General features: G+C 42.3%; 3 protein-coding genes and 1 pseudogene across 6 annotated transcripts; 2 read left to right on the top strand and 2 right to left on the bottom strand.

The window, feature by feature from the left end:
- Positions 1-47,561: 47,561 nt before the first annotated feature.
- On the bottom strand, positions 47,562-55,831 carry LOC134379563 (ubiquitin-conjugating enzyme E2 E3-like; annotated as a pseudogene).
- A 24,014-nt stretch (positions 55,832-79,845) lies between these two features.
- ARHGEF4 (Rho guanine nucleotide exchange factor 4) lies at positions 79,846-174,519 on the top strand. The gene is made up of 12 exons (XM_063091546.1): positions 79,846-80,181; positions 103,566-103,692; positions 155,974-156,113; positions 166,464-166,643; positions 167,693-167,869; positions 167,937-168,116; positions 169,021-169,253; positions 169,573-169,702; positions 171,236-171,367; positions 172,049-172,292; positions 173,150-173,224; positions 173,819-174,519. Exons 1-12 carry the CDS (start codon positions 79,885-79,887, stop codon positions 173,968-173,970), a joined length of 2,067 nt encoding a protein of 688 aa, XP_062947616.1. The 5' UTR covers positions 79,846-79,884; the 3' UTR covers positions 173,971-174,519.
- A 1,211-nt stretch (positions 174,520-175,730) lies between these two features.
- On the bottom strand, positions 175,731-210,578 carry FAM168B (family with sequence similarity 168 member B). 2 transcript variants are annotated; one of them, XM_063106574.1, is made up of 7 exons: positions 210,317-210,578; positions 203,714-203,794; positions 195,421-195,504; positions 182,951-183,093; positions 182,670-182,847; positions 180,771-180,896; positions 175,731-180,334 (listed from the first exon to the last, which is right to left on the bottom strand). In XM_063106574.1, the coding sequence occupies exons 2-6, from the start codon at positions 203,781-203,783 to the stop codon at positions 180,784-180,786; spliced, it is 588 nt and encodes a 195-aa protein (XP_062962644.1). In that variant the 5' UTR covers positions 203,784-203,794; positions 210,317-210,578; the 3' UTR covers positions 175,731-180,334; positions 180,771-180,783. The 2 variants fall into 2 exon arrangements, with proteins under 2 accessions (XP_062962644.1, XP_062962653.1); XM_063106583.1 differs by having other exon boundaries at positions 182,670-182,844.
- Positions 210,579-222,847: 12,269 nt separating this feature from the next.
- PLEKHB2 (pleckstrin homology domain containing B2) lies at positions 222,848-265,259 on the top strand. 3 transcript variants are annotated; one of them, XM_063099525.1, is made up of 8 exons: positions 222,848-222,952; positions 242,672-242,716; positions 245,841-245,993; positions 248,021-248,123; positions 253,018-253,057; positions 254,266-254,355; positions 257,593-257,698; positions 262,316-265,259. In XM_063099525.1, the coding sequence occupies exons 2-8, from the start codon at positions 242,680-242,682 to the stop codon at positions 262,450-262,452; spliced, it is 666 nt and encodes a 221-aa protein (XP_062955595.1). In that variant the 5' UTR covers positions 222,848-222,952; positions 242,672-242,679; the 3' UTR covers positions 262,453-265,259. The 3 variants fall into 3 exon arrangements, with proteins under 3 accessions (XP_062955595.1, XP_062955586.1, XP_062955604.1); XM_063099516.1 differs by having other exon boundaries at positions 257,590-257,698; XM_063099534.1 differs by lacking the exons at positions 222,848-222,952; positions 242,672-242,716; positions 248,021-248,123; positions 253,018-253,057 and having other exon boundaries at positions 245,907-245,993; positions 257,590-257,698.
- The last annotated feature ends 23,099 nt before the right edge of the window (positions 265,260-288,358 follow it).

The following is a 288,358-nucleotide window of genomic DNA, read 5'->3' as shown; positions in this document are numbered from 1 at the left end:
CACAGATTTTGATTGGAGGGGGTAATGTGATAAAATTGTCAAATCTGAGGATTAGAAAGATCTGTCTGGCAACAGAGAGAGTCCAGGGAGTAAGGCTGGGGCCTGCAGAATCATTAGGAAGCTGTAGAAATAATCCACACCAGTGACAGGAAGGTACGGGGGGTCAGTGCAATGAGGCTGGAGGAGAGGACTTACTAGAGCACGCAGGAGATGTAATCTGCTGGACTTGGAGACAGACAGCAGTGAGTTGAATGAGAAGGGATTAGGGTTTCTGCCCTCCTCACTTGGGTGAGGGGTGCTATCCTTGCCTGAATAGTGAAGTATCTATGAGATGGGTGGAGAATCCTGGTTGGCAGTAGGTCCCTGAGTCTGATGAGGTGACTGGTAGTAGCCATTTGGTTGTGGCCAGCCCATAGGCAGTACTTGAAGCCACGGTAGAATGAGATGACTCAGGGACTGTATCTAGAATTAGAAAGAGCAGAGAAGCTGCTGGGGGGACAATGACCTTTACAGTTAGAGAGTGAGGGTGTGGCAGGAAGCCAGAGAGGCAGGGGAGCACCAGGGAGCTTGTCATGTGTCAGCCCCACCACAGGGAGCTGATGCCTTTGCATCCAGATAGAGTCCTTCGCGTCTGTGGAATGCACATGTCTAATTGTCTGATTGAATCAAACCCTGGAGGAAAAAGGTAGAGACTGTTTTTGTGTTTTAGCTTGTTAACCTTGGGGACCAGAGGCTCCAGCTGGGCATGGATCTGTTTCTTGGATGTTAGCTGCATGCACACATAGAGGGGCTGAGTGAGGCCCCTCCCTGGAACCCAGGGCAGCAGACAGGGACCCACTTTGCTCTCAGGCTTGCACTGGCAGCTGCTGAAAGCTCAATTATCTGCCTTTCTGGGCACATTCACTGAAGAGGCTCAGGGTCATGGTGCAGGGTGAAAGTCTCCCTGCCCCTGAGAATAATATGCGTCCTCTGCCATCATTCCTAGCGAGGGCCTTGTGGAAAGGCACTTCTGCTGGAGAGGTCGGAAGCCTGCGGACTGCTCCTTCCAAAGGCATTATTGCTTTTCCCTCTCATGGCACTTCCTCCCCAGGCCAGGTGCAAGGCCAAGGCCCCACAGAAAGGAATTGACTCAGCCCCTGGGAGTAGGGTAGGCATTTTGGTGGGATTGGGTAGTCAGGGATGGGTGCATTTCAGATGGAGGGATGGGCATGTTGAGACAGAAAAGCAGAAATGGGCACGCAGTGTGCAGGGGCAGGGGTGGAGAATGCTCAGCCAGAGGGGATCACATCCCAGGGCTGCCAGCTGCCAGGACACTGTCCAGGAGAGGGGACGAGGAGGGGTCTCTCTGGCCCTGCTCCTTCCCTTAAAGCTTCATGTTTCAATGGTCCTTATTTTCCCATGCCCACTCCCATGTAACCCTCTCAGAACTGTTTAGGTGAATGAGGGTCAGAGAATTAAACAACCTTTCTAAAGTCATCAACAATCAGGGCTCGAGCCAAGCTGGGGACTGAGGTCTTCCATCCAATCCCCGACAGGGGGAAAGAACTAATTTTTTGGGTTCTTCTTACATGCCAAATACCTGAATACACATTGCCATTCAATCCTCAGCTCTCCTATATGTCAGTGCTGTCAGCGTTATTTCTTACATGAGGTACTGAGGCTCTGAGGAGAAGTACCCATCCTAGGTAATGTCGCAAGTGTTTGAGTGAGCACAGGGTCTTGCCAGTGCATGTTTGCAGTCATGGGATGTCAGCGGCAGAAGAGTTCCGACAGTCACTCACCTTACCCACGAAAGACTGGTTCATAAAGGGCCTGGCTGGCAGGTGGCAGAGCTGGAGCACAGGCACCTCTCCCAACTCCACACAGGCCTGGACAAGTGACTTTTCTGAACCTCAGTTTCCTATACCTGGAGCTTTAAAATGCCCAGTAATATACAAAGGCTTTGAGAAGTCTGTAGAAAAAAATCTATTTAACTTTATGGCATTTTCCAAAATTACCTGACCACCTGTCTCTTCATTTGTTCCATCTCCTAAATCCCGTGGACTCTGCTTCAGGAGATGCTTCATGCCAACAACCTGGGAAACTCAGTTTCCCCTCTCCCCCCTGAGCCATCACCTGTCAGCTGTGCAACCTCAGGTAAGTACTTAGCCTAGCAGGACACCAGCTGCGTGTCTGTGAAATGGAGCAACAGTGCCTTGCAGCGCTATGGTGCAGTTTAGATAAGGGTAGGAAATGGGCCTCGCTGGAAAGCGGACTATTCCTTCCTCTGCAGGAAATAGGCTTAGCTTTCTAAAATGAGATAAAGCCTATTTCAAGCAGTTTGTTGGTAAAGGAGATTAGCTTTTCTTCTGCTGGTTATCAAAACACAGAGCTCAAGCTTCAGGAAGAAGCCGGAGAGGGTGTGTGAGAGAGGTTGGCCCTGCATTAGGCACGTCCCCAAATGCAGGCCCTGCTTTCAAAGACAGCAGATGAAATTTTGAAATTGAGATTGTCTTGGAAAATTTGGCACCCCTAGGACCTTCCATCCCAAAGCAGGGCCCCTGAGGCCCCCCACCCCCCAGGCCTCTTTCCAGGGCTTAGCTTCTGGCATTTCCCAGCTTTTCTCTGAACCTCCTCCCTGGAGCTGAATTACACCAATTGTGTGTCCCTTCCCCGTGACCACTGGGCACAGTCACAAATCTTACTGCAGGCAAGTTCTTTTGTCCGACTTCTGCAAAGCATTTAATGGGGTTTCTAATGGAGGCACTAGAAAAGAGACTGTTTTCCTGCCAGCTCCTCGGAGAGGGAAGAATTTCCCTGTTGTTTGGGGATTATGGGTTGCAAGGGGAGGGGATACAAGGAGTAGAGGAGAAAGAATGGGCCAGGACATCAAGCCCATTTGTGTAAATCGGGAACAGTGTGCCTCCCAGGCCTTTGTGCAGGTTAGGGGATGAGGTCAGGCTTGCCTGTGCAGAGTGGGGAAGTGCCTGCCAGGCTGCCGAAGGGGTGCCTCCCCGCCCTGCCCGTGCCCCGGCCTGCAGAGCGCTCAGCACATGTGCACCTGCGCCAGTCCACACACTCACCTGGGGACCGATGCAGGGCTGACTGTGGCACTAACATTCATTTGTCACCTTCCATAATCTTCAGGGGATGGGCACACACAGGCTCTGGAGACAGGCTACCTGGGTTCAAATCCTGACCTGTCCCCTTCCTAGCTAATGTGACTGGGAACAAGTCACTTGATATCTCTGCACCCCCTCTTTCTTATCTGTAAAATGGAGATATGGTGCTTACTTCATATGGTTGCTATGCTCCCAGAGACTCGGAGACTAGCACTGGTCACTTCTTATTAGCTACTCATGGCAGAACTAACGAGGATGTACATCTAATTCCAGTTACGGTCCTCTTTTAAGTATACCAGATTGCCTTTCATGACCAAAGAAGTGAACCCCAAGTGGCAGGATATCAGAAGCCAGATAGGGTGATGTTGGGGGCAGGAGTGGGTGACAAGGGCACTCCGTAGGCATGGGCTTTGGCTCCAGTTACACTGCCTTGGAATTGCAGACACCCCCATGTTCCCCGGATAACCTGATGCCACAGCCTGCTTTGTGGTGAAATGACAGCTATTTTGGATTCCTTGGTGCCCCCTGCTGGTAACAGATTCCACTGAGCGCTTTCCTTGAGAGGTGGAAGCTGGGATGAAGCAGCTTTGGAACTGGCGGTCCGGATTCAGGAAGGGTCCTGACGTCAGTGTCTGCCTTCGTCCCAGCAGCACAATCCAGGTCTGGGTCTTTTCCATTTGCGAATTAGCAGGTAGCTTCTTAACTGTTCAGTTCCAGCAAGTTTCCTGCCTCCAGAGGATCTCTCCACCTATAACACCAGAGGGTCAGACCCACGCAGACATACTGCAGTTCTGCAACATGCTGTTCTTTCTTATTTTGGATAGACAAACCCTGAGGTGACAGAATGAGCAGTTTGTCTTGTTTTATCTGCAAGTATGGGGAAGACAGGTATGAGGAATCCTAGTGGGTGCAGATTGTCTCCTAAAGAGAGCTGAGGAGCCTTCTATCCCCAGGTCGTGTTTCTGACGTGGCCAGGCTCCACCTCAGCCTAATTGTGGTCCTCAGCACAGTTGGCTTTGCTCTTTGGCCTCGTACAGGTCACAATTTCTCTGTGCTTTTTCTTTCTTACGTGTCAAATAAAAATGAAATCTGCTCCAACTTCCTCAAAGGGTACACTGAAGACTCAAATTAGCTAGTGGGTTGGAATATGATTGTTTTTACAATTAAATGTTTTGGGAGATAATTATAGATTCATATGCAGTTATAAGAAATTATACAGAGAGCCACCTTGTTCCCTTTACCCAGTTTTGCCCAATGGTAGGATCTTGCAAAACTGTAGAACAGTGTCACCAGGATATTGAGTTGCATACAGTCAAAATCCACATTTCCTTCAGCACAACGATCTCTCACGTTGCCCTTTTATAGCCACACCCATTCCCCTCCACCCCGCCTCTGGCACCACTGATCTCTTCTCCGTTTCTATAATTTTTTTTATTTCAAGAATAGTATATAAGTGGATCCATACAGTATGTAACATTTTGGATTTGGATTTTTCCAATCAGCATAATTATTTGGACACTCATCCAAGTCGTTCATCTATCAACAGTGTTTCTTTTTATTAATGGTATTCCATGGTGTGGATATACCACAGTTTAACGATTCACCTGTTGAAGGACATCTGGGCTATTTCTAGTTTTCAACTATTATGAATAAAGTTGCTATGAGCATTCATGCTCAAGTTTTTGTGTAAACATAAATTTTCTTTTCTCTGGGATAAATTCCCAGAAGTGCAATTGCTGGGTTGTATGGTAGTTTGGTTTTTTTGATGAATTGATCCATTTCATCTAACTTGTCAAACTTATGTGTGTAATTTGTAATACAGTACCCTCTTATTATCCTTTTGATGCCTGCAGTGTCTGTGGTGATATCTGGTTTCATTTCTGATATTGGTAATTTGTGTCTTCTTGCTTTTTTCTTTGTCTTGCTAGAGCTTTGTCAATAAAATTGGTTGCTGTGGTTTGAACGTTTGTACCATCCCAAACTCATATTGAAACTTAATTCCCAATGTGACAGTACTGAAAAGTGGGGTTTAAGAGGCGATTGGGTCATGAGGGCTTTGTCATCATGAATGGAGTAATCCATTCATGGATTAATGGATTAATGATTTAATGAGTTATCAGGGAGTGGGACTGGTGGCTTTATAAGAAGAGAAAGGGAGAACTGATCTGGCACGCTCAGCTGCCTTACCATGTGATGCCTTGGAGTCCCCACCAAGAAGGCCCTCACCAGATATGCCCCCTTGTGTTTGAACTTCCCACCTCCAGAACTGTAAGAAATACATTCTATTTCTTTATAAATTACCCAGTTTCAGGGACAGGTGTACTCAGAGATATTGCAGGTTCAGTTTCAGTCCACTGCAATAAAGTGAATATTGCAATAAAGCAAGTCATATGAACTTTTTGGTTTCCCAGTGCACATAAAAGTTTTGTTTACACTACACTGTAGTCTATTAAGTGCGCAATAGCATATCTTCAGAAACAATCTACATACCTTAATTTAAAAGTACTATATTGCTAAACATCACATGAGCCTTCAGTGAGTTATAATCTTTATCCTGCTGGAGGGTCTTGCCTCGATGTTGGTGGCTGCTGACTGATCAGGGTGGTGATTGCTGAAGGCTGGGGCCACTGTGGCAATTTCTTAAAACAAACAACAATGAAGTTTGCTGCATCCATTGACTCTTCCTTTCACAAAAGAGCTTTCTGTAGCACGTGATGCTATTTGATAGCATTTTACCCACAGCAGACTTTCCAAAATTGGAGTCAATTCTCTCAAGCTCTGCCGCGCTTTATCAACTAAATTTATGTGATATTCTAAATCCTTCATTGTCATTTCAACCATGTTCACAGCATCTTCACCAGGAGTAGATTCCATCTCAAGAAACCACTTTCTTTACTCATTTATAAGAAGCAACTCTTCATCTGTTAAAGTTTTATCATGAGATTGCAGAAATTCAGCCACATCCTTAGGCTCCACTTATAATTCCAGTTCTCTGGCTATTTCCACCACGTCTGCATTTACTTCCTCCATTGAAGTCTTGAACCCCTCAAAGTCAAGCATGAGGGTTGGAATCAGCTTCTTCCACACTCCTGTTAATGTCAATATTTTGACCTCCTATGAATGATGAATGTTCTTAATGGCATCTAGACTGGTGAATCCTTTCTGGAAGTTTTCAATTGACTTTGCTCAGATCCTTCAGAGAAATCACTATCTGTGGGAGCTAAAGCCTTACAAAATGTTATTTCTTAAATAATAAGACTTGAAAGTCAAAATTACTCCTTGATCCGTGGGTTGCAGAATGGATGTTGTGCTAGCAGACGTGAAGACAACATTAACTCCTTGCACGTCTCCATCTGAACTCATGTGACCAGGTGCATTGTCAATGAACAGTAATATTTTGAATATTTTGAAATAATTTTTTCCCTCTGAGTGATAGATCTCAACAGTGGGCTTAAAATATTCAGTAAACCATGCTGTAAACAGATGTGCTGTCATCCAGGCTTTGTTGTCTCATTTATACAGCACAGGCAGAGTAGATTTAGTGTAATTCTTAAGGGCCCTAAGATTTTCAGAATGATAAACGAGCACTGGCTTTCACTTAGTTACCAACTGCACTAGCCTCTGACAATACAGTCAGCCTGTCCTTTGAAGCTTTGAAGCCAGGATGTCCTTTGAAGCTGACTTCTCCTCTCTAGCTAAGAAAGTCCTAGATGGCATCTTCTTCCAATAGAAAGCTGGTTCATCTACATTGAAAATTTGCTGTTTACTGTAGCCACCTTCTTCAGTGATCTTAGCTAGATCTCCTGGATACCTTGCTGCAGCTTCTACATATGCACTTGCTGCTTCGTCTCGCACTTTTATGTTATGGAGACGGTTTCTTAAACCTAATGAACCAACCTCTTCCAGCTTCAAACTTTTCTTCTGCAGCTTCCTCACCTCTCTCAGTCTTCATGGAATTAAAGAGAGTCAGGGCCTGGCTCTGGATTAGGCTTTGGCGTAAGCGAGTGTTGTGGCTGGTTTTGTCATCTATCCAAACCCCTAAAACTTTCTCCATTGCAGCAATAAGGCTATTTCACGTTCTTATCATTTGTGTGTTTGCTGAAGTAGAACTTTGAATTTTTTTAAAACTTTTCCTTTGCATTTGCAACTTGGCCAACTGGTGCAATATGCCCTAGCTTTCGGCCTATCTCAGCTTTCAATATGTCTTCCTCAATAAGCTTAATCATTCCTAGTTTTTGATTTAAAGTGAGAGATGTGTGACACTTCCTTTCACTTGAACACTTAGAGGCCATTGTAGGATTATTAGTTGGCCTAATTTCAATATTGTTGTGCCTTAGGGAATAGAGAAGCCCAAGGAGAGGGATAGAGATCGGGAAATGGCCAGTCGTTGGAGCAGTCAGAACGCACACATTTATCAATTAAGTTTGCCATCTTATATGGGTACAATTCATCATGCCCCCCTAAAATGACAATAGTAACATCAAAATTACTGATAACAGATCACCGTAACAGACATAATAATGAAAAAGTTTGAAATATTGTAAGATTTACCAAAATGTACTTTTGTACAGAGATACAAAGTGAGCACATGCTGTTGGAAAATGGTGCCAATAGACTTGCTTGATGCAGAGTTGCCATAGACCTTCAATTTGTAAAAAACGCAATATCTGCAAAGCACAATAAAGCAAAGTGCAATAAAACAAGGTATGCCTGAATATACTCTTAATGTTGGGTAGGACCAGGCTTTTGGCCGTTGTCATCTTCAATACCGTGCTGGCTATTCTGGGTGTTTTGCCTTTTCATATGAACTTTAGACCCAGTTTCTATGTCTTTTCAAATAAACCTGAGAATCAGAAACAGCTTAGAATCAGTCCACAAAGTAACTTACTGTGATTTTTATTGGGATTATATTGAATTTATAGATCAAATTGGAACTGATTCTTTTTTTTCACTTTTTTAAAAAAAATTGAAACATAATTGATTGTACATACCTGTGGAGTACAGTGTTAAATGTCAATACCTGTGTGTGTATATGATGCTCAAATCAAGATAATTAGTATATTCAGGCTTACACATTGTTATCATTTTTTGTGGCCATTTACCATTTTTTCCTAACCCTCCCTACCCCTTCCCCTTTCCCACCTCTGTTGGCCTCAGTTCTGTTCTCTCCTTTTGAAAGTTCAACGAATTATTGTGATCGTTCTTTTTTTTTATAAATTGTTTATGTTTTAGCTCCCACTTCTGAGTGAAGATGTGGTATTTCTCTTTCTGTGTCAAGCTTATTTCACTTAACATAATTTTCTCTAAGTTCATCCATGTTGCTGCAAATGGCAGAATTTCATTCATTTTTATGGCAGAGAAGTATTCCATTGTGTGTGTGTGTGTGTGTGTGTGTGTATATATATATACACACCACGTTTTCCTTATCCAGTTGTCAGTCAATGGACATTTAGGTTGTTTCCAACTCTTGGCTGTTGAAATAGAGCTGCAATAAACATGGGAGTACAGGTATCCCTTTGACATGATGATTTCCATTCTTGTGGGTATATAACCAGAACTGGGATTGACAGATTGTATGGTAGATCTGTCTCTAGTTGGTTGAAGAACCTCCATACTGTTTTCCATAATGGTTACACTAATTTACAGTCCCACCAACAGCGTAGGAGGGTTCCTCTTTCTCTGCATCCTCTCCAGCATTTGTTATTCTCTCTCTTTTTGATAATGGCCAGTCTAATTGGTTTTGATTTGCATTTCCCTCATGCTTAGTGATGTTGAGCATTTTTCATGTGTCTGTTCACTGTATATGGTCCTTTGAGAAATGCTTATTCAGCTCCTTTGCCCATTTTTTAAATGAGTTACTTGTTTTTTATCCTGTTAAGTTGTTTGAGTTCCTTGCATATTGTGGATATTAATCCCTTGTTGGGATGTATAGTTTGCAAATATTTTCTCTTACTCTGTTGGTTGTTTTCTTTGCTGTGCAAAGGCTTTTCAGTTTCACATAATCCCATTTGTTTATTTTTCCTTTTGTTGCCTGTGCTTTTGAGGTCCTCTTCATAAAATCTTTGGCCGAATCCTACATCCTGAAGTGTTTCCCCTATGTTTTCTTCTAGGACTTTTATAGTATCAGGTCTTATATTTAAGTCTTTAATCCATTTTGAGTTGATTTTGGTATGTGGCAAGAGGTATGGGTCTAATTTCATTCTACATATGAATACCCAGTATTTCCAGCACCATTTACTGAAGAGGCTGTCCTTTCCCCCAATGCACGTTCTTGGTGGCTTTGTTGAAGAGCAGTTGGCAGTAAGTATGTGGGTTGATTTCTGAGTTTTCTATTCTGTTCCATTGGTCTGTGTGTCTGTTTTTATGCCAGTATCGTGCCATTTTGGTTACTATAGCTTTATAGTATAATTTGAAATCAGGTAGTGTTATTAAACTGGCTTCATTGTTTTTGCTCAAGGTTTCTTTGGCTATTCATGGTATTTTGTTGTTCTGTGTGAATGTTAGGATTATTTTTTCTATTTCTGTGAAGAATATCACCAGTATTTTAATGGGAATTGCTTTAAATCTATTCGATTAGATTGCTTTGGGAAGTATGGACATTTTCATAATGTTAATTCTTCCAATCCAAGAGCATGGAATGTCTTTCTATCTTTCTGTATCCTCTTAGTTTCTTTAAGCGGTAATTTGTAGTTCTCATTGTCAAGATCTTTCACCTCTTTGGTTGTTTATTCCTAGATATTTTATATTTTTTGGTGACTATTGTAAATGAGCTTGCTTTCTTGATTTCTTTTCCTGCTACTGTAGTATAAAAATGCTACTGATTTTTGTGTGTTAATTTTGTATTTTGAAAGTTTGCTGAAATCATTTATCAGCTCTAAGAGTTTTTTTTTTTTTTGTAGTCTAGGTTTTTCTATATATAAGATCACATCATCTGCAAACAGGGACAGTGTGACTTCATCCTTTCCAATCTGGATGTCCTTTATTTCTTTCTCTTGACTGATTGCTGTGGCTAGTACTTCCAATACTATGTGTAATAGGAGTGGAGCGAGTGGGCATCCTCGTCTTTTTCCTGTTCTTAAGGGAAAAACTGAAAACTTTTCCCCGTTCAGGATGATATTGGTGATTGGATTGTCATATATGGCTTTTATTGTGTTAAGATACTTTCCTTCTGTACCAAATTTGCTAAGTCTTTATCATGAAGGGATGCTGAATTTTGTCAAATGCTTTTTCTGCTTCTATTGAGATAATCATATGTGGTTTTTATCTTTGATCTTGTTGATGTGGTGCATCACATTTATTGACTTGTGCTGTTGAACCATCAATGCATCCCTGGGATGAATCCCACTTGATCATGGTGTATAATTTTTTTGATGTGTTGCTGTGTTCTGATTGCTAATATTTTGTTGAGGATTTTTTCATCTATGTTCATCAGAGATATTGGCCTGTAGTTTCTTTTCTTGTACTATCTTTGTCTGGATTTGGCATCAGGGTGATGCTGACTTCATAGAATGAGTTGGGTTTGGGAGAAGGGCCTGTGTTTCAATTTTTTGGAATAGTCTGAAGAGAATTGGCATACATTGCTCTTTAAAGGTTTAGTAGAATTCAGAAGTAAAGCCATCTGGTACTGGACTTTTCTTTGCTGGGAGACTGCTGATTACTGTTTCAATCTCATTGCTTGTTATCGTTTTGTTCAGGTTATCTATTCCTTCTTGGTTCAGTCTTGGAAGTTTGTATATGTCCAGAAATTTATCCATTTCCTACAGATTTTCTAATTTTTTGGCATATAATTGTTCATAATATTCTCTATTGATTCTTTGTATTTCTGTGGTATTGGTTGCAATGTCTCCTTTTTCATTTCTGATTTATGTTATTTGAGTCTTCTTTTTTAGTCTGGCTAATGGTTTGTCTATTTTGTTTATCTTCTCAAAAAACAAACTCTTTGTTTCATTGATCTTTTGTATCTTTTTGGGGTCTCTATTTCATTTAATTCTGCTCTGATCTTAAGTCTTTCTTTCTGTCTACTAATTTTGGGATTGGATTGTTATCATTTTTCTAGTTCTTTGAGATACAGCATTAGGGTTTTTTTTAGGGATCTTTCTATTTTTTTGCTATAAACATTTATTGCAATAAAATTCCCTCTTAGTACTGCTTTGGTAGAATCCCACAGGTTTTGGTATGATGTATCTTTATTTTCATTAGTTTCAAGAAAGTTTCTGATTTCCTGTTTAATTTCTTCTTGGTACCATAATTTGTTCCAGAGCATGTTGTTTAATTTCCATGTATTTGTATAGTTTCCAGAGTTTTGCTTGTTATCAATTTCTACTTTTAATCTGTTGTAATCTGAAAAGATACTTGAAGTGATTCCAATTTTTAAACATTTGTTGAGACTTGATTTGTGACCTAACATGTAGTCTATCTTGGAGAATGTTCCATGGGCTGACAACAAGAATGTATATTCTGTAGTTGTAGAATGAAATGTTCTATAGATATCTGCAAGTCCAATTTGTCTAAAGTATAGCTTAAATTCTGTGTTTCTTGGATGATTTGTTGTCTAGATGATCTGTCCAATGCTGAGAGGGGTGTGCTCAGGTCCCCAACTATTATTGTATTGGGACCTATCTCTTTCTTTAGGTCTAATAGTGTTTACTTTATATATCTGGGTACATATATATTTTTGATTGTTATTTCTTCTTGCTAGGTAGATACCTTTATCCTTATATAATGGCCTTCTTTATCTCTTTGTATGGTTTTTGACTTAAAGTCTGTTTTATCTGATATAAGATTAGCTATTCCAGCTTGTTTTTGGCTTCCATTTGCATGGCGTATCTTTTTCCATCCTGTAGTGGATTGAATTATGTCCCCCCAAAACTCATTGAATTGTCCCCCAAGTTTTATGTATTGGAAACTTAGCCCCCACTGTGACTGTTAAGAGGGTGGGAAATCTTATTTTGGTAATAGAAAGGTGGGGCCTTGAAGAGGTGATTGGATTGTAGGACTATGTAGTAGTGAATGGATTAAAAATGGTGTTCAGGGCATGGTTCTGAGGGTTTTAAAAGAAGAGGGAAGTCTCTCTCTCTCTCTCTCTCTCTCTCTCTTTGTTCTGCTTCCACTATCTTGCAATGTGAGATCCCTGGGTCACTGTCGCCACCATCAGATAGACTTTGGACTTCCCAGCCTCAGAAACTGTTAGTAAATTTCATTTTCTTATAAATTACCCAGTTCCGGGTATTTCGTTATAAGCAACAGGAATGGACTAATACACTTCCCTTCACTGTTAGTCTCTGTGTGCCTTTACAGGTGAGATGAGTCTCTCGAAGACAGCCTGTAGTTGGGTCTAACTTTTTAATCCAATCAGCCAATCCATGTCTTTTGAGTCAGAAATGTAATCCATTTACATTTAGGGCTGTTACTGAAAAGTATTGTCTTACTTTTGGCATTTTATTGATTTTCATTTGGATCTTTTAAATATCTTTTGTCCCTTTCTTCCCCTTTTATTGTCTGTCTTTCTTGGTTTTTTGAGGTGGTATGATATAGTTTTCTTTCTCTTTCTCATTTGCATTTTCATTCTACCAGTGGGTTTTGTTCTTTCTTGTGTATTCATGGTAGTGATTATCATTATTCAGATTTCAGATGCAGGACTCCCTTGAGGATTTCTTGTAAGCCTGGTCATGTGGTTGTGAACTCCTACAGTTTTTGTTTATCTGAGAAATACACTATTTCTCCCTCATTTCTGAAGGATAGACTTGCTGGATATAGTATTCTTGGCTAGCAGTTTTTTTCTTTTAGTATTTCAAACATATCGTCCCGTTCTCTTCTGGCCTGTAGAGTTTCTGGTGAGAAGTCTACTGTTAGTCTGATGAAGACTCCCTTATAGGTGACTTGACACTTTTCTCTTGCTGTTTTTAAGATTCTTGCTTTGTCTTTGAGTTTTGCCAATTTGACTGTAATGTACCTCATAGAGTACCTTTTTGGATTGAATTTGTTTGGGAATCTTTGAGCCTCCTGGATCTGAAGGTTCATGTTTCTCCCTATTTGTTGGAAATTTTCTGGTATTATTTCACTGAATATGTTTCAATGCCTTTTCCTTTCTCTTCCCTTTCCAGAACACTCATGATTCAGGTGTTTGTTTGCTTAAGATTGTCTGCTAGCTCTCTTAGATTTTATTCATTTTTTAAAAAATTCTTTTTTCTTTCCTTTTTTTTTTTTTTTTTTTTTGTCCACCTGAGTTATTTTGAAAAGACTGTTTTTAAGATCAAAAATTCTTCTGCTTGCTCTAACCTGCTGCTTAAGCTCTCAGTTTTGTTTTTTATCTTGTTGAATGAATCCTTCGGGAGTTCCAGGAGTTCTGACACATTGTTTTTTAAGGTATTAATCTCTTTTTTTTTTTTGTGACCGGTAAGGGGATCATAACCCTTGGCTTGGTGTTGCCCACCCTGCGCTCAGCCAGTGAGCGCACGAGCCATCTCTATATAGGATCCAAACCCGCAGCCTCGGCACTCCCAGCGCTGCTGCGCTCCCAGCACTGCACTCTCCCGAGTGAGCCACAGGGTCGGCCCAGGTATTAATCTCTTTATAAATTTCCTCCTTCATATCCTGGATACTCTTTCTCATTTTATTGTGTTGTGTAACTTAGTCTTCTTTTATCTCATAACTTTCCTTAAGATTGTTACTTGGAATTCCTTTTCAGTCATTTCAAGGGTTTCCTACTTTATGGGATCTGGTACCTGAGAATTATTGTATTCCTTTGGTGGTTCCATATTTCCTTTCTTTCTTTCTTTTTCTTTTTCTTTTTTAAAATATGTTTTGTGTTTCTAGTATCTCTACATTGACGTATGGCCATCTGGTAGAGGATTTGTTTCTTCTATTTTCTGAAATGGGCTTTGAGGAAAGAGACTTCCTCCTGTAGATGTGCTTGTATTGACTATTGAGTAGAACCAATGTGTTTTTTTTTGTTTTTTTTTTTTATAAAGATGACCGGTAAGGGGATCTTCACCCTTGTCTTGGTGTTGTCAGCACCACGCTCAGCCAGTGAGCAAACCGGCCATCCCTATATGGGATCCGAACCCGGGGCCTTGGTGTTATCAGCACCACACTCTCCCGAGTGAGCCACGGGCCGGCCCAGAGCCAATGTTTTAATATTGGTTCTGGGTAGACACAGTAGCATGGTCTCTATGTGGGTACTTTGGCCATATTCAGTGTTGCAGTTGCATGTGAGTGCCTCCATGGCCTAGGCACTGGGGCACTTGGCGATTCCTTGTTGAGGTTAGTGACACTGTGCTGGTTTGTTGGGGGTATGGGTGAGCTCTCAAATTCTTGGGAGAAACGCCTGGGTGCCCTGTTTGGCTGGGATGGGTCGTGCTGAATGGGCTTGTTGGCACCCTGGCTAGTTTCCCATGGCCCTAATGGATGCAGTGGTTTTATTGGAGCTCCTCAGCTTGAACGAGTGACCCCAGATGGGGTTTCTCTTTACTCTTTCCTATAGGCAGAGGCTCCTTCTTGCTTCCCCCAGTTGGGGGATGGGTTGGTGATGATTAGGAATTTTCTTCCTTACTCTATTTGGGTATACTGGGTTTCTGCACTCTCAGGGGATTCCACATGTGTCTCTCCCCAGATCAAGGCAGTTGCATGGGCTGCACATGTTCCTCCCACAGCCAGATGTGCTAGGGCATGTGGCAGTGTAATTCTCCCTGTGGGTTGGGCCACTGGGTTGCAGGTCTGCACTCACTCCCCTCTTTCCCCAGGCTTTGCTGGGGACTCACCTTTGTCAATGCAGTCAAGTGGTCTGTAGGTCGCTTGAATGGTGGTGGTGGCTGCTACTGTAGTGTTGTGCTGCTCCTGTGGTAGAAGTGGCTGTGGCAGTGGCTGTGGTGGACTACCCATGTGACAGCAGTGTCTATAGCAGCTGAGGGGGCTGCCCACAAACTGCTGATGTCCCCAGGCACACTTCTTGCCATTTGCCAGTCTTGCAGAGGGCTGCCTGCCAGAACTGAATCTTAACAGTATGAAGTCTTCCTATCCACAAATGTGGAATCTCTCTATTGATTTCATTTTAAGTTCTTTCATCAAAATTTGATAGTTTCTCAGATATAGATCTTGTACATATTTTATTAGATTTATACCTAAATATTTCATATAGGTCATTATATTAGGTGCTAATGTAATGGGTTTTTAATACAAATTCTAATTGCTCATTGCTAGTATATAGGAAAGCAATTGACTTTTGTATGTTAATCTTGTATTGTGCAACCTTGCTATAAGCAACTGCTTATTAATTCCAGGAGTTTTTTCTTTTTTCTTTTCTTTATCAATTGATTCTTTGGGATTTTCTACATAGACAATCATGTTATTTCTGAAGAAAGACAGTTTTAGTTCTTCCTTTCCAATCTGTATACCTCTTATTTCCTTTTCTTGTCTTATTGCATTAGCTAGGACCTCCAGTATGATGTTGAATACGAGTGGTGAGAGGAAACATCCTGGCTTTTTTCCAAAGGAAGCATCTAGTTTCTCAGTATTAAGTATGATGTTAGCTACAGGTTTTTTGTAGACGTTCTTTATCAAGTTGAGAAAGTTCCCCTCTATCCCTAATTTGCTGAGAGTTTTTATCATGAAGTGTTGTTGAATTTTCTCAATTGCTCCTTTTGTCTTTATTTATTAATATATATCTATATTATCTTTATTCTTTAGTCTCTTGATGTAATAGATTACATTGATTAATTGATTTTTGAATATTAATCCAGTATTGAATAACTTGGTCTCATCTAGTCATAGTGTATAACTCTTTTTTACACATTGTTGTATTTGAGTTGCTAATATTTTGTTGAGGACTTCTGCACCTATGTTCAGGAGAGATATTGGTCTATAGTTTTCTTTTCTTGTAATATATTTTTGTCTTATTTTCGTATTAGGCTACTGCTGGCCTAATAGGATGAATTAGGATGTGCTTTTTCTGCTTTTATTTTTTGGAAGAATTTGTACAGAATTGGTATAATTTCTTCCTTGAATATTTGGTAGAACTCATTAGTGAACCCATCCAGGCCTGGCACTTTCTGTTTTGGAAGGTTATAAATTCTTGATTCAATTTCTTTAGTTGATATAAGTCTATTCAGAGTATATATTTCTCCTTGTGTGCTTCTTAGTACAAGTTTGTTATTCTTATGTCTTTCAAAGAATTGGTCCATTTTTGTCTAAGTTATAAATTTATGGGTATAGAGGTGTTCATACTATTATTATATTATTCTCTTAATGTCCATGGGATCAGGAGTGATGGCTATTCTTTTATTTCTGTTATTAGTAATTAGTATCTTCTCTCTCTTTTTTTTTAATTTGGCCTGGATAGAGGTTTGTCAATTTTATTTATCTTTTCACAGAACCAGCTTTTGGTTTCCTTGGTTTTCTTCCTATTCTTGTACTCTTTTACATTGATTTCTGCTCTGATTTTTATTGTTTCTTTTCTTATACATACTTTGTATACATACATCACTCTTTTTTGTTCTGTTTTGTGTTTCCTAAGGTGGAAGCTTAGATTATTGATTTTAGATCTTTCTTCTTTTTTAATATATTCATTTAATGTTATATATTTCCCTCTAAGCACTGCTTTTGTTGCATCCCACATATTTTGATAACTTGTATTTTCACTTTCATTTAATTCAAGATATTTTAAATTTCTCTTGAGACTTCTTTGGCCCGTATGTTATTTAGAAGTGTGCTATTTAATTTCCATATATTTTGAGGCTTTCCAGCTATCTTCCTGCTACTGATTTTAGCTTAATTTCATTATGGCTTCAAAGCATAATTTGTATGATTCCCATTTTTAAAAAATTGTTAAAACATGTTTTATTGACCAGATCTATGGTTTGTCTTGGTGAATGTTCCATGTGGATTTGAAGAAAATCTGCATTGTACTGTTATAGGGTTAAGTAATTCATAAATATAAACTAGATCCAGTTGATTAATGATGTTGTTCAGTTCAACTCTATCTGTATTAGTCCATTTCTGTTGCTTATAACACAAATACCTGAAACAGGGTAATTTATAAGAAAATAAAATTTATTCTTTACAGTTTTGGAGGCTGGGAAGTCCAAAGTTCAGGGCTCACATCTGGTGAAAGCCTTGTTGGCATGGACACTGACACAGGGGTCTCACATTTCTGAATGGCAGAGCAAAGAGAGAGAGCTCCTCATGTGCTCTCCTTTTGAAGTCCTCAGAACTATGCCCAGGACCATCATTAAACCATCAACTTATTAATCCATTTACTAGGGCATGCTCCTCACAATCTAATCACCTCTTCAAAGCCCCACCCCTCAGTTACCATAATAGGATTTCCCACCCTCTCAACAGTCACGGTGGGGACCAAGTCTCCAACATATTAAACTTTGGGGGGACACTATTCATTCCATAATAATATCCTTAATGATTTCCTGCCTGCTGCAACTGTCAATTACTAATACAGGAGTATTGAGTTATACAGCTATAGTAGTTGATGACTATGTGTCTTAGGGCTCTTCCCCCAATCTCTTCTCTTGTTACTCTGCATATGAACCCTAAATGGTCTTATTCACATGGCTTGATGTACATATTGATGGCCCCTGAATCAGCCTCTAGGCCTGATCTCATTTTTTTATATCTGCCTGTCTCCAGGCAGGTCAAACAATCTCATTTATCTCCCTCCCAACTCCCAAACCTGCTTCTGGATAGCCTCAGAACCCATCTTAGTCTCCAGTCCTGCCCCATTCTAATTACATCTCCATGTGGAAGCCAGAGCTTCTGTGCTTGTTGTCTTTAGGATCAGTCCCAATTCCTTAGCATGACAAACTAGCCTCTTTAGATTTGGCTCCGTTCTTCCTCAGCACACATCTGCTTCCATGTAACTCCCATTATTCAGCTTTACCACATTACCTCTGTCTGGAATGTCTGCTTTTCCTCTGGCTAAGGACCTTATCTCAGTTCATCTGTTTCTATGGGTAAGCCTTTCCTGATGTACTGTTATCTCACTGGTGATTCCCTCTGTTATGTGTCACACTGTATCATCGTTGCGTATTTACTTTGCTTTTTTCCCTACTACTCTGCAGTCTCCTCGAGGGCACAGACAGTCTTATCGGTTGGAGGAGTCCCTTCACTTGACACTGTTGACAAGCAGTAGGAGCAGTAAGTGAATACCTATTGAGTGGATGAAGGATTCATGTGCTATTTCACAGCTAGGATACCAACACTTATAGAACATTACTATGTGACTGACTGTGTGCTTGGTGCCTTGCATCTATTATCTTTTTTTTTTTTTTAAGAGATAGGCATTATTAGCTCCCCTTTACGAATGAGAAAACTAAATCTAAGAGAGTTAAAGTAACATGCCCAAGGTCTCTTGCAGCTAACAAGAGGGAGGGATTCGGATCCAACTCTGAATAATCCCAAAGCCTGTATTCTCTCAGGGTCATCATTCTTTCTCCCAAAGGAAAGGTTCGATGGTTCTTTCGTTACATGGATCTTATTTGTCATTCTTAGATATGTATAAACATATGCACTTTGTGTGTGTTGGGGCAGAAAATTAGTATGTATTTGATAGAATAAAATAAGATTTCTAACTTGGGGACTTTTACTACCAAAGTGGGATTCTGAGGAAGCACTCAACAGTGGAGATGGAGTGGAAAAAACCCCGCAAGCTCCAACTTGCACTAAATTTGTGCCCTCAGGCTCCCAGGTAACTGTGTAGAAGTGATGCGCTCAGGGGACGGGGGAGTGGGGAGTGGTTTCTTGGGTGGGTCCAGCTCAAATGAGTATTAGCTCAGAAAACCATGGTTCATGGGCTGGAAAGTAGAGTTGGGATGTGCTTTTTATATATAAAAAATTTTTATTTTCATCAACAAATAAAAATTGTATATGTTTATCATGTACAACATTCTGTTTTGAAATATATATGCATTGTGGAAAGCCTAAATCAAGCTAATTATTATATGGATTACTTCATATACTTATCATGGGGTGTGCTTTTAATTCACTTCCCTAGTGTCAGGCTTCTAAGGCTTAGAGGTCCCAGACAGGCAGAGGCCTTCTTGATCATGCCACTTCCTCTGACTACCTGGCATAAAATATTAGCACCCCTCCCCACCCCAACCAGCTAAACCTTGGAACTCCTTACCTCCCTCACTCTTCTTTATTTCCTCCATACCTCTCATTACTATCTGACATGTTTGTTTGTTTATTGTCTACCTCTCCCATTAGAATGTCACCTCCATGGGGTTAGGGATTTCAATTGTCTTCTTTACCTCTAAATTCCCTACTCCTGAAACAGCACCTGGCTCTAAGTCTTTGTTGAATGAATGAGAGGGGTGCTGTGGTCTTGGTTGAGCCTTGTCTTAGTATCCAGTCCTGTTCTTGGTGTAGCGGTGGATCTCAGGAGGAGAAAATGGCATTTTTCCTCTCTGGAAGTTCACTGAAGAGTTAGAACTTGTCAGAGACTCAGAGTAATTTTTCAAGGCAATATAGAGGTTGGCAAACGTTTCATTTCAATAGTGAAATCATAAATATTTTAGGCTTTGTGGGCAACATAAGATCTCTGTCATATATTCTTCTTTATCTTTTTCTTTTTATCCTTTAAAAATATAAAAACCATTCTTAGCTCTCAGGCTGTACAAAAACAGATGTCAGGGGATGGATTTGGTCCACATAAGTCATAAGTTGCTGGCCTCTGAGGTAATAAATTATCCCATTATTGTTCCAAGGCCGCTGTCAGAAGACATGAGATTCCTGGGTCAGGGACAAAAGACTATATTACTCACAGTATGGCAAGTGGCGTGAGCATCCCATTTGTGCCAGTTCTTCTTGTGTCTTGAGTCCTACAGAATCAACACTGAGAGCCCAAGTGGATGCTGTGCAAGCAGTGGGTTTGTGTCACAGCTGAGGAACACTGAGTTGAGCCAGTCCCATTCTTTATAGCAAGCCTGGTCTTTGTCCTGGAAGGAGACATTGCTTTATCCCTCAGGGTTGCTCACTAAAAACACAGCCCTGAGAGATGACTAGAGATGGAACTGGGCTGTGCATTTTTGGCTTATTTAGCAAGTACCTGCAGGGGTGCTCAGGACCCATGGTGGATTGCTTTTCTCAATAGTGTTTCCATTCCTTTGCATGTTAACTGAATGGAATGGAGTTTAGCACCTGCCAGGAAATATACATGGGACTAAAGATACAAAGTGAAATGAAACATAGTTCCCATCTTCAGGATACTCGCAGGCTGTTAACAGCTGTAGTGTATTATGTTCACAGCAGAGGCATAAACATTGCTCTGAAGTTACAAAGAGGTACATGGTAACCTTTTGGGCATCATGGGAACACATAAGAGAGGAAGTGGTTTTTGAATTGAGCGTTAAAGGATGCCCAGGCAAGACAGCATAGCAGTGGAAGGGGTTTCCGGGTAGAGGGTCCAGCAGGGCAAAGGCAGAGGCATGTGGGAACAAAGCTGAAGAGTTGGGCGTGGCTGAGATATAGTACGGATGGGAGAGGCAGTGGGCAGTGATGCAGGGAAAGAAGGAATGAGGGAGGAAAGTATGTTTTCCAAGAATCAGTTGCTTAGACTGGGATGGGGGGAGGGAAGAAGACACAGCAATTACAATTCCTTGAAGTTGATAGACAAGTGAACAGAAAGGACATTGTTGGGAGGGAGGGGGGAGAGGGAGGAGGGAGGGAGGTTTTGGTAATTGGCCACAATAATCAACCACATTGTATATTGACAAAATAAAATAAAATTTAAAAATAAATAAATAAATAAGAAGAATCAGTTGCTTAGATACATTAACTCAGCTAATCCTCATAGCCTGTCAGGTGAGTTATTGAGTATGTATACTGTATGTACAGCTGTTTTTTTTAAAATTTTGAATTCTTCTGTGTGGGAGATTTATTTATTTATTTATTATACTTTTTAAAAAATTGACAAATAAAATTGTATGTATTTATCATGTGCAACATATTTTGATGTTTGCATACATTTTGGAATGGATAAATCAAGCTAATTAACATATGCATTACTTCATGTTGGGAAAATAGAATAATTTAATCAGGCACCATCGCCTTAGGTCCATTTGGGGGTGGTGTGGCACATTCTTTGTAAATAAGTTGTGTGTCAGTGGAGTTAGTGCGCATGGGCGGCACTGCCCCTTGGCTGGCATCTACTGCCTCGGGCGGCCAGCCTGCACAGCCATGCTCTCAAACCTACGCTTCAAGGACCTGGCCGGTTACCTAGCTCATAGACCTGTGTGTGAGGGGTCTGGTGACCCAGACTGGCATGTGAAAGGTTTGTGACCCAGTCTGGACAATGGGCTTAAGGGGTCTGTGGGCTCCAGACCCAGCCCTAGGTCTACACCTGGAGTGGACTGAATTATGTCCCCCCAAAACTCCCTGAAGCTTAAGTTGTGTCCCCCAAGTTTTATGTATTAGGAACTTAGCCCCCACTGTGATTGTTAAGAGGGTGGGAAATCCTATTATGGTAATTGTAAGGTGGGACCTTGAAGAAGTGATTGGTTTGTAGGACCATGCGGTAGTGAATGGATTAAAATTGGTGGTCAGGGGCATGGTTCTGAGGGCTTTAAAAGAAGAGGAGAGTCTGTCTGCCCTCTCTGCTTCCACCATCTTGCAATGTGAGACCCCTGGGTCACTGTCGCCACCACCAGATGGACTTTTGACTTCCCAGCCTCAGAAACTGTAAGCAATAAATTTCATTTTCTTTGTAAACCACCCAGTTCTGTGTATTCTGTTATAAGCAACACAAATGGACTAATACAACACCTCACATACTATTTTTTGTGCTGAGAACTCGAAATCTACCCTTTTAGTAATTTTCAAGTATAATATATTATTGAAACTATTGTCATCATGATATATGACAGATCTCTAGAATTTATTCCTCCCGTGTAATTGAAATTTTGTGTCCTTTGATCAACATCTCCCCAGTCCCCTGCCCCCGCCTGTGGTAAACACCATTCTACTCTGTTTCTATGAGTTCAACCTTTTTAGATTCCACATATAAGCGAGATCATACGGCATTTGCTTTCTGTGTCTGGTTTATTTCATTTAGCATAATGTTCTCTGGATTTATCCATGATGTTGCAAATGGCAAGATTTCCTTCTTTTTTAAGGCTAATAGTATTCTATTGTGTGTATATGGCACATTTTCTTTATCCATTCATCCATGGGCACTTAAGTTGATTTCATGTCTTGGCTATTGTGAATACTTATACAGAGGTTCTTAGGCTGTAAAGACACGATCTCATTTACTGTTCACAATTGCCTATGAAAACTCTTGGAAGATGATAAACCTGAGATTTATCTAACTTGCTCAGGGTCACAGCTGGTGGAAGATCTGGGATTAGGATGCAGGTCAGCCTAATGCCACAGCCTGTGCTATTCAGCACGACCCTCTATTGCCTCAGAAACGGAGGCTTGGGGAAGGGGGGATAATATCCTTTGCCATTAATTGTAGAACTAGGATTTGCACCTATGTCCATTTGCTTGCAAATCCAGCTCTGTCTTCCCAGATTATAGGGATCATCCTTGTATGCCCACAAGTTTCAATATAATCAAAGGTGTTAACTAATAATAGAAGGCAATAACTTGAATTGGAGATATGAAAGAAGACTGGAGCCAGTGAAAGAAGTGTGAAGAAATCCTCAAGCCCCCTCTTCCTTGTCCTTAGAAAAGGTAGATATTTTTCTGCCTCTTTTTTTTTTTTTTTTTTTTTTTTGCTGTGGGAGGCAGCACAGCATAGCAGTCAAAAACACAAGCTCACGTCCTAGCTTCACCACTAACTAACAGCGTGGTTTTGGCCAAATTGCTTGCTTTCTGTTCCTTTTTGAGAAATGGGTTGTTGTGAAGATTAAATGAGATATTATTTGTAGAGTTCTCAACACAGAGTTTGACACAAAGAACTATGTAGGAGGATATTGAAATTGTTAAGAATTAAGACAAGATTAGTGTTGGGGAGAGATGACAGAGAGTTGGAAACTAAAATTCCCACAGGATGAGGGGTGTAATCCAGGGGTCAGTGTATGGTTGCAGTAAAAATGGTCATGGACAGCACAATCCACATATGTGATGTTCAAGGTCAAGTGGCTTAAGACATGGGGCTTCTGACTTGAGACTACGCAGGTGTGTGAACTGTGTCTTTGGAAGGCATCCCCTTGTGCAAGGTTTTGCTAAAGTGAATGTTACAGGGGGTGTGAGGAGGGAGAGCTCACTGTGGGTCAGAAGCTCAAGAGAACCATATTGGAGAGTGACAAGGTGACGAAAAGGAGCAGACAGCAATGCAGAGTGCAGCCGGCGAGGATTCAGCAGGCCCGGTGTATGTGGTGGGGAGTGCTGGTCTGGTCCAGCACGTGTGCTGTAGAAGAGTGGCCTGGGCCAGAAGGGGTCGGTCAGAAGCCAAGGCTGAGCTGGTTGGCAGAAAAAGTACCACTTCTCTGGTCTGTCAGGGTGGTTGGCACATACAGCCACAGGTGGGATTCATGGGAGTCAGGAGCAGCTGGGGTGCAGCACTCAAAAATGCCAACGTGAGCTGGATGTAGAGAATGGCCAGATAAGAAGGAGAGTGCATGGTCCGGGACAGAGAGGAGATCACTCATGAAGAAGTGGGTTAGGTCACACGTGGCTAGGCCAGGCCTTGGGGGGCAGCTCCTTCCTTCTGTCCTCCCCTGCTTCCTGCCCTCAGGCCTCGTCTTAGTCCGCTCCAGCTGCCATCACTAAATACCACAGGCTGGGGGCTTAAACAAGACCTTTATTTCTCCCAGGTCTGGAGGCTGGAAGTCTGGGATCAGGGTGCCAGCAGGGTTGGGCCCTGATGATGAAGGGCCTTTTCCAGGTTGCAGACGGCCACCTTCTCATGTGTCCTCACATGGTGGAAAGAGTGAGGGGGCTCTCTTGGGGCTCTCTTATAAGGGCACTGATTCCATTCACAAGGGCTCCACTCTCATGGCCTAATTACATCCCAAAAGGCCTCATTTCCAAATACCGTCACTTGAGAGTTAGGATTTCAACACACGAAGTGGCGGGGCAGCGGCGGGACAAACATTCAGACCATTCCAGGCCTCAAGTTCCAAACCCTGCCTCTGCTTGCTGACGTTACTGACCCTAAAGCAAAGCGCCATAAACTAATGCAGACCAAGGGCAAGGTAACATCTCATGCACCTCTCTCAGAGTTGTTCACATATTGAAAGAAGACAAACAGAAAACAAAGTGTCTGCTGGTGTAGCTAAGAGGGTCGGCATGTGGGGAGCAGCCTCCCTGATGTCTCAGACTGCACTGCACTAAGCAGCCCCTCCAGTCCACATTACTGTCCAGGTCCTTCGGGGAGGGCCACATAGGGCTGTACATCCTGTCTTGGATCTTTGCTTTTTCTGCATTTTAGCTCCTGTTTTTATTTTAATTTCTCTTTTGCTTGCTTAAAACGTCTTTGGGCTCTCCTTTCAGCCAAGGTTTCACTCACTGCCCCTAACCCCAGTTGATGGTGAAGCGTCTTTTATCTAATTTCTGCCCCTAAACCCTGAGAGTTATTTTCCAGGGTACCATTGAGAAACTGAAAGCTCTTTCAGAAGCAATATGCTAGAACCTTTGTGCTCTCCTGGATGGCAGTGAGCATTTACCTCTCTATTAGGGTTACCTGTTGTGTATGTGTGTTCCCCACAAGACTGTGAAATTTTCAGAAATCCCATCCATCTTTGTATTGTCAGTGTGCCTAAGACATAGTAGGCAGCCAACAAATATCTGTTGAACTGACGTGGGGTAGGTCCATGTCAACTTCTCATATTGGGCTTAAGAAGGAGGCTTATGGGACCCGGGTGGGCTACCTGCGCTTCCTAAGCAACCATTTCCCTTTCCTGCTGAGACTGTCCAGTGTGTCCAGGTGAGCAGCCACTTCCCAAATGATGAAGATTCCTTGACGTTCTTGGGATTTCAGAGCTCCCTCTTCTTTTCTTTGGAATGCTGGATCAGTATGGCAAGCATTCACTGTGTGATGAAACAAACTGATTTTTCCCCCCAGCAAAAAAGCCTGCTATGGTCTGAATGTTTGTCTTCTCCAAAGCTCATGTGGAAGCTTGATCCCCAGTGTGGCAGTGTTCAGAGGTGGGGCCATTGGGAGGTGATTGGACCATGAGGGCTCTGCCCACGTGAATGGATTAACCCACCCGTGGATTAATGGATTAACGGGTTAACGGATAAATGGGTTATTACAGGAGTGGCACTAGTGGCTTTATAAGGAGAGCAAATGAGCATGTTAGGACACACTCTGCCCTATTGCTATGTGATACCCTGCATCTCCACAGAACGTTGCAGAGAGTCCTCACCTGGAAGAAGGACCTTCCCTGATTCACCCCCTGGACTTTGATCCAAAACTATAAGAAATAAATTTCATTTCTTTATAAATTATCCAAAGACAGATGGATTTCTCCATGGATGGAGATGGATGCTTTTTTTCCTCCTCTTTCTCATCTTTCTATTCTTCCCCTCCCCTATTAAAAATACCATATTCTGTTATTTACAACACTTTTCTAGATTTCCTGGGTATTGTTGACTTAGTAGCTGGGACCTGGGGAAACCAGAGGCAAGAATGGAATCTTCTGGACCTGGTCCAGTCACAGAGCTGGTGTCAGGGCCCACACACATCTGTGGGAGGCAGCAAGTGGACTGGCAGGGCTGCAGTGAGATGGTTGCAGGTGGGTGGGGCTCCCTCTCTGATGTATCTGTCAGCAGCGGGCAGATTGGTTTCCCCAGAGGCCTTAGGAAGTCAGTGTCCTGGTAATCTGCAGCCAGATGGCCTGAGCTGGAAACTTGATTCTGTCATTGACTGCAGCATTGTGTGAATCACTGGGCCTCCTGAGCCTCAGCCTCCTCTTCTGTAAAGTATGAAATAATAGGATGTCTTTCCAGGGTACGTGTGAGCATTAAATGAGTGAATTCACGTAAAGTCCGTGGAATAGTGAAGTGCTCAACAAATATTGACTGTTATCATCACCAACATGAGCATTGTCATCATCATCAACATTATTTATCCTCATACTGATTTTATACACTGTTATTTTATGTTGTGAAGGCAAGAAATGGTATGGAAATTCTCAAAAGGATGTAATAGTTTCCCCAAATAGTTTGGAAAGGCTTTTTGAAGGAGGCAGGAAATGAGCTGAGCTTGAAGAAATATAAATAATAACAATACAAATAGGCAGAGGAACATTCAGGGAAGCTCAGTTTAATACACACACACACACACACACACACACACACACACACACACACACACACACACACACACACACACACACACACACACACACACACACACACACACACACACACACACACACACACACACACACACACACACACACACACACACACACACACACACACACACACACACACACACACACACACACACGTCTAGCAGTTAAAGAGTACAGACTCTGGAACCAGACTGCACTTGCTGGATTACCAGTTTCACAATTTACTAGCTATGTAACATCACCTAAGTTACTTAAATTCTGTAAGCCTCAGTGTACTCCTTTGTAAAATGGAAATGATTGTAATGCCTATCTCAGAGGGTTGTGATTACAATTAGAAGCACTTCAAAGCACCTAGTAGTGTTAGCTGGCATAATTATGGCAGTGCACCTAATCTGTGGTGTCTGGCATGGTTTGTAATACTTTGAGTGCTAAAGGGCAAGTTGCAACATCTGTTCTGAGCTGCTCATTGTCTGCTTGAGAAAATACAACATTTAGAGAGAGATGAGATTTAGCCATAATACAAAGCAGTATCTGTTAAGTGCCCCCAAGTGGCAGAAGGATTGGAGACATACTACTGAAGGATGAGGACCCGCATTGTTATGTTTCAAGGGCCAGCAGGAAGTGGCTGGGGACCTAGAGCCAAAGCTCTGCTGCTTCCTGCATCCCACTCCCATAGAACAGCATCCAGCTCTGTCCTAACCAGAAGAAGGCTCAGCCTCTCCAGGCACCTTCAGTTTCCTTATCAGCAATATGAGAACAAAATCCATTACCTCACAGCACTGTAGGAGAGAAGTAAGTGAAGTACCATGTTTGAGAGTATGTACTTTGGAAAGTTAAATGAAGCAGGGTACAGGTTTATGATGCTATTACTAACACTTAAGTGACACTTCTACCATTCTCCCCAGCTCCTCATCACTTCTGTTTAGTCTATGTCAGGTCTTAAATAATGTCTGTTTGACCTTCCACTGCTCATCTCCCTTTGCTGGAGTGGGTCTGAACTTATGACATTTGTTAGACCTTTGAAGGTAGTGCCGTCACATTTACCTTTGCATTATGGTCTGCTCTGAGGGACAGGCTTGTCCAAGGTTAATAGGAAAGTCAATGGAGTTGGAAATTTAGGATTACGTCACCTAGGGTATATGAAGTTGAACAGTAAGCAAAGGACTAACATTTTTTGAGCCTAATATATTCCTACTACTCTCTCTCTATATATGTCTTTCTCTCTCTGTCTCTTTCTCGGTCTTAGTGCATTTTGTGCTGAATACCAGAGACTGGGTAATTTATAATGAACAGAAATTTACTGGCTCACAGTTCTGGAGGCTGGGAAGTCCAAGACTGAGGGGCTGCATCTGGTGAGAGCCTTCTTGCTGCATCATCCCATGCAGAAGGGCAAAGAGAGAGTGTGCAGGAGAGAGAGCAAGAGGGGGCTGTATAAGTCCATTTCTGTTGCTTATAACAAAATACCTGGAACTGGGTGATTTGTGAGAAAATGAAAATTTACTGTGTATAGTTTCTGAGGCCAGGAAGTCCAAAGTCCAGAGAACAAATTTGGTGAAGGTCTTGTCCTAGTGGTGACTACAGTAACTCAGGATATCACATTGTGAAATGTCAAAGCAGAGAGAGAAATAGTCCCTAATGCACTCTCCTTTTAAAGCCCTCAGAACCATGCCCATTTTTAGTCCATTCAGTAGGCATGGTCCTCAGAATCTTATCACCTCTTCAAGGCCCCGCCTTTCAATTATGATAATAGGATTTCTCACCCACTTAACAGTCACAGTGGGGATCAAGGTACTAATATATAAAAGTTGGAGGACACAATCCATATCATTCTGCCCCTGGCCCCAAAAGTTTATGTCCTTCTCACAGGTAAATACATTCATTCCATCCCTAAAGTCTTCAACTTGTTTCAACTCAAAAGTCCAAACTTCAAAGTCCCATCTGTGAAATCAAAACAAGTTATCTACTGCCAAGATACAATGGTGGGACAAGAATAGGGTACATATTACCATTCAAAAAGGGAGAAATTGGCCGGAAAAAAAAAAAAAAAAGGTGTAACAGGTCCCAAACAAGTCCAAGACCCAGAAGGGCAGGCATTAAATCTCAAAGCTGGAAAATCATGTACCTTGACTCCATGTTCAACATCCTCAGCACACTGGTGTGGAGGTTGGGCCCCCAAGTCCTCAGGAAGCTCTGCTTCTATGGCTTTCCTGGTCTCAAGGAATGCTTTAGCTCTTGCAAGCTGGTGTTGCATGCTGGCAGCTCTACAATTCTGAGGTCTCCATGGTGGTCCCACTCTCATGGCTCCACTAGGCATGGCCTTGGTGGGGTTTTTCTGCTGCAACTCCAACCCCACATTTCCTCTTGGCATCGCTCTAGCAAAGCCTTTATGGTTGAATCCACCCCATGACAGATCTCTCCCTGGGCCCCCAGGCTTTTCCATATCCTTTGAAATCAGAGTAGAAGCTCCCAAGCCTTCATAGCTCTTGCATTCTGTGAGCCTGTAGACCTAACACAACGTGGACACCGCCAAGGCTTCCAGCTTGTATTTTCCAAAGCTGTGGGTCCAGCCACACCTGGGGCCAATTTAGCCATGGCTGGAGCAGCCAAAGCAACAGGGGTGCTGGTGTGGGGAGCAGCATACTGAGGTAGCCTTGGGCAGTGAGTCTGTGGAGGATGCCTCAAGCCCGTTCCACAAGACCATTCTTTTTCCCTAGGTCTCTGGGTCTGTAATGGAAGGGTTGGCCCCAGAGGCTTCTGCAATACCTTCAGGGCCTTTTTTCCTTTCTCCTGATAATCCCTTTCTTTTGTACTAATCTTTTTAGCACCATTGCATTTTTCTTCTGAAAATGCTCTCTGCTTCTCTACCACATGGCCAGGCTGAAAATTTTCCAAATCTTTACGCTCTGCTTCTCTTTTAATTACACATTCTGGCTTTGTGTCATGTCTTTTCTGCCATAACTCAGCATAGGCTGTTGCAAGTAGCCATGCAGCTTCCTGAATGTTTTGTTGTTTAGAAATTTCTTCTGCCAAATACCCTGGGTCAGCACCTTGAAGTTCCACATTCCATAAAGCTTTGGGGCATGAACAGGATGCAGCCAAGTTCCTTGCCAGTTCATAGCAAGGGCGATCTTTGCCCCAGTTTCCAGTAAGTCCCTCCTCATTTACATTTGAAGACCACCTTAGAATGTTCTTTACAGTCCATATTTCTATCAGTATTCTGGTTGCCACCACTTAACCAGTCTCTAAGAAGTTCCAAAGTTTCCTCACCTGCATCTAGGCTTTTCCTATCCTGTACCTCCAAATTCCTCCAACCTTTCCTCAACACCCAGTTCCAAAGCCACTTCCACATTTTCAAGTATTTCTTATAAACAACACCCCACTCCTGGTATGACCTTTCAATTTTGATAACAGGGATAATAGGATTTCCTGCCCTCTTAACAGTCACAGTGGGGATCAAACTACTAACAATACATAAAACTTGGGGGACACAATCCATATCAGGGGCCAAACTTGTCCTTTTATAAGGAACACTTCCGTGATAATGGCATTAATCCATTTATGAGGGTAGAGCTCCTGTGGTCCAATCACCTTTTAAAGGTCCCATCTCTTAATACTGTTACAGTTGAAATGAGGTTCCCAACACATGCTTTGGAGGGACGTATTCAAACAGTAACACTCCCTCTCTTTTTTCTTCTTTTATTTTATAACTTACTATACCCAAAACTGCGTGACGTGTGTGTATTCTTTAACACAGTTATAAAGCAGATACCACGTAACTGCAAATTGCCAGCACTCCAGCACCCCTGTAAGCCTCTCCCCAGTTTATTATGAGTTGATGTTTAATTTTATCAAGGCTTAAGACTATACCTTTAGGGATTATTTCTATAGTTTGTTAATTTTATCAAGACTTTTCCATCTGCACTTATTGAAAAACTCATATGACAACAGGATAGACATTTTCTTAGACTTGCTCATTTTTCAGGACTGATATATAATGCCTTTTCTTCTCTGAGGGGATTTGGCATATGTTTTCTGTTGTGTCTTAAATTAATTGCTTTGGATTTCTCTTCCAGAGAGTGGAGCTTGGTGGTATTTTGCTGCATTGGTCTGCCTCCTCAGGAATTTTCTTAACTGCTTTGGGTTTGGCATGTTCTGTTGTTTGCCTTGTTGTGGGCGGGGCCAGACCTGGCCCTTGGTCCCAATCTCAGGACCCTGGTACAGTGGTGTGCTCCACTGCTTGCCTGGTTGTGGGCAGGGGTGGGGCTGGCCCACAGCCCCCATCTAGCTGTGAACATTTAGATCAGGGGTTGGCAAACTTTTTCTGTGAAAAGCTAGAGAGTATCTTAGGCTTTGCTGACTTTATGATCTATTAACAACTACTCAATTCTGACACTGTTGCCTGTATTAGTCAGCTCAGGCTGCCATAACAACAAAATACCACAGACTGCTGGCTTAAACAACAGAAATTTATATGCTCACAGTTCTGGAGGCTGGAAGTTTAAGATCAGGGTACCATCAGGGTTGGTTTCTGGTGAGGCCTCTCCTCCTGGCTCGCAAAAAGCCGTCTTCTAGCTGCATCCTCACCTGGTTTTTTTCTCTGTGTATGCACATCTCAGGTGTCTCTTCCTCTCCTTATCAGGACACCAGTCCTATCAGATTAGGGACTTACTCTTATGATCTCATATAACCTTAATTACCTGCTTAAAGGCCCTGTCTCCAAATACCATCACATTGGGAGTTAGGGCTTCAACATAGGAATTTGGACACAATTCAGTCCATAACATGGCCCAAAGCAACCATAGACAGTATGTAGATGAATGGGCATGGCTGTGCTCCAGTAAAACTTTATTTACAGAAACAGGTGGCAGATTGAATTTGGCTTATGGACTGAAGTTTTCCAACTGCTTATCTAAATATCTAAAGATGAGTGACTTGTGTATTAGTCTGTTTTCTGTTGCTTATAAAATATGCGGAATTGGGTGATTTATAATGAAAACAAAATTTATTGTTTACAGTTTCTGAGGCTGGGAAGTCCAAAGTCCATCTGGTAGTGGTGACAGTGACCCAGGGGTCTCACATTGCAAGATGGTGGAAGCAGAGAGAGCAGAGAGAAAGACAGACTCTCCTTTTAAAGCCCTCAGAACCACACCCCCTGACCGCCATTTTTAATCCATTCACTACTGCACAGTCATACAATCCAATCACCTCTTCAAGGCTCCACCTTTCCATTACCATAATAGGATTTCCCACCCTCTTAACAGTCATAGTGGGGGCTAAGTTTCTAATACATAAAACTTGGGGGACACAATTCAAGCTTCAGGGAGTTTGGGGGAAACATAATCCAGTCCACTACAACTTATAAATGTGACCAAACTTATTTAGAATAATATTTCTTTAGAACACTCAGTCTTGACTCTAGCAGTATTGAGGTTCAGCAGGAAGTGTGTGAAAAACACTCTCCTTCTGTACTGTCTCACAACATAGAACACTTCTGTGACCAGATGTGTAGGGGTTTTTTCCCACACACCAAGCAATTCTCTAGTAGATACCAACTGGGTGTCCTATAATTTAACTCAATTCTGACATTATCTACCTGGAGTTAGTGTCAGACCCCACAAGTTAAAGGGCCCAGCCCCACAAGACCGCCTCCCACCAACTGCCAATCGCAAGCCCTAGGTTGTGACCTGTGCTTCTGACCAACCAAAGTTCCCATGAGCTCCCTCCTCTGGTTCAATAATTTGCCAGGATGGCTCACAGAACCCAGGGAAACACTTTACTTACATTAACTGGTTTATTATAAAGGATATTAAAAAGTACACAGATGAACAGCCAGCCAGATGAAGAGGTGCACAGGGCAAGGTGTGGGTGAAGGGCATGGAGCTTCTACGCCCTCTGGGTACACCATCCTCCAGGAACCTCCACGTGTTCTCCAACCCAAAATCTCATCAAATCTTGTTGTTCAAGAGTTTTTATGGAGCTTAGTCTCCAGCCCCGCTCTTCTTCCCAGAGATTGTGGGGGGCTAAGAGTTCCAGCCCTGTAATCACTTGGTCTTTCTGGTGACTGGCCCCATCCTGAGGATATTTAAGAGCCCCAGCCTAAGACACTTCATTAGCATAAACTTAGATGTTGTCTAAAGGGGCTCAGTATGAGTAACAAAAGACACCTACCACTCAGGAAATTCCAAGGGTTTTAGGAGCTCTGCGACAGGAACCAGGGACAAAGACCAAATATATTTCATATTATACCACAAAGAACACAGCTCCTGGAGCAGAGCCAGGTTCTGACCACTGTACCACCACCAGCCAGCCTGTTCTAACCTCCTACCAAAGGGGCTATTGTGAGCCTAATTTATTCAAAGCAGCTAATGCAGTGACTGATAGTAAGTAAGCCTTTAACAAGCCTTCCTTCATTGCCCTATCTTTTATTTCCTATAGAATGAGATTTAAAACTTTAGTTTAAATGGCAGTTGGTGTGGTGTATGTGAGACAAGCTGTATCATGTCATTCATTCATTCATTTCAATATTTAGTGAATAGCTTCTATGTGCATGACAAGGTTCTAAGTGCTGGGGATACAGTTGTTGTATTAGTCTGTCTTCTGTGACAGAATACCTGAAACTGGGTAATCTATATAGAAATGAAATTTATTTCTTACAGTTTTGGAGCCCAGAAATTACACAGTCCAGGGCCAGTGGTGCATCTGGTGAGGGTCTTCTTCTGGGAACTCTCTACAGGATCCTATGGCAGTGCGGGATATCACATGGCAAGAATGGCCTGAGCAAGAGTGAGCTAACCTTTCCACTTGCCCTCCTTATAAAGCCATCAGAACCACACCAATTATTCCATAAACGGATCAGTTCATTCACAAGGGCACAATCCTCCCAATCTAATCACCTCTTAAAGGCCCCACCTTTCAAATACCACAGTTGGATTTCCCACCCTTCTAGCACTGTTACAATGGTGGTCAAGCTTCAATGAATTTTGGGGGGACATTTAATCCACAGGAGATGTGAGTGAGATGGACTAAACCTTGACCTCTCATGGTGCATGGTGGCAGGAAGTGGCTTTTGCCAAAAATTATAGCACCATTGAAGAAAGCCCATAACTACTCTTGGTTGTGCCTTTTTCACAAGCTTTTACCCATTTCTCTGTACATTTGCTCTTTGGAAGGCGGCTGTTGTCAATCATCTGACTTCAGTGAATGAATTTTCTTAGTTGTTTCTCTGTTCTATGCAATAGGTATGGCCCTTCCACGTCTTTAGTACCTATGAGGAGTTGGGGCTTGAAGGAGAAGTGGCTATTCATTTGGAATAAAAAGCTATTTGGACAGACAAAGAGGGAAAGGTAGCAAAATCAGCCTCAGGCTTCTTTCCACCACGGAGTTAGGTTTGGTACCATCCACTCCCCAATTTTGGCATTATGATCAGTTTCATGCACAATTGGTGGTTCTGACAGCAACTTGGGGCCATCCTGGTGTGGGCAGACAAGAAAACTGATCCCTGGGTAATGACAATCAGCTCTTACAGGGAAAGCCTGTGCCCACCCTGTTGCTGGGAAGGCGTTTTGGAGAAGTGTGGGTTTCCATGGACTGGTGAGTGGCTCCCTGTAGTCAGCTCCAACACCCTGTGGCAGGAGGCAGCACAGCCAGGTCACAAGCTGGCTGTCCATCAAAGACTCATTGAACACTGCCTATGTCTGGCCCCTGTATGGGTGTGGTGTGTTGTGGGGAGGGGGTGAGACTAAGCAAGGCAGCCTTGATACATTGGAGAGATCAACAGATGAATGAAGGACTGCCTTTTCAACCCAGATCTGCCCTCCACAGTTAGCTATGTCTTTGAGCAACTCCCTTCAGCTTTGCGATGAGTCACTCTCCAGGCATTACCAAGCATAAAATGAAGGTTATTGACAATGGCCCATTCCTATCAGGAGCAAATTGAGGCTCAGCATCTCTAAGCCTTGCCTGATTGCAGCTTGTGGGTGGCAGACTGAGGACCAGAGCCAGGATGGGTCCCATTCCAGGAGTCAGGCCAGCTCTTCCTGGTCCCCTGTGAGCTGCACACAGACACCCCACCCCCTGTGCATCTGTCCACAGATTCTCTCTCCCACACTCCAGGCCTGTGCAGATTATGCCGCCTCTCGCAGCCCAGCTCTGGACCCCTTCCTCCAGCAACCACTGCCGTGCCCCTAAGGTCTACCCATGGGCACTGCCGTCCTCACCTCCTAAATGCTCATTTTCTACACTGCTGCCAGAGTGGATTTTCTCACTCAGAAATGTTTTGGTTTACCTTCCTGTTTAAAGCACAGTGGCTTCCCAGGCTGTAGCTTGCAGGCCACAAGCCAGGCCCCTGAGCATGGTGTGTGAGGCCCTTTGCATCCTGGTTCCTGCCTACCTGCCAAGCTTTATCACTTTTTTCCAATGAACATTGCAACTGTGCTAAATTAGTTTTGTTACTGGGCACAGGTCCAGCCGCCTGCCCCCTTTCAAAAGCAAACCATTCAAAAGTCAAATGTTGGTGAAAATGGAAGCCAGCTTTTACTCAGGAATACCGGTGACCTGAGGAGAGATGTTAGACTAGCCTGTGTCTCTGGTAAACCTGAAGGACAATGGCCAGACTAAAGGCATCTCTAAGCCTCAGATTTACTGAGGGGTTTTTAAAGAGAGGGGTGAGGGAATGGAACTTGGGAGATGAAAAGCAGGAAGGAGGGGGACATGAGCTGCTGGGGCTCTGTGCAAGGTCTCGCCAAGGCTCCATCTGGTTTCTGCTCCTGTCCTTTCTGTGATGCCAGGATCTTGCTGGAGGGGTGGAATCAGCATAGCTTTACTGATGTCTTCCTTGATTTCCTAGGATCTCGATAGTACGTGCAAGTCTGCAGCTTCTGGCTGGGTAGAAAACAACTTTATATTCATGTAAACAATGTCATCTTGCCCCATAACCAAGGTTCAAAGTATAAAATAACCCTGGGAAAAGAGGGAACTCAGAGAAATGCATGCCAAGAAAATGCATGTCCTTTTAAAATGTTTTAGAACCCATGCGGTTTTAGGTCCCAGCATGGCTTCAGTCCTGCTCACTCCAACAGCTTCACACCGTGTCTTCTGTTGCAAGCACATCCTCAGCATCAAATATCCTGTCTGCCGAGGCTTCCTCTTTCTGCCTGGCAGGCTTCTACTCATCTTCCTACTCATCATTCACCCATCCCTTCCTCCAGAAAGCGTTTCCTGTCTGCCCTCAGCTCACCTGGGAGGGGAGGTTCCCAAAACCTTGGCTATCCTAGTACTCCTTAGGTGACCTTATGATTTTCTGCCTCCTTCTCTGCTTCACCTCCTGTGCTGGCATCCCCAGGGCCAGCTCAGTCTTTTATCTTTACTTCCTCATTACCTAGCATACAACATGACACACAGTAGGTGTTCAATAAATAAAAGTTCAAGCAAATTATTGGATTATGGAGAAAGAATAAATTCCACCTGGTTACAAACCACCCTGAGCTGTTTTCTAATCTTGTGCTATCTGTGACTCTCTTTAGCTTTACTCTACACAATGCTGGGAACAGAGCATGGCCTCAGGCACTAGGATGTTGAGCTGAGCAGAACTGCTTTGCCCCATCTGCCAGGGTAGCCTGAGCAGGGTGTTCCTTTGCCTCTGTGACAGTCTCACAGAGCAAGGCGTGGAGTTGAACAGGAAAGCCTGTTTTGATCATCAGATGTTGTGGCCTTACCTGGTGAATCAGCCCAACAAAAACAGGCCCAGGGAAGCACTCATCACATTGCAAATGCCCAGGGGCTCTTTCCAGATGTCACGTGCCTCCCTCCCAGTCCTGTCCAGGCATGTCCCTCAGTTCTCTGGAGAAGGTGCTGTGCCGGAGAAAGCCATACCTCGGTTTACTTGTGTTTGGGGATGGCAGCACATAGCAAGAGTGAAGGGTCACAAGTATTTCCAAGAGGGCAGACTGGTCTTGATTTTGGTGAGACCAGGGTGGCATAGTAGATTCAAAGAGTTGAGACGGTCCTGTTACAGTTCCAGGAAACTTGCAACCTGTCCTGCCATGCCCTGCCTGAAGGGTCTGAAGGCGATGGGCCAGCTACAGCCCTGGTGGGTTCGAGTGGGTGCAACTGATCAGTCAATATAGTTTCAGAATAATGAACCTGGGTCTGTGTGTTACAAACTGTGGAAATAAATGTCAGTTTGCCATAGATGTGATTATTTTCTGTAAAAGCTGTTTATTGAGCTAAACTAAATTTTAACTTAGGCAGAAATGCAGAAATAACTGGTATTTATGTATGCACTGGTTCATGTGCTCATGTCTCGCCATTGCCCGCCTGGACCGTCACTTGCTGTCCAGAGACAGAGTGGTCAGGAAGGGTTTATTCACTACAGATAGGATGCCTGGAGAACATCAGGTTTGAGATTTTACAAAGAAGACATAGGACTGTTTAATGAATTCTGAGGCCCTGGATTGCAATCTAAATCCAGTAGTTGCTTTTGGTCCTTTCTGACTAAAGAACCACTAAGTCACCTGGGAAGGAATATTGTCACATGGAGGACAGTTAGGTGAGGAGTGTGGCCCATGCCAGGGCACCTCTGAGAGAGGGATTTGGGGGTGGGGGTGTGGAGAGGTGGTTTTGCTGTTATTCACTATCCTTCTGCACTCTTTGGTTTGTTTGCATAGGGAAGCATGTGTTGACTTTCTAAGTTTTAAAAAAGGCAATATTTTTTTGGAGGGGAAGAACTGGTGAGACTCCTTCACAGCTCTCTCCAGTCAGGATTTTGATGCTGTTTCTTCCAGGGTCCCCATTCTGGGGCCCCTGGGTTGCCTCTCCCCCTGCAGTGTGAGGATGGGCACGTCCCACTCTCTCAGGCAGATTAACCTCAGTCCCTGCTTATGCAGTTGTTCAGGGGACATTTTCCCCCTCTATTAGATGCTTCTAGAATTCTCCTCTGGTTCTCTGGTAGAGGTTACAACATGGATTTTTTTTTTTCATTAGCTTTATTGAGGTATAATTTACATATGATAGAATTCACCACTTGTCAGTGGACAGTTCGACAGGTTTTGACAAATGTGTACGGTTGTGTAACTCTCACTACAGCCATCACATAGAACTTCTCTATTACTTGACACGCTTCCCCGCTGCCCCTATTTGGAAAATCCCCTCCCCACCCCCACAGCTGCTGCTCTGCTTCCTGCCGCTCCAGGCTTCCCTTAATTCTAGAGTCTCACGGAAGCGGAATCACACACTGTGTGGCTTTTGGTGTCTGGCTCCTTTCACTTCACATAATGCTTTTAAGATTCAACCATGCCATTGTGAGTGTGACAAGTCCAATCCTTTTTGTGGCTGAGGAATGTCCCACGGTTCCATGGTGTGTCACCCACCACATGTCTACCATGTCCCAGGTGATGGGCATTTGGGTTGTTTCCTGTTTGGCTATGATGAATACTTCTGCTATGAACATCTGCTTACAAATCTTTGTGTGGACATATATTTCACTTTTTCCTGTAAATATGGGAGTAGAATCGCTGGGTCACATGGTAAGTGTATGTTTAACTTTATAAGGAGCTGCCAGGCTGTTTGTTGGCTGTGCCATTTTACACTTCACCAGCAGAGCATGAGAGTTCTGGGTGCTTCACAGCCTTGTCTCGCTGCAGTATCGGTTTTTTTGGATTTTAGCAAATCTAATAGGTGGGAATTGGTATCTTTTTGTGGTTTCAGTTTATATTTCCACAGTGACTGATGATTCTGGGCATCATTTCGTGTCCTTTGCCATCTGTATATCTTCTTGTGTCTGTTCACACTTTTCACTCATGTTTTTATTGGGTTGTTTATCTTCTTATTACCGAGATGGAAGAATTTTTAAATAGTCTAGATACAATTCCTTGTCATATATATATATTTTTGTTTTCAAATATTTTTTCCTTACCTGTGTCTTGCTTTTTCGTTTCCTTAACAGTATCTTTTAAGCAGCAAGATCTTTTAATTTGGATGAAATCCAGTTTTCACTTTTTTCTTTGATGGTTTGAGATTTTTGCATCCTGTTTGCTTAATCCAGGGCCCTAAAGATTTCCTTCTATATTTCTTTCTACAAGTTTTATGGTTTGGCCCTAACACTTAGGTGTCTGATTATTTTGAGTTAATTTTATGTAGGGTTTCAGGTGGGGTTTTGCTGTTTTGTTTTTGTATTTTCTGTTTTTTACATTTGGTTACAGTTCTAGTACCATTTATTGAAAAGACTAATATGTTTTTTCCACTGAATTATCAAGGTTTGATTTTTATATTGTCTTCTTGATTGGTTTTTAATCTAAGGCACTATACAACATGTGGAACCTCTTATATAAATGCCAGTAAATGACCTTTTGTTCTTTCTTTTTCACTAGAATACTTGTGATGCCATATTCTTGTAACCACTCATGTCGTCATGGAGCCATCCATGCTGGTGCACGGGAGAGTTTTCAGGCAGAGTAGAGTAGTCAGGAAGCTTCCTGTTTGTTGGAGTCCAAGCAGAAGCCAATCTCCAGGCAGCAATGGCTCAGGTTCTTCCCACTATTAACTATTCAGTGCCACAGCAAGTGGGCTGCATGTGGATGTGGGAAGGAATCCACTGTTCTTTGTGTACACACTGTGTTCTGGGTTCCTAATTTAATCCTCCCAACAACAATATGAGATGAGAATGGCTGTCCCCTTCTGCAGATGACACATGTGAGCCTCAGGGGGGATGGTTGCCTGTCCCACAGTAAATAAACATCTGAGCTTGGATCTGGGCTCTTTCTCTTTGTATTACACTGCCTCCACCAGTATTGGCAATTTTCGCATGTTTTACTATATTAATAGTATTTCAGAACCACCTGTCACTACCAAATGAGGGTGAATTTGGCAAACAGAGAGAACCCAGGGCTTGAAAGCCTTGGGAGCAGGCACCTGCAGCTTGAGCTGCAGACTAGGAGAGACCTTAAAGAGTGGGTGTCTGCATCCAGGAGCATCCAGGGTCAAGAGTCACCTGGATTCTTCTGCGACCACCGTGGCAGCTGGTCACACCAGGGGCTCTGACAGTTCAGTGGAAGCTAAGTGTGAGTAGGAACAGTGATCATCATTTTCCAGGATGGTAAGGATTAAAAAAGATAACCCAGGTAAAATGCTGGGTATGTAGTAGGTACTAAATTATTATTAGTCTGTCGGCCCTAACAACCAGGCTAGGGAAAGGAGGAAAATAGTTCCTGTGGGGTTTCAATGAAAGAAACATAAGGCCCCGGGCACCCATGGTGAATGACATAAATGCTAGCTCACGTCCCCTAACACTACCAGATAGAAACAGTTCCCTTGTGGCTTTGTGTTTTTAACCAACAGCACACTCAGTAAAATGTATGTGTCTTTACCTCCTGCAAACCAAAGAACAAGCAGCATTTGGATAAGTGAATTGCCAGGTCCCTGGTGGGTTTGAGTCACTGTCTGTGAGTGTGGGAATGTTGACACCTCCTCAGGGGCTCACAGTGGGACTGCAGATTCTGGGGTCTCGAAAGAATCCATCCACCTGGTGCAGGCCTTGTTCTTCTGGGAAGCTGAAATGACTCGTAGGTTTGTCACACACATGCAGCCAGAAGTGAGCACTGCTTTACTCAATGTGGATGTGGGGCTGCAGGACCATGGGGTCACCATGGGGCAGTGTGGCGGGCACTGGACTTGCAGCAGAGAATGAGGATCTGAATCCTGTCCACTAAGCCAGTTCACCTTTCTCCAGCTTCAGTTGTGTTAGCTTGAAAATAAAAGAGGAAAGGATCTAGTATGTGTTGAATGTCTATTACTTGATGGACATTTTACATCTACTATTTCATTTATCTAACAAATGCACACATGATACAGTGTTTCTTCCTTCCATCTTACAGATAAGGAATCAGACATGCAGGAAGGTCACATACCCACAGACACACAGCTAGGTGGTAACTCTTCCTGACAAGACAGTTTAATTTTTCTAAAACACACCATGCTGCTACTAATTCAAAATTGGGGCTACTGCCAATACATAAAGCAATTGTGAGGATCAAATAAGATAATGAATGTGTGTAAAGGCCGTAGACTGTCAAATACAATAGAACTATTTTAGCTTTTTCTTTTTTAGGTTTAAGCAACCAAGTGAACCTATTAACTATATGGTGAATGTACCAGGCAGAACACAGTGTTGGGCATGTATATGCTGAGATTAATATTTGAATATATAAATAGGGAAAATGCATTTTCTTTTATTTTTAGAATGGTTATTTCATTTCATCCACATTTCTTCACTATGCCATGGGCATAAAGATATTATTATGCTCCCAGGTTAGAGCCCTGGCTGGGCCAGAAGCATGATGGATCTTCTGAATTCTGCTCTGGGTGTGAAGGTAGATGTGGCTGTAGCCAAGTTCATGGAGCAGGTGGAGTGCCGGGCACTGTGCTCTGTGATTACCTGTGCCAATCCAAATCCTTACTGCAGGCTGTGGGGATGGGGCCTCCCACAGGTGTGGGACCAGGATGGAGAGGTTATGTCACTTTGCCCAGGTCAGAGAGCCCCCAGTGGAGATGCAGTTTGCCTGTGTCTGTGTGTCCCTAGTGCTGAGCACAGGGCCTGGCACAGAACAGACTCAATACAAGATGGTGAATAAATAAATTTATAAAGGAAAGAAGGAATGCATAACTGTGGATTGGGGCTGGGAGCACTGATGAGGTTGCTGAGTCAACCTGAGAGGAGAGGAAGGCTTGGGTTCTCAGGTGCAATGGATAAGTACTCTGGTTGGATGGACCATCAGTGTCCCAAGAGGAGCCAGGACACACCCATGAAAAGAAGGCAGCGGGTGCAAAACAGGAAAATGACAGGCAAATGAGAAGATGAGAAGCTGCAGACCAAGTCTGCACCTTCCTTGGGACTAAACCAGAGTCACAAGTACTGGAAAGGGCTCTGCAGCTGACACACACACACTCCTGGCAGAGCAGGTATAGGTGATAGGACTGATCATAGCATGCAGAGAGAATTCCATGCATTGGTGAGAAACTGTGAACATGAGATACATGCACATGTTTGAGACTGGGAGTAGAGATTTTCCTGGGGCCCCCTCCTATCAAACCGAACTCATGGCATGTTGCAGCCAGGCAGTCAAAGGCTGCTGGTACTGTGGGAATGAGAGGACTGTGGCTGGAGAGGAGGCGCCACACAAGATGGTGATGAAGCAGAAACAGCAGTGGCACAGAGCGGTGAGTGAGATTCAATTTGGGACTGTGGATGTTAGAGGGTAACAAGTTATGAGTGATTGCCAGGTTACTGGCTTGGGTGACTAAGTACAAACTGGTACCGTTCACAGAGACTGGAGAAGCAGAGAACACACTCTCCATGATATCAATAGTTTTAGATTTGTTGAGTTTTTTTTTTTTGTGACACAGAAGGTCTATTTTGGTGAATGTCTTATAGATATTTTAAAATGATGTATATTCTGTTGATGTTGGGTAGACTGTTCTATAAATGTCAGTTAGATCCAGTTGGTTGTTTATATAGTTCAGTTCCACATTTTTGCTAATTTTTGTCTAGTACTCCTATCAATTGCTGATAATATGTTTTTGTAGCCCTCAACTATAATTGTGGATTTTTCTATTTCTTTTTTGAGCTGTATCCACTTTTAGTTTTTTCATAGTTTGGAGCTTTGTTTGATGCATGCACATTTAAGATTGTTATATCTCCCTGCTGGGTTGATTCTTTTAGCCTTATAAAATATTATTCTCTGCCCTTGGTAGGTTTTTTTTTTTTTTCTCTGAAGTTTGCTTTGTCTGATAGTAATACAGCCTCTCCTGATATATATATATTTTTAAATTTAATGTTAACATAACTTATCTTTTTCCATCCTTTTATGTTTAACCTACCTATATTGTTGTGTTTGAAAAGAGTTTTTTTCCTCAGACAGTATAAAGTTGGATTATGTAGTTTGATCCCCTATGCCAATCTCAATCTCTCTCTCTCTCTCTCTCTCTCTCTCTCTCATTTGGCAGCTGGCCGGTACAGGGATCCAAACCCTTGACCTTGGTGTTATCAGCACCATGCTCTAACCAAGTGACCTAACCAGCCCGCCCCCCAATCTATCTTTTAAAGTATGTTTAGATTACTTACATTTAAAACTATTATTGATATGTTATGACTTAAGCTTGCTACTTTATTATTTGTTTGCTGTTTGTTTCCTCGGTTTCTCTTGTCTTCCTGGAGATTACTTGAATATTTTATAGGATTTAATCTTATTTTATTTACACTGTTTTTGAGTGTATAACTTTATATAGTTTACTTAGTGGATGTTCTAAGTATTACAATATATACATGGACTAATAACCACCTACTGGTATAGACAGTTTACCACTTCTAATGGAGTTTTGGAACCTTATTTCCATTTAGGTCCCTTTATCATTCTCTCTTTTAAAATATAATTGTTTAAAGTATTTCTTCTATATAAATTGAGCATCACAATAAATAATGTTGTAATTTTTGTTTCTGAAATCAAATAAGCTTAACAAACTTGTGAGGCAAAGGATAGTATATTATACTTACCTTTATTTTTGCCTATTCTGTGTTGTTCTTTCCATTCTGAAGTTCCAAGCCTTTTCCCATAATTACTTCCTTTCTGTTAGAGAGTTTCCTTCAGTAATTCTTTAAGAGTAGGTCTACTCACAACAAATTCCCTTAATATTTCTTTATCTGAGGTTATCTTGATTTCCCCTTCATTATTGAAGAATAGTTTCACTGGATATTGAGTTTGCAATTAAAAGTTATTTTTACAGCCCTTCAGAAATGCGCCACTTTCTTCTGGCCTCCATGGTTTCAGATGAGAAAAGGCTGTCATTAGAACGGTGTTTCTCTGTCCATAATGCCTTGTTATCTCTGGTTGCTTTTAAGATTTTTTTCTTTCATTTTAATTTTCAGAAGCTTAGTTATGATGTATTTTGGCATGGGTTTCTTTGGGTTTATCTTATTTAGGATTCACTCAGCTTTTTAAATCTACAGGTTATGTCTTTTGCCAGATTTGGGAAATATTTGGCCATTATTTGTTAAAGAACTGTTTCAGCTCTTCCCTCTTTCTCTTCTCATATCAGGACTTTAATGACATGAATGTCCCTAAGGCTATGATCATATGATCATTTTTTGGGGTCTGTTTTCTCTCTGTTGTTCCAAATTCTATGGACTTGTCCTCAAGGTCCCTGACTGTGTCTTCTGTTTCCTCCACTCTGCTGTTGGACACATTGTTCAGTTTTATTTCAGTCATTATACTTTTCAATTCTATGATTTCCATTTGTTTCTTTTTTATAACTTCTATTTTTGAGGTTTTATATTTTTTCATTTGTTTTAAGGATATTCATAATTACTTGCTGAAGCAATTTTACGGAGGCTGCTTCAGAATCTTTGTCAGATTTTTCCATTTGATTCTTCTCAATATTGTCATCAACTTTTTTCTCATTCAAGTTGTGATTTTGATGATTCTTGGCATGATGAGTGATTTTCAGTTGTATTCTAAGTATTCTGGATATTATGTTAAGAGACCTTTGATCCTATTTAAATCTTCTCTTTTAGCAAGCATTTGTCCTATTCAGAGTTAGCAGGGAGGTCTAGGCAATTTGTTGGTTACAACCCCAATCACAGTTTAGTTCTCCGAGCCTTTGCAATGCTGTCAGCTTCTTTCTTCATTCTTCTTCTTGGGCCTTCTCTTATCTCTGCTGGTGCTGTCTGGAGGGTCAGAAAGGGCTTCCCCTGAAATGGCTGGTGGTGGAATCCTGACTTATAGGACAGACATCACTTCCCTTGGCTTGTTCTCCAACTAGCCAGTGCTGGTGGGCTTTCCAGTCTATCTCTGTCACTGCCGTTGGGGGAGAGAAGTGCCTACTTGGGGCACCTTCTGCCACTGGAAAGGGCCAGGAGCTGCAGAGTCTCGGTGGTTCTCTGCTGTTGGGTGGAGAATTAGGATATCCCAGTCCTGGGTTGCTTTCTGCTGCTGGGTGGAGAGTTTGGAGACACCTGGCCTGCTAACACCACTGATGGAGATCTACCTGCTCCTCGCAGGTGTGCTGCAGGGGGTGTTTTGGCTTGCCCAGGTTGTCCTGTTAGCAGATTGGCCCACTGCTGCTGACTGTTGTGACCTATCCGGGATCTGTTGTTGCCGCTGATCAGGCCACTGCTGCCACTGGCTATGGGTAGTCCTTGCTGGGCTTTCCAAAGAGAGTGTTCTGTGTTTTCTTAGGTTCTATATTTGTCTGTTTGGAATCCATTAATTTCAGGGCCAAACTAATGGCCAAAGTTGTTTACATCTCCCTGTGATCCAGAGCCCATATTCTGAACCAGCCTCCTTATCAAACTCTCACACACCAAGCCAGTGTTCCCCTTGCCCTACATGAACCGAGGGCTAGGCACCAGAAAACGAGGGGCGGCCCTTATGTCCCAGAGCCTGCCATAATTATTCAAACTAGCCAGCCCTAAGCTGATTTCCATGTCCTGCCTTGTCTTTCTCTCCGAATCCCCAGTAAAAGCTCTGGCTTAGGTTTTCCCCTCACTCCCTCTGTCTCCTGACCAATACTGGTGCTTCCCCATGTGGCATGGTGTGTCTCCTCCTCTTAGAAATTGTAAGCAATGGCAATAACTTCTATCTCCATTATGTCACTCAGTCACCTATATAAGTTAAAGTTCTGTGGATATAAATGAAACAAAGAACGAGCTTTTCTTCCTTCGTCCCTCCCTTCTTTCCTTACTCTTTCTGCCTGTTGGCAGCCACAGGATGCAATTCTCTCTGGTTCCTAGTCCAGGATATATGGGAGATAAAAAGACAGCCCAAGGAACCAACCGTTTTGTAGTCCTGCACATATACTTGTTCTGGTCTACTGCATTGGTATTTTACCAGTGTGAGTGAAAGGTAGAACCTTACCTCCTCTGAGGACATCGCTTTACATCCTTTATCTACAATTGTCTTAAATATGTCCTCTCTATACATTGAGAATCATATCTGACAGTGGTATAATTTTTGTTTCAAGAGTCAAACAAAATTCAAGCGGATAAGGAAAATCTTTGTTTCCTGAATGTTATATCTTTTGTTGTAGTCCCACAGGTCCTTGAAGTTCTATTTGGATTTTTTCCCCCAAGTCTCTTTCTCTGTGGTGTCCAAATACGTAATTTCTATTGTTCCATCTTCAAGTTCTCTGATTATTTCCTCCGTCTTTTCTATACTGCTATTGAATCCATCCACTGAGTCTTTTAGTTATTGCATATTTCAGTTCTAAAATTTCCCTTTGGCTGTTTTTATATCTCCTATCCATTTTTGCTGGGTCTATTGGTTACTTCATTTGTTTCAAGCATGTCTATAATTATTCTTTGAAGCGGTTTTATGAGGGCTGCTTTAAAATCTTTATCAGATAATTCTGACATCTTTGTTGTCTTGGTATTGGCATCTGTTGGTTGTCTTTTCTCATTCAAGTAAAGATTTTTCTGCTTCTTGGTAAGGCAAGTAATTTTCAAGTTTATTCTGCACATTTTGGGTATTCTATTATGAGACTTGGGATCTTATTTAAATCTCAGGACTTAGCAGGCCTCTTCTGACCCTGCTCTGGGAGGGGAAGGGAAGTACAACCTTATTCCTGCCACATGGGGCTGGGAGTCCAGGTTCCACTGATGAAGTAAAAGTTGTTGCTTGAAGAAAATCAAGCACTACATTTGCTTGATATGATGGCTACAGCTGTGAATGCTGAAGACCAATCAGTATGCAAATATTAATGTCCTTCTGCATATTAGGACTTGCAACTTAGTATTATGGGTACTAAGAGTTAATTGACATGGCCTTTCTCCTGGAGCTGATGGTTTATTTGAATTGCTAACAAAATTAACTACAATTTATATTTTTACAAAAGGAATCTTTTTAAAAAAAATTTTACAATTACAAAATAATTTAATAGCACTTTATGTGGTAAATAGAAAAGAGAAAACAAGTTTGACTATAATAAAAACATTGATTTTTTGGTATATTTCGTTTCAGTGTTTTTTATATTTCTGTAAATGCTCTCTAATCATAGAATACATAAAATTCTCTATCCCACATTATTATATATTTTCTTTTTTGTTCAATAGCCTTTATAAATTAAATTTAATTGTGGTCTACTTTTCCATTGAGTGCATATAGATTAATTTGCTTAAACATTTTACTATTGTTGAGCACAAATTATTCCCCCAACCTCTCTTTTTTGGATAAATACTTCAATGAACATGTCACATTGCAGAATCTTTCCTTAATTTAGAATTGGTCAGAGTATGAACCTTTTAATTACTCTTTATACATAATTTTAGCATTTACTGGTAGATCTTCCCTGCAGCAATTCTCACTGTAGTGTTCTAATGGTGACTTTCTATTCTCTTCATTCCTTTAATATATAGTAATTGGAATTTTCTCCGCCATTTTAAATTTATTCAGTCATTTATTCATATCAACATGGGCTGATGGATAGTAATTTTGCTCTTTGGGTTAAAATCCAGTACTGTGGTTCTTTATTCTGTTCCTCACGCTGTCCCATCTCCCGCTGCTGGGAGCTATTTCAGGATGGCTTCTGTGTCCTTTGACGTGCTCCCACTCTTCGTTTTCCTTCTGGAGCACTCCCCTACTTTTTTGGCACCACAATGTGTTCCAGGCTTAGCTTGTATTTTCCCTGCCCCAGTCCCGGCAGCAACCACTTCTTTTTTTCTATTCCTTCAGGAGCATGTTTATTGTGTTTGAGATGATACATCAGGTGCTCTCTGAGCTACAAAAGGTAAAAGGAAATCCTCTCATCACAAACTGACAAAGGTAAAAGCTAAAACATTTTTCAAAACAGCATGAACCACATACTCAGAAATAGATCTGGGTTTAATACAAATGACATAATTCCTAGTCATCTACGGCTACTTTTATAACTTCATACAGATAATGAATTAGGCTAAAATGCACTATAATATTTGGTAGACTTCAGAACCAGTATCCTTAGTACATCACAAAATACATTTTGATATTCCAAAGAAGCAAGAGTTGGTGTTTTAAACGTAACTAATCTACAGCTACAAAGTTCTACTCTTGATAGCATTTACCTTTTTGGGGAGTCTCCTGGTCTCCAAAGGATAAAAGCAGAAAGTAGAATCAGTATAACATATACACAGAAGTCTGTATTGTAAAGGCTATAAAGATTTGCAGCACAGTGAGAAGACGCCTTCTGCTCCCTCACACTGCATACAAATTATGTGAATTATGTTGCCTATCTCTTGGTCCACTGTCTGGCTATCCTGTCATGTTCTGCTCTGTTGGTCAAATACTGAGTGGCTATGCTTCCAACTAAAGGATCCTCAGGGTTGCAGTCTGTCAAAAGGGAACAAATAGACAGCAGAACCTTTGAAACAGTCAAAGCGGGACTCCAGTTGTCTTTAAGAATGTCCAGACAGATGACTCCCCGACTGTTAATGTTGCTGTGATAGATTCTGGTACGGAAAGTAACCTTTGGTGGCTTAATGGATCATCTGATGAAAATGTGATATCCAGAAAAAAACACACCACCTCCATATACAGAACCTGGTGGACCAAGTATAGTCGATTTCCATTCATAAATGCTATCTCCTTTAGGCCCAGCACTGCAGTTAGGAGGATCAAGGGTTATTTCAGCTAGCTCCTTCTCAATTCTTTTAGCACTAGTGAATCACTTAGCAGTGGTTTTGCCAGAGAGTTTGGTGTTTTTCTTCTGTTGGGTGGCAGAAGGTTTTCTCCTTGTTCTTTGGGCTGTGGAGTGGCTGGGTCTCGCTGGTGCACATCTGAACTGCCACTGATAGTGCTGGGGCTCTCATCATTGGACATTTGCCTATCACTAGAGATCTTGGTGAAGATATCTCTTGGAAAACAGCTGCTCTAGCCATTTGCATGACCAGCAGCCAAGATTCATCCAGCCAAGATGGAGCTGCCCTCCGGGCACAAGCTTTCTTGCACGCTCCTGGGCGCTCTCTCCTCACCTCCCTCCACCCAGAGGTGCACACTTCCAGCACCTGTGCATGGCCAGGACAAAGAGTGCATTGGGGACCTGGCGGGCTGGCCCCTGCAGCCCTTGGCCATGGAGCCCGTGCCTAGCAACAACTTCTTCAAAGGAAACCTGGGTCCTTTTATTATAGAATGGTATTTAGAAACCAAGATTTGAGTTCTCAGTGTGTTCATAGCTACTGTGGTGACACTGATTTTAGGCCCTCCCGGCAGATAGAGCAAGTAAATATACGTTATCTATATTAACCCATATATATATATTACACATATTAAGCCATGTACACATATTCATATTTGTTTTGTGTGTGCCTATTTATGTGTGTGTGTGAATGCATGTGTGCATGGATTACTATACATACATAAAAGTATATATACATATAAATAGGAGTTTATACTGGTACTTCCAACTCCAGTCCAGAACCACAGGGTTCATTTAGTATTAAGCCTTTATCTGTAACTTCTCTCTCTGACAGTGAGAAACCTGGTTCTCATTATCCAAAATATATTTGGTTATTTGTTCAACCCTAGCATACATGTAAAGTAGTTTCAGATTGCTAACCATATCTCTGTGAGAAATTTACCAACTAAAGTGCAGTGTTTGTATAAGGTTCTTTTTGTCTTCAGCCTTATGGTATCCAGTCAACACACTGTTTTACAAAGTTACTTAAGTCAATTCCTTTATTCCCCACCCCCTTCAATGTGGTTACATCATTCGTTTGTAATGCAGTTAGATTCATTTGTCACAGTCTGTGGTCCATCTTGGTTTCCCTAATATTCAGGTATGGATGTGGGTGTGTATTTAATTTGTATAGAGGAAAATTCATTCCTAGTGGTGGTCTGCAGTTCAGTTTTGACAAAGACATAGAATCATATATTTATATTGCACTGCCATACAGACTAGTTCCATCACTTTAAGCCCTCCTCCAACCCCCAATCCCCAACCCTTGGAAGCCATTGATCTGTCTGCTGTCCCTATAGCTTTACATTTTCCAGAATGTCCTATAAATGGGATCATACAATACACAGCCCTTTGAGTTTGGCTTCTTTCTCTTAGCAAAATGCATTTATGATTCTTCAAAGTTATTGTGCGATTAGTAGATTGTTCCTTTTTATTGATGAATTGTATTTCATTGTATGGATGCACTACCAGTTGTTTATCTGTTCAACTGCTAAAGAACATCTGGGTTGTTTTCAGTTTTTTAGAGATTATGAACAGAACCACTATAAAAATTTACATACTGGTTTTTGTGTGAACACAATTTTTCAGTTTACTTTGGTAAATATCTAGGAATGGGTTTGCAGAGTCATAATGATGTTTTATTCATGATAAATTGTCAAACTTTTTCAAAGCAGCTGTACCATTTTGCATACCTACCAATAGCACATGAGTTCAAGTTGCTCTGTGTCCTCAACACTTGACTTTGTCAATTTTTTTAAATAAGCTATTCTCGTTAATAGGAGTGTAGTGGCCTCTCATTATGGTTTTAATTTTTAGTTCCCTAATAACTAATGATCTTTTCATGTGCTTATTAGTCATTCAGATATCTTCTTTGGTAAAATGCCTATTCAAATATTTTGCCTATTTTAAGTTGGGTTGTTTGTTTTCTTACTGTTGAGTTTTGAGAATTCTTTATATATTCTGCATACAAACCCTTTATGAGATAACTGCTTTGAAAATATTTTCTTCCAGTCTTTGGTTTGTCTTTGAACATCTACTTTTTTGGAGAAAATTTTTAATTTGGACAAAGTCCGGTTTATCTATTTTTTTCTTTTAAGGATTATGCTTTTGGCATCATATCTAAATAAAATCCTTTTTCATATTCAAGGTAATGCAGACATTATCCTGTGCTCTATTCTACAAGTTTTACTTTTTGATCTATAATCCATTTTGAGTCATTTTGTCCAGTATAAAGTATAAGGTATACATCAGGGTTTATTTTTTGCACATTGTTATCCAGTTACTCTAGCATCGTTTCTTGAAAAGACTATTCTTTCTTCATTGAATTGCCTTTGTACCTTTGTCAAAAATCAATTAGCTGTACTTATGTAGGTCTATTTTGGGGCTCCCGATTCTGTTCCATTGACTTATGTGCCTAACCTTTCATCAATACCAAGCTGCGTTAATTAGTGTTGCTTTACAGTAGGTCTTAAAGTAGGATAGTGTTGATCTTCCAGAAGATTGTTGGTTCACAAATGTGTCTTTCATTTGAGGACATTTCTGGCACATAATAGTTCCTGGTAAATGGCAACTTCTTGAGTGACTGTTAATCCAAAATTTTAGCAAATGCATCTGTGCCCTCCTGGAAAAATCAGACAAAGCAGCAGGGCCTTTGAAAATACAAAGTGTCTGGTCTATGTGAAAGCCCAGCCTGATAGTAGAGAATTGGGCTAATTAAGGGGAACTGCCAATTGGGATTCCAGAATATTCTTAAATAAACATAATAGTAATAGTTCCAGAATCGTATTCTGCTTCAGCCTGTCCCCCAATCACCATGTATTTGTCACTGTATTCTATTCATTAATTCACTTGACAGATATCTACTGGAAAAAAAACTTGTGAATTTTGTGCCATGCCCTGAGCTCTGCACTCTGGAGAGATCACCAGGAGTTCCCTGAACAACTAGAAGGCAGACTATGATGGAGTCACCCCTTCTCATCTGAGGCCCCAGGAGGAATTGCAGTACTAGTTCCAATTATTTGAGTGAAAGTTTCCTTTTATAAAAACTTCCTTATTCAAATAAAATAATAGTGAAATACTTCATTTCTGTAATTAAATATGTTCACAAATTGGAAAACTCAAAAAATAAGAAGATATTTCAGTCTCTAATGGCACGTCTCTAATGCACATGATAAGTGGGAAATGTGCCTAGAAGTCTGAAAATACCTTTGAATATCATGTTTTGGAAAAATGTCCTGTGACTATTGTTAAAAGAAAAGCTTTAGACAAATTAAATTTAGCGGAGTTCATCTGAGCAAAGAACAATTTACGAATCAGGCAGCACCCAGAACCACAGAGGTTCCAAGAGCCCCACTACAGCAGTGTGGGCTGCGAGCTTTTATAGGCTGATGTGGAAAGACCCTAGTTAGAGGTTAGTTATCAGTTTCTTATAGGTAAAGTCTCTAGTTTTGTTTTACTAGGTACATTGGGCTTCAGTTTGCTTATGTAGGAACTGAAAGCACTAGACCCGCCCCAGACTAAAGGCCTCCCAATTCAAAAATTTTTAATAATGTAAAATGCTTATAAGATCATATCCACACAGTTATAATAATCATCTTAATCTTCAAATATTTACTTTGCATTTTCTCTCTACCAAGCACTCTGCTAGATATCATGGGAGATAACAAAGTTTATGACATAATTTCCATCCCCAACATATTTGTTACCAAGCTAGTTGTGAAAAGAACTAATGGAATGTGAATGTGGCATATAATCAGAGCTGATATGGAGAAATCAATGTAACTTGGAAAGGTATGAGAATATTTAGAATGTCCAGGGCCCACTGATATCTTTATCTTCCCCAAAATCTAGTAAAATTATCACACCTGGCATTGTGAAAAGCATGGACAGAAATGCAGACTAAGTCAAGGAAGTAAAGTGAGACTCAACTGTGTTGTAATGTCCAGGCCTTTCTCTGGAAGGCCCCATGGTTCTACATTACATAACCCTTGCCCTTGATGCCAGTGTTGCCACACATGACTACTGTTAGACAATAATGCGAAACAGCAAGATAGTCACTGCTGATGGAATAATTTAACATAGTCCAATAGCCTGGATTGCTGTGGTCCTATAAGGAATACATGAAGAAAAATCCTTATTTGGAGAAAATGCAGCTGACCCTTTTAGAACAGGAGAAAGCATTTTGAGGAGCAGCCCAATTGTACAGCTGGTTATTTAGTCCCAAAAGTTCAGATTACTTCTCCTACATTGGGAATGGGGTCCTAAAGGAAGCCTTTAAAATGCCTTCCAATTCAAATATTTTATTCAACTGTATGTCCAACAAAAATAATCTACTGAGGACTCACACCAGAATCACAGCTGGTGAAACAGATGTTTCAGGTAGATCTCTCCTCCTGAGAAATTCTGAGATCACTCTAATAGAGATGATGTGCATGTAAATGGACTTTTACAATAAAATCTTGTATAAAAGACATCTGTGTAGGGTGACCTGGAAGGAGTGAGTGCTTGATTTTACAGCTGGGGGTAGGTTTGGAATAGGTGAGTGAGGCATCAAGGTGAGCTGAATCCTCACAGGTGTGCAGGTGTGCATCAGCCCAGGTGTAACCTGAAGCAAAGTGCAAAAGCCTGGGAGGGTGCAGTGTGCTGGGGGTGGTAAAGGCTCAGTGCTCAGGGCTGGGGGGAGGAGGTAAGTGCCACCAGGAGAGCCTGGAGCACACGACCCAGATCAGGAGAACATGTTTCATGAAGTTTGGACTCTACCCGAGGGCAGAGGGGAATGAGTAAATGAACTTTTAGCATATGAGGGACATGCTCAGTTTTATGTTTTGTTTTGGAAACTCACAGGCAGCAGTGTGAGCACAGCTGGGAGGCAGGACTCAGAGAGCCCACCTGCTGGATCCAGGCTATAGACGGTGGGGACTTCAGCAAAGGCAGGTTGTGAGAATGTAGAGGGAAGCATAAAAATGATACTACAGAGTTAGAATAATTTAGCAAATACTCAACACATTTTCAATGAATGTTTATTATGTGTCAGATAATATTACAGGGACTGGGGATACTGTCATAAGCAAAAACATCCCAAATCAATAGATACAAATTAGATGTGGGAAAAGATGGGAAAGGAGAGATATAGGCTGATTTCCCAGGTTTCTGGCTGAGGTCACTAGATAGTAACATTCACCAGCATTAACAACGGGGAAGAGGAGCATGTCTGTGGGAAAGATGATGGCCTCATTACTGTGAATATTTATGGTCCACGTGGGCTGGTGCACAGGCAAGAAGAGAAGGCTGGAGATATAGGTTTGGGGTCATCACCCTCTTGGGTGGTCAAGAGGACAGAGGGTGGAATTGCTCAGGGAAGGGCAAGATTGGGAAGAGAAGAGGCAGATGAAATCGACGTACAAGGGAGATCAAGAAATGGAGACTTAGAAGCAAAGAAAAAAAATTCCACACAAAAAATAATACATACCATATGGTTCCATTTACGAAATTCTAGAAAATGCAAATTAATCGGTAGTGGCAGGAAGCAGATAAAGATTGCCTGGGGATGGATGGAGCATTCAGCGAGGGGTGAGGAGGGACAAAAGGGAAAGATTACAAAGAAGCATGAAGTAAATTTTGGAGGTGAGGAAAATGTTCATTATATTGATTGTGGTCATGGTTTCACAGGAGTGTATCAAAACTTAAAGTATGTGGTTTCCTTCATGTGAATTATACACCAGTAAAGTTGTAAAAAATTAAATGGCAATCCCCCCCAAAAAAGCGAACCTTGGATTTGGCAACGCAAGGTCTGTCGGGGCCTCCTCCAGACTGATGTCAGTGCTGAGTGCAACGACAGCCAGACTGTGCAAACAGAGTGACAAGAACTGATCTTAGAATCACGGCAGACGATGTTTCCTGAAAAGTTCACTGCAACAAAACACCTAAAAATAAACCTCGAAATAAAACCATAGTTGAATACACACACGCAAAAAGAATTCCCAGGACAAAAAAAGGGGGAATTCAAAAAATATGAGATACAATGGTAGACAGAAACCTAAATATATCAGTGATCGCAATAAATGCTCATGGGCTAAACTCTCTGTTTAAAAGTGATTGAAGGATTGAATTTTGAAAACCCAGGTATATGTTGGTTATGAAAAACACACCTAAGGAAAACAGAAGACTGAAAATAAAAGAAAAGAAAAATATACAGTGGGCAAATACTAACCAGAAGAAAGCCGGTATGGGTATATCAATATCAGAGAAGACAGTCTTTAAAGTAAAAGCCTATATTAGGGATAATAAAGTAAAAGCCTTTGTTACTACTGCTAATAAAGGAGCCACTCACTGGAAGATGTAACAGCTCTAAACTTGTTTATACACTTACTAACATAATGCTGACATATGTACGTAAACGATGACGGTATTAAAAAAGGAAGTGACAAATCCACTACTGCATTAGATGATTTCAACATCTCGATTGCAAGAGAAAAACTAGTAAGATTACTGAGGATTTAAATATAATCAGCAAGCTTGATCTAATGAGCACTTATTAAATGCTGCACTGAACTATTAAAGAATGCACATTCTTTTCAACACCCACGGGACATTTATGATATAGGACCTTGCACTATGCCATGAAACCAGTTTCAACTAATTTTAAAAAATCAATATCATACAAACCACCCTCTTTGGTTACAGTGTAATTAAGTACAAATCAGAAAGAAAAAGATAACTGAAACATACTTCTAATAAATCATGAGTCAAAGAGGAAGTCATATGGGAATTACGAAAAAAATTAGAATTGCCAAGATAATGAAAATACCACATATTAAAACTAGTGGTATGCAACTGAAGTATTTAGAAGGGATATTATGTACTCAAATACTAATGTTTTTAAAAAGAGTGAATGGGAGATGAGGAAGTGCGGAGATTAAACGTAAACTGTGTTACTGAGGAGTTTGAGAAGGGGAGAGAAGAGACGGGGTGGGGACTGATCTCTGTTGGACGGAGGCCTGATGCTGATGACAGCTGGGGAGGGAAGTCATGGAGCCCAAGAAGGAGGGAGGAAGGCTGGAGCCTGCTTGTCAACACCCTTCCCGCCTCCCTAATATGCTGCTTGTCATCAGTTCACCCCTCTGTGTGAAAACCCACTGAAGGTCTCTTTCTTGCAGGAGAAAGGCCAAACACCTTGTCCTAGTGTTTGAGGCTTTATATAGTTATAGAAATAAGACAATTAGGAAGTGCCGGGCCTGTGACAAAATAAAGAGAGCTTGCTTGCTTAAAAACATGCAAATCTGATCCACTACTCACCCCTATACCAAACTCTGAACCTCAGCTAAAAGAATACTTTTGGCCTCTAGAATTGATCCCCAGGAGATAACCCTGGAATTACATAGATTTATGCTGAGAAATAACTTGAGGATTACACCTGAATCAACTCAGGAAGAAAATATTCTTCATGAAGTTAGAATGTAATATTCGACCAAATCAAATACTTCTTTAAAAAAAAGTACTATTCATATTTCAGTATTCGTATACTTTAATGAATATTAAACCTGCTATTACAGTGCTCTTGCACAGACTACACTAGTTTTGTAATCTGGAAGAGTTATCTTAGATTTTTTTTTTCCCCAAGGGCTTTTATTTTCATTAAGACTGAGCAAGACCTCTTGCCAAAATATGTGGAGCTCAAACAAAGGGTTTACCTTCCCTCAGCAAGATGCCAGCCCCTCCCTAACTGATAGTGATGTGGGTCGTGATGCTGAGCAGGGCCGCCAGCAGGAAGGAGCCCTCTGGCATTTTGGTCGTTGGTGTCCTAATTGGTGGCCATTTGGAACTTGGGACTTTGCAATTCTCTAGGCCTGCAGCATGTGAACAGTGACACCAACATGAGCCTGAAAGGTGGTGGTAAGCTGTGGCAGTGTTGAAAGGATGGCTCCAATGTCCCTCAATCAGGAGGTCAGTTCTCGGTATAATAAAATGAGGGACTACAGGTGCCCTTGAAGGTGGGTGTCACTTAGCAGCTGGTCTTCTAGGTTCACTTGTTAATGACAACACACACTTGCTGTTGCCCGGTTTTCTGTGCTTATCAAGGCTTTTTCACATCTGTACTTTAACTCGTCTTTGCCTTGATGTGGGCAGGACGTAGACTGAAGACTGACAGTCCTGCTGTGCCTTCGGGTGCCTGGCACCGCAGAGACAGGTGACCAGATCAAGCTCCTGCAGCGGACTCCTGATAGAACCTGGCTTCCTTTGCTTCTCTCTTCTCTTGGACATCACATAACAACCACACAGCCTTCCTTTCCAAATGGTCTGACTTTTAATGTTTCCTTTCCTATTCCCAACCCCTCTTCCTGCTCTGCAATATATTTGACACTATAGTCTTGTAGTATTCCTGAGTTTCCACCTTGCCCCTTAAGAGCCTCACACTTCACATGCTTAGGTGTTTGTTTTTCTTTTCTGAGTTAAGGAAGATTAAAAGTAATTTTACTTTGAGACATCTCTTATGACAAGTTCTGGGAAACCATGCGTGGGAAGGGCTGGTTGAGTGAACAGCTTCTGTGCAAAATCTGTGTGAAGGAGCCTTAGCTAGATGTGGGGCCGAGTGCTTGCCCCACTCCTGGCCTGGAGGATCCTGGGGAGTTTGATAATTAAATGTTGTGCACAGCATTATCTCAAGGTTCAAGTCATTGTATGTCATGTATGACAGCCATGATTCATGAGTGAGTGAAGCCAGACCCAAAAGAACATACAGTAGTCCCCCCTTATCCAAGGTTTTGCTTTCCTTGGTTTCAGTTACCTGAGGTCAACTGTGGTCCAAAAATAGGTGAGTACAGTACAGTAAGATATTTTGAGAAGAGAGAGACCATACTCATATACTTTTATTACAGTACATTGTTATAATTGTTCTATTTTTTATTGTCATTAATCTTTTATTGTTCCTAATTTAAAAATTAAACTTTATCATTATATGTATGTATAGGAAAAAAACATAACATATATAGGGCTCAGTACTATCTGTGGTTTCAGGCATCCACCTGGGGGTCATGGAGCATATCTCCTGCAGATAAGGGGGGACTACTGTACTGTATGTTCTGTTTATCTGGAACCCCATAAAAGACAAATCTAGACTGTGTCACAGAAAGCAGGTCATTGACTGGGAAAGGACAAAGGGAGAGGTGAGGATTGACTGGAAAGGGGCAGAGACTTTTTGGATAAATGGAAATAGTCTAGATCTTTATCATGGTGGTAGGTACACATTTGTCAGAACTTATAGATCTGTACGCTTTAAATGGATGCATAGAAATTTATGTCTCAATAAGAAATATGTAATGAGGGAAGGCAATTCTGCAAATACTTGCACAGTTCTGTTTTTCTTCTTGTTTTCAAAGCTGTCTTAGGCATTTCTAACATACCAAAATGTGTTTGCAATTTTAGTAGTTCTCAGGGTTTTTTTGCTTTTTTGCCCCAGCAAATTAAACTCAGAAAATACTTCTAAGTGCAAGAGCATTGATTTTAAGCCAGTTGGTTATGTAAGAACAAACAGAATGTAATGCAAACATATATTAATTTATTCCTTCTTGCTGAAAACATGAGGCAGAAATATGCTTTCACCATGACTCATACAATATATTTATACTTACTTAAACTGCACATGCTCATTCGGCCTATTCTGATTTTTTAATAGGGTTGTTTTAACTATGTGCTATATTTTCTCCTTACTGTTTGGGTTTGGCTTCATCACTTGTTTTCTGTGTCAATAAAAGGTAGCTCTTCATCCTTACCTCCCTTCCTAAGGGTGCCTGGGGGAACTAATGACACTGATGAGAGTTTCTGAGCCTTCTTCCTCCTGATTAAGGCAGGCATGGTGCAAAGATGTGTGCACATGTTCTCAGGTCTTGACTCTGACGCCTTTCTTTTTGCCCTTCCAGACTCCAGAGCCAGGTGCACACCTGCCAGGTGAAGGTGAGATTGAAGATAACCAGCTCCCCCTGGCCCCTGAAGAACCAGAGGAGCAGGGATGGGGCCAGGAAACAGACCATGATGATTTTGAGACACTGTCCCACCAGAGTGAAAGCCGATCAGACACAAAAACTGACCCCTTTGAAAGTGCCTCTGACACAGAGTCCCTGTCCGGTGACCTTACTGGGGGAGTCCGTCTCCCTCCAAGTGGTCCCTCCATAGACAGAGATGCATGCTGGGGATACCTGGATGTCCCAGCAACTAGGCCTTCTAAGGAGCAGCATTTGACCCATGTCCCTACGCTTGATGCAAAGGAAGAACTAGATTTGTCCCCTGGCTTAAATGAAGAGTCTTACAAAAATGAGTTGGGAGCCTTTTCTGCAGTCGCTAGAAAAGAGGAGGCAGAATACCTGTGGGCCTTGACCAGCCTGGAGCGAGAGTCTTTGCTGGCAGGGGCTCCCAGACACACAGGGTGCTGCTCGCAGGGTGCCACAGAGGGCAGCAGTCCCCAGCCAGCACAGGTGGTGACTGTTCAAGACCTCAGGGGGCTCTGCATTGTTTCTCTTTGGAAATCCAGGTCTGAGAGCTGTCTGGGTGTTCCAGCAGTCTCACCCTTCCTGCTCTGCTGCTGTGAACTGGGTCGGAGCTGGCCACATATCCACAGCAGGGCCAGGGCACCAGTGCTACCTCGCAGAGACCTACTGGACAGCACAGCCCTTCTGGGGGCCAGGACAAAGAAGGGACGTACTCCAGGCCTGGCAGTGGACACAGACTTCTTCTGGTCCCAGCCCTACCTAGAAACTCCCTGCCAGCCGCCTTTGGGGACATCTTGCCTCTTACATGCAAAGCTTCATCACAGTGCCCCAGAAAATATTAGTGACAAGGGCGGTGCACCCTCAGGGCACCGCTGTCAGCACATGAAGACACAGACCAGGGCCCATTCCATAGCACGGTTTCCCTTAGGTTACCCTGAGGATCCCGTGTGGCACAACTTAGTGGAGTCTGGGACCCATTTGAAGGAAGAGGCAGAAACAGAACGAGAGCTAAGAACACAAAACACCCTTCCCCTCGCACCCACCCAACTGTCTCATTTGTGTCCTGCTTCTGAAAGTAGGGTTCCTCGCCCGCAGAAGCAGTGCAAACCCAGCGGTTTTAGCTTGAAAAGGGCCTCTCAGTACACGTCTTCTGCAGGTCTCCCGCAGGAAAACCAGTTGGGGCAGGATTCTAGGTCATGCTCAGTCGCTTCATGCCTCACTTCTGAGCTGGTGGAGCTCAGCGCGGAGGAAGTGCCGGGCTCCGCTGAGTGCAAGTCGGAACACAGCCCAGAAAGCAGACCCGAGGAACCCGAAGGCACTGGCCCTGCACCAGGCACCGCTGATGTGAGAGATAAACAAAAGCACCTTCGGGACATTTCTGTTGAGGCAGGAAACCAAACCAGTAATTACACATCAAAGTGTGTTCTCAGTGAGAAAAGAAAGCTGCCTACTGGGGCCAACTTCCTATGCCTTTCCAGCAGTGGCGGGACCCGGGTGTGCAACCGAGACTTGGTGGGTTGCTGGGAAGTGAGAGGTGGTTCAGATGCCCCGGAGACCACCCTGAACTCTAGTGCAGCAGACACTTCCAAGGAGTCCGCAGAGGCGATGGTTCTAGACCCCAGCAACTGCAGGGAAAATGCCTTGCAAGGTCTTTCAGAATTCACAGCAGCCACGGGGGACGAGGAGCGTGACAAGGGGCCTGGGGGTGGTGCGGGGCCCCTCGCTCCGGGCCTGCAACTGGAGTCCAAAGCAGGCGCGGCTTCTAGGAGCAGGTGTGCGCTCATCATCATATCTGTGGAGCAGAAAGGTCTGCAGGCCACCAGGAGGAAAGTGGGTCCTCTTCAAGAAACACAGTCCGCTGTCTTTCCGGAAGAAGGACCAGGGTCTCCCCGCAGTACTGTCGTGACCCCCTGTGGGTCTCTCAGGGCCGGGAAAACACCAACTTGTGGCAGTGAGTGGGAGCTGCCGGCAGCCCCCACATGGGGAGCTGGAGACGGGGTTCTTCAGCCGGTGGCCCAAGCCGCGGAGCTTGGGAGAGTTCTGGTCCTCCGAACTGCTTCAGAGGAGCCAGCGGAAGAGAGAGAGAGCCGACCCCCCGACACTGAGAGCGCACAGCGCGCCGAGGACCTCCCCTCCGCGGGGAGCCAGGGGCCGCGGAGCCCGAAGCGCAGGCGAGCGGAGCAGGGCGCGGGGGGCGCGGGCGCAAGGGGCGCGGGCGCACGGGCCGCCGAGGCTCCCGACGGCGATGCTTCTGGAGCCGCGGAGAAGGGCCCCCGCGCCCCCGCGCTCCAGCCGCCCCCACCGCCCCGGGGGCCCTGCAAGGCCGCAAGCGAGCCCGGGAAGCTCCTGGCGTTTCCCAAGGTGACCTCCTTCAGGAAAGGCAGCCCCTCGGCCGCTGAAAGCCCGGGAGGGGCCGACGGCGCCGGGGCGCCCGGGAGCCGCACCAGGGGCTCTTCCGGTCCCGAGGAGCTCCACGCGGAAAGCGCCACCGCAGCGGCCGACGGGGACCTGAGACCTCAGCACCACGTGGACGGGAGCGCTTCTTCCGAGATCTTACCGCAGGGCGCAGGCGAAGGGGCCGCAGGACTGGTAGGAGGCGGGGATCTGGGGACACCGGGGCACCTCGGCAGAAGTCCTTCCTCAGAAAGCTGCAATACAAAGAGATTTAAAACAACGGAGAAGAAGCTCAGGGCAAGGTTGGCCTTAGCTCATAAGACCTTTTCAAATTTTTTTGACTCAAAAGTTTCAGAAAAGGAGAACACCTATGAACGTTCTCCAGGTGCTCTCAAGGGCGAGAAGGAGAAGAGCAAGCTGCGCCAGAGTTCCTGGCGCGCATTTCTGAAAAGCAGGGATACAGAAGGCCTCAAAAAGCCCTCCCTAGTGGGGCCGCTTCCAGGACCGGAAGTCCCCAATCCCCTCAGCCCTCCGCCATCAGTGACCAACAGCCACTGTGAGGAGTGGGCCGAGGACAAGGACAGCTATGTTTTTAGGGACCACTGGACACCCCCACGCCCCCCGACCCCTTTGATGTCCAGCAATGTGGTCTCTCCAGAACACAGGAGGAAAAGTGAACCAACCATCAAATGCACAGTCCCCCAGGAAGGGCGTAGGTACCTACCTGAAGGTACCTTTCCTGAAAAGTCCTGGCTGACGTCCCCTACCAGCCCTAGAGCCCAGCAGGTGGGGATCAGCCTCGGCCTGCCCTGCAGCTCTGCCAGTTGCTTGGCATATGAAAACCAAGGCAAGCCCTGCAAACCCATGAGCCCCAAGCCCCTGAGTCCCAGGCCCGGAGTTCAGCGGGCGGATCTCCGCTACCCCGCCAGGGTTAGCGCCATCTCCATGGTTTCTCTCGGAAACTACATCGACGTCGACAGCAGTCTGGAGTCCCCTGAAAGGTCCACAACCGCCAAGGCCCGAACAAGCCTCCTACTTTCTCTGCAGACACTAAACCAGGCTGACCAGAAGGAAGAGAGCGGGGAAGGAGGTCAGCGTCACCGAGGCCTGAGCGGGGCACCCTCACTCAGGGACCTTTCTGGGAGTGAGGTGAGTCATCTGTGAATCGCACCAACCCCCTTATTTTCCTCTTAAGGTAAGGTAAGAGAAGGAGTGTTGCACTCGGAAATTTTCCTGAGGAGAGAGGTAAAAGAAGGCCAAACTGAAATTGCCACAGTTATACTCCCACAGTGCACGACCCCTCACTGGGCTCCACGGGGTTTCCCTCCAGCGGTGCGTCCCAGGACACTGGAGGTAGACAGCAAATGTTCAGACGCTATCACTACCAGCTGAAAACTGCCTCACCTTACTCAACCTATTTCCTCATCTGTAAGGACGTAAACATTAATTTTAAAGTTTTTTTTTTTTCATTTGGGTTACTTATTTTTTAAATTACTATCACTAAAGTTAAAAAAAAAAGATCAAAAGGCAAACAGTACAGATGTGGAAAGGAAAAGGTCTCCCTCCAAAACCCTCCAAGCCCATGCCACGGAAGGAAACAATGTTAGTACTCTAATGCATTTTATCTTTCATTATGTTTGCAGATAGATAAGGCTTATAAGGGGAGTTCCAGGGAGAGAGAATTAGGCTGTGGGTCATATATTCAAATTACTCCACATCTTTCTTGCTTAATAACACAGCAGGTACAGTGTTATTAAGCAATTCATTGTTTAGATTATTTAGAAACCGCGTAATATTTCATGGTATGGCTATACTGTATTTAATTTAACAGATCTATTGATTGACATTGAGGTAATTTCTAGTTTGGGCCAATTATAAATAATGCTTCAACAGCATCATTGAGCATATATCCTTAGGTACTGATGCTTTTTTTCTGTAGGATATAAAAGAGGGATCGCATAATCAAAGGGTATGCATATATTTAGTAGATTTCAGATTACTTTCTGAAATGACTATGGCAATTAATGCTCAACAGCGCTATTATGAGTGCCCATTTCCTGACACCCCTCCAACTTAGTTGCTTATTGTCCTTTTTATTTGTAATGATCTGAAGTAGAGAACTTGATTTAAAAATACAAAGACATTATAGTGTTAGTTAACTCTTACAGAGTAAAAGGATTTTACCAAAAAGATTTTATAGTATTTGAGTAATTAATAAGTCTGACTTAACAGAGCAATAAACATACATATATGTCTGTGTGTATATATGTATACATACATGTGCACATGCACATACACTCAGGAAAACATTCCCTGGGAGCGGTCCCTGTGCTCAGCTGGGCATTATGTATGGGATAGAGCAGGTGGGGTGGGCCCCAGGCGAACACCTGGATAGCCTGCATGAGTTTTAACAACCAGTAAATGTGATGATTGTAAAGTGCCCAGCAAAGGGCCAGGCATAAGCAGATGCTCAATAATGTTAGTTCCTAATTCCTTTCTGCTTTGAATCTTACCAGAGAAGAGGAAGGCCTAGTTTGCTTGCACATCAGACCAAAGACAAGAGAACAGCAGATACATAGGGAAAGGGAGGGGAGAAAAACTCCAAAAAGTTCACCCTAAAAGTTTGTCAGGCAGTAATAGAACATAAAACTCAACTTGGAGATATGACTGCTCCATCTTGTGGGCGCTCCTGGAAGAGCAGGCTGTGATTGTCAGAGTAATCTGCAAGGAATTCAGTCAGCATTCCTATTTCTTCCTTCCGCATTGGTTTAAAGAGCAGCTGTTCTTTTATTCCAACATCTTAAAACAACTGTTCTTAATATTTTGTTAAGCTTCTTCTAGCTTTTTTTCTATAAACAAGTTTTATATATTTAACATGGTTGTGATCATCCCATCTATAGAGGTTTTAATTTTCTTTGATTTTACATCCTGCAGTTTGTTTCTTTAAAGCTCTTTAAGTTGAGAAGTAGAGAAGTCATACAGAAAAGCATAATGCATAAATGAGTAGATGTATATTGTTGTAAACAGACACTGAACAGCCACCAGCAAGTCAAGAAATACCACACTACCTACCCATTGCCTGCTCAGAAGCTTCCTCCTCTCTGGCTCTAACCACTACACAAATTTTATGGTGTTCGTTTGCCCTTCATTGTAATTCTACTACCTAATTTTGTACTCCCAAACAATGCAGGGTTTTGTTGTTGTTGTTGTTGTTTGCCTGTTGTGTTTTATTGTTTGTTTTGTTTTCTGGCATATACAGGGATCGAACCCCAAATGGTGTTATCAGCACCATGTTCTAACCAGCCAGCTTTTTTTTTTTTGGCCTGATTTTGAGCTTTACATAAAGAAAACTATTCATTTCTTCAAATCTTACTCATTCTATTTTGTGTCTATCTTCTCTTGTTCTAACGAAGAATCATCCTGTGCTGTGTATCTAAAGTCCTTTCATTTACATCGTTATATAGAATTGCTCTGAATCAGCATAACAGTGTATTTCTGTCAGCAGTGTAGGACTTGGGGTTGTCTACAACTTGGGACTGCTGTGAACAGTGCTGCTGCACAGGTCCTGCTGCACAGGCGTTTCTGTTCAGTGCACTCCTAGGAATGGAATGGCTGGGTCCCTGGGGGATTCATATCTTCACCTTTACTAGAGACTGTCAAATTATTTTTCCAAAGTAATTCTATCAATTTACCGTCTCTCAGGAGGAGTTTTCTTTGCTATATGTTCTCATTAACATTTGGGTGATATTGTCATTCTTTTTAATTTTAGCCATTCTGCTAGATGTGCAGAGATATCTCACTGTGATCTTAATTTATATTTCCCTAATGTCTAAAGAGGATGGGCACCTTTTATATATGTTTATTGACACTTTGGATACCCTTTGAGGGACATTTTTGTCTTAATCTTTTGTCCATTTGTCGGTGGAGTTGTCTTTTTCTTACTGAGTCTGCATACAATCCCACTGTTGGTTAAATGTGCCACAAATATAATTTCCCACTCTGTGTGGCTTGTCTTTTCCCTTCTTTAATGTTATCTTTTGATGAACAGAGTTATTAATTTTAATGTCATCAAGTGTATCCATCTTTTCCCACCCTAAAGTCATGAAGAGAATATCCTAAACTATGTTTTAAAAGCTTTCATGGTCTTGCTTTTTACATTTCGTTCTCTGAGATGCCTAAATCTGGCTTTTGTGTTCCCTTGGTCTGTTTGTCCATCCTTGTGCTGACATAGTGTCTTAACTATTGTAGCTGTACAGAAAGTGTTGCTGTCCAGTCAATCACATCCTCTCATCTTGTTCTTCAGTGTGACGAATGTTTATTGAGTGCCAACTATAGGCTAGGCAGTATTCTGGGCACTGCACTGTGGATACAATATTGAGCAACACAGCAAGATCTCTGTCCTCAAAACAGGGCCAGAGGTGGGGGCAGTAAAAAAATGAGTGAGCAAGTAAGATCATTTCAAATATTATAAGGACCGTAAAAAATTGGAAAGGGAATGGGATAGAAAATTAAGGGGTTTGTGGGTGGGGTGCCTTTAGCATGGAGGCTTGGGGTCTGAGATTTGAGCCAAGCCTCGAGTGATGAGCCTGTAAAGGTGGCCCTGTGAGGTCCAGCCCAGCATTTCAGTGAAGTGGAAGAATTCCCTCAGCACTGCATCCCCATTGCTGTCTGATACTTTAGATGTGTTCCTGGTAAGATTTTTCTCCCTCACCTACAAATTGCCACAGATTTAACCCTTCACAGTTTCACCTCCTACCCGTGAGACCTAAGCATATTTGTGTGTGTTTGTATGACACAGACCAGCGCAAAGCAGTCCTCAGGGTGTGAAAGGTGCTGTTTGCATTTAGAGATTTCTTTCTCTGGAATTTCAAGGTTTGGGGGCAGAGAGCCTTTGATTCCAGGGAAAGCAGGCTCCAACATCTGCTGTAGGTATACACATGGATTTGTGCCCCTATCTAAGGGGGCTTAGGAGGAAGACCAAGATCAAGAGAGAGCAAGGTAGAAATAATTGTGGCTGGGTGAAAAGAATGGGGAAAAACTAGAAACCTGGAATGCCTGTATTTCAATCCCTACTCCGTTACTTCCTGACCCTGAGTCTTAGAATAAGCCCGCAGTGGGACCGACTTTCCTTATCTTTAAGGTTTGGAGTAGGTGATCTCTTAGGTCTCTGCAAGGTATAATATCAACTTAATGAATGAATGTGCTGTAGTTTACCTATACTCCACCCATAGCCTTTCTGATGTTCTGATAGCAAGGATCCAAGGTACTGTTTCTACCTGGCAATTTAAATGTATATGGGGAGGGGAATATATCACAAACACTTTCTAGCCTTGAAAAATCTGTTTGTGTTCTAAAATTTACACAGAAAGGCACAGCCCCTAGAATAGTTACAATAATTTTGAAAAAGAAAATACCTAATATTAATTAATGCTTATTACATAAAGTAATCAAGACGATGTGGTATTGAAGGAGGGATAGACATATAGATTAATGGAAAAGAATAGAGAACCCTAAAATAGACCCACCAAATACTCCCAACTAACTTTTATGTGCAAAAGCAGTTCAATGGAGGGACTACTGTCTTCTTGACAAACAATGCTGGAGCATTTGGACATCCATAGGCAACAACAACAAAAAAACCCAGAAACACTTGAGCAAAACCTCACACTTTATTAAAAAATTAACCCAAAAACTTCCTTTAGTCATTCTTTAAGAGCAACTAATTCTCTCACTTTTCCTTTCTCTTAGAAATGTCATGATTTCCTCTTCATTCCTGAAGGATTCAGGATTCTGAATGAACAGTTCTTTTCTTGAAAAATGACACTTGAAAAATATTATGTCCCTTCCTTCTGGACTCCATGTGATAATGTCATCTGAAATGTTTTTCCTTATAAGCAAGGTGATTATGATGCTTCTTATGGGGACTTCTTTGGGTTTATACTCTTTAGACTGTGTAGCTTCTTAAGTCTGTGGGTTTATGTCTTTGGCCAAATTTGAGAAATTTTGAGCTATTATTTCTTTGAATACTTCAACCCAACCCACTTTCTCCTCTCGTTTTTGGACTCCAGTTACCTAGTGTTTGATTTTTCTTTAGTTCCTCAGGTCCCTGAGGCTCTATTCATTTTGTTTCCAGTCTGTTGTCTCTCTGCTATTCAGACTGTGTAATTCTATTTTTCTATCTTTGAGTTCACTGATCCTCCATACTCTTCATTCTCCTGTGAACTCATCCATTGAGCTTTTTATTTTGGTTATTATATTTTTCAGTTCTACAATTTCCACTTAGTTATTCTTTATATCTTCTATTTCTTTGCTAAGATTTTCTATTTTCTGAAATGTTCTGTTTTAAACTCTGTCAGATAATTCCAGCATCTGTCTTCTCAGTGCTGGAGTCTGTTGGCTGTCTTTTCTTATTCAAGTTGAGATTTTCCCAGTTCTTGGTATGATGATTTCTGGGTATTCTGGGTAGTATGTTTTGAGTCTCTGTATCTTATTTAAACCTCCTATTTTGGCAGACCACCTCTAACACCACTCCAGAGGGGGAAGGTGTGCACTACCTTATTACTGCCAGGTTCAGGTGAAGTCTTGGGTTCCTTATTTTGGTCTCTATTGACAACCTAGTGTGAGGATGGGTGTGTCTCATTACTGATGAGTGAGATGGGTGTTGAGGCTGTACACTAGGCTTCCACTGGTACCATGGGATCAGGAGAACTTGTTAATGCTGGGTGGTGGTGAAAGTCCTGCTTTTCTACCAGGCCTTCTCCTATATAACCACAGCAGGGCAAGGCAGGGTGATGCCTCACTGACACCACATAGGGAACAGAACACTGGCTTCACACACTGTCTTCACTGACACCACAAGAGAAGGCTTCATTACCACTGGTAGAGGATAAAAGTTCCCGCTTTCCACTCATCCTTCACTGACAACACTTGGTTGTAGGATGTTTGTGCCCCATTTCAGCCAGGTAAGGTTGGGTGTTCCCCACTCATGCTTTGCTGGGGGTGCATGTGGGGGAGTATGATACAATGGTTTTTAACCTAATGTTTGGCTAGAATAGGGCAGTTGTTGTCTAAAAGTTTTCTGTCTTGCTAGGCTGGTCCTTTGGCTAGAGAAAGCAGGTTTCTGTTGGGGGTTTTCTGCTTGCACCTGGTGGCATCTCCAGCAATATTCTCCAGCACCCATACGTGAGGCATACATGAGTAGAATATATGAGGAAACTCACTGGTGTATCATTCCTTATATTTGAAGATCCCTAGTTGGTCTACTTTCTTCTCTCCACCATTTAGAATTTTCCTTTTTTTGTTTTACATATGTCTTAGGTTTTTAGCTGTACTTAGTGAAACAAATAGGAAGAAGTGTTTATATACCTTCTTGTCCAAAACAGGAAATCCCCTGGTATTTTGGGTTATTTATTTATTTTTTATGATATTCTGCTCTTGTTTAATGGTTTCAGTTTTTTTTTGTTTGTTTTTTTTTTTCCTTTTGGAGTCATTAATTTTAGCTCATCTGAAGTTTTCTTCTATCGCCTACATTTTCTATTTCCTGATTTTGTTTTCCTTTTCCTATTTGTTTATCCTGGTCTTTTTAGTGTGTTAAAGGTTTTTCCTAAATGTCTTGCAATCTTTGGGTGAATTTCATGTTTATTAAGAGTCAGGCCTCAGCAAGCACTGAGGTGAGCTGAGCCCTGCGTGTCACCAGGAGCACAGATTCCAGCCCCGGAGTGACCAGCCCACAAGCCCCAGCAGGTGCTGAGGTGAATTGAGCCCTACGCACCACCAGGAGCACAGATTCCAGCCCTGGAGTGACTGGCCCACAAGACCCAGCAGGCACCAAGTGAGCCGAGCCCCATGTGCCACCAGGGGCACAAACTCCAGCCCCGGAGGAACCCACCTACAAGCCCCAGCAGGTACTGAGGTGAGCTGAGCCCCACGTGCCACCGGAGGCACAGACTCCAGCCCCAGAGGGACCCACCTACAAGCCCCAGCAGGTACTGAGGTGAGTGAGCTGAGCCCCACATGCCACCAGGGGCACAGACTCCAGCCTCAGAAGGACCAGCCCACAGCCCCAGCAGGCATCAAGGTGAGCTGAGCCCCATATGCTTTCAGGGACCCAGACTCCATTCCCAGAAAGCCTGCTCACTGCCAGAACAGGAGCCAAGGTAGTGTACCATAGCCACCACCATACCTACTGTCACTGCAAAGACGGTTCACCACCACAGTAGCAGCCAGGGCCACTCTAAAGGCAACCTGCTGCACACTCAACTACATTGATAGAAGAGAAGTCACCAGTAGAGCCTGAAAACAGAGGAGGAAATCTTTATCCTCATAGCCAAACCCAGAGTAACAGAAGAAGCGAGTCCTCTACCAAATGACCAAACATCAGTGAAAAAATACTAGAATGACAAACAAGATACAACACCACTGAAGGAATATATTAATACTCAAATACCAGACACCACAGAACAAGAAACTCTTGAAATGTCTTAAAATAAATCTAAGCAATGATCTTAAGAAAACTAGAAGGGATAAGAGAAGACTCAATTAAAGAACACAATGAACCAAGAAAAAATATTCAGAATATGAAGGATGAAATTTAGAGATTAATACCTTATTTAAAAAAGAATGTAGCAGAATTCCTAATAGTGAAAGATTCATTCAATGAAATAAAAAAAAAAAAAACACAACAGAGAGCTTGAGCAGCAGGCTAGAGGAAGTAGGAGAAAGAATTTCAGATCTTGAAGATGGTCTTTTTGAAATAATCCGAGCAGACAAAAAGAAAGGAAAAAAGAATTTTAAATAGTGAAGAAAATCTTAGAAAGCTAGCAGACAATATCAAGCACTCAAACATCCAAATCATGGGTACATGGGTATTCTAGAAGGGGAAGAGAAAAGAAAAGGCATTGAAAACATATTCAAGGAAATAATAACAGAAAACTTCCCAGGCATAGGGAGAGATGCAGATCTTCAGATCCAGGAAACATAAAAGTCCCCAAACAGATTCAATCCAAAAAGATCCTCTCCAAGACACATTATAGTCAAATTTGCAAAGCTCAAAGACAAAGAATTCTTTTTTTTTTTTTTGTCGTTTTCGTGACTGGCACTCAGCCAGTGAGTGCACCGGCCATTCCTATATAGGATCCGAACCCATGGCGGGAGCGTCGCCGCGCTCCCAGCGCCACACTCTCCCGAGTGCGCCACGGGCTCAGCCCAAAGACAAAGAATTCTAAAAACACCAAGAGAAAAGCATCAAGTCACCTATAAGGGAGCCCCCATCAGACTAACAGCAGACTTCTCAACAGAAACCCTATAGGCCAGAAGAAAGTGGGATGATATAGTCAAAATACTAAAAAAATTGTTAGCCAAGAATTCCAGCAAGGCTCTCCTTCAGAAATGAGGGAGAAGTAGTTTATTTCCCAGACAAACAAAAATTGGGGGGGTTCACCACCATACAACCAGCCCTACAAAAAATTCTCCAGGGAGTTCTTCATCTGGAATCTGAATAACGATGATCACTGTCAAGGATACACAAGAAAGAGCAAAACCTGCTATTAAGACAAAAAGGAAAATGAGAAGGAGAAAGAAGCTAAATCATGCCAACTCAAATTTCCAACTAACACTGAAGAAGAGAAATACAAGGGGAAATAATGAACAAAAGATATGTAAAACATCTACACAAAAAGCAATAAAATGAGAGGAGTTAAACAATACCTGTCAATAACAACCCTAAATGTGAATGGACTAAAAGCCCCATTTAAAAGACACAGACTGACTGATTGGATTAAAAAGCTAGACCCAAGACTCACCTCACCTATAAAGACACACACAGATTAAAAGTGAAGGAATGGAAAAAGATAAACCATGCAAATGGAAACCAAAAATGAGCAGAAGTAGCTATTCTTATATCAGATAAAATAGACTTTAAACCAAAAACCACAAAAAGAAAGAAAGAAAGCCACTATATAATGATAAAGGGATCTATCCAGATAGAAGAAATAACAATCATAAATACATATGCACCCAATACCAGAGCACCTAGATATATAAAGCAAACACTCTTAGACCTAAAGAAAGAAATAGACCATAATAGAATAATAGTGTGTGACCTGAACACCCCTCTCTCAGTATGGGACAGCTCTTCCAAGTGACAAATCAACAAAGAGACACAGGATTTAAACTACACCTTAGACCAACTGGATCTGGCAGATACAGACAGAACATTTCACCCAACAACTACAGAATATACATTCTTCTCATCAGCACATGGAACATTCTCCAGGGTAGACCACATATTAGGTCACAAATCTAGTCTCAGCACATTTTAAAAAATTGAAATCATTCCAAGTATCTTTTCAGACCACAATGGAATAAAACTGGAAGTAAATAATAAGTAAAACCCTGGAAACTATAAAAATAGATGGAAAATAAACAATAGGTTCCTGAGTGACCTATGGGTCCAAGAAGAAATTAAACAGGAAATCAAAAAATTTCTTGAAACAGGTTTGTTCCAGTCAAGATGGTGGAATAGACAGTTCCCAATGTCACTCTCTCCCACAAATCAACCAATTTACAACTAAAAAAATGTAACATCAGCCAAGCTGGGGCTGCTGGAGCTCAGGGGAAGAGGAGGAGAGACCTATGGAGTTCATGAAGGTGGGAGAAACCACAATGAGAGAAAGAAAAAACTGCTCTGAGTGCTTTGGGCCATGGCCGCTTTAATGCTGGAAATGCAGAGTATATGGAGCAGGAGGCAGCAGAAGCCACAGCTGTGCCCTTCAGATGGAGCTATTTGGAGGCAGTAGGGGAGAAGAAGGTCTTGGTGGCCCTCAGGACAGCAAGACCACTAATAGGGTTCCTGTGGACCCACACAGGAGTGAGGAGCCAGAACAACTTAAAAAGGGAGCCATTCAGAGGCCAGGGAATTATCACAAGAGACTGGCGCAAAGCCTGTCCCATAGGAAGTGTTTGGAGCACAGGCAGTGGGGGAAACGTGCCCCCCAGGAGAACACTGTGACACAGCAAGGACAGCCGACCTGCCCCCCAATCAGCACAGGGCCACTCAGAGGAGACTGGTCGGGAATGCAGAATTGCATGGGGTGCAGTTTGATGAAAAAATTCAGGCCCAGATCAGAGTTTCTACACAACCCAGATCCACCAGGTCTCTAGAGAGCTGGAAGTACCTATAAGGTCAACCATTAAACCCTGAGCTGCACAAAAAGCCTTTCCTAGGGAAACAGCAGCAAAGCTGCAATTTAGCTCAACCACACAGCTCAAATACTGGTTCCCAGAGGAAGTTCCCCCGTTTTAGAAGTAATCAAAGGACAAAAAATTAATTCTGGCCCAGATACACCACCAGCACCTTGGGGCCTGCCTGGGAACTGGAGGCTTGGAGCCAGGGATCAGACCCCACTCCCACATCCAGGCACACTGCGCCAGTGCCTCAGGGCCTGCCTGGAGACCCAAGGTATTTAGAAGGTGAACAGACCTCACTCCCACATCCAGACACACTGCCAGCACCTCAGGGCCTTGCCCAGGGGTCCAGGCATGGAGAAGCAGACCAGACACCCCTCCCACAACCAGGCACACCACACCAGCACCTCAGGGCCCTCACAGGGACCTGAGGCATGGAGAAGGGGACCAGAACACCCTCCTACAACCAGGCATACTGTGCCAGTGCCTTGGGGCCCACCCAGTGACCCAGGGCATGGAGAAGAGGACCATACTCCCTTCCCACAACCAGGCACACCATGCCAGCACCTCAGGGCCTCCCCAGGGAACCACAGCATAGAGAAGGGGACCAGACCCCCCTCCCACAACCAGGCACACTATGCCAGCACCTCAAGGCCTGCCCGGGGGCCTGAGTCATAGAAAAGGGGACCAGAACCCCTCCCACAACCAGGCACACTGCACCATCACCTCAGGGCCTACCCAGTGACCCAAGGCATGGAGCCTGGGAACAGACCTCCCTCCCACAACCATGCACACTGTGCCAGCACCTTGGGGTCCACATGGGGACCTGAGGCATGGAGCTGGGGACCAGACACACCCCACAACCAGGCACACCACCAGCACCAAGGAGCATGCCAAAAACATCACTTTGATATGGGTAGCCCACCACAACCACCACAATAACCACAGCTGCTGCAAAAGTGGCTAGATGCCACAACCACCACGCAGATGGTCTGCCAATCACTGGAATGCATCGACACGAGGAGAGTCAGCAGCAGAGATAAAGAAAAGAAGAGGATGTCTCTCTCCACAAAGCCCAATTCAGAGTAACAGAAGAAGCATCTGATCTATGATAATATTGGGGGACCTGATCACACCTCTCAGCATTGGACAGATCATCTAGGCAACAAATCAACAGAGTAACCATTATCTTTTCAGAAGGAGAGAAGAAATCTAGTGTAATTAGAGGGGGGAGGGGGGAGGGAGAGGGAAATGGGGAGAGATTGGACAAGGAGCATAGAGAATAATTACGATTTGTAACAGTATATATGCTAGTAATATTGATTTGATCAACATATCTCAATGTTGAACCCCCAAAATATGTATAATCAATTTTGATTCAATAAATAAAATAAATTTTTAAAAAAATTTCTTGAAACTAATGAGAATAAAGATACATTATACCGAAACCTGTGGGATACTGCAAAAACAGTACTAAGAGGAAAGTTTATTGCAATAGACACTTACATCAAAAGAATGGAAAGACTTCAAATAAACAACTTAACACGATGCCTCAAAGAACTAGAAAAACAACAACAATCCAATTCTAAAGGTAGAAATAATTAAGATCACAGCAGAACTAATGAAATAGAGACCCCAAAAATGATACAAAAGATCAAGGAAACAAAAAAATTTTTTTTTTTTGAGAAGATAAATAAAATAGACAAGCCACTAGGTAGGTTAACAAAAAAAATGAATAGAGAAGACTCAAATAACAAAAATCAGAAATGAAAAGGGATTACAACAGATTACAATTAATACCACAGAAATACAAAGAATCATTAGAGACTATTATAAACCACTTATGACAACAAATTTGAAAAAGTGAAGGAAATGGATAAATTTCTGGACACAGACAAATTACCAAGACTGAACCAAGAAGAGATAGAAAACTTGAGCAGACCAATAACAAGCAGCAAGATTAAAGCAGTAATCAACAATCTTCCAACAAAGAAAATCCCAGGCCTGGATGGCTTTACAGCTGAATCCTATCAGACCTTTAAAGAAGAATTAATACCAATTCTCCTCAAACTATTCCAAAAAATAAACAGAAGCCATTCTCCCAAACTCATTGTATGAGACCAGCATCACCATGATACCAAAACCAGACAAAGATACAACAAAAATGAAAATTACAGGCCAACATCCTTGAAGAACATTGATGCAAAAATCCTCAACAAAATATTAGCAATCAGAATACAGCAACACATCAAAAAAATTATACACCATGATCAAGTGGGATTCATCCAAGGGATGCAAGGATGGTTCAACATATAAAAGTCAGCAAATGTGATATACCACATCAACAAAACCAAGGACAAAAACCATGTGATTATCTCAATAGACACAGAAAAAGCATTTAACAAAATTCAACATCACTTCATGATAAAGACTCTCAACAAATTAGGTATAGAAGGAAAGTATCTCAACACAATAAAAGCCATCAATGACAAGCCCACCACCAATATCGTCCTGAATGGGGAAAAACTGAAAGCTTTTCCCTTATGAACAGGAACAAGTCAAGGATGCCCACTCTCAAACACTTTACTGGAGGTACTAGTGAGAGCAATCAAGCAAGAGAAAGAAATAAAGGGCATCCAGGTTGGAAAAGATGAAGTCAAATTGTCCCTGTTTGCAGATGACATGATACTATATAGAGAAAAACCTAAAGACTGTATCAAAAAACTCTTAGAGCTGGTTAATAATTTCAGTTATATTGCAGGATACAAAATAAATGCCCCCAAATCAGTTACATTTATATTCTATAATAATGAGCTAACAGAAAGAGAAATCAAGAAAGTAAGCCCATTTATAATAGTCACCAAAAAAATAAAATACCTAGGAATCAATTTAACCAAGGAGGTGAAAGATCGCTACAATGAGAACTACAAACCACTACTGAAAGAAATTAAAGAGGACACAAAATTCTTCTAATCCAAGAGCACGGAATGTCTTTCTTAGATTGCTCTTGGATTAGAAAAATTAACATTGTGAAAATGTCCATACTACCCAAAGCAATCTACAAATTCAATGCAATCCCCATCAAAATACAATGACATTCTTCACAGAAATGGAAAAAACAATCTTAACATTCATATGGAACAACAAAAGACCCCGAATAGCCAAAGCAATCCTGAGCAAAAAAATAAATAGAGCCAGAGGCATAACACTACCTGATTTCAAATTATACTACAAAACTATAATAACCAAAATATTTGGTTACTATCATAAAAATAGTACTGGCATAAAAATAAACACTCGGACCACTGGAGCAGAATAGAGAACCCAGAAATCACTCCTCAGGCTTACAGTCATCTGATATTTGACAAAGGCAACAAAAACCTACATTGGAGAAAAGACTGCCTCGTCAATAAATGGTCCTAGGAAAGTCGTGTATTCACATGCAGAAGATTGAAACCAGACGTGTACTTCTCACTATATACCAAACTCAACTCAAAATGGATTAAAAACTTAAGTATAAGACCTGAAACTATAAAACTACTAAGGGAAAATATAGGGGAAACACTTCAGGGACTAGGTTTGGGCACATGCTTTATGAACAAGAGCCCAAAAGCACAAACAACAGAAGAAAAAATTTTAAAATGGGACTATATCAAACTAAAATGCTTCTGCACAGCAAAGGAAATAATCAACATAGTGAAGCATCAACCTACAAAGTGGAAGAAAATATTTGCAAACTATACATCCAACCAGGGATTAATATCCAGAATATACAAGGAACTCATGCAATCACACAGTTAAAAAACAAATAACCCAATTAAAAAATGGGCAAAGGAACTGAATAGACATTTTTCAAAGGAAGACATACAAATGGCTAACAGGTACATGAAAAAATGCTCAACATTACTAATCATGAGGGAAATGCAAATTAAAACCACATTTAGATATCACCTCACCCCAGTTAGACTGGCTATAATTAAAAAGATGGAGAATAACAAATGTTGGTGAGGGTGTGGAGAGAAGGGAACTCCTACACTGTTGGTGGGACTGTAAATTAGTACAACCACTATGGAAAACAGTTTGGAGGTTTCTCAGACAACTACAGATTGGTCTTCCATTTAATCCAGCAATCCCACTTCTGGGTATATGCCCAAAGGAATGGAAATCATCATGTTGAAAAGATAACTGCACTCCCACATTTATCACAGCTGTTTACAATAGCCAAGATATGAAACCAACCTAAATGTCTATTGACAGATGACTGGATAAGGAAAATGTGGTATATAAACACCATGGAATACTACCTACTCTGCCATACAAAAAGAATGAAATCCTGCCATTCACCACAACATGGATGAGCTTGGACAAACTTTTGTTGAGTGAAATAAACAGAACACAGAGGGGAAAATACCACACATCTTCCTTCATTAGTGGGAGCTAAGAGAGAAAGGAAGGAAAGAAAGAAAGACCACAATGGTGCATTGGACTTGCAGACGGAGAGAGCACACCTAGGGGGAAAAGGGCGAGGGGGATGGAGGTCAGGGATTAATATAGAATAGACTAATGAGTGAACATGGGATTTAAGATCAAAAGACTACAATGACACAGAGCTGTGTGAACTCAGGCAAATCACTTAAGCTCTCTGAGTTTCCACTACCCCATTTATATGGTAGGGATAATATACCAGCTGTTTCTAGCCCACAGGGGAATTGGGGTGAGAGAATTAGGGGTATAATTGCAATTTGTGGTAATGGGCATGCTGCCAGTATTGATCTGGCCATCACATCTTGGGCACAGGTGGTGACAGTCAGCTTTGTATGCCATGAATATTCATAACCAATAAAAAAAATTAAAAATTAAAAAGAGAGCTTCAGCTACTCTAAAAAACAAGAAAAAAGTCAGGCACCAAAAATCTCTTTGGATGTTCTGTGGGCATGCTTGATGCTAATGAATAAGTTGGCTTCACTGTAGGGTGATCAAGTGAGAAGTTGCTTATCTTATATGTCAATGTTTGGAGGTCTTCTCTGAGGTGGGTCAGTTTCTCCACAGCAGTATCCTCTAATCGCTTATTTATTCTGGGAATAAAGCAAGGTGCTAAGTGGCCCACTGTTCACTATGCAGACTTCCTTGTTATTTCTGTTTTCATCCCAAACCTCTCCACTGCTTTCACCAATAAGTCTGTCATCCCAGAATCTGGAGCCTCTTGTTCAATTATTCAAGACTGTAAGTCCTTGCTTTTGATCTTGGCTGGCGGTTTGAGGAGGAGAGGAGGGAAATGGAAAGGGGAGTGTGCACAGTCACTTGGCTGGTTGGAATGGGGGACGTTAACTGAGGGCCACACTGTCACACACAGACTTTATCCCCAGACCTCTGCGTACTTTCCCAGGACTGGTCCCTGTGCTTCACAGTACCCGAGAATTCTGTCACCAGCATTCTTTTAGAGAGCTTCCTTTGCTCTGCAATGTCATTCACCTCCTACATCCACTTTCCTTCTTCATATTTTGTTGAGATTTCTCATCAGCCACTGTCTCATTGTTTCTTAATTTTGCCCTTTTTGGAATACACAAATATGGACAGTAGGTACTTAAGGAATAATAGCTCCTTCATTGAAACTCAGGCTACCCCACCACAAAGTCTGCTCTCTGGCCTACCCTAGGACACAGGGGGACCCCCACAACAGCCTGCGTCTCTTCACCTTTTTCTTATCTGCGTGTACTCTTGGGAGTGTAGTGACTCCCAAACTAGCACACACCAGAATTCCCTGGAGGGCATTTTAAAATAGAATGCCAGGCTCACCTTCAGAATTTCTGATTCAGCTGGTCTTGGTGGAGCTTGAAAATCTGTATTCCTAACAAGTTCCCAGTATGTGTTATTCATAGAGGGCTGGCCTGGCTGATGCCTCTGGCTCAGGGCTCTCAGGACTACAGTCCAGGTGCCAGCAGGGGCTGCGGTCATCTCAGGGCTTGACTGGGGGATGTCCTGCTTCTGAGCTCACTCCTGTGAATCACTGTTGGCCAGAGACTCCATAGGATGGCTCACCATATGCTGGCTGGCTTTCTCCAGAGTGAGGGGTCTATAAGAGGCTACCCAGAATGGAAGCCACGGCCTTTTTAAAAACTAATCTTGGAAGTGACATCCCATCACTTTTGCCATATTCTATTTATTAGAATCAAGTCACTGAATCCAGCCCACCGTCAAAGACAGCGGCTCAGACAGAAGCCTGCATACCAGGAGGTGGGATTGTTGGGGGCATCTTAGAGGTGGCCCACCACACCAGGTGGCTGCTGGTCTGGGGGCTGCACTTTGAAAATGATGGTTCCAATTAATGGCTTCAGAACAAAGACCCATTTTCCTAGGATGATCAAAGCTCTTTGGTGAATACATGGATATATGACCCTAGTAGCATCTCAGGATGGGGAAAGGGGAGGAGAAGAGTTAACTCTCTTCCATTAAGCTTACGGAAAAAATGAAGGCAGAGTTTTGCACCGAGGACACCCACGTTTCCAGCCAGCATTTTCTCTAAAGGCCCATAACCAAGCCACGAAAGTGCTAAGGTTCTAAGTGCAGATAAAATAGAAGGTGAAGATGAAATCATCACTAATAGTATAAGAGGTCACAGCCAACCACCCAGGTGCAGGATGGTAGAAGGATAGAGAACAGTGCATTGTGAGAGTCCAAGTAGGAAGTTTCTTCTAGTGTGAATAAAAGTGAACACACCACTATGGTGGAAGCTGCATTGTTGTGGAAGCCCATCATGAGTGTGGTTTGCCTTCCTTACAGGTGGCTTTATGTCACTTACTCTCTGAATGGCCTTAAGAGGACCCAGCTTCCATCTCTACTGTTCGTAAAATGCATAACAAGGAGCCTTGCATGAAGATGTGTTCGATTCACATCCATTCCCTTTGGGGGGACTTTGAGGGTTATGAAAGGGTCTGAGGTGTGGTCCTTGCCAAGTTATGGAGATGTGATTTCCACCTGTGAAATCACAGGAACAGATACAAGATAGACTAAAAAATGAACATGGGATTTAGAATCAGAAGACTATAATGACACAGAGCTGTGTGAACTCAGGCAAGTCACTCAAGCTCTCTGAGTTTCTATTACCCCATTTGTAGAGTAGGGATAATATACCAGCTGTTTCTAGCCCACAGGGGAGTTGGGGTGAGAGAACTAGGTAAGAGCACTTTTTAAGCATAGAACAATATTTGGGAGCTAAATAAAAACACATTTGATCAGTGGTTCTCAATGTTGGCTGCACATCAGAGTCACCTGGAGAGCTTGGAGGAAGTCTCAATTTCCAGGTTGTACCCCCAAACCATTATGCAACAATTATCCATCCATCCATTTCTTACTCCTCTTCCTCTCTCTCTATATATACACACATATATACACATACTACACACACACACAGACACACACACACACGAGGGTATATCAAAAAGTTCATGGAAAGATTCATATTATCTTTCAATTCTTTTTTTCGACGAACTGATGTACCCTCATATGTACATGTACGCATTTTTAAGGGAGACTCTTGAAATAGTTAAAATAAATTCCACCTAGTTTCTGCCATTAGTGCTGGGGTGGAATTCCATAGAGGCTGTTGCTGTGAAGGACATGTCCGCTGGTGTGGGGGTGGGGGCCATTAGATAGACACAACACATGAGAGGGAAAAGGTTTCTGCTCTCAGTGGCTATAGGAAAGAACAGAGAGGCTGGTGATGTCAACACAAAGCCCAACTCTTCTGCTAGTATGAACAAATTTTATTTTGAAATTGTTAGGATGCCTGAATGCAGAACTGCAAACAGACAGTGTCGACAGTGGGCGAGGTAGAGCTATGCACATGTTTCAGTTAACATCTGTGTCAAGCAAGACTGAATATTAAGTGCCTAAAGCGTGCTTCTGCTAAAATTGTGTTCTCAAGGGATACTATTTACACATGAGCTTTTATCACAATTATTGACCTTTAAAAAGTATGTCTAATGAGCTTGCCAATTTCAGTAATTACTTCTAAGACCTAATTCTTTGATCAAAGTAGAAGACTAGATCTTTTGAAATAGTCTTGAAAGTAGATATTTTAATAGAAACAAGATTTATTTTGTTCCTAATCTTCACATTTTCCAAAATTATGTGAATATTTCATTGAAATCTGTACTTTGAGAATTAACCAAAATGCAGGGTGATAACCAAAAAAAAAAAAAAAAAGGAAGGAGGAAGGACACTTTGATATGTCTTCTCTCTGACCTCTGCTGTGTTCTCTCTGCTCTCCAGAACCACATGCCCTGGGAAGAACAACCAGGCGCAAAGCCCATTTGCTCCTGCGGTCAGAAAGCTTTTCACACTGAGCCAGCTCAGAGGCCATTCTCCACCACTCAGATGGTAATGCGGACCCTTCCCTCTGCCTCTGCAGAGGATGTCCTCAGGGAGGCTCCTTCACAGCCCAGGAGCATCCCTCAGCAACCACACAGCTTGGATGATCTGTGGCTGGAGAAGATGCAGAGAAAGAAGCTGGAGAAGCAGGCCCAGGCTGAAGGGAAGATGCGTACTGGGATAGTGCACAAAGATCAAGCCAAAGTAAGACATTCACAAGCCAGGCATCCTCAGGCTGGGCTTGGTATCCCCTCTTTTTCTGCAGCTGCCTGCAATTTCCTGAGCTTTCCCCTGATTCTGTCCTGTGCTGTAAGTTGTCACCCTGGGGCCTCTTGGATTACAGCACTCTGGGTCCACTCAGTACTAACCTGAAGGAGAGACACTTCATAGTGGCCTGTTCCCCAGAGCCACAGAGGTTAGGGCTCCCTCTTCCTTCTCTGTAGTATGTTTCTCCTGGTGGCCAGCACTATGCAAGGCAGAAGAGCAAAGAGGAGGAAAGTGGGCTCTTTGCCCTCAAGGACTTCACCATAATAATTGCCATTTAGTGAGTGCCTACTGTGTGCAAACATTGTGTTAGACACTGCAGTAGCATTAGCTGTAATACTCACAGGTGCATAATGTTTTGTCATAACACTTAATTAAATTAATTAAATGCAATTGCATTGTCAATTAAATTTTGTCTATAGGGACATTCTGACACCAAGATTTTTTGCATGAAACTGACAGCCTATTAAAAAATGACTTACAGACATTTCTACAAGAAAACATTCAGATGGCCCAGAGGTACATGAAAAAATGCTCAACATCACTAATCATCAGGGAAATGCAAATCAAAACCACAAGGAGATATCATCTTACTCCAGTTAGAATGGCTATTATCAAAAAAACAAAAGAAAACAAGTGTTAGTGAGGATGTGGAGAAAAGGGAACATTCACACACTGTTGGTGGGATTGTAAATTAGTACAGCCACTGTGGAAACAGTATGGAGGCTCCTTAAAAAAATAAAAATGGAACTACCATATGATCCAACAATTCCATTACTTGGTATCTCTCCAAAGGAAATGAAATCGGTATGTTGAAAAGACAACTGCACTCCCATGTTTACGGCAGCACTATTCCCAACAGTCAACATATAGAATCAACCTGAGTCTCCAACAACAGATGAATGGGTAAAGCAAATGTGGTATATATACACAGTGGAATACTATTCAGTCATAAAAAAGAATAAAATCCTATCATTTGCAACAACATGGATGGATCTGAAGGATATCATGTTAAGTAAAATAAGCCAGACACAGAAAGACAAATACCACATGATCTCACTAATATGTGGAATCTAAGAAAGAGAGCGAAAGTTGGTGTCAGAGAAGCAGAGGAGGGGAGGGAGCGTGAGGAGAAGTTTGCCAACCGGGCACAAAGTTACAATTAGGAGTAAGTTCTGGTGTTCTATTCCACAGTAGGGTGATGACAGTAGTAAGATATAGTATATTGCAAAATAGCTAGAAGAGAGGCTTTTGAATGTTCTCATCATATAGAAATGATAAATGCATGAAGTAATGGATACACTAAATACCCTGAACTGATCACTGTACAACATATATGTATTGAAACATCAAATTGTGCCCCATAAAAATGTACAATTACAATGTGTCAAAAAAATTTTAAATGCCTTAATAATGTATACTATAATAGTGTATACTTTGAGAGGAGTTTCTTCTTTCTTTTTACAAACAGCAGTATTTTTTTTATTATCAAGTAGTTGTGAAGTGTACATATCTGAGTCTTACCTCATTCCTGAATACCAACTTTTTTTTATCGAGGTTAAATTCACATAACATAAAATTAACCACGTTCACATGAACAATTCAGGGGCATTTAGTGCATTCACAATATTTTGAAAGTATCACCTCTATCTAGTTCTGAGACATTTTCACCGTCCCAAAAGGAAACCCCATTAAGCAGTCACTACTGATTTCCCCTTCCCCAGATCCAGGCAAGCACCAATCTGCTTTTCATGGATTTACTTATTCTAGATATTTCATATAAATGAAATCATACAATATGTGACCTTTTATGACTGGCTTCTTTCATTTAGCATAATGTTTTTGAGGTTCATCCATGTTGTAGCATGTATCAATACTTTATTCCTTTTTGGTGCTGTATAATATTTCATTATATGGATATATTTGTTCCACTTTGTTTATCTATTCATCCATTGATAGACATTCGGGTTGTTTCCACATTTTGGCTATTATAAATAGTGCTGCCAGGACCAGTATACAAATTTTTGTTCGAATACATGTTTTTAATTCTTTTGGGTATATACCTAGGAGTGGAATTTCTGGACCATATATTAATTACAGATTAACTTTTAGAGGAGCTGCCAAACTGTTTTCCACAGTGGCCACATCATTTTACATTCCCACCAGCAACATATGAAGATTGTGAGTTCTCAACATACCCCTTGCCAGCACTTGTTTCTGTTTTGTTTTGTTGTTGTTGTTTTAATTATACCATCCTAGTGAGTATGAGTAATACCAAACTGTGATTTGATTTGCATTTCCCTAATGACTAATGTTAAGAATATTTCCATATGTTTGTTAGACTTTTGTACATCTTCTTTGGAGAAATGTCTATTCCAATCCTTTGCTCATTTTTTAAATTGCATTGTTTGTCTTTTTGATGTTGTATTGTAGGAGTTCTTTATATATTCTGGATACTACATCTTTGTCAAATACGTGATTTGCAGATATCTTCTCCTATCTGTAAGTTGTCTTTCAATTTCTTGATAGTATCCATTGATGCACATAAGTATTTAATTTTGATGAAATCCAGTTTATCTATTTTTCCTTTTGTTGCTTGTGCATTTGGTGTCATATCTAAGAATCCATTGCCAAATCCAAGTTATGAATTTTACCTCTGTTTTCTTCTAAAAGTTATATACCTTTTGCTCTTATGGCTTTGATCCATTCTGGTTTAACCTTTGTATGGTGTGAGGTAGAGATCCAATTTCCATCTTTTGCATGTGGATATCTCGTTGTCCAAGCACCATTTGTTGAAGAGACTATTCTTTCCCTCATTGAATAGTCTTGACACCTTATCAAAAATCAAATGACCCTAGATACATTTGTTTATTTCTAGATTCTCAATTCTATTTTATTAGTTTATATGTCTATCTTTATGTCAGTACAACACTGTTTTGATTTTTATATGTTTATAGTTTTGAAATTGTGATGTGTAAGTCCTCTTTGATCTTTTTCAAGATTTTTTTTACTATTTGCTGTACCTTACAATTCCATATGAACCCTAGGATCCATTTCTGGGGAGAAAAAAAAAAAGGCTGTTCCTTTAATTCTTTGGTTTCACTTAGCTCTTTGAGCATATTTAAAACAGTTGATTATAGTCTTTGTCTAGTAAGACCAAGGTCTGTGCTTTCTCAGGGACAGTTTCTATTAATTTCTTTTCTTCCCGTGAATGGGCCATACTTTCTTTTTCTTTGCATCATACTTTCTTGTTGAAAATTGGACATTTTGAATACTGTAATGTGGCAACCACAAGTTTGCACGTATATTGCTAAGTTGTATCCATGGCATGGATGCACTACAATGTGTTTCATCATTCACCTGTTCGAAGACATCTGGGTTGTTTACAGTTTTGGGCCATTATGAATAATATAAGTTTAATAGCATAACATAAGTTTTCATTTCTCTGGGGGTAAATGCCCAAGAGTACAATGGCTGTTCATGTGGTAGTTGTTTGTTTAGTTTTATAAGAATTTGCCACACTATCTTTCAGCGGACTGGACCATTTTACATCCCACCAATAATGCTTAAGTGATTCAGTTTCTCAGCATCCTTGCTAGCATTTCTCTTTTTTTGCTATTTTTTATTTTCATTATAGTAATAGTGATGCAGTAATCGCTCACTGAAAATTATTTTTTCCTAAGGGGTAATAATGTTGAAAATCTTCTCATGTGCTTATTTGTCATCTGTACATTTTCTTAGGTAATATGTCTCCTTCATTCCTTTGCCTGTTTTCTAAGTGGATTGGGCTTTATTTTTCCCCTTCAAACAATTGAGAGACAGGACATGTTTGATTTTTCTCAATTTTGAGCTTTGAGTGTGTGTGTGTGTGTTATATTTATATTTTAGATACTAGACCTTTGACATATATATATATATATATATATATATATATATATATATATATATATATATATATATAGTGGTTCTGATGGCTTTATTTTTTTATTTATTTATTTTTTAAATTTTATTTTGTCGATATACATTGTGGCTGATTATTGCTCCCCATCACCAAAACCTCCCTCCCTTCTCCCTCCCCCCCTCCCCCCCAACAATGTCCTTTCTGTTTGCTTGTTGTATCAACTTCAAGTAATTGTGGTTGTTATATCTTCTTCCCCCCCCCCGGTTTTTTTTTTTTGTGTGTGTGTGTGTGTGTGTGTGTGAATTTATATATTAATTTTTAGCTCCCACCAATAAGTGAGAACATGTGGTATTTCTCTTTCTGTGCCTGACTTGTTTCACTTAATATAATTCTCTCGAGGTCCATCCATGTTGTTGCAAATGGCAGTATTTCATTCGTTTTTATAGCTGAGTAGTATTCCATTGTGTAGATGTACCACATTTTCCGTATCCACTCATCTGATGATGGACATTTGGGCTGGTTCCAACTCTTGGCTATTGTAAAGAGTGCTGTGATGAACATTGGGGAACAGGTATACCTTCGACTTGATGATTTCCATTCCTCTGGGTATATTCCCAACAGTGGGATAGCTGGGTCGTATGGTAGATCTGTCTGCAATTGTTTGAGGAACCTCCATACCATTTTCCATAGAGGCTGCACCATTTTTCAGTCCCACCAACAATGTATGAGAGTTCCTTTTTCTCCTCAGCCTCGCCAGCATTTATCATTCAGAGTCTTTTGGATTTTAGCCATCCTAACTGGGGTGAGATGGTATCTCAGTGTGGTTTTGATTTGCATTTCCCGGATGCTGAGTGATGTTGAGCATTTTTTCATATGTCTGTTGGCCATTTGTATATCTTCCTTAGAGAAATGCCTACTTAGCTCTTTTGCCCATTTTTTAATTGGGTTGCTTGTTTTCTTCTTGTAAAGTTGTTTGGGTTCCTTATATATTCTGGATATTAATCCTTTGTCAGATGTATATTTTGCAAATATTTTCTCCCACTCTGTTGGTTGTCTTTTAACTCTGTTAATTGTTTCTTTTGCTGTGCAGAAGCTTTTTAGTTTGATATAATCCCATTTGTTTATTTTTCCTTTGGTTGCCCGTGCTTTTGGGGTCGTATTCATGAAGTCTGTGCCCAGTTCTATTTCCTGAAGTGTTTCTCCTATGTTTTCTTTAAGAAGTTTTATTGTTGCAGGGTGTATATTTAAATCCTTAATCCATTTTGAGTTGATTTTAGTATACGGTGAGAGGTATGGATCTAGTTTCATTCTCCTGCATATGGATATCCAGTTATCCCAGCACCATTTGCTGAAGAGGCAGTCCCTTCCCCAGTGAATAGGCTTGGTGCCTTTGTCAAAGATCAGATGGAAGTAAGTGTGTGGGTTGATTTCTGGATTCTCTATTCCATTCTATTGGTCATTGTGTCTGTTTTTATGCCAGTACCATACTGTTTTGGTTATTATAGCTTTGTAGTATAGCTTAAAGTCAGGTAGTGTTATGCCTCCAGGTTTATTTTTTTTGCTCAGCATTGCTTTGGCTATGCGTGGTCTTTTATTGTTCCATATAAATGTCTGGATAGTTTTTTCCATTTCTGAGAAAAATGTCTTTGGAATTTTGATGGGGATTGCATTGAATTTGTATATCATATTTTAAATACTAGTTCTTTGTTGAATATGTGGTTTGTAAACTGATTTATCACCTGGTCTGTAGCTTATCTTTTCATCTCTTTACCAGGGTCTTCACAGAACAGTTTTAAAATACTGATGAAGTCCAATTAATCAATTTATTCCTTTTACGAATGTGCTTTTTGGTGTCACCTAAAAACTCTTCAGTGACCCCTACATCTCAAAGGTTTTTTCCTTTGTTTTCTTCTAAAATTTTATTACTGTTTATTTTACATTTAAGTTTGGGATCATTTTCAGTTAATTTTCGAATGAGGTCTGAGATTTAAGTGAAAATTCTTTTTTTTTTTTTTGCCTGTGGATGCTCTAGTACTACTTTTTGAAAAGATTATTATTCCTCATTGAATTGCTTTTTCACTTTTGCCAGAAATCAGTTGGTTAGACTCGTATTTCTGTCAGCCTGTTTCTAGGATCTGTTTGGTTCTATCTATACCTGCATTATCTATACACTGTCTTGATTTGTATAGCTATGTACTAGGCCTTAATGTTGATTAGATTGATTCCTTCCTCTGTATTCCCTTTTTCTCAACATTGTTTTGACCTGTCCCATGGCTAGTACCTTCTAATGATAAATATTAAAATATGCCTGTCTCGACAACAAACACTTTGCTGGGAATTTGATAAGAACTGCAGTAAACGTATCGATTAATTCATGGAAAATTGACATCCGTACTGTGCTGAGTCTTCCAACACAAGAACACAGGCATATCTTTCCATTTATTTAGCCTTTCTTTAATTTCTTTCATCAGAATTTTATCATTTTCAGCATACAGATCCCATACATTTTTAAAATTTATACTTTTAATTTAATTTTTAGGAACTATTATAAATATTTTGTTTGATATTTCATTTTCCACAAGTTGATTTAGTATATGGAAATTTGATTGATTTTTATGTGTCGAGATGGTATCCTGTGATTTTGCTGAATTTATTTATTAGCTCCAGGAAATTATTTTTACAGATTATTTGGGGTTTTCTATGTAGACAACCAAATTATTTGAAAATGGGGACAGTTTTATTTCTTCCTTTCTTGCCTTCTTACAGTGGCCAGGAATTTCAGTACTGTATTGAATAAAAGTGGATAGAGTGGATATCCTTGCCTTTTTTTATCCTTCTTAGTAGGGCAGGATTCAGTCTTTCACTTTTGTAGGCTGTAGTGGTTTTTTGGATTCTCTTTGTCATGTAGAGGAATATTCCCTCTATTCCTACTTTGGTGAAATTTTTATTTTATCATGAATGTGTACTAGATTTTGCCAAGTTATGTGATTATATGATTTTTCTTTTCAGCCTATTGATATGGTAGATTATATTAATTGATTTTTGGTGTATTAAATCAACCTTGTATACCTGGAATAAGTACCACTTGGTCATGGAGCATCCTAGCTTTTATACACTGCTGGATTCATTTGTTAATAATTTGTTGAGGATTTTTGCGTCCAAGCTCATGAGAGAGATTGTCCTGTCATTTTCTTTTTTGTACTGTCTTTGTATGATTTTGGTATAAGAGTAATATAGACCTCATAAAATGAGTTGGGGAGTGTTTTCTCTTCTTCTGTATTTTTGAGCCAATTGCATAAGATTGGTGTTTTCTTTGCTTTGAAGTCTACATTATCTGATATTAATATAACCACTTCTTTTTAAAAATTAATATATGGTGAACCTTTTTAATCCTTTTACTCTCAGCCTGACATCACATTGATTTGAAGTGAATTTCTTATAGGCAGCACTGTTAGAGATGATGGTTATGTTTATGGCATTGTTTATGGTGATGATTTCATGGATTTATACTTATCTTCAAAGTCATTAAGATGTGTACATTAAGTATGTCATCTTTTTATGTCAGTTATATCTCAATTCAGAAAAATGATCTAAAACATTCACAAAATATAGAAGAGTTGTCATATTTACCCCAGTTTTTACCCATTCCAGTATTCTTTCTTTATAAACGTCCAAGCCTTATTTTCATCATCATTTCCTTGCTGTTTAGAGAACTTCTTCTAAACATCCTTTAAGAGGAGGTTTGCTAGTAACAAATTTTTCACTTCTCCTTCAATTAAAAATGTCTTTATTTCCTTTTCATACTGAAGGAAAGAAGGTATTGACTTGACTATTGACAGTTCTTTTCTTTCGGTACTTAAAAAGTGTTGGGTCACTTCCTTCTGGCCTACATGATTTCAGATGACAAACCCATTGCCATTAGAATCTGTGTTACCATAATTCATATTTTGTCTCTGGCTGCTTTCAAGATTTTTTTCTTTTTCTTCAGTTTTCAGAGGTTTAATTATGGTGTGTCTTGGAAAACATTTCTTTGAGTTTACCCTGTTTGTCTTAGCTTAAGCTGCTATAACAAATTACCATAGGCTGGGTGGCTTAAACAACAAACATTTATTTCTCACAGTTCTGGAGGCTGGAATTCCAAGATCAAGCTGTCACCAGCATCAGCGTCTTGTGAAGACCTTCCTCCTGGTTTCTAGCTGGCTGCCTTTTTGGTATATCCTTACATGGCAGAGAAAGAGACCATGTCTCTTGTGTCTCTTTTTTATTTTGGGGGGAGCTGGCTGGTACAGAGATCCGCATCCTGGACCTTGGTGTTATAACACCGCACTCTAACCTTTGTAACCTCTGGTATCTCTTCTTATAAGGGCACTAATCGCATTTATGAGGGTTCCTACCTCCCAATGGCCCCACCTCCAAATACCGTTTCTGATTAGAGCTTCAACATATGAATTTTGGGGAGACTCATTCAGTTCATAGAACTTACAATTTTTAATTTGCAGTTTTATGTCTTCACCAAATTTGGAGAGTTTTTGGCATCATTTTTTTGAACACTGTTTCAATCCCATTCTCTCTTCTCCTTGTGGGACTGTGCACTGTTGTTATCATCCCATGGGTCTTTGTTGATTTTGTTTCAGTCTATTTCACTCTTATTCAGAATGGGCAGATTCTATTGATGTGTCCTCAAGGTCACTGATTTTATCCTCTGTCATCTCCACTCTTCTACTGAGCCCATTCTGTGGGTCTTTTGAATCAGTTATAATTTTCATTTCTGCAATTTCCATTTGGTTCTTTTTCACAACTTCTTTTTCTTTACTGGGATTTTTTTTTTTAACTTCAAGAAAATGTGTAATTGCTTATTCGAGCATTATTATGATGGCTGCTTTTCCTTGGCAGATAACCCAAGATCTAATTCATGTCAGTGTTGGCATCTTTGGCATGTTGATTGTCTTTTCTTATTCATTTTGTGATTTTCCTAGTTTTTGGTGCAATAAGTGATTTTTTAATTACATCCTGGACATTTTAGATATTATATTATGAGACTATACATCCTATTTTCTTTTCTTTTTTTTTTTAAGCAGGCACTCCCCACTGGCAAATGTTGGGCACTGACTCCCTGCTTTATGCAGTTCGGTGGGGTGGATGTTCGGCTTCCCTCTGGCTCTGAGAACACCTTCCTGGTGAAAGTGGGGCACCAACTCTACCACCTCATTGCTTCTAAATGAACACGTAAGATCAGCTCCCTGCTGGGCCCTGCTGACACTTGGAAAGGGAGAACAAGATGGAGTGCCAACTAATACTTCCTCTCATCACTTTGTTCTGGCTCATTGCTGCTGTGTGGGTTTGTGGGTTCTTCCTCCCAGGCCTTTCTGACATCAGGGGTAGAAAGAAATTATAGTAGTGACTAGCTCCAATTTGCACAACATCATTTAGTCTTGTTGATGCCAGTGCAGTGGAGGCTCACCCTGGCTGCACCCCTCTGACACTACAGTGCGGGTGGTGGCTCAGCTCAGCATTGGACACCATTGACACAACCCTATGGGGCTGAAGCACCACCTGCTTCCATCAGGCAGGGGATGGAAGATCATCTCCCTGCTCAGACAACCAGCACTATTCCAGTGTGGAATCAGAGTGATGCCTGCTTCCACCAGGTGGGTGATGGAAGATTAGCTGCCCACTGAGTCACACTGACCTGGCAAGTAAATTGGGCCACTGCTGCCTGCTTTCCCAGGCAAGGGATAGAAGATCATCTCCCTGCTTGGTTTGCCAACTTCACCCAGTGTGGAAATTGGAGTGCCACCAGCCTCTGCCAGTCAGGGAATGGAAACTCCTCAGTCAGCTCCAATAACACCACGGGGTGGAAGAACTGAAGTACTGCATGCTTCTGATGGGTGGAGGATGGGAAATCAGCTCCTGTTTGGCTCCACTTTCATTTCATACTCTATCCCTCTTGGTCCAAGCTGGCAGTGATTTTGCTGGTAAAAAATGCTCAAGAATTTTGTGGGTCTCCTGTGTATGTTATGGGAAGTCACTCCATCACATAAGAGGTTCCTCCACAGATCTTTCCTAGATAATCCTCTTTATTTTTGGCTTCTTTTGAGATGGCTAAGGGGATCTATTAGTCACATGCCTAGTGTCTTCAAAGATACTTTTGTATGACTAAATACTCTGACCTTTTGACCTTTCTGAATTATTAGCAAAATATTGCCCAGTCACTTCCTTTGCTTTTCTGTAGGCAAAGTTTCCCGAAGGCAAATTGCGTACTTTTAGTGTCTTGCCATTTGAATAAGCTGAGAATTTTCCAAATCATCAAGCCCCAGTTCCTTGTTGTTGAACAGTTTTTTCCTCAATTTATGTCTTTCCCCTTGCATTTTATTATAAGCAGCAAGAATAAAGTAGGTTGCATCTTCAACACTTTGCTTGGAAATTGCCTCAGCTAAATCTTCTAAGTTCATCATTTACCAGTTCTCCTTTCCACATAACTGTAGGACACAATTCTGCTAAGATTCCTACCAGTATATGACAAGGATCCTCTTCCCTCCAGTTTCCAATAAAATGTTCTTCATTTCTTTTTGAGCCCTTACTAACAGCACCTTTAATGTCCATAGTTTTTCTAACAGTCTGTTTACAACAATTTAGTTATTCTTTAAGGCAATTTATGCTTTCTCTACCTTGCTCCTCACTTCCTTCTCAGCCTTCAGTAACAGGCCTTACTTTTTTAACATCCGTATTTCTACTAACAATCTGTTCAAGGTAATCTAGGATTCTTCTATTATGTTCTTCAAGATTTTTCCAGCCTCTGCTCATTGCCTGCTTCTAAAGTCACTTCTACTTTTTTAAGTGTTTATAGCTGCACCCTACTTCCAGGTGCCAAAATCTCTAGTATGTCAAATATAGTGGCTTAAAACAACATAAATTTCAACCCCCCACTGCAAAATCTGACTGGCTGAAAAAGAAAAAGAAAAAAGCACCACAAATTTACCACCTTACAGCTCTATAGGTTAGCAGTCCAACGCAGCTCTCACTGAGCTGAAGTCATGGTATTGGTAAGGCTGCGTGCCTTTTGAGGCTCTTGGGGAGGATCCATTTCTTTGCCTTTTCTAGCTTCTTGAGGCTTCCCACTTTCTTTGACTTATGAATCCTGCTTCCATCTTCAAAGGCAGCCATATTGTATCTCTCTGACTGTTCTTCTGAAGTCCTATCTCCCTCTGACCCTGACCTTAGCTGGGAAAGGCTCTTTTAAGGACTCGTCTGATTAGTTTAGGCTCACCTAGATAATCCAGAATAATCTCCCCAGTTTAGGGTCCTTAACCTTAATTTCATCTGCAAAATCACTTTTCCCATCAGATAACTAGTAAGGATTAGGATGTATGTGCAGGAGGTGTTATTCTGCCTATCACAGCCATCCTTTTCCTGGTCTTTTAGCTAGGAAAAACAAGATCTTTCTTGGAGCTTTTTTTGTATCTGCCTGTTGTTGGTTCTGGGTTTGGAGGCTTCTGCACTGCCCTGTCCAGGACATATGAGAGGCAATAAGGAAACTCAGGAGACTCAGCACCCTGTTGTTGCTCAAGACCTGAGGTTTCTAGGTGGCCCACCTTATTTCCACTCTTCAGAGTCTTCCTATGCTTGTTTGTTGTGTTTAGTTAAAAGATGAAGGACATTGGAAGAATGGGGCTATTCCATCTTAGCAGAACTAGAAGTCCCCAAAAGTTCAGCTTTTAAGAACCAAGCTGTTTTAGGGTTCCCAAAACCACCCACACAAATTCAGTGATTTGGGGGAGGACTCATGGGACTTAGCATATAGTCATATATAGATAAGGCAGTACAGTGAAAGGATATATGACAGGATCAGCAAGGGAGAAAGACATGGGTAGAGTGTGGATTAGCAATCCATGCAGTCTTCCTTACGCTTTTTCCCTCCTGGGAGTGTACACACTGAGCATGCTTCTTTCTCCAAAAGAAGAACAATGGCAGTAATGTGCCCAAGTTTATATCCGGGGAAGCCTAGTAGTGACTCAGAGCCCAACGTTCTTCTGGAGGCTAGTCACATAGATACCCTCTACCTAGCACATACCAATATTCCAGACTCCCAGAAATAAAGCAAATGTTCAGCATAAAACACAATGTTTGTACAAACAGTCTAAACACAGTGAACCATCCCTATCAGTTCGGGAATGGTTTGAATACCAAATTTCCAGATGCAAGCCAAGGGCCAACCTTGTAAGGCCCTTCTAAAGATGACAGCCTCAGACATACTATGTTAGATCTTTTCTGCACACAAGTAATGAACCTATGTGACATCTTATCAGCTAGTACAACATCTAGACAACAACATCAATAGAATAGCCAAACAGTTGGGAACCTTGTCAAACCCCACATATGGGAAAATGCAAACCTATTCCTGGGAATAGAATGAAGAATGGAGTGAGATTCAGAAATGGGGATAGTGCACATTATCAGGTCACCTTTTACAAAGTACTTTTTGTCTTTTGACTATAACTCCTGGGGTAGTGATTGAGAGAATAGGGGACAGTTATGAATGACTAAAGGCCAGAGATATAAGTTGAACAAACTTTGTAAATTAAAAGTACTGGGGGTTTTTTTGTTGGGTTGTTTTTTGTTTTTGTCTTTTTGTATTTTGAAGTGACTATTTTAATGCAGTGGCCACTGAAAACTGACCGTGTCAAAATGGTCTGGCCAAAAAGGTACATGAAGTTACCCCATGAATATATCTGGCTTTATCACCATAATTCAATGAGTTGGTTATTACATACCCTGCTTTACAGATGAGGAAGCTGATATTCAGAGTCGTTAAGAAGCTTGCCAAAGTTTTAAGGTAATAAGTTAGCAGAGACTGGATTTGAGCCCTTATCTGTGTGTCTCCAGAGCCTTTGTTCTTTCCACCTGAAGTGTTTTAGGTACCGTATAGACTGATGGGATAAGACCACACATATTTTTTGCTGTAATTTCTAATATTCATTAGCTGATATATAAAAATTTGTTGGCAGTTGCATAACCACATAGGGCAGGAACAGATGCAGCATTTTGGTGTGGCACGTTCCTGCCCTATAGGTCCCCAGTGAGAATTGCAGCTACTGGAGCCATTATCTAAGGAAGATAGTGGTTCTGAGGAAATAGTCCAACTCTTTCTATGCTACTATTCTTTTATACACCAGATTTATATCACTCAAACAGTCAGTGCATTTTGGCTTAAAGGAATGTTTGCAAGCATTGGGTTTTCACCAGCAGGACCATGTTCTTGCCCGAGGGTTGAAAGAGTCAGGACCCTGGTGTTCCTGAAGAGTATCTTTGCCTCCAGCTTCCTAGCATCTCAGAATTCCAGAGAAGCATCTCTCCCCACTCTAATTTATTACTATTTTCCTGATTATTCAGTTTAAGCTCAGAATGTTTTCCTCAATGCTTTCTGACAATTAAAAATGATTTGCCACAATTAAAAATAATTCTGATGAGAAGTCTACAAAGCATAAAACTAATAGCCTAATCCCTAGAATTAATCTGTAACACCAAAATCAATACTCACAGCAGTTTCACAGTCATTCACAGACATGCACAGAATGGGGAAGAATTTGAGTCACGCAACATGCACATTTGCAGCTGAGGTCGAATGAGGTGAAACTCTGCCTGTTTTCAGCTCTCCTACTAAACAAATGTCCCTTTCCATGTCTATTTAATGCCTTTTTTGTTGTTGTTACATTTTTGTGCTTTTTCTGGGTGATTCTGCAGTTTAAAATGCAGCTTAGCATAGCACTGAAAGGTACTGTCTAGTGTTCTTAAGCACAGGAAGACTGTGACGTGCCTTATGGAGAAAATACCTTTGTTGGATAAGCTTTGCTCAGGCATGAGTTACAATGCTGTTGGCCATGAGTTCAATATTAATAAACCAACAATATGGTACATCCAGAAGAAGCAATGGGAAATTGACCCATCTGTATATGAGGTCACTCTGAAAAGTGCTAAAATAGCATCCACAGTGTGTGATGGAACCCGGAAGAGATGGGAAAGAAGCTAAAATTGTGTATTCATGAGATGTGACCAATAAAAAAAAAAAGTGTAATGGCAAGCATTGTTGTGAGACTGAAACCCAAAACAATTTATGGTCACATTACACAGGGTCAGGAATATGCTAGTCTCTTGTCAGCTCTTGCTGCTTGCACTTTTCAAAAGGTGATATGCTGTGAAAAGAGTTAAACGTGCAAGCAAGTTCTACAGATCAGGAGGTTTCAGAAAAAAATTATAATACCTGCTAAATATTAATAAGGGGGAAAAAAGGTTATGTGGAAAATCAGGTTTTTGGTGCTGGTGAGACCAACTAGTTTTACAAGAATATTGACAACTGAAACTATATAATGCAAATAGCATTTTGGTTGACAAAAGTGTTGTGACCAGCGGCTTGCCAGAACCTAACTCTGTCTTTCCTCTAGGAGCTCAGTGTTTGCTAATTCAGTGTTTATGGAGACTTTATAGAACATGGCTAGCACAAGTAATGAGAATGAACTGTAACTGGAAGACACTTGTTCCAGGAGGAGGGTGTGTGGGAAGTGTGGGAATTGTGGATATAAAGCAGTTGTATTTACTTGCGACTCATTTATTATCTTTATATTGGTTTGTAGTCTCATTCCCTACATTTGTCCCTATGACAACCATGTTGAATTTACAGAATTACTAAGGTTTGGGGCTTGACTGGATCCTGTCCAGGTGTTCATCAAGGCACTCACTGTATTTTGCCTCCTTGAAAGGGCTCTAAGCCAGTTGAAAATATCTGCATTAAAGCAAAATTTATTTTTATTTATTCAATATACTTTTAATGAAAAATTATTTATTGAACACCTACACACTAGGCATTGTTCTGGGTAGAGAGGACATAAAAATTAAAGCATTGCAATAGAGGAATACAAGAACTCTGGGGCCACAGTCACTATTCTCAAAGTAGTCAGTGGACTACCACTGATTTTTTTTTAAGTGTGTTGTTTAATTTCTAAGTAGAGGGAGATTTCCTTCTAAAAAAAAGTAATAGAATTACCTTTCTATTACTGGTTTCTAGTTTAAGTCCACTATGGTCAGCGAAACATAGTTTGTATGATTTCAAAACTCTTAAGCTTAAGTTTATTATTATTGTTATTATTATTACTATTTTATTATCATTATCACCAAGGAAATGATCTCTCTTAGTGAATATTCTATGTACACTTGAAAATGATGTGTATTCCGCTATTGTTGGATGAACAATTCTCAAGTGTCAATTAGTTCCAGTTGGTCGATGGTGTTGTTCACCTTGTCTATTCCCTTGCTGTGTTTCTGTGTATTCGTTCTATCAATTACTGAGATAAACGTATTGAAGTCTTCAACCGTAATTGTGAATTTTACATTTCTCCTTTAAATTCTATCAAGTTTTGCTTCATATATGTTGAAGGTCTATGGTTAAGTGCATAGACATTTTGGATTATATGTCTTCTTGGTAAATTCACTCTCTTATTATGTCATGTCCTCTGTATCCCTAGCAATTTTCCTTGCTCTGAAGTTGGTTTTGTCTGATACTAATATAGCCACTCAAGCTTTCTTCTTGATTAGTATTTGTGTGGCATTCTTTCACTTTTTAACCTACCTTTATTATTATTTTGAATGCAGGTTTCTTGTGAATAGCATATTGCTAAGTGTTTTTTTCTTTAATCATTTTGAAAATCTTTCTTTTAATTATGAGGTTTGAATATTTAAACTTAATGTAATTACTGATGTGTTTGGATTTAGGTCTACCATGTTATTGTTTGTTCTGTGTTCCCTAATTTTCATTGCTGTGTTTCTTTTTACTGTCTTCTGTTGGATTATTTGGATACTTTTTAAAGTTCCATTTCACTTATCTATTAAGTTTATATTTCTTCGTGTAGTTTTTGTTTAGTAGACACTCTAGGGGTTACTTATACATCATTAACTTTAAAGCCTACTTAGAATTAATATTTTACCACTAGAAAATTTCCACCACACAGGTCCCTTTAAACTCCCCCTTTATGTTGTATTGTCATGTTCATTGCATCTAGATACACTGAAAACTTCACCAGACTATGTTATAATTTTTGCTTTTAACTGTCAAACATATTTTTTTAACTTAAGAAGAAAAAAAAAAATCTTAGTCTGTTATATTTACCCAGCTATTTACCATTTCTGTTGCTTTTCCTTCATTCTTGAAGTTTGAAGGTTCTCTCTGGTATCATTTGTCTTTTGTATGAAGATCTTCCTTTAATGTTCCTTCAGAGCATGTCTGCTGGCTATAACTTCTCCTAGTTTTTCTCCATGTGAGAATGTGTTTATTTCACCTTCATTCCTGAAGGTGGATATAGAATTTTGCTGGATATAGAATTCTGTGTTGACAGTTGTTCAGTGCTTTACAAATATTCTTCCACTTCTTTCTGGCCTCCATGAAAAATCTGCAGCCATTTGAATGACTGTTCCCAATGTATGATGTATTGTTTGTTTTTTGATGCTTTCAAAATTTTTTCATTGTCTTTAGTTTTCAGCAATTTGTTTATGATGTCTGTGGGCACTGATTTCCTTGGTTTTCCTGTTTGAAATTCGCTGGGCTCTCGTGTCTGTGAGTTAATGTTTTTCATCATATTTGGAATGTTTTCAGCAATTATTCTTGATATTGTTCTGCACCACACTCTCTCTTTTCCTTCTGGGACTCTGTTGACAAAGTGTTAGGCCTTTGTTTTTGTCCCACAGGTCTCTGAGTCTCTGTTTTTCCCCCCACCTTTTTTCTTTCTGTTCTCCAGATTGGATAATTTCTGTTGCACTATTTACAAGTTTACTGAATATTTCCTGTTATCACCTCATTTTATTTGCTTATTTATTTTTGGTTGGATTCATTCTTTTTAATGTTTCTCCTTTCATTCCTCAATGATATCCTTTAACATGGGGACCATAGATACAAAGGAATTAATTGAACATAACTAGACTAACATAAAGGAAGAACTATAAACAGATTTTCTAAATAATTTACTTCAGCTTATATACAGGCATGACTCTTTTAAACTATTGGTTTCCCTTGTTAGAATCTTGTAAAATATTTGATTCATAGGGACCATCTATTCATTAAGTCCTTAATAATCAGTTTCATGTAGATGAAAATATCTTCAGTAGTATATAAAGCCTCATTAGATTCCCTATACATTTACTAATTAATTTTTAAATGTGGAGTTTCATTGCTTTATCTCTTGTTGTTTTATTATCATCTCATTTTATAATTGAACTGTGCCAGTGAATTTTCTATTTCAGTTATTATATTTTTTATTTTTTTATTTTTTCTTTTTATTTTTTTTTTTAAATTTTATTTTGTCGATATACATTGTAGCTGATTATTGCTCCCCATCACCAAAACCTCCCTCCCTTCTCCCTCCCCCCCTCCCCCCCAACAATGTCCTTTCTGTTTGCTTGTTGTATCAACTTCAAATAATTGTGGTTGTTATATCTTCTTCCCCCCCCCCCCGGTTTGTGTGTGTGTGTGTGTATGTGTGTGTGTGAATTTATATATTAATTTTTAGCTCCCTCCAATAAGTGAGAACATGTGGTATTTCTCTTTCTGTGCCTGACTTGTTTCACTTAATATAATTCTCTCAAGGTCCATCCATGTTGTTGCAAATGGCAGTATTTCATTCGTTTTTATACCTGAGTAGTATTCCATTGTGTAGATGTACCACATTTTCCGTATCCACTCATCTGATGATGGGCATTTGGGCTGGTTCCAACTCTTGGCTATTGTAAAGAGTGCTGCGATGAACATTGGGGAACAGGTGTACCTTCGACTTGATGATTTCCATTCCTCTGGGTATATTCCCAACAGTGGGATGGCTGGGTCGTATGGTAGATCTATTTGCAATTGTTTAAGGAACCTCCATACCATTTTCCATAGAGGCTGCACCATTTTTCAGTCCCACCAACAATGTATGAGAGTTCCTTTTTCTCCGCAGCCTCGCCAGCATTTATCGTTCATAGTCTTTTGGATTTTAGCCATCCTAACTGGGATTAGATGGTATCTCAGTGTGGTTTTGATTTGCATTTCCCGGATGCTGAGTGATGTTGAGCATTTTTTCATATGTCTGTTGGCCATTTGGATATCTTCCTTAGAGAAATGCCTACTTAGCTCTTTTGCCCATTTTTTAATTGGGTTGCTTGTTTTCTTCTTGTAAAGTTGTTTGAGTTCCTTATATATTCTGGATATTAATCCTTTGTCAGATGTATATTTTGCAAATATTTTCTCCCACTCTGTTGGTTGTCTTTTAACTCTTTTGTTTCTTTTGCTGTGCAGAAGCTTTTTAGTTTGATATAATCCCATTTGTTTATTTTTCCTTTGGTTGCCCGTGCTTTTGGGGTCGTATTCATGAAGTCTGTGCCCAGTCCTATTTCCTGAAGTGTTTCTCCTATGTTTTCTTTAAGAAGTTTTATTGTCTCAGGGTGTATATTTAAATCCTTAATCCATTTTGAGTTGATTTTAGTATACGGTGAGAGGTATGGATCTAGTTTCATTCTCCTGCATATCGATATCCAGTTATCCCAGCACCACTTGCTGAAGAGGCAGTCCCTTCCCCAGTGAATAGGCTTGGTGCCTTTGTCAAAGATCAGATGGCAGTAAGTGTGTGGGTTGATTTCTGGATTCTCTATTCTATTCCATTGGTCAGTGTGTCTGTTTTTATGCCAGTACCATACTGTTTTGGTTATTATAGCTTTGTAGTATAGCTTAAAGTCAGGTAGTGTTATGCCTCCAGCTTTATTTTTTTTGCTGAGCATTGCTTTGGCTATTCGTGGTCTTTTATTGTTCCATATAAATGTCTGAATAGTTTTTTCCATTTCTGAGAAAAATGTCTTTGGAATTTTGATGGGGATTGCATTGAATTTGTATATCACTTTGGGTAGTATGGACATTTTCACTATGTTGATTCTTCCAATCCAAGAGCATGGAATATCTTTCCATCTTCTTGTATCCTCTCTAATTTCTCTCAGCAGTGGTTTGTAGTTCTCATTATAGAGATTTTTCACCTCCTTGGTTAACTCTATTCCTAAGTATTTTATTTTTTTGGTGGCTATTGTAAATGGGCAGACTTTCTTGATTTCTCCTTCTGCATGTTCACTATTGGAGAAAAGAAATGCTACTGATTTTTGTGTGTTGATTTTGTATCCTGCTACTGTGCTGAAATCATTTATCAATTCCAACAGTTTTTTTGCAGAGGTTTTAGGCTGTTCGATATATAGGATCATGTCATCTGCAAACAGGGACAGTTTGACTTCATCTTTTCCAATCTGGATGCCCTTTATTTCCTTCTCTTCTCTGATTGCTCTGGCTAGTACTTCCAACACTATGTTGAATAGGAGTGGCGAGAGTGGGCATCCTTGTCTAGTGCCTGTTCTTAAAGGAAAAGCTTTCAGCTTTTCCCCATTCAGGATGATATTGGCAGTGGGTTTGGCATATATGGCTTTAATTATGTTGAGATACTTTCCCTCTATACCTAACTTATAGAGGGTCTTTGTCATGAATGAGTGCTGAACTTTATCAAATGCTTTTTCAGCATCTATAGAGATGATCATATGGTCCTTGTGTTTGAGTTTATTAATATGGTGTATCACATTTATTGATTTGCGTATGTTGAACCAACCTTGCATCCCTGGGATGAATCCCACTTGATCGTGATGAATAATTTTTCATATGTGTTGCTGTATTCTGTTTGCTAGTATTTTAGTGAGGATTTTTGCATCTATATTCATCAAGGATATCGGCCTGTAGTTTTCTTTTTTGGTTATATCTTTACCTGGTTTTGGTATCAGGATGATGTTTGCTTCATAGAATGAGTTTGGGAGATTTGCGTCCGTTTCAATCTTTTGGAATAGTTTGTAAAGAATCGGTGTCAATTCCTCTTTGAATGTTTGGTAAAATTCTGCTGTGAATCCATCTGGTCCTGGGCTTTTCTTTGTTGGGAGCCTTCTGATAACAGCTTCAATCTCCTTTATTGTTATTGGTCTGTTCAAATTTTCTACGTCTTCACGGTTCAGTTTTGGGAGCTTGTGTGTGTCCAGAAATTTATCCATTTCCTCCAGATTTTCAAATTTGTTGGCGTATAGTTGTTTATAGTAGTCTCGAATGATTCCTTGTATTTCAGATGAATCAGTTGTAATATCGCCTTTTTCATTTCGAATTTTTGTTATTTGAGTCTTCTCTCTTCTTTTTTTTGTTAGCCATGCTAATGGTTTGTCAATTTTATTTATCTTTTCAAAAAACCAACTTTTTGATTCGTTGATCTTTTGAATTGTTTTTTGGTTTTCAATTTCATTCAGTTCTGCTCTGATCTTAATGATTTCTTTCCGTCTGCTAACTTTAGGTTTGGATTGTTCTTGTTTTTCTAGTTCTTTAAGGTGAAGTGTTAGGTTGTTCACTTGCCATCTTTCTATTCTTCTGAAGTGAGCATTTAATGCAATAAATTTTCCCCTCAATACTGCTTTTGCAGTATCCCACAGGTTTTGGTATGATGTATCATTGTTTTCATTAGTTTCAATAAACTTTTTGATTTCCTGCTTGATTTCTTCTTGGACCCATATGTCATTAAGTAGAATGCTGTTTAATTTCCATGTGTTTGTATAGTTTCCAGAGTTTTGTTTGTTATTAATTTCTAGTTTTAATCCATTGTGGTCTGAGAAGATACGTGGGATAATTCCAATTTTTTTGAATTTATTGAGACTTGATTTGTGACCTAATATGTGATCTATCCTGGAGAATGATCCATGTGCTGATGAGAAGAATGAATATTCTGAGGTTGTTGGGTGGAATGTTCTGTAGATATCTGCCAATTCCAATTGGTCTAGAGTCTTGTTTAGATCTTGTGTTTCTCTACTGATTCTTTGCCTAGATGATCTGTCTAATATTGACAGTGGAGTGTTCAGGTCCCCTGCTATTATGGTATTAGTTTCTATTTCCTTCTTTAGGTCTAATAGAGTTTGTTTTATAAATCTGACTGCTCCAACATTGGGTGCGTACATATTTATGATTGTTATGTCTTCTTGATGGATCAGTCCTTTTATCATTAAGTAGTGTCCCTCATTGTCTCTTTTTATGGTTTTTAGTTTAAAGTCTATTTTGTCAGATATAAGAATAGCCACTCCAGCTCATTTTTCTTTTCTGTTTGCATGGTAAATCTTTTTCCATCCTTTCACTCTTAGTCTGTGTGAATCTTTATGGGTGAGGTGGGTCTCTTGTAGGCAGCATATAGTTGGGTCCTGCTTTTTGATCCAGTCAGCCAGTCTGTGTCTTTTAATTGGGGAATTTAAGCCAGTTATTATATTTTTTAGTTCTAACATTTCCATTGCATTCTTTTCTGTGTCCATTTCCCTGCTATTATTTTCCATTCGTTTCAAGAGTATTCACCCTCATTTCTTAAAGCATGGTTCTTTGAGTTGCTTTAAAATCTTTGCCTTGATAATTCCAACAATTGTGGCATCTGTTGATTATCTTTTCCTTTGCACGTTATTGAGATTTTCATAGTTCTTTGTATGTCAGGTAATTTTGGGCTATTTCCTGGACATTTTAAATATTACAGTATGAGTCTCTGGGCCTTGTTTAGTTCCTATGGAGAATAATGATTAAGTTTTTCAGACAATTGACCCAGTTAAGTTCAGACTACAAGTTCTTTTAAAAAAAAAAAAAAAAGATGACCAGTAAGGGGATCTCAAACCTTGGCTTGGTGTTGTCAGCACCACGCTCAACCAGTGAGCCAACCAGCCATCCCTATATAGGATCCGAACCCATGGCCTTGGTGCTATCAGCACCACACTCTACCAAGTGAGCCACGGGCTGGCCCCAGACTACAAGTTCTTATTGGCCTTCAGGGGCTGTTTATTATGTCAGTTCAGGTTTCAAAGTGTTTGCAGGGCTATTTGGATAAGTGGATCATACAGAGGCTAGTCTGGACCTGTAAATTGTTACATCCTATGGTTTAGTTCTCAAAGACCTTAGCGTAATAAGGGTCAGGCCCATTCATGTAGTTTGGAGGTCCAGGAGTTCATACATATTTTGATGGGACCCTTTTCTTGAGTTCCTTCCTCTCAGCCTTCTTCAGACACTTCCTAGTTTCTAGGATCACTCTCCCTTCTCCCCCATTATTTTCATTAGAAAGCTGGGACTTTCATTTTCCCTATTTGCCACACACTTCCTGCAGCAGTGTCTGCCTCTGTAGCCAGGTGGCAGGATAGAGAGAGAAAAAAGAAACAGGGATTCTCCCCCATGCTCTTGGGACCATATCTCCTCTTGTCAGAGAGTATTCTCCTCCCTCAGAGTTTTAGGAGCCTACCTGACCACTGCTGACATTACTATAGGTGCATGGGGGGCTGGGTGGGAGTAAACAACATCTAAATACACAGGACTTCCCCCATTCCCTCATAACTTTAGGAAACCCTTTTCGCTCTCTTCATATCATAGAGGGCTTCTTTGACGGTCCTTTTTGTCCATGCCCAGTTTGAAGCAGCTGTTGAGTTCACACCACATGAACAGTGAAACAGGGAACCCACCACATGATTAGTGTAATTTCAAATTCTGGTTTATTTCCCAATCTACCTGCTACCATTTACTTTCAGAATTCTCAGATAGCTGATGTATATATACATTATGTCCAGTGTTTTTAGCTGCATTCAAATGGAAGAGATGGGATGGAGTATGCTACTCCATTTTAATCCTTGTTTGTATATTTATGTTTCCAGAAATCAGTAAAAGAATTTTCTAAGCACTATTTCCTTAATAGTGTGAGGAATACAAAAGCAAAAGGAAAGGGAACAAGCATGCATTTGAATATATACCACAATTTTTAAATTAACACAATAACCTTATAAAGCAGAAGAAATCAGGAGGGGCCAAGTTTATCTCTGGATAATGGATGATAATGAAAATGACCATATATCTCTTGCCTTCCCAAGACCCCATACAACATTGGTCCTTACTGTCTGAAGGGTAGTGTCTGTTTCATAATTATGAGATGACAGGGACTTTGTGAGTTGCATTTTAATTAAGTGCCCCCAAAAGAATATGCCTTAGCTAAAACAAACAGTCTTGCTTTGGGGGAAATAGCAGGCTGTGTGGCTGACTGGCTGAGAGAGACCTGGGAATCTGAAGACCTCAACACTCCTCATTTCACATAGTAGAAAAAAAACGTAACCTGCTAGGGTTGCCACATATGGCCATACAGGTTGCATGCTACAGACTCCAGGAGAAGCTTTCCTCATGGGTTTTGGTGTCAGTGGCACTTCCTGGAGCTGTACACATTTTGGCTGTGTGCTCTGCTCACAGGAAAGGTCCTGGGCAATTAGAAAAATCAGGAGGTGGCAATGACAGCCTGTCAGCCCTTTTCTTCATTTACTCTCTGCTTCTTTCCTCCTCTCCCAGTGTTGGAGGAAGACGATCGCTACCTCTCCAGAATCTTTGAATTTCCCTGAAAAAAGCCATCCACTCTCTCAGAGTGCCCCAACAGGACTGAACCACATGGGCTGGCCAGAGCACACACCTGACACCGGTGAGTTCCATGCCTCTCTCTTTTGCCATATACTCTGATGTCCTGGCAAAAAGGATGAGTGAGTGTTATGGTGGCTATACCTACTTGTACGGCAGAAGTAGCCTGAAGATGAAAGAGGAAAAAATTATCTCATTCTTCATTTAGGAAGGAGTACAAGGTACCCAGAGAAAGGGAATTCTTAGCTTGGGGAAGATTCTGTTACTGAATCCCAAGCAGAACTACTGATTATCCCCTGGTCTTGTAATAGGATATAACTTGCAGAAGAAATAATCATGTAGTGAGTTGTCTCTAATCTAGTGATGAAACTTGGGTGTTTTTTCTTCTGAGGAACACTAGCCCCTTCCTTGGGTTTTATGGCAGCCTTTGTGAGCCCCTTTCCCAAAACTATAGCAAATATCATATCACATATTTGTCCATAAAAGGGCTAGCTTTTTGTACTATAAGGGAATAGGGCGCCATGTAAGATCCAGGATGAGGCCTCTTCATGCACAGCTACCACCTTTCTTAAACCCAACCCAAGAGGGGCTGGGCATGTTGAGAAATGCTCATGGGCTCCTGGTGGAAAGAGAGATGTTGAGTCTCAGGCCTTGAGCAGGTGCAGGTTATGTTAGATGGCAACCTAACAATTTAAAAGCATTCAGCTGGCTGGAGGGAGAGGCCAAATCTGGTGTTTAGGGAAGGTAAACTAGAGTAAAGCCCAAATAGAGTTGAAGGAAAAAATAGCTACATCTATCAAACATGCACATTGTCCAGACTTGGGAAGTGAGGAGTGCGCTGGCATTCAAGGCTGTCAGTAGTCTGGTCCTGTGGGAGCTAAAGACCCATAGAAAGCCCATGATGTTAGACAGAGGTTGATGTGCGAGAGTGGTGGTGGGACCTGGGCTTTAGAGTTTGCATGTACTATGCTAAGGAGTCAGATCTGATGTAGACACTAAGTCCTGAGCTCTGAATCTGATTCAGTGCACTCTGGGTGCTGGCCCCTGCAGAAGTTGGATGCAAAAATTAGCTGGTGGACATGATTGTTTTCCACCCGCAAAAGTACATGCTTAGGCTTCATTGTGAAGTGGACTTTCATTCCTTCCCATACACATTCCTTCCCTGTGATCTTAAATTCACAGTAAGCAAAGTTATGAAAAGATGTTTGACAAGAATCTTCTGGTGAAAGAATCTTTTCCAGGGAAAAGCCCTTCATTAAGTCATGAAATTATTTAGAGGCTCATGAAGGGACAGTAACAGGAGAGAAGAGTCTTTTTCAGAGATAATCCTCAAAGCTGATTTTGGCACCTTATAAATCCAAAGCTTAATAATCGCGTATCCCTATTATGTGAGAATGCCATTTAAATTCATTGGCAGAAGAACTGATTGCAGAATACAAAATCTAAAGCTTCAGTGACACATGCCCTTAGCATGTGTGCACACCAAAGGCACAGCTGAAAGTCGGAGGTCAGGCTCTGGCTCTGGCTCTGGTCACACTTCATACTGGGTGAGAAATTGGGCACGTTCCTACATTTCTCTGTATCTCAGATTCCTTTTTTGTCAAAAAAGGAGTGGTAATTCATTCATGTCTTCCTATCTCATAAGGTTAATATGAGGTACTAGCTTGGGTCTCTAAGTTTAGCTTAAGAAAGCTTTCTTTTCTTTCCTTAATTCTTGTTTCTACTCCAATTGTCCTGTTCAAAATTCTAGGATTTGTATTTTATACAGATTGTACTTCCACTTTCTATACCTGAAACCTCTCATCATTTTCATTTTTTTAAATCTTTTTTCTTCTCAGTTCTGGGAGAATTTCTGTTTTATCTTCTGCTTTGTTTTCTTTGGTTTTATCACACCTATGTTCACTGCTGTCGCCAGGGTTTGTGATCCAGTAGTCATGTTTTTAATCTCCGTACAATTTTTCCAATGTCTTCTTGAAAATTAAGAGCAAAAAATAAAAAATTTTGTAAAGTTTCTCCTGTTCACAGCTTATAGTTAATTTCCAAATTCATGTCCTCTTTTGACTGGAAGTGTTATTTTTTTAAAAAGGTGAAATTTATCTACTTCCTCATCCTTACAGACATCAGTCCTTCTCCAGCACTGACTTGTCATCAAGTAGCATTGGAAATAACATTCTTTCAGAGATTGTTATAGATTTCTGTTCGAATCCTTCAAACATAGCTGAAGCAGGACGTGAAAATATAACTTTAATGTATACTGTGAGTTCAATCACCTAAAAACTTGGAGGGAACTGTAAGTAGTCTTGGCAGAATTTCTTCTCCACATTTGGAGGGGTGGCCAAAAATCAGCATGATGTAGGAACATGCCGCCCTTTGCCCCAAAAGCTGGTGCCCAGGATAAATTCCACCACACACTCCTTTTGGGGCGAAGCCAGCAGGGCCAGATGCATCTCTGGGAGTCCCTGGTGTGGCGGATCACGTGACTCTCTGCACCCCTGGACTCACATCCTGGCTTTACAAGCATCTGTAGGGTTTTACCAGGAATTTTCCTACTGCCTTCTGGTTATATGGTCATTTTGCAAGCTGTAGGTCACCTCTTTCTTCAAGCCAATTATATCTTTGTTTTATCTTGTGGCTGATACCCTTCCCGAGTTTTTAGTGCTGAGGATTTTCCCTATTTTCTTAACAGCTTTATTAAGTTTATACAGTTCACCCATTTAAAGTGTATAATTCAGTGGTTTTTAGTATATTCATAGATATGTGCAATTATCACCACAGTCAATTTGAGAACATTTTCAGCATTTCATAATAAACCGTGTACCCTTTATCAACGCCCCCCGGCCCCCTCACACACACTGCCCGGATCTCCACACACACCCCCACCCACCCTAAAGAACCACTAATCTACTTTCTTTCTCTATAGATTTCCTAGTCTGGATTTACAGATGAATAGAATCACATAGGATCTGGTCTTTTGTGACTGGCTTCTTTCACTTAGCACAATATTTTCAAGGTTCATCCACATTGTCACTTGTATCAGTATTTCATTCTTTTTTATGGTTGAATGTTATTCCATCATATGGCCACATTTTGTTTTTTCATTCACCCATCCATGAACATTTGGATTGTTTCCACCTTTTGGCTATTGTGAATAACGTTGCTATAACATTCGCCTGCAAATTTCAGTGTAGAACTATGTTTTCATTTCTCTTAGGGATAAACCTAGCAGAGGGAAGGTTGGGTCATATGGTAACTCTACGTTGACTCATTTGAGGAACTACCAGACTATTTTCCCAAGCAGCTGAACCATTTTACATTCTCACCACCAGCGTAATTTGTCCAATTTCTCCGCATCCTCATCAACACTTCTTATCTAACATTTGGTTCTAGCCAAACTAGTGGGTGTGAAGTTGTATCTCATTGTGGTCTTGATTTGTATTTCCCTGATAACTAATGATGTTGAGCATCTTTTCATGTGCTTACTGGTCATTTGTATGTCTTCTTTGGAGAAATTTTTATTTAAATTCCTTACTCATTTTTAAATTGGTTTGTCTTTTTATTGAGTTGTAAGTGTTCTTTATATTCTAGATTCAAATCCCTTATCAGACCATATGATTTGCAAATATTTTCTCTAGTTCTGTGGTTTGTCTTTTCACTTCCTTGATAGTGTCCTTTGAAGCATAAAACCTTTTCTAATTTTGAGGAAGTCCGGTTTATGTATTTTTTCTTTTGTTGCTTGTGCTTTTGGTGTCTTATCTAAGACTCCTTGCCAAATCCCAGGTCATGAAGATTCACCCCTATGTACTGTTCTAAGAGTTTTATAGTTTTAGCTCTTACATTTAAGTCTTTGATCTATTTTGAGATACTTTTGTATATGGTATTAGGTGAGGGTCTGACTTCGTTTTTTTGCATGAAGCTATCCAGTTGTGCCAGCACCATTTGTAGTAAAGACTATTCTTTTTCCCTTTGAAAAGTCTTGGCATTCTTGTCAAAAATAAGTTGACCATAGATATATGGGTTCATTTCTGGACTGTCAATTGTGTTCCATTTATCTATATGTCTGTCCTTCTGCCAGTACCATATAGACTACCATTGCTTTTATGGTAATAAGTTTTGAAATCAGGAAGTGTGAGTCCTCCTACTTCTTCTCTTTCAGGAATGTGTTGGCTATTCTGAGTCCCTTACAATTCCACATGAATTTAAGAATCAGATTGTGAATTTCTACAAAGAAATAAGCTGGGATTCTGACAGGGATTGTGTTGAATCTGTAGATGAGTTTAGGGTGTATTGCCATCTTAACAATACTGAGTCTTCTAATCCATGAACATAAGATTTTCCCCTCATTTATTTAAATCGTCTTTAATTACTTTCCACAATGTTTTGTAGTTCTCAGAGTACAAATTTGTACTTTTTGATAAATTTATTCCTAAGTATTTTATTCTTTTTGGTATTTAGGAACTGAATTGAGCAACCCCCAATTCATATATTGAAGCCCTGATATAGTTTGGATACATCTGTACCCGCAAAGCTCATGTTGAAATCCCATTCCCAATGAGGCAATGTTGGGAGGTGTTTGCGTCATGGGGGAGGATCCCTCATGAATGGATTAATGCCTTCCCTGGGGGAGGGAGGTAGTGAATAAATTCTTACTCCATTATTTCCTGTAAGAGCTGGTTGTTAAAAGGAGCCTAGCACCTCCCCTCCCTCTCTCTAGCTTCCCCTCTCACCATGTGATCTTGTACCCACTGGCTGCCTGCCAATTTCCACCATTAGTAGAAGCAGCCTGAGGCCTGTGACAGATGCAGCTGTCCCAGAATCATGAGCCAAATAAACCTCTTTTCTTTATAAATTACCCAGGTATTCTGTTACAGCAACATAAAAATGGACAAATAAAAACACTATCCCCCAATATTTCTGTATTTGGAGATAAGGCCTTTAGGGAGGTAATTAAGGTTAAATTAGGTCATAAGAATGGGGCACTAGCCTTATAGGGCTGGTGTCCTTCTAAGAAGAGACACCAGAGAGCTTTCTCTCTAAGTACTCACACAGGAGAGGATACAGTGAAAAGGTGACTGTCTATAGGAAGAGAGACCTCACCAGTAGCCAAATTTTCCAGCATCTTGATCTTGTACTTCTAGACTCCAGAACTGTGAAAAAATAAGTTCTGTTGTTTAAGCCACCTAGTCTGTGGTATTTTGTTATGGCAGCCCAAACAAACAATACAATGCTATGGTGAATTATTTTCTTAATTTCATTTTCACATTGTTCATTACAAATGTGTAGAAATACAACTAATTTTGGTATATTGATCTTATATCCCACAACTTACTTTGCTAAAGTCATTAATTAGTTCTAGTAGTTTTTTAGTGAATTCCTTAGGATTTTCTAAATATAAGATTACAACATCTGCAAACAGAAATAGTCTTACTTTATCTTTTCCAATCTGGATGTCTTTTATTTCTTTTTTCTTCCCTAATTTCCCTGGTTAGAACCTCCAGTATAATGTTGAATAGAAGTGGTAGAGTGTGCACACCCTTGTCTTGTTCTTGATCTTAGGGAGAAAGCATAAAGTCTTCATCATTAAGTATGATGTTAGCTGTAAGGTTTTGTAGATGCCTTTGTCAAGTGTTTTTATCATTAGAGGGTATTGGATTTTATCAGGTGCTTTTTTTCTGCATCTATTGAGGGGATCATGCAACTTTTGTTTTTTATTCTATTGATATGATATTGATATTCTATTTACATTAATTGATTTTCAGATGTTAAACCACACTTGCATTCCTGGGATAAATCTCACTTGGTAGAGGTGTACAATTCTTTTTATATTTTGCTGAATTTAGTTTGCTAGTATTTTATTGAAGATTTTGCATCCATATTCATGAAGTGATATTGTTCTACAGTTTTCTTGTGGTGTCTTTGTTTGGTTTGGGTATCAAGGTAAAGTGAGTTGGGAAGTGTCTTTTCCTATTCTATTTTTTGGAAGATTTTGTAAATAATTGTTATAAATTCTTTTTTTTTTTTTTTTTTTCTTTTCAGTGTTTGGTAGAGTTCAGCAGTGAAGCCATCTGGGCCTGGGTATTTCTCTGTAGGAAGTTTTTTGATTAGTGATTCAACCTCTTCATTTATCATATTTCTACCAAGATAGTCTGAATTTCTTCTTGACTGAGTTTTGGTAGTGTGTGTCTTACTACGAATTTTACCTAAGTCATCTAATTTGTTGCCATAAAATTATTCATAGTATTCCTTTATGATCTTTTTTATTTCTGCAAAATCAGTAGTAATGCCTCCTCTTTCATTTCTGATTCTAGTGATTTTAGTCATTTCTTTTCTTCCTGGTCAAATCAGGTACGTCTGTTAATTCTGTTGAGACTTTTAAAGAACCAGCTTTTGGTTTCACTGACTTTCTCTATTGCTTCTCTGTTCTCTTTTTTTATTTCTCACTATTTCCATTCTCTATTGTATCTCTATTCTCTATTAATTTCCACTCTAAACTTTACTATTTCCTTTCTTTTACTTACTTTAGTTTTGCTCTTCTTTTTCCAGCGTCACAAGGTGGAGGTTCAGTTGTTAATCTGAGATCTTTCTCCTTTCTTAAAATATGCACGTACAGCTATAAATTTCCCTCCAGGCACTGCTTTATCTGTGTCCCGTAAGTTTTGGTATGCTGTGCCTTCATTTCATTAATCTCAAAGTATTTTCTGATTTTTTTCTTTGATTTCTTCTTAACCCACAGGCTATTTAAGAGTGTGCTGTTTAATTTACACATATTTGTGAGTGTCCCTGTTATTGATTTCTAATTTCCTTGTAAATTTTCCCTATTATTGATTTCTAATTTCATTCCACTGGGGTTAGAGAACACACTTGGTATTATTTTTGTCCTTTTGAATTTACTGAGGTTTGTTTTATAGACTGTCAATCCTCAAGAATGTTCTATGTGCACTTGAGAAGAATGTACATTCTGCTGTTATTGGGTAATATGTCCTACAGACGTGTTAGGTCTAGTTGGTTTATAATGTTGTTCAAGTCTCCTGTCACCTTGTTGATCTTCTAATTGTTCTGTCCATTATTGAAAGTTGAGTATCGAAGTCTCCAACTACTATTGTTGAATTGCCTATTTCTCCCTTCATTTCTGTTACTTTTTGCTTTATGTATTTTGGTGCTCTTTTATTAGGTGTCTATGTTTGTAATTGTTATATCTTCCTGATGGATTGACCCTTTTATTATTACAAAATGTCCCTCTTTATCTATAATGATGTTTTTTTGTTTTAAAGGCTATTTTGCCTGATATCTGTATAGCTTCTCCAGTTTTCTTGTGGTTTCAGTTTGCATGATATATTTCTTTCCATCATTTTACTTTCAAACTAATAGTGTCTTTGAATCTAAAGTGTATCTCCTATAAACAACATATAGTTGGCTCATGGTTTTTATCTTACCTGACATTCTCTGCCTTTTGATTGGATTGCTTAATCAACTCAAATTTAGTGCTATTATTGACATAATTGGATATACACCTACCATTTTACTTTCAGTTTTCTATATGTCTCATCCTTTTCATTTCTCTATTTCTCATTTACTGCTTTCTTTTATATGGAGTGAACATTTTCTAATGTATTAATTTCATTAATGATTCTTTCACTATATTTTTGTTTTGTTTTGTTTTGGTTCAATTTAGTAGTTGCTTTAGGGTTTAGCACATACATATCTCAATCAGAATCAACTTCAAATGTGTACTAGCTTAATTCCAGTAATATGTAGAAATATAACTCCTATGTAGTTCTATTCTCTCCCCCCGCTTTGTGGTATTATTGTTATATACATATATATTACATCTATTAATGTTACAAACCCAACAGTGCATTATTAAAATGACTTTTCTTGGTCTATTATAGGTTTTCTCCCACCCACCTCCTTTCTGCTGTTATTGGCAGACAAATTCCACATATGTTACATTTCTATATATTATAAGCTCAATAATACATTATATACATATTATTTTCTACTATTGATATTTAAATCAGTTCAGAGAGGAAAGAAGAAAAGGAGGAATTCACAGTATCTATTATAATTACATATTACCTTTACCAGTGCTCTTTTTGTATTTGTGTGGATTCAAATTACCATCTGGGGTGACTTCTGGGGAGAGTTCTGAAGAACTCTCTTTGTTATTTCTTGTAAGCTGGGTCTACTAGCAACAAAGTCTCTTAGTTTTTCTTTATTTGGGAAAGTCTTTATTTAGCCTTGATTTTTGAAAGACAGATTTGCTACATTAAGGATTCTTGATTAACAAGGCTTTTTTTTCCTTTTAGCATTTTTAATATGCTGTCCCACTGCCTTCTGGCCTCTATAGCTTCTGCTGAGAAGTCAGCTGCTAATCTTATTGGAGAAGCCCTTATAAGTTATAAGTTGCTTCTTGCTCTTCTCTTGCTGCTTTCAAGATTTTCTCCTTGTCTTTTACTTTCAGCATTTTTACTATGACATGTCTGTTTGTGGGTCTTTGTGTACATCTTACTTGGAAATTGTTGACATTCTTGGATGTGTCAGTTATTATTTTTCAATAAATTTTGGAAGTTTTCAGTGATTATTTCCTTGAATAGTTTTCCCTTCTCCTTTCTTTCTCTCCTCTGTTTCTGGTATTCCCATTGTATATACATTGGTGCACTTAATGTTGTCCCACATTTCTCCAAGGCTCTGTTCATTTTTTTTTTCATGATTTTCTCTCTATTCCTTGGACTGCATAATCTCTATCAATCTATTTTCAAGGTCACTAATTCTTTCTTCCACCTGTTCAAACCTACTGTTGAGCCCTTCTAGTGAATTTTTCAGTTATTGTACTTTTTGACTCCAGAATTTCTATTTGGCTCTTTTTTTATAGTTTCTGTTTCTTCACTGGTATTCTCTGATGCCACATTGTCATCATGCCTTCTTTTTTTAACCATGATTTCCTTGGATATGTTTATAATGGCTACTTTGAATTCTTTTTCTGATAGATCGGACATCTGCTCACTCTCAGGCAGTTTCTGTTGCCTACTTTTTTTCCAGTGTATGGGTCATACTTTTCTTTTCCTTTGAAATGTGTCATAACTTTTGGTTAGAACTGGACATTTTAGATAACATGGTTGTCCCTCATATCTGTGGGGGATTGGTTCCAGGACCCTCCATGGATATCTAAATCCATGGATGTGTTAGTCTCTGATATGAAATGGTATAGTATTTGTATATAACTACATACATCTTCCTATATACTTTCAATCATCTCTAGATTACTTATAATACCTAATACAATGTAAATGCTATGTAAATAGTTGTTATACTGTATTCTTTATTTGTATTTTGTTGTTGTATTGATTTTTTATTGTTTTTGGTTTTTTTTTTTAATTTCCATCTGCAGTTGGTTGAATCTGCAGATGTGGGACCCACAGATCTGGAGGGCCAACTGTATATTGTAGCAACTCTGAGTAATGCTCCCCCATGAGGCTTGCTATTGTTATTTGCTTATTTGTTTAGTAAACGTGTGAATTGTTTTAGTGAGGTCTATTTCCCTTCCCATAGTGTTAAGCTCTTGTTGTTACTCCTCAGAGATGTGCAGCTTTGGGCATGACCACTGTCACCCCTGAATGACAATGGCTTTGCTAAGGCTCTCCACTCTTTCTCTGACCACATCCAGCTGTTAAATTCCACTAATTGGCAGCTGATTGCTCTATTATTTTCAGTATTGTCCTAGGACATAAATTGCTCTACAAACTAATCCAATCAAATTCTGTCTTATTTGAAGGGATACTTTTTGAGGTCAATGTTTGATATTTGCTCTGACCAGAAGGGTTTTGTTCTCTCATGAAAACTAGGGGGTTACAGTCTGGGTTATATCTCCATTAGATCCAAGAATCTCCTCCTAATTCCCTTCATTGCAACTTCCACTGTTCTTGAAAGCACCTTTAGATTTAAGCTTCTCCATGCTGTGTTACAAATGAGGTCAGTTTCTTTGGAAAGCTATTAGGAGTTGTATGTTTTACAGCATGTTTCTCCCCCCAAGCAAAATCTTTGAGCCAGGGCTCTGGAGCTGGGCATGGGGACAATGGCAAGCTTCTCTCTGAGTGACAGTCAGTGGAGCCCTGGGGGTGGGGAGAAATTGGAGGCCTAAGGTCCTCCCTGCTTGCCTTTCCTGGCATGGAACCATCACTGTGCATGCAGGAGGAAGGACTATCAGAGCCTCAATATTCTCAGCATGCTGAAGAAGTGAGCCCTCACCACTCAATCATTCTCACCCAGCAACAGGTAAGCTGGCTGACAGTCTCAACAAAAGGTAGCTGGGGGCAGGATGAGAAATGCTGATGTTCCTGTTCCTTTAGGGAAGAAAGACCTCTGGCTGAGAGCTGCAGGAGAGGGAGCTCTTTGTTGTTGGCTGCAGCAGTCTGGAGTGGAGTGGAGTGAAGCTGTAAGCAGGGAGGGAGGGAACAATCTTAGTTTGAATACCACAGACTCTTGCCTTTCTTACCAAATTGTTACTGATTTTTTTGAATAGATGTTTCTTTATTTGCTGTTCACTCTTAGGATTTTTCCAGAGGTCTTAAATGGTTGTTTCGAAAACAATTTTCACTGGGGACCAGGTCACTAGTTTCCCTCAGTGTCCTGCCAACACTGATCTCAATCTTCGCTATTTTTACAACTCAGTCCTTTCAGTGAGTCCTAGAGGAGATGAGTTGGATGACTGTGCTCATATCATGTTCTGCTAATTTGTTAAACTTCATCTTTATATCCCCAGCAGCTAGCATTATGCTCTGCACATTTGCCAATGATACTGATGATAGTCCAGCAAGAAGTGTCTGGGAGAGGAAGGGAATTAACATCTACCTAGTGGTTCAAAGCATGGGTGATGAGCACTGGAACCAATTATGCCACTTCCTGGGTTATATGACCTTGGATTATTCTGAGCCTCAGTTAATCTGAACTGTAAAATGGGACCAATAATAGTGCCTATCAAATAAAGTTGTCGAGGGGCTGGCCAGTTAGCTCAGTTTGTTAGAGTATGGTGTTACAACACCAAGGTCAAGGGTTCAGATCTTTCTACAAGCCAGACACCAAAAAACTGTAAAAACATAATAAAAATAAAATTGTGGAGGGTACGTAATTTATGCAAAGTACTTAACACCTATTATATGCTTAATAAATACCAGCTAATATTCCAGACACTTCTAGTCACTATTGCATATTTGCACATCATTTCATCTAATCTTCACAACAATCCTGCAAAAATAGTTGTTAGTATTCCTATTTGATGGATGAGGAGAGAAAGATGAAGGGAGGTTAAATAATTTGCCCAGGGTCACAACTAGTATGAGAGAGAACCATGATCTGAACCCAGATCTCTCTGGCTTTAAGCTTCTTTCCATCCAGCACTGTTGTAGAAATTTAAGTATAGGGTTAGTTAGAAGAGACAGGACAGAAGTCGTTCTCTAGGCTTAGCCCAGTTTCAATTCTGTTCTGTTTGTTTCTACATGTGTGATTGAATTTCATCTTCTACCTTCACATCATTGAGCCAGCCTCAGAAAAACACCTATTCTTCTCTGCCGACCTTTCTGATAAAGACATTGCATCATTGTTAATTCATATATGCACACACACACACACACACACAATAGATATATATGAACGATATATGTAAATGTGCTCAAATAATTACTTATAAGCCTACCATGTGATGGTAAGGGAATCTCTCCTTTCTCTGTTAATAGTATCAGAAATGGAGCCCATAAACTTTATGGGGACAGAATCTTCCAATGGATGGGGCAGCTGGATCTGACTGCACCAACCTTTGTCCCCCAAGATCCCCTGCATCTTGGATAATAACATTAATTTCAGCTGTCATCACCACTGTGGTCTTAGGAAACATGGATCCCATTTTCATACTGGAGGTCAAATGGGAACACTCCACCATTCCCTGCAGGATCGCTAAGACCAGGATACCTGATTCAAATGTACTGAAGTCTTGGGAAGACTTTGCAGGCCTCAAAGGACAACCATCGAACATAGATGGCAACTCTCCATGCAGAAGAACTGCACTAAAGAAGGAGGGGAGGGAAGATCTGTTCTTTCCAAGGACAGGAAAAAATGGAAGCAGAGCTGGAAAGTGTGCATCCCAGAAATGGAGTGACCAGGAAAGGCACACAGACCTCCCAGACAAGAAAAGTGAACTGAAGAACTGAAGATGGGGACTTGATATGCAGATTTGGCTGAGGCACCCCCTATTGCCCATCAGTTGAACACCCAGCACCAGGAGGTATTACCTTATGCGTGTGCAGAGCTTGGTACTTTACCTTGAACTTTGGCATGCCACTGCCCCAGCTCCCTGAGTTGTTAGGGCGGATATTAATATACTCATCTGAGAGACGAGATACCAGGGGGCCCGAAAGAAGAGGAGAAGGTATCTATGAAGATGCAGGTATGGTATGGTACAGAGCTAACAGCACATATGGCTTAGGGATGGAGACAGGCAACAGGAAATGGACCCTGAATAAAGGGAGGCAGGGCATGCACCTCTCGTTTCCTCAGCACCATCATTAATACTTCTGGCATTTTACACTAGAACCAGCTCCCAAGGACTTGGGAGAGTGATGATGTTATGTGTGTGTGTGTTGGGGGTGGGGGGTGTCAGAAGCCTTGATCAGCCCCTATTCAGGACTTCCCCTTAACCTCCAAAGTGAGACCAAGTCTCCCGCTGTTTCACCTCCTGGACTTGGATTTCGTATAATGACGTCTTGGTTATCGCCCTTGTTTGGAGCTAAGGAGGTAGCTCACCCTCGAGGCAGACTCTGAGAACCTACAGAGGGCTCAAGAGTGTCTGGGAGGGGCGGAGGGAAGAGCAACACCCTTCCCAATCCCTCAAACAACAAAAACAAAACACTGTAATCCCGGGGCTCCTTGTCGTAAGCCTTGTGCCCCCATTTTCGTTTGTGTCTGTAACTGAACTTTTCCACATACTTTCTAAAATCTTTTGGCACGGACTTTAACTTTACTTCGCATGCCCTTAATCGCCGCAAAGCACCTGGCGGACCCGTGTAGCCTGCGTGGGGTGGCGGTCCTGCCTGCTGGCTGTCGGGAAGGTCTCGGGTGCGGGGACGCAAGTAGTCCCCTCTCACTGTGCGCGCAGCTGGACCGGGGGCGAGGGCCACGTTCCGGCCAAGCGCACATCCCTAGCCCGGCGTGCATGGCTGCCTGTCGGGGTCCCTGCCCCGGGCTGAGCGCTTGCGTCTCGGTCCCAGATGGGTCCTGATGCGCCGCCGGCGGTCGAGCTGGAATCCTTGCGGCGGAAGAGTAAACGCCCGCGGGTCCTACTCACCACCACGCCGCGGGGTGCCCGGGCGCCCCCTCCTGAGGACGATCCTGTCGTAACACACGCGTGGGAATGCTGGCGGCGCCCGCGTGGCCCGGCGGAGACCGAGGGCGGCCGGCGCCCCCGCGCGCCGCGCCCGCCGCCGCCGCTCCAGGTCTGCGTGCGCGCGTGCGTGAGCGCGTGCCGGCCGGGCCCGCGACCCGCACCGGGGTCGCCGCCGCGGCTCAGCGCCTGCCAGGCTGGCCGAGAGCGGGCGGCGAGCGGTCGCGCCGCGCCCTGCCCGGTGGGCGCCTGCCTCGCCGGAGCCGCGCGCGCCCCGCGCCTACAGGGGGTCTCCACCGCCGCGGTCGCAGAGCCCGAGCGGGTGGCGGCCGGCCGGGAGCCTCCTTAGCGGAGCCCCATGATGTCAGCCGGCCCGGAGCGCCGGCCGCGCGGCGGCAGGGATGAGGCCGAGGACGCCGCGCGGTCGCCCTCCCGCCCCTCGCCCTCCGACGGTGGCCCCGGTCCCGGCTCGCGCGCCCCGTCGCCCAGCAGCCCCGCCGCCGCCGCGCCGCCGCCCCCGGCCCAGCCTCCCCCGAGCCTATGGCTGGAGCTCGGGCCCGCCTGCATGAGGACGCAGCAATGTCCCAGCGAGTCGAGCGGGCAGACGAGCGGCGACCTCGGCACTAGCAGCAGCAGCAGCGCCGGGCTGTCCCCCGGCTCCGACTCGGACAGCAGCGGCGTGGTGTGCGGCGGCCGCGGCGGCAGCGGGGGAATGCGCGGCGCCCTGTCCCGCTCCTGGAGCCTGGAGAGCCTGTGCTCGGCCACCGCCGGTAAGGGCGCCGTCGCCGCCGCCGCCGCCCTCCGCCCGCGCGCCCGCCCGCCCGCGCCCCTCCGGGCGTGGTGTCTGTTCTCTTGCGCTCCTTCGCCTCTCCTCCCCCCTCATGACTGTCTTTCCTGCCTCTCGTTTTCTTCCTCACTTTTTCTACCTCTCTTTTCCATCTCCTGGTCCCTTCCTTCCCATTGCTTCGCCCTTCTGATTCCTTCTCCCCCACTCTCCATCCCGGTTTCCTTCTGATTTTCCCCTACCTGTCCCTTCTTTGACCCCCTTCTTCCGGCGGGCCACCTGTTACAGACCCGTTGGCCCCCGTAGCAGGGCACGTCATCAACAGGGAAAGTGTTTTTGAGGTGAGACTAGAATTTGGTCCCTGAATGCACCGTTTCCCTTTCCGAAATTGTTCGTGACCAGTGGCACATTACCGCAGCAGGGAAGATGGGACAGGGCCCAATGGCCCAAGGTGGACCGGATTGCACCACCTGGCTGTGAGTGGGCTAGGTACTGGACCCAGGACTGAGGCTGCCAGCCCAGACGAGGGGCTTGTACTGGACTCTCTGGAACAAGAGTGCAGTTTCCCCAGATGGGATTGCTCTGGTGTCTCGTAGGAGCGTGGGCTCCCGGTAGTTTTGTCTACCTGGAGGGACGAATTCTGGGTACTGACTGAGAGGAAGACTTTGACCCTAAGTATTAGTCGAACAAGGAAGTCCAGAGTGGTTTTATGAATGGTGACCACCTTCCTTTGGTTAGTTGTTGCACTGATTCCTTTATATTTTGCTTCTTGCAAACACTCCACAAGTATTTTTGAGCCTCTGCAGCAGGAACCTAAAGGAAGACAGTTGCTGGGGGAAATCCTGGAGGTAACGCACCCTTTTGCTTCTACATGGCGCTGAGTGTGAGGCCTGTGAAAGCTGTAGGGCTCCCCGTAGGCCTGATACTATGGGTGTGCCCAGGTCACACAGCATCAAAGCCAGAGAGGAGCAGGAGGCTGTGGAAGCAGGAGGGTCGTGCCCCTCCTCAGGATGGAGCACAACCCATGTTGGGAAGAAACAGGGTAAAAGGTCACTCAAGCAGGGTTGTGAGAGCACTGTGAATGACAGATACAGGGTTTGAACCTGGCTGTGCAGTTCATGAGTTTGGAACAGGGAAGTGAAGGACTTGTAGACTGCTGCATTGAGCACCCATGACTCTCAGCTGCTATCTCCCAAAACAAACACATGAAATTTAGAAAAGTTGAATAATCCAGCTGTTGATGTCTCCTCCAACTAAAAGTTTTTGATTATTCTGCAGTTCTGATTCCTTCCTATCCCAATTCCTTTGAAATTCCCTCCTCTCAGGTGCTTAAATAGAACCCATTATGAGAAAACCAAGCTAGATTATTCTCTTAAGTGGTATTTTAAGCAAAACTGGCAAAAGACCCCTTCCTCTCTCTTTGCCCAAATGGCTTTCCTTGCACTTCTAGAGTCAGAAGGCTTACTTGCTTCCACCTTGGCCATTGCAAACTCTGCCCAGAGAGCTCGGAGAAGTGGGCCTATCCCCCCCATGGGCTGTTTTCTTCCTTCTGTCCCAGGGTATGTGTACCAGTGAGACATATGGAGATGGCAGAGACCCAGATTTAATAAGCAACCCTGAAATCCAGGGACAGCCCACCGCATCCCAGGAGCACTGAGGTGGGCTGAATGAGTTTCAGAGATAACAACTATATTTGTATGAAGGTCTAGAGTGTTGGGGGTGGGGGATGCAAGGTAAAAACTGAGGCCCAGAAAGCTGCTCCTTGAGGGGCTCAGAGCTGCCCTGCAATGGCAGGGCAGGGCAGGGTTTAAAGCAATGTGATGGTGTGAGAATTGATGTATGATCCAGAAGCAAATGCCGTGTCCCTCACAAAACACTGGACTGCTGAGGATGGGCTCCAGGGGTTGCTAGGTACATAGGCAGCATACTGCTCCAGGAGTGATGGTCAGTAACCAACCACAGAGGCACTGGGAAGGCATTTGAAACCACCTCTTCATCCTCTCTGAGCCTACTTCCATCCTTCGAATCTCTACTTCCTGCCTCATTTGGTAGGGCCTGCACTGGCAGTGATCAGCACTACGTGTGTAAAAAGATACTGCCATGTACACTGTAGAGCCGTGTGAGTCGGTGAAACCATCCTCCCTTCTCAACTGGATTTGTGGATAGAATTAGCTCTGGTGCCCTAGACACTCATAATATGCAGTGAATTAACTCTTCTCTTCTCCAGTGGTACTAGCTGTTTGCCATCCCTGGGAGGAATTGAGAAAACAGTCACTCAGATAATGCTCTGGATTTGTGGTTGAGATGAGGAAGTCTGGTCGGAAAAGGCTGCCAGGAAGGAAAACTTGATGGAAAGAGGAAAGGGAAATTACATTTTTAAAGCATTTTTTATATGCCAGACACAATACTCCCTGCTAATGTAGATATGAAAACAGGCTCAGAGAGGTGCAGTAACTTACCCAAGGTTGCCCAGATAGGCCGTGTCTGAACAGAAGCCTGAATGGGTGAGACTTGATGGGGGGCCCTTTGCTGGGTTTGGAGCGGAGGCTGTGAAGGCCCAGCAAGGAGAGGCAGTGGACTGGTTTGGTTGGCATGTTGGAACAGTGTTCTGGCTACTCACATGCTCACTGTTGTTACTGTTGTTATCCAACAGTCACAGCTTTTTTCTGGGTGCCAGCCTCCCCATTTGCAAAGCAAAGAAATGAAAATTAAAGGTCTGACCTCTTTTCTAATCAACTCTAACTTTCCATGTTTCTGGTAAGAGGTATTGATTTGGGGTGGTCCCCCTCACTGAGTTGGCTTTGTTGCATATGTATTTCTATTTGACTGGTCTTATGGCTCTAGGAAAAAGCATGTGTGTGTTTAATTGAACTGTGTTTCTCTCTTAAGAAAGATTAAGAATTACAAGCAAGGGATCCTTAGCAAAGTTCAATTATTACTGTTGTGATTTTTGTGGTGGGGCTTGTTTGCTTGCAAGAACCAGAAAGGCCAGCACTTGAGACTGGAATTGCAGCCACTAACAGGGCAGAGCATTGGGCAGAGAATTGGGCAGGAACTATAGATTGCCCTTGTTTCCAAAAGACTTCCTGAATTTTAAATGTCCAATGTTGACATTTTCCACTGAAATGTCATTCACACTGAGGTGGAAAAGACTTTCCTGAAAGGCAGAATCTGAAAATGAAATGTAGTTGACAGGGTGGAATTCCCACAGTCCTTTTTTCTGCCCCAATATTCTCATTTCCCCCCAAGCACCCAGAGCCTCCTGAGCCCTCAGCTTTGTTATCACACTGTTGTTACTTGGCTAAGGCTTTTTAAATTTCTGTTCTGGATGTGTCATCTGACAAATTTAATTCTCAGTCCAGGTTTCTGGGGTTGACAGTTTACACTACCTGTGCTTTTGCATGGTTGGTATCATGATTTCTTCTTGGTAGAGAACGCATGCTGCTTCCACATTCCTCTGCAAGCCTCTGAGGCATGTATCTGGTTCAGGAGGGAATCAGGCTTACTAACAGGCTAGGCCTCTATGGCAATCAGGCATTTATTTAATACCTGTTATGTTCCAGTCACAGTTCTAGGCACCAGAGATGATAGATGAGCCATACAAGTTTCTTGCCCTTAAAAAAATCACAGCACAGAGAGAGACAGGCAGTAGCAGTCCATTGTCATAAGTGCTCTGGTGGAAGTAGATCCAGCAGATGACGTGTTGGGGTACCCAAGACACCCTCAGCTCATGATTGGCTAGAAGGACTCACAGAGCTCAAAAACACTATTATACTTGTGGTTCTCGTTGATTACAGTGAAAGGATACAGATTAAAATCAACAAAGGCAAAAGCACTTAGGGCAGAGTCCAGAAGAGACCAGGCACAGGCTTCCACGTGTCCCCTCCAATGGAATCAAATGGACTACACTTAATTCACCCAGCAGCAATGTGTGAAAACACGTATGAAGTATTGCCTACCAAACAAGCTCCCAAGCCTTGATGTCCAGGGTTTTTATTGGTGGTCAGTTGTAGAGGCATGCAGCACATATAAAGCTGACCTTAGTTACTTGGTCTCCAGCCCCTCCAGAGGTCAGACTGATACAGAATGGCTCAAGGCCCCCAAAATAAACCTCATTGTTAGCATAAACTATCTGGCATGGCCCAAGTCCCCAGGTATACAAAGACACTCTTGTTGGGTAGGATGTTCCAAGGGCTTAGAGATCATCTCCCAGGAGCTGGTCAAGGGCTGGTTCTTTTTGGGGGGACATGTAGGGTTTGAACACCCCCAAGCCTTTACTCCACAGATGAAGAAGCTCAGAATAGGTTGCTATTATGGGGGGCAGGGGCTGGGAGGAAGTGGTCCAGAGAAACCCTTCAGAAGGAGGTATTGCCTGAGGCTTAATGCCTGCAAGTTAGCTGTGATAAGAAGAAGGAGGAGCTTTCAGGAGACAGGACTAACAAGAACAAATGCAGAAAAATGTATGAAGGAAAGGAACCTATGTTCACTGAGGACCTGTGCTGGGTACTGCACTGGGTGCTTTCAGTATGCAGCAGTTGCAAATAGTATGGAATAAAGAGCACAGCAAGAGATTAGGCTTCAGACAGGAAGACCAGGCTGTAGCTCCATGCTGAGAAATAAGGACTAACCGTGATACTTGGAGCCATGGAAAGGTTTTAAGCTGGAAGTTGATGTGGCCACATTCTTGCTTGCTTGCTCTCCTTCTTTCTTTATATTTATTTAATTTTAAAGTTACAGTTCTAAGAGTTTTGACAAATACATGCAATCATGTAACCTTCACCATAATCAAACTACAGAAGAGATTCATCATCGTAGAAAACTCCTTCACCCCCCCACCAGTCCCTAACTAATCTATTTTTCATCCCTATGGATTTGCCTATTCCAAAATGTCATAGGAATGAAATTATATCATATGTTGCCTTTTGAATCTGGCTTCTTTCACCTATTGTAATGCATTTTGAGGTTCATCCAAGTTGTTGCATGTATCAATAGTTTTGGGATTTTTTTTTTCATTTTAATTGCTGAATAGTATTCCTTTTAATGGATATGCCACAGTTTATCTTTTCACTAACTGGAGGGTATTTGGGTTGTTTCCAGTTTTTGGCTGTTGCAAATAAAGCTGCTATGAACATTAGCATATGAGTCTTTATATGGAGAGCAGTTTTTATTTCTCTTGGGTAAATACCAAGGAATGCATTGCTGGGTCATATGGTAAGTGTGTGTTTAACTATATAAGAAACGTCAAACTCTTCTTCAAAGTAACTATCATTTTTCAGTTCCCATTATCTGTATTCTCACCAGCACTTACTGTTGCCAGGTTCTTTTTAAGCCACCCTATTAAATGTGTAGTATCTGACTTGGTTTTAGTTTGTATTTTCCTAGTGACTGCTGCTGTTGAACATCTTTTCACGTGCTTATTTGCCATACGTATATTTTCTTTGTTGAAGTGACCAAATCTTCTGCACAGTTTTATTGGATTATTAGTTTTCTTATTGTTGCATTTTGAGAGTTCTTTATATATTCCAAGTACAAGTACTTGGTCAGATATGTGGTTTGCAAATAATTATTTCAGTCCATGGCTTGTATTTTAATTCCTTAATAGTGATTTTTGCAAAATAAAAGTGATAATTTTGATGGAATTCAATTTATCAGTTTTTCATTTATGGAACATGCTTTTGGTATCGTATCTAGGAACTCTTTACCTAACCTGAGGACACAGAGTTTCTCCTGTGTTTTCTTCTGGAAGGTTTTATAGTTTTATGTTTTATACTTGGATCTATGATCTATTTTGGGTTAATTTTTATAAGGTTTGAAGTAAGGGTCAAGGTTCACTTATTTTGCATATTCATGTCCATTTGTTGCAGCACTATTTGTTAAAAAGACTAGTCTTTTAGGGCCAACCTGTGGCTCACTTGGGAGAGTGTGGTGCTGATAACACTAAGAACGCAGGTTCGGATCCCTGTATAGGGATGGCTGGTTAGCTCACTTGGGAGAGCGTGGTGCTGACAACACCGAGTCAAGGGTTAAGATCCCCTTACCAGTCATCTTTTTAAAAAAAAGACTATTCTTTCTCCCTTGATCGCTTTTGTGCCTTTGTCAAAAATGAGTGATCTATATTTGTATGGGTCTGTGAGTATTTCAATTTTGATCTTTTTTTTCAATATTGTTTTTGGTGATTTTTTTTTTCCCACCTCTCCGTATACATCTTAGAATCAGCTTGTCAATATCTACCAACTGTCCTCTTGTAGTTATGATATGGATTGTGTTGAATGTGCAGATCAATTTTGGGAGAGAAGTCTTTCAACTTATAAACGTTGTACATCTGAGGCTAGGAAGCCAAGCCAAGAACTCTCTACCAGATCTCACCCTCAGTACCTATAGATTTTGGTGAACTCCTCTCTTCTGGAGGTTTTGAAAATATCCTAAAGTTCCTGCCAGAAAGTGACTCTCTTTACTAATCTGTGAGATTGGGAACCCTATAAGCCAAATACTAGGCCAATTTTTACAAGAGGACTTTCTAAGTACTGGCTTCATAAAGTCAACCATCACTCCTTAGAAGTGTCTGGTTGTATTTAATTAGATGAGCAGCATTCTCAAAAATGACATTCCTGGCAAGGCCTTGGTTGCATAGCCAATACTTTTAATAGATGTCCTGTTAACAAAGAAGACAGATTCTTATTGAACCTACTCAAATAATTATATTGCCATGAAAATAAGAATACTCAGTAAGAGTTTCTAGTCTGGAGGGTTCAGAATTGGCAGTCACATCACAGAGCTGGTTGGTGAAGTAGCTTGGATTTGCCCTCAGGTCTGTCTGATTTCCGTGTTTGTTCCATCCCTTCTGCCTCTGATCTGAGGTTCTTGTTGGATCTCCTAGAAACAAATGAGGAAATTGACGCATGGAGAGGTTGTGTTAGACAAGGAGTGAGAAAATGGAACTGCAGTCACGTTCTAGCTCTACCAGGGTGTGTGGCCCAGAGCATAAGTCAGGAGGGAAAAAGAGACTGATGGGTCAGGTAAGTTTGGAGAATGCAGGCTCAACATCTCAGAGCCTGTGATGTTCTCATCTGCATTTAGACCTCTCAAAATTCATTTGGCCACAAAATTCATGTGTGTATGTGTGTGTGTGTATACGTACATACATCTTGTGGAACTAGCTTTCTGAAGAGCACACTTGGGAAGTGCTGAACTAGTGCTTTAGTTTCCTGCTTGCACATGTGCCACAAGATGCTGCTAGCTTTTTCTGGGCTCCAAGCTCAGGGGAAGGACTAGTTAGGCAGCCAGTTGAGAGGCTGTAAAAGAGCCTCTGAACTTTGGTCACTAAAATCAACCAATAATAGTGTCAGCAAATAATTCGCTGTGCAGGGAGGAGGAAAAGCCTTACTCCAGAAAGTTTCAGAAAATGAAATAGACAACTCTCTATGACTCCAAAAGCTTTAACTGAAAACCTGGCATGTGTAAGACACACTGCAGAAGGAAAAGATGGAACCCATAGGCTGGAGGCGAGAGATGTTAAATAAGAGGTACTAGCGTAAGCAAAAGAAGAGATGCAATGTAAGAAAACCAAAATGCAGTCTGGCCTATGGAGAGCCTGGGAATCAGGCAGTAGTGTGCATGTGTATTCATGCGTGGTGTGTGTTGCATTGTGGTGTGTGTGGTATGTGGTGTGTGGTATGTGTTGTGTGTGTGCATGTATGGTGTGTGTATGTTGCATGTGTGGTGTGTGTGTGTGGTGTGTGTCTGATGTGTGTATGTGCCCTATTGCTGCTTTTCTGTCTACGTCAGCTTGCTTCTTCATTTGCTCTGGAAAACAGTGACTTCCTCAGGTTGCCTTGGACAGCCCACAGTGCCCAACGTCAAATGTAGCAGTCTGTCCACATAGAGAGGCCAAGTCTCTCTCATTCCCAGATCCTTGGGGAGGATCCTGGCTATCTTAACACCTGAAGCCAGCACAGTCTGAATCCCTATATGAGCCAGACGGATGACATTCCAAGAGGCATCTACTGCACAGTTTCTAGTTTTGTTAGAAAGATGCTATTTATACATGTGAGGCAGAGAAGACACAGATTGCTCGAAAGCATAGCTCAGACCCATCTCTAAGGCAGTTAAAAGGAGAGAAGCTCCTGTGCCAGGCAGTGAAGGCTGGTAAGGTTGACAGGAGGGATTTGAGCTGGATGGGTGTGGACATGCAGCTGTTAGGTGCACAGGAGGCAGCAAGGGACCACATGGTGACTGCAGGACAGAGCCCAGGACCCTCCACCAGCCACCACGGTTCCTCAGTGCCTCCTGCTTCATTTCAGACTGCAGCTGTGTGCCCCAAGAAGGCAAGATTTTAGAGGGGCTAGATGTGAGACCCAAACAAGATTGTGGGAAAATAAGTGTCTTAATCATTGTTTGCCAGCCCTTCTCTCTTGGTAGCTCCCTTTCTCCTGCTTTTGGAGTTCAGCAGGCTTTGAAGCGTCTTCTCTTCTTCCCTCCCTGTATCGCCAGAGAGTCTTGGGCTACACTGCTTCAGATGTCCTCACTGATAGAGAAGTGACGTTGGAAGGAGCACTTCCTTAGCCCTGAAAAGCATCAGGGAACTGAGAATCCTTCAACATGTTGCCACTCACCTCCTGACCCAGCGAGCTTACACTGGCTTTTCTGTACTTCCTACATGTCTTCTTTTGCTACATCAGCCGTAGTGCTCCAGCAGCCTCCTGACCAGAGACCCGGAGCTCAGCCATTGTGTAGGGCCCTGTCAGTGAATGGGTGGGCTGTCATGGGCACTGACCTTGCTTGTGCTGCAGGGACCCATGCTGCAGCTGTGTGCCTGCCCAGAGAGCGGAGGACCTAGGGGCTGTACTGCACCGCTCCACCCCAGGCACTTCCATGCAGGTTGTAGGAAGATGGTTCTATGAAGTCAGAAGCCAGCAGTGCCAGGTTCAGGAAGGGACTACCCACCAAAAAAATATAGAACACTGTAATGGGTATTCTTCTCCACACATCTTTGTATTCTTCCATTATTATTTTAAGATAAACTTCTAGAAATGAGTTTGCTGAGTCAGAGTGTAGAAGGGCACTTCAAAAACTTCATGGAAGATAGAATTAAAAGATAATACGAATCTTTCCATGAAGTTTTTGAAGACCAATCATGTACAAAATTTGAAGGTTTTCTTATAGACTGTCTCTGAAAGGATTTGAGAGTTAGGAAAAGCAAAGGAAAAACCAGTCTTGTGGCCACCAAGGTGGGGAACAAGAGTGTTAGGACTCTTCAGGGCCCCGGAGACAGCTCTGCACATCCAGGGTGTAACTCACATTGCTGCTCCTCTGAAGTCAGGGGAAAGCACTTCCCCACAAACAGCCCCCACTGCCCTCGGACAGCAAACGCAGCCTGTATGCTGGTTCATCTGCCCTGCACACTGTTGCACTTCCTATACTTGGGGCCTCCTAACCTCTGCTGTGTGTTGGGATCCAGACAGATTTGCAGCCTTGGAATCTAAAGTTGTTTTGGACCTGGATTTTGGTTTCAGATAAGCTTTTAATGTTTGGCAAATTCAGTAAAAATGTTTACACATAAAATGAATTGATATCCTAAGGACGAAGCTCAGCCTTCTACAGGTAGGAGAATTACTAATTCTTTTGAGAAAGATATTCAGAATAGCCAAGGATTAAGCAGTAAACCTTTGCTTTCACATTTTTCCATTTTTTATCCTGGACCCTTTTTAAAATTAATTGATTAATTAGTTAATCTTTATTTTTGACCATAAAACAAGCCTGAGTACATATAAAAAGACTAAGATCACGGAAAATGTTCTCTGACCACAATAACAGAAGGAAATTTAGAAAATTCACAAATGTATGGAAATTAAATAACACTCTCCTAAGTAAAAAATGGGTAAAAAGAAAAATCACATGTAAATTAGAGAGTACTTTGACATAAAAATAAAAGGGCAACACATCAAAATTTATAGGATGCAGAACTCATGCAGTGCTAAGAGGAAATTTTATACTTGTAAACACCTATATTAAAAATAAGAAAAATCTTGGGCCGGCCCGTGGCTCACTCGGGAGAGTATGGTGCTGATAACACCAAGGCCCCGGGTTCGGATCCCATATACGGATGGCCGGTTCGCTCACTGGCTGAGCGTGGTGCTCACAACACCAAGTCAAGGGTTAAGATCCCCTTACCGGTCATCTTTTAGAAAAAAAAAAAAGAAAAAAAGAAAAATCTCAAATAAGTAATGTAAACTTCTACCTTAAGAAAATAGAAAAAGAAGAGCAAACTAAACCAAAAGCAAATATAGGTAGGAAATAATACAGATCACAACAGAAATACCTGAAATAGGGAATTGAAAAACAATAGAGAAAATCAACAAAACCAAAAGTTGATTCTTTAAAAAGATCAACAAAGTTTGCAGACCTTTACCTAGGCTGACCAAGAAAAAAAGAGAAAATCGAAATTACTAAAATCAGAAATAAAGCAGGAACATTATTACATTGTCATTATGGCTTTTTGTGGTGGTAAGACTTAGTTTCTTTCTCTTTCTCATTTGCATTTTTTTTCCTACCAGTGGGTTTTGTTCTTTTCTGTGTATTAATGGTAGTGATTATCATTTCTTGGATTCCAAATGCAGGATTTCCTTGAGAATTTCTTATAGGGCTGGTTGGTTGGGTGGTGATCTCCCATAGTTTTTGTTTGTCTGGAAAATACACTGTTTTTCCCTCATTTCTGAAGGATATCCTTGCTGGGTATAGTGTTCTCAGCTGGCAGGTTTTTTTCTTTAGTATTTTGAATGTATCTTCTCGTTTTTTTCTGGTCCATAGAGTTTCTGTTGAGAAGTCTGCTATTAGTCTGATAGGGGCACCCTTATAGGTGACTTAACACTTTTCTCTTGCTTATTTTAAGATTCTTTCTCTGTCTTTGAGCTTTGCCAGTTTAACTGTAATGTGTCTTTGAGAGGATCTTTTTGGGTTGAATCTGTTTGGGAATCATTGACCCTCCTGTATTTGAAGGTCCATGTCTTTCCCTATACCTGGGAAGTTTTCCATTATTATTTCATTGAGTAGGTTTTCCATACCTTTTCCTTTCTCCTCCCCTTCTGGAACATCCATGATTCAAATGTTTGTGTGCTTAAGGTTGTCTGCTAGCTCTCTTAGTTTTCTTCATTTTTAAAAATTCTTTTGTCCTTCTTTTTTTTTTTTTTTTTGCCCACCTTGGGTATTTCAAAAAGACTAACTTCAAGATCAGAAATTCTTTCTTCTGCTTCTTCTAGCTTGCTGCATAAGCTATTGGTTGTGTTTTTTATTTTGTTGAGTGAATCTTTCAGTTCTGTGATTTCTGCTACATTCCTTTTTTTTTTTTTTTTTAAAGATGACCGGTAAGGGGATCTTAACCCTTGACTTGGTGTTGTCAGCTCCATGCTCACCCAGTGAGCTAACCGGCCATCCCTATATGGGATCCAAACCCACGGCCTTGGTGTTATCAGCACCGCACTCTCCCAAGTGAGCCACGGGCCAGCCCAGCTACATTCTTTTTTAAGGTATTAATCTCTTTATGAATTTCCTCCTTCATATCCTAGATTTCTTTTTTTTTTTTTTTTTCTCATTTCATTATGTTGTCTGACTCTTCTCATGGCTCAGTGAGTTTCCTTAAGATTGTTGCTCAGAATTCCTTTTGAATCATTTTAAGGGTTTCCTGCTATAGAGGGTCTGGTATTTGAGAATTCCTGTATCCTTTTGGTGGTGTCCTGTTTTCTTGGGTTTTTGTATTTCTTGTATCTCTACACTGATGTCAGGTCATCTGATAGAGCAGTTGCTTCTTCTGTTACTCTGGAGTGGGCTTTGAGGAGAGAGGTGTCCTCTTCTTTTTCTGGTCTCCACTGGTGACTATCCTCTTGTCAATGCAATTGAGTGTCTAGAGGGCTGTGTGCACAGTGGCTGTGGCTGCTGCTGTGGTGTCGAACTGCTTTTTCAGCAGCCATGGCTGTGGCAGTGGCTGTGGTGGGCCACCCATGTGGAAGTGGTGTTTTTGGTATACTCTCTTTCCTGCTTCGAGGCTGAGGGGGCTGTGGCCCTTGGATCCTTGCCTAGGACCTGGGCATTCTCTCTTGCCTGCTTCTGGGTGGGGGATGCTGCCCTCAGCTCCTGGCCAGGACCCCAGGCATACTCTGTTTCTTCTCTGCTTCTGGGCAGAGGGGGATGCCCTCTATCCTGAGCTCTTTGAATCCATTTCTCCTTCTTATTTTGAATCTAGAGATTGATTTAATTTTTTTTTTTTCTTTGCTGATCACTGAAGGTTTTACAGTGGAGTAGAAGCAGCATGGGCTTCAAAGTCAGACTCACATGAGGTCAGGTCCTGGCTCCAGCCCTAGTAAACTCTTTGGTCTTTGGCAGGTTATCTAATCGGAAGCCTGAATTTTTTCATCTCTGGAGCAATACTAGTGATACTCTATCTGTGGAGATATTGGATGTAAAGTTCCTAACATGGTATTTGGTACATAGTAGATGCTTAATTGTTGTTTAATCTTTTCTCCTGCTTTCCCAGAGGACCTTCATTGATGGTTATGACCTAAGACTAAAGTCATCATTCCAGATGTCAATAACTGTGGTCAGGAGCTGTGGGTGGAAAAGGTATAGGAAATGAGCCCACCTAAGTAATGATCCTTGGATAGTAACTGAAGTGAAGTTTTTGAACAAATCCTTAGTAGTAGTTTTATTACCTTTATTTTGTTTCTAATGAAAATGGACTGTATCCAAAATTTAGCATTCTTTCTGCTTAGCTCAATTCCTTTTTTTTCTTTCTTTTTTAAATCTCTGTGGATGAGAGGAAAATATGTTTTGTAAACTCTTGAGAGAGATGTATAAAGCATTCATGGGTAGAAGTTTTTTGGGTGTTGATAAAAAGAAAAAAAAAATTGAAAAAATCCACCAATCTGACATTTAACAGAGCAAGATTCCATGATTTTTCTGTCAAAATACAGATTTTTTTTTTTTTAAAGATGACTGGTAAGGGGATCTTAACCCTTGACTTGGTGTTGTCAGCACCATGCTCTCCCAAGTGAGCTAACCGGCCATCCCTATATAGTGATCCAAACCTGTGGCCTTGGTGTTATCAGCACCACACTCTCCCAAGTGAGCCACAGGCCAGCCCTTGTTAAAACAGAGATTTAATTTCTTATTGTTAGCTGCTTGATGAGTTTTCAGCTAGCTCTAGGAGGTGCAATTCAGCTAGCATTTTGTTTATTGGTAAAGATGAAATTACAACTTCCACTTCTGCAAGATGGTGAGCTGAGAACTTGAAAAACTCCTCCTGTTAGAAAACCCTCAGTATGTTGGATAAAAGACAAAAAATTTTTACCTTAACTGCACAGCCAAACTTGTAGGAATGGAAATGAAGTCCCAGGTACCAGCACTAAGAGATTCTGAAGATGAGAGTTGATAATCACATATTCTGATGCTGCAACTGATGGGAAGGAGATTGGTAATTACCTTGGGAAATATAGCTGCTAATCTTGTTGTAATACAGTTGGGAACTTGGGCCTATGAAAGGCTTGGAGATGGACCTAAGCCCTTCCTCAAAACTGAGACTGTGTAAGAGTTGTTCTGTCAGTGGAAGACTGGGTTTTTTATTCCACTTAACTCTTACTATCTCTGTTTGGGTTCTAGGTAAGGAAAAAAAACCTTTCCTTGACAACGTGAAATCTTAGACCTGTACCTTAGTGGATTTGGGGTTCAAATTTATACCAACTCATTCAGTCTACAAATTGGGGAACCTACAAATTGGGAAAAAAACTAAAAATTGGTCCCTATTTAGTGATAATGTAGGGCATTTAAGAAACATTAATATATATGTAGTAGGTGTTCAAAAAGGAGAAAACAGAATGAGACAACACTGAAGAAATTAATAGCTACCCATTTTCTAAAATTGATGAAAGACATGAATCTTCAATTCAACAATGACAATGTGCCGCTCTTGAGAGTGAAACTGTAGAACACCAAAGACAAGTAAGAGATATGAAAAGCAATGAGAGAGGGAAAGGGAGATGGAAGGAGAGAAGAAGAGAAGAGAGATTGGTTATCTACCAAGGAATGATATTAGACTGAAAACCAACTTATCAGCAGTATCAGTGAAAGCTGGAAGATAATAGAATAACTTCAAAGTACTAAGAATTCTTTATGCAAATAAAGTATCATTAAAGAATTAGGTTAATGAAGACCTTGAGGCCCTTCCTTTTTTCTAATATAAGCTTAAGGCCATATACTTTCTTTCAAACCGTTTATGTTGTATTCTAGAGGCTTTAAAATTATTTTAATTATCATTCAGGTCAAAATATTTTCTAATGTCTATTGAAATTTCTTTTTGGGCCCATAGGCTATTGAGAAATATACTTATTAATTTCCAAATATATATATGAATTCTCTAATTTTTTATTCTTAATATCTGGCTTATTTGTATTAGAAAAATTCTGTATGATTTCAACCCTTTGAAATTTGTTGAGGGCTGGCCAGTTAGTTCAGTTGGTTAGAGGGTGGTGTTGTAACACCAAAGTCAAGGGTTTGGATCCCCAAACCAACCAGCATCCCAAAAAAAAAAAAAGAAAGAAAGAAAGAAAAGAAATTTGTTGAAACCTGATTTTCATAATATTTTGTGTTTCATATGTACATGAAAAGAATGTATGTTTTCTTGCTGTTGGATGCAGGATATATTATTTATGTCAAATCGTACTGTATGTGTGTGTTTTTCTTCTTGTTCTATCAATTGCTGAAAAATGTACACCTAAATCTTTCACTAGGATTTCTAATTTTTCTATTTGCTTTATATATTTACAGGCTATATTATTAGAAGCATACAAATTTAGATATGATTTTATCTGCCTTGTATATCAACCTTTTGTCATTATTATATGTTCCTTTTTATCTCTGATAATGCATTTTGCGTTGAAGCCTACAGTAATATAAATACAACTGCACCAGCTTTCTTTTGGATAGTGTTTGTATGACATATTTTTTTCCGTTCTTTTATTTTTAACCTTTCTGTGTCTTTAAATGTGTCTCGTAAACAGAACGTTAGTGGATTTTTAAATTCAGCATAATAATCTTTGTCTTTTGATTGGAATATTTAGCTCATTTATGTTCAATGTAATTAGTAATATATTTGGGTTTAAATCTACCATCATAACAATCTTTTCATTTGTCCCACCTATTCTGAGTTGCTTATTCACTCCTTTTTGCCATTTTTTGATCAACTATTTTTTATTTCCCATTTGCTGTCTTCTGTTAACTTGAAAGTTATACACTCATTATTGTTTTACTGTTTATCCTAGAGATTACATCATACAGCCAGCCTTATCTTATAAAAGTCTAATATAAATTACTGCTTTTAACATTTTCCTGGACAAGGCAAGAACCTTAGAACACTTAGTTCATCTACCCCCTCCTGACTTTCAGGCCATTGTTGTCATGTATTTTAATTGTCTGTGTATTTTTTCTCTATGTATTTTTAACTCAACAAGATATTATTGTATTGTAGAATTAACACTTGCCATAAACACTTGCCTTACCTGCCTGAGACTTCTTTTCCCTCTGTATCCTGACCTGGTTGTTCCTGTATCATTCTCATGTCTTGAAGCACATGTGTTTTATATTTTGTCAAGTTTTTCTAACTGTTCATGAGTGACTTTTTAAAATTATAGACTGCCATTACCAGAAGCAGAGGTTCCTTATCTTTATATCTTTAAGACATGCCTATGTTGCTATGCATATTAGAGGACACATATTTAGGAAGAGATTGCCGAGCCATAGGGAATACCTGTGTTTATTTTCATTAAGTGATGCCAGGTGACTTCCAGAATGGTTACATCAGTCTACCCTCAACCAACAGTGTAAAACTTCCTATATCCCCACACCATCACCAAAACCTGGAATGTTCCAGCTTTCTAATTTGCTTCGAGTCTAGTAGATATGAAAAGAAATGTCATCATTTTAATTTGCGTTTCTCTGATTACAATTTTTTTTTTAGTTTCTGTCTTTTTCTTATTGATTTGCAAGAGTTCCTTTTATATTTTAAATATTATATCTTGTTAGATGTAAATATTACAAATATATTCTCACAGTCTGCCATCTAACTACCATCTTACTCATACTATCTTTTACTGCATTAAAATTCTTAATCAGTATTGTTGGTTTATGGCTCATGCTTTGTGCTGTTACTTAAGAAGCCATTCTCTGCCCTTATTTCTCCTATATCATAAACTTCTGATTTTATATTTTTTCATTCATTTATAAGTCTTTAAATCATTTGTAGTCCCCTTTGGTATATGTTAATAGAGAGCCACATTCGTTTTTCTCCATATAGTAGTCCAGTTTTCCCAACAGTGGCTATTGATATTCTGTCCTTTCCTTCTTGCTTTGGGACATCAAAGATTAAGATTCTGTAGGGCCGACCCCGTGGCGCACTTGGGAGAGTGCGGTGCTGGGAGCGCAGCAGTGCTCCCACCGCGGGTTCGGATCCTATATAAGGATGGCCAGTGCGTTCACTGGCTGAGCGTGGTGTGGCCGGTCACAAACATGACAAAATAAAAAATAAAAAAGATTCTGTATATGCACTATCCTGAGCTCTCTGTTATGTTCCATTGGTTCCCTTCTTTGGCTGTTCTTCTCTAAAGCCTTATTGTTCTTCTTGCTATTGTTTTGAATATGCCCATTTTCCATTTTTTAAGATGTTTTTCTCTTTTTGAAGTTGGCTTATCTATTTTATTATTCTTTATTTTTTCCATATATATTTGTAGAGTAAATTTTTAAGTAATTAAAATTTTGAGAAACTCTTAAAAATTTTTATTAGGCTTGAATTAGATTTATAGATTAATTGATATATAATTAACATCTTTCAGTTATCCCATCTGATAGCCTCACAGCGCATGGACTCTTTCTCTGACTATTCATATCATTTTCTATGTTTCTATATTAGAGTTTCAGAATGTCTCTATAGAGGTCTTAGTTAATTCTTGGTTAATTTTAGATATATTAAGAATTTGGTTGTTGTTTGGCTTGTTATGGTATTGTGAATGCTATCTTTCTAGCAGGTTGTTATTACTGATGTAGAAAAACTTTATTTTCAACCATTTTGCTGAACTCTCTTTTTCTTTTTCTTTCTTTTTTTTTTTTTTTTTTAAAGATGACCGGTAAGGGAATCTCAACCCTTGGCTTGGTGTTGTCAGCACCACGCTCAGCCAGTGAGCAAACCGGCCATCCCTATATAGGATCCAAACCCGTGGCCTTGGTGTTATCAGCACCACACTCTACCGAGTGAGCCACGGGCCGGCCTTGAACTCTCCTTTTCTAATAGTGTGCCTGATGCTTCTGTTATGTATTTTTTTTCCCTAGGTAGAGGATTAGATCATTTCTAAATTATAACATTTTTTTCTTCTCTTATAATCCTTATGCCTTTTGTTTCTTTTGCTTCACTTAGAACAGGGCCAGGACCTCCAGGTCCCTGGAAAACAGTAGCAGGGATAATGAGTATCCTTGTTTTGTTTTCTGCCTTAAAGCAAACACATCTTAACTTTCTCCACTAAATACAGTGTGTGATTGTAGATTTTGGCAGATAACCTTTGCCAAGTTAAGAAAGTTTCTTTCTAGATTGACTAATTCTAGTCCTAACTCTGCAGGTTGAAGATGGGTAATGAGCACATACTTGTATACTATATTCTCTGCTTTTATATATGTCTGATCTGCTTTAGTATTTGTTTTGAAAACTTGGATGTTTTCCAAAATGATATATTAAGGAACAGTTTGAGTGTAAGGCAAATTTCATGTTTGCTTATGTGCATCTTCATCCACAAGAAACACCAGGTGAATGTGGAAGACTGCACCTTGCTGTGAATGGGGCTGCATGGGAACACACAGGCACACACCTGAGGCGGCTGCCAGCCACCTCAGTTCATAGCACACATCATGAGCCACGCCCATCCACATCTGGAGTTACAACTCTTCTCTGATGTCAGATAACCTTCTTTCCAGCACCTCACAATAACTAACAAGCTGCAGCCCTTCTCACGCTCACTTCTACAAGCAAATCACAGATCTTTTTCACAGTAAAGTGCTCTATTTATTGTAATATTTATACATTTTCTAACCATTTAACAGGTGTGAAACTGTACTACCATTTTTTAAATTAATAGACTTTATTTTTTGAGCAGTTCTAGGTTTTCAGAATGTATAAGAGAGTTCTTAAATACCTCCTTACTACACCCACCTCCCCCAGTTTCCCCTGTTATTAATATCTTGCGTTAATGTGGTGCATTGGTTACAGTTGGTGAGCCAATACTGATATGTTGTTATTAACCAAAGTCTGTAGTTTGCCTTAGGGTTCAAGCTGTATGTTGTACACTGTATGTTGTATGTTCTATGGGATTTGACAGATATATGTGTCTACCATTACAGTATCATACAGAGTAGTTTCAGTGCACTGAAAGTCCCTTGGACTCCACCTATCCACCGTGAACCTTTGGAAACCACTAATTTTATTACAGTATCCACTGTTTTGCCTTTTCCATAATGTCAGGTAGTTGGAATTACATAGTACACAGCCATTTCAGATTGGCTTCTTTCACTTACCAGTGTGCACTTGAGTTTCCTTCATGTCTTTTCATGGCTTCATTTTTATTACTGAATAATTTTCTATTGTCTGGATGCACCACAGTTTGTTTATCCATTCACCTGTTGAATGACAGCATCTTGGTTGCTTCCAAGTTTTGGCAATTATTAACAAAGCAGCTATAAATTTTCCCGTACTAATTTTTGTGTGGACATTTTTCAGATCATTTGGGTAAATACCAAGGAGTGTGATTGCTGGATCATATGATGAGTATGTTTGGTTTTGTAAGAAACTGCCAAGCTGTCTTCCAAAGTGGCTGCACCATTTTGCATTCCTACCAGCAATGAATGCAAGTTCCTGTGGTTCCACATCCATGGCAGCATTTAGTGGTGTTGGTGCTTTGGATTTAACCATTCTAACAGGTGTGCAGTGGTATCTTGTTGTTGTCTTAACTTGCAATTCCCTAATGACATATGATGTTTAGCATTTTTTCATATGCTTATCTGTCATCTTTATATCTTTTTTGGTGAAGCATCTGTTCAGATCTTTTGCCCGTTTTTAAACTGAGTTGTTTTCTTATTATTGAGTTTTAAGAGTTCTTTGTATATTTTTTGATACTGGTCCTTTATCATATATGTGTTTTGCAAATGTTCCCACTCACTCTGTGGCTTTTCTTTTCATTCTCTTGATGTGCTGCCATGTTTGTTAAACTCTTTTTTTAAAATGTACTACTAACCAAGTTTTTTGAGTGGTGTCCCTCTAACCCCATTTTTTCCCAAAATACTGTGGTTTTTATTGCATGATTTTACATAGCACAGTGATTTTTAGGAACACATTTGTTGCATTATAACAGAACTACCTGTATTTGGAAATTTCCATAATAAAATGTTTGAAATTTTTTAAAAATAAAAATATTTTTAAAAAGAAGAAAATTCTCTTTTGTAAAAGGTTGGGAGTTTTTTTGTAACTAGGCATTAAACTTTCTTAAATGCTTTTTCAGCATTCATTAAAACATCTTATAGTTTATTTCTCCTTTTGTCTATTATTATGGTGAGATTATTTTATGTGGAACCAACCTTGCATCTGGATAAGCCCGATTTAACCATGACACATTATTTTCAGTGCACTGTTATATTTTATTAGCTAATAATTTATTTAGCATTTTTGCATCTACTTTCTTAAGTGAAATGAGAATCAGATTTTCTTTTGTTGTGTTTCCTATCTGGCTTTAGAATTAAGAATATACTAGCTTCAAATTGGGCAGTTTTTGTTCTTTTTCTGTTTTCTGAAACAACTTGTAAAGATATGGATTAACTATTCTTTAAAATACTGATAGCTTCTGTACAGAACCATATGAGCCAAGGGATTTGGGAAGGGAAGTGTTTTCTTTTAAATTGCCATTTTAATTTCTTAAATCTTTGTTGTTTTGTTCAAAGTTTCCCTTATGCCAACTTTACTATTTTATGTACTTTTTAAGGAGTTAGTTCATTTTAATCTAGGTTTTTGGATTTAGTACTGAATGAGAAGATGAAGCTACCGCCATACCTCAAGGGAAATGTGTAAACTTTAAAATATATAAGCCTTAAAATGGGTAGGGAAAAGCAAAGCCAAAAAAAAGAAGTCCTAGTATAAAGGAAAAGATTAATAAATTTGATAGCATTAGAATATAAACCTGTGCTTGAAAGAGTCTCTAAACAATGTGCGTTTTCACAGACTGGGAAGTAGTAGTCAACTTAGTAGACCAATCTCAGACCAGGAAAGATATTTACAGTATCTTTTAAATGACAAAGGATTAGTATAAAAATGTATGAATAGAGAATTTCTATAGATGGGTGAGAGAAAGACAGATTGCGTAAAACTGGGCATATGATATGAATAGGCATTTCTTAGAATAGGAAATTGAATAATCAGTGGATATATGAACAAAAAATCAGCCTCACTGCTAATCAAGAGAAGCCATTCAAAATCCTTCAAATTGGCAGACACTTTAAGTGTGAACTCCAAGTATTGGTGAGGATGTGCAAGGTCAGGAATTCTTATAAATTGTGGATAAATATAAAATTTATACAGATACTTCAGAGATAAGTTTGGCCATATCAAGTAAAGTTGAAGATGATTATGTATCTTAGATAAACTCTTCAGTATGTGCGTGAGGGGACAGCTGCGTGCTAATTGATGCTTCAAGGTTTGGTTATGCTCAAGAAATGTGGAAAACAGACTTCAGAAAGATACGTGCAGTATGACAGTATTTGTGTAAATGTGCAAAACACAAATCATAGTATCCATAACAGTACATCTTTGGATATATACATATTTAGTAGCATTATAAAAATGCACGAGAATAGTACAGAACAGTTTAAGTACATAGATTTATCTGTAGAAAACCTATGGGGAACTGTTTTAATGAATAAAGAAGGATGACTTCTAATTACTGCATTTGCTGAAGAGATATTTTGCATCTTGACTTTGTGCAAGACACTAGGATAGGAGCCGTGGAGACCAGATAGCAGCAGCAAAGACCCCTGCTCTCAGAAGTCCTTCAGAGTCTTCATGGTATTACAAGCAGTGCTACTAACAGCAGCCTTGATGACAGGCCGTTCACTGTCTTACCTCATGCATCAACTACCTAAAGCACTGGGCAATGGGGAGACCAGGGGAATCATGGACTGTTGTGCACAGCACTCTGCACCCAGAGGTCCAGGTTGTGCTGTAAGACGTGACCACTCTGAGCCTTGGTTCCTGACCTATAAAGCAATGGTGATTCCACTGTCTTTTTATTAAGTGAAATGATATATGTGAGAATTCCTGACACATCATGACCTCTCAGTAGAAGCTAGTTTCTTTCTTCCTTCATGAGCATGAGAGCCATCTCTCCTCATTTCTGTAGTCTTCTCTGCAGCTCCTCTAAGCAGAGTTCTCGCCAAGGCAGAGGTGCTCAGAAGGCACAGGTTGTTGGGAACACACAGCTCATTGAATCCCTAGAAGCACTAGGCTGAGTTGCTTGTGGGCAGGTGGATGGAAACAACCCAGAAGACACTCTGTGCAGACTTGCTGTGTCAGTGAGAAAGAGGATGGCCCAGCAGCCGGTGAGGTCTTGCCTGCCTCTGAGTCTCGAGTGACACTCATGTTAAGATTGGGATAATCTTTTCTGATCTCTTGGCCTTACCACTTACCTCCCTGAGCCAGCAGTCTGCCTTGCTTTAGATAGAATGTGACAGCAGCTGCTAGAACAATACTAAAATGCAGAAACGTTATGGAGAAAATAGTATCTGACAACCTAGCCTAGATATTCAAAACTGAGCTTAGCTATATATCTGTCAGCTGATGGCTTCAGATCAGTCTTCTGAGAAGTAGGCTATTGTGAAATTGATGGGCTTAATTAGGAAGACCATAACTAGGATAACTGGACAATAATAATTTAGAGATATTTATACAGGGACCCCTTACAAGGAGTTTTTATTACAATAGAACTTTTTAGAACACCAGAGCCTTCAACAGCCAAAGGAGCAGTTTTGGTGGAAGGCTATGATGGCGGGGGGGTCTTCACCCTGCAGAGCATCCAAACACACCCAGGTGGACCAGACACACCTCTGTGGGAGACAAGGAAGGGAGGACACTGGGCCAGGTGTAGTGGGAACTTTGGGTACACCTTTGGAATTGAGGTGTCTCTGTTAGTCTTTTAACCACATTTTGAAGTGTTTCCACTCTATAATTGCCTTTTTTTACCTCAAAATGAAGAGAAAGGCTCAGGGAGTAAGTGGGAAGGCCAAGCACACTCAGTGGCAGAGTAGATCCCTCCTTGTCATGCCCTCAGAGCTGGATTTCTGATGATACAGAATTCTGAGTTGACAGTTTTTTCCTTTCAGCAACTCAAAGACATTGTTACACTATCTGTCTTTCATTATTTGTGATGAGAAGTCAACTGTCATTCATCTAAGGTCTGTCTAGTTATGTTTCTCTATATTTATCCTACTTGGGATTCAGTGATCTCCTTGAATCTTTCAATTTATGTTTTTTTTACCAAATTTGTCATGTTATTGGCCATTATTTCTTCAGATTTCTTTCTGCCCCATTCACAGTCTCCTCATGTATGTTTAGACCATTTAATATTGTCCCACAAGTCAGTAAGGAACTGTTTGGTTTTTCCCAACACTTTTTTCTTTTTTTCAGATTGGATTATTGCTATTGATCTATCTTCAAATTCACTGACTCTTCTGACTCTTCCTTCTGATATCTAGAATCTACTCTTAAACCTATCCTGGGAATATTTTTATTTCAGAAACTATATTCCAGTTCTAGAATTTCCATTTGATTCTTTGTTATAGCTCCCATTTCTTTACCACTTCTGATCTCTTCATGCATTAGAAGTATGTTTTTCTGCATATTTTTGAGCATTGTTACAATAGTTTATCTGTTACTTCTGACATCTGGATGATCTACATCTCGTTCTCCATTCACTGGCTTTTCTCTTGAGCATCAGTCATATCTTCCTTTACTTTATATAAGAGAACTTCAAAAAGCTCATGGAAAGATTCATACTATCTTTCAATTCTATTTCTCCATGAGCTTTTTGAAGTGCCCTCCTATGTCTAATAAATTTGAATTGTATCTTTTTCATTGAATGATAGATTGTAAAGTCTCTGGATTCTGTTAAGTTTCTCTGAAGAGTTTTGGATTTTTGTTTGTTTTTTTGTTTGTTTTGTTTTTTCTTTTAGAGGGAAGTTAATGTGGCTGAACTAAAACTTTACATTCTATGTTCAGGTTTTTAGCCTTAGCTAGGCTGCTTGGAGTCTTCCCCACACCTACAGTTCAGGGGTCAGCTAGAGATTTGGGCAATTTCACAAAGAATTTATCTGTATCCCTTTCCCTACAACTCTCTTTTCTCTTTTATGTCCTCCTTATTCAAGCTTCTGTGATCACCCTGAAGTCTTTTTTCTGATTTTTCGATCAGTGAGATTGTGACTGCAGGTTTCTACTTGAGTTTTAACCACCTCTAAGCACCTGCCCTCAGGCAGAAAGCTGTGAGAGCAGGAAACTCAGCCATGGTGTTCCCTTTTTCTAAATGTCAGTTCCCCTCTGATTTCTGCCTGCTTTGGGTCATTCTCCAATGCCATCAGATAGTGGTTTTTTACATATATTTTTTTCCAGTGGGTATAATTATCTGTGCAGACTTTGTCTGATAGTATCCATTCCACTGTTATTGGAAGCCCTTAAAACAAATATTTTACTTATTGAGTGACTGAGGGAATTTAAGTTTTGTTTGACCTTAGTTACCTCTACCTAGTAGAGTCGTGAAGGGTGGGTTGAGGCAGAGGGAATGTTGCTGTTGTAACTGAGGTTAATTTATTTGTACACTTGGCATATAATGAATGGAAGCCAAAAACAAGCCACATCGTTACAGAGCCTCGTAGCCAATTTCAGGGGGCATTTCCTCTTCAGAAATCAAATGCATGCTGTTTGCGTGTGAAAAGCAGATCCAGAATGGACAGTATTTTCAAATTAATTTGGATAGGGCTTTAGGAGGAAAAAAAAGGAAACAGGCACTTTGGTAGAGCAGAGCATGTGTGTTGGGAATTGCCTGAGAGGACTCAGTTTTGCGTCTCAATCTGCTGCCCTTTCTCTGTGACCTGGTAAAGCCTTTCCAAGTTCTGAAATTTCCCTTATGAAAAATGAAGACAAATAATATAATTCACATGACAGAGGAGTAAATGGAAATGTTTGTCAAATCCAAATTTGAAAGGTTTAGATTGCGTTTTCTTGATGGTAAATCAAAAGACTCCAGGTATTTTAACCCACCTGGTTTTTTTCAGTTCTCTTTATCTCAACTTTTTAACCATTTTACTCCACCCCCAGGTTATTCTTTTACCAGGATTCAAGTCCATGTCCAGGAATTTTATGGGAAATGTTTTGACAAGGGGAGAAAAGTAGCCTTGAGCAAATTTGTTTTATCTGTCTTAGAGGATATGAGCATTTGACAGTGTCAGGGTTGATAAGAAAAAGGATAGTAACAGAAGAGAAGCAAAATGCAGTTTCTGGAAAGTCTGCATGTTTCCAGCAATATTTTAGGACTTGAGCTCCCTGAATGTCAAGACTAAGCATGTGCCCCTGTATCAACCACTTTGGACAGTACTGCACGCTATTAATGTCCACCTTAGTGGTTCCCAGAGACTTCCATCAAAATTGGTTAACTCAGATTGGTCAAGAGCCCCACGGAGCTGGAGAGGAGTGGACGGGGATGGAGAGAGGAAATGAGGACAGATGGGCAACAAGCTTTGGCTATAGTAAGGACTTTCACTCTCAGTCAATTAAATGGGAGCCTTTGCAGATCTTAGGCAGAGGAGTGAAGTGGTCTGTTGGTATTTTACCAAGGACCACTCTGGCTATTGTCCAGAGGAAGACAAAGGCTCAAATGGGGAGGGAAGCTGGGAGGCCCTGTGTCCCTCCATGCAGGAGAAGGCAGTGATGTGGCCTACATCATGAGAAATGGTTGGATTCTGGATAATAAATAAAGGCAGAGCTGACAGATTGGCTGGTAGATATGGATGTGAATTGTGAGAGAAAAAGTAGAATCAAGGATAACTCCAAGATTTGTGTTCTGAGCACCTGAAAGAATTCAGTTGTGAGCTGTTGGGATCAGGATCCCTGTGAGGTAAGAGGTTTAAGGTGGTGGTCAGGAGTTCTGCTTGGGGCAATTAACTTTAAGATGCCTACCAGGCATCCCAACAGAAGAGCCCCACAGGCAGTGAGAGTGGGAAGACACCTGAGTCATCAGGAGCAGGTATAGTAGTGCTGCCTTGACAGCAGGTCACACATCATTGACCACTATGGGAAGCCGTTGCAATGACCACAGTGCAGAAAGGCCCTAATACCCAAATGTGAACCCAGGCCTGCCTGTGTCAGACTGAAAATAGGTCACACTGATGGGTGCAAAGCCACAGCCTTCAGAGCATAGAGTGGGGTTGCCTTTCACTGTGAAATCACGCATTCCTACTGCAAGTACCAAAACTTATGTGCAAGGATGTTCTGCAGTTGGCTCTACGGAAAGAAAAATGGAAATGAAGTCTACCAATATTTCATTTCCATGTTCAAGACAAGAGACATACACAAAACACAACTTCAAGATTCAGAAAAATGATTCTGATTCAAGAAACCATAATCATGGTGAAAGATTTCACCTCAGCAGTTATCTGGGACTACTGACAAATATGATCTCTTCAAACTTAGATGCTGACATTGAAGAACTGTCAAGCTTCAGTAGGAGGAAGCACAGGGTCACCACTAGCAGTGCTTATGGAGAAGTGATCCTCAAGAGTAGTGTAAAGCATAAGGTCCCCCAGCTCTCTCCAATTGGCAATCTAGTTATTTGTATTTCTTATTTAAGAGGTGTAACTACATATTAGGCAGGGTTTTTCTTATAATAGTCTGGGAAAAGGCTGCTTGAATTTTTGATCTAAACTGAAGAGAGGTTCAGGTCTTCCAAACAAGGAGGTCAGCTAGGCAAACATTGGCTGTAGAGACCAGCTAGTGTTGCAGTCTCCACTGTGCATGTGAAGACTTAACAATATTTGGAAAGTCCCTTCAAATTGAAACTGGGCTGGCCAGTTAGCTCACAGTTGATTAGAGTGCAGCATTACAACACCAAGTCATAGTTTCAGATCCCCATTCTAGCCAGCTATCAAAAACAAACAAACAAACAAACAAAAAACAACAACAACAAAACTGGTATTGGCATGCTCAATCTCTGTAAACCAAGCCTTAAAGCTTTTCATGCATGGCCCTACCTTATTTAGAGACAACCTCAAAGTGAAGCAGAGCCACCTATTGGATACATAAGATTGTCCCGTTGCATTTAACGTAAGCAGCTTGCACATTAAGAAAGGGAAATTTTATCATTTTAGAAGCCTAATTTGGTTTAAATAATTGGCTCTACTATAATCTACCATGAATGATCATGGCATTTTATTTGGTATTTAAATAATGTTTTGTGTTGAAAATTATTATTAAAGTAATTGGGCCATAATTTTATTGTATTGTGGAGCATTGAGGTGAAAATAATGAAAATTTTCATTAAAGCACCATGTGACATAATTTCATTGTATTAGAGTATATTATATTGATTAGCCAAAACTTGTAATTTGTCTTCCGTGAATTTGTACTCCAAAAGTCTGTGATCTAGAATGTTCCATTGCAGGCTGATTCTGTTCAGTGAAAAATCGATGTCAATACCTGAATTTTTGCAGCAGCCTAAGGTTAGAGGAGCAGCTGCTCACATCTGTGGCACTCACATTTGCCTAACATAAAATTACCATGTGTCAATAATCATGCTTCACTTATTGCTGGAGCATGACGTATCACATTTTTTATGTAATTGTTTTTTGAAGTAATTGTGACTGCGAAGCATACCTGAGATCTACACCTTTACTGATCTGCCAGGTACTTAATGCTTTTAATAATACGGTCCCACAGCACTAAGCAGCCAGGTGCTGCTGGGGGACTCATGGGAGGGAATATGAGGGGGAAACAGGGCTCCTGATCTGAAGGTAGAAGAGGTGTGGAGAGGATGGAGCATTTGGAAGAGCTGGCCCACAAGGAGAGCAGTCCCATGGAGTGAACAGCCAGGAGTGGTTTTAATCCTGCTTTTGTGCTGACTGAAAGACTCCAGCAGATGTCTTACTTCTTTGCACCTCTGGGCCTTTACGATGTAATGTGCCTAGTAACACCTACTTCAGAGATGGGCTGGAACAAGATATGTAAAGTCCTCACCATTGTAAATTCTCAGCAAAAGTTATTTTCCTCCCATCTCAGGAGACAAGGGAGGATGAGAGAAGTTCAAAGTCTTTCCCAGGAGGAAACCCTGAGGGTAAGCCTCAAATGTGGGGGGGTACCAATTTGGTGCTATAGATGCCATAGAGTTCTAGTTGCCCAAGGAACACAGCTCTCAAAACCTTAAATAAGCTAATTTTTTGTGCAACCTGAAATAAAAACTCTTGAGCCGAGGACATGACTAAATGTAGTGTGGGATACTGGAACAGAAAAAGGACATTAGGGAAAAACTAAGGGAATCTGAACGAAGTATGGACATGAGTTAACAGTAATGTGTCAGTATTGGTCCATTCATTGTGACAAATGTACCACACTAACATGAGCTCTTAATAACAGGAGAAACCGGCTGTGGGGTGTATGGGCACTCTCTGTACTGCCTGCTCAATCGTTCTGTAAATCTAAAACTGTTCTAACAAATAGTCTATTAATAATTTTTTAAAAACCCAAAAACGGGACAGGATTTTGAGCAAAAGGCAGACACCAACCCATGAGCAAAGGTACTGGGCAAACAAGAGCAAGCGAGGAGGAACAGTCATGAGGCCAGCACAGCATGCCTCTCCCTCCCCACTGGGGGCCGCTCCTGGCTTGCAGACCAGGCAGCGAGGGCTCAGTGCAGGTTGCTGCCATGCCTGGCTCCAGCTGACAGGCCATGAGTGGATGATTAGACACTGCCTGTGTTGCCTGCTCCACTAGCGGTAAACACGGACCTCACCCAGGCAGCAGGGATCCTTCCTGCAGAAGACATGTTTTAAACTCAGTCTAGTGGAAGCATGCTAAACGTCTGACTGGCCCATGAGGTTTGGCTCCTTGTAAGCTGTGTGATTTGGAGGAAGGAATTTCACCTCTGTAGACCCCAGCTTCCTCATCTGTAGAATGGGCACTTCGTTTCACCTTCCTTGTTCATGTCACAGGATGTAGTGAGAAGCCCGAACGGCAACAGACCTGAGAATGTTCCACAGCTCAGAGCCGCTGAGGTCCATGCTGCCTGTGCCCGCTGCCCTTCCCAGGCAGTGGCCGCAGACATTCTGCCTGCTGCCCGGGAGCCTCACCTCTCTTCCCCGTTTCTTCCTCTGCTCCAGCTACTCTGCAACTCTTCCATGTCCTTGAAAGACACCACTCTCTCGCTTCTGGGGCCAGATGCTGTCTCTGTTGCCTGGATCACTCCTCCACCCCCTCCCTACCCCCTTTCCCTCTAGCATGCCACTTCACCGCTAGCAGGTCCAGGACCTCCCAGGCTTGGTCGGGGTCTCCTGTCCCTGATGTCCCACTGCACCTCCACTTGACATCATTTGCTTAACTCCCCTGTTTCCTGCTCGACTCTGAGCTCCTTCTTCACGCAGCATCCTCAGAATCCAGCATGGTATCTGGTCGCATGTACACAGTGGACACTAAATAAATAATTTGAGTGAGTTCAGAAAGAAAGAAACAAATGCATAGATGTGATAAGCTGGAAGCCTCTGGTTGGTGCTGGGGGAATACCTAGGACCCTCAAGATGCCCCACATGCTGGGATTCCTGTTTCTACTCTAAGACCATGTACCAGGCTCTTTAGAGAGGTTTCTGCAAGGCCCCTGAGGCCACTTCAAAGTCTGTATGGCCTGTATTTGCTGGAACAGAACTCCCTTTGGAGTTAGTGAGTTACTTTGTTGATGGCTCTTGACAGAGAGCAGTGGGTTTCAAACTTTGCAACTTTGCACATGCACCAGGGTCATCTGGAGGGCTTTGCATGCACAAGCTGCAGGCCCCATCCCAGAGTTTCTGATTCAGCAGGTCTGAGGAGGAGTGCCAAGAATTTGCATCTTTAACAAGTTCCCAAGTGCTGCTGCTGATCTGCGGCCCACTCTTTGAGAACGACTCACTACCAGGGCTGTAAGTCAGCAGAGGAAGGAGGTAGGGACTGAGGAGACTCCCCCAGGGCTCTCTCCCTCTTAGGCAGGACCACCTACCTTCCCTCTAAGGGGAAGCGGAATCATCTGGCTGCTGTTCATCAGAGGTGAAGGCACCCTCTCTGAACTTTTATTTAGAATCCAGAACTATTAGTTGTGCTGCTCTCTAAATGTTGTTAGATTTCAGAAAGGATCAAAGACAGCAGACTTGTCTTCCCACATAAAAATTAAAAATCCAAAATCAAGTTTGGCTTTTGCATTGACCAGGCTGTGTTGTGCTTGTTCGTTTAGTCATCTGCAAATACTGCAGAGAATTGGTCACACCCTTTAATGCTATTATGTAAGTTAGCTGTATGTGAACCTCCTTGCTTTACCTGAAAGGAATTTGAGCCAAGTCTCGGTAGACAGGTGACTGCCACTGGCCATTTGCACAGACCAGCACAGAGCCTGAATTTCCTGGCTCCAGCCCTGGGGTCTTTCCTCTGCTGCAGCTCCCACTTCCACTCCCACAAATGCCTCCTCTTCCCTTCATTTATGCAGTTGCAAAACCCTCAGGAAATGCCTCCTGGGTTCCACAGCCTGTGCTGAAAGCTGGATATAAGAGAATGAATAAAAGTACTCAGAGACTCATGTCAAAACTTGCTTTTTCTTTTCTCCCCGGCTGCAGATTTGCTAGATGAGCAATCATTCTGTGGGCTACACAGATCCCAGCTGGGATTGCCTAAGAAAAGAGCCAAGAAAAGTAATGACTCTTAGTAGAAATTTGTTTCCCCAGAGACTATTGCTTTTAAAATACCCCAGAGAAAAGAGCGTGGCAGGGAGAGAGAGAGACTTTGTCTTTTAAGATATACACGATGGTATTTGCAGATTAAATTATATGATATCTGGAAGTTTAAAATAATGGAGCATTGGGAAAAAAAGGATCTAAATATGGAGAGATATTTTGTGTTCATGGATTGGAGGACTCAACAGGGTAAATATTTCAGTGTCTCCAAATTGATACATAGGTCGATACATTGATACGTTGCAGTAATGCAATTGCTATCAAAATCCCAATAAGATTTTTTTGTGACTATGTAGACAAGATTATTCTAAAAGTTATATGGAAAGGCAAAGGAGTAAGAGTAACTAAAAACAATTATGAAAAAAGGGAAAGGAATAAAGTAGGAGGAACCACTCTGCCAAATTTTAAGAAGTATTTTATACCCACATAAAGCAAGACCATTTGGTATGGGAAAGGATAAACACAGAGATCAATGGAATAGAATAGAGAACCCAGAAATAGCACCAAAGTATAGCCAGCCAATTGTTTAAATAGCCTTAATGAGGTAGAAGCCTCATAGCATGCTGTTCTCCCATTTAATGTTTAAAAATCAATGATTTTTGGTATACTACATTAATTTTTTTAATTGCGGTAAAATATATATAACGAAAATTTGCCATTCTAACCATTTGTAAGTGTACAATTCCATGGCATTATTTTCACAATGTTGTGCAACCATTATCACTGTATGTTTTCAAAACTTTTGCATCACCCCAAACACAAACTTGTTAACCATTGAGCTGTAATTACCCATCCCCGCTCCCCACAGCTCCTGGTAACCTCTAATCTATTTTCTGTTGCTAAGAATTTGCCTGTTCTAGATACCTCATATAAGTGGAATCATACAATGTATCCTTTTGTGTCTGGTTTACTTCATTTACCATAATATTTTCAAGGTTCATCTATGCTGCAGCATGACTCAGGACTTGATGCCTTTTTATGGATGAATAATATTCTGTAGTATGTATATACCACATTTTCCTTATCCTTTTATCTGTTAATAGACACTTGAGTTGTTTCTACCTTTTGGCTATCATAAATAATGATACTACTGACATCGGTGTACAAGTATCTGTTTGAGTCCCTGATTTCCATTTTGGGAAGTATATACCTAGGAGTGGAAATACTGGATTATATGGTAATTCTATGTTTTGCTTTTTGAGAAACTGTTTCTACAAGCAGCTGCACCATTTTACATTCCCACTGGCAACACACGAGGATTCCAGTTTCTCCACAACCTCCTCAGTACTTATTTTCCATCTTTTCTTGTTTTTTTAACTATCCTAAGGATGTGAAGTGGTCTATCATCATAGTTTTGATTTGCATTTCCCTAATGATTAGTGATATTGAGTATCCTCTTATGTGCATATTTGCCATTTATATATTTTCTTTGGAGAAATGTCTATTCAATTTCTTTGCCCATTTTTGAAGTGAGTGGCTTTTTGTTTTTTGAGTTATAAGAGTTCTTTATATATTTTGGATATCAATCCCTTATCAGATACATGATTTGAAAATATTTTCTCTCATTGTGAGGATTGCCTTTTCCTCTCTTTTTATTTATTTTTATCATTATTATTATTATTTTAACTGATTATACATATTCATGGGGCACAGAGCTGACCGTCAGCATCTATGCCCAAAATGTGTTGAGCAAATTAATTCTATCAGCATGCCCACCACCTCAAATTGCAATTATTTCCTGTAACTCCCACCCAGCTTTTCCCCAATGCCCCTCTCTTTCCCCCCTGCCCTGATGCACAAAAGTTTTAAATTTTTTTTTTCCAAAAGATGACTGGTAAGGGGATCTTAACCCTTGACTTGGTGTTGTCAGCACCGTGCTCTACATAGGAATCCAAACCCGTGGCCTTGGTGTTATCAGCAACATACTCTCCCGAGTGAGCCACAGGCTGGCCCTAAAAGTTTTAAATTTTGATGTAGTCAAATTTATCTATTTTTTCCTTTCGTTACCTGTGCCTTTGGTGTTATATCCAGTAAATTATTTTCAGATCCAATGTTGTAAAGTTTTTCTTCTATGTTTTCTTCTAAGAGTCTTACAGTGTTAGCTCTTATATTTAGGTCTTTGTCCATTTTGAGTTAATTTTTGTATATGTTATGTAAGGATCCATTTTCATTCTTTTGCATTTGGTTATCCAGTTTCCCAACACCATTTTTTGAAAGGACTGTCTTTTCCACCATCGTATGTCTTGGCACCTTTATCTAAAATCAACTGACCATAAATATGAAGGTTTATTTCTGGGTTCTCAATTCTATTCGATTGGTCTATATGTCTGTCCTTATGCCAGTAACATAATGTTTTGATTATTGTGGCTCTGTAGTAAGTTTTGACATGAAGAAATGTAGGTTCTCCAACTTTGTTCTTTTTTCAAGATAACTTTAGCCATTTAGAGTCCCTTAAGATTCCATATGAATTTTAGGATCAGATTTTCTATTTGTGTAAAAAATGCCATTAGGATTTTGATAGAATACATTGAATCTATAGATTGCTTTGGGTAGTGTTGTCATCTTAAAAATCTTAAGTCTTCCATTCCATGAACGTGGGTTGTCTTTGCATTTATTTAGGTTTTCTTTAATTTCTATTAGCAATGTTTTTTAGTTTTCAGTGTAAAAATCTTAGGCTTCCTTGGTTGAATTTATTTCTAAGTGGTTTGTTGTTGTTGTTGTTGTTGTTGTTTTGATGCTATTGTAATAGAATTTTTTAAAAAATTCCTTTTCAGATTGTTCATTGCAAATATACAGAAATAAAATGATTTTGAATGTTAATTTATATTCTGAAGCTTTGCTGAATTTATTTCTTTAACAATTTCATTGTGGATGTTTTAGGGTTTTCTATGTATAAGATCATGTCGTCTGCAAAGAAAGATCATTTTATTTCTTCTTTTTCAGTTTGGATGCCTTTTATTTCTTTTTCTTGCCTGTTTGCCCTCACCAGGACTTCCAATACCATGTTGAATAGAAGTGAAGAAAGTGGGCATCCTTATTTTGTTCTTGATCTTAGAATAAAAGCTTTCAATCTCTCACCATGAGATATTATGTTAGATGTGCGTTTCTCATGTGTATAGCCTTTATCATGTTAAGGACATTACCTCTATTTCTAATTTATTGAGTGTTTTTATCATTAAAAGTTGTTGAATTTTGTCAAAGATTTTTCTACATTAGTTGAGACGATCATGTATTTTTTCCTTCATTCTATTAATGTGGTACATTATATTGATTCATCTTCATATGTTGCAATGAATCAACATTTCAGTGTCCTTACATTCCAGAAATAAATCCCATTTAATCACAATTCATAATCTTTTAAAAATGCTGTTGAATTCAGTTTGCTAGTATTTTTTAAAATGCTGTTGAATTCAATTTGCTAGTATTTTGTTGAGTTTTGTGTCTATATTCATAAAGTATATAAATCTGTAGTTTTCTTGTTGTTTCATCTGGTTTTATTACCAGGGTAATGCTGGCCTTTTAAAATGAGTTAGGAAGTATTCCCTCCTCTTCAATTTTTTGGAAGACTTTGAGAAGAATTGGTGTTAATTGTTCTTTAAATATTTGGCAGCATTCACAACCGGATAGTAGAAGCCATCTGGTACTGGGCTTGTCTTTGTCGGAAGATTTTTGATTACTCATTCAATTTCCTTACTAATTATAGGTTTATTCGGATTTTCTATTTCTTCTTGAGTCAGTTTTGGTGTTTCTAGGAATTTTCCATTTCATCTAGTATAATTTGTTGGCTGTTGGCATACAATAGTTCATAGTATTCTCTTATAATCATTTTTATTTATGTAAATAGGTAGTAATGTCTCTACCTTGCCCACCGTTTTTTTACAAAGGTACAAAAGCAGTTTATTGGATGAAAGTTAGACTTTTTACAAATGGTGCTGGAACAATTAGACCATCCATAGACAATGAAAATGAACTTTGAGCTAAACCTAGCATGCTATGCCAAAAAAACCCTCAAAACAGATCCTAGATTTAATTATAAAAGGTAAACTATAAACTTACAGAAGAAAACATAAGAGAAAAATCCTTGGGAACTAGGGTTTTGTGAGGTATTCTTAGCTGTAACATTAAAAGCGTGGCTCATAAAAGGGAAAATTGATAAGTTGAACATTATGAAATTAAAAATACTGTTTTTAAATTAACTAAAATCCTTGTTAATGGGATGAAAAGATAAGCTATAGACTGAGAGAAAACACTTGCAAACTACATGTCTGACAAAGAATTCATATCTAGAATATATAAAGAACTCTGAAATCTCAGCATTAACACAACAAAAAATCCAGTTAGAAAACAAGCAAAAGACATGAAGCTATATTTCACCAAAGAGAATATATGGCAAATAAGCACATGAGAATATGCTCAATATCACTAGTCTTTCAGGAAATGGAAACTGAGAACATGATAAGATATCACTACACGTGTATCAGAATGTCTAAAATATAAAATAATAACAATACCAAAAGCTGGTGAGGATTTAGAGGAACTGGATCTGTTATACATTGCTAGTGGGAATGTAAAATGGTACTGCCAGTCTGGGAAATAGTTTGGCGGTTTCTTAAGAATGAAATATTCAACTACTATATGACCCAGCAATTGCACTCCTGGGCATTTATCCCAGAGAAATGAAAATTTATGTTCACACAAAATCCTGCTCATGAATGTTTACAGCAGCTGTATTCGTAGTAGCCAATACCTAGAAACAACCCACATATCCTTAAACAGTGGAATGGTTAAACAAACTGTTGTACTTACTATGGAATACTATTCAGCAGTAAAGAGGAATGAGGTTTTAATACATACAGCAACTTGGATGGATCTCAAGGGCATTTGGCTGATTGAAAATGACCAGTCTCAAAAGCTTACATAGAGGTTGTTCTAGTGATTACACAAATCTGTACAGGTGATAAAATGACAGAAAACTATACACATACATTGCACCAATGTCATTTCCTGGCTATGATATTGTACTAGAGTTACATGAGATATAGCAGTGGGAGAAACTGAGTGAAGGATGCACAATACCTCTCTGTACCATAGTTGTAACACCCTGTAACTCTACAATTATTTCAAAATTAAGTTTTTTAAATGCCCTAAAGGAGAAGGTATGGCACTTTGACAACCTTTGATGGATTGCAGTTTGTTTTAGATGTGTATTGTGGTTATGTTTTTTAAAATGAGAAAGATAGAGTCCATGTTTCTTAGAAACATATACTATGGTATTTACAGGTGAAATTGTATCATGTCTTGGATTTGCTTTAAAAACCATCCAGTGGGGAGGGGAATTAGATGATGAAACAAAATCAGCCACATGCTGAGAATTGTTGAAGCTGGACTATGGATATATGAAGTTCATGATACTATTAGCTCTCCCTTTGTACACATTTGAAACTTTCTATAATAAAAGTTTTAAAACATACATGAAATAAAACTTATGAGCATTCCTCAGGACTCTTGACTACAAACAAGGTCTGGAACAGGCCTTTGGCTCCTGCTGGCAAGCTAGGCTCAGGCCACTACTGCCAGGCTTGAGACAGGGTTTCCCAGGTCAGTTCTGGGCTTGGGAGTCCCTCTCACCATGTTGGGTGCTTCTTTGTCTACATTCAGCCACATGTATGAGGCTTGAACTGTATTGCTGGCCGTGGCTCTGCCAGGCCTCACAGACCTTCAGGAAACTTGCCGTTTGCCCATCCACTCATCCTCCGGGCCTCCATCTGCTCATGCATTCATCTCTCCATGTTTTTATTCACCTGTTTAGTCACCAGCTAGCCACCATTCATTCTTCCATCCATCCATTTACCTGTTTATTTAACATTGACTAAATGTGGACATCAATGAATGAGGCCTGGCTCCTGCCTTCAAGGAGGTCACAGTAGATGGGGAGAGTCAGGTCAACACAGTGTATAGAGGGTGCGTGTTTAATGCCGAGAGAGTTGTCTGTTAAGGTACCTGAGGGTAAGAGAGAGGCAGTGTCAGTTCTTGGAGCAAGGGATCAGATGAAGCTTGCACAGAGGAGGAAATGCCGGAGGTGAGTCTTGAAAGTTTGTGTTTTCACATATGTTGGGCCCACCGTGATAATCCAGGATAACCTTCCTGTGTCAAGGTCCGTTGATTAGCAGCTTTAATTCCATCCGCAGCCTTAATTCCTCTTTGTCATGTAACATAATAGATTCACAGGCTCTGGATTAGACTTTTCCACCTTTGGAGACCATTATTCTGCCTCCTACAAGAACAGAGTTCTTATGCACATCCATCTACGTGGAAACTCGACTGAAGGACGGAGCAGACATTGCAGATCCCTGGGAAAGCACTGCCCATCCCACAGATGGTGCTGAGACCACTGACTGTCTTTACAGAAAAAATGAAATTGGATTCCAACCTCACACCATACACAGAAATCATTTCCAGGTGGATTAAAAACTCATATGTCAAAAGAAAAGCTATAAAACATCAAAGCAAAACATAGGAGAATATCTTTATGATTTTGAGGTAGGGAAGAATTTCCCAAACACAAAAATTGTAAACCATCTAGGACAAAATTGACAAATTTGTCTATATTAAAATTAAGAATTGTTCATTGAAAGGCACCTTAAAGAGAATGACAAGACAAGCCACAAACTGGGAAAAAGCTGTGACACACATGGGAGACAGATTTATCCAGAATGGGTGGAGGGACAGTGTGTGCATACATACATATATACACACATGTTTTCTACATTGATGATATAGTAAAGATAAGAAACTCAATAGAAAAATGGATGAAACTCATAGACATCTCACATTAAAGGAAATATAAATGACCCGTAAATGTAGATAAGATATTCAACATATTAGTAATCAGAAATATAAAATAAAACCACAGTAAAATATCATTTCATACCCATTAGCTTCTCAAAAACTAAATTGTCTGGTAATGCCAGTCCCAAGAGTTAGCTAGGATGAGGCGCGATGGGAATATTCATGCACCACTGTTGGAGCACAAATTGGTAGAATAGCGTTAGGAAACCATCAGGTGTACCTAGGACCCATTGGATAACCAAATGAAAAGAATGAAGTTGTACCCTGACCTAACATATACAAAAATTAACTCAAAATGGACAAAGACCTAAACATAAGAGCCAAAACTATAAGACTCTTACAAGAAAACATAGAGGTTATCTGTGTGTTACAATTTCATGAGGGGTGGGGAGACATTAGGAAAACAACGTGTAAAAGGTTCATCAGGGCGCAACAATGAAAACAACGGGGACCAACACTGTCCTAGAGAGACTCTTGGGCATGTGCCCAGGTGTGTGTAGACGTGCTGTAGAGACAGCACATCGTTCATAACAGCAACAACACAGGAAGCAACCCGCTCTGGATGGATACACAAAACGCGAAACACTCATAAAACACAGGACTGCGTGAGTGAACATGAGTCAGCTGCAGCCACACAAGCAGCTGAGTGGAAAAAGCCAGTCAGAGAAGGAACGCTACTGTTTTCCTTTATGTAAGCTCAAACCCAGGCCAAACGGGACAGAAACAAATGCTAAAACAAAGAAAAGCATGGGAATCATTTATAAAAAGTTCACACTTTTGGATATCTGTAAAGGAGAGAGAGAGGAATGAGATTGCAGTGGGGAATAAAAGAGGGGGAATTCCAAGATTCTGGTGATTTTCTTAAGCAGATACCAGAACTGTCCATTTTATGAAATTGCAAACTATACACACTTGTAGATTTCAGGACAAACTTTTAACATTTTCCTTAAGGGCCTTATCCTATAGCCAACACATTGCTAAACAGTTTTAACTGAATTCCACTGGAGGGGCTGTACGTGTTGTGCTATTGTGAATACTTGTGTTTTCTTGTCTGCCGAGTGGCTGTGGCCTGAGCACAGCGCAGGTGACTAACTGCTGCCGAGAGTCGGCCGGTGTGTTCTTTCAATGAGGCTATACTTTTGCAGTATGGATGGTTGGAGAAGCTAGCTCCCCGACCCCTCCCTCCTCTCACAGAAGGAACAGTGGTCCTTTTCCGCATGCTCCCCTTCTGCCCTTTCAAGCCCACTCCCTTTGCAAGCTGCTGTCTCTCCTTCCAGCGATGCCCAACGGAGCTCTGGACACGGCTATCCGCGCTGACGAGGCTGGTAGTGAGGAGGACCTGTATGAGGACCTACACGGCTCCAGCCACCACTATAGCCACCCTGGAGGGGGTGGCGAGCAGCTGGCCATCAACGAGGTAGGGTCACTGGTCTGCGGGTGGAAGGAGGGAGGGGCGGGACTGAGGGCCTGGCAGGTGTGCACAAGGGCTGCAGCGCACTGGGCAGGCCAGGTGCCCACAGTCTGTTCCAGGCAAATGACGGTGGCACCAGCATGCACACAGCGCAGTTTCAGCCTGTGGCTCTCGCTTTAAGAGGCAGTGTTAGAGCAGAGTTTGTCCAAACACAGGACTTCCCTGTGCGCTCCTGGGGTCCACAGAGAATCTGGGAGCACAGGCACGATGTCAGCGTGCTGACCTGCCTGACGAGGGAAAGCCATCCTGATGGCAGAGGCGCTGCCTGGTAGATGGAGGCCAACACTTCCGTGGTCACTCCAGCCCCCTGACCTCCAACAAGCTGTCTGGGCAGACTGGGGACAAGGCCGGTGAAAAGCAGTTTCTCTGGTATTAACACCAAGAGTTCTAAAGTATTGCCGTTGCTATAACAACTGTGGTGCAAGTTACCATTTTTTGCTCTTTCTACCTCAGCAGAAGAAATTAGTGAGAGCTCATCTGGGCAAAACTGGTTCCCATCCCAAGTTTTCCTTTTGCATTCTCTAAGGGGAGAGATTTTTTTTTTTCTTCTAGTACCTGCACAGTTTAATTTTTTTATTGTGGTTATATATATGTAACATAATATTTGCCACTTTAACCATTTTTAAGCATACAATTCGGTGGAATTAATACATTCTATAACCATCACCTCTATCTATTTCCAAAACCTTTCCATCATCCTAAACATAAATTCTGTACCCATTAAGCAATAATTTCCCATTGTTTCCTCCCCTCCGTTTCTGGTAACCTCTAATCTACTTCTGTTTCTGAATTTTTTTTTTAATTTAGTTTTTCTTAATTGGCCCATAATAATTGTATATGTTTTGGGGGTACAGTGTAATATCTGGGTACATGTAAACAGTGTGACATAATCATATCAGTGTAATTAGCATATCTATCACCTCAAACATTTGTCATTTCTTTGTGTTAGAAACATTTAAAATCCTCAAACTAACTGTTTGAAATTATACAATAAATTGTTAACTGTAGTCTCCGTACAGTGCTATAGAACACTAGATCTTACTCTTCCTCTCCAGCTTCAATTTTGTATCCATTGACCACTCTCTCAAGGAGAGGGAAATTTGGAGGCTTTTACTGTCCTCTTTTTCTCACTCCTATTGCTATTTTCTCACCCTCTTTAATTTGGAGGGGGTTGTTGAACAAAATGGTAGTTTAACCAAATGTTCAGCACAAGCACATATCTGCAGCAAATACCATGTTCTCTTGGTCATGAGAGACTGGTGTGTTTCTGCTTCATTAAAATCAGGATCTGACAACCCAGGATCTTGCAGCACTCAGATTTTTACTCAGGAAGAGATCAATTTACGAGCAGGAGGCCTTTCACATTGCTGTGAAGGAATGGGATGGTGGGGATCTTGGACACCGCTGTGGACGTACTGTGCTGTCCTCATTACCCACCCAGAATAGAGGAGTCAATGGCCTGGCTCTAGATAGTGATTTAAGAGTCATGAAATAATACTTTACCCATAATTCATGATGCAGAGATAACAAACATGCAAATAAGTTAGTTATTCCAGCCAACAAAACCTTTCTCTTTATGTGCCTCTTGTAAGCTATTTTGGATGGAAGGTGTTCTGAAGTCATGTCATCTTCAGAAGTATTCACAGATAGTGGTGTGCTTTTCCTTGAAGACTCGGGCAGCCTTCCCCAGTCATGGGGCTCAGCGCCAGGAGGGGGAGCCCGGGCATTGGGGCATATCAAACGTGGGTGGTGTGGAAGCTAGGCAGGGAACTGAGCATGGTTCCTTAGCTGTAAAGTAGAATGACCGTGAGGCTGCGTGAGGACATGATAATAACGAATAATAATACCAATAATGATAATGAATATTAATAATGATGAATAATGAATAATAATAATAAATGTACATTTATATGAGTTCTCCATAAGTGTCCATTGATGAGGATGATAATGAACAAGAAATAGTCACCGAAAGCTCTCGGGGTCTCCGAAGAGGTGAGGTCATTTGACTGGCCTTAGATGCTGCATCATTGGAGTTCCTGTGTCTGCGTTTTATGGTTGTAGGTCTTTCCCTAGTGGTGAAATTATGAACTGTTGCATCTTGCTGCTGGTGAGGAGGTGCCTTTTTGGACCCTCAGATCCCTGATAAGTTGTTCATTCTAAGATGCTTTGGCCAAGAACTGCTCTAAAAGAATGAACAGGCTCTGGCAAAGGGGAAGCTTTATGAGGAAAATGTGGATAATTTAGAGTAAGAATTGTATAAGCGCCTGTTTGGGCTGCTTAGAAAATTTGTTTTTTGTTTGGTCCTTGGTATTGGAGGTCACTGAGTAGACAGGGTGTTGCTGCTGGTTTACCTTATGCATAGAGCGCTGAGTACTTTCCAGGGCGCTTGTCCTCCCTGGGCCCTTTTGTACCCTTGGGAGCAAGGACATGCCATGTCACAGGGGAGGACAGCCAGTGTGGCTGAGGGAGCCCCTCTCCAGGTGTGCAGTGCTGCATAGGGTAGAGGTGGGCCCTGACTCAGTCGGTGTCTGCCAGACTGACTGAGACTTCTAGATCTGACATAGAAAGGCCAAGAGACACTGCCCTGAAAGAGGCAGCAGGAGGGGCAGCCTGCCTCCCTGGGTCCGGTGGAGGCCCTACAGCAAGTCAGTCCATTCTTGTGTGGTAGATGTAGTGTCTGGGCTCTCTGGCAGGGCTGTGGGAGCTTCACTGTGCCTGGCTCATCCTGGGTACTCAGGAGAGGTGGTGCCTTTTATGACCTGCTGGAGGCATTCAGTAGACTCACCTTATCAGAAACTCTTTGAAGAGATGTAAGAGGTGATTGTCCCATGATGGTCTAGTTCCCTGGCCTTCGGAGGGCAGCCACTTCCCACACAAGAAGGTTTGCTTGGGGTTAATGTGAGTTTTGTACCTGCAGATTATTGAAGCAACAGGTGTCAGAGAAAAGTCCTTACTCGGTAATATTTGGCTTGCTCTAAAATCACATATTCACTTGTATTTTCCATTGATGTGTGGGTGTCTTATTCTACATTGTGACACCTTTTTGTTTATGTTGACTTCAGAAGGGAAAACCACTTCTCAATCTCCTAAACAGAAAGGAACCCACACTGTCCAGACTGGAGAGCAGTAGACACAGGGGAGACCAGCAGTTTGTATTATGGGTACATGAGAAGTGAATTTTATCCTGCACACAAGTGCATGTGTACATGTGTATGCACACACTGTCGATGAAGGTTACGGGTGTGATGCATGTCTGTTTGTGTTGCATGCATGTAACACGTCTGTACTGAGTACTTCACACGTGTCAGGTAGTGCTCCAGACACCAGGATATAGCTGTGCAGAGGATGCCACCTTGAGAGAGCTGGCCGTCTGGGAGGGGCAGGCTGTGCGTGTCTGGGGGCACCTGGATTCTTCTGTATGTGCTCTGAGCAAAGTGAGGAGGCAGTGCAGGACCTGCTCTTTCTGTATTCCTTGCACTTAATTTGCACCTTGCCCCTCATGATTATCCAGTCCCTGCAGGATGAATTAACAAATTCAGTGCCCAGAAGTGTCCCTCTCTTCTTTCAGCATCATCCCCTTTAGGGTCTCTCTGATGCCCATGGCTTAGTCTGGGTCCTGTCTGCCCGGTTCCTCACCCTTCGGCCATCATCCCTGCAGCCAAGGACTTTTCTTGAAAAGATGAGGCTTGAAAGCAGGAAGCATCTGTCAGAGTGTGTCTTTAGAGGATGCTGTTCCCTTTCCACACCACCCATCCCAGGCCTGCTGCGTCACCAGTGTTGCCAGTCCATGCAACGATGAGACAAGGGGAGAGGACTGTGCAGCTCCTGCTGGGGAGGTCTAGGGTCTCCTGCTGCCCACCTCATGCCTGTGGATGGCAGCCTGTCCCCTCCAGGCAAGGCCACAGCTGAGGATTCCTTTCAGCTCCAAGCTCCAAGGGCCTTGGGAATTGGGGTCCCCTCCATGAGCCTGTACATAGAGCTGCTCTGATCTACCTGCTCCTGATCAGCAAGGGAGAGACCAGAGGTGGCTTCTGGATCATCCTGCTGAGAGGAGATGAAGCCCAAACTAGAAACAGACAGAAAGACGTGAGTAACTAGCCATAGAACTTGTTATCCAAACTGGGCTGAAAGCATGAAAGGGCGTGCCGTTAATAATTGGGCCAGCACTGCAGTGGGAAACAGGACTGGACAGAAGGCAGCCTCACCATCCTTGCCCTCCCGGCACTTCTTCATGGAACACCTAGAGGATGCTGCAGGACACAAGCTCTTGGTTTCCCATCCGTGGAGTCAGTCCAATCCTCTTACTCCAGGTGTCTCTGTCTTTCCTAAGCTCCTGTGATGCTGGACATCTGTCCTGGGCCTGACCTAGCTCTTGTGCCCCCTCCCCAGCTTCAGGGAGGATTCCAATGCCTATCAGTGCCCCAGACACTTTGTGCTTGCCCTTACTAGTCTAGACAGTGATTTGGGCATAGGTGCCTTTCTCATAGGAGAAAGGGCAGGGGCAGCTCACAGTCCTCAGGCCCACCGCCACATTTGCCCACGGCTACAAGGTTGCCTGGTGGCCAGCACTGCCGAAGCAGCTTTCCTCTTCCCTCCATCCTCCCAAAGCCATGCCTCTAGGGGCTCAGCCATCATCTACCCCAGATGCCCGTATCTCCCCTCCACTTCCATGTTAGTCCTGCCACCTTGGCAGACCTGCAGACCCCACCCCAGTAGCCCAGGTGGGCCACCACCACTGCGGCTGCCTCCCCTGGCTGTTCCCTCCTTGGTTGCAGCCATCCAGCATGAATGCCTCAAGCACCTGGACCTTTGCCTTCAAGCCTTTTTGTTATGTTTTGGTCATGAAACACAAAAGAGCTGTTGTCACTGTTATCCCTGCCCAGGCCAGAGGTCCTTCTGCCATACTCAGTCCTCCCCAGGCTGCCCTGCCATACATGGGACCAAGGCTGTTCCCAGAGCTGGGGCAGGGCTGAAGGACTAACACACATCTCCCTGGGCCTTGCCCCGCAGTTAAGCAGGATGCTGTTGACCCCTCAGTGCTCAGCACCGCTCTGGGAGTAGCCAGCAAGCTCCCAGACCCATTGTTCCTAGAGGCCCGAGGACACACCGCCCTCTGTGCCTTCCCTCCTGGGTGGCTGGTGGCTCTGAAACCATAGGTGCACAATGAAACATGGGCCCAAATTGGGGGTTTTGAGCCACACCCCATTAGAGGACACGTCACACAGGCTTATCAGAGGAGTGCTGGGATTTGGGGGTGCCGGGAAGCCTTTAGATGCCTTCTGATTCCACAGTATCCTCCCAAGATCTTGGGGGGCAGACCTTGAGCCGAGGGTTTTGTGAAGAACTGGGTAAGAGCAGTACAGCAGACAGATGAACCCAGGCTGAACCCTTAGATGTGAGGGAGGTAGACAGCCTCTCTGAATATATCCCTGACCCTCCTCTACACACACACAGGCACCCACACGTGTACACACGCACACACACAGGCACCCCCCCCACATGCATACACATGTACTCAGGTACTCACACGTGTACACACGTACATATACACACCTGGCATCCACCCTGCTTTGGGGTTTTCAGCAGAATGGTGACATTCACTGGTGTACTCACCTATACTCGCATGCATGTATGTAGTGCTGGCATGTACACGGAAATCTGAACATGCAAAGACCCAGTCACCACGTGTGAACACCCAGTTGCTGCACACATTTCCTCTATGCTCTCTCCCTTACCCCTTCTCCCACCCTTCCTACTCCAGGAGTTAGAACACTGAGCTCGTGGCCCAGAAATCTCTACCCACTCCTGAGCCGTGTGCTCAGCCCTCTCAGCTGCAGTCCTCATCTCACAGAGGGACACCCTGACTGCGACAGAGCTCACGTTGTGAGCTTTAAAACCTACAGGGTTAAGGCTGCAGGCTCTGTCTGGTGGAGGCAGAGGAACCCCTAGTACCTGGTATACTATCAGGGTTTTTTAAAAAGAGGCTGAAGAAGCCAGGGGCTTCCCCAAGGGAACGAAATGCTGCTTTGACACTCAAGGTCAGTGAGGAGACGAGCCCCTCAGCGCGGATCAGTCCGACCAGGGTTCAAAGCGTGACTCCACCATCCCTGTATGCCTGAGTGATTTTAAAGACTGAGCAAATTACCTGACCTTTCAGAGCCGCGTGTACTCATCTGGGGGGCGGGCCGGCCCTTGTTAGGACTCAGAACCCCTGGCCCATCCCTCCCCAGAGCGCCGGTGTCAGGAATTTTGGCCCCGGTATGCCTGTGTCTGCGAGGTCCCAGGGCATCCCTGAGCGCCCTCGTGGCCATCTCTGCGCCTGGTCAGCCCAGGGCCAGGTCGGCTGTGCTGGCGTTGAGGTCGCCAAGGTCAGAGCGCAGCCCCCACCCCACTCCGTCTCGGGTCTCCCTCGGCCCTCCTCCAACCCCACCCCACCCCACCCCACCCCAGTCTCCACCTCCATCTCCATCACCATCCCCACCCCCGCCCGCGCAGTCGGCTCGGTTGCCAGGGCTCCGGGGCCGAGGAGGCGCCGCGCGCACGGCGTCCGCTGTGCGGGAGGAGCCCGGCGGGCGAACGCAGCGGCTCCGCCCCCTCCGCGGGCGCTGCGGGTCGCCGGCTCCCGCCCTGCGCCGCGGGATTGCGGGCCACCGCTCGGGCAGGCCGGGCGTCATGGCGAGGGGCCCGCAGCCCCGGCGAGGCCCCGCGGCGCCCGGCAGCGCCCTGCGCGCTCTGCTGCGCTGCAACCTGCCCCCCGGCGCCCAGCGCGTGGTGGTCTCCGCCGTGCTGACGTTCCTTGTCCTGATCAACGTCGTGCTGATATTCCTGCTGGCCTTCCGCTGAGCGGCCGGGCAGGGCGCCGCGGGGACCGCGCTGGGGTGAGTGGCGCCTGCGTGGCACTCCAGCCGCTGTCACCCACGGCCTCCGCACCGGCCGCAGAGGGGAGACCGCCCAGTCACCGATGCGTTCACTGTCAGGGCCGGGTTTGGGGTGTCCGCCGTCGGGTACATGTGCCATGGGGTCTTTCCCTCTGTCCTCTATACCCTGTGTGTAGGGAGGAGGGGGGAGGGGGACAAATAGCGAGTTTCTGTGTAACAGGATGCGGACACAGCTGTGGTCGCGGCTGCTGTGGTCGTCTGGAGACCGTGTGCATGTGACCGCCGGGTGAGGGGAGCTGGACATGCATTTCTGTGTGGGCGGAGCGAGGTCTGTGGAAAATGCCGGGGCACCTCTGCGCACTTCACTCGCAGCTGCTTTTTCTGTTTTAGGCCTTAAAATAAGTTAAGTCGTTCTCTGTACGGGGGCAGAGCCCCTGCTGCCCCCCTTGCAAGTGGCGCTCTGAACACAAACCCACCCCACTCCCGCTGCACAGGGGCCAGCCATGGCGTTTCCAGACTGTCGGTGGGCAGCCGCCCCCACCCTGCTTGTGCGAGAGAAAGGAGATGCGCAGGGTGGGAATGGCGGTGTTGCTCATGCGGGGAGCAGTTTGAGACACCTGGCGGTGTCGCCCTCCCTGGGGCCTGTCAAAACCTCAGAGGCACAGGAGGGGATCCTTCCCCTGCGTCTGGCTTGTCTTAGTCCCGAACTTGCCCCTCCACTGGGATAGTCCACCACTCCCCCCCGCCCCGCCCCATCCTCCGCCTTAGATCCCCTAACATCTCTGCCTTAGGACCCACTGCCAGGCAGAGAGCCAGACTGGCATCCTTGCCCCTCAGGCCTACGGTGTGAGTCTTGGCTTCAGGCACGTCTGCACCTGAGACAGCACTAGGAAGGGCCTCTGCCTGGAAACCGCCGGGCTGCTGTGTAGGTAGAGCATGTCTGTGATTCCTATAAAATGAATCTCTGATCTTTTGGATGTCTTGGTGACATCACAGAAATGGTTAATATCACTACTATAACTCGGTAGACGACTTCCCATTTGTGGGTTTACACAGGAGCTTTATGACTCAGGTAGGTCAAACATCATTTCTTACTGGGGCATTGATGGAAGGCACAGGGAGATCATAGATCTTGCTTACGGCCCTGAGTCTGTCTGATGCCTTCTGTGCCAGGCAGAGAGGAAACGATGAAGGTGACCAACTCCTTCTCTCTGGCTGCCCAAGGGCTTCCAGGTGACTGGGCAGGATGGGTGTGGAAGCCTGTCCCTTATGGTGCCCAGAACCCTGGTCTCTCTGTGAGGCCTTGCCTCTGTGCTCCACCCCTGGAGACCTTCCCCAGCAGATATGTAGCAAATCACCTGTGTAGGATCCACACCTGTCTGCAAGGACAGGGGAATGGTGGACACAAAGCCATGGAGAAGGGCTTTTGCTCAGGGATCATTTGAAGGGATCTGGGGACAGAGGCAGGCAGAGGCAGATGCCTCACCTGGTTAATATCAGGTGGGAACAACCTGGAAAGGGAAACGGTGGGAAGCTGGCTGTGTTGAATGTGTCTGGGTTACTTCCTTATGGCCTGTGGTCACAGACCCTAGGAGGGGCATTTCACCTGCAGTCCACCTTCTCATTGGCTCATCCACACTACTGTGAGCACCTGCCTCCTTCTTTCCCTCCCCGCGTGCAGCAGGCTGGATCTTCACAAGTGGTCTTGCTGAGTCCTGTCTCATCCCGTCCATGCAGCAGCTAGCACGTTGTGATTCTGGAGGCCAGGCCTGCCTGCAGAAGAATGTCTGTGGCTGGAAATGAGTACGACAGTCCCATGCAGAGGCCTGATGACCCCCAGGAATAACCCAGTGCTCTGTGCCTGGGGTCCCTATGTTGAGCTCAGGAAGTCTACAGCCCCCCAAGCAGCTGCTACACTGAGGGTGCATGTGCACATAGGCTTGTGGATTAGTTTGAAGAGAGGTTTCATCAGGTTTGGAGCAGGGTTCACCCCCTGGAAAGAGTAAGAACCAGCAGTTAGTCCTCCCCTGGAGGAAAGGCCCCCGGCCAGAGTGAGCTCCAATGCTCCAGTGGCCAGCCCCACCCCTCACCATGCCAAAGTGGGCACAGAGGCTTCAAAGAGGTTTGCCCACTCTTGGTTCCTGTGTCGATGTTAGCATTAGCACTCACACTGCCCTGGGAACACCCATGAAGCTAAAGGAGGGCTCACATGGGACAGGGGACAGTGCAGAGGAGCAGTCAGTGTGGAGCAGTGGTCAGTGCTGAGGGCCAGTCCAGTGATGCTTCAGTTCTTCCTTGATTGCTTAGCCGGGCCTGTGGTTGTGACAGCCAGTGCCGACATTTGGTCCCAGCAGGAAGGGGCATGGACCTCATCTATTGTGCAGCCCAGCCCACCCCTCCTCTCCTGCCCTAAGCCCCTGAAGCCATGGAGCGAAAAGGGAGCACACATTAAGCAGATGTCAGCTCAGCAGAGATCTCAGTGTGAGGACTGCCTGGAAGGGGCATGGGAGCCTGCCTCATGATGAATCAGTTCACAACCACTCAGGAGAAAGGGACCACGCCAGTCATATGAGCAGAAAGAAAGGAAAGTAAGGAATTATCAGCTAGGTACAAAGTGGTTGACTCCGTCACAAAGTGCACAAGATACCCCTAAGTTACCTATCACAGAGTTAGCAGCTGTAAGTACCTACTTCTCGTAGAGCTAAGGAATAAAAGGAAGAGTTCAGAATAATTAAAACTTAGAATCCTAGGGCTTGAGACCTAGAACCATGAGGAGGGGCACTGCATAGTAAGTGCTGGTATCTGGGGAGTGGGAGAAGGGGGATAGATGCCATGAGGCTGGTTCCGCAAGTGTCCAAAAAACAGCAAACCAGATCCAGCTACTGCAATGGCAGGGCACAGTCTTACCTGGATGAAGCAGATTGTGTGGTCATTGGGTGGCCTCACAGGCACTGCAAGTCCACAAGAAGCCTGCAAGAAAGAGCAGGCCCCCCCTCCCTCCTGCAGCCTTGCAGCCCCCCCCCTTGAGTGCTGCATTAGAAGAACCAAGCAGACATAGACCACAGAAGGTGGGTTTGAAACTCAGGCAATAGCTCAATCCCCAGCTCAGTGGGGTGTGAGGAAGGTGCGGCTGAGCAGGGAGTGAGCAAGAGGATCACCTGTCAGATTCTGTGGTCAGTGCACTTCAGGCTTCATCACTGTCTAGACGTGCCCAGGACACAGCCCTGCCCCATAAGAGTTGCTGGCCTGGAGGAAGCCTCCATTAGCTTCTCTGTGAAATGAATGAGGATCCCCTCTTCCCAGGGCTGCTGATGGCTTGGGACAGAGGGCAGGGAGCGCCTCAGCCCGGCCCACCTGATGGGGAGGGCCCATGGCAGCCTTGCCCCACCAATCTATCTGCCCATGTCTCTCCCCACAGCTCATCAGCGATGGCAGTGTGGTCTGTGCTGAAGCATTGTGGGACCATGTTACCATGGACGACCAGGAACTGGGCTTCAAAGCTGGGGATGTCATCGAAGTGATGGACGCCACCAACAGAGAGTGGTGGTGGGGCCGCGTTGCTGATGGCGAGGGGTGGTTTCCAGCCAGCTTCGTACGGGTATGGTTTCTGGCCTGAGCTTCTCTGGGGTGGTAAAGAGCCACTTGGCTCTGTTCAGAAATCCAAGCCTGAAACAGCTCTGAGGTCCCGGCTGCTTTGGCGTGGACCTCTCCTTTGAGGCTATGCTGGAACTTGGTGCCGTGTGCCAGGTGGGTGGGTGGGTGTCAGGGAGCTGTGACACAGCCCTTCTGCATCCCCTGCTCCCACCTCCACTCCTGCTGAGTCCTTAGGGACCAGAAAGAAGAGCAGGTCAGAAATGACCTTGTGTGGAGACAGCCCACACCCCTCTGAAGGCAATATGCATGTTACCACACCACCACCACAAACAGCTCAGTTTAGCAGGCACTTACTTACTAAGCACTGCAGAACATTTACACGGGTGGTCTCATTTAACTGTCAATCAGCCCTGGGAGGTGGAAACCGTGACTTACACCTGAGTAAACTGAGACATGGACGAGTTAAGTTATTAGACCAAGAGATCGCAGGGAGGGCACCCAGATCCTGCCAAAGGTGGCCTCTGGTCTCCAAGATAGGAATCCAGATGCAGTCTCCAAAAGGCCAGGCTGAGGGTGGCGGGAGGCGAGATCCCTGTCCCTCGCGTTCAGGTGCTTCTCCTGCCCCAGGCTCCCTGGGTGAACTGTCCACTCTGAGCCCCAAGCCTTTCCCCAGGTTACAGGTTAGAGAGCCAGCAAGGCCACCATACACTTGCATCACAGCCCCTGGAGGGCCCGCGGCACGGGTTCAGAAACTAGCGAATGACCCCAGCTCAGTGCTGAGCACAAGCAGAGTCTAAATGAGAGGAGGAGGAGCACCGAGCCTTCTGAGGAGACTGGCTGGTCTAGGGCAACACTGACAGCTGCTGCAGTCGTCAGGCCCGCTGTCCCCAGGCATTGTGCGGGTCGTGGTGGAGGAAGTTTCGCAGCCAGCCCCGCCCCCGTGCGTCCTGCGGGTCTCAGGGACTCAGCTCCCCGCGGCTGTGGTGCAGGCAGGGCACAGGGCGCTGACCCCCGAGGGATGCGGGGCGCTGACCCGCCGTGCGCTGCCTGCAGCTGCGGGTGAACCAGGACGAGCCCGCGGACGATGAGGCCCCGCGAACCGGGGACGGCGGGGGCGAGGACGGCGGGGAGGAGGCGCAGAGCAGCAAGGACCAGATGCGGACCAACGTCATTAAGGAAATCCTCAGCACCGAGCGGGACTACATCAAGCACCTGCGCGACATCTGCGAGGTGAGGCCCGGCGGGGCGGGCGGGCGGGCGGGGGTCCGAGAGAGCCCTGACCGCGCCCCGCCCCCAGGGCTACATCAGGCAGTGCCGCAAGCGCGCAGACATGTTCAGCGAGGAGCAGTTGCGGACCATCTTCGGGAACATCGAAGACATCTACCGGTGCCAGAAGGCGTTTGTGAAGGCCCTGGAGCAGAGGTTCAACCGGGAGCGCCCGCACCTGAGCGAGCTGGGTGCCTGCTTCCTGGAGCACGTGAGCGCCGCCTGCTCCCAGACTTCGCCCCCCCAGTCTCTGCTGGGGGGCTCTACTCTGTCCCCACACACCCTGCCCTTTGTCATTTTCCCTTCCTTCGCGCCTGGCACCCCCACGGCCTCCTTTCAGAGGCCGGCCCTGCGGGCTCAAGCCCAGACAGCCTGTTGCTGTCTTCCCGGAAGCTTCCAAACATCTTCCAAACGTTGGTGCGCTAGGCCCGAGCTCTCTGTCTGCCCAGCTTCCCTCACCCTTCAACAGCTCTAGGGGGGGTCCTCGCTTGTGTCAGGGGACGCCATGTCAGGGAAGCCTCCTGGGGGCAGAGGGCTGGGGCATCCTTCCCAGAAGGTGTGCTGTTGCTGGAAAGAAGAGTAAAGGTAGCGGGCCATCTGTTAAGCACCCCAGGAGGTGTTCATAGCAGATTCTGGTGATCCTCTGGCAGTGAGCAGACTGGAATTTGTATGAAATTTACAGCTTGCTTTCACTCTATTTTTTTCATGTGGCTTGTCTGTACAGGGATCTGAACCCATGACCCTAGTGTTACCAGCACCACGTTCTCCCAAGTGGGCTCACTGGCCAGCCCTGCTTCAACTCTAAATGCCCCCACCCCACCTTTGGCCTTGATAGCCCTTCCTTATTAGTATCACTGACTTCATCCAAAACACTGACAGTCAAAATATTTGCTGAGGGGCTTGCTGGGAAAGCAGGGACAGACACACATTCACATTCCAAGAGGTCTTCCCCATCCCTGGGTGTGACTCCATGTAACTTGTGTCCCAGTGAAGTAGATAGAGCCCAGCTTCTGAAGGAAATACAGGGGCTCTTGCTCCTCCCAGACATGTGGCTGGGTTACCTGGGGAACAGGAGCAAGCCAGCCAGCCTAACCTCCAGTCGTGTGTCTCCCCAGCAAGCGGACTTCCAGATCTACTCAGAGTACTGCAACAACCACCCCAATGCTTGCGTGGAGCTCTCCCGGCTCACTAAGCTCAGCAAGTACGTGTACTTCTTCGAGGCCTGCCGGCTGCTGCAAAAGATGATCGACATCTCCCTGGATGGCTTCCTGCTGACCCCGGTGCAAAAGATCTGCAAGTACCCTCTGCAGCTGGCTGAGCTGCTCAAGTACACACACCCCCAGCACAGGTAGGAGTGTGCCAAGGCTCTTCACACCTCCCATCAGCCAGCACTGCTGTATGCACTGGAGCAATGGCACAGAATAAAACAAGCCCTGCTCTCATGAGCTCTTATTGCAGTGGGGGAAGAGGAAATCAATAGGATATTAAACTCTGCCCTGTGCCTGGCTTTTATGGGGAAGAGAGGAACTATGCATTTGACAGGCAAGGTTGTGGCCAAGGGGGACAGCCCCAGAGGGAGGCAGCTCCACATGTCGGGGCTGTGGGAGGCTCCCACCCTGTCTCTGCTCTCCAGCTTGCAGCACCCTTCCATCTCTGTTCTGCCCCAGGGATTTCAAGGATGTTGAAGCTGCCTTGCATGCCATGAAGAATGTGGCCCAGCTCATCAATGAACGGAAACGGAGACTTGAAAACATTGACAAGATTGCTCAGTGGCAGAGCTCCATAGAGGACTGGGAGGTGAGGGCCTGAGGGCCCAGAAAATACCATGGGGTCTTGGCCTCTTTAAAATCATGCTTGCCCCTGAAAAACTGAGGAGGGAGCTGAAGCAGGGAGTTAGCAAACAATGCTCACTCCTGGCGGGAAAGCCGGCCCTCACTCAGGGGTGGCTTTGACTCCTGGTGGCTCCCATCCTGTATGAGATAGGACGCTCCTCCCGGGAGTAGCCAGCCAGCTCAGGAGAGGCCCAAAACAGAGGAAGCATGTTCCTCAGAAGTGTCCTTCTGTTCTTCTGCCCTCAGGGGACAGGCCAGATACCTGAATTTTAGTTAACTTCTGGGACTCCCAACTTAGAAGGGTTTAAGCTCAATATAGTATCACCAAAAATGAATCACCTCCTGGTTCTGTTTTCCTGGCTTGCACATTACCCATGTATCTTCCCATCTTGCTTTCTAAGGCAACACCAAGGCCTGTACTAATGATGACATTTCTGTCCCCCAGAGGCATAGGGGCCTCTCTGCCCCTCCCCTACCAGCCAATCTGCCTCCTCCCCATATAGCTCTTGAGGGCTCCCTACCCACATGGTGCTGCCAGCACCTCCATGCTATTCCCTGTAAGCCCCAGAGCTCTACAGCTATCAGGAAGAGAAACTACATGAAAACCAGAATAAACCATAGAATGTAATGAAAATACATATCCCTGGACCCCACCCTCGATATACTGAATTAGAATCCCTGGGGTAGGGTTGAGCAATGTGAGTGATTGGTTCTGAGGCCCAGTCCTGGCTAAGGACCCCTACAAACTCACTCATCCCAAACCGGATGGCTGCCAACAACTCCTGGCTGTGGTTTGAATTTTCAGAGAGGAACTGAAAAGGGACAGAGCTTAGTCAGAATTTTTGAAGCCCCCAGTAGCTGAACTTCAGGTACTAAATAGCTGGGAAGAGGGTCTCCTTAGAAACCCTAAAGATCAGCCTCAGAGGTGAATTCTAGCCAGACCTAATTTTTCTCTATGGCAGCACTGTCCAATCAAAAATACCATGTGAGCCACATATGGTTTTCTATACTTTCTAGTAGCCGTCTTAAAAAAGGAAAAAAAGAAACAGGTGGAGCTAATTTTAATAAAGTTTTATTTAACTTAATATATTCAGAGTATCATTCAGCTTGTAATCAACATATTATTAATAAGATATTTTACATTTTTTACTTCATATTGTCTTCAGAATCGGTGTGTATTTTACACTGACGTGACATCTCGATATGGATTAGCTACATTTCCAGAGCTCAAGAGCCATGTAAGGCCTTTGGCTACAGTGGTGTCCTATTTTGCAAGGATAACCAATGTGTGGGTCACACCTGCCCATCTTTTTACACCATCTCCTTGGATCTCATCTTGAGGACCTAGGGGAACCAGAGTATTTTCCTGGGCTTCAAGGACACCGTCACACTACGGCCTGGCCCAGTGTGGGCTGCAGGCAGGCAGGGCTGGGGGAGGCAGGAAGTGGAGCCCAAGGTTGGGTGCACCCAGCTCACAACTAGTCTTGGGGCCCTCCAGGGGGAAGATCTCTTGGTCAGGAGCTCGGAACTCATCTACTCGGGGGAGTTGACTCGAGTTATACAGCCTCAAGCCAGGAGCCAGCAAAGAATGTTTTTTCTCTTTGACCACCAGCTCATCTACTGTAAGAAGGTACCAGAGTCTCACTGCCCTGCTGGACGGGCCCCATATAGAGCAGGTGGTGGGAGCGAAACCAAGGGCCAGGAGCAGCTTCCCAGAGGAAAGAAGCCCGTCACACCACAGGCAGGCGGAGCCCTGGTCGGGCCAGGGTGGGATGAGGGGGGTTCTCTGCTGAGTGAGCCTAGTAGCCTAGAGACCATAGGGCGGTTCTTACAGTCTAACCAGGGCTGGGTGCTGTTGAGGACATCCTCCTTCCTGGCCTGGCTCCTGCATGATCTTCAAGCCACTTCTCTCCCTGCAAACTTCTGCTCTCGCTGCCTCCTCTACGCTGCTAGCTTCTGCTCCTCTCTCAAAACATAGCCCAATGGCCCCCCGTCCGTAAGGCCCTCCTTGTCCACTGGTGTGCTTCTCTGCTGTGCGGTGTTAGTTTCCATGGCTGTCTCCCCATTAGATAGACTGTATGCACCTCAAAGACAGGGCCAACCCCCAGGTCAGTCAGTAGCGTGGCTCCTCCACTCAAGGTTCAGCAGTCGTGAGCTGCACCAGGCCTGCTCTGCCCTTAGGAGCTCACCATCTGCAGGGGAAGTGGGTGTGCAGTCACCAGCCCCTCCTGTGGCTGGGTGGGGGGTGGGGGAGCAGGGACACATTTAGGTGAGCAGTTCAGTGGCCAGAACTCAAGGCAGCACCTGTCAGGACCTGCTGCGCCGGGACGTGCTGTACTACAAGGGCCGGCTGGATATGGACGGTCTGGAGGTGGTGGACCTGGAGGACGGGAAAGACAGAGACCTCCACGTGAGTGTCAAGAATGCCTTCCGGCTGTGCTGTGGCACCACGGGGGACAGCCACCTGCTGTGCACCAGGAAGCCTGAGCAGAAGCAGCGCTGGCTGAAGGCCTTTGCCAGGGAGAGGGAGCAGGTGCGGCTGGACCAGGAGACAGGTGAGAAACCCTGCCGGGCCTTGCCCCACCTCTAGGGCCCACTCAGCCCTCCCACCCCTGCCTGGCTGCCAGGCGGTCAGAACAGCCTTGAAACCGACAGCATGTTTCAGTCTGAGGGCCTCAGGGTTTAGCAAGTCTCCAGACACCTCTTGGTCCTAGTAGTGAGCACAAGGCACTGCCTTCGTCATCCACCAGGAGGGTCACCTCACCGTGTCCCATCTCCTCAGCATTCAGCCTCAGAGCATGAGTCTGCTGGCTTGTGGGGTGGGGGGATTTGCTTCACTACACAGACACATGTGCACAGACATGCACTCCACAGGCGGTGGCCCTCTGCTCAGTGCCCCAGATTGCTGAGGCCTGGGAGAGCCCCTTTGCAGCCAGCGCAAGCCCTGGGAGGGTATTGGAAGCCTCCCCCACCCAACAAGAGCAGGCATGTCTCCCTACTGCATCTCCCCTCCTGTTCATGGGCTGGGATGTTACACTTGGCAGTGACCGGATTGGCTCTTGGACTGGGAAAGGGCCTCCATGCAGTGGAGAGGAGGGGCACTAGACACAGGGTCAGTGGGGGTGATGTATGGGGTCGAGGTAAGAGATGGGGCAGAGGATCTTTGTTCTCTACCTGGGAACCCCGAGGATCTCCTCTGCGCTGGGTAGCTAAGGCAGGCTGACTGAGGAGGATGGGAACAGTCTCTGCTGTGCCAGGACTTATTACCCCAGGCGTGATGGGACCCCAGGCACTGTGGGAGGCGCAGGTGTGTACTGAGAGGGCTGCACCTGGGGCCGGGAGTCACAGCATGAGAAAGAGCACAGGCAGGGCATAGGACGAGCTGGGATCTCACTTGTGTCCCTCCCCCCAGGTTTCTCCATCACCGAGCTGCAGAGAAAGCAGGCCATGCTGAATGCCAGCAAGCAGACCACAGGGAAGCCCAAAGGTAAGTGGGCAGGTAGTCCCACCTCCTTGGCCGCCTGTTGCTTGCCTTGACCGCCCGTTGCTTGCCTTGACCGCATTTCCTTCTGTCCCCCAAAGCAAAGCCAGCTAGCCAACCGGGTTCTCAGAGGGGCCCACTGCCCTTTGCAGGTGATTGTTCCCAAAGGTTGGTGCTAAGGGGCCACCGGTGATAAATCTTGGGTTAGTATACAGCTGAGGTTCTTGCTCTAGACCCCCTCCAGCCCCCACAGGGGGGGCACCATTATTGGCAGTGCACACTTCCCCAGGGCTGCAGCTGCCTGGTAAAGGAACTATCTCCGCATTTCTCCACATAGAGCCAAGGCCGCGAAATGTTACATGCCTTGTACAGGCCCCCCAGGTGATCCCCTCTTCAGGCTGCAGTCCAGGCCCAGGCTCCTTGGTGTGGTCAGCCCCCTGGGAAGCAAGTCCTTTGTGGCAAAACTGCCTCCCATGGGAGATCTAGGCAGAGCCCTGGTATGGGCCCCAGTCTACCCCCCAACAGCAGAGGCTGCCTCTCTGCCCTGTGCCACCTGGCGCTCTGGGAACCAATGACCCTCTGCTGTCTCTCCCTGCCCAGCTGTCGGCCGGCCCTGCTACCTGACGCGCCAGAAGCACCCGGCACTGCCCTCCAGCCGGCCCCAGCAGCAGTTCTTGGTGCTGGCGGAGCCCAGGCGGAAGCCATCCACCTTCTGGCACAGCCTCAGTCGGCTGGCACCCTTCCGCAAGTGAGCCAGCACCCACCTGACAGCACTCTGCAGACCTGCCCGCCAGCAGTCCCCAGCTTTTCCTCCCTGAGGTTCACTTCTGGCCCTCCTTTGCCTATTTTGAGCAGAGCTGAGCAAGGGAGTCGCTGGGTGCCACCAGGATGTGTCAGGTCTGTGCTCCTGTTCTTGGTTTCTTCACTTCTGGTACAGTGAGGAGACCAGCAGGAAGAGGCAAGACCCCGCACGTGCAGCACCCCCCCGCAGCCTGGGCCCCCCCCCCGCCTATGACCCAGACCTGTGGGGTGCCTCCACTGCCTGTGAACCTGGGAATCACAGCTCAGAACCACCGACCGGGCTGACATGCAGAAGGCACTGGCTGCTCTGGACCCTCTTCTTTGGAAATCTGATTATCCCTCCTCCTCCCATTTTCTCTGGGCAGGAGAGACCAACTTTCTGGCCTTTGGCCACCTGCAAAGACAGGCCATGTGTCCTTCAGCCCTTCAATTCTTTTAGGTCCCCACCCACAGCCCAGCCAGTGGTGTCAGGCAGCTTGCAACCTTGGAGGGTAGTAAGCAGGAATTCTGGGCTCAAATGTCTGGCCCAGGGCTTGCCTTTCTGCTTCCCAGCCCCTCTAGACACTGTTAGCTACTGGGCACCCTCCTCACTTGTGATGTATGTGTTTGTAGTGGAAAGAACAAAACCATACAGTCAGCTGTGTACTTTGATCCAGGTTTGTGCCCAGTCCACCTGTCACTGTGGAGTGACTCCAGAACTACCTGGTTGCTGTTTTTCGGTTTGGATTTTGTTCTTGTTTTTCTAACAATGGAGAAAAATAATTGTTAGTGACACAGAAAGATTGCCTTACCCTAGTGAGCGTGAGAAGCCATAGAGTGAATTTTGTGGCCCAGTGTCCACAAACCCAGGCGACGGGCACGTGGAGGGAGTCTCCTCCCACTGAGGAGGGGCACCAGGAGTGCAGTCAGGGCCTGGCATGTGGGTGCAGTGCCCATGGGATTCAGGAGCATGGACAGTCACTCTTGCACTATACCTTCTTCAAGCCAGAAACCACATTTAATTTGATAAAGAAACTTGTGAAAAGTAACCTGGCTACCAGTTTTCTGTTGGGGTGTATGCATTCTCTCTTCCCCATGCCCATCCTTCCTTGCCTGGTACCTGGTCTTTGCCAGAGGCTTAGCCCTGAAGAAGAGGAATAAACCCAGCAGCCACCAGAGGTGGGACGGGGGCAATCAAGTTGCAGACCATGCACTCAGGGCTTTGGTGGAGCCAGGCTAAGATGGCTGGGCTCAGTGCTTCAGAGGCCTGGGGAGCTGGGTGGAGGGGACAGTGAAGAAGGAGACACCAGGTGTGGGATACAGCTGGCTCCACCCCTCACACCCTCAGATGGCCCATAAGCCTGGTCTCTTCTTAACTGTTCCCATGATCTATGTCTAGTCTAGCTGGAGTTGGCTGATGTGAGCTGGGGGGACAGGTGGGTTGTAATCTTTCTGGGCCTCAGCATCCTCCTCAGTGAAATGAAGAAAAAGGTGTCTTTCAAGGAGGACCCTGTAGAAGAGCCCAAGGCTGCTTCCTTCCCTGAACCCCACCCCCCACAACCTGCTGCCTCCACCACACCCTTTGGCATTGCCAAGGTCACTGGGGCTGCATGCCACAATGGCGTTCTTCCTGAACCCCCTGGCAATTCCTGAAGAAAACCTACAGCCCTCCCAGTCTGGCCAGCCTATCTCTAAACAAAACACACATGGAAAAATCATGGAAACCAAAACATGCAACACAAGTCAATCTTTATTGAAAACTGCAGTACATAACAATTCTTGTTACAATAAACGTGCTTTTGAGAATTTTAAATCTGAGCTCATCTACTCATCAGATTGCAAAAAAAATTAAAATAGTATGAATTTACACCTAATTGAACTGGCTCAGGATGGATGTTCAATTCCTTTGTATTGACACCTAAGTTCAATGCAGAGGTGAGGGATGCCTTTTAACACTGGAAGACAATGCTGACTTAAGCTTAAAAAAAGTACCAAGAGAACAGTGTAAAAAATAGTATTTAAAAACCATTTTTTAAAAAAAGGAACCATTTCCTATTCAGTCACAACCCACGAGGCTCCTTGAAGCCTCTGCTCCAAGTGGCCACCACAGCAACCCTGCCAGGAGCTCAAAACAGCTGTCTCCGATCTGGCCCAAGTAGTGTATTCTGCTCCCTACTAGTCTGCAGATAAGACCCATGGAAGAAACTCCAAAGGGGCAGCTGCCCGCTGGGTGGAACGCCATACCACGTGAGCAGACGCCTGTCCTGCCATTCCTGGGAACATTCCACCCCTTCTAAAGCTCACCGGGGTTCACTGAACAGAGATGCTATGCTGCTCCTCTGCCTTCCTATCCCAAGTGACTTTATTTAGTCCTGTGGACTAAAACAAGGCTTTCCTCACAGGTGTTCTGTTCTTCAAATGAATGGGTTGCAGGGAAAAGAGACACACCCTCTGAAATACAGGCCAGATCAACTATGCCACTTTCTACCCTAAATGAGCACACCCTCCCCCCGACCAGTGTATCATCTGCAATATAGTCAAAGTCTGCCACCGTTCAAAAAGCTCAGGCTGAGTAACAAGCAGCTCAGAGAAAACATGCACACACACGTGTACACGTGCGCACACGCATGCATACACACAAGATGTGCTGGGGAGGAGAGCTAAGCTCTTTGCCCTCCCGTAAATCAACCACACTGCTCTTTAGAAAGCACCAGAAAGACCAGATGCTGCAGCCCACCTCAAGCCACCCCCCCATCCCCACCCCTGCCGCTGCATCCACTGGAGGTCCTGTCCTGTCTGGGCGATACCCAGGCTGGCAATGACTGAGGTGTCCAACCGTCAGCTGCCGGGTGAGGAGAAAGTGGCCAGGTGGTCAGAGTAATACTGTTTTCCAACGTTTAAAAAGGACAGACGATGATGAAAACTGGATCTCCGACTCCCATATTACACAGATGGTGTGTGCCAGCCCTTTCCCACCACCCACTGGCCCACTCACAGATACCCTGTGTGGTGACAACTTGCCGTTAAGAATCTATTTCATTTCATTATTGACATGCCCCCCAAAAGACACAGGCAAATCACTTCCTAGACATCATTCATCACAGCCAGATGATGCTACCAGGTGGAGCAAGGCACTGTATGCCCAGCTGGGGAAGGAAAGGACACTCACTGACCAGGTGCCCAGCCTGAGGCTCAGGACCCCCTTCATCTCCAGTAAATACTACATTTGCATAGCACTCAACAGTTTCACAAAATAGCAACTGGCAGACCTAACAACCAGACCAACAAGAATGTTCTTAGAAGATGGTTCTGGAAGTGCCTCTGTGCCTGTTCCCATGACTGGCCCTGGCCCTAAGGTTGGCCTCACTTCTCAGAGGCAGCGAGCTCATGGAGAGACATTCTCTCCACATGAAACATGCAACCTCCCAGCCCAGATCCAAACAAGATTTCTATGAGCAGAGAAACAGCAGTAGCTACACAGCTGACAGAACACAACTCTCAAGCCTCAGAGAAGGTGCAGAACAAAAACCTTAAAATATCCACAATGATGTCCATGTTTACAAGAATTAGGTCCTTTGCTTGCCTGTCTCAATTCTAAAAGAATACTTCAGCTGAAAGACTTTCAAATTAGGAATGTCACACACAAAAAGCAAGATTTCTTAGAATATTTCTACAATATGCTTGGGATGCCAAATTATGTAAGACTGTAACAATTTTGACCCAAGTTCTATTCCTTAATTAATTTTACTGGAACTGAATACTGCTAAAATTACAACCTATGACAGTTTTGTCACTATTCATATTACCTGATAAGATCTACCTTTCATCATATTTGATAGCTGATGCCCTCATAGTTTCAAATTGAAAAGGAAAAAAAAAAAAAGCATTTGATAAAATCTGTCAACTCAGCTTCATGAAAGGGAAAAAATATTAAGAAAAAATAATTATAGGGAGGAAGAAAAGTTTTCATGAAGTTGATGTAAATGGGGCGGGGAGCGCAACCCACTCTTTTCTCTTGAAAACACCATTTAATTGAGCGCTTGTGAAAGCACTCACCGTGTGTGTACCAAGTCTCAAGCCTGACACATCCTATATAATTCTTAAAACTTCCTCCTAAATGTGAATGACTTCACCCCTTATGTGCAGAGGTGTGTGTGTGTTTTCATTTTTGTTTTGTGAGGCTTTTTTAAAGCATGCACTAAAATTGTGAGTATTTTCTCCTAATCTATTTTCAGTCAACTGGGGAAACTGACTTTTCTGTTACTCGGTCATTTGAGCTCCTGGAACCCTCAGAACATACTGATATATGCAAAACATCCACTATACAGATGGAGTCACCAACACAGACTTGAAGATATGGACACAGACTGAATGGCTGGGGAAAATGACTGCTATACACACACATGTGCACGTGCACACACACGTGGGTTAAGTGCTCATGAAGCAATTTAAAGTACTTACCAGTAACCACTCTATGTTAATAGACATTAGGAATAAGAAATCTTGTTTACAATGATCCATGCAAAAATAACCTACACTTCTTATAAAATAAAATGTGAAAAAGAAAATTATGAAGAGTACTTACTATAAAAAATAAGGTTACCAAAGGCTCAGTGGTCAGGTGTCCCACCCACAAACTGGGACTGAACGCTAATGAGGCATCCTCTACATCAGCGTCACAGCCCTGACCTAGCTGCCAGAGATGTAAGAGCAGAGTCCCCTCCCCAACCAAAGCCCACAGTACTCAGGTGGAAAGAGGATGCACCCTCTCGTCCCCCCAACAGACTACTGAAAGGGAACAGTCTTCATTCACAACCCCCACCCCCTCTGACCCTAACTGAGAACAGACACACACTCCTATCAATACAAGTGTGCACATTTAGGCCAAAAAAAAATCCTCTTGATTTCTTATATACAATATTCAGATTTTAAACTCAATATCCTTTCCATAACAAAGACTGGCAGGTAAGTGCACTCCGAGCTGCCCAGCCCTTTCTGCTGTCTGCACCTGCTTTGCGCTGAGTGCCTTCAGTTGCAAAAAGAGATGGCAGAAGAGGCTCACAGACAACAGACACCAGCCCTGCTCCCCTTGCCCTGTCACTAGGAGTCTACTCCAGCCTGTCACAGAGGTCGAGTCACCATCAGGTGGATGATCCCAGGAGAAGCTACAGGTTTCTACATTTGCAGACATATCCACGGCCCTGCCACTCTACAAGAAACATGAGAAATTTTAAATAAAATTTTGTTCCCTTTTAATCATTCTTAAATATACAACTTTCTTCATAACATATAGCTGAAATCTTTGTCCTTCTTTGTGGGGGAAAAACAGCGATGCTTACATGTTTTTAGCTGACTCAAACATTTCTCAAGAAAAAAATGGAATGATTTTCTAAGCTAAATAAAGCAGACGACAATACCTCATCCAGGTGTGGCTGTTTCTCATTCACATATCTTCCATTCCAGGAAAATAATTTAGGTCTACTTACGACTTTTCCAATACAGATATATAAAACGTTGTCTCTCTCTGTAAGAGACTTGTAATGAAAATTTAGATAGCAGAGAATTTGCTGATACATAAACCACCCCCTCGCCCTAACTGTACTGGCCACACAAGTCTCATCTTTCATAATGATCTTTAAGCGTGTCCCTATGCCACTAACCCCACCAAGCCTAAATGGAAAGAAAGGGACACCCATTAACTGGCTGAACCCCAGCAGCTGTGGCCTCCCTACTCTCTCCCTAACCCTGCAACTCCCTCCCAGTGCAGCCAGTGCCAAAGAAACAGGTCACTGAAAACTAAAAGTCCATGTTTCTGACTGGCAACCCACATCAACTCCAAAAGGTTAAAGAATCATCTAAGATATTTCAAATGCTCTATGAAGGAATTCACTTTAACACTTAGAACTTTAAGACTTTGCATACGTTACAACAGTGCATTAGTGATACAAGTTGTAAAATACATTTCCATTCCTTTTGATTTTGCATATGATGGTTTTGCATCAGTCACTGCAGGTAGATTGAGCAAGCTTTGTTTTTGTTTGTTTTTTTTAAAACATGCATTCAACTAGATATGACTCAGAATAGATTAATAATACTCCCTTTTTATCATTACAGTTAGCTAAAAATTGCCAGGCAGTCCACAAAACAGGATTTGCTTTAAGACCAACCCACAGAGTTAGTTGGAGACTAACGGCGCTGGGACCTGCTGGGCTGGGAAGTAGTCGTGTTTAGCTAAGTGTTGAGAGCATTAAGAAGAAAGTCCTGGTTGGAGGCGCAAGGCCTGCAGCACCAGCTGTGGAACCTCAATGATGGGACTGCACAGCTCCATCCTCAAACCTGGGGGGAAAAAGACACATAGTCACACGCAGCTCGTTTGACACCACCGTTCTGAGGATTCAAGGAGGATGAGGTCCACTAGGGCCAGAATGGGCAGCAGCTGGGTAGGGCCACTGGACCTGGTTCCCACCCATGTCACAGAGACCCCCAGTTATAACTGGAACCCTATTTCCTGCAGCAGGCGAGTGAGGGATACAAGCACATTCCAGGTAAGGATCAATAAATATAGTGCAAACAGTAAATACTCAATGGTTTCCTCCTTTCTTCTACTTTGCTGAGTCTCAATAAGAAAAAAAATTTAAACATTACTCTGCCCTTGGATCAAGGGTCATGTGTATTTTTCTTGATAGTGTTTAAATATGTGGTAGGCTTGCCATTCTCTAATGGGAAAAGCACTTTTCATCAAAGGTAGAGCCAGCCTTCACTGGTCACTTACATATGCAGGGTGATCACCACTGAGGGGGCACATAGCTGTAGGTGGGTGTTCCTGGGGCCCGGTATGTGGGCACAGTGACCGGGTGGGGGGCAACAGGAGTTGGAGAGTGAGCAGTCAGCAGGGTGCCTGGAAGAAAGAGTAGCATGTAATGCATGAGGCTGGCCTACACACTGCACAGGCCGATCTCTTTGGCACAGCTCCAGGCCCTCTCACAAGCGCACGCTGTCCTGGGCCTCTCTGCAAGGAGGAAGGTACACAGGAAGAGGGGATGGTCTTGACCCAAAATGATGTCAGAAGTCTGATTAGATAATCACATGGAAAGTTGTATAAGCACAGCAAGCTGATATCGATAACATGTTTGTAAAAGCCTGTGCCTCCCTTTCATAGAGCACATCCAATCATTTCTGTGGGTCAGATGATAAACTGAAAAAATGAATATTATTCAGGCTTGAAAAGAAAAGGAAATTCTGACACACGCTACAACATGGATGAACCTTGAGGACATTACGATAAGTGAATAAGCCAACCACAGAAAGACAAATACTGTATGATTCCACAAATACTTTATGATTCTAGAGGTATCTAGAGTAGACAAACTCTGAGACAGAAAATAGAATGGTTACCAGGACTAGGGGCAGAGGGAAAGGGGAGTTTTTGTTTAACAGGTACAGGAGTTTCAGATTTGCAGGATGAACAAGATCTGGAGGTTTGTTTCACAACAACGTGAATATACGTAACACTACTGAACTGTATGCTTAAAACAGCTAAAACGGTAAAAATAAATTTTAAAAAATGAGAAAAGGACTTCTGAGTACATTAAGATAAATATATTGTTCCTGTAACTACAGAAATTCAATGACTATCTGAGTCCGTTTATGGACACGCACCTCCTCAAACACAACAGTGGCCCTCACTCCCTGCAGACCTGCTGCTGTCCTTCCATGTGCCTCAAGCACATGTGTCTATGCCACAGTCTCCCCTTGTGCTGACAGATAAGCATCAAAAAACCAAAACAAATGGATTCTGAGCAGAAACATACACATCATCCTGGAATGCCTTTTTCTCTGGCATAATTTCCTTACACTGAAGTAAAATCCAGAAAAATAAGAGGAAACAGTATTTGACAAAAAAAATCCCAGTCATGGGCAACCAAGTGCACCTCATGTGGGGCACAGCACAAAGGTGCCACATTTACCCAAAAGTCAGGAAGTATCTAAGCCCTAGACATTAGATCAAGTCCCCAGGGCTTCCATGGTGACTTGCCCACCCTAGCTAGGGGTCTCATCTTTCCATCATTTATTTTCTTGACTCAGAGGAGGCCTTGGGAAGTCAACCAAATGAAAGTCAAAGGATTTCTCTAAGCAGCTCTTATTTCTGGAAGACCAGCTTTCCTAGATTTATGAAAACCTATTAACAGAAGACCAGCTTTCCTAAATTCATGAAGACTTCCTCTTTAAAAAAACTTGACTTGCAAAGACAGTTCACACTAAAGGGAAGTATCAAGAGGGGCAACTCCACCTGGAACACAAAGCATCCCCCCCGCCCCACCCCGTTCAACTTTATGTGCTTATAGGGGGTGGAGCGGTGTCTGGTCACTTCTCATCCCTACTTCCAAATGGTTTGGCTTGTCAACAAAGTGACCCCATCAAGTTCAGTCATGCTCCACACGTTCAGTCATGCTCCACAGGGGAGGTCACTTGGTTCATGGTTTGTTATTCTATACCCCACACTCCAGTCTCCTCTCAACTAAAGAAAGAAGGAGAAGGAAAAGACAGGAGGTAAAGTAAGATAATTTGCTGTTCCTTCCATGAAAAACCTCTGCCAAGGGTGGGAGTATTCATGAGCTCTCTGCTCCCCCAGTTCTCATGCAACTGTAGACACCCAAGAACATGGACTCACCTGCCGACATGGCCATAGTGGTCCCAGCCACCATGCCCATGGTGACCCCGTTGCCTCTAGGAGGAGGGATGGGAGCAGGGTACACTGTCGCTGGCATGCCGTTGGGCTGCACCACTGTGGTGTGGTGGATGACGTGCGGGGGTGCTGCATACAGCGGCTGTGTGTAGTACGTGCCCTGCTGCGGGAGGAGAGAGAGAACTGTCACAGGGGGTCCCCACACCAAGGATGAGAGCTCAGATGGAACTGACCCTTCCCACATGGTGGTTTGTGCCCAAGCATACCTGTGCATACGGGCTCTGCTGGGGGTAGGCACTTCGCACGGGGTACACAGCGGTCTGGTAGGGGTTGGGGGAAGAGGAGTACGGTGGCACGGCCCCACTGGTGGGGGAACAGGACACTTTGTAAGGTGTGCCGGGAGTGTAACCTGGAACAAAGAAGCCAATGGCCTGAGTTCACCCAAACCTGTGCCAGGCACAAGAGAAGGAGGTGTGTGCAGGTAGGAGACAAGCAGTGTTTCAGCCTGTGAACAACTCAATCAAATCAAATAGCAGCATCAGCAGTGCTGCCCATCCCTCCTCCACTAAGATCTGACTCTATTTCTTAGACCTTGTGCGTATGAGTGTGCACACATGTGAGTGCATGTGTGTGTGGTAGGGGTGTTAGGGGAAGAGGAAAAAAGACCAAAGGAGAAAGTTCTACAGATTGTATGTTCACACAAGAACAGGAAATAAATACCTGTCCTGTCTTGCTGAAATATAAACTGGTATGGACTTCCTGGGGTTCAATTTGGCATCAATAGTATGTATATCTTTTAATCCCACAATTCCACTTCTAGAAATCTGTCTTAAAGAAATTTGTGAAAAAACAGAATAAAAGATGATATGAATCTTTCCATGAACTTTCTGAAGACCCCTTGTAACTTATAAAGAACTGTAAGCACACTCATCACAGTGTTGTGTATTACAGCAAACACAAAAAGAGAAGCCTGTCAAACACCAGGGATTGGCTTCTGGGTCAAGGAGGCAGGTTGAACATACACATTTGCTTTTGCCCCCACTCAAAATGACATGAAAATAGCAATAATGCAGATTAAGAAATAAAAAGACATAAAGCCATACAGACCAAGAATGGAAGAGAAGACAGCATTTTGAAGCCTAAAAAGCCAAAGTGTAAAATTATTTAGCAGTACATGAGTGTACTCTCAGCTAGCTAGCAGTGAAGAGAGTCAAGACACAGCCTGATACCAGGAAAGCCCCTCCCCGAAGACCTGGAAACTACAGGTCACAAACCTATTTCTGGAAGCTGATGAAGGTCTCTGATCTGGAAGAGTGGGTGGCTGGAATTCTACTGAGTAAGCAGTGAGGTTACCTGGCTCCCTTACCGACCCCCACCCCAACAGGGAACGGGGCCTGTTCTCTGAGGAGGACAGGAGAGGGTCTCTGGACTGCTGTGCTCACAGTAGCTTTATTCACAATGACTGAAAGCTGGAAAGGGCCCAAATGGCCCCCAGCAGATGAACAGACAAACTGTGGTGCATCCATACAAAAAATATTACTCAGCAACCAAAAGGAGCAAGCCGCTGATACACACAACAACATGGAAAAATCTCAAAATCATTAGGTTATGCAGAAGAAGCCAGACACAAGAATATATGCCATATACATCTACTGACAGGGAACTCTAGGAAAGACGACTCTACTACAGTGATAGGAAATCCATCGGTGGTGGCCAGAGGGCACGCAGAACCTTTCAGAAGATCACAGTCGCCTGACTGTGGCGGCAGTTACAGAGCTGCATACAACCGTCCAAACACCTCAAACTGTACAATGAAAAAGATGACTACCAGTATATGTAAATTTTGCCTCTATATAAGTACTTTCTAAAAAGTCTGTGAAGGCCTGTCACATGCCCACTGGGGAGAACGTGAGGAGTGGAGCACACACACATGGTCTGCAGAAGTGCCAGTGCAACTTCTCAAGCCACATACACACCTCCCACAGCACTCCCTAATACTTCCCCTAGAAAAATAAAAATGCTGGCCCCCACAGGAGTTGTAAAGAATGTTCACCAATGTAATTCATAATAGCCAAAAATGAGAAATAACCCAAATATTCATCAAGAGAAAGGATAAATTGTGATATGTCCATATATAAACTTTAGCAATCAACAGTAAAAAACATGAATGAAGCTCAAACCACGTTGAGCTTTTCTAAAGAAGCCAGACACAGAACAGCACACATGGTAGGATCCCATTTATATACTTAACAAGCAAATTTATGGTGATAGAAATCAGAGAGAGGAGAGAGGGCAAAGAAAACTTTCTGGGATGATGTAAGTGTTCCATATTCTGTTTCAGGTGGGGGTTCCATGAGAACATACAACTGTCAAAATTCACCAAACTGAACACTTACTATCTGGGGGTGCTTCATGTGTAAATTCTACCTCAAGTTTTAAAAAATAAGCTGAGTATAAAAAAATTTTAAGTTAAAAACTTTTGTTTTTTAGTTTTAATTACAGAATTGAACTGTGTTTAGCAACGTATATGTATTTTGTTTTTAATTTAAAAGAGAGAACGAGAATGAATGTCTCCCAGGAAATTCATCCGTTTTAAAGGGGCTTTTTAAAAAAACCACAAGAAAGAATTTTCCCTTTACTCCAAGGGGTGAAGTCCTTTCTCTTCAATTGCTCTGCCTTAGCTACAAGTCAATACCTGGAGGTCCTTATGTACTTTGTGTGCCCAGGCTCATTAAGACCTCAACATCATGCTTTCTCACGTACTCCCCCAGAATACCCCTTCATGGTTTTACAGATGGAGAGGCTGAGTTCCTCCTGCATGCCCAACAGGCAGCCCAGTCTTAAGTAGCAGAGAAGGTATTGAAACCCAGATCCACCTGCATCCAGAGTCTTGACCCCTTTGCCCAAACCAGGCAACTCCCAACCTCAGCTAGTCTCTATTTGAAGAAAGATCCTACCAGATCTCCCTATATTATTTTGAAAGTCATTAACCGCTTTGTTAACTGTACGTATAAACATTGCCAAAATTTGAATACACCAACTTCCAATACTGGTGTTTAGCTAAAGGAGAGCAGAATATACAGATTTTCAGTTAGGATATAGAAAAGCAAGTTTCAAGACAAGAGCAGTTAAGAGTCCCTTTCTCTAGCTGTTCATCTCCTAGTCCTGAAGAAGGATAAAAAAGTAATGTGATGGTTAAATGGGTATATGTATGTTAAAACTCATCAAACTGAAGCTTTAAATACAAGGTGCTTCAAAAAGCTGACGGAAATATTCATATTATTTTTTAATTCTATTTTCCCACAAACTTTTTGAAGATCCCTCATATGTGCACTTTATTGTATGCCAACTATACCACAACACGGTTGTGAAACATTTTCTTTAATTATAAAGAAAACGGCAGTGTGAAAGCCATGGAGTTCTAGCCATACATGGACACTCCCAGGAGGCAGCCCAGGACAGTTCCAATTCCTCCTAAAGGACTGGCTAGCTCAGAGGAGAATCATGGGCCCACCTATGACCAGTCACAGCAACGGCAACATTACACCAGCAGAGTGGCCATTTGTCACCAATACAGGGCCAAGCCCTACTATGGAGAAAGTCGAAAAAGATCCAGCCCTCTCTACAAGCTGCATGACTTCAGGGGGAAATCGCTAGAAAATAGACCACCAAATTAGCAGCATTTATGCAGTCTTGGCGGGCAGGCAGGAGTCAGCTCAGGTTGGAGGGCAAGGTTGTCTCAAAAGAAAGAACTGTGGGGATGAAGGCAGACAGATAAAGTCCTATCCTGGATAGCTCCCTCCTCCCTAGGCCACCCCTTATCCTCCTTCACTTCTCACGACCACCACACACAGTAGCAGCGAGACACCGGCAGGCATCATCAGGTTAACTCACAGGTGGACACTGCTAAAAGTGATTCCCACCCCATAGCTTCTATTCAGTTTCTGATCCCATTATTTCCACTGGCCTGAATTAAGAGATCCTCCCAGAAGTCACTAAACCCATGTGTGACAAAGATGATAATTTTTTACAAAGTGTCACAATCAAAATATTCCTAGAACTGCCCTCTATGTATCACATTTTGAGAAAAGATGCTAGATATCAAAGTTGGCAATCACATACAGAATTTCTGGTGCTAGCCCGTTTTCACAAGGTTTAAAAGAACAAACCAACAGGGCCCTTGTTCATCATACAGTGAAAAACCATTTATGACACAGATGAGACAACTGAAGATACAAACACAGATTGTAAATTTGATATGAAAGAATTATTATTTTTTAAGTATGACAATGATATATATTTTTTAATTTATCTTTTACTATTTTTTTTTTTTTTGCTGGCCAGTATAGTGATCAAATCCTGGACGTTGGTGTTATCAGCACCATGCTCTAACCAACTGAGCCTAACAGGCCAACTCTCTCTTTTAAAAAGAATACTAAAAAACTGATTAATATGATGTCTAATATTTGCTTCAAAATAATACTGGAGAAACTGATGAGCATATAAGATGAAAAAGTTAACCTATGAGCTGATAACTGCTAAAGCCAGGTGATGGGTAAGTGGGAATTACACTCCCATGTACTAGGCACATTTAATTTTTTTCCTGATAAGAACTCTTTTAACGTCAAAGTATTTTTAAAAATATTAAGCACATTGTTATGGATTAAAAGAGACAAGAAACATAAACTCAACTTTATAAACAAATTCAACATGTAATGTTGAGTAAGATCCCCCAAAATTTCTTAAAAATTGGTTAACTGGGCAAATGTGAATATCACCTATTAAATAAAACTAGGGGATTACTTTTTCTAAGTGTGATAATGGTATCGTGGTCATGCAGAAGAAATAGCCTCACTGTTATGTTAGGAAGGGCCACACTGAAGTCCAGACAAGAGCCACAAGGGCTACATACAATTATAAACTCGTTCAGCAGAAACACACACACACACACACACACACACACACACACACACACACACACACACACACACACACACACACACACACACACACACACACACACACACACACACACACACACACACACGTCTTTATATAAAGTAAATATGGCAAAATGGTAACTGGTGAATATAGGTGGTAGATATTATGAGCATTCACTGTACTGCTCTCTACTTACCTGTATATTTGAAAGTTTTTTCTATAATAAATAAGGTGAAAAAATATATATATAATGCTTTCAGATGGTGACACACAGAGAGAGAGAGGGTCTAAGCTAGCCAGAAAATCTCCATCGAAACAACTGCATGAGCTGAAAGAACAAGTAAGGAAGCTAGCTGAAAGGCATCCACTGATAATCACATCCCAAGGCACTCCTAGAAGATAAATATCCTATTGAGTTTTTAAGAATGCCATCAGCAGGAAGGCTTGGCTCTCTAGCAATCTGATCTGAAAGCTGCGCTGGCAGTTAGGCATGGGCTGGAAACACAAAGGTAAAACATGCCACTGTCCAGTATATACAGCCAATGCTCGAAAGTTATGGTTCTACATGATAATCTGATTAATAAAAGAAAGAACAAGAAGAAAACGGAGAAACTATTTGAGGAAGTGAAAACATACTAAGTAAAAACTTCACCATGAAAGAAAAAAACTGGAGAAATCAGATCCTCTCAATATTCCTAACAATAAAGCTCATGCCGTTTTGCCACTATTCAAATTGCAGAAAGAGCTTGGCTTAAGAGAAAATGGAAGGTGCTGACCTGAGCAAACTTCGAGGACCAGTGTGCAAAACCAACATGAGGAAGATCTGGGCACACATCTCTCCAAAGGTTCTCTAAGTTTGAAGCACTCTTTTGGCCCACCACATCTACTGAAAAAAAAGTGAAGTTCTTTTCACTTGATTATTCTTTAGGATACATAACTAATGGCAGGCCAACCCACAAGGTGTTTCTTTTCTTCTACTGGAAGCCTCCTGCTGCAGAAATCCCTTTGGCCATAGCTATCCCAATCACCTGAGGTGTCTTTTACAACATCTGCCTCACAAGTAGGCTTTGTGGAAGCAAAATAGATGACACTAAGAAGCCAGAGTGCATGTGCATCTGTCAGAATGCAATGAACAGTACACTTAAAATTTGTGCATTTCATACATGTAAATTATACCTAAAAACAAAACCAAAAAAGAACTGTAAACAAATATTAATGATATGCATGCTGAAGTTACTGAGGCCCACAACTTACTCTGAAATGAAATGCATCAAAAAATAAGATGGCTTCGGATGGATGGAGGAATGTGTTTGTGATACAAGTAAAATGTTACTTGCAAAAGTTAATTTTAAAAAGTTTAATTGTAGAATCTCGACATTCCATATACGAATGTTCACTGTAAAACTTTCTCAGCTTTTCTGTGTATCTGAAAATTTTTACAATAAAATGTTGAAAATAATAGTCACCCACTATTTCTACTAATGAGAGCAACGGTTTTTAAATTATCTTCCTGTTTATTCTTATGACTGTCAGCTATATCCTAATGTTCACCAAAAACACTTTTGGTCTTCTGTATAGGCATGAATGTTATATCACTTTCCATCCAGCATTTAAGGCAAATTAGTTTCAAGGAAGGCAAACATGCCTCCCTGTCAATTTAAGACTAGGTTGTGTGCTGGCCACCTTTAGTTTTTGGGGTTTTTTTCCCACATAGCACTAGATACACTGTATTCCATCAGAGTAACCCAAAAGAAACCTTACAAACTTAAACTACATATACATACACACACAATTACCTCATAGTATGCAAAATGGATATCACCTCCCTGAAATAATTTTTCAACTTGCCACCATTCACAAAACAAAACCAAATATATTCAGTGCTAGGTCTTTCAAAAGCAATAATAGCTTTCCAGATTCTCCCTCCATAAAAAGCCCATCCGAACGGATGCAACACAGACAACACTATGATTAAGACTCTTTTTCTTTTCACTATCACCCAACCTGTAAGTGACCCTCTGGCTGAGCCCTCAGGGAAGAAGACAACGGCAAGACCACTGCTTTTAGAATGCTAAACTGCTCAGGTGCCAGAAAGTTTTTGGTTTTTTTGGCTGCTGACCAATATAGGGATTCAAACTCTTGGCACTGATGTTATAAGCACTTGAGATAAATGGCCAGCCTTTTTTTAAAGAAAGTTTTCATTTGAATGGATCATTTTTTTTTCCCAGAAGTACTGTACACTACACAGATTTTAAAATAGTTTTCTGGGTATAAAAGACATTTATCTAGAAAATTTGAAAAATTCGGAAGCATGAAGTGCATGTGGGAAAGAAAATCTGCACCAAAACACAGCATCATGAAAATTTCTGAACACTAGAAACAAAAATACTACCGAGTACCAAAGAGGAAACACACGTTATACTCAATCAAGTACCAGCAAGGTATCCCAGTTCTCAGCAGTAGGATGCAAGCTGGAAAACCACTGAGCAAGGCCCTCAAAATTCTGGGGGGAAATGACTGCTAGCTTAGAATTCTATATACAAATTACCAGTGAAGTAAGAGTACAGAATAAAATGTTTTCACACATGGAAAATCTCAAAATTCTGACTCCTCCATATCCTACCTGGAGGTTACTAATGAAAATACTCCACCAAAACTAAAGAGTAAACTAAGAAAGCAGACAAGGGCTCAAATAGAAGGAAAAAGCATAAGAAAGCCTTGGGATGATAGGAAAGAGTGACTCCAGGGTAAGGCCCAGAGGACAAGCAGTCCAGATTGGAGTAGGAAGAGGGATGGCTTCAAAAAAGTTCACCAAGGTGAACTTCCCACTGGGTGTTCAGGGAATTTGGGAGTTTAATCAATTATAAGGTCACAGAAACCTAATCAAAGACACCAGAAAGTAATAACCCTAGGGAGGACAAAGTAGCTGCAGAAGAAAAGAAAAATAACCACACATACACAGCACAGCTGTAAACAGTATTTATATGATCACACTAATAGGGATGAGAAGCATAGAGGCAGGGTAGAGGGCAGGGAAATAAAAGCTAAATCCTCATGTCCCAAGTGACAAGTCAATAAGCAGTGCCTCTAAAAAAAAAAAAAAAAAGTAACAGTAAGTATAACACTAAAGTCAAGGGTTTGGATCCCTGCATTGGCCAGCTGCCACAAATAAAAAAAGTAACAGTAAAAGCATGTTATGTGGCAATATGGAAGGCAACAGTAAAAGCAAAGGCTAAAAACACTTTAAAAGGCAAAAGAGTTTGCCCATGAAGAACTGGACATGAGCGTTCCCACAAAGTGTGGGAGAACTGCTATTTTTCATCTTAAAAAGCCTTGCAGAGCCACTGGATTCCTTAAACTACATGCACATAAACCTTTAAGAGAGAGAGAGAAAAACAGACCCCCACGACCCCACAGCCATTAACATTCTAATGCTATTCTGTCTCATGTGGCTGCCATGCATGAAATTTAATTTTTAAACAAAAACTGGGGTTTCACTTCATGAACATAATTCTGAGTGTACCACAAAGCATTTTCACTTAACGTTAAATATCCTTCATAAACAAGCACTAAGACCACATAGCTACTGTATGATAAACAGTTTAATTAAACCATTACTTTGTTATTTAATGTGTCTGCACTTGTACATAAAGGTTTACATATTTGATTACTGACTTAGGATACATTCCCGGAAGTGGGTAAAAAGGATTCATTTTCAAGCTTCCTTCTAATATCCTGTCAAATTATCCTCTAAAGAAGTTCCCCCAATTTGCCCACCCACCCAGCCACGCAGGGTAGCACCACGGAAGCTTTTTCATCACTCTTAGCAACATCTGCATCTTTTAAAAATATGTGCTGATGTAATATCTAAACCACCTCTTATGTAGAGCTTACTACAAAGAAATTAATGTTTTCTTGACAATTTCAGATCATCACTGCAAATATTAGTTAGAGGTGCACATGACTGTAAGCAGGACCAGAACGGGAGGCCTAAATGTGCTTGGCTGAATACCTCAGCCTTCCCTGTTAACATCTGTGCCTGATGGCGGGCCTGGGGCTGGAATCCTCCAATAACACAGACAAGGGGGTCCATTTATTTATCACACAAATGCCAAGAGTAAAGTTAAACAACTTCCCCAGGAGTCACACTGCCAGGAATTAAGCCACATCTAACCAATTCCACAGTCCAAGCTCTGATTCCAAAAAAGGATAGCCCACTCTGGTTGCACGTGCAGGCAGCCTACTACACTTGTTTAGGAGGACAAAATGAATGACACCTTCTCCATTTCCAGATTCTGAGTAATGGAATCCTTTGGCAAGGTTCTGTGAGCCCTCTCTTTGTCGCATGTGGAAGAGGGCTAAGAAATAAGCAGTGTTAGAATTGAAAAAGCACTTTGGAAGCTCCACATATACGGCACCTACACCACAGATCAGCTTCATCTACAAATATGGTGGTAAGAGAACCAGAAGGTAGATGAAAAAAGTAGCAGGAATGAAGAAAAACTTTTTTGTTTTAATTTTTTTACTGTGATGACAATGACTTACTCATCAGGTAAGGGGAAAGACCCATTGAAAGATGAGATTTAAAAATTCAAGACACAAAAACACTGAGAGGATCCCAGAAAAAGACATGTGCACAACTGTGGGCCAGACTCAGGTCAGGTAGCCGTCAGCACTTGTGGGATACTAGCAGGACCTTCCAAGTGTCTTTTATTTTTTCATTCAACAACTTGACATAAAAATCTTTATTCCCAGCTTCTCCTAAAAAATCAGACTGGCACTGCTGGGCCTGCAGTCTGTCTGCTACCAATCAATGGATGCCTTTAAGCAAGGCAGGCCCTTCGCGCAGCTGCAGTTCCCACCTGCCTGCCCCACCTTCTAGATCAGAGGAACAACTTGAGAGCAGTCTTAGAAAAGAGGTAAGAAAGGACTCATCTCCCTATGAGAAGGAGAGATGTGAAAGAAGATGCATGACACCTGTTCCACAGCACGGCCCAATGGACACCAGACCTCCAAACACCAACCTTCCTCTTCGAGGAGTGCTGCATACTTTTGACAAGAATAGCTTTGTCAGCCTCAAATAAGCGAGGCTCTTTTTGTAAAACAATAAAAAACAGTTGGAAGTTTTTAGTACATTTTCACAATAACTTGTACTCCATGAAGAACATGAGTAAAAGTGGGCTGGGGCTGCCTTTGAAAATTCTACAACAGTAACTTATTTTATGGTGATCTACAGCATGATCACATGTAGCATTAATACTTATGCAAGAAATACACTTCAATCCATTCTTACCACCATACACAAAAATTAACCCCAAGTGGATCATAGACCCAAATGTAAAACCTAAAATTTTAAAACTTCTAGAAGAAAAAAAGGAAATCTTTGTGAAATTGGGTTAAGCAGATTTCTTAGATATGATACCAAAAACATGATCCATAAAAGTACAAAAGGATAAACTGAACCTCATCAAACTTAAACTTTTGCTCTTCTGGAGACACCATTAAGAGAATGAAAAAAGCCACAGACTGGGAGAAAATACTTGTAAATCATATATCTGATAAAGAACTCTTAAAACTCAATAAGAAAACAAAGTAACTGACATATAGGAAAAGATGTACACAAACTCTACCAAAAACATACAGATAGAAAATAAGCACATGAAAAGATGCTCGACATTACTAGTTGTTACAAAAGTTCAAATTAAAACTACAATGAAATATCACTACACATCCACTAGAATGGCTAAAATTAAAAAGACTGACCAAGAGTTGTCAAGGATGTGGAAAAACTGGAACTATCATACACTGCTGGTGGGAATGTAAAACAGTATAACCACTCTGGAAAACAGTTTGGCAATTTCTTACAACGTTAAACATACACCTGCCATAAGAACTAGCCACTCCACTCCTCTCTGTTTACTCAAAAGAAATGACAGTATATGTCCACACAAACACCTATACATGAATGTTCATAGCAGTTTCATTTGTAAAAGTGAAAAACTATAAATAGCCCAAATGTTCATCACTTGGCAAATGGATAAGCAAATTGTGGTATTTCCATTCAATGGAATACCACCTAACAATAAAAAAGGAATGGACTACTGATATACATTACAACTTGGATGTCAAAATAACTATTCTGAATGAAAAAAGCCAGTCCAAAAAATGAAAGGACATTCTGTGTGATTCCACTAATGTAAAATTTTACAAAATACAAACTCATTTATAGTGAGAAAAAGCAAACCAGTGTCTTGGACCCTGGGAGACATCAGAAATGGGCAGGAGAAAACTTCTGCCAATCATGGATATGTTCACTCCTGATTGTGATGGTGGTATACATTATAGCAAAGATTATCAAACTATACACTTTAAATATGTGCAGTTTATTGTGTCAAGTATACCTCAAGAGAGCTGATTAAAAAAAAATGAAAGTTAAACAATTTGAGATGTTTTACAAAAGGAGAAGGGTGGCTTCCATTAGCCATTAAAGAACCAGGAGAGTAACTGGTGATTCCAGGGAAGGTGTGTTCCATAACAGACTCAAAAGACAAGAACAAAGTAGCAGGGAGCCTAGTTCAAGTGGAAGAGAAAGAATGTGAAAAGAAGCTAGGCAAGAACCCAAAAGAAAAACCATTATGAAGAGACAATACGCTGATGTGGCAGAGATAGAGGGATTCAAAGTCAAGACTCTTAGCCTCATTGTCTTATAGTCATGAAAGTTAAGGAAAACTTCACTTGGGAACATTACTCAGGCTTAAGTGGGCAGGAGCACAAACCTGGGGAGAAAGCCTGGGAGCAGGAAGACCTAGGCAAGTAGGTTTTTCTCTGGGTATGAGCTAAGAGATGAACAGAAGTAGACACAGTGGAAACGGCAATGAGAAGATGGACATAAGGGCAGAAATATAAAGGCAGAATTTTATGATTAACAAAACAGGAAGAAATTGGGGAAAGAACACTGTTGCCATCTCCTCTTCTGTCAAAGTTAACTGTGTCAGCCAGTGTTCCGAGGGACAAAGAAATGCCCCAGCAGTCCCATGAGTAAGGTACTTCTTGTGGAGGCCAAGTCAAGCTCTCAGGTCAGAGGATGGGCCATCGCTGCTGCAGGGAAATCACAAAGTCCAAAAGGAGCTAACACCTGAGATCGTAGGCTCAGAGGAGGAAATCCCACTAAATAAGCAATCTTCACAAGATTCACACCCAAACTAATTCCTCTTTCAATTTTACAGTGATTTCTAAAATCTAAAAAATATGCTTATGCACCTTAAATGGAAAATAAGATTCTCAAAGTGCTAAAGTCCTATAGAGAAATCAGAAATTATTTCTAAAAATGTTAGCATCATAGAAGTTCCACCTCTTAGTATGGAGAAATGGTCTTTAGTTTCCAGCTGTCAACACTATTTCATTAACAGCTGTTCTGTCACAAGGAGTTATCTATAACCTACAGATTAGAATGTGCTGTGGGTGGACAAGAGAAACGAAATATCTAAAGCTTTACATGCAATAAGAATTAAGCTTTTACTGCACTTATCAACAGGCTAAATTAATGAACCAAGAAATCAACTCAACCCCAAATTTTTTTTTTCCCCCCCGTGACCGGCACTCAGCCAGTGAGTGCACCCGTCATTCCTATATAGGATCCGAACCCGCAGCGGGAGCGTCGCCGCGCTCCCAGCGCAGCACTCTACCGAGTGCGCCACGGGCTCGGCCCAAATCTATACCCACTCTTAAGAAAATCCACCCCCTTTACCTTCTCCCTCAGCTGCATGTACAAAGCATTTCCTCAGCAAGCACATACCTGTTTGGAAGGTAGGATTTGCTCCAGGATACATGTTAGGAGAATAGGCAGGTGCTGCTGCGGCATAGCCCATGGGAAAACCAGCTGAAGAAAAACACAGAAAAATCTGACTTCATCAACTGAAATAGTGATGTGATTTTACAACCAGAGCTCCCACAAACCCACTGTCTTGCTTTCTTCACCGGAACTCCACAGACTGGCCTAAGGAGCCCCTAGAGCACTACGTGTGTCCAACAGTTTGCCTCTAGTTCCCTCTTTTCTCAAAATTTTGACAGGTCACAATCATGTCTTTTAAACCTATGAGTAAATGTTGACAACTTTCTACAACTGGAAAAATTCAGCAAAAACTGAGTTAGAAATCTACTGTCAAGAACAGCAAAATTAGAATAATAATGCAAAAAAAAAAAAAAAGAGAGAGACCACAAGCTGAAGTCAAGAAACCCCCAACACTTCTGGCAGTATTATTACAGACTCTAATCACATAATTTATTACTTAGCAAGAGTCACAGTACTAAGAGTATCATGTGGTAGGTCCTGTAGAAGAATCAAGATTCAAATCTAGCTTGATCTCAAGAGCCGCTTTCTGCTAATACCAGTGAACCAAAAAGGTGTTTTAAGGTCATTCAATCTCACTGAATCTGAAGACATATCCCATATTACTGTAAGTTTTTATTTAAAAGCTAATATTTTTTGTTCTAGATCACTGTTTAAAACTTCTAAATTCATTTCAGGCTTGTTCATATTCTGAAATTCTAATCCCCAACTTCCCCAATTTGGGGTAGCTAGTCAAACCCAAGCTGTAAATGTCAATAAACTTCAGTCTTCTTACTTGAAGGGACTCTAACTGGTGTTGCAGACACACAGAAATGGGAAAAATCCAATCACCATCCATGTGCAAGCAAGCTGATCTTTATTCATACAAATGAGGAATCATTAGGAAGACTAAATTACAACCACTAATAATTCATAACATGAATACAACAGAAACATCAAAAAAGACACTGAGTCAGAATCTTGGTCCCAAGTATCCACGAGTGGAGAGGATCTCAGTCACCCACTCTGGCCCTCCTGAGAGCCCTGGGAACCATGAGGCTCCTGCCATCCTTCTGCATGACACCCTGGTTCACAGTGCAGGAGGTATCACTTGTGTGACAGCTAGGGCTTTAGAAAGCCACCTTTATATTCAGAGCACGGATGACCCAGGTTTGCTAGCTTTGACTGCTGTCGCGACTAGTTGTAAGAAGCTGTAACTTCTCTATTCTTCAATTCCCTCACCTATAAATAAAGTTGAAAGAGAACAGCAGTCTTCAAAAGAAACTGTATCGAGGAGGCCCAGAGAAGGTGTCTTCTAGGGCACTTGGACTGGGAAACTGAAGGTGGTATCTTGATCCGTTAAGGATCTGTGGCAATAACAGTAACCACAGCAAGCAAACGCTAAGGGTGAGGTAAAAACTCGGGGCAGGAAGGCCTGAGTGCAATTCCAAAGAAAACCTCTGTGGCTGGATTTCAGCTAAAGTTTCTGAGTAAAGCTCCCTCCTTGAATCCCTGCAGTCTCCCAAACCTGGGTGCTCTTGTTTTGTTGCCCTGTCCCTTCCCCCAGGTGTTTTATGGGTGTGTGTGGGAACAGGAGTCTCCGACCCCACCAGCCCCCGGGAATCCCTATGAGTGCGTAGAGTTCTCAGCTCTCACAAATCCACTGCTTCAAAGCTGCTTTCCTCAGACTTAAAACTGATCCTCCTCTTCCTCAGCAGAAGCTATTCTGGGTTTCTCTCCTGGATTCCTATCTGTCCTCTCCAGTTAGTCAGAGAACAGTGTATGGTGGTTAAATGTTTTATCAAGTTCACTCATTTTGGATGAGACCAGGACAGTGGTTTTCCATCAGTGTTTCATGGCCCCTGAGAGATTCCTCAGAGGCAACTGTGAGCAGAGGAAGGCCAAGTAGGCTCTGGAGCGGCCCTCAATTCACCCACAGGAGCTGCTGTCATATAGCTTAGAGACCAGGGAAACAATTTTTTTTTTTCAAATGGCTTCATTGTTAAAAAAAAAAAGTGTGAAACACCACTGACCTAGATCATATCCTACAGCCCTCTGCAAGAATTTCTACAAATTCCAAATTTCCTCATCTCTTCCCATTAACTCTACCAGTAAATTCTGAGAGGGAATCGTCTGCTCTGTACTTGCTTGCTAGAGCTTGTGTTTAAGGGTTCCTGGAGAACTACTGTTATGTTTGCTTGGCACTTCCTATCCCAACCTCTAACAATGAGTTAACATGCTCTAAAATGAAACAGAGAACAGACACAACATGTATTTAAAACAGCACGATTAACCACCAGCAACAGGATGTCACCGCACACCTGGTCTCTGGTATGGGCGTTAAAGTTGCCCATTCTCCTGGGGGCCTCTGCTCCTTCTGTACCCTCATCCCCCCAACCCATGAGCTACATTCCACTTGCTCTGCTACCACCTCGACCCAAGCCACAGCACGGCTCACCATACTATCTCTCCTCCAACAGTTTCCACCTGGGTTGCACAAAACCCCGCAGAGGCAGCTTTGCAAGGACCCCCACCAACACTCTGCTTTAGCTGGTCTTGAGGGTGGCACCAGCCTCTTTTTTTTTTTTTCCTATTCTCTCCAGAAACCTAATTTGCAGGGTTCTAAGCAATAGGGTTGAGAACCACTGTTTCTTCCTATTCTGGTGATCTTCCTGGCACTAGCACAGTCTTCTTAGAAATGCCCTGCACCCTCATCTACAGCAAGGAATTGGAGTAATCCTAAATCCTTTTTATGAGACTGATCACTTTATGAAAACAAACTAAAAACTTCAGAACAGCAAACAAACAAAAACAAAAACAAAACCATAAACTAAGTAAAAAGATAGATTAGAAGAAAATATTTGCAAATTATTTAGATGAAGGGCTAATACACTTAATATATAAATAGCTTTTAAAACTAGAAGTAAAAAAACCCACTAGAAAAAAAAAAAAAAAAAAAACAGACATGGAAAAATAGAACTTCAATATACAACTATACTGACACCATTTCTCACATGGGACTAGCAAAAATCCCCAAAGCTGGACAACACACTTTGTTGGCAAGGCTGTGGGGAAACAACAGTCTTACATACGTATGGCAATAGCACAAAACATGAAAAAAAACCTATGGAAACAACTCAGCAGTATCGTAAAAATTACATATGCATTTACCTCTGACCCAGCAATCCCACCTCTAAGAATCTACACTGAAGATAATTTCCACAAACACAATCAACATAAGCATAAGTCTATTCACTACAGCATTATTAGACTAGCAACCACTTCAAACAACCCCAATACCCACCAAAAGGAAACTGGTTGCATAAACTACGGAAACCCCCCAAGACGAAGGGTTATACAGCTGTATTATGTAAAAAAACAAAACAGAACAAGGCAAACCACTATGAAATGATACGGAGTGATCCTAGCATATGTTACGTTGACAAAGCCATAACAACACTGCCTGTGTCTCTCTCTTCCAGAAAGAACCTGTTGTTGTTAAGCCTTGAGGAGTACCTGGGCCAACAGCCTCCAGCAGTGGTGCCTGCCTTCCAGCCTGTTTCTGCCTACTGTGGGCCTCCTCCAACTGCCAATCCTATCCCCAGAGCTCCCCAGAGAGCTGGCTGAGATTCTGGCAAATGTGCATCACAGTCTGAGGCTCCCCATATCCAATTCTGCTTCCTCCCCCTTGACTTTTTGTAAGTGTTATCCTCCCTCAAAATGTCTGTATTCCTAACTCCATCGCAGGGTCCACTACCTTTTGTGTAACAAAGAAAATATTAGAACAAATGTACCTGCTAGCCTGAGGGCACTTGTCAATTCTCAGCAGGGGCAAAAAGCTGAGTCCAGGTTCTTCTCCCTGGACAGAAGGCCACAGCTCAAGGACAGAGAAACAAACATGGGTTCTGATGGTTTTGCAGAGCTGCAGTGATAAAACTGGATCTTTGAAGGGCTTCAAAACTGGCTGAAGTCCCCTTTAAGACATATGCCAAATTTCAAAGCTATCCCAGCAGAAGGCTTAAAAAGCAAAAGGCAAAAATCACTGAAGTGCAAGAGTTTTCCCTACTCCCCTGGTGCTGAAGAGACAAAGATCAGAGTTTAAGATCCACTAGTGGGATGGGCTCTGCAGAGCATGCCAGGCTGCTTGCTGGAAGTCCAGCACTCCCAAATAAGGGCAAAATTGAAATGCATCTAAGCTCAGCCCCTAGGTGGATTAGGAAGATCAATCAGCAGCACACTATCTGCCTAGCTAAAGAAGACATCAACTGGACCACCCACAGTTTCTAATTCAATGAAAAACACCAGGCATACCAAGAGACATGACCACATCACTAAGAAAAAAAAAAAGGAAAAGACAAACTGATAATAAAAACAGACACACAAGTGATCCACAGACCGCAGTCAGCCAACAAGGTCTTTAAAATAACCCAGTAGTATACTGGGGAAAACAGAAGATGAAGAAAATAGATGATGAGACCTGATTCGGTACATGAGTTTCAAAGCAAATTACAGCAGAATTAGCAGGATTAATGAAATGGAAGCAGATCAGTAGAAACTACTTATATTAAAGCTTATAGAGAAAAAAACAGAAAACACAAAAAAGTGTGCAAGAGACTGAGTAAAATGGTCTAAATATACTCGTAAATGGAGTCCCAGGAAAGCAGAGAAAAGATCAGAAAAAATATTTGGAGAGCTACTGCTACTGCTGGAAGAAATGAACCCAGACTCTAGAAGCTCTCTGAACACTACGCAAGATAAACACAAAGAAAATTATATCTAGTCACATAATAGTAAAAACAAAGATATTTTAAAAGTGGCAGGGGCACAGAGGGATGGGGAAGAGGTAGAGAAGGGACACATTAATTTCAAAGAAGCAAAAATTATTCTGACAGAAACCAGAAGACAATAGATACCACAATCAAATCTCTGGAACCTGTGAATGTTACCTTATTTGGAAAAATGGCCTTTGCAGATGTGATTAACTTAAGGCTCTTGAGATGAGATCATCCTGGATTACTCATGTGGGCCCTAAATCCAATGACAAGTGTCCTTATAAAAAAACACACGGAAGAGGAAGAAGGATGTGATCATGGAGGCAGATATGGGAGTGATGCAGCCACAAGGCCACATGTTGAGGACTGCTGACAGCGGCCAGAAACTCGAAAAGGCAATTATGCTCTAGAGCCTCCAGAGGGAGTGCAGCCCAGCAGACAGATTTAGGACTCTTGGCTTCCAGCACTGTCAGGGAATAAATTTCTGTTGTTTTAACCCACCAAGTTTGTGGTAATTTGTTACAGCAGCTACAGGAAACAAACACATTCAGCAAAAATATGCTCCTCCAAATGAAAGCAAAATAAAGACATTTTCACAAAAAAGGAATTCACTAGCAAACCTGCAGTTACAAAAAATTAAAAATTAAAAAAATTAAAAGGAGTTGTTCAGATAAAGGGAAATGACCCCAGACAAAAATAAAAGCAACGATGAACACTGAATACAGTAAATGTATGAGTTAATACAATGACTGTTGACTGCACAAAATAAAACAGTAATGTCTCAAAGTATGGCAACAATAATACAAAAGGAGGAAGTGGGGGTAAAAATGGTGTCATCTTTATAGTAACCACTACAGGAAGAGTAAAAAGAATTTTTAAAAAGTTGATAAAAGGAATTGAATAAAAATATTTGGTTAATCCAAAAGAAGGCAAGAAATAGAAAATGAACAAAAACAGGCGTTATCAAAAAACAACAGTACGGTGGTAGACATAAACCTAATTATATGAGTAATTACACTGCTACAATTAAAAGACAAAGTATTTTTAGGAAGAATTCACTTTCCCATTAAATGTAAATAAAAAGAAAAGTTGTAGATAAGACTCTCCATTTGCCAGTAAGAGTATAAAATGGCATAAAACTTTCTTTTTTCATAACATCTTGTCAGCTTTTGCAGGCATATAATTCCATATATTTAAACCCCTGGTTTAAATGACCTGGAGCAGTTACCAGTTCCTGCACTGAGCCAGTCCTCACTGATACAGACAGTAAAAATCAGGAAGACTAAAAACATCAAAACCAAGAAAACTGGCAAGATAACTATAAAGAAATAAAGTAAGGAGAAACAATACAAAAGTATACAAAACTTAAAATTGTTTTAAAGTCACAGAATTTTCTTCTAAATGTAATTTTTAGACCAAATAAAAAGTAAGAAAAGTGTTTTACTTCCATTCTCTTGACCAGGGATCAGCAAACAACATCCCACTGAGCAAATACAACCCCAACCCACTGCCTATTCTCAGTTTTATCAGAACACACCACACGTAGCATTGCCTAAGACTGCTCTTCTGCTACAAAGGCAAAGTTGAGTGCTCGTGACAGAGACGTTATGAGTGACAAAGCCTAAAATATTTACTACCTGCACCTTTATATGGAGTTTGCCAATCCCCACCTTTGACCATCCAAGTAGCAGGAACAAAATGCACATATCTCAGCATCCCCACAGCCTTGCACAGAAGCAGTCAGTGTTTATAATACTGAGACGATCAGGTAATGCTAACACCACAGCTCCAGATCCACTCAGAATCTTCTTTAGCTTTTCCACATTCTGTTTAAAACTAGTATTAATACTTCAAAAACAGCATATCTCATCACTAAACTATCTTTCATCAATTACGGAAAATTCTGTCACTCCTTTTCTTCTAGTCTCTCTACTCAGTCCTTCTGGAGCTCTGAATTCTCCTCAAACATCTTAACTGGTCTCCTATTTCCCCCCCTTCCTTATGTTGCACTCTGGTTCTCAGTTTAGCAGTACTTTATGTGCAAATTAACCTGAATTGTGTTCAAATGCCATCTTTTTTTCATTCCTTTAAGTTCCAGGTAATTCTTCTTTCCCCCCAGCATCTTGTTCTCCTCTTAAATTTTTTATTCTTTCTTTCACATTTACAGTTACTCCAAACTTGTTTATGTGACATGGTTTCTACCTGACAGCTCTATCCCTGCAGTCTGTCACGACTGGTGACTCTTACTTTATGCATGACATCCATGCTTTACCTGGGTTGAGAACACATGCCTCTACAGCAGTTCTGCATTTGCTGCTGTTAGGTGCTTTAGGGGCAATGCAGCCTGGAGACTATTTTATGTTAGTTTCTCAATTTCTAGATCCCCTAGGAAGTACAAGTAATACAAACTAGAGCCCCAAACATCCCTGAATGATCACTAATTCTCAGGAAAGATTTCTTCCTTCCCAGAGCCCAAGCAGACACAAGCTTCCTGTCGGGCCAGTCAATGGACTACTCAGTCAACCTCTTCGCTGGGAGTCTCACTCTCTTGAGAGACCAGATTGATTGATGAGCGGACCCACTCCCACTCCGTCTCACGAGGTCCTAAGCCTCACTGTCCATTCCTATGTGGGTTGTCAAAATCCACAAATAGCAAATGCCCCCAGGACAGGTACAGCATTAGCTCTATGACCAAATGAGCTGGGTTTCACACAGCTTTTATATGTAGCCCAAGAAATTTCTCTTACCTCCTCCAAGTTCAGTTATACACTTGTAAAACATTTTACTCTATTTTCTAAGGGTTTTATAGCAATAAGGTTTTAGGGTTATCTCTTCCACCATATTATCAAAACCCAAAATGAAACTGTAACATTACAAATAGTTACTCCTTATTCTAAGTCACCAATTAGGATGATCATTTGCTACTTTTGACCAACTGGCTCCTATTCCCCCAATTCTTGCTTCACCACCTCCCTCACAGCCATGTTTGACTAGCTGACTCCACTAACAGTAAGGAATATGGTTCCGGCTGGGTTAATTAGTAGAATCCCCTCTCTGGCCCAGGGATGGAAGCTGAGTTCAATTAGAAGAAACCCCAGGACTGGTTTGAAAAAGGGAACAAGAAGCTCCACTGGGCTTTCCCATAGGGCAGAGATAAAAAGGCTCCTAGTAAGGGACTGCTGGGAAGGGATAAACCTCACAAAGACAACAACAGGAGGAGTGGGACCTGTGACCAACACTAAGACTGTACTGAGGAAGTGAAACTGGGACCAGGAGGTATAGAAACTAGATCCTAGTCCCAACTGATAGAACTACCAGATCAAGCTTTGACCGAAACTAGTCCTATCCCTTGATTTTTCAGTTCCATGTACTTTACTCCTTGTCTAAGCCACTTTGAGTTAGATTTGTCAACTGAAAGCATTCTTGGTGACATGGAAAGATACCAAATGTTCAAGTTCAATAATGAAAACAAAATCTTACTTGCTTACCTGGATAACCAATTCCTTTGGCATTTGCATAGGGAACCCCGGAAGATCCAGGGCTATAAACAGGATTCATGATTTCAAGAACTAAAAGGGAAAAAAAAGTGATTTAGCCAAGCACTTTTGTTCTCAGATTTTTCTCCAGCATCAGTCCCAAAAGAGCAGGTAGCCAGAGCCCTTTCTACAAGAAAACGATGTATTTCATGCTGCTCCCAACCAGCAGAGAACAGAAAAGGAACGTGCAATGTCCTAATGAGTGCCCAACCAGGACATTATAAACTTTCCTTTACAACTCTCTTCAGTCCATCAGAAGCTATGGGGAAAATATCTCCACTTAAAACAAGGAAAACTGTACAAATAACCTAAATGTCCTTTAAAAAGGAAGAAAAATAGTTAAGTAAACCAAGATATATCCAGAGCATGAAATATCATGCTTTTTAAAAGGTGTTTAAAAACATAAGAATGATACAATGTTAAGTGAAAAAAAGAGGGTACAACACTGCACTATGCAATATGATCCCAAATTTATAAGCATGTGCACCTCCAGTGCAAAAGGAAATACATAAAAATATGAACAGTGACTGTCTCTACATGGGGTGAGTTTAGTGTTCCTTTTGCACTCTCCTGTATTTCTCAGATAACTTCTGTTAAATATATATATATATTTTTTTTTCCCTAAAAAAGACAAATTAGCTACAGCCCAGCAACTCTATTAACCCATTCAACGTTCCATCATTCACAATTTTTTTTCCTTCAAAGTTCAAGAACTTGCACAGCTACAACCATGGTTCTACCCCGTCCCCAACAGAAAAAAGATTCTCATTAGTATCTCCAGCAAGTTTCCTCTGAATTTTATCACCCAGTGTGTTCCTAAAGTGTGAGCTTTTGCTATTCCTCAACTGTTAAATCACTTACTGACTTGTGTGGTTGTAAAGATTAAGGTGATCTTTAAAATAAAAACCATGTGTGGGGGCAAGGGGTATATGGGAACTCTCTATACTTTCTGCTAAATTTTGCTGGGAACCTAAAAACAGCTTGAAAAATAGTCATTTTAAAATTAAACAAACAAAAAACCACACACACATAAAATGTGCATTTATTCACTTGCTTAGTGTCTGCCTTGCCCACATCCCCAATTAGAATGTAGCCCTAGGCAAGCAGAGAGCAGGCACTTGGCCCTCTTTACTGTGGCATCTCCAGCACCAACAGCAATGTCTGGTGCAAAACAGGTGCAACCACCTGCTGACTTGCTAAAACACTCAGGCACTTTATAACACTCTAGGTATCAAATTCTATTACAAAGACAAAAAACAAACCACTTCAAATCTCCAGCTCACCTGACTCACTTAGAATATTTACAACCAAGCAGTCCAGTACACACAGGATAATATCAAGTCACATCCTTCACCTCTTTAACAAGTTCTGATCTGAATTAGGAATAAATTGGCAACATCGGTGATTAGGACATCCATTACCTAAACAACTGTGTAATTTTTTTAAACTTCTAAACCAAAGCCAGATGCCAAATTTGCCATTACACCCTGGTCAACAGAACTTTCTGCAATGATGATGCTCTCTTCTATCTCTGTTGTCCAAATGGCAGCCACTTGCTATAAGTGAGTATCAAGCACCTGAAAAATGTGGCCAGTGTAGGATCTGATTAACTTTATCATATTGGACAGCACAGGTCTACAGACCAGAGTAAAGAGAAAACAAAGATAGGATGGCACCGCAATTAAACAGGAGAATTAACTGTGTGTTTTATCCCACAGGTTAGAAATAAACAAATTGGCAACTACCAATCCCCATTCCCTTGCACTTTTAACCCATTCTTGCTTGGCAAGTCTACAACCTAGAAACTGTAGAGGCCCTCAAAAATTTCATCTACTTCTCTGGTTCAACTATCATCTCTCAAGAAGTTAATACTTCCCAAAGTCTATTTCTCTGTTCTGTGCCAATATCTACTTTTATTTTCTTTTTTTTTTTTTTTTTTTTTTTTTTTTGTCTTTTTCGTGACCGGCACTCAGCCAGTGAGTGCATCGGCCACTCCTATATAGGATCCGAACCCGCGGCGGGAGCGTCGCCGCGCTGCTAGCGCAGCACGCTACCGAGTGCGCCACGGGCTCGGCCCTACTTTTATTTTCTTAATTGAATTTAAGATAAGCAAAACATTATGCAAAGGCCACAGAGAAAACAAAAGAACAAATCACAATCCTTCTGAGTTTACAATTTAGAAAAGCACTGCCCAACACAACTTTCTGCTAGGATGGAAATGTATGTATGTGCTGTCCAAATACAGTAAATAAATTTTTAGTTTAATTAACTTAAACAGTCCCATGTAGGTGATAGCTACTGAATTGGATAGCACAGGCCTATAAGGAATAAAACAAAACCCATGAATGATAGTGATACGGGGCAAAGAGTGTTATGAATCACAAGAAAATAAAGTATTCTGAGGGTTGAGGAGGGAGAACAATGGAAGACAGGGAGGAATGGTTAGGAAAAACTTGATTAAAGAAGAAGGCTTTTCCAATAAGCAACAGATACGATACCAACTGGCCATGGAAATGAGAAAATGGGAGATACATTTTAGGAATACTGAGTTACTAGGTTTGTCTGGAGATTAGGCTACATGTAGGGAAGCAGTAATGGATGATTATGGAAACATAGGTTAAGTTACAACCATCAGGTGGAGACGCTTAAATGTGAACTGAGCAGGAGCTGTCATTTCGTAGGCAATTAACTTCATGTATACCATAGCAGTTACACAGAGTTACCACATGACCAAACAATTCTACTCCTGGGTATATACCCAAGAGAAGTGAAAACATATGACTAAAACCAAAATTTATATGTGGATGTTTATAACAGCATTATTCATAACAGCCAAAAATTGCAAACAATCCAAATGAGCACTGAACATCAGGCAGCTCTCCTTCCATGACCTGACTTACACTCTAGAACACTAATAATACAATTCTACTCTACACTTGCCCCTAAAAAAATTTATAAAACTGTATTTGAATCCTAAATACCATAAGTTTCAAACTACCAGAAGTTTCCTGAAAACATTTTTACTTCCCCAAGGTCTAATAATAAATATTCCCTAAAATGATTTAAAAGTTTTAATGAATTAAAAATTACAAGTAGACAAATATAAGATTAATGGGGGGAAAAAAAGGTTGTAGTTGCCTCTCTAGTTTGACAAAAGGGCTTGCTTTGTTGAAAGCCAGTAACATAACATACACATTTGTCTGTGAACAAATGCCATAAAGCCCTAAGTTACTTGTTCAAATGATGAAGGAAATTTCCCCCAAAATTGTGAATCCAAGGGCAGGGAAAATATCTTGTTCAGCATTCCACACCTCACACAGTGCTTGGCACAGAGGGAGCTCTTAAATACTTTCTGAATGTTCCTAAATAACTGAAGAACTATCCAACAGAAAATATGAAACTTTTCATAGCAATAAATATTAACTTGAGACATTTATTCAAAATGTAATTCAGAATTGTCAAAACATATCTGTTTATTGATTGATTAGTGGACTTGAAACCTGAATCCAACAATCAATCTTAACATCACTAAGTGGCAAACAAAACGTTATGTGATGGAAATATGAATTACTCTATCACCTAAGATTTACTGCTACAAAAATCAAATGGACCCTGTATGTCCAAACTTCAGTTTATAGGAAAAGACTGGAGTTGGAGGAATATGCCGAATGACATCATGAAGCAATCAGACAAACCCCTAAGGTGAGGCATTCTAGAGGATAAATGACCCAGTTTCTTCAATAAATTAATGGTCTGAAAAAGGGGGCGGAGGGTGAGACAGTTCTAGATTAAAATAGATTTAGCCATAAAAACAATAGGTGGATTTTGTCTGAATTCTGAGTTAGACTGAAAAGAAAAAAAAAGTAAAAAGCTATTCTAAGGATATTTGGGACACAACTGATTAAGGGCTGGGTATCAGATGGTATTAAACAATAAAGTTTTTAAACTGTAACAATAAATATTATGGTTATGTATAGATTTATAATTTTTTAGAGATAAACACTAAAGTACATAAGCATGAAAATGACATAATGTCTAATTTAAAGTACTTCTACAAAAAAGGACAAATATAGCAAAATGCTAATAATTTTTACACTAAGATGTTGGGTATAGGGTTGTACATTTTGTTGTATTTTAAATTTGTATAATGAAAAAAGTAAAGAAAAAACCCACCATCACCAATCTGCCTGGATTCATCAGAAACCACCAATTCCCAGTCTGATTTGTTCGTGGACCAAGGACCCCAATCTCAAGGCTGGATCCAGATGGTACCACTTTTAAAAAGTTTCCCATTTAAAATGACTCAACTGTCAGAATTCCTATGGGTGGTTTAACACGTGCATCAGAATAGACAGATCTCAGATTTACCTTTAAAATGATGACAGCAAAATTTCAAACTGAAAATCCAATAATAATCAGAAGTATATCTTTAAAATGAAAGACTCATCACCATACTTTCTCTAGCTTTAATACGTATCATGATCTAAACAAAGTTCCCACACAAAATATAATTACAAAATTTTGAAGGCCTTATATTTCAGTATTTCATATCAACAAACCTAATTTCAAGGAGCTTAAATTTTTTTTTTAGTTGAAAGATAATTGATTATACATGTTTCTGGGGTACAGAACTGAATTTCAGTAACTGTGACAATATGTGGTGGTCAAATCAGGATAATGAGTAAATTCATCATTACAGGATGTAATCATTTTTTTGTGGCCCTTTACCAAAAACTCTCTAATCCCCCCTCTCCCTCTCCCACTTCTAGTAACCTCAGTTCTGTTCTCACAAGGAGCTTAAATTCTATCTCTTGAAGAAACCAATATACAAGATACAATACTCTTTAGATAATAACCAACAATGGAAATTCTCAGTAATGTCTGTCATCATCAGGAAGAGCATACAATAAGAGTTTTCCACTCCCCCAAACTCTACTTTCACTACCAAGGTTCCAAGGTTTGCAATCTACTGGGAGAAATTCATGTATTTATGCACAGTACAAACAGACAGACTTCAAAGTTAAAGACATACAAACACAGACATGAGTTAAGTATTACTCTTACATTGTCCTGCTGTTTTAAAATTGTTCTCAACTGACCCAGGAAAAAAAACTGTTTATATTAGATAGGTTTGGTAGACAAACATTTCCATTTAAACTACATTAAAATATTTTTAAAATGCACTGTAGATTTGTTTTCCGACTCTAATTCTCTACCTCTGTGGCATTATACTACTCTTACTTTCCAGATGTCTGGAATACAAATTTTGGATTACAATTCTGTCTAACCATAAAATGAAAATGAGTTGAAAAGCAGCTGTAGAGCAAATTCTACCAAACAGTTGCCTTACACACACAGCCTAATCCTTCCACTATTCCTAACAGCAGGAGGCAGGAAGAAGGGGAAACTTGCTAGGGCATTTCTAGTCACTGAGGCAGTCTTCAACTTAAAGCCTGCAGGGCAGCTTTCTACCAGACCTGAATTTTCATTAAGTCACAAACACAGCTAATTTTAAAGCTTTCTTGCACACCAACATGTTACATGAGTAACAGAAGCAAACAGTCTACCAAAGAAAGCCTGCTTTGTGAAGACTAAGAGAAGCGAAATCTTCACAATTTCCGCCACAGTAGCTTCTACTTAGATTACTCAATTCTTGGCTGTTAGCAAAAATAATCCATTATTTTTTTTACCTACCAAAGTTCAAAACTGTGTCCCTATTACTGCCAAAACCAAAAACTTGTATTTAACTAAAGTCTTTCGCCATTATATTTGAGAAAGTAATCTCATATTACACAGGAGAGTTTAATGAGTGAGAAGCATATAAAGCTTTTCATTTTAAAGCTTTCTTGCATGCCAAAACACTCCAAAATATGATTAAACATTAACCTTACACAATCCATTAGCTGCACACTTTACTTTCACATACACTATAAAAGGAAAATACCCTGATTGTGGACACGTTGTAAAGGTACACTCTCTTTTCCAAAGTTAACCCAGGCTGTGCCACGAAATGTTCTTCCTAAGGAAAACCTTAAAAGCCTAATTTAAATAGTGCCTTTTCAAACTGGAAGGAGGACGCTGAGTTTCCGCCAAGCAAATGGATTTTTGTGGGTAGACAAAGTGAGCAATTATACACTCGAAACGATTAAAATCACGAGAATCCTAAACCCGAGTTACAGAAACGACATCCTATTGCTCCCCCGTTTTTCATACTCCTTCCTGATCTGTCCTAACTCCGACCTTTAGAAGGCCGAGAGACCATTCCACTCCTCATCTACCACCTGGACAGCACACCCACGACGCGCACAGCCGCCGCACCTGCCCGCGCCTGGGATCCGCGCCGAGCCTCGCCCCCGCGGCCCCCGCCGGCCCGGCCCGCGGGACAAAGCGCAACCGGGCCCAGGCGCGGGCGACCCCGAGCCGCGGGCCCGACCTTGGCGCCGGGCCGGCCGCACAAAGCGCCGCACTTCCGGCTGGGCCGCGCCGCCGCCAGGGGACCGCCCGTCCGGGGTCCAAGGAGGACGCGCATCAACCCAGCCGCCAGCCCCTACTCACCGCGCTGCGGCGGCGACGGCCTGGGTCGCGGTGACCAACGCACGCCGGCCCGGGGCCGGTCGGTCGTGGGGGAAGTCGAGAGGCGAGCGCCGCGGAGGCCTGCTCTGATGAGGGGCAGAGCCGCTAGGCCCCGAGTCTCCTCCGCCTCCCAGATGCCGCGCTCCCGCTCGCTCCGCTCGGCCTGGCCCGCCTCTCCGCAGCCCGCGCTCCCCGCCGACGCTGCGCAGCCACCGGAGCAGCCGACCTCACTTCCGCCCGGGGCTTGCCGTGGCGGCGGCGCGCCGGGCACGTGACTCAGTGGCGTGCGCGCCCCCACCAGCGTCCGCCCGATGCCCGGATGGACCAGCTCGCGGGTGGGGCGGAGCCGGGGACCTGTCTGGGACTGCAGGCCGTTTCTTGTGGGCAGTTTCTTACGCTGTTTTTCTGACGTTTCTGTTAATGCAGCATGGAGGAAAAGAACGTATTGGAACATAGGATAGGTTTTTATTAACTTCTTGTGAAAAGAGTATAGTTGATTTCGCATTTTTGAAACAGCTCCCGCCCCACTAGACGCCAGAGTGCGGGGGTCGTGGGTCGCCCCTGGGCCTGGGGAGGGGTTGTTCGGTGGTGACCGCCGGGCGCGTCGAGTGGCCGGGAGTCTCCTACGGCGGAGGCGCGGCCGGGTGTGCCGCGGGGAAACTCAGTTCCACCGGGCGGCGGGTGGGCTGGCGGCGGGGCCGGAGGTCTCGACGGCTCGGAGCCGTCCCGGGGGCGCGCCGTCTGCCGAGCACTACGTTGAGTGCTCTGCGTTCATTAAGTCACTACACACTCGTGATGACTCACATTACAGATGAGGAAGTTAGATGCCAAGAGGTTGACTTCTTCAAGAACGCTCCACTAGTAAGGAGAACCCAGGATTCAAGCCCCAAGGGCTGGCTTCAGTGTGCTTGCTCTGAACTTTCAGCTGAAAGTAGCTTTCAGCTTTCCTAGAGCCGTTCTTCCTTTCCCTGTCACACAAATGGACCCGCAAATTCCCTGCCTAAGCTTGGTGAGGGATGGGTGAGGTTGCTAGAGCCCAGAAAGAGCAGGACCACCCCGTGGGCCTGGATTTAGCGGAAAAAGCCCAGTCAGTCTACCCCGCCCCGCCCAGGAAAAGAGCAACCCGGGTCTTGAACGACACCAGCTTCGGTTCCAACTGAAGGTTGTTCTATTGGCGTCTGCAAGGTTTCAGGGCGGGTAAAGATAGCTACAAAGGATGCAACTTCTAATGTACTGTACATGTTGATCGTTTTAAATAAAATTGGGACATTACACTTTTAAACATATCCATTGGAATATAAACACCACGGTGATTTGATTCCCACTATTTTCCATTTTAAAAATACGTGAATAAGTTGTAAAACAGTACAAAATTTTATCATTCCTTTTTCACCTTGAACACCCATCTCCATTCCCTGCCCCCACAGAATTTTAATATGTGTAAGTTGAGATTTGTTTGTTTTTTTCAAAATCCCTTGTTATTTGTCAGCATAGCGAGAAAATGCTGCAGTAATAGTAGAGGAAATGCTGCAGTAACAATAAGCCCAAAATCTCAGTGTCTTGACACAACAGAAGTTTACTTCTTTCTCACTTAAGCATCAGGTCCAAAGCAGAAGGGATCATCTAAAAGACCACACGGACAATAAGAGAATTCAGTAAGAAACAAAAATCAAAATGAAAAGCAAAAAATGAATAACTATCGTGTATCTAAATAACAATTTAAAAGATATATTGGAAGAAAAGATCCACTTTATACAGCGTTATTTGTAGGAAAAATAACCAAACGTATATAAATGTAACAATATTTATGTTTATAAATTTTATATTTTTATATTAATGTTATATAGAGAGAATACATTTAAAATTTTTTCCGGATTTATAAATTTTTTATAAATATTCTAATACCTACCAGGAAACTTTTACAAGAATTGTGCAAGATCTTCATGAGTAAAATTTTAAATAGCTACCGAAGGGCACAAAAATATACTTAAACACATGGGGGAAAATATAACATTCTTTGATAAGTAGACTTAAAGTCAGAAAGATGTCAATGTTCCCTTAATTAATGTATGAGTTGAACACAATTCTAATAAAATACCAATAATTATTTTTAATTAGATACAATGATTCTAATTTACATATGGGGAAAAAATCAAGAAAAATCAAAAGCAAGGATATTTGCTATGAAAACTTTGATACTAGGGAGGGGCCTCTAGACCTACCAGATATGCAAACTTATTTAAAAGCCTCAATCAATAAAGCATAATGTCTGTACTGGCTGGTTTCCCAGTAGGTTAGCCCACAGCCTTGTAACACCAAAGTGGAGTCACAGATTCGGATCCCTACACTGGCCAGCTGCCAAAAAAAGTAAAAAATAAAAATAAAAATAAGCAGAATGTCACTAATGCATGAATATACAAATCAATGAAATATAATAGAAAATCCAGAAATAAAATTTCTGAAAATCTAAGTAATTTGGGGAAGTTGGTATTTGATAAAGATAGCATCTGAAAGCACTGGGGATAAAGACGGACTGTTCAATAAATGGTATTGGGACAAAAATACGCCCATCTGAAAAAATATAAAATTGGATTTATAACCCACACCATATACCAGGATAAAATCCAAATCAAAAAAGGTATATATGGGGCCGGCCCTGTGGCGTACTCGGGAGAGTGCAGCACTTGGGAGCGCAGCGGCGCTCCCGCGGCGGGTTCGGGTCCTATATAGGAATGGCTGGTGCGCTCACTGACCCTTACCGGTCACAAAAAGACATGAAAAAAAAAAAAAGCATATATGTATAGCCATAGAATTATAAAAGGAGAAGAAGGAAACATGGGGAAATTCCTTTTTAAGGTTTGAGTGAAAAAAGCCTTTCCAACTATCACTCAATGTTCAGAAGCCATGACTATGACCAAGTTTGGCTGGCAAAAAACACCATAAGCAAAGTCAAAAGACAAACAATTAACAAGAAAGAAATAGTCCCAATGCGTACCATAGACAAGTGGCTAATTTTTAATATTCCAAGAATTTCCAGCAGTCACTAAGAATTAAAGAAGTCCTACAGCCCAATAGAAAAATGAGGAAAGTTCACAGAAAAGGAAGTACAAATGGCTCTTAATCATATAAAAAAAAAAAAGTAACCCCATTTACAGAAAAATGCAAGTTAAAACTCTTAGAAATAGTGTTTTTCACCTGATTGTTATATATATATAGAATACACTTAAAATTTGGGGGGGATTTATAAATTTTTTATAAATATTATAATACCTACCAGTAAAAATTGACAGTGTCTTCTATCAATGAGGCTTATAGAGCTAGGGCTAGGGTCTGGAGCTCACAGACCCCTCAAGCCGTTCACAACCCTTCACACGCAGGACTATGAGCTAGGTAACTGGCAAAAAGGTCTTTGGAGCCTTGGTTGAAGAAGGAGTCTTTATTCAGCACACACACATCTAATACCTAGGCAGTCCAAAGAGAAACTCTGAAACTCAACTACTACTGGCAAAGTCCAAAGAAAAACTGAGCATCTGCCAGCAGAGTAAACATGTTCTGTTTTTAGACGTGAGCTCTGCTGGCCAGCCTGCTTCACAAACTCAAGAACACACAATAGCAAGTAACCAAAAAGATACATGGGTGCACATGCACACCAACTCCACCCACACACAACTTGTTTACAGGAAATGTGCTGCTTGACCCCCAACCAGACCTGAGCCAGGGAACCTCACCAAATTATCACATTTTCCTCACAAGTCTTCTGGGAAGCATGCACTCTTAGGCATTGCTGGGTTGGAGAGGAGACCATCCGATGATGTCTGTTAAGACAAACACACACAAAATTTTTCACCCAACAACTTTACTTCTTGGAGTTTATCTGCAGAGATACTTGTAGATGTGTGAAATAAAATAGATCTGTGCTTATTCATTGCAGCATTTGTATAATAGTAGCAAAACACTGGAAACAACCCTCGTGTCCATCTGTAGGGGAATAACTAAAACTCTCATCCACACACTGAAATACTCTATAACTGAAAAGAGAAATAAAGAACCTTTCTATGAACTGAAATGGAAATATTTCCAAGTTAGGCCCTGCAGTGAAAAAAGCAAGGAGATAGAACTGTGTTAAAGAACATTGTGTAAAAAGGTGGAAATGAAAAAATATATCTGTATTTATCTGTATTTATAAAATATTGTGATATTTACAGAAATAGTGAAAAATATTCAAAGAAATTAACAACAATGAATACCTGTGATGAAGCTGGGATAGAGTGGGCCCTGAGCAGATAGGGGACAGGGGTGATAGAGATAATTTTTGTGTTTGGTTTTTAAAAAAATTTAAACCATGTGAATATATTACCTGTTCTGAAATTAAATTTGAAATAAAAATCTCATATATTTTTGATGGGAGTGCAAAATGTTATTCACTTTGGAAAAAGATCTGGTTATTTCTTGTAAAATGAAATATGCATCTATCACTCTTGCAAATTGTATCAAAGGAAAATGAAATCATACATCCATGTAAAGACTTGCACAGAAACGTTCGTAGTGTTTTTACTCATAATAGCCCAAAACTGGAAAGTGTCTATCATCAGGGGAGCAGCTAAACAAGCTCAGGGGTAGGCTGGGGTTCCTTGTGAAAGCCAAAGGACAAACTTTCAGGAATTATGCAAGCCCGTTGTCAAGCACAGCCATTAAAAAAATCATATAGTATAAACTTAGTAGAAACAAAGAGAATATATGCTCAAAGCTCATTTTTTCCCAATTTATTTTATTATCACCTGTGTCCTTAACACTCTTTGCATTTAATGCATCTGCCTGTGGACATGCTACATAGCACCGTGCTGCTGGCCACCCCTTCTTACCTCCCTTCGGTGATGTCATGTTGGAAACCTAAAATCAGCCATGGTAGGAATATTTACCCCATGGAACTCATCAAATAATACTAGACAGGGTTTGATCTACTGTTTGTTAATTTTCTAGACTTCAGAATGTGATGGAAAAATATGAATAATGCAGATTAAACTTAAAACTGGGTGGTGTCTGCAGCCATCACATTATGAATAGCACAAAAAAATTTAGGAAGTAGCCTTCTAGTTTCAAAACCTGTTACTAAATTCATGAAGTCACTCATGTCATTGATAGAGAAGTGAAGTTACAATATGGTTATTTTATTTTAATATTACTAGTTAACATAAAGAAAAGTATCAGTCAATATTCATGTCAAGCTAACCCAGAGAACTATGAGACATAATAATAAATTGTTGTTTTAAGCCACTAATTTTGGGGATGCAGCAATAGATAATCAGAGCAGCCCTCTCTTGAACAGCAACCCAACTACCAGTCCCAGGTCATGAGATCAATCTAGTGAGTCATTGTTTACATTTAAAAAATGAACTAAAACACAGAATAAGAAAATAAGATGCATGACACAGAGTAAGGGTAAGTATTGTTTTGTAATTCTTTTAGGATATATATATGTATATATATATTATTGTGGTGATTAATTTTATGTGTCAACCTGGATGTGCTAAGGGATGCTCAGATAGCTGGTGAAACATTATTTCTCTGTGTGTGTGTTTCTGGAAGAGGTCAGCATTTAAACCAGTAGACTAAGTAAAGAAGATCCACCTTCTTCTGTGTGGGTGGGCCACCATCCAATTGGTAGATGGTCTGAATAGGACAAAGGGTAAAAAAAAAGGGGGGGGGCAATTTTTCTCTCTCTGCTTGAGCTGGGACATCCATCTTCTCTTTCCTTTGGACATCAGAGCTCTGGTTTTTGAGCCTTTGGATTTGGACTGGGACTTACACCATTGGCTCCGTTGATTCTCAAGCCTTCATGTTTGTGCTGTAGCTACACCACTGACTTTCCTAGTTCTTCAGCTTGCAGATGGCAGATAGTGGGACTTCTCAGCCTCCATAATCACATGAGCAAACCCTCAGCATAAATCTCTGTCTATATGTCTATACATATTCTATTGTTTCGGATGCTCTGGAGAACCCTGACTAATTCAGTTATGTACTGAGTTATGGAATAAATTTGTTTGTTATTTTTGGTGATAATCAAAAAGTTTGAAAATAATAGTCTAAGGTATTTACCTAGAAGTGGAATTGGTTGATCGTAGGGCACCTGCTTCTTAAAACTTGTTAGATAGTGCCAAATTGTATGAAGCTACACTATTACCAGTAAGATATGAGCTCTGGAAGCTTCACATACGTCAGACTTGAAATTTTTTTTTTGCCAATCAGACGGGTTTAACATTGTATCTCAGGGTGGTTTTAATTTCCATTTTTTGTATACATGATGTATATCCTTGTAAACAAATTTTGGTTGGAGTTTCTGTTTATTATGAGATAGTTGCCTCAAGGTAGAATTAGTGGTTTAAAGAGTTTGAACTATTTTAAAGCTCTCCATTGTGGAATATACTAACATTTATAAAGCAAATGTATTTCACAGGGCTTAACTTTTTAGAATCACCATATTACCAAATTTTTCTTCAGAAGAGTTGTGCCAATTTACAGATGCACAAACGTGTGTGCTGGTGGTCATCTCATCGAATCCTCACACATATTGAGCATCTCATTAAAAAATCTTTAAAATTTTGATAATTGAAAAACTGTATTTTTGGAGTTCCAGTCAAGGTGGTGGAATAGATGGTCCCCAGCACCACTCTCTCCCATAAATCAACCAATTTACAACTATAAAAAAGCAACAACAGCTAAGCTGGGGCTGCTGGAGCTCAGGGGAGGAGGAGGAGAGACCTATGGAGTTCATGAAGGCGGGAGAAGCCACAATGAGAGAAAGAAAAAACTGGTCGGAGCATTTTGAGCTGTGGCCACTTTAAGCCTCCAGCTGCTGACTGCATGAAGCAGGAGACAGCAAAAGCCACAGCTGTGCCCTTCTGATGGTGTTGCTTGGAGGCGGCACGGAAGAAGAGGGCCTTGGTGGCCCCCAGGACAGTAAGACCACTAATAGGGTTGCTGTGGACCCACACAGGAGTGAGGAGACAAAACAACCGAAAAAAAGGAGCCATTCAGAGGCTGGTGAGTCATCTCAAGGGACTGGTGCATGGCCCATCCCATGGGAAGTGTTTGCAGCATGGGTGGTGGGGGAGGCAGGCCCACCGGGAGAACACTTGGGCACAGCAAGGACAGCTGATCCACCCCCAAATCAGCATAGGACCACTCAGAAGAGACTGGTCAGGTACATTGAATTACATGGGATGCAGTTTGATGAAAAGACTCAGGCTCAGATCAGAGTTTCTATACAACCCGGGTGCAGCCAGAAGTACCTATAAGGTCTACTATTAAACCCTGAGCTGCACAAAAAACCTTTCCTAGGGAAACAGCAGCAAAGCAGTAATTTAGCCTAACCACATAGCTCCAGTACTGGTTCCCACAGGAAGTTCCCCCATTTTAGAAGTAAGAAAGGACAAAAAGTTAATTCTGGCCCAGGCACATTACCAGCATGTTGGGGCCTGCCAGAGGACCTGAGGCATGGATCTGAGGATCGGACCTCCCCCTGACATCCAGGTACATCGCCAGTGCCTAGGGGCCCTCCTGGGGACCTGAGGCCTGTAGCCAGGGACCAGACCCCCCCTCCCACAACCAGGCACAGCACCAGTACCTTGGGGCCTCCCTGGGGTCCTGAGGCATAGAGCTGGGGACTGGAGCCCCCCACAACCAGGCACACTGCCAGCGCCAAGTAACATGCCAAAAACATCACCTCCATGTGGGTGGCCCACCACAGCCACCACAATAACCATGGCTGCCAAAAGTGGCTAGATGCCACAACCATCATGCAGATGGTCCACAAGCCACTGTAGTGCATTGACACAAGGAGAGTCACCTGCAGAGACCAAAGAAAAGAAGAGGATGTCTCTCTCCACAAAGCCTATTCCAGAGTGACAGAAGAAGCATCTGTTCTATGATAATATTGGGGGACCTGAACACACCTCTCAACATTGGACAGATCATCTAGGCAACAAATTAACAGAGTAACCTTTACTCTTTCAGAAGGAGAGAAGAAATCTAGAGTTATCAGAGGTGGAAAGTGGGAGGGAGGGGGGATAGGGGGAGATTGGACAAGGGGCATAAAGAATAAGTACAATTTGTAACAATAGATACTAGTAATATTGATATGATCAACATATGTCAACATTGAACCCCCAAAATATGTATAATCAATTATGATTCAATAAAAATTTTAAAAAAGAAAAGAAAAACTGTATTTTGTTTGTTTTAATTTGCATCTGTTAGATTGCATGCCAGATTCATTTAAAAATGTTTATCGCATTTGCATTTTCTCATCTGTGAATGATTTATTCATGTATCCTTTGCCTGTTTTTGTATCAGAGTCTTAGTGTTTCCCTTGTCAATCTATTTGAGTTTGTTCATTCTATAAAATGAGGATTTAATAGGAAAATACCACTGTTTCTGTTCACCACCTAACTAGAGGCAAAGTTTTGGGGAGTACAAAACTGTTTGGGTTCAGCATGTTGGATTAAGCATACGAATCTACCTCTCCTCCCTTCCAAGGCTCTAATAAGGTAAAAGAAAAGGTATTTTCTAAAAGAATGAATCTTTACTGGTCCTGGAAAATAAGTTAATGGTACCAGCAATTGACTGGACATTTTGACATGGTTGAGCATAATAGCAACTGAGGTTGGGGCTTTGGATCCAAATGGGAGACCAAGAGCACACTTTTGTCCCTCCTTAGACTCTTGTGAAATAGATGATAGATGTTCAACCATTAATAGGCAGCACAGCAAACAAGCCCTAGCAGAGGCATGGGTGGGGTGGGGAAGGGCAGGCACTCACTTTCATGTGGATGGATGAAACAGGTGGAAAAGGCTGGAACCCAGAGCAGGTATGGTGGGGTACAGAAAGTGAGAAAAAGGCCTGTAAAGAGGAACATTAACTGCAAGCTGCATGTTCCACAGCTGTGTCCCCTCTCATTCTACCATTCCTGTGTGCATGGAAGCTTCATGTCTCTAGTGGGCAAAAACCCAACTGATCTCCTGAAAGAAATTGATTCAACTGTCTGAAGAAAGCCAAGGCGTCTCAGTAGATGTTGAGGGCAAAATAAAGTCAAATGTAGACATGCAAAAACTCATCATTTCCCACCTAAAAAAAGGCAGTTCCAGAGTTTCCTTATAGGAGAAGTGAAGGTGCAGCCAGCTGCTTGGAAGATCTTCCTAGTCCTGAGCTGGGCTCTGCCCTCTTTTCTCACTAGGACTGTATGACTATTTGGGATGGATTTGGTGTGCTGATGAAGATTGCAGGGCATCTGAAGTCCTACTGCTCCACTGTAAGTGCCTCCTCTGCCACTTTTACACATATAAAAAGTTCCTTGAGATACTCCAGAAAAAAACGAAAACAAATGGAGTAAAGGAGAGAACATGGGCAGCTGTGATTCACTTAGCAAAAATAAAGGAAGCTAGAAATATAAGAGTATCCATTACCTCCTGTAACTTGGAAAACTCTCATTCCAAATTATGTGGAATGCAGTGGAGGAGATGTGGCAGTTTACTTCAAGCCCTATTTGGAGTTTCTTTTTTAACCACAAAAACTTATTTTTTTCAATAAAGAAAGTCATAATAGTAATTGGGACAAAAAATGGGGTAATCAGCAGCAGGTAATTTGATTTGACTGAGTTGGGTGCCATGGAGGTAGGGTGACTGATGGGTACAGAGTCCCTGAGTGGCTCCTCGACTTCCCCCTCTCAGGTTCAGACCAGAGGCTACAAGTCAGTACAGGCAGATGTAGGGCTGGAAAACAGGTCTCCTCTCCCACAGTGGTCTTCCTCCTTCTTCCTGGACTTTTCTTGTCGGTGAACTTGGACAGAAAGCCAATTTTACTAAATCAGAAAACTTACTAGGTGGCATTCTCTGCTCCAGTTCCTGGAATACCTACTTAAACTCAGCTGGTTTCAAATATTAATTTTTCCTGTGTCTAAGTGCTGTATATTCACTAAAGAAAATTTGGAAAGTGCAAAAAAAGTGGAAAGAAGAAATAAGTCATTCACAGTTCCATCACTTAAATATAATATGTTAGTATATTTTTGGATACTCCAAATCCCATCCCTGAAAGATCTCTAAGATTAACACTGAAGGTGGTCAGGGCTAAACTTATATCCTTGCTGAGAGTTGGTCAAGAAGCTTGGCCATGTAAGGCAATTTGCCCAAACTCATCCACGAGTAGCAGAACCAGGAAGAATTCCAGATGACTCCCGTCTCTGAAGTCTTGTGTTAATTAAGCCACACTATCTTGCAAACGATGAGGTTGCCGGTATCATAGGATTACTCACCCTGCATTTCTTTCCCCAGAGAGGATTAGAGTTAAGGCAAGAGCCTCTACTGGCAGAGTCTAGGGTTTTGAAGATGACTAACAACAAGTATTTCACAAAGTGTTTTTTTCTTTTTTTAAACCCCCCCCCCACTGTTTTTGTGGGTATAGTTTATATACAGAAAAGTGAACAAATCTTAAGTGTTCAGTTTGATAAATTTTTACTTACCCACCATTCAGATCAATATATAAAACATTTCCAGCACCCCAGGAGTAGGGTTGCCAGGAGGCGCCCTGAAGCCCCTTTCCAGGCAGTACCCCTGCCCCAACCCTAGAGACCCCACAGGGGCTTAAAAACATCTTAAAATATTAGTAGTAAAGATAATTAACATTTCCTCTTCCCCCTCCATTGTCTTTTTTTTTTTTTTTTGTAAATAAATTTTCATTTGGGAATACTTTTAGACTTACAGAAAAGTTACAAAGATAGTATACCCTTCACACAAATTCTAATGTTAACATCTTACCACGGTACATTTGTCAAAACTAAAAATTACTAATAATGACTATTAACTAAGCTCAGTACTTTACTAAGAATTTACAATTTTTTCATTAACATCCTTTATTCTGTTCCAGCATCCCAACCAGGACACCACATTGCATATGACAGTACAGGGGAGGCGAGGGGTGATACCTCTTCTCACCCATGGTGAGGGTCACAGCCAACACTCCTATAACAAAAGACAGGTTAGCAAGAAAAAAGTATGACAAATTTATTTAATCAAAGTTTTATATGAAACAGGAGCCTTCAGAAATGACACAAAAACCCAGGGGATACCATCCATTTTTTTGCTTAGTTTCAATGAAGAATGGACAGCCATGTAAGAAATGTGATTGGACAAAAGGATATGATCTAATAGTAATAGACTGAGTGGGGAACCCAGCAAGGCATGTCTGTTTTCACATTTGTCTTGTCCTCTCTGTGGAGCATTTCTTCCTCCTGGGTATAGGACAGGACCCTCCTGACATGGGAGTCTTATGATCTACCATCAGACAAGGTAGCTCAGAAAATGTATGGCCACCTCCTACACAGAAAGGTGGGGGAAGGTTAGAGTAATATTTTTAGGTTGAATGGCTTGCTTTGGGGAAGATGGGTTCTAGTTTCTATGCTCTGCCTTGGGGGAGGAGGAATTCTTCTTTCTCTGACTCAGGGGAAGAAAGGGGCAGCAGACAGGAGGGCAGGAGAAGTCAGAAAGGCTTTGCTTCTGAGGCTGCTTCTGAGTCCCTTCAGTCTCCTTTAGTTCAAAGTACTCACCATGACAAGGAGCTATACTTTGGGGTATCATGCTCTGCGGCTCAAAAACAGTTTTTCAGTCTTTTCTTGTTTTTGATGACCTTTATAGTTTTGAGGGGTATTAGTGAGGTATTTTGTGGAATATTCTCGAACTGGGATTTGTCTGATGTTTTTTCTCCTGGTTAGATTGGTGTTTCCGTTTGGGAAGAAGACCACAGGAAAAGTGCCATTTTCATCACATCATATCAAGAGCAAATACTATCAACATGTCTAAGCATTGCTGGTATTGACCTTATTCACCTGGCCAAGGTAGTGTTTGTCAGGTGTCTCCCCTTCCACACTGTAGTCTTAGGAAAAAAGTCAGTATGCATAGCTGTGGGTGGGAATTAATACACCCCTCTGAATAGGGTATTACTAATTAGAATTCTTCTGTAAGGAAAATATATCCCTTCTCTCACTTATTTAATCACTTATTTATATCAATACGGACGCTAGTATATTTTATACTCTAGGTTATAACTTAATTCTATGTTAATTTATTTTGTTGCTCAAATTGTTCCATGTTTGACCACAGCAAGCTCTTTCAGATTGATTCCTCTGTCCTTTGACACGCCTGCATTCTTTTTTTTTTTTTGAGCACTTCCTTACTTCTGGGCCGCAAGACGCTCCAGCTTCAGCTTGCTATGCCCCGGTCCCAGAGTCACCCACTTCTCTAAGGAGCCCAGGCCCCTTTTATCAGAGAGTGGTATTTGCAAACCAAGATCAGAGTGCCTACAACTCCTTCTTAGTTGAAAATTTAGCCTGTACTCAAGAAGAGTTGAAGGACTACAGTCCTGACCTCATCCCGGACGCCCCACCCCTCCCCCTTAGGGCCACCGAGACTCCCCGCCCCCACGACAACTGCCGGCACGCATGCGCGCTGGGGCGGTTACGTCAGGACGGCGGCTAGGGCGCTGGACGTTCCGCAGTCGGAGTAGAGGAAACCGGGCGGCGTCCTTGTCCTCCCTGCTCTGCTTCGTGAACCGCGGTCCGAGTGTTCGCAGGTGAATGTCCCCGTCCCGTGTGGGCTACTCCGGGCGCCCCGCCTCCGGCCCGCTCCCTCCAGAACCTCCCTTAACAGCTTCCCAGCCCGGGCCTCTCCGACGGGACCCCCCCCAATCCGCCCCCCACCCGTGTCCCCCCTCCTAGCCTTCCCTGGAGCGGCCCAGCCCCAAACCCTCCGAGTGGACGCCCTCCACCTCTGCGGTTTCCCGCATCCGCTCGCTTTCCCGGCGCTTCCTTCTGGCCTTTCTCACAGCCGCCCGGTCGCCCCCCACCTCTGCGGCTCCACCGACCCTCCCCCTCTTAGCCTCCTCGAGAGCCTCCCAGCCCCGAACCCCACCTCTCCGGTCCCTCGGACGCGTCCCCTTTCCCGGTCGGCCCCGCCGGAGCTCCCCTCTGCGGCTCCAGCCCTGCACCCTTGCTGCTCGCGAGCGCACCGCCGTCCGACCGCCGGGCCCTGCTGCCGCCTCCTTCCCGCCGCCCGCGGTCTCCAGGTGCCCGACCTCCGCCCCTGCGGCCCCTCCGCTCGAGGGGACTGGGGTCTTCTCAGTTCTCCCCTGCCGGAATGGTATTGAAGCTTCGCACTCGCGGGTGGGGCCGGTCGCTGCCTCGTTTCACCCGCTCTTGGTCCTGCAGTGTCTTTAGTTTTAGGTGCTTGGTATACATTATCTTATATCTTTTTTTATGTTTGGTTCTCTTACCCAATTAGATTGAGAACTTCGGAGGTGAGGGATTTTCCTTTCGCGCCGGCGTAGGGTTTTTTATTTTTCTTCTTGTTTAAGTCTTAAACGTAGAGCAGTTCACGTAAAAAAGGCTTCATAAATGACCGAGTAGTAAATTTCCAGTGTTTCAGGGTGGATGAAAAAAAGGGATGAGGTGGGACCGTCCCATTGTTAAAAAATCTAGGGAAACATGGTTAATTCAAAACGCCAATGACTCCTGGTCCAGGAGAATCTTTCATTTTTTTCTAGTGCCTCCCATTTGACTAGGAAATAGTGGAGCCACCTCCCGAGGGAGGAATATTCCACAGTCCTCTGTTGAGGGAACTAGTGCCAGTGCAGGAAATGACCTGTCTGAAGTCACATGGGGAATTAGGGACCAAGCTGGGACTGTTAACCGCCTGTTTACTTATGGCCCTCAATATCTGTTGAACAAATTAATGACCAAACCATGTAGGCACAGGCACACCTAAGTCTATGTGCCTGTGAAGTGGATGTATCTGCCTGAGGGCCTGTTTGTGCATGGGAACACCACTGCGACTGGCTCACTTGTCCTCAGCAGTGATCCCTGGGTCCAGGAAATTCCTAATCCTGGGCTGGTCTGCTGCAAGCTGATAGGATGTGGGACTTGAGAAGAGAACCTCTGGCTGGGCAGGTGCTTGTCTGGGCCTCCCTTGTGCTTGGCATTTATTCTATGTGGTAGTGATTTCTTTGCTTGATTCTTTACCCCCTTCACACATATCAGATGTGTGTTGCGGGATCTTCCTGGTAGGTAACGTAGTGTACAGACCATTGTTGGTGGTCAGTAAATGCTTATTGAAGGAGTCTGCAGAAAAGAACTCAGAATCTGACAGCAGTTCTTTCCTAGCATTGTATTTTAAGGGCGTTAGCACATTCCGTAAGTAAACTTCCTGATAATCTCAAGGACTGTGAGTATATAGTGGTACAAATAGGACAGATAACACCACTCTTGTAGTAATGTTATTCCTTGGGAAGGTGCGGGTTTTTCTTGGCTCCCTCTGAAAGTTTTGCTGTGCTTCTCAGCTTGCATTAATATTTATTTGCTTCTTTCCTCTTTTCTTACTGGATATTTCAAAAAATTAAGAATTACTTTATTAATATCAGTAACTACCAAAACCTGCAAAGAGTAGACTATTAAAAATATTACCAAAAGGGGGCTAGTTGAGCCAGTCTCGTTTTGTTGGTTGTATGTTTGCTTCCGAAGTTGATCATGGGAACCCAAAGTTTTTTTGACTCTTTGTCTTCTTGGCCTTTCTGACTTGTATTAGTCCGTTTGGTATTGCTGTAACAGAATACCTGAAACTGGGTGATTTATAAAGAAAATGAAATTTTTTGCTTATAGTTTCTAAGCCTGGGAAGTCCAAGTCTATCTGGTGGTGGCAACAGTGACCCAGGGGTCTCACATTGCAAGATGGTGGAAGGAGAGAGAAGCCAGAGAGAAACTCTGTTTTTTTAAAGCTCTCAGAACCACATCCTGACCACCATTTTTAATCCATTCACTACTGCAGGGTCCTACAACCCAATCACCTCTTCAAACGTCCACCTTTCAATTACCATAATAGCATTTCCCACCATCTTAACAGTCACAGTAGGGGCTAAGTTTGTAATACATAAAATTTGGGGGACACAATTCAAGCTTCACGGAGTTTTGGGGGGACACAATTCATTCCACTACATGCCCTTTGATGGTGCTTGTTTTATTTTAGGCTTGTTATTAAGCAGTGGTTCCCAGCTTCGAGTGGCCAGTGCAACATGTGAACTGACCTCTAAGCTGATGGGTCACCCAACCGTTCTGTCCCCTCTGTGGTTTTGGAAGATATCTGGGACTCCTCTTTGACTTTCCATTACTGTCCTTGAAGAAGAGAGATGAGTTTTCCTACTGTTCATAAGGAAACAATTTCTACAGCTAAAATAAGAGAGAGCACTAACTAAAGGAACTGGGATATTGTGAACGAGTCAGTTGTAGACAGATAACCCTGAATTCCAGCTCTTGGAACAAAATAGTAACATAATTATACCAGTTGTCACTTTTGGAGCATCTACTACAGGGCTGTTTGGACATATCTCATTTAATTCTCACAATAACCCTGTGAGGTAACTAGTCATGTCTTGTCATTCAGGCAAGAAAACCGAAGAGAGGTTTAGTATGTTGCCCAAGGTCATTTCAGTGAGTAAAAGGCAAAGTGGACTTCAGGCTCAGACTGTCAGATTCCAAAGGCAGTATTTTCTTTCTACCTGTTAAGTCAGTTTGTTTGTGTTCAGTGCTTTTCGAATGATTTGAATTCGAATTTAAAATAATTTGAATTGTTGGATATGGTTTATATTTTAAAGCTTTCTGTGGGTTTTATTGGTATGGAATTAATGTGGCCATTTTGCGGCTAGTTTACTAATATTTTATCCTCTAGAGAACAACAGCAGAGTTTAGACTTTATTTGATTAGCTTTAGTTTATGCATTAGATCCTGCAGCAGTATGTAAATAAAAATTGGATAGCCCTTATCCAAAAGGCTTGGGACCAGAAGTGTTTTGGGTTTTTTTTTTCTTCTTTCAGATTTTGGAATATTTACAGAATACTTACCAATTGAGCATCTCAAATCTGAAATCTAAAATGCTCCAACGAACATTCCTTTCAGCGTCATGTGGGTGCTCAAAAAGTTTTGGATTTTGGAGCATTTCGGATTTCAGATTTGGTATGCTCAACCTGTAGTGAAATAAATTATGTTGAGATAAATTATGGAGTGGTGTTGAATTCAGCATGCTAAGGCAAAGAAAAATGTTTCTTTTCATTCAGAGACTAATTTGGTTATGTATTCTGGAAGTTTTTTGTTTTCATTTTTACTTCTAGGGTGCAAATTCTGTCTCTTAAGGGCATTTAACTTAGTAAGTTTTCTAAGCCATTTGAGAAGCAGCCTGATGCCCTTGTTTCTTCTAGAATGTTTTGGGCAAATTTTAGTCATATGGATAGTGAGTAAATAATAGTGATAATAGTAATAGTAAGTAGGAATAATTGCTGTGGAAGCAGCCACCATTTATTGAGTTTTAGTAACTGTCAGGCACCATGCCAAACACATATATTATTCCACCCAATTTTCCAAACGTCTTATCAAATGGGTGGTGGCATTCTTATTTTGGAGATCAAAAAACTAAGGCTAGGAAAAGTTAAGTAACTTGCCCAAGGCAATTTATAACTGATTGAGCTAGGATTTGAACACAGATCTTTTGACTCCAAAGTCTATACTCATAAATGTTAGGCTGTATGAACTTTTAAAAGCATATGATCAAAATCATACTTTATGAATTTTGGTTGTCAAAGATATTCTCTAAGTTCCTCCCCTCAATTTAAAAACAAAAACAAAGAACTGTTGGAAGATTCAAATAGGTAGATTTCATCTAGGTTGGTGTTTTGTTTTGTTTTGTTTTTTGTTTTGGTATATTTGAAGATAATTTAAAGTATTGCTTACATGTTTTCATTTGTAAAAATAATACATGTACTTTAAACCTTAGGGTAAAAATCTTAGTCTCTTGCCCAACCCCTTTCCTTTAACTAGAGACAACCATATTTTTTTGGTGGGGGCAGTGGGCAGCTGACCAGTAAGTTCTGAACCTTTTACCTTGTTGTTACCAACACTGTGCTCTAACCAGCTGAGCTAACTGGCCAGCCCACATGCCTTTTTAAAAGTATTTACTTCCATATTTGTGGATATGATAAAACTGCTATTGATTTACATGTAATCTTTTCACTTCCCACAATATAAGACTTTTGGTGCCTTGGGAAACACTCTTCAATCCAAACCACCAGACAGTCAAAAACTATTAGATAATGTCATTTCCTTCCCACCCCCTCCGGACTACTTTGTTCTCCAATCTGGACTGATTGTATGTCCAGGCCTGCTGCACAGCTGTCTTTCTGGGAATTTTCTTTCTCTTGGTCCTTTACTGGATGAATCCCCTAGTTCATCTTGGTTTAGCCTGTCATTTGGTGGAACATGTTCTTCACTAGGTTCTGGAAACAGGGGTTCTAGCTTCCAGCAATATTGATAAAGATGCCCTCGGCCTTGCTAATTGCTGATCTTTTGTATATGTGACCTCTTTTTCTCTTTGGGAGTTTTTAGGTTCTCTTCTTTGATCGTAGTGTTTTCATATTTCACAGTCATCTACTTTACTGAGAATCTTTTAAAATTATTCCTGGACAGTCATTGGAGCTTTTGAGTCTAGAAATGTGTCATCCTGTTTTGGGAAATGTTTGTACAGTATTTCTTCTCCACTCTTTTCTCTGTGGTTTATTTATGAAACTCTCCTATAAGCCGAATATTTTGTATCCCAGGCTTATCTTCTATTTTTTTTTCCCCATCTCTTGGGTTTTTTCTTTATTTTAGAGAGATTTCCTCTTTTTTTTGGTAGAATCAAGATTTTATTTATTTATTGAAACCTGTGTACGGTGTGTGATGATCAAAATCATGATAATTACCATATTTATCATTACAAAATATAATCATTTTTGTGTACATTAATGAATTTCTTGCTAACCTCCCTCCCTCACCCACTTTCCCACCTCTAGTAACCACAGTTCTGAACTCTCCTTCTGAAAGGTCAACATATAATTTGTTTGTTTGTTTCTTTCCCTTTGAGATTTCCTCTATCTTGATCTTTTCAACACTTCTATTGAATTTTTAATTTTGGTTATCATTTTTAACTAAGAGCTCTAAATGTTCCCGTTTTAGAACATTCTGGTTTTTTTATTTTTTTATTTTTTTTTATTTTAAATTTTATTTTGTCGATATACATTGTGGCTGATTATTGCTCCCCATCACCAAAACCTCCCTCCCTTCTCCCTCCCACCCTCCCCCCCAACAATGTCCTTTCTGTTTGCTTGTCATATCAACTTCAAATAATTGTGGTTGTTATATCTTCTTCCCCCCCCCCCCCCGGTTTGTGTGCGTGTGTGTGTGTGTCTGTGTGTGTGTGTGTGTGTGAATTTATATATTAATTTTTAGCTCCCACCAATAAGTGAGAACATGTGGTATTTCTCTTTCTGTGCCTGACTTGTTTCACTTAATATAATTCTCTCAAGGTCCATCCATGTTGTTGCAAATGGCAGTATTTCATTCGTTTTTATAGCTGAGTAGTATTCCATTGTGTAGATATACCACATTTTCCGTATCCACTCATCCGATGATGGGCATTTGGGCTGGTTCCAACTCTTGGCTATTGTAAAGAGGGCTGCGATGAACATTGGGAAACAGGTATACCTTCGACTTGATGATTTCCATTCTTCTGGGTATATTCCCAACAGTGGGATAGCTGGGTCGTATGGTAGATCTATCTGCAATTGTTTGAGGAACCTCCATACCATTTTCCATAGAGGCTGCACCATGTTGCAGTCCCACCAACAATGTATGAGAGTTCCTTTTTCTCCGCAGCCTCGCCAGCATTTATCGTTCATAGTCTTTTGGATTTTAGCCATCCTAACTGGAGTTAGATGGTATCTCAATGTGGTTTTGATTTGCATTTCCCGGATGCTGAGTGATGTTGAGCATTTTTTCATATGTCTGTTGGCCATTTGTATATCTTCCTTAGAGAAATGCCTACTTAGCTCTTTTGCCCATTTTTTAATTGGGTTGCTTGTTTTCTTCTTGTACAGTTGTTTGAGTTCCTTATATATTCTGGATATTAATCCTTTGTCAGATGTATATTTTGCAAATATTTTCTCCCACTCTGTTGGTTGTCTTTTAACTCTGTTAATTGTTTCTTTTGCTGTGCAGAAGCTTTTTAGTTTGATATAATCCCATTTGTTTATTTTTCCTTTGGTTGCCCGTGCTTTTGGGGTCGTATTCATGAAGTCTGTGCCCAGTCCTATTTCCTGAAGTGTTTCTCCTATGTTTTCTTTAGGAAGTTTTATTGTTTCAGGGTGTATATTTAAATCCTTGATCCATTTTGAGTTGATTTTAGTATATGGCGAGAGGTATGGATCAAGTTTCATTCTCCTGCATATGGATATCCAGTTGTCCCAGCACCATTTGCTGAAGAGGCAGTCCCTTCGCCACTGAATAGGCTTGATGCCTTTGTCAAAGATCAGCTGACAGTAAGTGTGTGGGTTGATTTCTGGATTTTCTATTCTATTCCATTGGTCAGTGTGTCTGTTTTTATGCCAGTACCATACTGTTTTGGTTATTATAGCTTTGTAGTATAGCTTAAAGTCAGGTAGTGTTATGCCTCCAGGTTTATTTTTTTTGCTCAGCATTGCTTTGGCTATGCGTGGTCTTTTATTGTTCCATATAAATGTCTGGATAGTTTTTTCCATTTCTGAGAAAAATGTCTTTGGAATTTTGATGGGGATTGCATTGAATTTGTATATCACTTTGGGTAGTATGGACATTTTCACTATGTTGATTCTTCCAATCCAAGAGCATGGGATATCTTTCCATCTTCTTGTATCCTCTCTAATTTCTCTCCGCAGTGTTTTGTAGTTCTCATTATAGAGATTTTTCACCTCCTTGGTTAACTCAATCCCTAAGTATTTTATTTTTTTGGTGGCTATTGTAAATGGGCAGGCTTTCTTGATTTCTCTTTCTGCATGTTCACTATTGGAGAAAAGAAATGCTACTGATTTTTGAGTGTTGATTTTGTATCCTGCTACTGTGCTGAAATCATTTATCAATTCCAACAGTTTTTTTGTAGAGGTTTTAGGCTGTTCGATATATAGGATCATGTCATCTGCAAACAGGGACAGTTTGACTTCATCTTTTCCAATCTGGATGCCCTTTATTTCCTTCTCTTCTCTGATTGCTCTGGCTAGTACTTCCAACACTATGTTGAATAGGAGTGGTGAGAGTGGGCATCCTTGTCTAGTTCCTGTTCTTAAAGGAAAAGCTTTCAGCTTTTCCCCATTCAGGATGATATTGGCTGTGGGTTTGGCATATATGGCTTTAATTATGTTGAGATACTTTCCCTCTATACCTAACTTATAGAGGGTCTTTGTCATGAATGAGTGCTGAACTTTATCAAATGCTTTTTCAGCATCTATAGAGATGATCATATGGTCCTTGTGTTTGAGTTTATTAATATGGTGTATCACATTTATTGATTTGCGTATGTTGAACCAACCTTGCATCCCTGGGATGAATCCCACTTGATCGTGATGAATAATTTTTCGTATGTGTTGCTATATTCTGTTTGCTAGTAATTTAGTGAGGATTTTTGCATCTATATTCATCAGGGATATTGGCCTGTAGTTTTCTTTTTTGGTTATATCTTTACCTGGTTTTGGTATCAGGATGATGTTTGCTTCATAGAATGAGTTTGGGAGATTTGCGTCCGTTTCAATCTTTTGGAATAGTTTGTAAAGAATCGGTGTCAATTCCTGTTTGAATGTTTGGTAAAATTCTGCTGTGAATCCATCTGGTCCTGGGCTTTTCTTTGTTGGGAGCCTTCTGATAACAGCTTCAATCTCCTTTATTGTTATTGGTCTGTTCAAATTTTCTACGTCTTCACGGTTCAGTTTTGGGAGCTTGTGTGTGTCCAGAAATTTATCCATTTCCTCCAGATTTTCAAATTTGTTGGCGTATAGTTGTTTGTAGTAGTCTCGAATGATTCCTTGTATTTCAGATGAATCAGTTGTAATATCGCCTTTTTCATTTCTAATTTTTGTTATTTGCGTCTTCTCTCTTCTTTTTTTTGTTAGCCATGCTAATGGTTTGTCAATTTTATTTATCTTTTCAAAAAACCAACTTTTTGATTCGTTGATCTTTTGAATTGTTTTTTGGTTTTCAATTTCATTCAGTTCTGCTCTGATCTTAATGATTTCTTTCCGTCTGCTAACTTTAGGATTGGATTGTTCTTGTTTTTCTAGTTCTTTAAGGTGAAGTGTTAGGTTGTTCACTTGCCATCTTTCTATTCTTCTGAAGTGAGCGTTTAGTGCAATAAATTTTCCCCTCAATACTGCTTTTGCAGTATCCCACAGGTTTTGGTATGATGTATCATTGTTTTCATTAGTTTCAATAAATTTTTTGATTTCCTGCTTGATTTCTTCTTGGACCCATATGTCATTAAGTAGAATGCTGTTTAATTTCCATGTGTTTGTATAGTTTCCAGAGGTTCGTTTGTTATTAATTTCTAGTTTTAATCCATTGTGGTCTGAGAAGATACATGGGATAATTCCAATTTTTTTGAATTTATTGAGACTTGATTTGTGACCTAATATGTGATCTATCCTGGAGAATGATCCATGTGCTGATGAGAAGAATGAATATTCTGAGGTTGTTGGGTGGAATGTTCTGTAGATATCTGCCAATTCCATTTGGTCTAGAGTCTTGTTTAGATCTTGTGTTTCTCTACTGATTTTTTGCCTAGATGATCTGTCTAATATTGACAGTGGGGTGTTCAGGTCCCCTGCTATTATGGTATTAGTGTCTATTTCCTTCTTTAGGTCTAATAGAGTTTGTTTTATAAATCTGGCTGCTCCAACATTGGGTGCATACATATTTATGATTGTTATGTCTTCTTGATGGATCAGTCCTTTTATCATTAAGTAGTGTCCCTCATTGTCTCTTTTTATGGTTTTTAGTTTAAAGTCTATTTTGTCAGATATAAGAATAGCTACTCCAGCTCGTTTTTCTTTTCTGTTTGCATGGTAAATCTTTTTCCATCCTTTCACTCTTAGTCTGTGTGAATCTTTATGGGTGAGGTGGGTCTCTTGTAGACAGCATATAGTTGGGTCCTGCTTTTTGATCCAGTCAGCCAGTCTGTGTCTTTTAATTGGGGAATTTAAGCCTTTTACATTAAGAGTTGTTATTGAAAGGTGTTGATTTATTCCTAGCATTTTATTGGTTGTTTGGTTGTCTTAAGTGTCTTTTGTTCCTTGCTTTCTGATTTACTGTTTGTTTTCTGTGTTTGTTGGTTCCTTAGGTTGTAGATAGTGTTTTTGTTAGCTTGTTTTCTCTTCATGAATGTCATTTTTATTATACTAGCGGGTTTAGATTTTTCTTGGGTTTTTATGGCAGTGGTAGTTATTTTTCAGGAACCAAACCCAGTACTCCCTTGAGGATTTCTTGTAAGGGTGGTCTTGTGGTAGTGAACTCCCGCAGTTTTTGTTTGTCTGAGAAATATACTATTTGCCCCTCATTTCGGAAGGATAGCCTTGCAGGGTAGAGTATTCTTGGCTGGCAATCTTTGTCTTTTAGTATTTTGAAAATATCATCCCATTCCTTTCTAGCTTTTAGGGTTTGTGATGAAAAGTCTGATGTTAACCTGATTGGGGCTCGCTTATAGGTGATTTGACGCTTCTCTCTTGCAGCTTTTAAGATTCTCTCTTTGTCTCTGAGTTTTGCCAATTTGACTATGACATGTCTTGGAGAAGGCCTTTTTGGGTTGAATACGTTTGGAGATCGTTGAGCTTCCTGGATCTGAAGATCTGTGATTTTTCCTATACCTGGGAAGTTTTCTGCCACTATTTTGTTGAATATGTTTTCAATGGAATCTCCATTTTCCTCCCCTTCTGGAATACCCATGACTCGGATATTTGATCGCTTATGGTTGTCTGATATCTCTCTCAGATTTTCTTCAATGTCCTTGATTCTTTTTTCTTTCTTTTTGTCTGCTTGTGTTATTTCAAACAGCCCATCTTCAAGTTCAGAGGTTCTCTCTTCAACTTCGACAAGCCTGCTGGTTAAACTCTCCGTTGTGTTTTTTATTTCGTTGAATAACTTCTTCAGTTCAGCAAGTTCTGCTACATTTTTTTTCAGGACATTGATTTCCTTGTATATTTCCTCTTTCAGATCCTGTATACTTTTCCTCATTTCATCATGATGTCTAGCTGAGTTTTCTTGTATCTCATTCAGTTTCTTTAGAATTATCACTCGAAATTCCTTGTCAGTCATTTCAAGGGCTTCTTGTTCTATAGGATCTAGAGTTTGAGATTTATTAACTTTTGGTGGTGTACTTTCTTGATTTTTTGTATTTCTGGTATCTTTTTTTTGGTGTTTATTCATTGTGGCCGGGGGTTTCACAGTCCACCGGTTTGAGACTAATGACTAACTAGGATGTTGCTGTGGTTGCCAATTTCGTATGGCTCTCTCCGTGACAGCTCAGTTGGCCTCTAGTGCCTTGTGTGTGTGGTTGCCTTGGGTCTTGGGCTTCTCCGGGGATCCACCTTTCTGGTCAGCTTGGACTCTGCTGGGCTGGTGGGTCACGTACCACAGGGTGTGTGATCTCTGTTGAGCTTTCACTTCCTGTGCAGGACTTCTCCCTGTTCTGTGTGCTCTGGCCCAGGCTGTTAGATCGTGCAGTAGCGACCCCACCGGGTGTGTGGTTTTTGTCGAGTCTCCGCCTCCCTGGCCGCACGTCTCCCCACTCTGTGCGCACTGTGCTGGGCTGGGGTGTGTCTTCTGCACCCCTCGTCTAACAGCTGGGCCTTCAAGACCCTGCTTGGTACCGCCTCGCCCAGGAAGCCTACCAGGTTTCTGCTGGGCACAGACGACCGGTCTCTCTGGGTGCCTTTGTGGCACTATGTAGATCTTTCTCGGGTCTTGTTCACCTTTGTATCCCCCCAGTATAAACCGAGTCTAGCGCCCACCTGCAGCCTGGTCTCCGGCAGGTTCAAGCGGACCTGGGAACTCTCCTACCACACTATTCCCAACCAGAAATTCGTTAGGCTTTTTTCCAAACTGGTGGCCGCACAGATGGTATCTGCCTCCCAGTAACAGGGAGTTTACCTGGGGCCGGAGTCCAGGGTATGGTGGAGTGACAGTCGGCCCGCCCGTACTTCCTTGCCCTCCCGAAACTGGCCCGGGACGCCCTCCGCCACCAGCCCCGCCAGAGAACCGCGGAGGGAGTGGGAGCCAAGGCCGGTCCGCAAGCTCCGGAAAGCCTGGCGCCAGGCCAGCAAGTGGGAGGGCTCAGTGATGGCCGAGCAGGGCGGAGCTGCCCGCACCTGGGAAAATGGAGGCAGCACCGGCGGTGAGTGGGCTGGTGGTGCAGGCGGGGGCTGCTTGGGCATCCACCCCCCCGAACAGAGCTGTGCCAGGGATCACTCACAGTGCTGTGCCAGGTCGGGTGCTCGCTCTCTGTGTCTGGTTTGCCGCCTTTCCCAGTTCTCGGCTGCTGCCGCGTCAGGCTGTTCAGTTGCGGCGCGGCTCGGGCGCTCCCAGGAATCTTCTTTAATGCCGGCCTGAAACCTCGAATCCTGAATAGGGCAGCTGGTCGCCTTCAGCGCGGCCCCGGCCTCCGGGATCCTGGCTGCATCCACAGCAGCCCTGGCGCCGTGTTCCCTGTTTTGAGACTCACTTTTGCAGCTAAGAAACAGTTCTTTTCCTGCTCCACACTTTAAAGCTGTTGTCTGTAAATGAGGCAGCCTCTCCTGCCGGGGGCAAAGTGGTGGTCACCCCCCACGACCGGTCAGCAGCAGCAGTCCTCCCTTAAGAGATGGCGAGAGGAAGGACCACAAGTTTTCCGGCTGCCTGAGTCCCAGTGGCCGCCTTTTCCACCTCAGCTACTCTGCGCCAGCCGCCGCAGCCGCCGCCATCTTGATTCCCTGTTTTGTTTTTTGGATACAGCATTACATGTCATTTCCCTGATGGTAATAGTATTTTTTTTTAAAGTTGTCTTTTGGTCCCTGCATTGTCTCTGATTCCAGTTAAGTTGTTTTTTCTTTTTAATTTTATTTTCTTTAATCTCTATCTTTTATGGTCTAGGCTTTTCTTAAATGTCTGATGATGTGTGCTATCTGCTCCTATTTAAGAGAGAGGTACTAAGCTGATGAAAGTCTGTGTTTGTTTAAAGTTTATCACCTGGTGAGCTTCCCTGTAGAGTGTTGGGCAGAGACTGCCTTGCTTACTGAAGAACTCCCCATTGTCACTGTCAGTGCACCTTTCCTCTTAAGCTGTGCCCCTTGCCCAGAGCTAGAGTCTGGGAAGTAAGTAAAAAAAGAGGACTGGGAGTTTAAGACTTTCACATACTCTTGATTTTCACTCCCACCTTCAGAATTGTCTCATAGTTCTGATTTCTGAGTCTTTCTGGTATTCTGTGGCAGGAGGTATTGCTCTGTTCTGGTTTCTGTTAGCATGACAAAGCAGAGAAAGCTGAATTTATATTAGTTACCACTTGTCCATTTGCTTTAGAATCTTCATAACGTTATTATCTCATCTACTTTTGTTTCTGCTGCTGATCTCTTTGTCTTTCTGGATTTATGCCTTGTTTTCCCCTTCATTCTCATGTTAATTGAATTTCAGGAGGGAGCAGAGTTAGCTGTGTGTGCTTCTTATAGTCCACATTAACACTGGAAATAGCAGTCACCAAAATGGGTGATCTTCACATTACTAGTGTTATCTTTTGTCTTGGATCCATATTTTAATGTCATTCTTGTGTCTTCTCCCTTTGAAAGTAAGTCTGTGTGTTGTAGTGTTTGGTGACAAAACATATGGATTCTCTAGAGCACATAAGAAGAGAGAAAAATGGAAAGATGGATGTTTAAAGTCTGCATTGTTTGTTTTTCCCCTGTGAGCACTGGACCCTAGATAATCTCAAGGCAGAGCAGGCTAGCAGGATCCAGGACAGGAATTGGTCTAAGCTGATGGGTGGGTTTACTTGTGTGAGGCAGTGGCATGTGAATCTCTGAAAGACTGAGGGCAAGTAGCCAGAGTGGCAGGCATGTCCCCTCCTCTGCTTTGTGGTCAGGGTTCAGAATGCATTGGAGGAAACTGGCAGGGGACAAACTCTGGATAGAAAGGTTTAGCTGTGGTCCAGCATAGGTGAGGTGGGTCATTTAAGGAGCAGGTGCTTATTTAAGGACTTGTTGTCCTTGGTGTTTCTTACTTGTACTGCCCTGTGTGGAGGGTCTGGGTTGTGTTACTTGTTGCTTATGGATTGGGAGCCAGAGGTGAGGGTGAGTTGCTGCCAGTGGTGAAAGCTGATGGGGCAAGTAAAGCTCCACGTAGTGGTGACACCAGCGTGGAGTTCAAAAGAGAGGCCAGTGGATACTGACAAAGGATACACATCTCTTTAATGGAGATAAACAGCTTATTCTCCTGCCCTCAGATGGCTGCCTCCTTGCTGTCTCTGTCAGATGGCAAAGTGCCCCATCCTCGTCCCCCAAGAACGTGCCCCGTGGCTGACAGTACTGTCTGATCTAAGTGAAGATCCCGCAGGTTTGTCTTAAGAAGCTTCGATTATCATGGGGCTTTTTTTTATCCTTGTGGCTTCTTCTGACTTTTCTGGAGACTGGGGTGTAAGTGCCTGGCCAGCAAGTGCAGGTTACCAAACTCAGCACCTTCCTTAGTGTGTGAACCCACAGTTCATTTCCCCAGGGCCATTTCTTCTCTGCAACTTAAGTTTAGCCTGGCTCGAAGCCTGTTCCTACAGACTTCCCTGCTACCCAAGTTTCAGTATACTTGAACCCTTAACTCAGAAGTCTAGTCTTTTTTTCTGAAAGAGGAAATCTTAACATCTTAGATAGTAAACACAACAAATATCCCTGACTGTTGATGCAATAACTATTTGAATTATCCAATGAAGGGATACTATACAGTTATCAAAGTTCTCTTTTTTTTTTGACCAATCATCCTGTTCTCAATTATGTGAAATTGAACTCATGTTGGAAGGTGTGCCTTTTATCTAGCACTTTCTATAGCAGTGTATCCCATTTTAATCATTTTATACTCAGAATGCCTTTCCACCTCTGGAAATGCCAGCTAGAACTAGTTGGTTCTAGTGAACTGTAACTGTTACTTTGAACTGGACTCTCATATTACAGTTCAGCCAGTAGGTGCCCTTTCTTCAGCTGGTTGCCTTCTTTATCCTTTCTAAGCGCATTTTTTTAAAAAATTTTATTTATTTATTTATTTTATTTTATTTTATTTTTTATTTTTTAATTTTATTTTGTCGATATACATTGTGGCTGATTATTGCTCCCCATCACCAAAACCTCCCTCCCTTCTCCCTCCCCCCCTCCCCCCCAACAATGTCCTTTCTGTTTGCTTGTCGTATCAACTTCAAATAATTGTGGTTGTTATATCTTCTTCCCCCCCCAGTTTTTGTGTGTGTGTGTGAATTTATATATTAATTTTTAGCTCCCACCAATAAGTGAGAACATGTGGTATTTCTCTTTCTGTGCCTGACTTGTTTCACTTAATATAATTCTCTCAAGGTCCATCCATGTTGTTGCAAATGGCAGTATTTCGTTCGTTTTTATAGCTGAGTAGTATTCCATTGTGTAGATGTACCACATTTTCCGTATCCACTCATCTGATAATGGGCATTTGGGCTGGTTCCACCTCTTGGCTATTGTAAAGAGTGCTGCGATAAACATTGGGCAACAGGTATACCTTCGACTTGATGATTTCCATTCCTCTGGGTATATTCCCAACAGTGGGATAGCTGGGTCGTATGGTAGATCTATCTGCAATTGTTTGAGGAACCTCCATACCATTTTCCATAGAGGCTGCACCATTTTGCAGTCCCACCAACAATGTATGAGAGTTCCTTTTTCTCCGCAACCTCGCCAGCATTTATCGTTCACAGTCTTTTGGATTTTAGCCATCCTAACTGGAGTTAGATGGTATCTCAATGTGGTTTTGATTTGCATTTCCCGGATGCTGAGTGATGTTGAGCATTTTTTCATATGTCTGTTGGCCATTTGTATATCTTCCTTAGAGAAATGCCTATTTAGCTCTTTTGCCCATTTTTTAATTGGGTTGCTTGTTTTCTTCTTGTACAGTTGTTTGAGTTCCTTATATATTCTGGATATTAATCCTTTGTCAGATATATATTTTGCAAATATTTTCTCCCACTCTGTTGGTTGTCTTTTAACTCTTTTAATTGTTTCTTTTGCTGTGCAGAAGCTTTTTAGTTTGATATAATCCCATTTGTTTATTTTTCCTTTGGTTGCCTGTGCTTTTGGGGTCGTATTCATGAAGTCTGTGCCCAGTCCTATTTCCTGAAGTGTTTCTCCTATGTTTTCTTTAAGAAGTTTTATTGTCTCAGGGTGTATATTTAAATCCTTAATCCATTTTGAGTTGATTTTAGTATACGGCGAGAGGTATGGATCTAGTTTCATTCTCCTGCATATGGATATCCAGTTATCCAAAATTCCAAAGACATTTTTCTCAGAAATGGAAAAAACTATCCAGACATTTATATGGAACAATAAAAGACCACGCATAGCCAAAGCAATGCTGAGCAAAAAAAATAAAGCTGGAGGCATAACACTACCTGACTTTAAGCTATACTACAAAGCTATAATAACCAAAACAGTATGGTACTGGCATAAAAACAGACACACTGACCAATGGAATAGAATAGAGAATCCAGAAATCAACCCACACACTTACTGTCAGCTGATCTTTGACAAAGGCACCAAGCCTATTCACTGGCAAAGGGACTGCCTCTTCCTAAGCGCATTTTTGAAAGCATCTTGCCTTTAGACAATAATATGTCTAAGGCACATCCTGAAATCTCCTGCCCCTAAATTGTAACCAGCTCATTTTCAAGGAATGCTGGCTCCTTTTAGAGGATGCTAGTGTTAGAGATAAAAATCTGGGCACTGGGTGATACACGAGATTGTTCCACATAGTGACTAAAGACAGACAGGATAAAAGCAGATAAGAAGCTACTAGGGTCAGCAGAAGAATTTCTCTTTGTCAAAAAGTCATGAGTTTCTGTTGCTAAGTTTGGTTTAAGTTTCTTTCTGTCTTGTAATCTGATTTTCCCTTTATTTAATAGTTTTGAACTATTTTATATAGGCACACTGAAGATATGTTTATAATATTGTTCTCTAGATGTAGAATTTTCTGTTTTTTTCCTTTTTGAATCTTGACTCCTGTGGCCTGGAATTGGTTCCCAAGTCAGCTGTCCAGTTTCTCCTTGTTGATGTTCTTTGAGCCCTAACTACCGAAAAGTAAAAGAAGTACAGCTCACCCCAAGGAAACACCAAAGAAAACAGGTACAATATCTGATGATTCAGATGTTGACTCATACAATCAGTAGATAGAAAACAGATACTAGGAAATTTCTAGGTCCTTAAGGTTTTATCTAAAACTCTCTATTAAGTCCTCATCTTCATGGGTGCTGCTGATGGTGTTGTTAATCTTATTGGCATGTATGATTGTTGGGCTCAGATTCTTAAAGGCCTTTGAATAATTGAAGCTGTTCTTGATCTCAGTATGACACTGGTCTGACATTTTGACTATTAAGAATGACAGCGAATATAACCAAATTAATGTCAAGAACTGTTAGAGATTTAAAGAAATTCACCACAGAAGTTCGGGAGACTCCTTCTGTTGCTCCACATTCTTATATTATTCACTGGGAGCCACAGCCCCAGCACATAAAGTATCAGTAAAAGTTGTATGTAACACTTCGGTCAGGTTTTGTATTTAAAAATTTCCCAGTACCTTTACAAGGAATTTTTAGCCAATTCTCAGATATATATATTTTTTTCACATGAAATACAAACTGAAAATTCGCATTATGGATGTAGGAAGCTGTAGTATACATATCCAGGATTTGGCATAAATGCATACATACATGCTTTACACTCTCAGTTTTGTGTTCTGGGGTAATAGCATCACTGCAGGGATGTGATGTTATTTACAACATTCATGTGATGCTGTCTGCATCATTCCATTCCCTGTCTTGTTAATGTACATGTATCATTTGTTTCTTCCATAGACTGAGAACTGCATGAAAGCAGGCACTTTTGCTTGGTCACTGCTGTAGCCTTAGTGTCTAGGACAAGGATGGGCACACATTAGGTGCTCTAAAAATATTTGTTGAATGAAAATATGATGGCACCGTATTATTTTTCTACCTCACATTCTTTTGGAAATAAATGATTATTTTAGGATGTTTTAGGCAGTGAATTTCAGGAAACCAAATTCAACCCAGCTTAAATGATAAAGAAACCCATTATTTTGCTTAGTGGAAAGCCTTGGATTAGGGTGGGTTTTGCAGTTACTTGAGTTGGTGGCACAGTAGTATGAGCTCTGCTGTCTCTAGGGTCAGCTGCCCTGGGGCTGGTCCCTCCTGGTCAGAAGGTGACTACCAGCAGCAGTAAGCAGCGTGCTTGTCTGTTTTGCACCTACTGGGAGGAAGGGGGGAGACTGGCTTTCTGGATTTAGTTCATCTGGCATTTTATGTTTGAGAACCTAAATGTGTGAGAAAGATTGGGGAGAGATGAAAAATTTATTTCCTTTCTTGGTGAGAACAGACAGCAGGAATTGACAAAAATTGCAGGGTAAGCAAGAGCCTAAAGAAAACATGATTTTGAGGGCCGAGCCCATGGCGCACTCGGGAGAGTGCGGCGCTGGGAGCGCGGCGACGCTCCCGCCGTGGGTTCGGATCCTATATTGGTGCGCTCACTGGCTGAGTGCCGGTCACGAAAAGGACAAAAAAAAAAAAAAAAAAAAAAGAAAACATGATTTTGAAGATTCTGGAGTACAGGACAACTAAGTCTTTGGGAGCTCTTTTTCTAAGGACTGGAGATAGGTGTGAATTCAGCCAGGCTTAGACATGGGGAAAGAGTTGCACGAGGGAGACCCGTCTGCTCTTCTCAGGTGCCCACTCAGACTTTTACACCATTTTGCTAACCTTCCAAGCCTTCTTAGTGCCTTAAAGATATACCTAAAAAAACTAATGCGGAAAACAAAAGTGGCCCATGATCTTAGCTTCCAAATAATATCTGTTGATTTCAAAAAATAAAATGCAAATAATATGTGCAAATTGTTAAAAACAAATTCAAACAGTACTGGAGGGTGTAACAGGACTAGTCACCCTCTGTTCTGTCACACACTCAGCATTGCCTCATTCCTCTCCCTAGAGACACGCATGGATAACAGGTTCTGTGATTCCTTATGGAAAACAGTTATGGAGGCGTTAGATGTGTGTACTCTTTGGCACATGCTGTCCTGCCTCATTTCTTGCATATCTGTGTGAGAAGCTGTTGTGTGTGGAGTTGCTTGCTAAGCAGTCCTGCATGGTGGGGCATGTTGGCAGTGCCTAGTTTTTTGCGGTATATGTGATGTTGCAGTGAACTCTGTATGCATACGTGTTGGTGAACCTCTGCATGTATATCAATGAGGCAAGTTTCTAGCAATGGTGAGATTGCTGGGGCAAAGTATATGAACTTGTAAAATTTTGATAGATTTTGCCAAATTTCCCTTCAGAAAGGGTGCAACAGTTTTCTTCCCTGCCATCATGCTTTCTCCTTGCTGAAATGTTTTGGAGTTTTTCATTTGTGTCCATCTGATAGGTAAAATTGTTAACTCCACGTTTAGAATTTTGTTTGTTGAATTGAGAGAGAAATTGAGCATCTTCTTATGGAGTGTATTGGCCATTTGTGTTTCTTTTTCTGTGAACTGCCAACTGATTGCTTTTTCTTTATGAGAATATGTGAGATTTGTAAATGAAGGAAATAAGCTTATGGCTACCACATGGTTGTAAATGTTTTTTCTAATCTGTCACTGGTCTTTTTTATTTTTATTTTTTTGAGATATATACACACACAGAAGATTTTTATCTTTGTGAAATTAAATTTATCAACTTTTTTCTTGATGACTTTTGGTTTTCTTCCCTAACTTGGCCACTTTGCACACCAGTGTAGCACATCTGACTGAGCCACGTAAACCCTACTGGTCACACTAGGCATAAGGCTGAGGCAGCTGGACCCCAGAATCTCAGGGCACTGGGCATGTCCTTGGCAAAGCTAACAGCTTAGTATCCCTGGGCTGCTTTATGTTTGATGAGTAGAGTTAGACTCAGTGAACTGGGCAAGGTGGTGAAGCTGAAGTTGGGAGTGGGAGGAGGGGCTGGAGCTGGGGGGCTGTATGGACCCCATACTGAGGAGGTATTTGGTGAATGCCAGTTGGCCAGTGAGGTAAAATGGCTTTGGGCCCTTCTTCAGCTGATGCTGAAGTGGATGAAGATTGAGACTTGGGTTGGATGGGCCGTTCTTTTTCTGGGTGTAATTCTGAACCTGCCTGTTCTTCTCTTGTAGGTGAAGAGATGTCATTTGTGAAGAGTGGATGGTTGCTGCGACAGAGTGAGTACAGGACCCGGGTCTGTGTTTAGTGTTGCCCTAGGAAGCGTCTTTATTTCTGTTTGCTGAAACAGGTCGCGTTTAAACACAAATAGTAAAGCCTTTTTAATGCTGTTGCCCTGAATTTCCTCTTGGAAATTTTTAGAGCTCTGTGAACTGTTTTTCTGCTTACATGGAGCTCCTCCTTTTTTGCTGAGTTGACAGGAACCAGGAAACGATGGCAATCTGTGCTGATTTCTCTTTTCCTTGCTAGCATGCCTTGTTATTAATGGTTGACCTGAGACTGCCTGAATCTAACCAAGCCCAGCTTATGTATCGACATGGAGGTATTGGTCTCTTTGGGTGTGAGAAATACGTGTCTTATCTGGGAATTGAGCAATGAATGACTCTGGTTCTGAAATACTGGAGTCTTTGTAATTAATATGGATGAAGACTTGACTTGAGGGAATGAGTTTATCTAAAACCAATAATTTGTATCTGCAAAAGGACTCCCTTGAAGAGACTCAATTATTTCTTTATGGGGTTGAGGTCTACTCTCCTAGTCCTGGGTTTGTGGGCCTACCTTTCACATACTGTCTACTTATCTCTGAGGCTGCCACTTCAAGTGGGATTCAGTGTGCATTAAAGCAGGAAGAACCAGCCCTGTTTATTAAAGAAAGAGCAAGCAGATTATTCTGCTGTTCTTCTAGAAAGAGCAGAGTTAAGGGAAAGGTTACTACTATATCATTTATGACTAGTAAAAAACTGAGCTGTAGCACATGCTGTTTATTGTTAAGAGATAAGAATTTATATTTGAAGGATACCTTCAGAACTTAGCTAAAGTTGAGTCTAGCAGTGAAGAATTGACTATATACCTTAGATGGTTTATAAAAACTATTGTTTTTGAAGCTTGTTTGTGTTCTTGTTGTAAGGATTTTATGTATATATTCTTATTTAATCCTCACAACAGTTCTATAAGAAAGGTGGTATTATGCACAATTGAAGAAATTGAGATTTGCTGAGATTAGGTAATTTGTCTAAGTGTAAATTATGGGTGGCAAACCTACATTCAAACCCAGGAGTGTCTCATTTCAACATTGACACTATTTTTACCCAGAAATGGGCCTTCAGCCAGTCTGTGACTAGTTTTACATTCCCACACCTGGAGCTGACCATGTGTTCTCTCAAGGTCTGTGACAGTTCTGTAGTCTTAGAGTAGACAGAGCTGTTGTAGTGTTGGCTTTACAAAGAAAGTCTCAGTATGTTGGAGTCTAGCCCCAATCTTGGTGTAAATTTCCTTGTCTTGGGTTTTGTGGTCCTAATCTCCCCATGGTCAGGGGACATGGGCTTTGTTCAGACCCTGATGCCATGCCCTCCTTTGCTGGTCCTTCAGATGTCCTCTGGATTTCTCTTTAGGCTATACCTTGTTTGAGGGTTAGCTTTCCTTTCTCCACCGCTACTCAGTGTAAGTGTTCTGTTGACATAGTGGACAGTGACCCTTTTGACAATTTTGTGCTCCCCATCAGTGCTTGGCATGGTGATGTACATAAAACAGATGTCCTTTAAATAAACTGCACAGACTTTTCCAACATCCTGATCTGTGGCTGTTTCAGAAGTGTGTATTCAGAAGACTCATTCCATCACCCCATCCCCGGATGTGGGGGTTGATTTTTCTTCCTTGCTAAAAGCAGAAGTATCAATCAATCCCAGTGGAATAGAATGAGGTGAGATGTATTACATTTACTGGGTTGCAGAGTGGCAGAGATACACATATGGTTACATGTAGGCAAAGCAGTCCCCAGGACTCCTTTTCCTGCCATTGCCACATAGACTGTTGGGACCCTCTAGAGGACAGCCTTAGTTGGCTATCTGTAGCCAGGGCTTTGATGGCAGGGGAGACACTTGGGCAGAACTCCCTGACACAGTGGTTCCACCTCTGTGTGTGTGTGGTTCTATTTGGTAGTTTCTGCATAGCTCAGGCGCTGCCAGTGACATGGGTACTAGGTGTCACTTATTGGTCAGTTTGGGCAAGTGCTGTGGATGCCCCTCCCAGTGAGGAGGGTGCCTGATACTGCTAGGAAGGCTGGATGTCGTGTATTTGGTTGACACCAGTAGCAGGTGTGGGAACATAAAGGGAGGTACGTGGGATGGAATTTGTGCATGTTGGCCAAGAAGAGGGTGGGATGTACAGGAGCAAAGGTGCAGCGGGCAGCGTGTGGATGTGTGACTGGAGCCAACACTGGCCTTTTAGTGCACTAAACGGGTTTCCCCTTCTGGTTGACAAGGAAATTATAGCTTTATAAAGTGAAATGCTTGGTCCAAGATTACAAATGAAAGGATGAATTCTCTCAAACTGACAGAAACACGTGAAGTGATAGGATATGCATGGTGTGGGAGTTGGGCCCTGGACCTGGGTTCAGTGTTCAGTGTCCTGCTGTGTACTATCTGAGTCTGTGTCTTCAGACCCCTGCCCCTCCTCCCCCCAATGCTGTGGGGCCTCCTGTGAGGGGTGATGTTAGAAAAAAGTATATGTAGAAGCTCTTAAGGACAAAGAAAAAAAACATTTTACCAAAAGAGGAAGGTATTCTTTTTATTTGCGTATAGAGACTTTATAGTCTAACATTTTCTGATCAATCTAGCAAATTTAGATACTACTGGGAAGATTTAGAAAGTTTAAAAGTTTAAAAAGTTTAAAGTTGAATTTAGTTTTATATGGGGATTTAAGTGTTAGACATGTTTCAGTAGCTCAAAAGCAAGGTTTTTTTAAGCCTAAACTTTTCTTTTTTAAAAAGGGGGCCTTTTGGGGCTTTTAAGTTGGTTGGCAGCCTTCTCGGTGTCTACAGTGTACACTGCATGCAGCCCTGTTACAGCACAGTGGCCCAGGCCATTGTGGCCTGCTTTCACTTCCTTTTTAAAAAAAATTTTGTTTTTTAAATTTAAATTAAAAAAAACCATTTATTATTATACAGTGTAAACATTTTTTGTGGCCCTTTACCAATTTCACTTCCATTTTGATGGACTGCTTTGGGCAGTTCTACACAGGTGTGCTTAGGGGGCCAGAGGAAAGCTTCCTTTGGTTCTGCCAAGAATTACAGGACAAAGTCCTTGCTCTTTTGGCTCAAAGCCAACCTTTCCCATTTTTTTTCAGGTACTATTTTGAAGCGCTGGAAGAAGAATTGGTTTGACCTGTGGTCAGATGGTCACCTGATCTATTATGATGACCAAACTCGGCAGAGTGTGGAGGATAAGGTCCACATGCCAGTGGACTGCATCAACATCCGCACTGGGCACGAATGTCGGGGTGAGCTGGCCTGCCCTGGCTAACTGTTGTAATTTGCACTTCCTCGTTTTTTGTGAGAGCTGGATCCTCTTCCTTACCTATTCTGCTTTCACTAACAGACTGAAAAAGGGCCACATCTGGGAGGGCTTCCAGGGCCCAATCTGGGAGGTGCTTGTATCATGAACCATATGGTTGGGGCAAATCAGTTTTCTCATCTGAGTTAGACTCACCAGCCCAGGTCACTTCTTCTCTTGTGGAGAAGGAACAAGAGTGTTGGGAACCTCAAGAAGGACTGGGCTACCCTAGACCGTATTGATTTTGTAACTCAGAAATTGGCATCTGTTTGATGGCAACTCCCAGTCAGTTTCTTAAAATCTGTGATGTTTTGGTTTCCTGGAGTTATATTTACGTTATTTTATTTTATTTATTTATTTTTAGCTAAACTAATTTTAATCAAAATCTTAAAAACACTTGAAATTTTAATCCTAAGCATAAGGTTTGTACACACATCTCCATTCTGGGGAAGAACTCCTACCAAAAATTAGCATCATTTTCAAAGCTGCAGTATTCTTAGTTGTTACTTTAACATATTCTTTTCAGCTGATCATATAATTTAGAAAATGTGTAAGTGGCAGAGCTTTACAAGGTTATTTCTTAGATAGCGTTGAGTAATCTTGGTGACTTTTGCACTTGCCATTCCCTCTGCCTGGAATATTCCTCCCCCATATCCTCATATAGCTGGCTCCTTGTCATTCATATTTGAATGTTACTTCCTCAAGGAGTCTTCCTTGACTTCTCTCCCTATCATTAAACCTGCTCATCTTTCTATTACGTTACCCTGGTTTTATTTATTTTTATTTTTGTTATTTAAAAATTTTTTTATTTTTTAATTTATCAATATACAATGTAGTTGATTTTCGTGTCCCTTTCCCAATTCCTGCTTTTCCCCCCTCCCTCTTCCCCTCCCCCCATCAACATCATATCTGTTCATTTATCTTAACAAGTTCAAGGAATTATTGTGATTGTTGTGTCTTTTTTTTTTTCCCCGCTCTCTCTCCCCATTTATTTGTTTGTATATTTACTTATTTATTTTTATTAGCTCCCACAAATAATTGAGAACAAGTGGTATTTCCCTTTCTGTGCCTGGCTTATTTCACTTAGTATAATTTTCTCTAAGTCCATGTTGTTGTGAATGGTAGTATTTCATTCTTTTTTACATCAGAGTACTATTCCATTGTGTAGATATACCACATTTTCTTCACCTGATGATGGGCATTTAGGTTGGTTCCAACTTTTGTCTGTTGTAAATAGAGCTGCAATAAACATAGAAGTACAGGTATCCCTTCAACGTGATCATTTCCATCCCTTTAGGTATATACTCAGCAGTGGGATAGCTGGGTCATATGGTAGATCTGTCTGTAGTTGTTTGAGGAACCTCTATACCATTTTCCTTAAAGGTTGCACCATTTTGCAGTCCCACTAACAGTGTAGGAGGGTTCCTTTTTCTAAGCATTCTCACCAGCATTTGTCATTCTCAGTCTTTTGGATATTAGCCATCCTAACTGGAGTGAGATGGTATCTCAGAGTGGTTTTGATTTGCATTTCCCAAATGCTGAGTGATGTTGAGAATTTTTTCATGTGTCTGTTGGCCATTTATATATCTTTCTTTGAGAAATGCCTATTCATCTCCTTTGCCCATTTTTAATTGGGTTACTTGTTTTTTTGCTGTAAAGTTGTTAGAGTTCCTTATATATTCTGGATATTAATCCTTTGTCAGATGTATGTTTTGAAAATATTTTCTCCCACTCTGTTCGTTGTCTTTATTTTAAGGGAATAGATTTTGTGGAAGTCATCTTGGCAGCTGGTCATGTCAGCCTAGTTGTTTCTTTTCTGCCTTCTTGATTAGGCCAAGAGTTCTTTCTTAGATGTAGCACTTGATTTATCATCTATTCCTTTGCTTATCTGAGCTGTTAGGTCTTAGAATGTGTAAGAAGAAATCCTTAAAAAGAAACTATAAAAATATTCCTTTATTCTGCTTTTTTTCATAGATATTCAGCCTCCAGATGGGAAGTCAAAAGACTGTATGCTGCAGATTGTGTGCCGAGATGGGAAAACTATCAGTCTTTGTGCAGAAAGTACAGATGATTGTTTGTAAGTTTTGGTTTCTTATGCATTTAATTTAAAAAGTATTTTCTGTTTTAATTTCCAATTATCAGGAAGGAGAAAGAATGGGAGTGGCGTTTTCCTTCAGGCAGCAGAATGAGAAACTCAGCGGATGTGTGAGAAATGTAACAGGGGCTTTTCCTGATTCTAGTTTCTGCCTGTCTCCAGGACGGTCCCGGGCAGGATCTCATTATGCTGAAAATGGCAGAAAGTAGCAGCAGTCACTTTGTGCTCTTTTTCATTATTACATTCATACTGGGTAGTGGGCATAGTTGAATGGTTTCTTAAATTTTGTTCTTTTTATGTAAATGTCTTTTAAAAGCACCCACATATGTATTATGCAGCTTTCCCCTTTCTCCCTCCTGCCTGCCATCTCTGAAGAAGAGTTGGGGAACTGTAAGAGGACAACCCAACTTTATTAGTCCTTAGCCTGATGGATTGATGTTGGATCAGAGTCTTGAGAACACCGACTGAATGAAATCTGGGGAGAAGAATGGGTTTTTCTGTCCACTTTGTACCGATTCAGTGGGATAACTCTGGATGATGAGAGAATTCACCAACAGAGATTACTGAAATAGTCATACATTCGTGACGTTTTCACAAAATCCTGCAGACCATTTTGTCAGTGTCTGCTCCTGCATTCACATCCATGCTCACCCTCAATATAAATATTTATTCTATACCAAACTCTAGGGTTTATTTTAAATCCCAGATGTAGCTTGTTTTTTACACTCTTGATTTATATCAGTGAATCTTAAATGCCAAATTCTGGAAGAGATGTATCTTTCCTAAAGAATGATGGAGAAATGACCACATGTCAAGCTAGTTTGCTACTTTTATAAACTGGAACTCTATTGCTACTATTTAATAATTTAAGCTAAAATATATTGAGCTCTTTGCTCTAGGCACTGAGCTAACTGCTTTACAGCTCACTGTGTCTTACAAGGTAGGTACTGTTGTTCCTATTGTTATAAGAAATTGATACATAGAAAGGTTAAGTAACTTCTGTATCAGTTTTTTAATGATCCTTTAATAAACTACTACAAGCTTAGTGGCTTCAAAATTACAAATTTACTGTTACATTTCTGGAAGTCAGAAGTTCAACACAAGTTTCACTGGTCATAGAGTAACTGCAAGGCCATGTTCCTTCTGGAGGCTCTATGAGAGAATCTGTTTTCTTGCCTTATCTAGCTTCTAGAGGCCTATTGCATTCCTTGACTCATGGCCCCTTCCTCCATCCTCAAAGCCAGCAACAGTGGACTGAATCTTCTCATGCTGCCATCTCTTTGGTTCTGTGCAGCCAGGAAAGGTTAATATGCTTTTAAAATGACTTGTGATTAGTTTGGGCCCACCTGAATATTCCAGGATAATCTCCTCACTTCAAGGTCCTTAACCTTAATTTCAGTTGCAGAATCTCTTTTTCCATGTAAAACAACATATTCATAAGTTCCAGGGATTGGGTCATGGACATCTTTGGGGGGCATTGTTCTGCCTACCACACTTGCTGAGCTTTTAGAGCTTGTGGACTGGAATCAGAATTTGAACCTTTGGGGCCGGCCCGTGGCTCACTCGGGAGAGTGTGGTGCTGAGAACACCAAGGCCCCGGGTTCGGATCCCATATACGGATGGCCGGTTCGCTCACTGGCTGAGCGTGGTGCTCACAACACCAAGTCAAGGGTTAAGATCCCCTTACCGGTCATCTTTTAAAAAAAAAAAAAAAAAAAAAAAAAAAAAAAAGAATTTGAACCTTTGTCTCCAGAGCCCCTTGTCCTTAACTACTTTGCTCTGGGCTTTGTCATGTGAGTGAAACGTTCCTTTAAGAAACAGTGGAAAAAATACCTGAAACTGGAATCTCAGAGTGTTTTAACCAAATACTCTAAGGTTTTCTTGCAGAGGAGGGAGAGAGGTTAACATATGCTGAAGGACTGGCCTTGTTTGGCCTGGAAGAGTGGGTGGGTCAGTTCTTACCCTAGATGGGAAAATAGAGCTTTATATAAATGTCTGATTTTAAGGGCACAAATTAGGAAGTACAGAAATGGAGGATAGTGCTTTTTAAACTGGAAAAGTAAAACAGAACAGAAAATATTCCTCATGAAAAGAAGAAGCAGCAACAGGAAAAGATAAAGCACAACAGGAAAAGACCTGGCAGCAATTAGACCAATGATATTTGTGATCTCAAGAAATATGAGTTGGTTAAATTCCCTTTAAGAGATTGGGCAGAAAACATGAAGTCCAGCTATATATTCTGTTAACAGGAAACACATGTGGAATAAAATGACACTGAAAGGTAAAAAAGGAAAGAGTAGGGGACTATTAGTGTCCTAGGGCTGCCTTAACAAAGTACCACAAACTGGGTGACTAAAACAACAGAGATGTATCCCTCACAGTGCTGGAGGCTAAAAGTCTGAAATCACGTGTCAGCTGGGCCGTGGTCCTTCTGAGACTCTAGGTAGAATCCTCCCTTGCCTCTTCCTAACATCTGGTGGCTGCTGGTGATCCTTTGTGTGCCTTGGCTTGTAGCTACATCACTCCAGTCTCTGTCTCTGTTGTCACATGGCATTCTTCCATTGTGTCTGTGTCCAAATATCCTTTTGCTTATAAAGGACACCAATCATATTGGATTAAGGATCCACCTTAATTCAGTATAACCTTATCTTAATTTGATTCCCTCTGCAAAGATCTGTATCCAAATAAGGTCACATTTATAGGTACTAGATATTGGGATTTTAACATATCTTTTTGGGGGACACAACTTAACCCATAATAGAGATCTCTAAGTAAAGATGGTGAAACGAATCAGATCATCTTCCCAAACTACCTACTGAAATGAAGGGAAAAACATTTCAACAGCAACAGCCAAATAAAGAAATTCAACTTCAAGCAAAAACTATAAATAGCCAAAGAAAGAAATAGATGATTCTGTTGAGATGTATCACTGATCTTAACCCCACCTTAAATCCTAGAAGCAGTAACAAGATGAGTTAGAAATATGCAAGTGTGCAGCTTCAGGATGGCTAGAAAATAACTTTACATTTATATAAATATTTATATAAATCTTGCCCCATAACCAAGGTTCAAAATATCAAATAACCAAGAAAAAAGATGGAACTCAGAGAAATGCATGCCAAGAAAAAAACTGTGTGTCTTTAAAATTTTTCTACAGTCCATGTGGTTTTAGGTCCTAACATGACTTTAGTCCTGCTCACTCTAACAATGGAGTGGGGTGGAGCTACCAGTTGATACCAGATTAGGTAGGAAGGGTGTCAAGGAGAAATAACTCATTCCATATCAGAGCAAATAGAAGTTTTAGATAACATTTCCCATGTTAAACAGGAACAGGGTGTAAAGAGATGGCTTGGCAACTATGCAAAATATACTGTAAAGGTAAAGTAAGGAAAATGCAAGCTTCAGAAAAACCTCCTAGTCTGGAGGAAAATAAAACCCAAAGACTAGAAACGGAGTTTCCAAGAACGCTTTCCTGGCCACCTCACTTACAACTGTAAGTTGCCTTTCCGCATTCACTTAATGTGCACACGCACCATGTACCAACTGTTCATTTGTCTTGTTCCTCATCTCCTTTCATTAGAACTTAAGCTGCGTGAGGGCAGGAGTTCATGTCTCTTTGGTGCCCTTTTGTGTCTCTATAGCCTAGAAGGCCTGTTACTGTCACGGGTTTACTATTCACGTTATCTATTGTAAATGGCCTTCCCTGGATTTGACCCCCAACTGAAAAATGAGTCACTGGCATGAAGGGAAAACTGGGGATATTCACAGTGAAAGCAGGGGAAAAAGATGAAAGGATTTAGAGAAAAGATCAGAGCTATGTTAAAAAGAGTAAAAGAGTTCAGAAAGATAATTGATGTCTGGAAAGTACAGAACCCAAAAAGAGATATCTAGAAATTAAATGCAAGGGAAATTCTCTGAAATATTAGAACTGAATTTGCAGACCAAAGGCCATACTAGACTGTCCCACATGAAACAGTAAAAAGGCCATATAAGATACATCCAATGTGATACCCTTTAGCAAAATGAATGACAGTGGTGAACTGCATATAAAATCTGTTGGGGACTTTTGCAACTTAACTGCATTTGTTAGAAAACCAGAACATTTGAAAATAAATGAGCTAATCTTTCAACTCAGAGAGATAGTAAAATGAGAGTAAAACAAAGTAAATTGATAAAGGTGAGAGTAGAGGGATGGAGTCAGTAAGAAAAGTGAGAAGATGAGGGAGGGAATGCATGAGAGACTACTTTTTGCCTGTCAGTTTAGAAAATTTGTGAGATTTAATATGCAGATAACTAGTTTTTGTGTATAGTAGGAAGTTGGAAGGTGTAGAGATTGTTACAGTTTTTTTTGCAGGGCTGTTTGGCCGTACCACTGAAATGAATGACATTTATATCCTTTGACCTAGTAGCAGTTTTGCTCTTTGGAGTTTGTCCTATAGAAACGTTTACGTAAGAGTGCAAGGGTACTAAGGATAATAATAGCAGCATTCTTTTTAATGGCAAAAAAATGCTGACAATGTAAATCTACCCTTATCATGGAACATTATATAGCCATTTAAAAAAGCAGATCTGCGTTTATAACATGAACTGACAAAGCAAGTGCAGTACATTTCACATTTATTAGAAGTAAAGCAAAAACTAATATAGATTATGTTTTAAACATTGTATATCTACTATAGTTGTATTTTTAAAAAAATATGTATTCCTAGTGATGTCTCGATTGAGTTCAGCCAGGGGGTCTTGAGGCAAGGCCCAAAGACCTGTTCTTTAAACAAGCCTTTTTGGGAATTTTGGTGCTAAACCAGGTTTGAGAATCACTAAAATGTTGGATTGCCTCAAGTAAAGTACCTTTTTCTTTTTCTTCTTCTTCTTCCAGAGCCTGGAAATTTACACTCCAGGATTCCAGGACAAACACAGTAAGTTGCTAATGGCAATCACCTGTAATGTTCTCATGTGGTCTTGTGTAACAAATTGGAGAATAGGAGGTTGGGAAAAGGAAATGAGGAAAGTGTGGATTTCTTGGTCATCCTTTCATGAATTGGCAAAGCTGGGCAGGGTACCTTTCGCTGACAGTGAGCCAGCTGGGTTTTGCAAAATGTTTTGGCAGGAGGAACCCTCCTCACACAGGCATGCTTGTTCTAGTGTTTTCTGGAAAGCTTTACAATGCTTTGATTTCTGCTGTGGTTTCCAGTGAAAGCTCAAAAAGAACCACAGTGTCTTTTTTATGCATAGGATCTCAGCCTTGTCAAACAAACATTTTTGGCACTGGTGCTGTTTCTGACTTTGGGAGGTCACTGACAGTAAACCCTATTTGTAGAGCCTAGTAACACCTCCTTCTCTGTCAGGACATCAATGTGTTACTTATGAAGCCCATACTTCATATACTTCAGATGGGAGTTTATTTTTTCTTTTATTTCTGTACGAAGAAAAGAAAAAAAAGTAGATCACACTTACAGAAGAACTTGTATATATGGGAAAAGAAAATAAAAAGACTTAATATCCAAATGTCAATGTTTTGTACTCTTGTTAGCCCAAGACTGTTCTTCCTCTTAAGCTCACTCTACAGCTCCAGTTACCTTTTCTTCCATGAAAATCCTCTTTTTGGGGTAAAATAGTATTAATGATCCAAATAGGGGCAGGATCACAAGATGAATCTTTGTATGGATTTTTTTTTAAAGAGCTAACATGTTTTTCTCTTTTTACTGGGGAGTAATTTAATGAAGTTTTTTAAAAATGTACAAAACAGACTGTAGAACATCTCTGATTGCTACATTTCAGATTGTAGGGTTTTTATTTGTGAGCAAGAGGATTGTTGAGAGTTGTATAACATCTTTTAAAAGGCTTTGGGTGACAGTGGAACCTCTGTGGGCCTTCCTGAGCTGGGAGAGTCCTACTCCTTCTGGGGACTGAGCAAAGACCAGCTTGTTCCTGGATACAGAGGTCACCAGAGCGGGGCTGGGAGCTCCCATTGGACCAGCGAGAGTTTTTCCTACTTCTTAGAGAGCTGTAATTTTTGTCCTTTAACCTTTTATTTGCTACATAAAAGGCACCTATGCACAGCGTCATTGAGCACATAGGTGTATGGTAACTCCCTTGCTTTCATCCTCTCTCCTGTGTCTTGCAGGCTTACGTGGGCTCAGCAGTTGTGTCTGATGAGACAGCCGTGGTTTCCTCGCCCCCTCCCTACACAGCTTATGCTGCACCGACCCCTGAGGTAGGGAGCGAACCTGAGTGGAAGAGCATCTGCATGGGGGAGGCTGGGGGTTTCTCCAGTGCTGTGTTGTGTGTGTGTTTTTTAACCTTGAGCCAGTATCAGAGAAATGAGAAATGTACTCTAAACCTTATCTTCTTTAAGGAGTTTATTCCTTATCACCTTTTGCTTTCATGAAACAAAACAACTACTTTATATTTTTATTCATGTTCAGCACATTTTATTTTTACTACATAGTCTTAAAAGTGAATCATGCTTTTGTTTTGTTCTGATTGGGTAATTTCTACTCTTTATATTCATTCAGTTTTTATATTCATGTTCACTGATTGTTTTCTTTGTCATCTCCATTTTGTTGTTGAGCCCATTCATTGAGTTATTTATATTAGATATTGCATTTTTTTAGTTCTAAAATTTTCATATGGTTATTTATATCTTGATATATAATTTATTTATTTATTTATTTATTTTGGTGGCTGGCTGATATAGGGATCCTATGCTGGACTGTGGTGTTATCAGCACCGCGCTCTAACCAACTGAGCCAACAGGCCAGCCCCCAGAATTTGAATACGTATCTTTATACATTCATCCCTTGATATCCATGGAGGATCAGTTCTAGGACCTGCCTCAGATGCCAAAATCCACAGATACTCAAGTCCCTGATATAAAATATTGTAGTATTTGCCTATAACCTATGTACATCCTCTAGTATACTTTAAATCATCTCTAGATTACTTATAATACCTAATGCAGTGTAAATGCTATGTAAGTAGTTGTTATTTATACTGTATTGTTTAGGGAATAACAACAAGAAACAAATCTGTACACATTCAGTATAGAAGCACTTTTAAAAATAAAATATTTTTGATCCAAGTTCGATCAAATCCACAGATGCAGAACTCATGGATATGGAGGTCGGGCTGTGTAATCTTTACTGAGATTTCCTGTTTTTGTGAAGACTTTGTTTTTCATTTATTTCAAATGTGTTTATAATTGCTTGTTGAAATATTTTTATGATAGCTGCTTTAAATCCTTTCCAGATAATTCTGACATCTTTGTTATCTTGGTGTTGCTGTCTTTTGTCATTCAGTTTGAGATCTTCCTGGTTCTTGGTATAACGAATGGATTTTGATCAAACTCTGGGCATTTTAAGTAGTATAGGACTTTAAATCTTTTTAAAATCCTGTGTTTTAGCAGACTTCCTCCTGGGGGTGCTGATTCATTACTGCCCAGTGTAGGTGTAAGTCCAGGCTCTTCCACAGGACTTTAGTTGACACCCAGGGAGCTGGGTTCCTTGTCACTGTGGGGAGGGTTGGGAATTTAGGTTCTCACTGGTCTTTGTTGAGACCACTCTGTCTGAGAAGGGGAGGGGCTTCTCCTTACTGCTCCCTGCACAGCCTCTGCTGGTACCATGGTTACCACTGAGTGGTCCTGAAAGTATTCATTCTCCACCAGGCCTCTGTTGATCCCATCCCAGTGGGAGGGTAGGGGCAACGTATTTCTGCTGGGCAGGGAAGGGGTTGTGGCTTCCCATGCGGTTTCCATTGACACTGTGGGGTGGGTTGGGGTGTCCTGTTTTCATCCAGTAGGGATGGAATTCCCAGCTGCCTACTCAGCCTTCTCTGACAGTACTCTGAGGGGAACATGGGATGCTTTGTTTCAGCCTGCTGAGCATGGAAGTTCAGGCTCTCCATACTTGGCCTTTGCTGGTGGGAGTAGGGGTGGGGCAGCAGGGTTTTCTGTGGTGTTTTCCTAGAATAGAGAGGTTATTGTGTAAAATGTTCTCTCTTGCTAGGTTGCCCCTTTAATTCTTAGGTTCTTTGGGTAGAGAAAGCAGGTTTTCCTTGGGATGTTTTTTGTCTGCATTTACAATTGGCATTTCTAGGTTGTCAGCTTCTCCATTATCCAATCTGGGATGTGAGGCAAAAAAGAAAACCCAGGGGATTCACCAAGTGTCCTCCCTCAGGTCCTGGGGTTCCTAGTCAGTCTGCTGCCTTCTCTCCACCATTCAGAGTTTCCTTGTGTTTGTTTTATATATAATGTATAGGGATTTTAGTTGTACAGTGCTTAGTGTGAGGGATAGGGGAAAGAATGTCTACTTCCTCTTGCAGAAGCAGAAGTCCTGTCTCCTGCTTTTGTAAGATAAAAAGTTTAGATTTACACATGTTTGCCTGACCACAGCTCCCTGTTCTTCCCTGTGTCAGAACACTTGTCACCTAACAGCAGTACAGTAGTCTCCCCTTATCTGCAGGGGATACATTCCAAGACCCCCAGTAGATGCCTGAAACTACAGATAGTACTGAACCCTATATACACTGTTTTTTCCTATACATGCAATCCTATGATAAAGTTTAATTTTAAAATAGGTGCAGTAAGAGATTAACAACAGTAACTAGTAATAAAATAGAACAGTTATAACAATATACTGTAATAAAAATATGGGAGTGTGGTCTCTCTCTCAAATTATCTTGTTGTACTGTACTTATTTATTTTCGGACCGCAATTGATGGCAGGTATCTGAAACCATAACTGAGACTGCAGAAGGTGAAATCAGGTAAGGGGGACTACTGTAACTGTAATTGTCTGTAAATGAGTCTGTTCCCCTCTCACCAGTGAGCTCATAAGAAGGCTGGCCTATTATCTCAGTGTTTCTCAGCACATGGTACTCATTAGCTTGGTCAGTGCAGGTGGGTCCACTGCCTGTTCCTGGGAATGACCTTTCATAGGTGTGTGTGGCCAGAAGACCACTAGTCACCTGCTCAGGTACCAGACCTCAGGTACTCTGTCCTCCATATTCTTCCTGGAATTGCCAAAATTGGGCTGGGGAGGGTTCTGCTTCTAGAGTGACTTTACCTGGAGAACACTGATTTTGGATGAATTTCATTATCATTTGACCCATCCTGATCATTTTACAGGTGAACAAAAACAAGGCCCAGAGTAGTTAGGTAGGTGACTTATGAAGGTCAAGTTAATGGTGCAGCTGAGTTGAAATCCAGTTCTCTTTCAAATCCAGTTCTCTTTTTTTGTTGTAGTTTTCCACCTTCTTCATTCTTCAGCCTGAAACTAGACTCCCAATTGTAGGATTAATAATCTTAAAAGGCAGAACCACACTATCTCATAGTTTTTTTTGTTTTTTAAAAATTGACTCTTAAATTTTATTGACTGCCATCTGGAGACCCAATTTTAATGGATTATTAAGGATTTCAAAATTGTGTTTCTAATGAGCCTATTTCTTTTCAGCAGGCATATGGCTATGGTCCATACAGTGGTGCATACCCGCCAGGAACTCAAGTTGTATATGCTGCGAATGGGCAGGCGTATGCTGTGCCCTACCAGTACCCATATGCAGGTAACTTATGCCAGCCTCCCATTTCTTATTTCTCCTCATTTAGTAGGTAAGACCAAGGAGGCTTGTAAGATTTTTTATTTCTTAGTTTAAAGTTAAGTGAGCTATGTTTTCTGTTTATGGAGCACAAATCACTTAGCTACTATGCCTTTTTTATTTTTTAAATAAGCCTTTTGTATTTTCACACTGCTCTACAGTGCTAGAATAGGCTTGATTTTTAGAACTTCACTCTTATGTACAAATTAGTTACCAACAAAAGAATTTGTACTTATTGGGATTCACTTATATTAAGAAGCAATCAAAGTAAGAAACCCATTTTAAGGGATGAGAAGTAACCTTTCACCTGTGTTTTCCTACCAGTAACATCCTTGGAAAGTTGTCACTGCTGAGGTAATGTTCTATTGTGGAGTGAAATTGAAGCCTGGAAGGGGTTTGTATTTATTCTGGGATATGGATGTGCTCTTTCCATTCTTGGCCTCACATGGACAAATTGTAGGTGAAGGTAACTGGGCCTGTGTCGGTAGCATCAAGCCTAGGTAAGGGGGTCTGCAGGGTGGAGATTTGGGAAAATGCTGGCTACTGTGTGGAGCTGCATAAGGCTGCATGGGGCTGGAGTCAACGTGAGGTGAGGAGGGCAGAGCCTGCAGCTGATGGCCTGCAGAGCAAGGCCACCATGAAGTCTGCAGGGGCAGGTCTCAGTGAGCATGTCACATTGGTGTGCCAGGAGAATGTGCTGGGGATTAGACTGGAACTAGAGCCCAGAGCTTAGGATATGAGGAAAATGGGGATCTGTAGGAAACGGACTTGTCCACGGGCTGTGAGCAAAGTAGCTCATTGTCTTAGCACAAAAGCAGTGGGAGGAGGAACTCTTCCCAGGAAGGGTGGGTGGGCACTGATAGTAGTATCCGGAGAAGCCAAGGAAGCCCAAGGCCACACTCTTAGATGGGGTCCTTGTAGTTACTGATGGTTACTTTGTCTTCTGATGCATTTAGCACCTAATATGAGAGCTGCTTTCTTGAATAGAAATATAGAAAGCTCATTATACTCCTCTATTCCTGGAATCGGATGTGAATTCACCCAACTAGCATGGACTTTGGAGGATCTTGCCCTGCTTGATATTTTTCACATCAAGTTGAAAACCAATAAAGTAATAATAATTTGTTGTGAAAGATTAAATATTTGTCCATCATCCTGTGATGCTGGCACAATTAGTTTTAATTACTTTCCCCATATAATATAAATATTTCACTTTTGTAATTGTACGTTGCCTTTTGTATTTATTCTGATTTTTAAATTTCAAAATAATGTATTGACCAGAGTGCTACTTAATATTCACAAATGTTTTTGGTGATTGCATATATTGGCTTAGTTAGTTAAACCTTACAGTATTGGCTGTTTTCTTTTCCTGTTTTTTTCTTTTCTTTGAATATTTTTAATCATTTTCTTTTTTATTCTTATTGAACGTGTCTTAGAATACATTTCTGTATATTAAATTAACATGTGAAAAAGCATAGACATTTAAAAGTTTTCGAACATACAAAAATAGAGGTGATAGTATAATGAGTTCTTATGTGTCCATCACCAGTTTCCATAATTACTGCATCATGGCTAATCATCTTGCATCTCTACCTCCACCTTCTCTCCCTAACTCTGGATTATTTTGAGAGAAATCCCTGACTTTATATCGTTTTATCTGTTAATATTACAGTAAGACTTGGTACCATTTTACCAAGTTGATTCCCAGAACAGTTTGCCAATTTATAATACCACTAGCAGTTAATGATATACTGGTTTCTCTGTAGTCCCATAAAGATTGCCAGTTGTTAATGCTTGAAAAGTTTGATTACTTCAGTAGGTCTACAGTGCAATCATCAAGTTGCTTTAGTTTACGTTTTTAGGATGACTGGCAATTTATAATTGTACTAAGTATATTTCCGCTTGTGTTAATTATTTTCCTTTGCCTTTTTGTCTGTGGGCATGATGGTGGTGATGGGTTTTTAAGTCCTAGCCTTGTCACGTGAGAGCCAGCCTCTTATTCAGTCCCCCATCCACAGAATGGGGCAATCACAGCTGTTTCTTACTATAAAAGAGCAGAAGTATTGCAGAAATGGTTGTAAAGGAAATTTTTAGGAATTAGATTCCATCTTTGCCCTAGACTCTCATAAGAAAAGAAATCACACTCTTGTGGGCAATGCCTCTGAATACTTTCTTCACAAGGGGCCGAGTCAGTAGGCATTGTGACCAGCCAGGAGACACACAGACTGTGGGAGGGCTAAATGGGTTTGTGGTCGTTTCACCACAGTGTTATGCTGACAACCAGCTGGGTGTTCATCAGCCTTTCTAGGACACCATAGTGCTTTGCCAGCTCCATGCTGTCCTGCCTTCCAGGGTCTCACTACCTATAGCTCTCACTGCTTATAGCTAGTCCTTAGGGACCCTCCTAGTCACACACAGCTGGTTAAAGGCCTTGTGTTTAGTGTGATTGGGATCAGTGGTCAGTCAACCAAATGAGAAAGTAGAGTACTGTATACATATGATAAGTGTCGTGCTTTAATTTATCCACATAAGTGGACATCTGTACAGCTGCCTTTTGATGTAGGTTGAGGTCTTTGTTTTGAGTTGGCTTTTTGGTGGAGTATTCTATTTCTGTCTTGTAGAGACTGTGCTCATCACTGCACTGCAGCTTCCTGGGCTAGTCCAAGAGCAGATGTCTTCTAGATTTTGTGATTATAGACCTCCGTTCCCCTTTCATAGTTTTCTTGGTTTCCTCATTTGGTAATAATTAATAAAAGTGACCTGCCTTTAGTAGTCTTTCCTAAAGTGTCTAACATAGTTGTTGTAGAAATAGTATCTACCTTTTTCTCATTCACATTTGACCATTTAAGTAATACTCAGTTAAATTAAGTAATTATAGTACCTAATAATACTTGGAAACGTCTTCAGCTGACTTGGTATGGACTTAGCTCACTGGTAGGAGCAGAGATAAGCAGGAGCTGTGAGAGAGTGGCCTCTTGGTCCTGCAGTTGAGGAGATCCCTCAGCATGACTTGTGAGGGATTTTTCAGTGGATCTTTTCATTAGGTCAGCCTACAAGTTCTACTGTATCACATTTTGTTAGTTGGGGTTGCATTTCTGAACATTTTTAAATTTCAAGGCTGTGAAAGTGAATGCCACAATTCACCAATTTTGAAATTTAAATGTTACATAAAAAAATCATTTGCTTCCAATGCTGTTCCCTGTGCTTCATCAGCCCTTAGATTTATAGTGGTCTCATTTCCTACTCTGTGGTTTTGATTTTTCTGTCTCCTGTCCTCCTCTGTTGTCATTAGTGGTTATGAGTGCGGACTGTAGTCAGAGTGCGTAGGTTTGCATGCCCTAACTGCCCTTGCTCATCTGTAAAATGGGGATAATACTACTCGACTCATAGGGTTGTTGTGGGGATTAAGTGAGTCAGTGCATATAAATGCTTGTGATGCTGTAAGTGCTTAGACTGGAAGCATGTGGAAATGTTGGTCTTCATTATCACTGCTGGATTCACTTCTGTTCTCCATCTCCATGTACATGTTACTAATAGAGTAGTTTCTTGTTCTCCTAGTTGAACTGTTAAAGGAATAGGGGATCAAGGAGGAAAGTTTAACCCTATTAATATGTGAGCAGTTTGAAAGTCAGTTAGCTACTAGGCAATATAGCCGAAGAGAACAAACAGTACATAAACAATAGAGAGAGACAGAGTGAGAAAGAAAGAAACAGTCAAAGTAATATGCTGAACTTTTAGAAAGAGAGAAAAGAGCCATGGTTACTAGAGGTGGAAAAGGGGAAGGGTGGGGGAGAGGGAGAGGGCTATTGAAGAACTGGTTAATGGACACAGAATGATTACATATTGTAATGCTGAATAAGCTAACTATCCTAATCTAACCATCACACGTTGTGCACAATTATTGAAGATCAACGTTGTACCCCACATGTATGTATAAATGTATGTATAAATTATCTTAAAAAAAAAATTTTAAAGTTTGCTTTTTTAGAAGTTTTCACCTCTACCATGAATATTTATTATTTTCCCCATAAAGACAAGCTATTAAAAATGAAGAACAAGTAATATCAGCAGATTTAAGGTTTAATTTAAAAATTGGTTTGCATGAGTACTAAGAAGCTAATTCACTTTTAAATGGGCTTTTTTCTTTTTGGGCTTTCAGTGAGAGTTCTTGGCTCTCCCATTGTCTGTAAGCTGTGTGTCTCCTGTGCTCCCCCCATTTATCTGTCATCCCCATAAGCGTGGTGTGGAGGGCTGAAGTGGACCTTAGAGGATGGAATCTGCAGCTTTATCAGGGTTTCACTCTTTGCAGCATTGGGGACTTAGGCCCTTGGCAAGCTGAGGATCTTGATTTTTTTCTTGGTGGGCTTTTAGGGATGGAGGTGTCCTCCTCGGCAGGCCACGTGGAGGAGGGGCTGGGGTGCACTCACTGCAGCCACTCCTCTGCCACCTGTTCAGAGGAAGGCGGGATGCCAGTGTGACGGGAAAGGAGACATGATATTCCCAGTTGGTGGGCTGTCTTTCTGAGTGCATGTTGGACTTCACAAACTGCTCCTCAGAGGTCTGTTTTTTCCCTTTTTTTTTCAGGACTTTATGGACAGCAGCCTACCAACCAAGTCATCATTCGTGAGCGGTATCGAGACAATGACAGTGATCTGGCGCTGGGCATGCTGGCTGGAGCGGCCACAGGCATGGCCTTAGGGTCTCTGTTCTGGGTCTTCTAGAGTCCTCGAGATCTTGATGTGCATAGCTTCTGGCAACCCTGTGTGCAATAATATGATTTGCAGGGCATTTCTGTTTGTGACAAATGTTTTTAATAATAGTTTTCGTAGTTCGTTTGAAAGTAGTGATGTCATAATTGTAACTAATCCACATAAGTACTGTAGAGAAAGGTCTGAGCTGTGCTGTTTAGCTGAAACATGGACTCTGGGGGGCACTGGCATATTCCAAGAGCTTCCTGTGGAACTCTTGGAATACCTTATTTGGACATACCTGTTTGAAAGGCATTTTCTTTTTAGAGTTGGGGTACTGCTTAAGGGATAATTTATTTTCGTATTATGCCAATACTCTAGTGATGTATGAATGAGTGAGCGATTGTGGCAGGAATAACTGCAGCTTCCTTTTGGTTTAGCTTCAAACTTTGAAACCTCAGACCAGAACTGGCTGCGTGTTACCTTAGGAGTTGTGAGCTGGTAAGCTACCAGGTAGCTTCCCCGAGTCAGTGGTGTGGGAGCCCCACGATCCACCCTCTGGGGCTCTGCAGGCACCCAGCAAGGCTGACTGCTCAGGATGACAGGGGACACCCCACCCTCACCCGCTTTTAAAAAGGATGCTTCAGGAATCTGCCTAACCCTAGAGCTTCTTATTCTTGTATTATTCTTGTTTGTTTGCTTTTGGCAGTGATACTTGGAAAAGATCCCGAATTAGGAATTGATTTGAGCCTCAGAGTTTTAGGACATTATCCTTTAAAATATGAAGAAGGCAGAACAATAACAAAAAAGTGTGTGGAGTTAGATTTCCTTTACTTAGAGATGCTGCATCACTAGTGTCTGCTTTGGGTATTTTTATTGCCACCTAATCCTATTAAAGCCTATTTTCTACTTGTTGAGGAAGTAATATTAAAGAATGGGGAGGAAAATGGAAGGAGAACCATAGATAGAATGTTTCTATTTCAGGCTTTCTGGGGATTGCACTGTGCAGAGGATGCTCTTTTCTGTCCCTCTGAAGGCCTGCCCTGTGCAGGAGTGGGGCATCGTGGCTGTCCACTGAGCCCTGGGATGGAAGGATCATGGCTGGGAGAGACTCAGGTTATAGGTGGGAAATATGGCCTAGGTACATGAGGGACCTGCTCAAGGTACCACTCAACCTGGACAGGACTCCAGCCTTGTTTTTCTTCCTGATCCACGTGTGGTAGAGAAGACTAAAACATTTAATTTTGAGTTCCCAAATGTGGGAAAAACCACAGTCCTATCTTTCTGTCAAATACTCATATTTCCAATATTTATGAAATACGTATTTCAAATATTCATATTTCTGTTCATTTATGTTTTAAAGCTTCTAGTTATTCTGGGTTTTCTGTCTTGCATGCTTTAAACAGTATACTTTTACAAAGGCAATTTAGCATAGTGAAGGTCCCTGCTCCACACTCCATATGGTCCTTTTTTCCCTAAATACACTCCGGTAGCACAGATCCTGTTTTTATTTTGCCTGGCCAGTTCCGTAGTTGCTCTCTTGTTTTACTGCTCAGCCAGCCCATCCCTGAAGCAGACTTAAATAGATCTACCTATGAAACCAGACGCCAAATGAACTTAGTGTTGGCCATAGGTCTGTCTTTCTAGCCAGTCCTAGGGGACTTGCTGAATGTGTGTTTGCAGCTGAAAGGAGGTGTACTTCTCTGTCCTCTCTTTGGATAGATGTAGTATGTGACAACACTGGCGTTAAAGGTTTAAAATGTTGCTTGTAAGATTTTACATCCTGTGTAATAAGTATGGCTTTGTTCAGACAGTAATCTATTAAAGTTGTATGCTTTACTTACAAAATGTTAATAACAGTTTTTAATGGTTCAATGGGGTGTTAATTTTGAACTTGGAATTAGTGGGTAGGAATTATGGGAACCATAGAGTACTGAGTTACGCCATTGAAATACTCTTTAAGTTCCCCTAGCTGCTTCTGTCTGAAGGGGGAGAGGTGTGGACTGAAACTTGGGCACCTATGTGTGTGTGTGTCTCCCTCCCCAGTCCCTGTCCTCAGTGGGGCCAGCGTCAGTAGGCAGGCATAGTTGAGCCTGGAAATTCACTCACACTAGTGACTTGATCCTGGTATGAAATGCATACTGCAGATAAACATGGGCTTAGGTATCTCATTTCCTTGGCACCAGCTCCCATAGACGCCAACCTTTTGACAGCCTCAGTTTCTCACTGATGTCCTTCACTTACAGTGCTGTACTTTGGTAATCCCAAGTCAATAAGTATGTGTATTGGAAGGAACTTCTTGTTCAGGTTTGAGTAAGCACTTTACTTCCATTTATATTTTTAAATGATGATCTGTACCTAGAAGAAGTTGGCTGTTGACATTGTACACATGCTGATCTAATTGCTCTTTTAGTTCTGTTCTTTACATTCCTTGAGTTAACTTTCAGGATCTTGGATTTTAAAGAGAAGAGGGAGACCTGTGGTTAAAGTCTCAGATCATCATTCATGAAAAAGACTAGAACTTGTCTATTTGAGTCTGTCCAGGATCCAAGGTAGCCATCTGGATCATAAGAAGTTCCTACAGTTGAGATATCGTGACCCACATGTATTTTCCACATCAATTTTTGATCCTGTGTAATCTTTCTTTTTCCTTCTCTAGTTGATGTAGACACAAGGCATGGAATGCAGTTCCATTTTTCTCCTAGAGTTGATCTTTTTCGTGATTGCTTACCTGTCTTTAGTATTCTTTTGCATCTGCAGAACCTGTTTTTCCCTGTATATGCAAATTGTATGTTTATAAGTGCAGATGTTAATGCATTAAATGATCATTAACCTCAAAGCATGTTTCATTATGACTTCTGTTATATTCTAAAAATTATTTTGTAGTAACACATGGTCACCTTTTTTTGCTGTCGTGGACAATAAGAATGCCATTTATTAAGGGCCTACTAAGTGCTAGTACCTAGCAGACCTCCTGAAAGGGTCTTGGGCATCTTTGGGGGTTCCTGAATCATACCTTGAAAACTGATGAGGTATGTTTTCCTACACCTTATTTTTTCCACTTAACATATCTGAATATTTCCATATCAGCATGTAAAGAACTTCTTCATTCCTTTTATTTGTCTTGTAATTTATCCAGTACCCATTTTACTTTTGCTATTGCTAACAATGCAGAATGAAGGATATACAAAAGTTAATCCTCCAGTGTGGGAGCTCTCGAAGGTGGTGGGGGACTAGTGGATGAGTAGAGGTTCCCTGGTGCTAGCTCGAAAGCTCTGGAAAGGTGTTAGTCTGCACCTCCAGGATTACAGCAAGACCTAGAAGTGGGAGTCAAATATTGCCGTATACAGAAGAGAATAACTGCTGTAATAAGCCACCCCAGATGATAGGAGCTGAATGCCAGAAAGCTTTATCTCTTGTTCAAATCGCAGTCCATTGTGGGTTCATTAGGGAGGGGAAACTTCTGCCCCAGGTGGTCAATCAGGGACCGAAACATCTATCTAGTTTCCTTGGAGTCCTTTGTGGGAGGACTGTAAGAAAGGAGGACTGCATCCTGCTGGAAGAAAAAGAGCTGGTGAAGACACACTAATCCTCAGCTTGGAAGTGATGCTCCCCTTCTAGTGGTGAGAGTGAGTCTCAGGGCCCTGGCTCTGCACAGGGCCTGGAGGTTTAGTCTGAGCTCAGGAGGAAGCGGCTCTGGCTTCAGCTGCTGGTATACACAATGGACCTTGGTACGTGACATGCTACGGTTGTCAGTTCTCCTCAACTCTCAGTGGAAGGCAGGTTTATATTAACCTTCATTTGCATGGGATTGACTGATTAATGAAGTCGGTGGTTGCAAGTTACATGTAAATTGTTCACACAACACAAATATCATTTGGTTATCAATATTTTTGTTGTTAAATCATTTCTCTCCCTACTTACCAATTGGTTTGGACCTAGAGGAAGGTATTCACCCTTTCCAACAAGGAATATAGTCATTTCATCCATTTGTTCTGTAATAAATTAAATTCATTTATTCAATCAATAATTTACTGAGTGTTATTGCCTTATTGCTCCTGATTGTTCCCCCTCCCCCCTTCCCTGTGAGAGGGTTATAAATTCTCACCTGTTGCTGAGTGACTGACAGTGTGCCTCACCCACTGGAGGAGCAGATGCCCCCACCTCACTGTCAGTGTGTCTGTGGAATTTGGGGTGTGCACGTGCCACGTTTGAGCAGGTGCTTTAGGAAATGTAGGAGTTTGCAGCTTTCTCGTCCTTCTGTTGCCCCCCCACCCCCAACCATGAAAACTGTCCCTCAGCCATGCTACCAGATGAGACGCATGAAGCAGAGCCTTTGTGCTGCCCCTCAGGTGTCCATGTAATGGGCACCAGAAGGGAGCATTGTTTGTTGATCAGCAAAAGTGACCAAGATGAGCTGCTTCCAGGTACCTGGGCCTAGTGCCAGGTGATGGGCACAGCAGGGAGTAAGGCTGAACTCACAGGGGAGTTGCAGGAGCACTGCCCGGGTCCAGATCCCACACTGCCACTTATGGGGGAACTAGCGTAGGTGCTTACCCACTCTGAGATATTTTCATCTTCATAAATGTTGGGGGAGAGGGTGATGCCAGTCCTACAGGAGTGATAGAGAATTAAATAACATCTGCATGCATGAAGGCTAGAGCAGAGGTCCTGGCACCCCACAGTGCTCAGCAAATCTCGGTCCTTCCGTTGTTCCCCTTTCCTAAATTTCTGTTCTGCTGTTTGTAAAAATGAGTGACAGTTAGGGTCTCTCCATGGCCCTCAAACAAAGATGAGACTGTTTCCTATTTCTCATGGCAGGGAAGGTCCTGCCACTCCTGAGCTGTGTAGATGGAAAGGGCTTTGCCCCTTCCCCTCCAGGGAATGTGGAAATTGAGTGTTGACTTCCCTGTATTCCCACGATCCTTTTTTGGCCTTTGCAGAAGCCCCAACTTTTACTCCTTACTAAGAATTTTCTCCCTTCATACCCCTAAACCAGTGGACATGGGGGCAGGCCCCAGTGGCAGTGAGGTCTAGAGGAGACCTGCAGACTCCGAGCCTGGTGCCTGGCTTCAGTGGCCGCTGGGCACTCACCAGGTGCGTGGCTTTGAGGATAGCATGAGTTCTGTGCTTTTCCCCCTCCTCTTTACAACAGGCATAATAGTAGCACCGTGATGGATTGTGATGTGGATTAGTCTAGTCAGTACAGATGTGAAGCATGTGGAACAGTACCTGATACCTTTGTGAATGCTGGGTAAATGTTTATTACAACTGCCTTCAGAGGGCCCATCCTTGTGGGATGGAGGAGGTGATCGGCATGGCTGTGCCAGCCCTGAAGCACCAGGACAGGCCTGAGCTCACATCTGGCTTGGTTTAGCTCTGGGACCTGTGGGATCCTAGCCCTGAAGGGAGGAGGACAATGTGGGCTGGGGCAGAGGCCACCCTGCCACCTTGCTCTTACGGTACATCGTGCTTTGGTGGGGACATGGTTTGGCCACATTGCCAAGGGCTTGAGAACATTGAGTTCCAAACTCCAGTGCCCAGGAGCTGGTCAGAAATGTATATTTCTGGGATTTAAGCCCAGAAAGTCCTGGAGGGGCCTGGGGTGGGCTGGAGTCTGTGTTTTCAGCAGCCCCCAGATGATTGTATGCAGCCTTGACGTCCCTGGTCCTGGCCTCCCCAAGCCCTGTCCTGTCTGCAGAATTCTACTTTCCCCTCTCCTCCCCTGGAAAATCTCCCTTCTGCTCTCCTGGCTGATGTCCTCTGAGCTGCAGGGCAGGGCCCCTCCTCCAGGAGGCTTCCAGCTCAGCATAATGCCGAGAGGAGCGACACTGGACAGTATGCCCGCAGCCTGTCAACCACAGCCTCCCTCCTCTCCTGTTGTACTTCCAGGCTCAGGGACAGTCACAACCAGTGGGAAGCCAGTGGGTGGGAGGCAGGCACCTGACACCAGCTTTGCAGGGATCTTGGGGCATTTTCTCTGGTGACTGGGAATCAGGTCAGACGTACCTCCCCTGGGCTCCAGAAGAGCTGGCAGCTCAGACAAGCCCTGGGCTGCTGTGTCATCAGGATGACACTTCTCAAAAGGGTCTTCCCAGTGGGTAGTGAGCTCAGGGTGCTCCTGTGCAGCCCCCTGGCAGGCCCTGCCTGGTTCTTTCACTTACCTGTCAGAGGCCAGGTGAGCACCAGGTGTTTCCTGTGCTGTGGGAGTCTGAGCCTTGGGTACCCGTGGGGAGGTATGTTGGGCAGGGTGTCCATGGAGGCCACTCAGTCCCAGTTCTCAGGAGCAGTCATGCCTGCCCGAGTGGGGTCAAAGGCAGCAGGGACCACTGGTGAGGACTTTGAGGCTGTATTGAATGCAAATCTCTATCACTTCTCTGGCTGTTGGAAGGTGGTCAGTTTGGCCTCTCCAGCCTCAGTTACCACTGTGAGGCAGGTATACTAATGACTGCATCAGCTCACTTGTAGACACCCAGTAGGAGCATGGGTATCTTTCTCTCTGTCCCTTCCATCCCTTTTCTAGACCTGTGGTTCTGAGTGTGGACCAACAGCGTGGCAGCCACTGGGAACCTATTGGAAATGCAGATTCTAACCCTGCCTAGACCTGAATCAGGGTGATTCCATTGCAAATTCAAGTTTGAGAACCACTGGTCTTGAATGGACTCCCTCCTTCCCGTCCTCTCCCTTGTGTCCTCTCTCTCCCTCTCCTCCCTCTCTCTCTCTGTCTCTTTCTCTCTCTCTTCCTCCTCTCTTCCCCCCTCCTTGTCCCTCTTTCGTTCCCTCCCTCTGCCTCCCCACACTCACTCCTACTCCCTGCCACTTCCTTCATGCAGCTGCTGGTTCTGAGAACTGCCACTGGGTGTCAGAGCAGCCCCAGGAAAGTCCCATTGTTACATCCCCTCCCAGGCCCACCTGGCCTCTCCCATGTTTCCCGTGGCTGCCTGTTGGAGTTTTGGGACTTAGCACAGAGAAGAAAGTGCTTGGCTCAGCCTGTGGGTCTGATTTCAGAGTTGCAGACTTGCAGTGTCCCTGTACCTGCGCTCCTGCTCTGCAGTCACTGGTGTGGGCTGTGTACTTGCTCCTTGTCTGTGAAAGTCAGCCTGTTTACTGCCCTAGTTTCAGGACCAGAAGAGGCACCAGATGGACAGGTCCTGAGAGGAGAAGGGGCTTACTGAAGGTCACCCCTGGGCCTCTGTCAGGAAGGGTGTGTGTCCCTGTCCTTTTCTGACTGCCCAGGGTGAGTCATCTGGACACCAAGGTGGGGCATCTGGCATCACCCCACATGGTAAGGACCAGGGCAGCCCCATAATACCTAGTAGGATGCCGTGAGGTGTTGGGGGACACGCCCAATTCCTCCCCAACTTCTGCCAAGTTTTATCTCTCTAATTCTGCTCCATGAGGCTTCTCCAACCTCCCCACTCTGGGCCCACCTGTGGTCCCTGGCCAGGGCCTCCAGGAACCTCCACCCATGTCCAGTCTTCACAATTGGTCTCTCTTCCCTGGCTCATCCTGCCATGCTGGTGTCAAGGTGGACCCTGGTCTGTGTGTGGGAGGCTCCATCCAGCCTTTCCCCTGCACCTCCCCACTGCCCACCACATGGTCTGATTGGGCTACGAGCCTCATCCTCAACGTGACCTACCCAGGCTTTGCCCACAGTCCCTGCTCAGCCCTAGCCACTCAAGCCCTGCCCTAAGTTTATGGGCAGCACCCACCCTCCCATGCACTGAACACATGACCTGGCCTGCTGGAGGCTGGAAGGGTAGGCAGGGTCATAACCAGCACCCATCCTCCCAGTGCATGCAGGACAGAGCACTGACTGGGGCTACAGGAGGTCGGGGTTATGCCGGATTTCCAGGCAAGGACCAGGTGGTGTGGAGGCCGCAGGCAGGATAGGCTGGGAGACTGGGGAGGCCTGTGGGTGGTCTTAGGCAGGTTGTAGGGACAGAGAATTTGAGATGTGGTTGGCGGGGTAGGGATGACAGCTGTGTGGGACAAGCCATGGGAGCGTTTGAGATGTGTGGGCAGTGAGCCTAAGCAGGACCTGCTGGGGGTCTGCTGTAGGGTGCAGGGAAGTGATTTCTGACTGAGCTCCTGGGCCCTGTGTAGGGGGACTCTAAGGGGGTGGGCGGGGGTTGGGACAGAGACTCATGAGTATGGCCCGTGAAGGGTGAGGTTTCTCCTGAATGTACAGGTGGGAATGTCTGAGGTCAGTTCGGAGATCTGGGCCTGCATGAGCTCCGAAAAGAGCTGGTGGGCACAAGGCAGGGGGAGATCTCAGGACAGATGTCACTGGCAGAGGAGGAGGGGTGGGGGGTGGGGCGAAGTGCAGGGTAAGGAGCTGGAGGGCATGGTTGGCAGATGCCACAAGCAAGCAGAGCGGTTTCAGGAAGGAGCTGTCAGGTCAGGTGGGAATGGAGGATGCCACTGGGTTCAGCAAATGGAGGCGTTGGTGACCTTGGCACATTTCAGTGGAAAGTGGAGAGGACTAGAGTGGTGGGGGCAGGGTGTGCACACAGTTCCCTGCCCCCTCTCTCAAGCTTTCCCTCCCCAAATCCCTAATGGCAGTGGCCTGGCCCCTCCTGGGGGACTTGAGCAGCTCAGAGCCCTATGCTCACGGGTCTGTAGGCAGAGCACTGGGCACTGTGCGGGGTCTGTGGCACCTGCAGTGTTCCTTCATTGCCTCATGGGCAGACCCTCACTGGTGCCTGCTGAGGCCCGGTGGGATCCAGGCAGGCACAGTCCTACACTCAGGAGGCTCTCCATGGACACCATGCAGCTGGGCTTATGCAGTGTGTGTGTGTGTGTGCACTTGCACACACGTGTGCTCTGCACGGACAGTATCACTCCTGAACACTTGGCATCTAATGCCCAGGGTGGTTATTATGAGCATCATCTCCATGGCCAGTTCAAGCCTGGCCCCGTGTCACTGCATGAGTGGCCCAGGCTTGGCTGTTGCTGGGGTCATGTGCTGCTTAGCACAACACAGGGTCTCTAAGACAAGCCTGGTCACCAGCCAGGGAGACAGTGCCCTGCTTAGCAGATCCTTGAGACAAGAGCTCTGGAGAGCTGTGCCCCCCTGCCCACTCACATCCTCTCTGAACCTCAGCAGCCTCATCTGTAAAATGAGACAATGACAGCATCTGCCCCAAAGGGTTGCTGGGGGTGAGGAATTAATGTACATCAGGTGCATTTAGAATAGAGTCTGGCACAGAGTGAGTGCTATGGTCACTACTCTCAAGATTATTTTTACAGGCTAAGACACTGAGGCCCAGAGAGGTTAATACATAAGCAGGCTTCTACAGCCATCCCTTCTCCCAGGGTCAGGTTCACAGCATGTCCTGAGTGCCTGGCGTGGAGGTAGGTGCTCAGCAATTGTGGAATTGACTAATAACATTCTGTTGGCAACATCATGGATTGGAAAGTAATGACTGATTAAGATCAAAAGCCTGTCACTTGTGGCAAACATAGGACCATCTGTGAGGAAGTGGCGTTGACTTACTCAGGGCTAAAACCTTGGCCAGTTTTTCTGGGACACACCATAAAGGCAGCAGGACCCTGTTGCCAGGTACTAGGAGAGGCCTGTGGTCAAGGGGCTGTGCTAGTCCTCAGGCACCAGGGCCCCCTCAGCAGCCTCAGCACTGCTCGGAAGCTAGAGGTGGAAATGGGCGCTATATTAGTCTGTTGCTTATAACAAAATATCTAGAACTGGGTAACGTATAAGAAAATGAAATTTATTGCTTACAGTTTCTGATGCTGGGAAGTCCACAGTCCAAGGAACACATCTGGTGGAGGCTATAGGACCTTGATAGATTATCAGGCCTCTCTCTGCCCTCATCTCCTCACCAGGAAATTGTGGATAGTTGTATGTAGAGCCCTTGGGCCAGTGCCTAGGACAAGGAGATGGCTCAGAGCATCTTTTGTTATTGTTAATTAGTGCTGGTCCAGTGCTGTAGTGGTCAGGCCTCCTGTAGCAAGGCTATGGCTGTGTCCTCCTCTCTAGTAGCTGTCCCATCCCCCTTACTAGGATCTGTCTGTAGGGACTCCCATCATGGCAGGAGCCCCTAATGCCACCTGGCTCCAACCACCCACACCTCTACCTGTGCTCTATTCTTTCCACCTCCTTTGTCACCAGCCTCCTCACCTGTGCTCTCCTGCCTGTGGTTAAGCCCTGCCCTCCACTGGCTGCACAATGTACTTGCTCTTGGCTGCTCTGTAGGCTCTAATCCTTGGCGACCGTGCCAGGTAGTGACCCTATGTAAAACTTCTGGGCAACTCTCCTACTGGATAACCCTGGCCCAGGAGCTCTCACCTGAATGTACCTCAACAGCCTCCCATCAGGTTAGTCCAGCCTTGCCCAGCTCAGGGAGTGTGAATTGGATACAGAGACCTAACTGGGACAATTTTGAGGCTGAAGTGTGCTGGGCACCTTCCCACACTGCTGGAGTGAAGTTGCAGGGGTGCCACTGCTCTGGAGGGCAACTTGACAATATGTATTGAAATCCTTGAAAATGCACATACTCCTTAGCCGTGTACTTTTAGGTGTCCATCCTAAAAGATAATCCCAAAGAGGAAAAGGTCTCATACACAAAGATGCTCGTCATTCGTAGTTAGCTGAAAAATGAAACATCTTAAGTATGCAGTGATAGGAATGAAGTAAATCATGGTACAAAGAACTATTTCAGAACCACTGGAAGTAAGTAAAGACCATAAAGGTCATAACAGCTGAGTGAAAAAAAAAAAAAATCAGGAAAGATGGTTGTGTGTATATTAGTATGAAAACTATGTTGAACACCCCCCACAAAAGTATGCATGTCCTAATCCCTGGAACCTGTAAATATGTTATCTTGTGTGGTAAAAGGGACTTTGTAGATGCAATTAAATTAAGGTCGTTGAGATGAGATTATTCTGGATTATGAACGTGGGCTCGATATCATCACAAGGGTTCTTATATGAGGACAGAAGGGTAAAGTCAGAAGGAGGTTGGATGCAGAGTGACGCACTTTGAAGATGGAGGGGGCCATGAGTCGAGACATACAGGTAGCCTCTGGAAGCTGGAAAGATAAGAAGCTGAGTGCTCCCCCCTGGAACCTGCAGAAGCAGCCAGCACAGCCTACACCTTGATTTCAACCCTGTAAGACTTGTTTCACACTTCTGACCTCCACAGCTGTAAGAAAATAAATTTATGCTGTTTTAAGGTACTAAATTTGTGGTAACTTACTACAGCAGTAATAGGAAACTAATACATTAATTAAGAGTTTAATTTCTTTCATGGTTATAGGACTATACAGATAATCTATTTCATCTTGGTTGAGTTTTGGTCACTTGTAGTTGTAGAGGAATTGGTACATTTCTTCTAAGTTGTTCAATTTGTGAATATAAAATTGTTCATGATATTCCTTTATTATCTGTTCAATGGCTATGAGAACAGTAGTCATAGTTTTGCTTCATTTCTGGTATGGGTAATTTGTGTCTTTTTTTTTTTTTTTCAGTTTGCCACAGATTTGTTAATTTCGTTGTTTTATTGAAAGAACCAGATTTTTGTTTCACTGCTTTTCTTTCTTGTTTTTCTATTTTCAATTTTATTGATTTCTGCTCTTATTTTCACTGTTTGCCTCCTGTGCTTTCTTTGGCTATATTTTGCTCCCCTTTTCCTAGTTTCTTGAATTGGGACTTAGATTGTTGATCTGACACCTTTCTCTTTTCTAATGTAAGCATTCAGTGATATAAAATCTCTTCTCAGCACTGTTTGCTGCATCCCACATATTTTGATATATTCTATTTTTATTTGCACTCAATTCTATGTATTTTTTGTTTCCTTTGAGATTTTCTCTTTCATCATGGATTATTTAGAAGTGTGTTGTTTAATTTTCACATATTGGAGATTTTCTGTTTTCTTTTTGTTATGGATTCAGTTTTATTGTGTTCTGGTCAGAGAATGTACTCTACAAGATTTCTATACTTTTATATTCATTGAAGTTTGTTTTATGGCACAGGATAATGTCTACCTTGGTGGGGAGATGCTTGAAAAAAATGTGTAGTATGCTCTTGTTGGGTGGAGTGATCTTGTTAGTTGTTTTGCTCATATTTCCTATCTCCTTGCTGATTTTCTAATAGTTTTATAACTTGCTGAGAATGGGATTTTGAAGTCCCCAGGAATAATTGTGAGCTTGTCTATGTCTCCTATCAGCTCTGCTAGCTTTTTCTAATTATGGTAAAAACATAGAGCTTGAAATTTACCATTTAAACCATTTTTAAGTGTAGAATTCAGTGGCATGAATTACATTTACAATATTGTGCAACTATTACTACTATGTATTTCTAGAACTTTTTCATCATCTCAGACAGAAACTCTGTACCCATTAAGTCCTAACCCCACCCCACCCCTCTCTGTCCCCATCCCTTGGTAACCTCTATTCTGTTTTCTGTCTGTATGTGTATTAGTCTGTTTTCTGTCACTTCTAACAGAATACCTGAAACTGGATAATTTATAAAGGAACAGGATTTACTTCTTACAGTTTTGGAGGCTGGGAAGGTCCAGGGAATATGACTGGTGAGGACCTTCTTCCTGGTGGGGACTCTCTATAGAGTCCCTTGGTGACAAGGGTATCACATAGAGAGGGCTGAGCAAGAGCATGTCCACATGCTTCCTTCTTCTCCTTATAAAGCCCCCAGTCTACTCCCTGATAAACTATTAAACCATTATCCAGTTAATCCTCATCAGTAGATTAATCCATTCATGAGGACAGAGTCCTCATGATCTAATCATCTCTTAAAAGCCCTACCTTTCAAATACCATATTAGCAATTAAGATCCAACATGAGATTTGGAGGGGACAAACATTCAAACCATGCACTATGAATTTGCCTATTGTACATATACTACATAAATGAAATCAAACAATATTTGTCATTTTGTGTCTGGCTTATTAAAGTTAGCATAATATTTTCAAGGTTTATCCGTGTTGTACCATACATCAGAATTTCTTTTCTTTTTATGGCTTAATAATATTTCATTGTATGTGTATACCATATTTTGATCCATTTTGAGTTAATTTTTTGTATGTGGTATAAGGTACAGGTCTAATTTAATTGTTTTGCCTGTGGATATCCAATTTCCCCAGCAGCATTTGTTGAAAAGACTGTCCTTTCCCCTTTAAATGGTTTTGACAACCGTGTAGAAAATCAATTGGAAATCAATGTAAGGGTTTACTATGGGGCTTTCTATTCTATTTTGTTGGTCTGTATTTCCATTCTTCCGTCAGTATTACAGAAATGTGGCTCCTTCAAATTTTCTTATCCAAGATTGTTTTGGCTATCCAGGGTCCTTTGAAATTTCAAATGAATTTTAGGATGGATTTTTCTAATTTTGCAAAATCACCATTGACATTTGGATAGGGATTACATTGAATCTGTAGATTTCTTTGGGTAATACTGCCACCTTAACTATATTAAGTTTTCCAGTCCATGAACATAAGATATCTTTCCATTCATTTAGGTCTTGTCTAATTTATTTTAGCACTGTTTTATACTTTTCAGTGTGCAAGTCTTCTGCCTCCTTGGTTAAGTTTATTCCTAATTAATTCATTCTTTGTGATGCTATTGTAAGTGGAATTGTTTTCTTAATTTCATTTTCAGGTTATTCATTGCTAGTGTGTAGAAATATGACTGATTCATGGGTGTTGATTTTGTATCCTGTAACTTTGCTGATTCTGTTTATTTAGCTCAATGTGTGTGTGTGTGTGTGTGTGTGTGTGTGTGTGTGTGTGTGTGTGTGTGTATGTGCGTGTAATCCTAGGATTTTCAACATATAAGATCATGTAATCTGTGAACAGAGATATTTTTACTTCTTCCTTTCCAATTTGGATACATTTTATTTCTTTTTTTTTTTTCTAATTGCTCTAGCTAGAACTTCCAGAACTATGTTGAATAGAAGTGGTGAAAATTGGGCTTCATTGTCTTCATCTTGATTGTAGGGAGACATTTTTCAGTCTTTCACAATTGAGTATAATGTTAACTGTGCATTTTTCGTATGCAGAAAGTATCATGTTGAGAAAGTTCCCTTCTATTCCTAATTTATTGAATTTTTTTTTTCTCATGGAAGGGAATTGGATTTTTTTCAAATGCCTTTTCTCCATTTCTCTGCATTCTGATCGTGTGTTTGACTATTTTTTTCCTTCATTCTGTTAATGTGGGGTATTACATTGATTTTCAGATGTTGTACCACATTTTCATTCTGAGGGTAAATTCCACTTGATCATGGTGTGTAACCCTTTTAGTGTGCTGCTGAATTATTTGCTTGTATTTTGTTGAGGATTTTTGCAACAGTGTTTACAAGGGATATTAGTCTTTAGTTTTCATTTCATGTAATGTCTTTGTCTGGCTTTGGTATCAGGGCAATGCTGGCCTCATAAAATAAGTTAGGAAATGTTCCTTCCTCTTCATTTTTGGAGAAAATTTTGAGAAGGATTTGTATAAATTCTTGCATAAAAAATTGGTATAATTCACTAACAAAGCAATTTGCTCCTGAGCGTCTCTTTGTTGAGAGGTTTTTGATTACTGATTCAACCTCCTGAATTTTTATATCTACTTAGATTTTCTCATTCTTCTTGTGTTTTGGTAGTTTTGTGCGTTTTTAGGAATTTTCCCATTTCATCTAGGTTATCCATCTTCTTGGAATGCAATTGTTCATTGTATTCTCTTATAACCCTATTCATTTCTGTATAATCAGTAGTGATGCCCTTTTCTTTTCTGATTTTAGTAGTTTGAGTATCCTCTCTATTTTTCCTTAGGGAATGTAGCTAAAGATTTGTTAATTTTGTTGATCTTTTCAAAGAACCAACTTTTGGTTTTATTGCTTTTTCTTTATTGTTTTCCTATTCTTTATTTCATTATATCCAGTCTAATCTTTATTATTTTTCTTCCTTCTGCTTGGGTTTAGTTTGCTCTTCTTTCTATAGTTACTTAAAATGTGCAAATAGATTACTGATTTGTGATCTTTCTTTCTTTTTTTTTTTTTAAATGTAGGCATTTATACATTTCCCCTTTAGCCCTGCTTTCATTAAATTTTATAAGTTTTTGTATGTTGTATTTTCTTTTTCATTAGTATCAAAGGGTTTTCTAATTTCTTTAGTGATTTCTTCTTTGGTCCATTGGTTGTTTAAAGATGTGTCAATTTCTACATATTTGCGAATTTTACAGTTTTCTTTCTGTAATTGATTTCTAGTTTCATCCCATTATGACCAGATAAGATACTTAGCCTGATTTCAATGTTTAAAATTTGTTGGTTTTTGGTGGTTTATTTTGCAGAGTGTTCCATTCATGCTTGAGAAAAATGTGTATTCTGCTATTGGGTGGAGTGTTCTGTTAGGTCTAATTGGTTTAAGAGTGTTATTCTCTATTTCTATATTGGTCTTCTATCTGGTTGTTCTATACATAATTAAAAATGGGGTGTTGAAGTCTCTAACGATGATTATAGAACTTTCTATTTCTTCCTTTAATTCTGTTAATTTTTGGTTCATATAGTTTGGGGCTCTGTTTTTAGGTGTTTATATTTTATAATTGTTGTATCTTACCTATATTATGAATATATTGATTATTGGTGGGTTGAAATGTTTATGAACATATAATATCTTTGTCTCTTGTAACCTCTTTTGACTTGAATTATATTTTATCTCATGACAATATAGCCACCCAGCTCTTTTGATTGCTTTTCCCATGGGATACCTTTTTCCATTATTTTACTTTGGATGTCTTTGTGTCTTTCTATCTAAAATGAGTGTCTTATAGATAGAATATAAATGGATCATTCTTTAAAAAATCCAATCTGCCAATTTTTGTCTTCTAATAGGAGAGTTTAATCTACTTACATTTAAAGTAATTACTTATAAGGAAGGATTTACTTCTTCCATTTACCTATGTGTTTTCTGTATGTCTTATATATTTTTTGTTCCTTGATTCCACTTAGTGCATACAATGTAAACATTTACTTCTCTCCACTCCACACTTTATGTTTTTGATGTAACAATTTACATGTATTATATTGTGTCCATTCACAAATTTTTGTATTTGAAGATACTGTATTAGTCCATTTCTGTTACTTATAACAGAAACACCTGGAACTTGGTGATTTATAAAGAAATAGTATTTATTGCTTACAGTTTCAGAGGCTGGGAAGTCCAAAGTCCAGGGAACACATCTGGTGAAGTGACTCTACAGCAATTCAGATTGTCACATGGTGAGAATGGTGGAACAGAGAGAGAGAGAGAGACTCTCATATGCTCTCCATCTAAAGCCCTCAGAACCACACCCATGACCACCATTAAACCATAAATGGATTAATCCATTTACTTGGGCATTGTCTTCACAATCCAATCACCTCTGCAAGGCCCTATCTTTCAATTACTATAACAGGATTTCCCATTCTTTTAACACTGTCACAATAGGGGCCAAGTTCCTAATACCTTGAACTTCTGGGAGCACAATTTAAGGTTCAGTGAGTTTGGGGGAACATTCAATCCACAACAGACATTCTTAATAATTTTGTCTTTTAACTTTTACACTGAAATTAAAAGTGATTTATATATCGCCTTCACAGTATTCTGTATTTGTCTATATATTTGCCTTTTCCAGTGAGTTATATACCTTCATATGCTTTATATTGCTATTTATCGTCCTTTCTTTTTAACCTGAAGAGCTTCTTTTGGCATTTCTTGTAAGGCAGATCTAGTAGTGATGAATTTCTTCAGCTTTTGTTTGCCTGTGAAAGTCTTTATCTTCCCTTTATTTTTGAAAGGTGGGTTTTCTGGGTATAATATCTTTGGTTAGCAGCATTTTTCTTTTAGCACTTTGAATGTATTGCCCTACTCCCTTCTGTCCTAGGATTCTTTGGAGAAATCAGCTGATAGTTTTATGGAGCTCCCTTGTTCTTGGCGAATCACTCTTTTCTTGCTGCTTTCAAAATTCTCTCTTTGTTGTTGACTTTTGACAACTTGATTATGTATTTGTGTCAATGTAGATTTTTGGTGGTTCATCGTATTTGGGATCCTTTGTGTTTCATGAATCTGGATGTTCATTTCCCTCTCCAGATTTGGTAAGTTTTCAGCCATTATTTCTTTAAATAAGTTTTCTGCTTCTTTCTCTTCTTCTGGGACTCTATAATGTGTAATTAGTTCATTTGAAGGTACCCCATAAGTTCCTTAGGCTTTCTTCACTCTTCTTCATTCTTTTTTTTTTCTTTTTGTTCCTCTGACTGGATAATTTCAAATGACATGTCCTCAAGAGCAATGATTCTTTTTTTGTGCTTGATTAAGTCTGGTGTTAAAATTCTCTATTGAATTTTTTAGTTCATTAATGTATTCTTTAGTTCCAGAATTTATGTTTGGTTCTTTTGTACTGTTCTTTCTCTTTGTTGAAATTCTAATTTTGTTCATGTATGATTCTCCTGTTTTTGTTTAAATCATTAAGATTCTTTAAGATGATTATTTTGAATTCTTTGTTAGGCAATTCATAAGTCTCTATTTCTTTAGGGTCCGTTATTGAATATTTATTTTATTAGTTTCGTTGTGTCATATTTCCCTGATTTTTTAATGTATCTTGTAGTTTTGCCTCGGTGCCTTGGCATTTGAAGAAATAGGCACCTCTCCCAGTTGCAAAGAATGGCCTTTGATATCAATAGCCAATCAGCCTGGCTAGAGATTCTGGGAGCCTCTCAAATCCTTTGAAGGAATGTGCACACTCCTCTCTCTCTCTCCCTCCTACGAGAGAAGTTTCAGGATTATGCACTTTCTCCCAGCCTCACAGAGCCATGCTAACTGCTCACCCCCTTTCTTTGCTTTAGCTGACCCACATGTTTAAGTTAAGCCAGTTCTTTCAGCACTCTGAGTTACATGGGATGAAAGAGGCCCCCTGGGCGGCACTGTGAAATACTGGGAAGATCAGATATCTGCTTCACTCACTTTGTTTCCCAGCAATGGAAGAGTCATGGACTGAGATGATTTTTCTTGGCACTGAGCTGTGCCCGTTTGGGGGAAGGGCTAATGTGGGTAAAGTGAAATTGCTCTTCTTACCATTTCAAGGCAACTGTTTTGGGTTTTATGCTCTTCTTGGTATACTGAAACTTCTTAACTGGATTCTGGACTTCTCGTAAAGGTATATTGCTCAATATATCATTGTTAAATTGGTGTTTCTATGGAAGGATGAGGTCTGGACTTCCTATTTTGCCATATTAATGACATCACTACCACACGTTTCTTAACTTCTCTTCCATACTTGTCATCTCTTGATCTCCATTCTCACTGAGTTTCTCACATCTTTTTTCCTGTGTACTATTTCTCTGTTCAAATAAATATAATTTTCTATTGAGCTTATCTTTTTGGATTTTAATTTAAATCACTGTATTTCATTACAAGAAGTTCTATTTGAGTACCTTTAAAAACTGTATGTACTTAAAAAATAAAAAATGTGTCATCTTTTTGTTCTTTAAGTCTTATTACCTGCTGCTATGTAAATGTTAACACTTAACCCTCCTATTAATTGGGGCTAATACCCTCTCACCTTACTAACTGGGCATCCACAGCATCAGCTTATATACTTCAGGGTGCAGATTTTAGTTCTTTGTTTCTGTAACCTAAAGATTTTTTAAAAATGAGTCCAGCTATGCACTTTAAAATTGTTATGCTTAACCCAATATTTCTCCATTTTTCTATTAGAAGGGTTTTTGGATCATTTTAATTCACCATTTTATAGGATCTAGAAATCGGTTCATTGTATTCATGTGAGGAAATTGAGTCCACAGTGGAGAGGTGGCATGGCTGAGATCAATCAGCAAGTCAGTGACAAAGCTTGAATAACAACTCATATCTCCTAATGTAATATATAAAATATTTCAGCTTTCGGATCATTGAGAGTAAAAGACTTATCTTCCTGAAAGTGAGTAACTGGGCCTGTCTTTCTAAGCAATTATGGTTTGTAATGTATTAGGTATCCACCCATCCATCCATCATCCAGTTCAGTCCTTCCTTCAGCAAGAGTTTGTGGGGTGCTGCTGTGTGCCTGGCACTGTGCTAGTACTGGGTACATGGTAGCAAAGGAAGCAGTCCCTGTCCTAGAGGTGCTCACAGTCTGATGGTAGAGAGGGAGAAGTAACCAGATTCCAGTGCAGGACTAGAAAGGCTCTGATGAGTAAGTCCAAGGGAATGTGTGAACACCAGGGGGAGCACTGAGATCAAGGAGAGGATCAGAAAAAGTGGGTTCAGGGCATGGTCCCCCAGATATGATGACTAAGATCAGATCTTTAGTGTGGTCGGAGTTTGCCAGGCCCCGTAGGGACTGAGGAGAGCTTTCTGGCCTTGAGCTGTGGTGTGCAGGTACCTGGAAGCCTGGACTGTCCTAATGACTGCAGGCTCCTCAGTGAGGTGGACCTCAGGGTGAGGATGGGGAGCAAGGGTAGAAATTCAAGAGCAGGAAGGGCATCAGAAGCTACGAGGAGGAGTTTGAACTTTATCTGTAGGCAAAGAGGAGCCACAGGAGGGCATGGAGAGAGGGTCAAGGTTGAGTGTGGAGAAGGCCAAGAAGCTGTTGGGTCTGGGGCAGGGAGGTCAGCTAGGGGGCTTCTTCAATAATCTCAGCCACAGACAGTGGGCATAGTGGTACAGGATTGGGGGGGGATGCAATCATTGGGGATACTGTGGATCTGTGTCTGAGCACTCCCTCTACTGCAGTGCTCAAAGGTGCCAGTGGAGGGAACATCTCCATCCCTTTCATTGAGTGGGACTCACAGTAGGCCTATCAGGCAGATCGGGGTCCTGTGCTGCTTACATGGTCCTCCCAGCTTTCCCTACCATGCTGGAAATAGGCAACGTGACCCTCCTCATTAGCCTACATGAAACCACCTTGCCACAAGTTTTTCCCAGGATATCAGAGAGTGGTTAAGGTATGGATTTCAAATGCTTTCCCTGAAGAACACAAAACAAGTCCTTGAGCAGAGCTTAGTTCAGTGTTAACATTTGACATGAGCCTTCTGTACCAGCAGGGTGGCCGACTATGCCAGACAGAGTTGCAGGCTGCCTGCTCCCACTCCTTCCGAAAGACTCTTCAGCCTCTTCCAGGCTCCATTTCCTGGCTGCCCATGATCAGCACTCTCTTCTGTGGGGGAATGCCTAGTTTTCTTTTACATAGGCATTTGAATTTATGGCCTCTCAAAGTGGGCAAGACGCAACACGATAGATGCCCTCATTGGAAATGCAATTAGAGACCATCACCCCATGCGCTGGCTGGGGGAGCTCCTCTACTGGCCCATAAAGGAGATGGAGAGGAGCTTCAGGGATATGAAATTATCTACAGTGCAACAGATAAATTAACTGATGTTTATGCTTGTGCTCATTTAAGCTCCAAAGAAGACTTGCTTAAAAAGCAGCCTCGTAAATTGTGGAAGAGGAAGAGTAAAGATTAATTGAAATATTAAATCAACTTTATGGGTGAGCGAGAGAATGCATTTTAAGTGCATTTGTTACCAGCTCACTGAAGCAGCACCATTTAGGGGGCTGATTTACAAATAGGAAGGGGAATGACTGGGATATTGGAATGCTTCAACGTGCTACCAAATTAGAGGATTTGTATGAGAAGGAGGCATTTATTGACATTTGTCTGAGAGTAGTCAGGTAAGGTCCTGCCTTTCCCAGTTCTGTTGATCCAAAGCTATGGAGGACTGTGCTCTGGCCAGTGGATGTGCAGGCCAGGCAAATGCAGAAGTCCCGAGGTACTATTTCAGTGAGCTGAGTTCACAGAGAGCCCTGGAGATAGACCTGTATTTGCATCTGTACCCATCCCTGTGCCAATATTCCCTGCTATATTTTCCCCATAAGGACTTTAGATGATCTGTCATGTTAAATCTCTTAATTAATTTGTTGTCTGTTTCCTGTCAGTAGAATATAAGCTGCATGAGGTCTGTTTTGTGCCCTGCTCTGCCTCCTGTCCTAGAATAGGCCTGGGACATTGTATATGCTTCATGAGATTTGTTGACTGAATGGCTGAGCCTGGTCCTTGCTGGTGAGGACCTTCCCTGTCTGTCACTGTGAAGCTGAGGTGCTGCTTCCTCCTGTGGAGGGAGCCCTGCCTGGCTGATGGCCCTCTGTAGGGCAAATGTGAGAGCAGCTTTCTCTGTGGGCTTAAGCAAACACCTCTGGTTCTCATTGGTCTGGGTTTGGGGTCCCACATGTTTATAGGAGCTGTCTGGGGCCACTAGCTGCCCAGCCCTTGGGGACTCTGAGTCTAGAAGGAAGGTGAGCTGGGCTAAACCCTCCCACTGGGATCAGGCGGGTACCTGGTCCCACCTGGCTCATTGTCCAGACAGCCCAGAGGAAGTCCCAGGGGCAATTTGGAAAATCCCACTTGCTGCACCACATCTTATATTGAGGAAACCAAGGCATAGAGGATTGGATAATTTGTTCGAGGCAATTTCCAAATTGTAGATGGAAAGCCAGGTTTGATTCCCAAAACTGTTTCCATCCTACTGAGCCATCCTGTCTAGACTCCTCTAAGCTGCTCAACAACCTCGCTGGGTTGACCAGAGAAGGAGAGAGCCTGACCAGCACACCTGGGTCTACCTCCAGAGACCTTCAGGCCACTTGGGTCTATTGTCTGACTCATAGGTGGTCAGTTTCTCAGGGGAGGGCAGTGTGGAGTGGAAGGAAGTGGTCTTCGTGGGAGGCTGCCCTCTCACCTAGTCCTGGCTGTCTCTACAGCTCAGTCTCAGAGAGAAGGTGCCACTTGTCTTGGCTCACACGGTGAGAGGTGGTGGGACAGGGTGTGACCTCAGGCCACTGCCCCGTGTAGCCTCTGCTTAGGACCTGTGTAAGGTCTTCCACTGTCTTGTGGTATTTGCCAGAGAGGCTGGAGCTTCTGCAGTTTTCATGTCACTTGATCTCTCGTGCTGGTGACAGTGACTCTGCTATCCAAGGCTGTACTTGTCCTACCCCACACCACCCCAATGGCTGTGTGAGCTCCAGTGGGGCCATCTTTCCCTTTGCCTACCAACCCCCGAATGTGTCCACATGAGGCCATCACATGTGCCTTGCCATCCTGTGTGACTGACCTTTGGTAGTTTGGGGCCAGTGTCTTGGTGGGGTTTAATGCAACCAGGACCCAAGGCCTTCTGGCTGCAGGAATGGGAATCATGAACCAGCTTGTCCTGAAGCTGCCCTTGGTGCAGAGGTGGGGGTTGTGTTGATGGAGTGAGGCACAAGGTCCTGCAGTGGGAGGAGAGGGCACATATAAATGTGCAACACACGTGTGTGAATCCATGTGTACACATGTTGACACGGATACACACATATATCAGACACACACTCAGATTTCATGCACGGTGGGCACACACACCCACTCACAGCAATGGATGTACAGAGAAAGGGGCATTGCATGGACACGATCTTATTTGGCTCCGATATCTGCTGGTTTTTGATTCCTTCCCTGTGGAAGTGAATCAGACTGTATTTAATAAGTGATTGAGCAAAAATGTTGCTGAACTCTGGGCTCAGGAATGGAGCTGGCCTTGTCCGGGGAGAGACCCCAGGTGCCACTTACTGAGCCCTCTCCAGCATCACCTCCTGCCACCGAGCCCTCCGTGCTCCTGCTGGCATCCTGCTGCCCCTCCCTCTCTTCCTGCCTGGCACAGCCCTATGAATCCCTCAGTCCCTTCCTCACAACCCACGCCCTCCATACTGTCCTGTGTGCTGCCACACTGTGTGCTGCTGCCATGCTGTGTGCTCTTCGGAGAAGGCACCCCATTCTCCATGGTGGTGTCCCTTTCCCAAGGCAAACAGGAGGGAACTGGGTGGGGATGCTGAGCCCCTGGTTAGGTCACCGTGCTGTTCTGCCTCAGTTTAACTTACTGTGAGAAGGAATTAATGACTCTACATCACTGGGATTGTTGTGAGGATGAACTGAAATAATTATAAATAAATGCTTGCTGTAAGTCTCAGGAAAGATGCTCTTTGTCAGAATACTGGTCATTTTCTTTTTCCTCCTCTCTTCTCTGCCCCGCTCTGAGTCTGGGAGGGGACTCTGCACACACCCCGGGGCCCCCTTGCCCATTGGCTTCCAGATGGGTCTGGCCAATGGGAGGCACTGGTAGGAGTTGAGGGTGGGAGGAGAGAGCGTTGGGGCATTTCTTCCCCATCCCCTCCCTGCTGAGCTCTGTTCCCAGGTGCTTCTTTGCCCAGCCCAAGAAGGTTAAGGCTCCCCTGTGACTGGCCCCTTAGGTCCCATCCACGCCTAGTATGTCAGCCCTTCACTGGAGCCAACTGGAATGAATTCTGTTTCCTGTGGGGATGGCGAATGCTGGGTGTTCACAGAGAATGGGAGCCTGGGTAGGCAGCAGGCAGGCTGGGCTCTGGGCAGGTAGGTGGTACATGTGGGGTCTTGTGGAAGGAGGAGCTGGGTACTGGCTGGGGACCATGACTTAACGGTGAGGCGTGGGTGAGGCGTGGATGAGTCATATCCTGTCTGGGGATCTCTAGCTGCCTCACCTGCAGGGGGAAGTCAGAATCTGCCAAGGGAGACCCATCTGCTCAAACACTTCCCGTGGGACTTTCACTGTCCCTGGGGACGCTGGGTGGTCCCCTGCAAAGATTTTCACATGGCCTTCCTTGTTTGGGTTGGTTCTGCCTCCGATTGAGTCCTGTTCCTTCTTTCCTGGCTGCCCTTCAAATCTTTCTGGTACCAGAGCCAGGCCCTGTGTAGCCAGAGGGGCCTCTAGTGCTTCCATCCTGGACCCTTAGAACCTGCGCGTACATGTCCCCACATGGTGGCTTTCACAGGCTTGGGACCACCAGCCAGGGCTCTCGTCTCTTCCCACTACACACTGCTACCTGTTGCTCAGATGCGGGTTCTGCCTCACCTCCTATGCAGAGAGATTCAACACACCTTACAGAGAGGTGTTTCTAATCCAACAGGATAACAGCAGGCAAACAAAAGGTGTGAGCAAAGAGAAAATAAGATGGACCCACAACAGTGTGGGGGCTAGGTGTGTCCACACACAAAATGCGCACCCCGGGGCCTTCCTGTGAGTCAGTTGGAGTTTCCTTCTGACTAAAGAAAAAAGGAAAAATGTGGCCTGGGATTCACTGGCAACTGAGGAGGCCTGTTTCAGTGGTGGCTCCTGGATGAAATGCCTTTGGTGGGTGTCTCTGCAGGGCCAGGCCCGTGATAGCAGGTGCCTGCACATTCTCTCACTGAATGTATAGATTCCTGGGTGGCCGCAGGCATCTGCCTTGTGCGTTTCTCCTTCATCTTTGCAAGAGCTTTGTTTGAGGTGTACATCAGTCATAGCTGAGACCAGGCCTGGGGAGGACTCCAGAGGTCTGCAGAGGCCTTGGTGATGGTGGTGCCTGTGTCACCAAGACCAGGAGTTCCTGATGCTGAGACCTCCTCGCTCCATGTCAGCACTGCCTCCACTGTCTCCCTCGCCACCTGTGTCCGCTTGTCACTGGGTGAACTGTCGTGATGAGGGGTAGGAGACAGGAAAATGCTGAGCTGAGTTCAGAGACTATAAAATATCACGAGGCGAGATTGTATTCTGCCTTTATAACCTTAGTCACAACGTACCTCTTTGGGCAAGGCATGGGAGCCCCAGTCTGTCCCATGATGTTGGCAGGACTCAGTGGTGGGCTTGGTGAGCCTTTGAGCTAGACAGATGTCTGCCCCCCTAGGGCAGATCTGCTAAAGGGCAGCTTTGGCACTGGCCACAGTGTCCAAGGAGTAAAAGCTGAGCAGTCGGTCCTGTGGGTCCTGTGGACAGTGCCACCCCACAACATTCCCTGAGACTCGGCCTGTCCTGGGACAGGCCTTATTGGGCTATGCAATTCATGAAGCCCCAAATAGCACCTTCCAGGTCTGCAGCTCTCTCGCTAGCAGCAGGCTTGGTCTCAGGAGCAGGAGAAGAGTTTTCTCTGTAGAGCGCCCAGAATCTGCCTGAGAGCTGCATCTTAGGTGTCCCCATGCTGACAGTCAGGGCTGGGCTCTGAGCCCCTCACACCCACTTCATCCAGACCCATGTCATTTGGAGAAGGAGCCCCAGCTGAAGGTGCCTGAGAGCTCTGTGGACCTCACCAGAAGGCAGCTGCTCATTCTCTGGCCTAAGCATCTGTTCTCCCAGCCGAGCTGTGTGCACCATTTGGGCAGCCAAGCAGGGAAGCCAAACAGGCAGCACTTCACTGAAGTGCAGAATTTCAGGACTCCTGGTTAGTTCAGCTGCAGCTCCTGCCCTCTCTGTTGTTTCCCCACCCCCTCCCTTCACTGCTGCCCCATGGTGGGTGGACTGCCTGGGTATTAGGGGACCACATTGAGGGATTACTCATGGAGCACGTACCACATGCAGGGGTGGACAGCCGGGGAGGGGTATTTGAACATTGCAGAGAATCTTTTATTGGAAGACCTTTGAGGCCTCATGGGTGGGTAAATGTGGAAAAAGTTGTTTCACGAGTTTAATAATCATGTCAGAATCATTTTTCCGTGTAGCCAAAACTGTCTGCATCCACAGCTTGCTGTGAAATATAAGTATCAGGAGGCCAGCCTTTATATATTTGTGAATATTTCTGTATCACTTTGTGACAATCTCATAAATATTGTTGAAAGATGTGGCTTGCCTCTGAAAAGTCCTTTCCGCTGTGGTGAGTGGTCTTGCCCCAGAGAAGCATAAACAGCAGAGGACTGAGCCACAAACCCGTGAAGTGGGTTCTGTTGTCCCCATTTTCCACATGAATAAACTGAGGATCAGAGAGATTAAGAAGCTTGCTCAAAGTCACAGAATTGGAATGTGTGTCCTTTTTTTCCTCAAAGCTGTATAGTTATTGCATTGTATGATATTGTACTGAACTGTGTTGTACTGTATTGTATTATGCTGTACTATGTTGTACTGTACTGTGTTGTATTTTATTGTACTGTGG

This window comes from Cynocephalus volans, chromosome 1, assembly GCF_027409185.1.
Source record: "Cynocephalus volans isolate mCynVol1 chromosome 1, mCynVol1.pri, whole genome shotgun sequence".
NCBI lineage: Eukaryota > Metazoa > Chordata > Mammalia > Dermoptera > Cynocephalidae > Cynocephalus > Cynocephalus volans.
This window is presented reverse-complemented; position numbering and strand designations above follow the sequence as displayed.

Excerpts from the sequence above, each read along its gene's own strand:
- FAM168B (XM_063106574.1), bottom strand. The coding sequence starts at position 203,783 with ATGAATCCTGTTTATAGCCCTGGATCTTCCGGGGTTCCCTATGCAAAT. Across the intron at positions 195,505-203,713 it reads CAAAGGAATTGGTTATCCAG|CTGGTTTTCCCATGGGCTAT; the intron begins GTAAGCAAGTAA and ends GTTTTTCTTCAG. Across the intron at positions 182,848-182,950 it reads AGCAGAGCCCGTATGCACAG|CAGGGCACGTACTACACACA; the intron begins GTATGCTTGGGC and ends CTCCTCCCGCAG.
- PLEKHB2 (XM_063099516.1), top strand. The coding sequence starts at position 242,680 with ATGTCATTTGTGAAGAGTGGATGGTTGCTGCGACAGA. Across the intron at positions 242,717-245,840 it reads TGGATGGTTGCTGCGACAGA|GTACTATTTTGAAGCGCTGG; the intron begins GTGAGTACAGGA and ends ATTTTTTTTCAG. Across the intron at positions 257,699-262,315 it reads CTACCAGTACCCATATGCAG|GACTTTATGGACAGCAGCCT; the intron begins GTAACTTATGCC and ends TTTTTTTTTCAG.
- ARHGEF4 (XM_063091546.1), top strand. The coding sequence starts at position 79,885 with ATGCCCTGGGAAGAACAACCAGGCGCAAAGCCCATTTGCTCCTGCGGT. Across the intron at positions 156,114-166,463 it reads AGCAGCTGGCCATCAACGAG|CTCATCAGCGATGGCAGTGT; the intron begins GTAGGGTCACTG and ends CTCTCCCCACAG. Across the intron at positions 166,644-167,692 it reads TTCCAGCCAGCTTCGTACGG|CTGCGGGTGAACCAGGACGA; the intron begins GTATGGTTTCTG and ends CGCTGCCTGCAG.